We start from the raw sequence: 288,358 nt of genomic DNA on the forward strand, positions 1-288,358 counted from the left end.
GTCAGATTTAATTCTCATGGATGCTTTGTTGAGGATATGAATGTTTACGTTGGAAGCAGACATGCCTGAATTGAATGTAGCAATGTTTGCACATGGGACCGGTGTAGTTGATATTGATATTTGGCATAAACGCATTGGTCATGCTAATGTACAACGACTTAAATCAATGCAAGCCCAAAATATTGTTGCAGGATTGCCTAAATTTAAGGTTGCAGAAATGCATAAGGTATGTGAAGCCTGTCAATTTGGAAAACAGGCAAGGAAACCATTTCCTGGACATGTTCAAGAGAGTAAGAAGCCATTGGAATTAATCCACTCTGATGTGTGGACTACTAAAGCTGCATCTATTGGAGGTTGTCATTATTTTGTCACTTTTATTGATGACTATAGCAGAAAAGTTTGGGTGTATTTTATGAAAAAGAAAAGTGAAGTTTTTGGGCATTTCAAAACTCTTAAAGCTATGGTTGAAAAAGAAACAGGCCTGCAAATAAAATGCCTAAGGTTAGATGGAGAGGGAGTGTACCTCTCAAATGAGTTTGCAAGGTTCTTGCAGGAGCATGGCATAAAGTAACAATATTCATGTAGTCATACCCCACAACAAAATGGAATTGTAGAAAGAAAAAACAGGCATATTGGAGAGGTATCTCATGCCATGCTCAATGAAAAAGACCTGCCAGATTTTTACTGGGCTGAGGCAGTTGCTACATCAGTCTACATAATGAACAGGACTCCCACTGCAGCAATACATGGCATGACTCCAGAGGAGAGGTATACTGGTAAAAAACCAAATATTTCTCATTTGAAAATTTTTGGTTGTATTGCCTATGTTCATATGCCAGATGAGTTGAGATCCAAGTTGGATCCAAAAGCTAAGAAGTGCATCTTTATTGGTTATTCTCTGCAGCAAAAAGGGTATAGATGCTATAACCCTTCTACTCATAAGTTTACAATGAGCAGAGATGTTGTTTTTGATGAGATGAGTAGCTGGTATAAACCAATAAATGTGATTGATGATGTAGATGCACAATATGGTAATGCTACACAGAATTCACAGCAGTAGTCACAAAATATTAGTGACATGGAGTGTCCTCTAGCAGTGGTTCACATTCTTCACCATGGACAGGTAGATTGAGATCAGGAGAATCTCCTCAAAGAAATGCAGATAGTGGTATGCAGGTTTCACGAAAAGGAAAAGAGAAGGTAGATCAGTCCATGTTTGATGTGAATGCAGGTCACTCTTATGTGGATGGTGAATCGAGTGGCTCAGAACATAGCATTGATGATGAGTTGGGTATTCATTCTATTGTTACACCTGGAGTAAGGAAGACCAGGGATGTTTTGAGAGCACCTGGGAGTGAACCTACTTTGTGCAGGTCTACCAGAGCTAGGTATCCTATGGATAGGCTGAAATATGATGGATTTACAGCCATTCACTATGCCTATATGGTCAAAGTGATACAGAACCAGAACCCACTTCTTTTGAGCAAGCCATGGGAAAAGAAAAATGGGAGAAATCCATGGATGAAGAAATGGATGCCTTGGAAGCAAATGCTACATAGGAATTGGTACCTTTGCCTAAAGATAAGAATGCAATTGGTTGTAAGTGGGTTTATAAGGTGAAGCACAATGTAGATGGTTCTGTGAACAGATACAAGGCAAGATTAGTAGTGAAGGGGTATGCACAAACATATGGGACTGATTATGAAGAAACATTCAATATGATTGCAAGGATGGCAACCGTAAGAGCAGTCATTGCTATGGCTGCATCAAAGGGATGGTCTTTACATCAGATGGATGTAAAGAATGCCTTCTTGTTTATGCAGGCTCCAAGGAAACTACATTTGGATGCAGCTAGACGCATACTCAGGTATGTGAAGTCCACATTGCAGTATGGACTATTTTATGAGACTGGGGTTCAGATACAGTTGCATGGATACACTGATGTTGATTGGGCTAGTAGTATTTCTGATAGACGATCTACCAGTGGATATGTATTCTCTTTTGGGAGTGCTGCAGCCACTTGGAGCAGCAAGAAACAGCTTACAGTTGCCTTGTCGAGCATAGAGGCTGAGTACAGGGGTGCATCAATGGCTGCATGTGAGGTAGCTTGGTTGCATAAGCTACTTTTTGATATGCATCAGCCTACAGATGGGCCAATTGTCATTTATTGTGATAACATGAGCAGTATACACTTGGCAAATAACCTAGTCTATCATGCTAGAACAAAGCACATTGAGGTGCATTATCACTATGTGCGGGAGAGGGTTTTACTAGGTCCTATTGATCTAGTTTATGTCAGCACAGAGGATCAGGTAGCTGACATATTTACAAAGGCATTGGGTGCATAGAGAAGCTACGCAAGTTCAGAGACCTGCTTGGTGTGCAGGAATTGGGATTGAGCTCGAGGGGGAGTGTTGAGATATCGAGCTCCGCTCGTGATACGCTAGGGTGACCGTTGTGCATTTATGTCACCAACTTATTAGCTGCAGATGTGGTTGGTACACCGTCCATGAATAATAGCTAGATGACATCTATCCTTATCTACTCTAGTTCGTGGCCCATATATAGGGTTCTTCTATTTCTTTGTACTAGAGTTATTTTTGGCTTACACAACTAAGAAGAGGAAAACAGTTTTAGCCTCGACCTGTGTGTGTATTCCCCCATTGTGCAAGTAAGAAAGCTACAAGTGAGACTCCTTCCTTCTCTCCGACAATCTTGACATGTAGTTGATGCTCCATATTAGCTATTGAGAAAAGGTGAGAGGTTTGACTGAAAAAGAAAGCATAAGAAAGCAATGAAGAAATTGAAGTGACTCTTAAAATCTACTCCTACATTGAGAAATGCTGATTATTCACATGGGAAGCCTATCATTAGTACTATTGATACGAGCCCAATCGGAATTGAATGGGCAATCGGGCAAGATAATGAGGAAGGGCAAAGATATGCAATTTTGTTTGGTACTAAAGTATTGAATGAACAATAGTAGAGAAGGTCTCCACAGGTAAAAAGTAAATTATGGAAAATTGTGATAGCTATTAAATGGGATAAGGATTATTTTACGGGTGCTCAAGTAGTCATTAAAATTGATTGTTAGCCAATATTGGGTATGATTACTAGTTGTGCTATCTCAGACACATTGCTATGCTCTGATGGATTGCATGCATCAAATCTTTGAACCTTGAATTTCAACATATTGCAGGAAGAGATAACTTGGTGTGGTAGACATATTATCTCGGGCACGCTATGAGAATGAAGATGGGTTAATGGATGAGAAGGAAGAAGATGAATTTCTTGCTCTTCTAAAAATGATGTTTTGATTGGTGAAATTGAATTGGCAGTTGTTGTAACTACAGGTACAAATCTTATTAATGCAAGGAGAACATTAAATTCAGTAAGTACATCAATTGGTTTGTCAAGGAGGACAAGTGCTATAATAGTGAATTCAACAATGCAGGGAGTTGCTACAACACCAACAGAAGCTTGGATAGCAAAGAGAAAACACTTTAGATGATATATAAATTGTGTATAAGTGTTTCTAGAAGACAAATATGTAGGGGAGAGTGGCTGAGAATAGGTGATCTTAGCACATTAACAAAGAGAGAAGAGTGGTTAGATGAGGAGTTTAAGAAGATTAAGAGGAAGGTTTATGGGTTTTTCTTAAAAGATGGGTACTTCTGGAAATATGCTAAGGAGAAATAGTGTATACCATTGTGAGTTTTGGGTCACAAACTTCACAAGTAAATGTTATGCAAGAATTTCATGAAAACTTATGGGCTAGCCATAGAGGCATTTGGGGTACTTTTGCAAAGATCAAAGAAAGATATTGGTGAGCAAGGCATGTATAAGGATGTTGCTCACTTTTTGGAAACATGTACGATATGTCAAATGTATTCATATGTGAGACATCATGATGGATTGCAGCCCACATATCCCTTGTCTCTTCATTTTAAGTGGGTGGTAGATTTAGTCATGATGCCGACTTTGGCAAATGAGGTATCTTGTACTTGCCCATGAAGGCTTGATTAATCAAGTGGAAGGGAGAGCTCTATGGACCAAGACAACAAACGTAGAGTGTATGTTTCTCTTAGAAGAGATCTTTTGTCGGTATAGCTATGTGGAAAAATTACAGCAAGTAGGCGTGAATTGGATGTGGATGAAGCCCATGATTTCTTTGGATGATTGGGGATAAACCTTACTTTAACTTCAGCTTATAACCCTGAAGGAAATAGCAAAAATACAAGAGGTCACCCACTTTATGTGAAGGAATTGGCAAAAGCATGTGGAGAGAGCCACATATGCACTCATTTGTGAGAAAGTGAGAAGAAAGGCCTAATTTAACAAGCATGTCAAATAATTCAATTTTGAAAAAGGTAACCTGGTGTTGTCTTATTCAATTAAAGGCTGCAAACAAAAGATGAATTTCAAAGAACTTGGACCCTCCCAAGTTTGTCAAATAAGTTAGACTAGCAACATGGAGCTTGAAACTTTTCATACTGAGGGCATATGCTTCTTCAATGGAAGTTTCATTAAGAAATACTACTCACTAGCGCACCCATTACATGGGCCCCTTATATTGTTACCACCTATAAATATCCAAGCAGTCTCCATCAATGAGATTGATCCTGAGGATGAGAAATCCATAGCATCAACCTATTTAAGGTTGAGAATCATCACATTGAGAGAAACCATGCCCTCAATGCATTGATTGATAAAGGAGCAAACAACCACATACTTACTATTGAGGGCTGAAATGATCGTATTTTTAGTTATTTTTCATTAGATTTTGGGTGGTTTTTAATTGATCTAAGGTATGATTGATTGACTTTTGGATGGTTTAAAAGTGTTTTGGGTTAATTTGAGTGCGTTTGAGAAGTGATGATTTTTTGTTAAGTTATGATATTTTGTTAGCTTCTGTTGTGTGTTTGTTTAGTTCTCATAAGTCTATTTTTGTCTTTGTTTTGATATGTTTTCTTTTTGTTTGAGAGATTATGATTGTGAATGAGTGGTTTGAAGAATAATTGAGAGTGTGTTGGATGATTTTTTATGGGTTGAGTTGATTTTGGTTTGAGCTATATGGTTTTTATGCCTTCTATAGACCTTCTATAATGTCCTGTTGAGCTTCTATATGCCTTCTATTGTTTTTTACATGCTTTTGTTTGAGTATTTTGTTTGATAAAAGTTCAGCTTGGGGATGTTTTCCAATCTTGGAAAGAGAAGAATGGAAGCTCTTAATAGCTCAAAGAAGCAAAGTAATTGTTGAAGACTTGAAGTAAAGATTGAAGTGATAGTGACACTAATGAGCTCTCAAAGGACACTTTAGTGGCTCTAGTGACTCTTCATATCAGGCATACCTCTTGGGAAGTGTATCCATGACCAAGAGAGGATTATTGAGAGTTATTCTTTATTATTCTCATATACTATTGATAGAGAGCATATATGAGAGATATAGTGTATGAGAGATAGCCAATTTCTATGAAGAAACATTATATCCGATATGAGGAGATTCATTCTACGATACTATATGAAGATTTGTTATTTATAAAGTGTTTTTTATTCAAGTGGTTGATTGAACTATAAAGAAAATTCTTGTTGGAGTTACAATATATATTTTCATGTAGTAGTTTCTCCATTTTCTTGGTGTTCCTCTTGGGGCTTCACTTACCTACAAGGACTATGGACCAAATTTGGATAGCCCTAGTTGATCCCTACCATGGCAAAAGTCAACCCATATAGGGAGGAAAACCCTAATCATTACTAGAAAAGTGTAAAATCATGATATTCATCAAGATTGAGAGTCTTTTGATCATTTTTTATGTGCTACCAAACACTGAGGGGATGGGCAAGGAAATGCTATTGGGACAATCTTTCAAAAAACAAACTCAATGTAATGTTGATTATGTGATCCAACACATCCACCTCACTCTATCAAATGTTAGGATTATAATGGTTTTCAACAAGGACAATCATGCTTCTATAGTACGTGCAATGCCATTGATGTCCCGTAGACATATCGATGTCCCATAGACATGCTTTCCAAATGCCCTGCAACAACACTCATTGGCAAGTCCACAACATTCATAGGGAAGAACAAACATATTGTAGAGCCACATTGACACCATCCGCAAAGTAAGATAGAAAATGAACTCATTCTAACACCACTATTAACTCCACTATTCAACTCATTATTGTACTCTCCTCTAGCAAAAGCCAACATGCCACACCAACTGGTCCGGACACCATCTAAATGTAAATATGGCCTTCACAATGACCTCCACTCAAGCTACTCAAGAAGTTGCCAAGTATCCAATTATGGAGTCTATTTCTTCTCAAATCATAGGGGCCTTGCGTGCCATCTTCAATTCAAATCTTCTCTCAACCTAGGAACACTCTCCAACCACTAAAGTATGTCGTAGGTATGTCAAACTAATCTAGAACCACTTTGGAATGGATACCTATATACTTTTGACCCTCCATCGTAGAACTCACTGTATACATGGCTATTGACACAAGTGATGACATAGTCAACAAGATCCATTGTCTTTGCAATACTTTCACCCTATTTTCTCATAGCAATGACCATTATCTTTCACCCTATTTGCTTGTAGCTATGATGAGCTATACCAAGGTTTGTTAGATGAAGATATTGCAGTAGTAGTTAGAAGCCTTTCTTATTCTTGGGAAGAATACGAATTCATATTCACCATGCATGATTCTATAACCAAAGTTGGAGGCCTTTCCTCATCCAGACCTGAGATTGCAAACCAAGTTGATCCACATAAACATGTTCAAAGATTTGGTTACATGGACCTAAGAAACATGGAATTGAATGCCTACACAAGAAGCACAATCTATGCAACAACCAATATACTCAATGATGTAGTTGAGTTTGAGGAGGCCATTGTGGGGAGCAAGAAACCATCAAGGGGAAAGGTGACAAGCTGCCATGGTTGCATTTGGGGGTGTATTAACTACCATCATTGAAGAAGCATTAAATGACCCCAACACAGCCAAGAAGTTGGTAACAAGTACCTAGGAAGACACCTTAGTACAAGAGGTAACTTCAAAAGAAAGGAAAATGAGCAAGAGGGGGGGCAATACACAGGAGAAACAGGGACAAATGTAGGAAGAAGAGGGTTCATAGACAATACACACTAAGAAAATGATACAGACTCAAAGGGAAAGGAAGAATGAAGAGGAGAGAAGGAAAATGTTAGAAGAATCACAACAAGCCGAGCTAGAGTCTATTCAAAAGCAGAAAGTAGAAAATGCAAAATTAGGAGAAGATGCACAGAAGGATGACCAAGAGAAGAGCAAGGATAAAGGGTCCACCAAACTAGGAAATAATAAAAAGGGTGAGAAGGAAAAAACATCATTAGAAGGGAATGATGCCTTGTAGATGGCCCTAGAGGAGTCACAAAAAAAAAGGCAGCAAAGCACCAATCTAAATTAGAGCAAGAAAAAGAGCAATTGGAATGAAAGGAGATGGAAGACTATCATTGGGCTGTAAGGAATTCAAGAGACTGGAAGGGGAAGAAGTATAGATACTGCAGTTTCGCCCAACCCATCCCAGCCTAGAGCAAGCTCAAGTAAAATTATAGAGAAAGTTGGGAGCACCACATGGAGAATAGCCTAAGACTACCAAAGGCAAGGGAAAGGAACCCACCCAACCTTTACTACCATTACCCCAACCAGGCTAATTGGTGAAAAGAGCTACCTTACCGACAAAACCACCACTAATGTCACCACCCCCTATAACAATTGAAGGAGGCACTTAGGTGACCTTGATGGCACAATTGCAATGGCTAGATACCATCTAATCGTTGATCTCCAAAAGCAAGTTAGAGGGACCAAACGGTTATAGGGTCAAAGAGATTGGCTATAGAAGAGGTATAATTAAAAAGGAGAGGAGAAAAGGTTCCAAGAATAGAAGGAACATTCTCTCATGTACCCCTCATCACCCAAGGGCTTGGGCAAGATTTTGATGACTTGCTGAAGTCCCTGGAGGAACAAAGAGACTAGGAGGAAGAAAGAAAGCAAGCAATGCTCGCATTGGAGAAGGAGAAGGAAGCCTATGTCACCCTACAAATTGTAGTACACAAGAGATGTCTACATTATAAAAATGAAAAAAGCAGCACTAGTAAGGAATCCATGACCATCATAACCCAATTAAAAGACATGATAAAATAATAAACAAACTAGATAAGTTAGCTGCAACATGACAAAGAAAAAACAACACAGATGAAGGATAAGTTGCTTAGATTGGTAAAGCAATGGGAAGAAGCCATTAAGAGCCAAGAGCGCCTTGACTAGAAAGTGGAGGAGTTGACCAAGGAAAAGGGAAGCTCTAGCAAAGCAAAAAGGAGAAAGTTGAAATATTGGGAGATTTGACCAAGTGACAAGACAAGGGGATGGAGTGGGCCAAGAAAAAGATTGAGCGACTAAAGGAGATAAATACATGATCAATGCAAGAGCTTGCTCCTAGGCTTGCAAAGGCAAAGCATGAAAAGAAAGTGACCAACGATAGGACTAACATGGTACAAGAGAAAATAATGAAGATTTAGTAAAGTGACGCTTCACTAAATCTCTAAATGAAATCATAGAGCCAACTAAGGAAGACATTGTCAAAGGCCTTAAGAGAAAATTGCAAATGGAAGAGAAGCACTTTAGAGCACCCTAGGAGCACTACCACAGCCACTTGAATATGATCCCACAAGTGATGAAGTGGTACTCTAGCTTAAGAAAGAGGGGTTTAGTGAGGAATAACTAACAAGATTGGGCTTCATGATCCTAAAAACTATATTGTCAAAACCCCAATTAACATAGTGGATTGGGATGTGGTACAATAAGTAGAACTCCATCTTGAGCAAGCAAGCATTGAGCAATCTCTAGACCAATCTACCTCTTCAAATGCACCTAAGGATCCAAAATAACAAAAGAAGAATTATCTAGAAGAAGTTGGGCTCAAATTTAAGGTATCCCTTTAGCAAGTCCCAAATGTACCATTCTTGAAAGAGCCAAAAGTGGTCATAATTCAATGGAAAGAGGAAATCAAAGAGTTGGAGAGAAGAAAGTCATTGGACGCACCAATGGCTTTCACCTTCACCATGATGCAAAAGCTTGATTTAATACTTCTAGTCAACATCATGAACCAAGTAATTGAGGTGGGTGAGGCATTGGGAAAGCATGGATTGAAGAGAAAATCCAAAACCCTAACTTATGGCAATAGGAAAAAGAGGAAGATTACTAGCTAAATAACATGCTAGAAACACCCATGAAGGTGGAAGTCCCCATCCTTGAAACAAGTAATGAAGCTTAGATGGCCTTCTGTGGATCTCTTTCTATAGAGAGAAGAAACTCTACTTACCTACCCTACCCATGGAGATACAACTTTCCCCTCATATTCAATGTGAATGCCAAAGATCTCAAAGACAACTTAAGATTCCAAGAGTGGGATCTAGGACCTTCCTTCCACAAATTTGTGGACACCTTCCAAAACTATCCTGAATTAGCCTTTGTACTTATATGCAATTACCTTAAGTTGCTGGTGGTTCTACTAAACCAAAAAAGAGCTAAAAAGGAGGGAATGATACATCCCTTGTTCTTTGATATTAATGCATGAATTGACAAGTACACAATGGCTAGATTAATCCCTTGGGCTATATGTTGTCAGACTTTTGTCTCAACCTCTTGGAAGACATGAATGAAAGCCACTTCACCAACTATGATCACCCCTTCTTGCCATCCACCCTAGTGAGCACTCATATCTGAATCAAGGGATACCTAACGAGAAATACCTATCCTGAGCATTAACTCAAGCCCTTACTTTTGCCACCTTAAGACCACCTTAAGACAAGGGAAAAGAGAAGGAGCAGTGCATGTATTGCTCACCACCAAGAAAAAGAAAATTATATGCACATACACTAGGGGTCCTCAAGTTGAGGGTATCTAGTGATTTGATTGGTTGGCTCTATCCTCAAACCCCTAGCCCTCTCTTCCAAAAATTATCAGGGTCCTCAATGATAGGACATCCTAAGAAATTGATAGACTTATCTCCTTTGCAACCACCTCACTACACCAATAACCCTTCATTGATTGTGTCCTTAAGTGTGGGATAGTCCAAAAGCAAGAGCAAAGTAAGAGCTATGATGGATATAGTAAGATAGTGCACCTCAATGTGCTTAGTCTTTGCATGGAAGATTGGACTATGGGCTAATTGAATGACACTCATACAATCCTAATGTAGTATAGGAGTAATAGTATTACTAAGGTTTAGATAGCCTAACCATAGGGCCTCCTTGCAAGCCTCAATACAATATAAGATAAGGTTGTGCATTTTTGTATTATGGATATCCAAGAAACACCTCTGGAAAAAGTGAAGACATACCTAGAGATGGACTTCCTACTATTTGCATGTCATGTATATCAAAGTTAGTGTAAACCATGACTGTAGTATCCTAATCATCATGGAAACTGCATATATTATCTGCAATGCCTTTCATATACTTCATGATACCCTTCATGATATCCGAATGTCATTTACCAAGTGTAGCCATATTACTCGCTATATCGCCCATTGCAAATGCTATGTCAGGACGAGTGGCTAGCATGGCATACATCAAATTGCCCATTGTAAATGCTATGGAACCTTGGCCATCTCAACCCTCTCATCATCTAATTGTGGACAATTGGCTTGACTAACTTTCATATGAGAAGGTAAAGGACAACCTATAAGCTTATCATTCTGCATATGAAACCGCTCAATTACTCTATGTATGTACTCCTTCTAGGACAAGTAGAGAAGTCCTTTAGAGAGATTGTGCATAATGTGCATATCAAGTATATGTGAGGCCTATCTCATGTCCTTTATCTCAAAGCTCTTATTGAGCAAAGTCTTTAAAGCATCTATTTTAACATGAACACTCCCAACTATAAGCATATCATCAACACAAAGCACTAAGATAATAAGGCTACCGTCATAGGCCTTCTTCATGTATAAACATTGATCCATATCACTGTGCAAATACCCCTATACAAATGCATAAAAGCATCAAAATTATGGTACCAATCCCTAGATGCTTGCTTAAACCCATAAAGACTCTTCTTTAATTTGCACAAAAGGTGTTCCTTGTCTTTCTCTACAAAGCCCTTAGGTTGCTACATATAAATCTCATCATGCAAGTCTCCATGTAAGAAAGTCATCTTCAAATCCATCTAATAAATATCCAAATCTAATTGAGAAACCAAGTCCAAGACTAACCATAGGGTATTCATCTTGACTACAAGAGAAAATACTTTATTAAAGTCAACACCATGCTCTTGCTTTAAACCCTTTGCAACCAAGCTAGCCTTATATGTTGGCTTAGGTTGACCAAGGGTACCTTATAGCTTGTGCATCCACTTTTATGAAAATGCACATTCCCCCCATAAGGAAATGAAACTAAGTCCCATGTATAGTTCTTCTATAGGAAATCAAACTTGGACAGCATATCCCTCTCCTAAGAATGAGAATCACCTCTATACATAGGTAAGTGGCTCAGCAGAGTCTATCACTCTTTCTTGAGTAATCCTATTTATGCACTTTGCAAGACTATTCTAGGGTGGATTGTATGGGGTGGTCAACTAACACAATATCCCATTCATTGTAAAATGGCTCAAATGCTTTAGATATATATTCACCCCCATTTTCAGACCTTAGGCATTTCAATCATACCCATGTTGGTTCTCAACAAGAGCAACAAATGCCTTAGAGATATATTCATCCCCATTGTCACCTTGGGCATTTCAACCTTACCTAGTTTGGTTCTCAACAAGAGCAACAAGTGCTTGAATATAGCAAGAACTTCTAATTTTTGCTTAATAGGATAATCCAAAACCTATACAAATAATAATTAATAAATATCACAAAGTATTTTACACCACACAATTATTGAAAGGGCATGGTACCACATACATCAGAATGTATAAGATTCAAAGACTCACCCATGTGCATAGAGCTAAACCTTTTATGAGCATTATGTGCCAGCTAACCATAAAGACAATGATCATATGAATCAAAATACGAGTAATCAAGAGGAAAAAGATACTACAAATGAGTAAGTATTTTCATTCCTTTCAAAGACATGTGCCCAAGGTAGCGATGTCATAAAGATACATACGGTAAATCAAGAATAGCCAATACATGGTCAATAGACCTAAATACAAATAAAGGATAGAGGCTACCAGTCCACTTCATGTAGAAACAAGGTGAGCACAAGTAACCTTTCATGCAAAATTACCAAAAGAGACATGATATTCTACACTATCCAACTATCAAGTAGAGAGTAGGCCTTTTGATCAAAGTCGATACGTGACATCTTATACAAAACAAAAGAGCTTCATGAAGAAAATTGCACTCTCATAGAACTTGTATTGCAATAGATATGAAACCAATCCTAATGCATGGTAACATGGAAAGAAGCCCTTGAATCAAGCATCCAAAACTGAGAGTAAGTAGATGAAGCATCGGTCAATTGAGTAGCATCAAGAGATGAAGCAACTAAGATATAGTCATTATCAGACCTAGGCTGCACTACACTTATCTCTTTAATCTTCATGTTGGACTTACTAGGGATAATACTATGATCATTAGACTTTGCATTATCCTATGATTTTCCTTTGCCTTTCTTAGTGCACATTTTATGGCACTACGGCCTAATATGACCTTGCTATCACAATTATGATATGTCAAAGAGGACTTACGTCCATGGGACTCACTGTAAGATTGCCCTTAAGAATGAGACTTGTCCCTTGTTGGGTTGTGAGTCTCTACCATGGTTATTATTGCCACCATTATCATCATTTTTGCCTCTAATACAAAAGGTGTCCCATGACTCAGACTGGAACAAGTAAGAACAATGACTTAATATTATCTTCAAATTGAATGCTTTGTGATACAAGCTAGCTGAAAATGGAATGAAACTCATTCATATGAGTAGATATATTTGTACCCTCCTTCATGCAAAGGTCCACAAGCTTCTTCAACCAGTACAATTGAGATGTAGGACTTTGCTTGTCATGAAAATCACAAATCTTTTTCCATAATGCACAAACATTACTCTTAATGTCCATAATATTAAAATTCACCTACTTTATTAATGACAAAATAGTGGACTTACATAGCTCATCAAGTTCTACCCAATCCTCTGCATCATAAAGCTCAGGCGTTATGCCCTCTAACTTCAATGGCTTAACCTACCTCTTTTGCACTAAGGCTTTCCATATCTATGTATTCCAATATTAGAAGTTATTGCTACCAGCTTTTCAATATTGAAAATAGCACTATCTATTGAGGAACTTGCCATGATGACTATAAATGTCTATAAATGACAAGACAATGGGATGTTGTAAATTCAAGAAAAGAGCCCCAAAATGTGTTGGAATATTAGAGTGAGAGCATGAGAAGGTGTGTACAAGAGGGAGAGAGATCTCAAGTACAAGAAGAAGATCTTGCTTAATGAGTTGTTCATAAATGCAATTGGTGCACTGTCTCTACAGTTTAAGAGTGACATCTAGACTAGTTTAAATAGCCTCTAGATGGTTAGGGTTAAGGTTTCCACCCCACCCTCCAATCCATTCACACCCATCTACCCTTATCTACTCTTGCATACATAGGGTTCACATTCCTATCTCTCAACACCCCCACTCAATGCCAGAGTGGCAATACAAGAGTACTTATGTTAACCCCAACACGAAGAAAGCAAAATAAAGTGGAAAAGACGCAAGGCAAAGGCAAAAGGGGAAAGACGCATTTTAAAATAAAAAGGCGCACCCTGAAATCTTGTAAAAGAGCGCCGGGCTCTCACCCGTGCAATTTGTAAATGTAGACGAGCGGTGGACAGGAAGCTAGGAAGATAGAAGGACAATGGGAAAAAGGGCCTAGGCCATGTAAAAAGGGAAAAAGGGGATGACCGCCCAAAAGGGATTTAGGGTTTTGTATATAAAGTTGAAAAGTGAATGAGAAGCTCATTCTTGTGTGTGGCCAAAAGTGGCTCTCCTCTTCTTCTTCTTCTCCTTCTTCTTGCTTGCTTGAGCTTGTGCTTGAGAGAGGGAGTGTGAGAGTGTGAGGGAGTGAGTGTGTGAGGGTGAGGGACCGAGGAGGAGAAGCTCTCCATCTTCTCCTCTCTTCTTCTCTTCTCTTCTCTTCTCTTGTCTTGCTCGCGGCAATGGAGCTTGGAGCGTGGAGCTTGAGGATGGAGTTTGCTTGAAGCTTGCACTTGGATCGTGGAGCTACCGGAGTGCGCGGGAGAGGAGGTAACTTGAACGGCATGGAGGTAAGCTCACTACACCCGTAGATATGGATGGCACGTCGGCTATGTGAGAGGTAGCCATTAGTGCTCGGCTTGGAATGCTTGAAACAATAAGCGGTCCGTGGGTCTTGGCGGTTGAGTGAAAGCTCCCACATTTGGTTCCATTGCCGGGACCAATGGATTCAAGCCTTGAGCGCTTGCGCTCTTCGAATAGAGCATCAAAGTAAGGGGTTTCCCCCGAACCGGTGCTTGAGGTAGATAGGTAGGAAGCGAGGGGGTTGAAGATGGTATTCGATCTCCTTGGCAAGTAGGTTTGTTGCTTTCTTGAGATTTATGTGGTGGAATGAAGTAGTGTAGGTATTTACTTTATGAATTGGGTGCATTAGGGTAGGAAAAAACAAAGAAAAAGAAGAAAAAACAAGCAAACAATAGGGTTTTCTATTGCTGTATAATAGGCTAAAACAAGGAAACAGGGGACCAGATTCAAGTTTTTGGGTGAGGCAGTGACAGGGAACTAGCTGTAAGGTTCTGCAGTGCTGGGAAAGGACCTTAAGAGGCATGGGAGGCCAGGACAGACCTCAGTTCCTTGGTTTGCCTTGTGTGAGAGAGAGAGACAGAGAACTTCCGGTTCAAAGGACGAGGAAGCGCTACCCCGATTTCTAGGCGCCAGCGATTCGTGCTACTCCAGGTGAGTCTGGTGTTTTTCAACAAGTGCCCTAATCAGATCTAGAAAGTCTGTGGTGATCGTGTGCAGCAGACAATGAGGAGGGGTCAAACGCGCGGGAATCGCGCCCGCCGCCGACGCAGTCGGACCAACTCGCAGTGGTCCGATTCCCAGAATCGGACCACCCCAGTTCTGGAGTCGGACTGTCCGATTTCCAGAATCGGACCGCCCGACTGAGAGTGAGTCGGACCAGTCTGGTCCGATCGAACGTGCCACGTGGCACTCGGACCACCAAAATCGGACCAGATCTTAATCGGATCATCCTGTCCGATCGGACCGCTCGGACCAATCCACAATCGGACCACTTTTTCGATCCGACTCCCAGAATCGGACTAGTTCAGAATCGGACCTGCCAAAATCGGACCACCCTGTCCTATCCGATTTCCAGAATCGGACCACTTTGAAAATCAGACCACTTTTTGATCCGACTCCCAGAATTGGACGTGACCAAAATCGGACCACTAGGCCGATCGGACCAACCGAAAATCGGACGTCCGATTTTGATAATCGGACTCTTAGAATTGGACCAAAAACTCTGTCAAAATCGGACAGGTATCTAGAACACAAAATTTGACACATCTAAACCCCGAGATTGACCCCAAAGGCTACCTAGAGCTAAAGGCACTTGATAGATCCATCACTGGGCTAAATTTTAGAGCACTTAGTTCAAAATTTGGCTATAAACGGTCCTCCAAATTGCATATGGCGTCTACCGTAACGGCCCTGCGGGCCAGGGGGGACTGCCCCCCCGGACCCCCGTAGAGGGGGCTCTGCCCCCTCCACACCTCCCCCGAGTAGGTTGGAGAGAAAACGCGCGCAGTGACAGGTCTTCCAAATTGGACCCTAGGGAAGCAATGGCTCTACACGAGCATGGATTCTCACTTGCACAAGACCAGCCGAAAGCCCATACCCGAACAAGGAGAAACAAAGACCCTAGAACATCAATGGGCCAATCTAGCCATCAAGGGCAAAAAGGCCACACCACGAGAACACAAAGACATTGTGTTCAAACCGTGTCTAGTCAGAGCAAAATGCAACTTCAGCAAGCTACAAATGCGAAGATGACTAGACGTGACACTCTTGACGAGAGATGTACCTTGAATAGCACTGCACTGATGATCCAAGACAGCAGTGGAGAATCCACATCTGGTCGTGCAGTCGAGAACTCAAGGGCATCTGTCAGAAGCTAAAATTTACAAGCCAGGACCCGGAAGATGAAGACATAGTACTACCCGCTTATCTTAGGGTCAAACTCACTGCGAAAAGAGAGAATACTATCGATGCTCTGATTGATGAAGGAGCAGATTTTAACATCTTGACCTATGAATCATGGACCCTACTAGGCCAACCAGAGCTCACACCGACTAGTGCAACTCTTAGCCCTTATGGGGGACACCCACAAGCACTCATAGGGAAGTGCAAAATCCTTGCGACAATTGAAACGGAAAGCTTGCCTATCCTATTTCATGTTCCTCCAAAAAGTGCTAGCTGTAGGAAAGAAACCCTCCTAGGAAGACCCTTCAAAAGGGCGAGCAAGTGTGAGGCTGACTATGTAGCACAGAGGATACACTTGACACTACCGGGTGTGAGGATAGTCACCACCTTTAGCAAGGGTGACCTCATCTAACCTCAAGGGAAAGGCAAGGAAGGTGATGACATAACAGTCAAGCCTACAAACGAGGGCAAGGACTTGTTGGAAGAGTTGATACAAGCACAGGTCGAACAACAAGAACCAGTGAGTGAGGCCATGCCGGAAACAAGAAGGTCAAGAGACAAGACCAAGGTCAGGGTTTGGACTCACAAAAATCGTAGAAGACCACGAAAGAAGCCCAAGCCTTATAGGCGAAGGCATCGATGGAGAGCTAGCACAACGCTGCGATGGATATTCAAAGCATTGCTTCGTGCTCAAGGGTATTATGCAAGCAACCAATGGATTTGGGTACCAAAACCCCCTGCTAAACCGCCTCTATCAGTTGAAGGCTAGAGTGCATCAAAAGCATGGCACAGGAGGAAATCTAAGAGAAACTCTAGGTCTCAAGGCAAGGAACCAGACATGATTGCTCGCAGGAAAGAGCCCCAGCCTAGCATGCTAAATAGACAGATGTCATATGTAGCCATTGAGCAAGCACAAAAATCGTTAGTGCCCAAGGAGCCTTTGATTTCCCAAGGGGAGAACAAGCATCATAGGCACAACATTGCTCAAGGCAAGGCTAATCGCTCAACAAAGCAAATGGCACAATCGTCTAATAGCCTCGAACAAATCATTCAGCAAGTGCCAAGTCCACCTAAGAGTCCTAGATCTCCTACATCCTCTTTTTCCAAACGGACACAGGAAGCACAATAGCGGTTGTCAACGGAAACCGCTTGATTCCAATCTCTATCTCCATCTAAGCTTCAAAATGTCCAAGAGGTGGGACATGGCTCCATCTGTAGCTCTCGACCCAAGGATATGCATGAGCAACCTAACGTGACCAGATCAACTCATGCTCGATCTACACAGATGAGTGCTCAAAGGCCAACAAAAGACACAACCACTTCTGATCACCCTAGGGACTTGACACCGCAATCCACCAAGGGTAGCCAGCCCACTAAACTAGCTGCTACTACTTCCAATCAGGGACCACAGCAGTCACAGCCCTTGGCTGTGACAACACCCCTTGTGGAACGTGTCCTTAGTAGTTTACCTGTGGAGGAGGTGTCGCAACCAAATCCCTCGACGACTCCAGCACTTTCAAAGTGCCTAAAGCCTAGGACGGAGGAGTCAAACGCAAGGGAGTTGGTTGAAAAGCTAGACTCTTCGAAAAGAGCGGCAGTTGTGCCCTCACAACCGGGCAAGGCTATTCAGCAAACCACGACTATGCCCCATAAGGACACACTAGAGAAGGGAAATGCTGAGGCCCAACCAAGCACATCAACGATCGATATAGCCCAGGGTCCTGAGTCGTTGAGAGAGGCACCTTCATTGACCAAGAAAAAGAGGAGAAAGCAGAGAAAACAACAACAGTTGCAGGTGGTTGTGGACCCCAAGAACATTGAGACGAAGGGCGCTGGAGAGTTGATGAATAAAGCATTGAGTCCATCCACCAATAAACCCACTGATGCCTCTCCTAATAGCGGTGAAACCTCAGACACATCTGTGTGCTCTGACAAACTAAAGCAACAGTTGCCATCAACAGTTGCTTGCAACACTCTATCCATTGACAATAGAACTCACATTGATCAATCAAGAGTGGATATAATGCTATCACAACAGGATGACAAATCTATACCAGTCACATCCGAGAAGAACCATGACGAAATAGCAGCAAAACCTCAGGAGAAACATGAGAACCCCAAGAGCATAAGAAATCCTAGCGTTGACCAATCTTGCTCATCTAGGCCTGAGCCCCCAGCCATGCTAAAGCCTAAGGAAACTCTTAGAACTTTACATGAGATAGCAACCGAGCAAGCCCTCGTTGAACATAGAAGTGCCGCAGAATGCTTAACTGAGTTGGAGGCTAAGCTCAAAGTGGTCGCGTGTGTCTACATCCTTGTGGACATGGGCACGATCCCTAAGGAGCAGCTTGGAGATTACTTGACCTTTTCTCTATCATGGGAAGAACAAGAACATCTTAACGGGCACTACGACAGGCTCCTGCATGAACATATGCGACTCATCCCTGACGAGGAGGTTGACGAACTACGCTTAACTGTCACGTTCAATGAAGTGCTCTGTCGACCAAATCTCGTAGACATAGAGCTACTAAAGCGACTGTCAGCAGGCCAGAGTCAATTTGAGCAGCGTTGGTGCGAAAGCCGCGTTGTAATGGCCGAACTAGGGGCTCAGATCATGACGGTCTCAGAAGAGTGATTGGCCAAATGGCGGTCTCGAAGAGACCCAACCTACGTGGCACCAACTTCCCTTCGAGTGCTCACTGACATTCGGGGTACGGACTTAGCTGGGACTAGGCTACAGGGCCCTTTGATTGATAAGGTTCTCACTGAGGAGGAGTTACATATTGCCAGTAGACTCGGTCAAGGTTCCATGCTACTTGACGAGGCAAAATATCTATCAGTATTAAGTCAACTGCCACGAATACTAGATGCGTGTGCCACGCTTCGGTACAACCCCGAGTTCTACACTTGGTTCTTATCCTCGTGAAGTGACATGGATTCATAGATATGTATATAAATAAACACTGATTTTTGTGTCACCATGTATAAACAATATCAACACACACAAGCAATGATAGTCAAGTGCAGGGAGAAGAGTTGGGTTTGACAGGCTAAGCTCCTCAGGTCCTCCTCTCATCACACTTTTAAAAGTCGTGTGACCAGCCCCACCTCCAAGTGAAGGGCATGCAACCCATATTGCCGCCATAGGAGGCCTTGACCAACAACTCTGATGGTGTAGACAGGGTGTAGTCCCTTCCTATACACCTTCTTCCCTTTTTGGTCTATCCTTACGAGGATGTACCCTGTCCCACTCCACGACAACCAGTCCACGCAACTTAGCATAAACTAATATCCGCTAATGACTGGAGGCAACGCGAACATCAGCATGGGGGCTATTCCTCTACAACAATCACTGCATGCCTCACCCCTCCCCATCTTGTCATATGGGCTTCATAAACCACACTAAAATCCCTTCCATGCAAACAGTTGTATCCTATATCAAGGTCTAACCCTTGGACTGCGTCTTACAGGTTTCCTTTTGCGGCGGAATGCATGGAGGATCATGGAGATCTAGCATGCAAAGACGCTCTGCACAGAAGGCGGGAGCATGTGGCACGCGCCCCTCCACCGGAGCACTATGTGCCCACCATCAAAAGGTATGCCAAGAAGCGAGGCCCTAAGCGCCATTGTCCAGGGCGAAGGCCGAAAAATCCTCGAGTCAAGAAAGTCGAGACTCGAAATGCGCAACAGGTGGCAGCACTAGTGGTACGAACTCCCACTCCCGCTCGGGCCCCAGATGCTCAAAGGCAGAAAGGGCAGCTCGGGAAAGAGAAGAATTTAATGAATTATTTAAAGACATCCTGGAGACGGTAGCAGGCCGGGATTACACCATTCATGTCCCGGCCGACATGTTCCTTGCTCACCCCCACGGGAGCCCCACACCAGCAGAGCCCCAATCACCCGGCCACCCAGACTCGCCCCGCCTCGTACAAATCGAGTAGCCCATAATGCGTAAAGGGCTTATCAAATGATAACTGGCCATGACTTTTTGTTTTTAAATGGTTAAGTGTTCCCGACTTGTTAAGTGTTGACATGTTTCTGACTTGTATGAACTTATCATATCTGCGTTTAATATATGTTACGCCTTTAGCAAAAGAAAAAGCTAATCAAGCGCAGGAGATAAATGTCTAAGTCAACACCATAGAATTCAAATCAGTGATGTCTCCTTGCATTGCACTGGCTTATTATAGTTGCGGCATATGCCATACCTGTACTCTCATGAAAAGACAAGTGGATACAGGATGGGACAGATCTTTGGGCTAAAGTGTTCAATGCTCGATCACCGCAAAACCATCGACCCCCCAAGGAGCCGCGGCAAAGCCACCCTGCCGAAATCACGAATCACCCTTGCCAACCACCCACATTGCATGGCCCAAAAAACATTCCTGGGCCACGCCCCTTTCTGGGTCATGCTCTATAGTTGGATCACGACAGTCGTTACCTCAATTGTACCCACATCGCATGTACTGCAAGGAGGGTTGCAATATCTCAAGTGTATCTCCCCCTTTCGCCAACTGCTTCTCTAACAACGAGGCTAGGGCACCATCATCATTGTACTAGTCATTTTCTGAGCCTTCAAAGCTTGACATTTTCCAACCCATTGAAAGGCTGATAGCCTCAACATATTGTAATGGTTGTACTCAGGCAAATCAAAAAAAAAAAAAGACAAATCAAAAAGAAAAGACAAGAAGAAAAGAAAAGAAGAAAAGAAAAAAAAAGAAATGAATGGAAAGATAAGAAGCACCCACGATCACAGCACAGCACCTAGGGGTCCTCAAATTAGGTACGTCTGGTGACCTTGGTCAACCGGCTTCGTCCCTAGTCCCCTAGCCCCTTACAATCACCCACAATTGTTCAGGGCACATCAAGGGCAAGACATACCTGGGGAGCTTGTCTTGCCTAGGGTTAGACCTGTCACCCTGACCTACTTGCACAATTTTCTTTTGCACGCTGCCTTAGTACCATTGCAATCAGTGGTGATAAGCACCGCACGATTGGCCATGAAAAGTACACCGTACTCATCAAGCAAGTCCAATAGTTTCCAGCTACTAAAAGCGCGGTGTCCTTGTATTCAATTATGCTACATCGTGCAGTCACAATGCAAAGGATGTCTCATATACCTTCACGTGTACTCCTTCTCCACATGGACCACTTTGCTTCACCCACGCATTGTTATGAGAAACTAGCCCACGGTCTTCTAACTATGTAATATCTAAGTAGGCACGAGCACTCACATAATATCTGCACCGAAGTATATCCACAGTTTGGGTCCTCAAGTGCAGGACAATACTTTAGGCTTGCTTAGAGTTCGACCTGTCTCCCAAACTAATCAAAATATGTCTTGTGCATGATGAGAAGCCTAGCACTATCCCTTAAGGAGAGACCACATGTGAGGTTTTCCAATTGCAGGTATAAGGTGTTGTTTGCTCTTCATCAACACTCAACTTTGAATGCTTGTCCCTTACCATCCGACAAGCCCGCAAAGAATCGTCATGTGTAGAATCCCCAACAAACCAACACTTGTGTTGGCCATCAATGCAATCCCCAACACAGCATAGCCCTACCACCACCTCCAACAACCTTCCACCAGCCACCTTGGCTACCAACACGCCCCCAGGACCTTCTGCCACACCACCACCAACACTCCTCCACGGAACCCACAGGCGTCCTTGTCACCCACGTCTTCGGTGCATGCTACAGCCTGCTACCTACGACGGTGAGTGCCATGGGACTGGCACTCGTCTAGGAGGGGGTAATGTTAACCCCAACACGAAGAAAGAAAAAGAAAGTGGAAAAGATGCAAGGCAAAGGCAAAAGGGGAAAGGCGCATTTTAAAATAAAAAGGCGCACCCTGAAATCTTATAAAAGAGCGCTCTCACGCGTGCAATTTGTAAATATAGACGGGCGGTGGACAGGAAGCTAGGAAGATAGAAGGACAATGGGAAAAAGGGCCTAGGCTATGGCCGGCCATGTAAAAAGGGAAAAAGGGAATGACCGCCCAAAAGGGATTTAGGGTTTTGTATATAAAGTTGAAAAGTGAATGAGAAGCTCATTCTTGTGTGTGGCCAAAAGTGGCTCTCCTCTTCTTCTTCTTCTCCTTCTTCTTGCTTGCTTGAGCTTGTGCTTGAGAGAGGGAGTGTGAGAGTGTGAGGGAGTGAGTGTGTGAGGGTGAGGGACCGAGGAGAAGAAGCTCTCCATCTTCTCCTCTCGACCAGTTTTTCCTTTATTCAAATGTCACTAAAAGAATAAAAAATGAAGTGATAGCGATGGGAACCCACCACCTGTAGTGTACAAGTGTGCAGATGTGTAGGTACTACCAATGTAACTAATACACAAGCAGGTAGGCACATGTGCCTTTACCCCCAACAACATCCCACTTAAAGGTGAATGTGCCCCTAGTGAGGAGAGAATAAGGAAAAAGTGACAAAGTACAAATGTATATAAGTACAATATGATGAGGAAAGATGTCATCTCATCCAACGCCTATCAACTTTCTAAGGAAGAAAAAACTATTCACTGAGAGACTTTTAGTGAGCAGATCTATAGGATTTTGGTTAGTTGTGATCTTGATGAGCTCAATGGATTTGTCCTCAACAATTTCTTGAATAAAGTGGTAACACACCTCAATGTGCTCCATCATTGTCAACAGACTTGTCCTCAACAACCTCTCGAATATAAAGTGGTAACACACCTCAATGTGCTTCGTCTTCGTAACATGGAAGATCAAATTCTTGGCTAATTGAATAGCACTCATAGAAGTAGAGAGACTACATCAATAATACCAGGGTACTACCACCAAATGGCCTAGAGAGCCTCCTTGTAAGCCTAAGTGGTTGCAACATACTTTGTCTCTATAATACATAGGGCTGTGCATTTCTACACCCTAGACATCCACGAAACAATACCTCCAGCAAAGGTGAAGACATAGCCAGAAGTGGATTTCCTACTACTGTCTGCATGTCTTGCATAATCAAAGTTAGTGTATCCCATGACTCTTGTATCTTGACCACCATAACATGTACACATAGCTATTGGGCCCTTCAGGTATCTCAAGATGAGTGGCTATTATGGTATCCCTAAAATTGCCCACTGCGGATGCATAAGGGATCTTGGCCATCTCGGGCTTTTGCTCATTAGACTATGGAAAATTGGCCTAACTAACCTTCACATGAGAAGATAAAGGACAAACAATAGGCCGAACATCTTGCAGATGAAACTACTCAAGGACCTTCTGAATGTACTCCTTCTGTGACAAGTAGAGCAGCCCCTCAAAGCAATCATGAGTAATGTGCATCCCAAGAATATGTGAGGCCTGTCCCATGTCCTTCATCTCAAAGCTCTTCTTGAATTGAACTTTTAAGGGATCCAACTCATCATGAGCACTCCTAGCGAATCAACATATCATCCACATAAATAATCAAAATCATAAGATTGCCATCACGAACCTTCTCTTCATATATAAACGCATATCCATATCATTGCAGAATATCCCCGTGAATGCATAAAGGCATCAAACTTGTGATACCAATCCCTTGGTGCTTGCTTAAGGCCATAAAGGCTCTTTCGCAATCTGCATAATAAGTGTTCCTTGCCAGGGTCTATAAAGCCCTTAGGCTCCTCCATGTAAATCTCACTATGCCATGAAGAAAAGCCATCTTGACATCCATCTAATAAAGATCCAAATCAAGCTCACCAAACCAAAGCTAGTACCAAGTATAGAGTAGTCATCTTCTCAAAATAGGAGAAAATACTTCATCAAAGTCCATACCATGTTCTTGCTTGAAGCCCTTAGCAACCAATCTGGCCTTGTATCTTGGCTTGGGGCATCCAAGGGTACTTTTCAACCTGTACACATACTTGCATGGCAAAGCATGCTTGCCACTAGGCAAAGGAACCAAATCCCATGTGTGATTTTTCTACAGTGACTCATACTCTGACTAGATGGCCCTCTCCCAAGAGTAATTATCACCTCTGCGCATGGCCTCATCATAAGTAAGAGACTCACTAGTAATTTTCACCATAACATAATCCATAGAGGGCTCAAACCTCACAAGCTGTCACATATATCTAGTAGATCGCCTCAAAGCTTACCGTGTGGCAGCTTGTACATCTTGTGGAGCATCGGGCGACCTAGGCCACTAGGGCATTAACCGTTGTTGCAAGTTTTCTAGTTGGCTATACAATAGCAGGAGGCACCTCCTGAAATATTAACCTATTACGTACCTCAACTATAGGCTTAGGTTGCTTATGCATTTTCTCTTCATGGAAGACAACATCATGGTTGCAAATCACCTTTTGAGCCTATGGATCCCATAGGCAATAGCCCATCTCACTTACATCCCCACAGCTAAGAAAGATGCATTTTCTAGAATTAGGATCTAGCTTATTGCACTTGTCCTTGGGTATAGGCAGAAAGCCTCATAACCAAAGATACACAAATGAGCATATGAGGGGGTTTTTCTAAACCATACCTCCTTTGCAACTTGATAGTCAAGAGCAATACATGGGGATCGATTTATCAAGCATATGGTAGTAGTAAGTACCTCAACCCAAAAATGTTGTGGTAATCCCGCTTGGCTAAGTGTACTACTGACTCACTCTTGAATCATCCTATTCATGTGCTCAACTATGCCATACCATTTTGGGGTGTGGTGTATGGGGCAATCAATTGACACTTTTAATACCCTTCTCATCACAAAACTAATCAAAGGCTTTAGAGACATATTCACACCCATTATTTGACCTTAAGCATTTTAGTCTTACCCACACCGGTTATCAACCAAAGTAAGCCAACATCGAAATATAGCCAAGACTTTTAATTTCTACTTAATAGTATATGCCTAGACCTTATGCATATAGTTATCAATGAAAGCAACAAAATACTTCGCACCACCTAACAACTTGCAAGGCATTGGACCATATACATTAAAATGAACAAGAGCCAAAGGCTCACCCATGCATATCATACCAGAATTTTTATGCATTTTTTGTATCTACATGCCATATAAACAACGATCACAACACTCAAAACATTGGCGGAAGTTATTGCAAACAAGTAAGCATTTTTGTTCCTTTCAAAGATATATGCCCAAGGTGATGATTTCATAAAAATACATGTGGAACTGCATTCACTATCAAAATATGGTCAACCAATCGAGATAAAGCCAAGAGATAGAGAATATTGGACTTAGCACCACATGTAATGACAAGATTCCCACAAGTAATCTTCCATGAGGAATCACCAAAATAAACTATATGACTTGCATCATCCAAAGTGCCATCAGAGATAAGATTCTTTGTGATAACCAATATGTACATCATGAAGAGTAAACATGAAACCTGAACCAAAACTATAGCTAGACATCACCGATACCAACTATCACCAATGCTAGGTCATTACTCAAACAGACAGATCTAGTCATACTGTGATAGGAGTGAAACTACTCTCTGTGAGGGGTCACATGAAAGGAATCCCCTCAATCTATTCATCCAACACTAAGTATATCCTAACAAAGCATCAATGAGCTGTGAAGTATCAAGAGAAGAAGCTACAAGTATGAAATCATCATCAAAATCAATTTGCACAACATTAATCTCTTCAATCTTAATGCCTAGCTGACTTGCTAGGGACAATGCTGTGATTATCATTTTTGTCCTATACTTTACCCTTGCCCTTTTCCTTGCACTTGTCTTCGCGCATTTTATGGCACTACAATTGAATACACTCTACTTTTCTACAATAATGACAAGCCAATGAGAGACTAAGGCACATAGGACTTACTGTAAGACTATCTATGTGACTGAAAGCGAGACTATTGAGAGTCTCTTCTATGACGACAGACATTACCACTCCTACCATTATTGCCTCTAATTGTCAAAGCATGAGAGGTGTGGGAATCATCGATATTATCTTTGTTAACCTCTTCATTCAAGAGTACACTCTCTACATCTTGTAACTATACCCCATTAGTAGGCATGTTGGCACACATAGCAGTACAAAATGTATCCCATGATTTAGGTAGTGTAACTAAGAGGAACAAGGGGAGTAGAGTACCCTTGAATTCAATCCCCTACGAAGACAAATGAATGATAACGAAATGAAACTCATTAAAGTGAGCTAACATAGAAGTGCCCTCCTTCATGCGAAGGTCCATGAGTTGCTTCAACCAATACACTTGAGAAGCAGGACTTTGCTAGTAGCGATTGCAAATCTTTTCTCGCATAAATTCCATGTGGACTATCCATTAGAGAAAACATTATAGAACACCTTCTTAGAGAGGGACAATATGATGGTGGACTTATATAGCTCATCTAATTTAGCCCAATCCTCTACGTCAATAAGTTTCAACTTGATATCCTTATGTTTGAAAGGCCTAACCTACATTTTTTGAACTAAAAATTACTAGATTTTGGCCTTCCAATAGCTGTAGTTGGTGCCATCCATCTTTTCAATATTAATGATAGCACTATCACTCGAGCCACAAACCATAATGAAGGCAAACAAATGCACAAACTATCAAAGAAAGTTGTTGTAATTACTGCAAATAGACCAAAAATCATTGCTAAATCAAGCTAAAAACAAGGGGTATTGGCCAAGTAATGAAATGTCCACAAACTCAATTCAAAGAATTGTCAAATGGGAGTGATTGCTTGCATAAACAGTGCAATAAACTACAATTACAACATGTTAAAAATGAAGTGTAATTGTAAGAAATCAATACCAAAGATGGACAATCATTGATATAAGACAAATTGCAACTACCAGGGAATTGCTCCAACTAGCAGTGAGCAAATATGCGATTCGCATCGAGAACTATCAAAGAATAAATGTGTCAAACTAAGATACATCCCATAGGCATAACCATCATGCATAGAGTGGGTCTCATGGGTAATAAAAGGGACCAACTAAAGGCACAACACACAGGGAAATGTAACAAAAGCTCAATACATAACCAACCAATATGCATATATCGCTGACAACATCATGACAGAGATAGATGTCGGCCCAAGTAGCAAGTATCACAACCACCTTACCCAATCACAGTCCTCAAGTCGAGCCTATGCAGATTCTAGCCTTAGAACGCTGACAACGAACTAGCAAAGGATCACAGCCCAATAAGTTCTTGGAAGCCCATCAACTCACTATCCCCAATAGCAAGTCCCAATTTCATTCACTTGACCAAAACCACATAGTGGATTGCAAACCCCCACCTATGCCTAAGAGCACCCTCAATTTAATGCCTACAACAAGTCAGAACAAAGCACTCATATAGCTCAATCAAATCAACCACAAAAAGCCATATGCCTCTCTTGGTCTCAAACCTTCTTATGAGAGTCTCTCTTAGAACTAGTTGTCAACATGGATGTGGATACTTACGACGATATTGTCACATATATTCAACAACTCGATAACACTTTCACTCTATTCACTCAAAGATGCAAATAGCTTGACTTGGGCCTCCTTGATAAAGACATTGCAAATTATGTGAGGTCTTGTCAGGACCTAAAATAGGCCCAACACTGGCTCTAGGGCTCTAGCTAGCAAACCTTATATACTCACCAAATCACCTTCATAGCCTCATCACCTCGCTTCTAGGAACATTTCGAGACTATATATTGCTCTAAATAAATCAGGTATTTGTATCAATTTTTAATCCAACGATTTTTCCCATCCTAACTCCAACATAGAGAGTATCCCACACATATAAGTGATTAGCACCTTGTTACATACACATACAAAGCACCCCCTGGCCAATTGTTGTGCTCTTACAACTCTCCTACACCTCAAGGATTGGCATCAAGATGCATCATCTAAACATAGAAAACAATCATAACACTGTCTACTCTTTTGATAGAGCGTTCTAAGAGATATTTTTATTTCGATCCACTTTGTAAATATCTCAGATATTTAGAGATTAAGCTCACCTACCTCATTTAATGTACCATGTATATATACAACTACTAGCAATGAAATGTTTAACTGCAGTTCACTCCATTTCTATATTGCCTCTATCTCTTATTGTGCACATTATTCTCTTATCTACAAGATCCTGGTTTTCACTATAGGACTTGCTTCCCCTTATTATCCTATTTAGGGTTTACCTCAATATGTTTTACATTACCCCTATCACCCTGTTTAACCTTTTGTCCTCTTGTAATGGCTCATAAATTGGAAGCATGTTGGCATGCGCAGCTTTGATAAGGCTGACACCACTACCACTAGGCATTTCTTCTAGGATACCTTTTCCTCTCTGCAATATTTACTTTGATCCCTCATCTTGCTGAAGGTTATTCCCTTGTGCTTGATTATTAATTAGACATGGCTGCCTACTCCCTTGTTGAAGAGAGATGATCTTACTCCAACAAGTACCAACTAGATGGCCAAACTTCCCACATATGCTACATTTGACATTAGGGCAATTTCTTGGAAAGTGCTGACCACTACATCGCTTACAACTAAATATTGATGGACCACCCTCTTCAGGACATAACCTTCCTATCAAGTTTTGTTGCTTCTTTAGGAAATTAACATCTATGACTATTTATCTATATTGTTTTGTTATCATACCAATATACTGCTTCATCATGTCCTTAACTTTGCCAAGAACGTTTGACACACTAGACTCATAACCATGATCATCCACTTGTTGTTCAACTTGCCTAACCACTTGACTACGAATCATGGCCGTTGATTAGTTGACATAACATTAGGGTTCAACATTTTGCTTCTATTATTTAGTGGAACCATTTGGCTAGCCATTGGCATATCAAGATTAAGAGGAGCCACAACATGGGCACATTCTGCATTATGCTTCCTCTCTCATTTGAATTGGTTATATGTATACTTATCACACCTTGACTTCCATTGATCAATGTAAAATTACTTTCTAGGACCTAGACTTGAATGTAGGTTAGCTCTAGATGCGTAGGCCGCTTGTAAGAGTGACTCTACCTCCTCAGCTCATGTAGTAGCAATGTCTATATTGGCAAGAGCAACGTTACTCAACTACACTTAGATATTGAATTCTAATCCATGTAAAAAGTACTGCAGTTGGGAAGCAAGTGGAATAGGAATAGAGGTTTGCAATTTGCAAAACACATATTTTAGTTTCTTGGCATACACTCTCGAGCATTCTCATGGGGCTCTTGACATGCGACATTCAGACAGACAACCAATATTGACCACCTCTCATAGGGACAAATTTCCTTCAAAAGGCTGCAAAGAATAAATTGATCACAATTATGGTTTCGACTTCCAAGTCATAATACAACATCACAGTTCTTCCTTTTACAGTCATATTGAAAAACATCATGAGATTTCCTTCTCTAAATTTAGCAAAATTGAACATTAATGTTTGGAACTCACTGATGTGGAGCTCCGCATCTTCCTCTGCTAACCCATTAAAAATGAGTAGAGGGAAACCTAGGGCTGGCAAATTCGACGTTCATGCAGGTATTGCAATGAGTTGTGCCATCATGACGACTGGGTTTACTCTAGGATTTAAAAATTTCACTTGAAATAGATTGACTTTTTGGGGAAAGGGGTATGCTAGAACCTCCTCCTCCCCTTGAGGATTGACTAGGATATTAATTGAATCAATAAAACCTCTTTTTCTCAAGGATATCAAACTATTATCCTTAGGAGAATATCTCCTAAGGATCTCATCTCAATGTCTAGCCCTTTTATCTCTTTCTTGTTATAAAATCTTGGTTTGACAGTGTGTCTTAGGAAATAACGGATCTATTTTAATACTCTTTGGCGGCATACACTGAACAATGGGTTCCTTTATTACCAAGATTAAAAAATCGCCACTTATTAGTAGTTCTGGACAAATACACCACCTGGCCAGACCTAAAATGGGCTTGACACTGGCTCTAGGGTTCTAACCGAGCCTCCTATGCTCACCAAATCACCCTCATAACTCAGGGGGCTAGGAGCATCTTGAGGTTATATATAGCTTTAAATAAATCACACATTTGTATCTATTTGTAGTCCAACAAATTTTCCCTCCCAACTCTAATAGAGGGAGTGATCTACAGATATAGGTGATTAACACCTTGTTGCACACATATACAGAGCACTTTCTAGTCGATCGTTGTGGCTCCTATGGCTCTCCTATACCCTAGGGATTGGCCCAAGGATGCACCATCTAAATATAGAAAATAATCATAACATTGTCCACTCTTTTGATAGAGCATTCTGGGAGATAATTTTTTTCCACACTTAATTAGTCCCCAAAGAAACTCGTACTATCCTACAACTCAGGGATCCTCACACTCTTATCGTTGGTCAATAGTTTTAGCAATCAAGTGCCATGCATCCAAGAGATTTTCTCTTTCTTGATACCATGTATAGTAATACAAATGCAAGGTGTAATGTCATATAGTGCTCAAAAAAATTAATCACAAATCAACCAACATGTTGTGTGAAAAACATTTGTTCAATGATTTCCTTTTCAACGAAGTGTTGCATTGCTTAGAAACAATAGTAGACTAATCTGTGCTATTATCCCTTTAACAATATTAAATGAAACCCTATATGCTTCATTTCAATGCACAAGTACTTATATTTCTATGTAAAATTCTTGACATTTTGGCTTTTTTATATGTTCACTTATTATGCAAGGTGTTTCCTATGTTTCATGATATTTTTCCCATAAAAATACCCTCTAACTACTTTAACACAAAAATGGGTGTAGACTAAGGCAAACCTCATACGCTATAGCCATTATACACTCACCCTGGATCTTCTCCTAAATTTAAGTAATTTTTCTCACTCTTAAACTACTTTTTTCCATCAAAAAAACTATTTTTCATTATTTTTTATCATTTACTTTGATATTTGCAATGTCTAGTCAGGCAGGATATGCATTTGGGGATAGATTGTTTGCCATGACATATGTGAAAGACAGGGTTGCTGAGAAGTCTCTCATGAGGATGCAATTTGGTACATTGATTCAAGGGTATAAAATCATATGACACCTCATGATGATTAGTTTATTGACATGGTGCCTGAGAGGAATGGCTATGTATGCATATGGGATGGCATGCAACATATCATAGAACATAAAGGCAAAGTACCTTTGGTAATCCATGATGGCAGGAAGAAGAACTTACATGATGTATTGCATATCCCTTCAATTACTAAAAAATCTATAGTCTGTGGGCAATGACAAGGAAAAAGAATAGGAAGAGTTGCAGGAACAATGTAAAGTAGAAAGAGAAAATCGGGTGCAACTCAAAGACTGGTATATCCAAGCTATGAAAGACAAAGCTAAATTAGAGGTAGAACTGGAGGAGATGAAGTAGGTCGGCCCAAGGACAATGAATAAAGGAGATGGAGGAGGCAAAGCGGGCCAAAGAGAAGGCCCAACAAAAGACTCGGGCAACTAGTGGAGTTGGGAAATGAGATAAAACATTTTGCACATAACTATGCCCAATTCCAAAAGCAATTAGCCCATGAAGTGCAACAAAGAAGCATCCTTACCCCCAAACTTGGCAAGAACAGCAAGCCATACTAGAAATCCTTTCTAAATGGAAAAACCAAGGGCTAGAGATAGCAAAGGAAAGAGTGAGTTAGTGGGAAGAAAAGAAAGTGGACGCATTACATAACATGGCCACTTGTTTAGTGCAAGTAGAATGTGAAAGAAGTATGGAAATAGAAAGAGCTAAAGCAATTGAGACAATGAGATGAGGGTTCAGCAACAAGGCTTGGTGCGCAGATCGGACGCAGTATGCTCACGTAGTGAATCCCGGAAGGTCCCCAAGAACAATGAACTCTACCTTTTTGCACAAAAAACAATGTAAAAGCATGCACGACAAGAAGCAAGAGACCAATTGGGTTCAATCTCCCCCAATGCCTTGTGTGAGCGCTTCACAAAGCATGTATTTTATGTATATTTCCATCTTCATGCTCAATAATAGCCCAATTTACAAAAATATGACAAGCTTTTAGCTTTTGAGTTTGCTTTCTACAAAAATAAGAAAATAAAGCTAATGGACGGTGCCCATAGAGTCTGGCACGCCCAATCTCAATGTCCAAATAGAAATAACATATCCGGGCGCATAGGCGCATACAAAATAATAATCAATAATCAATGTCTCAATAGACATAACAAAATATAGGCATGACGCCTATCAAAATATAATCCAAAGGTCAAATACTCGCTAAACTCCAATGCTTTCCTCCGCCACTGCTGCTATCTCTACACATCAACTGAAGCATTCACAATCGTTAGTAAAATAATACAATTAAACCGACAAAAGTGAATACCTAGCAGTCTTCAGCTACATAAATAAATCAACTGGTTAGAAATAAATCCTAACCTTAATTTATTACGAGTGCGCACTCTAAACTCATAAACGTTTATTAATTTAATATGCATTTTGCGGAATCACCCGCTATGGAATCACCCATGTACACACTAAATTAATGAAACGCCCGAAAAGGACAGGTGTCCCCATCAACTTCTCGCATAAAGAATCCTCTTTGTGTATGAGCCCCGGTCATCTAAGTTTACGGAATCCACCGTAAAACCTCACGGAATCCACCGTGGAATATGCCTCCTGGCATCATACCCCCGGGGTGGGATAGCAATTGACCTCAATTGCTATTAGCTCAATGTGGAGCTAACAGAGTGGGGAAAGCATTTAAGTCTCTAGCGTGCATCCATTGTGCTTCCTCTACAGGATGGTTCTTAAATTTTACTAGATATCTAGAATACCTTCGACCAGTTCTAGTGGTCATGTAGTCAGTGTCTATGATGGCTTCTGGTTCAAGTATTTCAGTCTCTTCCTCTAATAAAGGTGGGTTTTCATAAACAGGGTGGATAGGTAATTGGCCTCTAAATGGTCTCAATAAACTAATGTGAAATGTATTATGAATTTTCCAATGAGATGGCAATTCTAACTTGAATGCATTATCGTTAATCTTATGAATGATTCTAAATGGTCCATAGAATCTAGGAGCTAATTTGACAACGGGATGTCTATCTACACTTTGCAATCTACGTTTTTCTATTCTAAGCCAAACATAATCATCAACTTTGAAATTCATGGCTTGTCTTTTCTTGTTAGCTTGTTTCGTATATGATTGTTGGGCTTTAGCAATCATATCCTTAAGCTCATCAAAAATACTATTGTGCATAGTAGCAATATCATCAACACTCTGAATTCTATTAGACAAAGATGCAACAGGGGTAGATAATCTATATCCATAAATGACTTCAAAAGGTGCTTTCTTTGTAGATGTGTGCGGTGTATTGTTATATGCAAACTGTAATAAATGCAAATGAGTGTCCCATGTCTGAGGTTTAGAGATAGTATATGCACGTAAAAGACTAGAATGGTGCTATTTGTGGCTTCTGTTTGTCCATTAGTTTCTGGATGAAATGCGATGAGAAATCAATCTTTGTGCCTAGATTTGCAAACAGTGTAATCCAAAAATTGTTACAAAATCTAGAATCACGATCTGAAATAATCACTTTTGGCAATCCATGGTTAGTAAAAACAGTTTTCAAAAATAACTGTGCTGCTTGTGATGCTGTTAAAGTTTTCTTACATGGAATGAAATATGCTTGCTTACTAAATCTATCTATAATTGTCCAAATCATGTCATGGTTAGATTTAGTATTTGGTAAACCAGTAATGAAATCCATAGAAATATGTTCCCAAGATTTAGATGGAATAGACAAAGGCATTAGTAATCCATACTGTTTACCATGATGTCTTTTTATTCTTTGACAAATCAAACATTCAGAAACGAAATTAGATACATCTGCATCCATATGCGGCCAATAAAAATCTTCAGTTAACATGCGTAATGTAGATATGATACCTCTATGACCTTGGTATGGGGGACAATGAATTTCATTCAAAACAAAAGATCGGAATGGAATAGTAACACACAGTCTCTTTTCAAAAAACATAAATCCATCATTATATGACAATGAATCAACAGGAATGAAATTATTTTGAACTAATTTTTGCCAATCAGAATGAAAAGTAATATCCTGGTGATATGTATCTTTCATAGCAATCAAAGAATCAAAAGATATGACAGAAATATTATGAATTGCAGGTCTTCTACTCAATGCATCAGCAACTACATTTTCTTTTCCAGGTTGGTATTGAATGATAGGATGAAAGCTTTGAATGAAGGAAGCCCATTTGATATGACGGTCAGAAATTTGGGGTTGGCTAAGTAGATGTCTAATGCTTTGCTGGTCGGTCTTTATCATGAATTCTGAACCCATTAAATAGTGCTTCCACTGTTTTAATGCTTGTACAACTGCTAATAGTTCTTTGTCATAAGTGGAATATTTCAGCTCAGAGGGTTTCAGCTTAGAACTAGTATATGCTATTGGATGATTGTCTTGCATTAGTACGGCTCCTATTCCTGATCCGCTAGCATCGGTTACAACTAGAAAGAATGGTCTATTAAAGTCAGGCAATTGTAGAACAGGCGCATTGGTTAATGCACGTTTCGGTAAGTCAAAGGATTTCTGCTGAGTTTCAGTCCATTGATAAACAATTCCTTTCTTAAGAAGTTTGGTTAATGGTAAAGCAAGTAATGAAAAATTACGTGCAAACTTCCTATAGAAACTAGCAAGACCAAGGAATGAGCGTAATTCATGCACATTTTTAGGAACAGGCCAATGCAATATTGCATCAATTTTCTTAGGATCAACTTTAATTCCTTCTTTTGATACAATATGACCTAAATATTCTATTTCTGTCTTAAAGAATTCACTCTTTTCAGGATTTGCAAACAATTGATTTTCTTTCAGTAATTGAAAAACTAATGATAAATGCTCATAATGCTCTTTTTCACTTTGACTAAACACCAAAATATCATCAAAGAAAACAATCACACAATACTGATATTTCAGAAAGATACGGTTCATCATTCTACTGAAAGTAGCAGGTGCATTAGTTAATCCGAATGGCATGACTAAGAATTCGTAATGGCCAAACTGTGTTCTGAATGCAGTCTTAAATATGTCAGTTCTATCTAGTCTCACCTGATGATATCCAGACTTAAGGTCAATTTTACTAAATATAGAAGATCCTTGCAGTTTGTCCATAAGGTCATCAACTCTAGGTATAGGATACCTATTCTTTACAGTGATCTTATTTAATGCTCGGTAGTCAATACACATACGATAGGTATTATTCTTTTTCTTGACTAAGAGTACAGGTGCATCAAATGGAGAACTGCTAGGTCGAATTAAGCCTCTATTTAGTAATTCTTCAACTTGACTCTGGATTTCTTTTTGCTCTATTTGATTGTGCCTATATGGTGCTTTGCAAGGTGGTTGTGTGCCAGGAATTAAATCAATCTTATGGTCTTCTGGACGTGAAGGTGGTAAACCTGGTGGTAGGTCTTCTGCAAAAAAGTCCTTAAAATATGCAAGAAATTCCTTATGCCTAGGGTGCATATGATTTTCCTTTGCGTGCAATTCATTCACCCAAATGAGATATGATTTAGTACTCTTGCGTAATGCACGTTTTGCTTGAGTATGCGAAAGCAGTGGAAAAATATTAGATGCATGCATACCATATAATGTAATAGATTTTCCTTGAAAATTAATATTCATTGTGTGCGTAGAATAATCTATATTTGGGTTATACTGGTGTCTCCAAGGCATTCATAAAATAATATCGTTTGACTGTAATGGGACAACTAAGAAATTTCTTCTTTCAATATATGAACCAATTTGAATTTCTAAATCTTGTACTTCTTGTGTGCCATTGTACCTAGTGCCTAAAAATGCAGTTTTTATGCGATAATGCGTAGGTACTGTATGTAATTTCAATTCCTTTACCAATTTTGCTGAAATAAAGTCATGAGTACTACCGTCATCATGCAAAATAGTTCTTTCCTTTCCATGCACCATACATTTCATAGTTAACAATGAATGTGGAGTAGGCATACTTCGTCCATGGCTCCAAGATAGTTGATATGTGCTGGTGGCTTCTTTGAATGACAATTTGCTGCGAGATGCCCTGGCTGGTGACACTTATAGCATACTATTGGCTTGGCTTTGGTTACATTATTTGCAATGGTTGGAAGTCTGGGTACATTTGGATTTGCTTGTGGAATAGGCTTTGGATTTTGATTGACAGTGGATGGTAATGCAGGTGGTTTAGCCCAATTCTTGCGGAAAGATGGTGATGAGAAACGACCTGGATTAAACCTTCTAAAATTGGAATTGAATTGTTTAGATCCATAATTACCATTGACTTGGAATTGCTGTGGTCGTCTGTCTCTTCCGTGTAACTTATCTTCAGTGTCGTGAGCTAGTGAGATGGCGTCTTCAAGGGTAGCAGGCTTGAACATGTTCACTTCAGCGTAGTAATGTCCAAGAAGTCCAGACATATACTTCCGCTTATGTGTCATCTCTGGTACGTCTTCAAGCATGCGTAGCTGTAGGAGTGCATTCCAAAAACGCTCTGTATACTGTGGAATAGGCTCACGATCCCGTTGTTGAAGTAAATCCCATTGCTTGATAGCCTTCTCATGAAATTGCGGTGGAAGGAAATTCTACATGAACTTCTTCTTGAAATCTTCCCAAGTAGCAGGACATTCTATGCTCTTGCGTACTACAGTCCACCATAGTGATGCTCTGTCTATCAGATGATTAGTAACACACTTGATTTTATCTTTTTCGGGATAAGTTTCCTCATGGAAATAGTCATCAAACTGGCTAATGAATGATAAAACAGTCTTTCCTTCTCGTATGCCATTGAAAGTGAGAAATTTGAAACTTCGTTTACTTATCTTGGATTCCTTGCGAATGGTTTGTGCTTCAAGAGTGGCGTCGATGGTACGTCGAATCAAATCTTCAGCTTGAGGTTCTTCTTTATCGGTGGACGCTCTTTGTAGTTTTGTCAATTGCGCTTGCAATGCTTGCCTAGCCCTTCGCTCTTCTTCCAATTGTAGCATGATTAGATCCAGCTTTTGTTCCATGGTAGGCTCAGGTAGGTCGTCTTCAGCCATAGGATCATCCATATGTGGGGTAGTCATCCTGTAAAACTCAATAAACCTTTCTCACTCAAAATCAAGTTAGGGGATGAGCGTAGCTCAAATTCGGGGTTACAAGGCTATGTATTTTTGGGTATTTCTTTCTCAATTTTCAGAAAATTTGCAATATTTCCATCTTCGTTTGCTGAAAATACTTCAGCAAACCTGTAGATAGGTAGAACACCTTGCCACGAACAACTTTCCAGTTCAGAGTTTTTGCATAGGAACAAGTCTTCTATGAGTTTTAAGCACTAGTCAGTTATGATTCTAGTTGACTAGTCTGACTTGCTGAGTTGCAGACTTAGCAGACTTACAGAGTTGCAGACTTGCAAAACTTAGGGAACTTGATTACTGTCGACTTGCAGAACTTAACTTCAGAGGTGCAGGACCTGAAGTTTTTGGACTTGTTTGCCTTGTCTGACTTGAGAGTAGCTTGGCTTGACTTAAGTGATTAAGCTTTAAAAAGCTTAATCAATAGTCATCATCTGATTTTCGTGGGGGGGTGGGGGGGGGCGTTTTTTCTCCGCGCGGAAAAATCGGAAGGGTCTTCTTAGACCTCGATGTGAATTTTTGAAGCTTATTAAGCTTCTTAAGCTTTCTCTTAAGCTTTTTGAAAGAAGTAATGATAAAAATAATGAAGCTTATCTCTGGTTTTCAACGACTTGATGAAGGAGATGGATGCATGGTCCTCTGCCTGCAGAGCCTGGTCCTTCGCGATCTGACAGTAGAAACAGGGGTTCTTGATCGCCAGAAGTCTGCCTGTATTGACGGTTCGCGATGAGATTGACTGTAGAGCCCGATCGTTCCTGGAGCTCCGCCTTCGCCCGAGATTGGTAGCGATTGGGAGCTCTTGATCTCTGCTCCGCTCTGATACCACTGGTGCGCAGATCGGACACAGTATGCTCACGTAGTGAATCCCGGAAGGTCCCCAAGAACAATGAACTCTACCTTTTTGCACAAAAAACAATGTAAAAGCATGCACGACAAGAAGCAAGAGACCAATTGGGTTCAATCTCCCCCCATGCCTTGTGTGAGCGCTTCACAAAGCATGTATTTTATGTATATTTCCATCTTCATGCTCAATAATAGCCCAATTTACAAAAATATGACAAGCTTTTAGCTTTTGAGTTTGCTTTCTACAAAAATAAGAAAATAAAGCTAATGGACGGTGCCCATAGAGTCTGGCACGCCCAATCTCAATGTCCAAATAGAAATAACATATCTGGGCGCATAGGCGCATACAAAATAATAATCAATAATCAATGTCTCAATAGACATAACAAAATATAGGCGTGGCGCCTATCAAAATATAATCCAAAGGTCGAATACTCGCTAAACTCCAATGCTTTCCTTCGCCACTGCTGCTATCTCTACACATCAACTGAAGCATTCACAATCGTTAGTAAAATAATACAATTAAACCGACAAAAGTGAATACCTAGCAGTCTTCAGCTACATAAATAAATCAACTGGTTAGAAATAAATCCTAACCTTAATTTATTACGAGTGCGCACTCTAAACTCATAAATGTTTATTAATTTAATATGCATTTTGCGGAATCACCCGCTATGGAATCACCCATGTACACACTAAATTAATGAAATGCTCGAAAAGGACAGGCGTCCCCATCAACTTCTCGCACAAAGAATCCTCTTTGTGTATGAACCCCGGTCATCTAAGTTTACGGAATCCACCGTAAAACCTCACGAAATCCACCGTGGAATATGCCTCCTGGCATCAAGGCTTCATTAGCATATTACTTGAAGTGTAGCAGCCATGTGAGGATGACATGATGGACAACCTCAAGAAGAAATTGCAACTCAATAGGTAGGCACTATAGCTTATTTTGGTAGTGACAATTCCCCAACAAGAGTTTAGTTTGACAAAGGAAGAAAAAGTGTAGAAGCTCAAGGAAATGGGGCTCTCCACAAATGAACTGAAGCTAATTGGAGTAGCCATCACTGAAGTACCTGCCCAAACCATGGAAGCATCACCATCCTCACCTTTTGTGCTTGAAGTAGACTGGGAACAAGAAGAGAGTGAGCAATTAGCATCCCCACCACTAGAAACACCCATAGGAACAAAAAAGAGCACTCACCCCTCCAAGAAATATTATGGAGGCCTTGTAGAGAAGAAGAGAATGGATGGAAAAAAGTAGAAGGAAGCTCGCTGCCACTACTCAGACATACCATTTCCACAGAGAGGATAGCACTTATGGATTAGCTAGGATAGAGAAATCATCACTTGGGAATAATGGGAGGCTAAAGTATCACTTGTGCAATTTACCTTTAACTTTCCATGTGGGCTCAAAAAGGTGCTACCTTTAATAGTTGTGTAGAAGGTAATTCAAGTGTCATTAAGGTTAGGGAAAAGATGGATGAAGGAATAGATTCAAGACTCTAGATTATTGTGGCAAGGAGAATTGGTAGATTATTGCATGACAAGGTGTTTGAGGTGCCATGAACTATAAAAGGTTATGAGTCTTAGCCTATTTGGAGAAGGAATATCTTGGATGACAACATGGAAGCATGGGTGGCTTTCTATAGCTCACTATCTTCTGAAAGATGGAACCCCACTTACATGCCTTATCCTAGGCAACATTGAGTTGACTATAAATTAGCAAGGTATGGCTAGCACGACTTCCGTTTGATATACAATGTCAATGCAGAAAGGGTGGAAGCCAGCCTCAAGTTCTGAGAGAAGGACTTAATCCCTTCCTTCAAAAGTTTTGTAGAAGATTTCTCTTCTTGCCCAAATCCCGCTTTCATCACAACATGCAACTATTTAAGTTTGCTCCTTCAACTACTCAATTAGAAGAAGGCGGTAGAAGAGGAGGGTCTCCACCCATTGTTCTTTGATGTGAATATAGGAATAGACAGGTACGCCACGGCTAGATTACTCCTTCATACTACACTACTATCGTTATACTGATTTGAGCTACCTGAAGACATGAACATCAGCCGGTTCACTAGATGTAGCCACCTTCTTCTCCCAACACTACCATTGGTAGCAAGGTCTACACTGCAGACTTATATGATGAGCAAAGCATGCCTAGAAAGATTGTTATGGCCACCACCTCGACATTACTGCAGTGATCACAGAGGGTCCCAATGAAGTCCTCAAGTGTGAGACAACACTCTAAGTAGACTCATCTCCCAGTTACACCCGTATGAGTGTGAAAGTCACAACACAATAAGATAGACACCCCCCTAGGTAGTGAACATATCCTTCTATGGTGAGAACACAGTTTGAAGAGAAGCTTGATGAAACTAGTGATATTGGTGGCCCACATTATCTTGATCCTTCCCTCTTCTACCTCGATAGTGAGCCTATCCCCGAAGACTACTCTGAAGCTAATTCCATTTTTGCCATGCACTAGCCTAAAGTATAAGATACTACTAGTACTCTCTACAACTCCAAATTGGCATTGACTGTACGTGGATCCCATTGGACCTCAGAGTGCCATGGGACTGGCACTCAACTAGGAGGGGGTTAATGTTAACCCCTTTCAGGATGAAAGTAGTGGAAGACAAAAAAAAGTGTAATTAAATTTTTTGAAGCCCAAGCGAGTGCAAGAGTAAGATTTTGAATGGGACCAAACAAGGAAAATAATTTAAGTTGTCCGAGCGCAAGGCTCCCTCTTGTGCATGTTGTAAAATCAGAGAGTCCACAACAAGAATGTATAGAATAATATATGGTAAGAGGACATGTATATAAGCCAAAAAATAAGAGGATAAGTTCATCCTTGGAATGTGTAAACTTGTGGCTCTCTTCTCACTCGTGTCTATCTTGTTGGGTAAGAGAGGAGAGAGGAGAGAGAGGGAGAGTGTGAGTGAGAGTGAGGGACTGGCTTGGAGAAGCTCTTGCTTCTCTTGTCTTCTCTTCACGTGACAAGCATGGTGGTTGGACCATGGAGATGGAGCTTGCTTGAGTTTATTCCATGAATCGTGGAGGCAAGACTACAATGAATGGATCAATTGGTAAGCTCATTGCATTTGATTAGGGAGTGTGCATTGGCTATGTGAGAGGTAGCCATAGTTCAATTGCTTGAAACACTTGAATCAATAAGTGGTCTGAAGGTGTTGCTCATGAGAGTGCCAACATGTGCACACATACACATACATGCATGTACACATGTGCACATGGAACACACACACATGCTCTCTCTCTCTCTCTCTCTCTCTCTCTCTCTCTCTCTCTCTCTCTCTCTCTCTCTCTCTCTCTCTCTCTCTCTCTCTCTCTCTCTCTCTCTCTCTCTCTCTCTCTCTCTCTCTCCCATCCCTCTTGTGCATATGTGCTATGTATGTGTCTCTTTGTGTTCTCCAAAGCATGCTCCATTTCGAAATCTTTAGTTACAGCTTCCTCATCCTTAGCTCTCTCAAATCTTCTCTCTCTTTTTTTCTTTCTTATTGCTAGCTTTGGTCTAAGAATGAAGATAACATGGTATCACGGACCTCAAAATTATATTTGCTACAATGTGAGCTGAATTCAATTGATGCAAAGCTACATAACATCATGTTGCATGATTAACTGTAATAGCACTATGAATTTGAAGTAGACTCATGACCTATTAGAACATCAAGCTATGCTACATAACCTTAAGCATAATAAACCCTACCCATGTAAATAATGCAATTCTCATTATAATTTGTTGCTACTTTGAGAAGTCTCATTTGAATATTCAAGGGTAGGGAATGATCATATTTGTAGAGATTAATGAGCCTCATGAGCCACTCACCGGTTTTTCCTCTAACCATGCACAAAGCAACTCATCAATGTGCCAACCATAGTCTATATGTCCATAATAGACCACATCTATGTAGTGTTCCCAAGCTTGTGATGTCAATATGGAATAAGCTATGATTACCGATCTAATCTGTTTTAGCACCTCTTTTACTTATTCATAGATGTAGGGAAAATTTGTGCATGTTGCAAGGTACATATGAAGAAGATACAAATCAACTAATTTTTTCTATTTTAATTACCTTGAGGCTATGTTGGATACATGTTTTCATGTATGCATATCTCTCTTATATGGTTACTTCCCCACCCCCCACCCCCTTCTCTCTCTTTGCCATGTATACATACAAATGCATGTGTGTATATACACTTTATATATGTTTGTACATATATAAGCACATACATACAAACATAAATAGGTATGAACATACATACGTAAGTATATGCACACATAAATACATACTTGCAAATGAGGTAGCAATTGATGAAAAACCTTGCTTCTCATATTTGAAGCTTTGTTCATTTTGGATAACAAGATCGAAGAGTCAAACTACCAATATGACTCAAAGTAAGCGAGCAAACAAGATTTTGGACCTCCATTTTTTTGAGCAAAGGGTATTGCATCACTATTCCCCTTTGCTCATAAAAGGGTCAAATGAGTGTGACATAGCCTCACCAGCTTTGCAATGCTTCAAACTCTCCATGGTTGGTAATTTGGAAAAGCTAGCTTAGAGTTATAAAAGTGGCAACACATGCAACTTGATTTAGAAACCGCTAGGCTTTAAATTTGATGCCCAAGGTTGGGCTTCAGCCTTTATTCTTTTTTGTGAGCTCCATTTTGATGCCTTTGCTCTAAATTTAGGCATCAACTTCCAAGAAGCTTACGAGAGAGCATTCTTAGATGGAACTTAAGAAATAACAAGTCTTAAGATAAGATGGTAAGGTCCCATAATATTACTATATTGGGGTGTTGTGAGATTGTATGAATATCTTTTGATAAACTAGAGAAGTACATTATACAAATGAATCTCTTTGTGAAGTTAGACCACATGTGAATCTCTTGCAATTGATTAAGCTATCTCCGAGAGTATGCAAAGAATTCAAAAAGGTCCTGCATATTGGGTATATCGTAGAACCTTTAGGTATAGCACGAGTAGGAGATGATTGGTTTGAGCATGCTGAAAAGCATTGCCCAAGCGTTGCAGCCTACGTTGATGGAATACTAGTGGATCATGCTATCATAGATGCGGGATCCTCAGTAAACATCATGAGTTCAGAATTGATGAAGAGGCTGGATCTCGCGATTCAAAAGGATACCTCTACGATTCTTAGAATGGCTAACGATAGCCTAAGGCAGTCTGAAGGTTGCATCACTAAAGTCTTTTGGACTTTAGGGTAATTAGATTCGCACAGCCTACAAAAAAATAGATTGTAGTTTTTTTTAAAAAGTCAATGATGTTAATACATTTGATATTTAGGATTAAAAATTTCATGAAATTTTGTCTAATCTAGACATGTGCTTGATGAATTGTTGAAGATTGGCACCTAATAGCTGAGATGTTTCTAGACTTGATAGAACTTGGAGAACAGTGGAGATGTTGATGGACTCTGAAGCAAGTGCTCAAGATGAACAAAGCGAAGAGGTTTACCCATATTTTATACATAATCAAAAGAACACGAACTATTATTAGATTCACTATTCAAAATTTTAGTTTTCACACTCAAGATCTCTAATAGATTGATGTCCAACAAAAATCTTGCTTGGGGCCTCTCAAGTCTTGACTCCCCTTTCTTGTGTAGTAAATGAATGAATCCCCTTGAATGAAACATCAGGACTCTTGACGTTTCATGAGTGATTGAGAGCTTTTGGTATGCCCTCTCACAACACACATATAATTACCAATGATGTTTGATGTCTCTCTTTGTATAATTGATGTTAAAAGGGTCGCATAAGATTGCAGCATCGCACACTATCATAATCTACCCCTACCTAGCACCTTCATCGGTACTAGTTGATAATCCATGAGGATTGGATTGCCTGCTTTGTCGTACCAGATGTAAGCATTCACATAGCTCATCATCATTTGGCTCCTCCACATAGTGGGTTGGAGTGTTGCTCAGTGGATGGGTTACGAAAGGTCCAGGTGACTAGGGTATGCCAGTGGGATTTATCTCCATCCTAGGAATGACTGGTTGAGTGTCATTAGGTGGCGGGAGTGTAACGTGTCCCCCTGTCCGCTTGTAGGACACGTCTTAGCAGCCCATCAGGAAGAGAGTCCAGAAAGCGCCGCTCGGCACTCCCAAGGAATGTCACGAGGTTTGTGATCTAGGTCTTTCTGAGTCTGCCACAAAGTGGAAGCATTCCAACCGTTCCCACTTAGGACCGACCTAAATCAGGGTTTCCCTAATGGTCAAGTTCTTAGGAGATAGCTAGCGTCGAGCCCCAAACTACTTTGCGTAGAAACATCACGGTCAAAGCAGATTTATACTGCACTTGGTTCAAGGAGAATGGGAAACGAGAGGGATGCGAAGCTCGACCTCTCTGCCCGTAAGGCATAGTCCCATTCCGTTCCCCTAAAATAGCATAAATCGAGACTCTAGCTCTATAGATTCTAGGTCATCGTTACCTCGCTGTCAAATCCTTTGAGAAAAGCTCCCGGCCAACCGGGACCACCCTTCTATAGGACGGACCCAGGGTAACATCCATTGCACTTTCCTCAGGTTGCTTTAGTTATCTAATTACCCACCACATTTAGCTTGACATGCAAAAATAGCTTCCTTAATTAACCAAATTAATCATTGGTTCGTTCACGTAACTTAAGCATTGACATAGAAAAACAATGTTTGATCTTTATTTATCAGTCTTTGGAATACATAAAATAAACCTGCCCGAAGGCTATTCCAGCAATCCTAAGGGATCGCTATTCCAAGTTTCGCCCATTGACTAGTATGCGGGCCTCAAGATCCCATCTCAAGTCATGTTGGCCTCTTGTGCAGGATCCAGAGGCAAGGGATTTACGGCCAGAGCCTCCCCTGGCACCCAAGCGTCCTCTTGCTCCAAGTAGTACCCACAGAGAGACCTCTCGCGGCAGGTTCGGTCCACATTCCCGGCACGGCTAACAACCCCCTTGGATAGGGTCAAGTAGACAATTGGAGGTAAATGATACTGCCTCTCCAAGCTTTCAACCTGAAGCATTAGTTGTTTTTCCTGAATTAGTTTTTTGAGCAAAGAAGTACAAACAGTGCTCCTAAGTGTACAAACATGAGCATTCCAGTGGCCGTTTATACGGCCAACTGCTAAGGTGTGATTCCTTGGATAGGGTCAGGTAGACATGCGGAGGTAACTGATACTACCTCTCCCTCCAGGCTTTCAACCTGAAGCATTAGATGTTTTTCTTGAATTAGTTCCTTGAGCAAAGAAGTACAAACAGTGCTCCTAAGTGTACAAACATGAGCATTCCAGTGGTTGTTTATACGGCCAACTACTAAGGTGTGATTCCTTCTCCCCGAATACTTCCAACATTCGATCCTGGATTTGGCAAGATCCCAAGGGTTTCGTAAGTTGAGTTTGCTTGTTTACCCCTTTTCCTTGGGTTAGGGTTTATACCTTGTTAACCCAAATTGTCACTACTTTAGGTTTCCATATATTATGGTCAATAAATCCTGGACAACCCGTTGTCCTCACTTGATTGGTCAATTGCTTACTAGGCAATTCACAATTACCTTGGCTTGACAAATCAGTCTTCAAGAAAGAGTGTTGAAACAGGAGGACTTCTTAATTCTTAGGAAATTTGTCTTGCGATTAGAACTCGCCAAACTTGGTCTAAGGAGTAGCAATACTATTTTGTGATTTAGACACAAGAGCATAAGACGTTACAGCTTGTTGCACGAGATAGGTGTTAGCACCTAACTTGTGGGATTATTTCTCCCATCACACGGTATTCCTTGGTCAAGAGTACCTTTGGTCAAGATGTAGGGTTTGGGAGTCCTATTGACCCAATCCAAAACCTTGACCTACTAGGTTGATAGTCGTTTTGGCCCTAGGGTTCCTAACTTCCTTGCAAAGGTCTAGTATTTGGTCAACTGATCCTGAGGGTAGGAACCCTAGATCATTCTTGCACGGCGATAATCCTAACATTTCGTGGATGCGGATAGGACCTTTGAGATCAGAAGTCTTGAATCAGCATCCCAAGTGTGATACTAGGTAGAATTTTATCATAGCTTAACCCTACCTAGCACATTGAGGTAATCGACATATGCTAACTAATCATACCTTTATGATTCTCATGTAAGCTACTCAATTATACACAAATTACTTAGTTGATCTAACAACTCACGATTAAAAATGATCTTTCCTCTAAAGATGCAAATGCTTCCTTCTAGAGTTCGCAAGACTTTCCTTAAAAAAAATGGAAGTAACTGCAAGAAGTGTGCGTTGAATCATTCCATGCAAATATGCGATTTCAAGACCATAGACCTTTTCCTTCTTGCCATAAACGATATTGGTTAACATTCAGAACTACTTCTTGTAAATCCCACTTATATGCATCAAATTCAAGGCTTTAGTCTTTTAATGAAAATGCATCCTTTCCCAATTTCGAACTTTGATAAAAGAGATTCTATGCATGGATGCATCATTCTTTCGTGACGAGATGCCAATGAATACATGGTTGATTTAATCCTTCTTCTACCGCTTATTCCAACCTAAATTGTAACTAACATTGCATGCGAATTGCATAATATCAAGTTCATAAATCTTTTCCTTTGGGAGATGCACAAATTCGTCTTTTAACTTATGCATCATACGTTTAGAATTTCAACTACCCTTGACCATGGAAGTGCAAGCAATTGCAAATACATGACATGCAACTAACTTGTAGATCGAATGAGTAAATAAATTTCCTAATGCATTTAAACTTCCCTACGAGAATTAAAATATGCTAAATGCCTATTTTCCATGTGGACTTAATTTTCGGAACCTGGGCATTAAGAATCAAGGCGTTGTCCACTCGCGTACTCGATGTGGAAGCTCCCGCGCGTGCTCCTCTCGACTTTTGCTTCGGAGCCATTAACGCAGTAGCTTTCGACTCAGCAAGCTTCCCCTTACACGTTTCGAAGTCACTCTGCCCGAGGGTCTCCTCTTTCGCACAGGAAATGGGGCCTTGCAGTCACGGTTTTGAAAAACCTGGGGAAGGCACGGGTGAATAGGGCCTATGGAAGCCTTAATAGAAGCTTCCAAGCTTCTGTCACAAGCAGATGACGTGGATGAATGATTGGAGAGGATGAAGATGATGATGAGGAAGATGAAGACGATGATGATGATTACTGATGATGATGATGATGATGAAGCTGGAGGCTGCAGCAGCCTGTGGCGACAATATGGCAGCGGCAGCTCTCTGGCGGGCAGCACAATAGCACGATCCTCCTCTCCCTCCTCAAGCTTGGGGAGGGGGGGTTCATATATAGTGTGAAGGGGGGGGGGGGGGGGGAGGGGTAGCCACACAAGTGGCAGGCAGCATGTTCCCCTCCCCATGCTCCTCCCTACTCCACACATACTCCCTCTCCCCGCCATGCAACGGGTGAAGGAGAGAGAGTTAATACATAAAAAAATTTGCAAAAATTATCCCCTTTTTTCCCGTGAAGGGGTGTTCCCGCGGTGGGCTATGTTATTGAGCCACGGCTTCCCATACACGACGCGGGGGTGGTGTTTATTGATGCACGCGGAGGGAGCACTTAGCCCAAAGTTTTTTTGTTGCAGGAGATCACTCAAAATTGCTCTTGCACGAGATGTGTGGGGTCTAGGGTCATTAATATTTCGTTGCGGAAATATTACATTCTCTCCCCCTTAGAGGAATCGAGATGTCCTCGTCTCGAGAAGATCTGGGGGTATTGTTGGTTGAGAGTACTTTCATCCATCCAAGTGGCATCCTCTTCAGGGTAATCTTTCCACTGGATGAGGTATTCTCTCAGGGTCCTAGATCTCAAAAGCCTCTCCCTAACATTTAAGATCCAGTCGGACGTAGCTCAAGGACTCCTTGGCTTGACATTACAACTTGTTGATCATCAAGCACATGACTAGGGTTACGCATATACTTTTTCAATAGACTGATATGGAATACATTATGAACTTTTAGGTTTTCAGGGAGTTGTAATTTGTAAGCATTAGGCCCTAGGCACTTGAGAATCTTGTAGAGCCCACAATACCTTGGACTTAGCTTTTTGCATTTACCTAAGGATAGGGAACTCTTCTTTGGACGTACGCGAATGAAGACTATATCACCTTCAACGAAGGATCTGTCTTGACGTTTCAAGTCTACGTAGGCCTTCTGTCTGTCATTGGCGGCTTGGATGTCTTATCTTATTGATTCGATTTGGTCATCCATGTCTTCTAGCATCTGCTTTGAGGCTTCAACCCTCAAGGTTGGATCCGAGAAGCTTAAAGGAGTACGATAATTGTGCCCATACAATGCTTGAAAAGGGGTCATCTGAATGCTTTGTTGGTAAGAAGCATTGTAGGGAAACTCAACCAGTGGCAAATATTGAAACCACTTTTTGGGTTTGCGACAGCAGTGTGCCCTAAGCATTTCTTCAATGACTTGGTTGACTTGTTCCGTTTGACCATCGGTTTGGGGATGGTAAGCTATACTGAAACAGAGTTGAGTCCCAATGGCCTCAAAGATAGCCCTCCAGAAGTGTGATTTGAAGAGAATGTCATGATCACTAATGATTATTCTGAGTAACCCATGCAGTTTGAATATTTCCTTGACGAATAGCCTTGCGATGTCTGAGGCTTTATAGTTTGTCTTAATAGGGATAAGATGCACAACCTTGGTGAGCATATCCACCACAACCATAATGGAGTTGTATCCTCCCTGAACTTGGGGCAGGCCAACAACAAAGTCCATACTAATGAATTTCCATTTCATTTGGGGAATGTCAAGTGGTTGCAATTTCCCTGGCATTTTGACATGTTCAGCCTTAATGCATTGACAAGACAAACATTATGTGACATATTTGAGAACATCACCTTTGAGTCTATCCCAATAATAGCTCTTTTTGACCACATTAAGGGTCTTGGCATATCCAGGATGTCCTGAGAAAGGGGAGTCATGGGCTTCCCAAATTATCTTCTGCTTGAGTGATTGGCTTGCCAGAATACATAATCTTGTCCTATAGTAGACAAGTCCGCTATGGATAGAGAATTCTTGATACTTTGTTTGTAGCTTCAGTTCTTGATCTTTGATGGGGATCTCCCTTAGCAATTTGTGATAGGTTGGGTCATGTCATGCCTCTTCTTTGGCTAGCTCAAGAATTGGGTTGTTTGGCATGGATACCTTTGTTGCTAGAGATCTCGATGTTGATGGATCTTGCAAAATCAGAGAATTCAGAAATGCCTTGCGACTGAGTGCATCGGCAACTACATTCTCCTTTCCAGGCCAGTATTTGATTTCAAAATCATATTCTTCCAGTACTTCAATCCATCGACGTTGCCTCATATTGAGCTCATTGTGGGTGAAAATCCATTTAAGACTCTTGTGGTCCGTCTCACTAAGGTAAATTTGTTACCCAGCAAGTAGTGTCTCAAAAGTTTGAGAGCATGGATGACAGCCAAACAGCTCCAGATCGTGGGTAGCATAGTTCCTTTCATGGCTCTTCAGTTTCATTGAAGAGTATGCTACAAGATGACCTTCTTGCATGAGCACACATCCTAAGGCTAGTGCGCTAGCATCAGTTATCACTTCAAAATTCTTACTAAGATCTGGAAGTTTCAGGATGGGTGCTAATACCAAGCTTTGCTTTTGTTTGTCAAAGCTAGTCTGTTCAGCAGCAGGTGACTATACAATTGATACTTGCTTCTTTAGTAGATCAACCAGAGGTGCTACAATCAAAGCATAGTTTTTGATAAAGACCATGTACCATCCTGTCAATCCAAGAAAACTACATATTTCTTTGACAGATGTTGGTGTTGGCCATTCCAGAACATCTCTGACCTTGGCCGGATCTACAGAAATTCCTTCTGCTGATACAATGAATCCCAGATATTCGATCTGTCACTTGAAAAATGCACACTTCTTCTTCTTGGCATAAAGCTTGTGTGCTCTCATTGTTTCAAGAACAATGCGAAGCTGGGGTTCATGATCTTTTTCCTGCTTGGAGTAGACTAGGATATCGTCAAAGAAGACGAGTACGAAGTCATCAAGATAGGGTCTAAAGATATCCTGCATTAACCTGTTGAAGGTAGCCGAAGCATTTGTCAGCCCGAATGACATGACTAGAAATTCAAAGTGTCCATACTTTGTGCTGAATGCAGTCTTCAGGATATCTTCTTCCTTGATCCTTATTTAATAATATCTAGACCTGAGATCTATCTTAGAGAAGATCTTTGCACCTTGAAGATGGTCAAGAAGTTCATCTATTCTTGGAATGGGGTATTTGTTTTTAATGGTTGATGATTCAACCCTCTGTAGTTGATGCATAGCCGAAGCGTTCCATCTTTCTTCTTTTGGAACAGCACTGGGGCTCCCCATGGTGAACTGCTAGGACGTATGTAGCCTTAGTCTAACAGTTGCTTGAGTTGCTCCTTCAGCTCAATCGCTTCCAGGATGGACATTCTATAAGGTCTCTTTGCGATTGATGTAGCTCCTGGCGCTAGCTTGATTTTGTGATCGGCTTCCCTTTGAGGAGGAAGTTCTGTCAGCTCTTCAGGAAATACGTCTGCGTATTCCTTTAATTATGAAGGTTCTTCCCTAGATTCCTAATTTTAATCTAGCTTATTTAGCTTAATCAAATAGACAGGTATGCCCTTCCTAACTCCTTTTATTATCCGGGTTGCTTTGGCCAGTTGAATTTTTGGCTTCCCGGCCTCTCCTTGAGTTGTGACTAGTTCCCCTTCAGAATTTCGAAAGGAAACTTGGCCCTTTCCACAGTGAATATGGGCATCATTGGGTATTAGCCAATCCATACCAAGCAAACATTCATGGACACCTAGGTTCATTACCCTGAATCTGACCGAAGTCGACTTTCCACCCAGTATGAATTTCACCTTAGCAGTTTTCATGGTACAAGAGACCTCTTGGCCATTTGCTAATTCCACAAGTAAGGTAGGTGCATCTATTGTGGCTATTCCTAATCTTTTTGCACAGGCTGGTGAAATGAAGGAATGAGTACTGCCACAATCAATCAAGGTTTTGAAGCTTTTACCTTGATAATCCGATGGAGTTTGAATCACCGAGAATTGGCGATTCGGACCTTTCTTGTGAAGAGTGGCATGAACCGTTGCCCTCTCAATGTCAGCTTCCATGGATGGATCTTCCTCATCACCTAGCTTCTTGTTGGCAATACTGGAGGTTCTCCCTCTGGCCATGACGGTGGCTCCTTGGCCATGGACGGCTCCTTGGAATGGCCCGTGACGTTGTTCTCTGCTAAGCTTGGGACACTGCCTTTTAAAGTGACCAAGCTCGTTGCAATGGAAGCAACAGAGATTTTGGCCATTACCTTGGGTAGGAACGAAGCTATTGACAATGTTGGCCCTAGCTTTCTTCCTTTGTGCCTGATTTTGGCCCTGCACTCTCTTAGCCTGAGACCTATACACTCCCTTATTTTGATCCTTGTAAGACCAAGTCCTGTTATTTCTTGGCTTGGTCTGCACCTCCTGTATTATGGGTGCAGCTCGAATGAGCGCGTCTTGAAGGTCCGTTGGGCGCATTGATTCCAGGCGGGTGTTTATGGGTGGATTTAACCTAGCACAAAACTTTGACACATGTTGTGTCATATCCATTTGTGGCGCGTACTTTAAAAGAGAGACGAACTTTGAATAGTATGCATCTAGGGACAGTCCAAGCTGCTTTAATTCATAGAATTTGTTCATCTTCTATGTGCGATAAGCAGGTGGTAAATATCTCCCTCGCACAACTATTTTAAGCTTCTCCCAAGTAACTGACCCTTCTGAGATCCCTTGGTCTCTACACCATTGTTTCCACCAAAGCCTTGCTTCGCCGCTAAGCTTCAGTTTGGCGAGCATAGCTTGGTTAGCGGGTCAGTACCTGCTGCCTCGAAGTAATCCTCCATGGATTCGATCCAGATCTCGGCATCAGTTTGGACGGTCCTTCCCCTACCATCGAATTCTAATGGCTTGATCTATTTGAGAAGAAACTTCTTCTCCTGAATTACAACTGTACTTGGTGTAGGGGTCAGACTAGGAATTTGGACTTGAGGTTGCGCCTGGGCAATAAGATTCTTTATGTTGAAAACTTGCTAAACGTTTCTCACATTACATTACATGCCCAATTCAGCTTTTAGCCAAGTGATCTAATCACTTGACTCCTTTACCAACACTTACAGCTATGATAGACAGTGATAAAAAGTCTATTTCATTCATGTGGGCATAGCCCTTCTGAGTACAAGTATTTTTGGGAAGGTAGAGCAAGTTGATTGGTACATTAGTTTGGGGAAAATAAGATTGTGTTACATTCGGCTACGGAAACTAAGTAATAATATGGAGAGGGGTCATGGATTTTCAGGAATTGATAGATCATAGGAAGCTTGGGGTATCTTTTCCTTTGATACCCATTCTTCTCATAATGTCCCAATACCTTGATTCTGTCGGTAGGGATTATTCGAGTCACTTCCTCGTACACATACTTGTTCTGCTTGACCTTTTGACCGCCGCCATGTAGGGTTGCATTTGCATGAGCCTCGACAGAGATGAACAGCTTCACAATCTTTAAATCCTCCATCCACTTGATTCTCTTCAAGTTCGTCTGAAGGTACCCAAGTTGGTGGGCAGCTATGTAATAAATTCCTGATTCACCCGTCCATCTCCGTTCCACATACAGGGGTGAAGGATTGTAGATACGGTCTAAAATATCCATCATGCCTAGCCTTCGTTGATAATCCAAAGCACGCATTGCAGTCATAAACATAACCTAGAACACCAAGAATTTGTTCCATGCTTCACGACTCTGCAGGCCAGCATCCATAAGTAAGTAAGGAAATGTTCTTAATGGCAGTATTGCTCTACTTTCCCTCATTAAGTTTTCTTGTAAATATTAGATCCCCGTTGGTTCGCTCTGATACCAACTGTAACGTGTCCCCCTGTTCGCTTGTAGGACACGTCTTAGCAGCCCATCGAGAAGAGAGTCTAGAAAGCGCCGCTCGGCACTCCCAAGGAATGTCACAGGGTTTGCGATCTAGGTCTTCCCGAGTCTACCATGAAGCGGAAGCATTCTGGCCGTTCCCACTTAGGATCGACCTGAATCAGGGTTTCCCTAATGGTCAAGTTTCTAGGAGGTAGCTAGCGTCGAGCCCCAGACGAACTACTTTGTGCAGAAATGAGAGGTAGCTAGCGGATTTATATTGCACTTCGTTCAAGGAGAATGGGAAACGAGAGGGATGTGAAGCTGGACCTCTCTGCCTGTAAGGCATAGTCCCATTCTGTTCCCCTAAAATAGCATAAATTGGGACTTTAGCTCTATAGATTCTAGGTCATCGTTACCTAGCTGTCAAATCCTTTGAGAAAAGTTCCCGGCCAACTGGGACCACCCTTTCGTAGGATGGACCCAGAGTCACATCCACCGAACTTTCCTCGGGTTGCTTTAATTATCTAATTACCTACCACGTTTAGTTTGATAGGAAAAAACAGCTTCTTTAATTAACCAAATTAATCATTGGTTCCTTCACGTAACTTAAGCATTGACATAGAAAAACAATGTCAAGCAAGTTCCTTTTCAACATTTGATCTTTATTTATCAGTCTTTGGAATACATCAAATAAACCTGCCCGAAGGCTATTCCAGCAATCCTCATGGATCGCTATTCCAAGTTCCGCCCGTTGACTAGTATGCGGGCCTCGAGATCCCATCTGGAGCCATGTCAGCCTCTTGTGCAGGATCCGGAGGCAAGGGATTTACGGTGGCCAGAGCCTCCCCTGGCACCCAAGCATCCTCCTACTCCAAGTAGCACCCACGGAGAGATCTCTTGCGGTGGGTTCAGTCCACGTCCCCGACACGGCTAACAACCCCCTTGGATAGGGTCAGGCAGACAGTCGGAGGTAACTGATACTGCCTCTCCCTCTAGGCTTTCAACCTGAAGCATTAGTTGTTTTTCCTGAATTAGTTCCTTGAGCAAAGAAGTACAAACAGTGCTCCTAAGTGTACAAACACGAGCATTCCAGTGGTCGTTTATACGGCCAACTGCTAAAGTGTGATTCCTTCTCCCCGAACACTTCCAGCATTCGATCTTGGATCAATCACAACTTGGCAAGATCCCAAAGGTTTCGTAAGCTGAGTTTGCTTGTTTACCCCTTTTCCTTGGGTTAGGGTTTATACCTTGTTAACCCAAATTGTCACTACTTTAGGTTTCCATATATTATGGTCAATAAATCCTGGACAACCCCGTTGTCCTCACTTGATTGGTCAATTGCTTACTAGGCAATTCACAATTACCTTGGCTTGACAAATTAGTCTTCAAGGAAGAGTGTTGAAGCAAGAGGACTTCTCAATTCTTAGGAAATTTGTCTTGCGATTAGAACTCGCCAAACTTGGTCTAAGGAGTAGCAATACTATTTTGTGATTTAGACACAAGAGCATAAGACGTTACAATTGTTGCATGAGATAGGTGTCAGCACCTAACTTGTGGGATTATTTCTCCCATCACACGGTATTCCTTGGTCAAGAGTACCTTTGGTCAAGATGTAGGGTTTGGGAGTCCTATTGACCCAATCCAAAACCTTGACCCTACTAGGCTAATAGTCGTTTTGGCCCTAGGGTTCCTAAATTCCTTGTGGAGCTCTAGTATTTGGTCAATTGATCCTGAGGGTAGGAACCCTAGATCATTCTTGCACGGCGATTAGATAATCCTAACATTTCGTGGATGTGGGTAGGACCTTTGAGATCGGAAGTCTTGAGTCAGCATCCCAAGTGTGATACTAGGCAGAATTTTATCATAGCTTAACCCTACCTAGCACATTGAGGTGACCAATATATGCTAACTAATCATACCTTTATCATTCTCATGTTAGCTACTCAATTATACAAGAATTAATTAGTTGATCTAACCAACTCACGATTAAAAATGATCTTTCCTCTAAAGATGCAAATGCTTCCTTCTAGAGTTCGCAAGACTTTCCTTAAAAAAATGGAAATAACTGCAAGAAGTATGCGTTGCATTATTCCATGCAAATATGCGATTTCAAGACCATAGACCTTTTCCTTCTATGCAGCTATAAAATCTACAATGATCTTTCTTTCCCTTGCCCTAAACGGTATTGGTTGACATTCAGAACTACTTCTTGTAAATCCCACGTGTATGCATCAAATTCAAGACTTTAGTCTTTTAATGAAAATGCATCCTTTCCCCATTTCAAACTTTGATAAAAGAGATTCTATGCATGGATGCACAACCTAAATTGTAACTAACATTGCATGCGAATTGCATAATATCAAGTTCATAAATCTTTTCCTTTGGGAGATGCACAAATTCGTCTTTTAACTTATGCATCATATGTTTAGAATTTCAACTACCCTTGACCATGGAAGTGCAAGCAATTGCAAATACACGACATGCAACTAACTTGTAGATCAAATGAGTAAATAAATTTCCTAATGCATTTAAACTTCCCTACAAGAATTAAAACATGCTTAATGCCTCTTTTCCATGCGGCCTTAATTTTCGGAACCTGGGCATCAAGAATCGGGGCGTTGTCTACTCGCGTACTTGGTGTGGAAGCTCTCACGTGTGCTCCTCTCGACTTTTTCTTCGGAGCCATTGACGTAGTAGCTTTCGACTCAGCGAGCTTCCCCTTACACGTTTCAAAGTCACTTTGCCCGAGGGTCTCCTCTTCTGCACAGGAAATGGGCCCTTGCAGTCACGGTTTTGAAAAACCCGGGGAAGGCACGGGGGAACAGGGCCTATGGAAGCCTTAATAGAAGCTTCCAAGCTTCTGTCAGGCAGATGACGTGGATGAATGATTGGAGAGGATGAAGATGATGATGAGGAAGATGAAGACGATGATGATGATTGATGATGATGATGATGATGATGATGATGATGATGATGATGAAGGCGGAGGCAGCAACAACCTGTGGCGGCAGTATGGTGGTGACAGCTCTCTGGCGGGTAGCACTATAGCACGATCCTCCTCTCCCTCCTCAAGCTTGGGGAGGGGGGTTCATATATAGTGTGAAGGGGGGGGGGGGGGGGTAGCCACACAAGTGGCAGGCATCATGTTTCCCTCCCCATGCTCCTCCCTACTCCACACATACTCCCTCTCCCCGCCATACAACAGGTGAAGGAGAGGGAGTTAATACATAAAAGAATTTGCAAAAATTATACCTTTTTTTCCTGTGAAGGGGTGTTCCCGTGGTGGGCTACGTTATTGAGCCATGGCTTCCCATACACGACGCGGGGCTGGTGTTTATTGATGCATGCGGAGGGAGCACTTAGCCCAAAGTTTTTTTGTTGCAGGAGATCACTCGAAATTGCTCTTGTGCGGGATGTGCGGGGTCTAGGGTCGTTAATGTTTCGTTGTGGAAATATTACAGGGAGAGCCAATGGGGATCCCCTCCCGAAGAAATTCGGTGGCCTATTCCCTAGGTAAGACTGGTTGTAGGGCTGTGAGTATGGGAGTCATCTCAATAGTCTGCAATGCATGGCATTGTGACCGAACCTACTGCAATTGGTGCAAGGTCAGGACCTAGGGTCCTGACACTCAGCTAGCAGGTGGTTTCCGCCACAATATACACACTAGATGTGTGGGCACATAGGTCTCCTCATCATCTCTTGTAGTCTTGCTAGTTTCCTCTTTATCTCCATTAGCTCTTGGTTCTGGTGAGTACTCTTTCCCTTATCCTGGCTACTTGGCGAGGTTGCCCTTTCTGAGGTTCTAGAGCTAGCCTCATCTCGGTTTGAGCTCCTCTCCTTGAGCTGGTCATCCACTCGAATGGCCTCTTCAAGGCGCTAGTCAGCATGTCTCGCTGCAAGCTTGAGTTTCCTGTAAAAGCCTTGTAGAACTCTTCATTGCATATTCCATTGATAAATATAGTGGACACCACTCTCTCAGCCAGTCATTCGTTTGTCGGAATTCTCTTAAAGAGACTCCGCATGTGGGTAACGTAGTCTGTATGTCCTCCTTGTCTTTTTGCTTTACATTCATCAGCCGCACTATCAGATTGTCCAAGTACCCAGCCTGTGAGAATCTCTTAATAAAGAGATTCTTGAGGTTATTGAAACTATTATGCTCTGCAACATCTAAGCTCGTGTACCAAGTCCTACCCTTATCACCTAGGCATAGGTTGAAGGCTTGCGAGCACTAGGTGAGATCAGTGAGGCTGCTAGCCTCATAGACTTGCTTGAACTGCTCAAATTGCATTAATAGAAGCCCCCCTTTGCCCTGCATGAATATTTGTATGGCTAAAATGTGAAGGAGTTCAATTAGACAAGCCACAAATCTCTACCCTTCATTTTTTCTTTTGCCCGTTCACAAAGTTTCAAGCTGGCATTAAATGAATTAGCACTTGCATTGACAAAAAAAAGAAAGGAGAAAAAAGAAAAAAAGGAAACACTAGAGACAGTTAAGACTTGCACGATTTGTAGTGCATATCATGATGTCGTCTCCTCTTGCATGCTAAATCCTAGTACTCGATTTCACAGTCAGAGAGGGATGAGGAATCAAACTCAGCCCCAAATGATGAATCCCCTCAATGATTGATCTTTGACGAAGGCATAGGCATTGGGCAACAATAGGGGGCTACAATCACAATGGCATAGATCCTCTGAACTGCGGTTCGTAGAGCCAAGGGCAATTTGGCAGAGCAACAGAATTTAGTCCGTACTACCTGACCTTCAAGTTTTGATTTAATCCTCTTTTTGCGAGAAATTGAAAGGTTGCACTAGGTCATTGATTGCGGTTCAATGCAAAAAAAATAATATTTTGATATTTTAAAATTATTAATTAAAACCTTAAGCATTACTCCCGAGTCTGAGCCCTTAGTGAGAGGTTGGAGCCTTGGAGGTCCTATAGGCTATAGCTTATAGGTTAAAGCCCAAGACGTTGAACCCTATCCCTTAGGTCCTCAAACATATACTTTACATATGTATATATATTTAATATATACCTATGGTGACACCTTACTCCATAGGAGTAGACTTCATTTAAAACTTTTACTCTAATTCTTAGGTTTCATTGTGACCCCTTGTTATTAATTTCCAGGTCTCAGTTGATGCCCAAAATGGGCTTTAAATTTAAACACTGGAAACTGCTGTGAAAATAACTTGTTCAAGGTCTTGGCATATTCCAAGAAAAATGTTTTGGGCAAGCAAGGTCTTGGCATATTCCAGGAAAAATATTTTTGGCAAGCATTGATTTCTCTGAGTGTGTTTGAAAAGAGAGGCAATGTGGGCAACATTTCAAGAGTGGGAGTGAGGAGGTGTTTTGATACTTAGGTGACATTTTCAACTTGGTGACACCATGTTTTTCGGCTTTGTGATCACATCACCTTGTTAGGCAAGTGGAAGCACAAAGCATGGGATTCATTATTGGATGAGTCAACGAAGCATCTTGGAAATGAGGCAAGGGGTTGGGCATGTGATTTAAGTGTGGGTTTTGAAGATTGTGGGTGAAATTTTCATCTCCTTGTTTGAAAAGGGTTGCCCATGTTTGGAGGTGTGTGTGTGATTTCAATCAGCTTGGCTTGAAAAGAGACTCTCGTGCAAGACAAATTTGATAGGTGTGATGAGGAGCATGGATTCGAGACAAGGAATGACCTTCAATCAACGGGAATATTGATGGGGTCGTCTCTCCCCCCCTCCACCCCCCCCATCTCTCTCTCTCTTCGTCTGTCTGCCTGTGTGGCTCTGTCTGTTTGCTGTGATGGGTAAAAAGGAGGAGCACGCACGTGGCCGGCGAGAGAGGGAAAAGGGAAAGGTTCTTAGGTTCCTACAGTCAAAGGAGAAGATCACCATCTCCCCATCGGTATATAACTCCCTCTCAGCTCACCCCCAAACCTACCTTCGTTGTTGTCTGTGTGTGTCGTTTTGGCCTGCCATCGACACTAACAGCAACAACAACAACAACAACAAAAGCATCCATCCATACTCGCTTAATCAACAACAATATCTCCATACCTTCTCTACTCAGACAATACCATCGTCGCTATACCCGGTCGCCTCAGACCATAACAGCTTCCTCAGGTTTGCTTCTCTCAGGCTTTTGCATGTGTCTGTGCTGCCTGCATGTCATCCATTGATTGATTTGTTAACGTTGATAATTCTGATGTCTTTCTGATATGTGATTTTCTTAACAGAATTGTTAGCATTTGAAGTTATGTCCTTCCTTTCTGTAATCGATTTACTTATGTGTATGGATTTCATCTAATGACTAATCGAATCGTGTATAGCTCTTAGTTCCTGCATGAAAGTTGCCAATTCAATTCGGTGAACGTTGCTGGTTTTCGTTGTCTTGTTATCGGCACAATTCACATCAGATTTTAGAACAACCAGTGTGAATGTTGTTCAAAAACTGTAGCTGTCAATGCAGTTGGATATTTGAAGATGCAAGATAGCTCCCTGATTTGCGTTCCTTCATGTGCCACACTCTGAGTAGCTTCAATTGCTCTGTTGTAGTACAGAGTTTGTAGGCTTACCCTGCAGTTTTTCTTGTGGCAGTTTGGTTGCTTAGTTTTAAGGTTGGATGACAATCTATAAGAGCCTTAAGAGACAGCTATCTTAACATTTCTCTTATTGCTTGTGGCAGCATCCTTTCTGAAGCCAGCAAGCCAGCATTCTTGGATAGAGGAGCAGAATGGGAGCACAATTGATTGATGAAGTGCCAATCGAAGAGAAGCAGTCCAAACAGGACAAGAACGCAAGACCACGAGCATCTGATGCACTTCCACTTCCAGTATGGCTTACTAATATCGTATTCATCACTCTGTTTTTTGTGGCATCTACATATTTACTGAGAAGATGGGGAGAAAAGAAGATCAGAACTCCCACACCCCTCCATATCTTGAGCTTCGGGGACATAGTAGCACTCATCTCCCTGATGTCTTCCTTCATATATATATTGGGGTTCCTTGGAATAGACTATGTTCAAAATTTCATAAGGACTGCAGATGAAGAATGGGATTTCGGTGAGGAAGCTGAAGCATTAGTACATTTACCACAGCCAATTCCAGTTCAAGTTCCTGTGGTTGCACCTAAGGTACAACTAAAGGGCCAAGATATGGCAGACAACGATGATGAAGACATTGCATATGCAGTATGTTGTGGTTCAGTACCATCTTATTCATTGGAAAGCACTCTGGGTGATTGCCACAGAGCTGCTTACATCCGGAAACGGGCAGTAGAGATGATGACTGGCAGATCCCTTGAAGGCCTTCCTCTTGAGGGTTTCGATTATGCCTCTGTCCTTGGACAGTGCTGTGAGATGGTTATTGGGCATGTACAGATACCTGTTGGTGTGGCAGGGCCTCTTCTGCTTGACGGTGGTGAGTACATGGTCCCCATGGCCACAACTGAAGGCTGCCTTGTGGCCAGCACTAATCGAGGCTTCAAAGCTATCTACCTTTCTGGAGGGGCAGCAAGTGTCCTCCACAAAGATGGAATGAGCAGGGCACCAGTAGTGCGATTTGAGAGTGCACAACGTGCTGCAGCATTGAAATTTTATGTTGAGGATTCTTCCAATTTCGAGACCTTGTCTATGGTTTTTAACAGGTATTGACTGCTTTGATGAAGTTGGTAATAGTCGTGTATGTGTGGAAATTAGTCCTGAGTAGTTTCTGATTGGATTCCTTTCCTTCATCAGATCAAGTAGGTTTGCAAGGCTACAAAAGATTCAATGTGCCTTGGCTGGTCGCAATCTTTATATGCGATTTACTTGCTCAACAGGAGATGCAATGGGAATGAATATGGTGTCCAAAGGTGTACAAAACGTTGTGGAACACCTTGAGCTTCTTTTTCCTGACATGGATGTTGTGAGTTTGTCAGGTATAATTTTTTGTTGCCTGTTGTAAGTGTCAATACATTCTCTTTGTTATAAGGAAATCAAAAACATTTATTGCTGTTGTATGCTTGGAATTTTGGGATGCTACAGGTAATTACTGTGCAGATAAGAAATCCACAGGTGTGAACTGGGTAAACGGGCGTGGCAAATCTGTTGTTTGTGAAGCCATCATAAAGGGCGAAGTTGTTGCTAAGGTGTTGAAGACATCTGTCGCTGCATTAGTGGAGCTCAACACTATAAAGAATCTGACGGGCTCTGCAGTTGCTGGTGCCCTTGGAGGTTTCAATGCACATGCTTCAAACATTGTATCTGCAATCTACATTGCAACAGGCCAAGATCCTGCTCAGAATGTCGAGAGTTCCAGCTGTATAACATTGATGGAGCCAGCTAATGATGGAGAGGATTTATACATTTCCGTCAGCATGCCATCTTTAGAGGTGAGATGATATTCCTTATGATATATACCTTGGGCTTTTCCGTTTGTGGGATACTGATAACTCTTTTGGAAAACATTTGTATTTCAGGTAGGAACAGTAGGTGGTGGAACACAACTACCATCTCAAGCTGCATGTTTGAACCTTTTGGGTGTGAAAGGAGCCAATGCAGGCTTACCTGGAGCAAATGCTCAAAAGCTCGCAAGACTGGTAGCTGCAGGAGTTTTAGCTGGAGAGTTGTCCCTTATGTCAGCCTTAGCTGCAGGGCATCTGGTCAATTCTCACATGAAATACAACCGTGCAACTAAGAATGTTACTGCTGGGGTTCCATGTGAAACAGAGACCAAGAAGTGTGCTTAAGCAGAGTTTCCTTGTTTAATGGCTCAGATGTTCATGGAAGAACAGGTGTTTGTGGTGCAGGTGAGTGGGAATCTTTCAAAACTGTGATAGGTGGGATTTGTACACAGAAGCATGTCATCATACATTTAGAATTCAACCTAACAGTTTCGGACTTGAAAACTGCCATTCTTTTTCTTTCCCCCACTTGTGAGAAGATGCATCACAGCACGTATGCACATCACTTAGTCTGCTCATACACAGTTCAGTTTAATCATACTTAAGATAATGGTGCTTTTTATAGCGGGCTCTTTATTTATCATTAATCCTATGCTTCACATACTTCACTCCACAGTTTTACTTCATAACATTTTGTACTTGCGATGATTCCTCATAATTTACAGCAGATGATTGGAGGAAGGCGATCAAACCATTCTCCCATACAGAGAAGCAGTACTTAAGTTGGCTAATCTCTTGCTGTTGGTTGTTGATCAGGTGAATAAGATGCTTGCCACTATGGTCCTGATGCCTTGCACATCAGTTCGTGATTGGTCGTTTATGAAGCTAGCCTTTCTATACTTCAATTGCAGGGGTGTGCGTGGAGAGGGTGGGTGGCATTGCTGTGCTAGCTCCACTGAATGGCATATTTGTACATAAGTATGGGGATTTTACCATAACATGAGCCACTGAACAGGGAAACTTAGGTTTATGGTGCAATTAAAAAATAATGCTTCCTTTTATGGAAGGGCCATGACTACAAAGATGTAATTTATCAGGGAGGGAAATCCTTCAAATAGCAAATGGAAGGTCTTATCCTTGATAGACTTTGAATGCTGCTGATATGTATTTTCTTACTAAAATAAGCTGTATCATGAATGAGAAATGCAAGCATGATCGAAATCCTAAGAGTGATTACTACTTTTGCTTGAATTGTGAATGGTATGAAGAGGCCACTTGCTCATTACCTCGTTGAGTGGTCATATAATTTAAGTTGCAAGTTCAAATTTCTGAATACACTCATCACAGTGGAGTTATTTTGATGCCTTTAGTGTGGACAGTTGGAAAGTTCAAAATATAGATGTACAGACATGTATCCATAGTTGCATATAACTTGTATGCTTTCATGGATTTTGTACATGTATATAGAACCATACGTAGACATCGATAGATATACATATATGTGCTATTAAAAAATTATCTAATACACACTTGGATTTTACATATACATGCTATTAAAAAATCACCTAATACACACTTTGGATTTTTCTCAATCAATTCAATTTTGAAACTCTAGCCTAACATTCATTATTCCAATCATTTAGAGGCTTGATGTATTATTCTATAAATCTTTCCTCTAGTTATTATCTTTGTCAAATTATTAGATTACCTTCACCAAGCATTTGAACTTGGCATCCTTTCTTATCTTGGCAGGCCCTTGTAATTGCATCTTATAGTGTTCAATATCAAAGGCTTCTACTTGGGAGGCACCACATACCTAGTTAGGTGTAGCTAGGGCTAGGGAGCTACTGGCCCCCACACCTGGCCAACAACCCCATGTTGGCCCTAATCATTTCGGGGGTTGTTGGCCCCAACACACCTAGCTAGGTACGTAGTGCCTTACCAAAGTCGATGATGAACATGACCTCCACTTCACCTAGCTAGGTATGCAATCCCACTCATAAAAGCTCATGATGTATAAATTTGTCCAAAATGTTAAGTACTATAGTTTGGGTAATATTAAGTTTGGAATGATGCCATATGAATGCACCAGTTGGTGCACTACTTTTTAATCCATGTTCTTTATTGTAGTGCATGATCAAAGCATCTACATCCAAGGAGCTTCAAGTACTTTAAAAAGGTCATATTTTGCATAATGAATTAGTCCTAGAGGCAATATTCTCTCTCCTAAATAAGGGGAGAGGATCTACATTTGCTCTCGTTCATAATTTTGCACATTTAGACTTCTTAGGATGAGGACTTTGTTTATCACACAATGGGAGAATTGAAAATGTAGAGTATCGACATTTCAAATCATTATTATGGGAGGGTGTAACCCCTCTCTTACCCGATATGATGCAAACCTAAATGAATGTAAATAAAAGTCATATTGTTTAATATTTTTAGAAAACTCACTAGTAAGTCATGTGCCATCAAAATTAGTAATACACCAAAGGCTTATCAAGAATTGATGGTTTGTCTTGGTTTCCTTTATGATTTCCCTTGTGGTTATAGAAATTAAAATCGATGTATCAATGTATCAATTATTTGATCTCCCAACTTGCTTTGGCTTATCAAGACTTGTTCCAAGCATTTTGAGGATCTTCCAGGGGACTTCTTGAATATTAGCTAGTGCTCCTTAAGGCTCACATAAATCAACATTGGACAATAATAGTTTGCGCTAAATCTGTGTCATTTTTCTAGGTCTGTAATCTTTGAATATGTTAACCCTAGTGCAAAGAAAGCAAAAAGAAAATTAAAAGGACGCAAGACAAAGTAGAAAAAGGTAGTCCAACTCAAGATATATGAGGAAAAAAAGCCAAAAGCGCAAGGAAATTCTTAAAAGTTCAGAGCAAGTGCAAAAGAGGAAAGGCGCATTTTAAATGCAAAGATGCATCGTAAATTTTTGTAAGAGAGCGCCAAATTCCCTCTTGTGCAATTTGAAAATGTAGACGAGCATGGGTAAAGGCACAATGCAAATATGAAGGAAATAGGAAAAGAGGACTTAAAAAGGGATGGGTGCCCAAAGGGAATTAGGGTTTTGTATAAAAGGCGAAAAGTGAGTGAAGAAGCTCATTCTTGTGTGTGGCCAAAACTAGCTCTCTTCTTCTTGTTCTTGCTTGATTGAGATTGTGCTTGAGAGGAGTGTGAGGGCCAGGGATCGTGGTGGAGCTCTTTATCTTCTCCTCTCTTCTTTTTCTCTTCTCTTCTCTTTTGTCTTGCGTGCGGCAATGGAGCATGGAGCTTGGAGATTGAGGATCAAGCTTGCTTGAGCTTGCACATTGGATCATGGAGCTACCAGAGTACTTGTGGGAGGAGACAACTTGGTCGAGCAAGGAGATAAGCTCACTACACTTGTAGGTGTGAGAGCGCATACGGCTATGTGAGAGGTAGCCATTGAACTTGGCTTGAAAGACTTGAAACAATAAGCGGTCCGTGGGTCTTAGCGATTGAGCGAGAAGCTCCCACATTTTGGTTCCGTTTTTTGAGATCAACGGATTCAAGTTTTGAGTGCTTACACACTCCGAATTGAGCATTGAAGTAGGATTTGCTCTGAACTGGTGCTTGAGATAGGTAGGAAGCAATGGAGTTGAAGAGGTATTGGATCTCCTTTGCAAGTAAGCTTTTCTGGTTTTTTGGATTTAAGTAAGTAGATTGGATTAGCGTAAGTGGTTGCTTGTGATTTGGATGCATTTAGATAAGAAAAAAACAAGGAAAATAGTGATACACACAGTAGGGTTTTTGCTATAACAGCAAGCCCAAAACATGGAAGAAATAGGAAAAATAAAGCTTCAAGGCATTAGGATAGCAAAGGTGTTGAGATTGAGAGAGGCAGAGACAGAGTGAGGAGCAAGCACGCTCTCTTCTTCTTCCATTCATTATCACCTAACTACACACATAGAATAAGTGTATACAATAGTACTAAGGTCTGTAGGACCATTCACATTGGGTCAAAGACTATCAACTTATTTAATGTCCCACACTTGTTGATACAACTGGACAAGGCTAATGTCGATCATACATACTAACAGGAGAATAATATGAGCTTGATATTCTAACACTCCCCCTCAAGCTCAAATCATCTGATGAACTCCAAGTAGCTATCTAAAACTACTAAACTTATATTTACCCAAAGACTTGGTAAAGATATCTGCAACCTATTCATCAGTCTTCATATGCATAAGATCTACTCTCCCTGCAAGAACCATCTCTTTGATAAAATGGTAGTGTATCTCTATGTGTTTTGTCTTGGCATGGTATACATGATTCGTTTTGCCAGGAGCACACTACTGAGATTGTCGCATAATAAGGTCACTGGAGCATCCACTTGAATATCCAAATCAGCCATAAGCTTGAGCAGCCATGAAATCTCGCATGCTGCCAATGCAGCACCCTTGTACTCTACCTCAGTACTAGACAATGCAACCGTTGGTTGCTTCTTGCTGCTCCAGCTGATCATGCCACTTCCAAAGCCAAAAGCATAACCACTCGTAGATCTGTGATCATATGAGCATCCTGCCCAATCCGCATCTGTGTATCCAACCAGTTCCAAGGGCTTATCTCTCATATAGAATAGTCCATAATCTATAGTGGACTTAATATATCTCATAATCCGCTTAACAACATCCAAATGTGGCTTCCTGGGCTTATGCATAAACTGACTTATGAGCCCAACTGCATAACTCAAATCTGGCCTAGTGATGGTCAAGTAGATCAGACTTCCAACCATCTGCCTATACATAGTCACATCCTAAATTTCAGCTCCAGTACTAATGTCCAACTTGACATTTTGATCAAGGGGTGTATCCAATGGTTTGCATTTAGCCATGCCATACTTTTTCAGCATTTCCATGGCATAATGTTTTTGCATTAGCCATAAACCATTTTCAACCTTGATTACCTCAATACCCAAAAAGTACTTCAATCTTATTTTCAGCCAAGGCATTCATTTCTTCATCCATGGCTGCACACCAGTTCTTATCTTCCACTGCTTCAGCATATGTACCTGGTTCTTTGATCTCCATCACTTTTGTCATGTAAGCATAATGCTTTGCAGTGTAGCCACTATATGTCAACCTGTCAATAGGGTATCTGACCCTCTGCGAGTATCTAGGCTGTGGTTCACTACTCAATTCCCCTCTCTCATGAGGCAGAATGTACCTGCTTTGCCTTGCGCCAGGCATATAGACAGTCGGAATACCAAGTTCACTGTCTAAAGTGTCAGCAGACTATATCCAGAAGTCATTCTACCAGGTGTCATCATACTAGATGCATCCTCAGTAACTTTCTCTTTTCCTTTGCTGTCCAAAACATCATATCTCCCCCTCATTGACATATTGGTGTCAGTGGTGGTGGATGGTGAGCTCCTCAATCTCCCTGTCCATGGGGATACTATCTGACTACTAGGTCCTATCATAGCAGTGCTCTGCTACATATCAACTATAGATACATGAGTAGAAGGCATATCTGATGGCACTGTAGCCGGTGATACATACCAAGAATCCATCTCATAAAAAATAACATCCCTGCTCACCAAGGTCTCCCTGGTAGAGGGATCATAGCATTTGTATGCCTTCTTCTCCTGCGAATATCCAATGAAAACACACTTATGCGCTTTTGGATCCACCTTTTTCCTTTTTTCATCTGGAATATGCACATAAGCAAGACAACCAAAGACTTTCATGTGACTTACATCCGGCTTATAGCCATACAACTTCTCAAACGATGTCATCTCATGAATACCTGCAGTGGGAGTCCGATTCAAGATATACATGGTTGTCATAACAGCCTCAGTCCAATAATAGAGCGGCATCTTCTTCTCATTCATCATGGCATGAGCATCTTCCATCAAGACCCTGTTCTTTCTTTCAGCTACCCCATTCTACTGAGGAGTGTAGCTGCAGGTAAGCTGCCTACGTATGCCATTTTCAGCCAGAAAGTTGTCAAACTCATTTGACACATACTCCCCACCGCTATCTGATCTCAAGCAAGAGATATAGCACCCAAATTCCTTTTCAACCTGCTTTTTAAACGGTTGAAAAACAACAAATACCTCATCCTTTGTCTTTAGAATGTAAACCCAAGTATAGCAACTGTAATCATCAATGAATGTCACATAATACTTCAAGCCTCCCATGGATGCATTATGGGCTGGCCCCCAAACATCAGAGTGCACTAACTGCAATGGATGTGTACACTGACTTACATGCCTGACAAATGGCAACCTTGACTGCTTACCAAACTGGCAAGCATCACATACATGACCAATATCTGAATATTGGAGCTTGGGTAAACCTATAACAAGCTGTTTTTTTTGCATAATTTGCAGCCTTTGCAAATTTACATGCCCCACTCTCTTGTGCCAAATTTCCAAGTCTCTCATAGTGCCAGAACCATGGGCAAACATAGTTGAATTCAACTCTGGCAAGGTAGCATCAAGAGTAAACATTCTGCCATTCCTGTGGCCACAAGCTATCAACTTGCATCAATTGCCAAACTCTTCAATAAAGCAACCATGCTTGTTGAATCTAACCTGCAAGTTCTGCTCCACATACAATAGGTTCTTCATAATCGAAGGAACATGCAATACATCATGCAATTTTTTCTTTCTGCCATCATGAACCACAAGAGGCACTTTGCCTTTATGCTCAATGCTATGCTATGTGTCATCACCTGTACAGACATAGCCATGTTTTTCAGCCACCATATTAGTGAACCAATCACCGTGAGGAGTCATGTGGTTCGATGCCCCTGAATCAATGTACCAAACTGCATCATCAGTGCATTTTTCAGCAACTCTCTCTTTTACATATTGCATGGCAAACCATCTATCTCTTGAAGTATTATCTGCCTGACTAGATGTAGCAAAATGTCCATGTTGTTTGCCTTTTTGATTGCCCTGCTTCTTCCAGCAGTCCTTGGCAATATGCCCATACTTCCTGCAATAATGACAATCTTTATTCTTGTTCGGATTGTCAGATGGACGTTGCTGTTGCCAGGAGCCTCTACCTCTAGGGCTAGATCTCCCCCTGCCTCTAAAGTTTCCACCACTTCTTGCATTTGATATCTGCTGGTTGTTATTGCCATAGGATGCATTTTGCCGGCCTCCTCTGCCAGATCCATAGCCTCTACCACGGTTTCCATGGCCGCATTGATTGGAATAGAAAACTACATCCTTGTTTTTAGAACTGCTAGATCCTGTAGCCAAGCCAAGCTTAACTTCTTCATGGATAAGCAATGTAACCAGCTCATTGAAATCAGGCATTTGAGCCCGCACAGACACATAAGTGTCAAAAGACTTATACTCAGGCCCCAAGCCATTCAAAGTCATAGCAACCATGTCTTCATCTTCAACTTGTGAACCAACAGATGCCAACTGATCTGCAATGGTCTTAACCTCAGTTACATAATCCTGTATAGATCTGCTCTTCCTCTCCATGTTGTTGAACTTCTGCTTCAACTGTATCTTCCTGGAACTTGTGGTTGTGCCATAATACTTGACCAAAATGTCCCATGCATTCTTAGGAGAGCTGCAGTTCATTATTTGCATTACCATGGCATTTGAGATACATAAAGAGAGCCAGTGCAAGACTCTACAAGCTCTTTTTATCCAAGCTCAGTGTAATCGTCTCTGATCAGCAGTAGGTCGATCTGGGAGCTTAGGTTCAGATTTCGCTCCAGTCACCAACTCCCAATAGCCTTTCCCTATTAAGAAGTTCTCCATGCGGAACTTCCATATGGCATAATTGTTACTGTCAAGCTTTTCCCCCACTATCTGGGTTATGTTGTTTGTCCTTTCTGCATTTGCCACGTTCTAGACTCTGCCTGACTGCCTATAAGCCAAAGTCTTCCAAATAGTTTAGTTTCAGCCTGCAACTTTTTATGATAGTTTCCAGCACTCAGTGTGCTCAGACAATCAGTTCTTTAGCCTGAAAACAATAGTTCAATTACCTCCTAACAGTTGGCAATCACTTAGGTATTGCAGCTTGCATATACGGACTGCATTCAATGCAAAACTAGCATGTATTTGAGTAACCTGTTCATGTACAGACAAGCAGTCTGTAGGCTGAAAATGACATTAAACAGCAGCTCCTTTTTGAGCTCAACATAGAGGGTACATGTCCCAAAAACACTTACAGCAGTTCAGAGATCTATCCCTGCATATGGGGTTCCAAGTATCCCTGAATACATCATGTAGTGCATGTACAAGTGCAGAGTATTCTACCTGCAAATTTCAGTCAGCCAAAAATAGGCCAAAGACAATGTATTTCAGTCCATAATATCCTCAAGGTATCATATCCATATGCCACAACAAATGGAAGCCAATGCATAACCCTGTCAATACCCAAGAGTATCCTGTCTTCAAGAGTAAGTGGCATACAAAGTATTCACTGTTTATAAACAGCCAAGAAAACTGTAGTACATCTAATTCCAGCTGCAACCATTTGCATTCAACTCCCTTCTTAGTGCTCAAAGCATTTGTAAGAGATATACCATGTCATGAAGTACATAACCCTTTAGGGCCAAGTAGTGGACCAAGTAGTGCTTGCTGTCCACAAATTCTTGACAATTTTTCAGCCTGCTTTAGACTTCCAGATCTGTGTATTTTGAGTAAGAAATTTCAGCTTCAATGCATAACATCTAGTTTATATGTCTTCTTTACATGTACCCATGCTCCAGTGGTTGTTTTGGACATGTTTGAGAGCTCCAGACTCATGTCAACCATGCATTCATGCTATATGTACCCTGTATACAACAAATAGTAAAAAATCCCAAACCTGCAATTAGTGATTTGAGCTCCCAGATGAGGTCACAGCAAACAGGTATGGTTCCAGGTCTTCAATCACCCTTCAAAGGGTTCAGACAATCTCTTTACCAATCATGACTGATCATAGTCACCATTTTCAAGCATGTGAGTCCACATTCTAGACAGGCACAGTTCATGCAGATTTGCTGATGTATTCAGTAGCCTATACTGGTGACAATGATGGTAATGAGCACTTTATTTATGCTCAGTAGAGATCCCCATAGGCTCCATACATGCCTCAAGTACTTATATCAACCATAGACCTCACAATGAGTAGATGCATACCTCTATAGGAGCATGAGCAGTTAGCCCTTCTTCTCAAGAACCTTAAAGCTTCAATTTTCCAGCCTTCTTCACAAATGCTTTCCACAGAGCCCAGTCATGGGTGCTCTGATACTATGTTGAGATTGAGAGAGGCAAAGACAGAGTGAGGAGCAAGCATGCTCTCTTCTTCTTCCATTCATTATCACCTATCTACACACATAGAATAAGTGTATACAATAGTACTAAAGTCCGTAGAACCATTCACACTGGGTCAAAGACCACCGACTTATTTAATGTCCCACACTTGCTGATACAGCTGGACAACGCTAATGTCGGTCATACATACTATCAGGAGAATAATATGAGCTTGATATTCTAACAAAAGGTAGAGAAGGGGAAAGTAACAATGCAAGATAGAAAGGGTTTGAGAAGCCAAGAGAGCAGAGAGAGCTCATTTGTGTGATTCAGTTTTGAGAGAGAGAGAGAGAGAGAGAGAGAGAGAGAGAGAGAGAGAGAGAGAGAGAGAGAGAGAGAGAGAGAGATATGGCAGGAGCACATATTTGTTCATTGATTCGCATTCTCGCATCCTCGAGCCCTACAAGTATGCTCTGAGTGTCAAAACTAATGCATGTTGGTCCTAGTCACGACCCTAGTTACAATGTTAGGATAGGTGCCATGAGTATTTAAGTGATTTTTCATCGTTCTTGACCCCCAGTTGTTGCACTCGGACAGATTCCACAATTGTCTGAGTCCTGCTACCACACTCGAACAGTCAGAGTCACAAGTTCACTTAGACAAACACAAAACTGTTTGAGTCCGAGACTCAGACTCAGACCCTGGCCCTAATTCGGCCTTGGATGGCCATTCACTCAAACTTGGACGGGCATTCACTCAGACAGCCATTCACTCGGACTCGGATGGCCATTTACTTAGACTTGGACGGCCATTCACTCAGACTTAGATGATTGAGCGCCAGGCCACTTGGACTCAAACAGTCTAGACTCGAACAATGTTACTTGACCTCAGACGACCAAATTCGGACACACTAAAATCATCCACTCGGACGCTCAAATATTCGATCTTGGATAGCTGAGTGCCCATTCATTTGGATGGTCCGAGTCAGGCACTCGGACACTATCACTCGAACAGACTGCAAAAAAGCCATATTCTGACAAATTGGACCCACCCAAGGCAGGCAACCCAATCTAGACAACACCCCCATAGACCTTCAAATGCATGGAATAGGTCATAGGGCCACCAGACTCATGAATCACGATCTAACAACCTAGGAAATGACTGCGGCAGTGACCCTTAACCCTGTGTCTCGATAGAGACTTGGACTAATTGACCAAATCTGCTACCCCTTAGACCACATGTTTAGGATGCCATAGAGACCAGAATGAACCATCTAAAGCAGCCATTAAAAGCATGAAAGGATAAGGAAAAGCTTATGTTGCATTGTGTTGTTTCCATTGAATTTGCACAGTACATCAATTGAACATTTGACGCTCATTAGAAAAGCTGAAAGCCTGATTTCACACAACACACTTTGAAGATCACACCACTAGCATCTAAGTGCCTATGACATTAAGGATTTAAATAACAGGGAATTCATGCAAGATAAGGTAAGTTGAATGAACCCACTAGTAGGAGGAAAACCTAGACATCAAACAATGGGCAAGGATCCCAATCACTGAATACTGAAAGACTTGAATCGTCGAGCCTCCAAGGAGCAACAATGACAGGCATGATAATGGACATTGCACTACCTAACTTGATCAATCTGATCAATACCCTAGTTGCCCAAGAAATCAACAACATGTCAGGAACTAGTGCTAAGCAAGCTTCAATCCTTCTCACCTTTTAACTGGTATTAGAGCTTGGATTCATGACAACTCGAGCTTGGTTTGTGTTGTCTTCAGCTTCCTATTGAATCCCTACATTCATTGGGTCTCCTTCTCGGTAGCCATAGCCAACTCCCTTGAGCTCTCATCATTCCCCAGCTTCGCAAGCACCTACCCGGACCCTTTGGACACCCTCATGGCATTCCAACAAAGGTATTCATTCATCTTCTTCAAGGTTTCATGCTGGTTACAGGTCTACATGTCTAAGAAGAAGAAGGGGGCAGCACCATTCTATCTTGATGGCTCCATATCTTGACATAGACCTATTGTGGTGGTTACTTGAGGCTTGTTGTGTGCCTACTTTGGCACCCCCTTGAGCTTCCTACCACCCTGACTAGCCCAAAAATGTGAGTAGCAACCCATGCAAATTAGCTGAATTTGTGCCAGTTCATGGCAGCCCCTGTACAGCTCATCCTAGTCATTGCTTTTGGCATTTGATCCTAAGCCTTGGCATTGAGCATTGATGTGATTTAATTCAGTTTTGGGACTGTTATACATAGTTTATAGGCAGCCCACAATAGTACTACATTAGTATTTTATGTTTGGACCACTTTGGCATTGACATTGGTTGCCCGGTTGGTCTCGAATGCTCCCCGAATGCTAGGGGAATGTATGCCTATGATGTGAGATGCTTTTGGGGCTGAATTTTCTCAGTCATTGACTATTTTACACAATCCACAGGCAGACAAAACAAGGTAGCCCCCTATCATTACATTTTCTGCTTATGCCACATGGTCATTTGATACCCGATTATGCCAGGTTAGTGCCTATACATATGGGAAAGTATGGCTATGGTTTGCCAATGGTTTTGAGCTTGGATTGAGACACTCTTTGCTCAATTTTGGACATGTATTTTCTACTAGAATATTTAGGGGCTGAAGCTCATTTGCTTATGTTTGGATATGCCTATTGGATTCGGGCTATGTCTTGGATGTATACATTGATGTAGGGACTCTCCGGGATCGAGATACAACTTGGATTTACTCTTGGATAATTGGTTCAACTTGAGATTGCTTCGCACAACATTTGGATCTCCATGTTTGATGTACACTTTGGCATATACCTCACTTATGTCTGACCGGTCTTGACATGCTTGGCTTATGCCATCTCTATACATGCTAGTTACCTTGTCTTGGAGTTGATTGCTACTACGACTTACTTGGGCTTGAAATTTGATTGCCCGGAGCTTACTTTGCTATTTCTTAGCTTGCCAAAGTTATGGTTTGGATGTACTTGATGTCTATGGATGCTATGTACGGATGCTACATGTCCTACATGCTTGGGATGTCTCATTGATGCTTGATCTTGGACACTTGTCACTGGTGCACTCTTACATGCTTGTTCGAGCTTTCTTGCTTTGACATTTACGGCTTTTGTGCTAGTGGGAGCATCTTGATATGCTTAATAGACATAAAGCAGGTGGATTTATGCTACTTGAGAATTCAAACACTTGAGGTTGGGATCTTCACTTGGATGTTGCATGGTTGATATGTCGTGGTCCTCACAGATGTGCTTGGGCTGATTTGGGCCTTGCACTCTTTGAGCATTCTCACCTATTTGTGTTGGGTCTTGCCAGTGTTGTGTACACTTTACCCTATTACACAAGGGGTGTGCCGACTTACTGAGGATTCATTTGACATGCTTGGGTGTTTGCTCAATGTCCATATGACTGTCACATGCTGATTTATGCTCGCTTGATGGTTGCTGGTTATGCTTTGACAGTCAGTGGTTGACTTGGTGCATTCATTTTGCCTACAGTTTGCTCTCATTATACCTGGTTGTAATTTATTACAGCAAGTAATTATGTATGGACTAACATGGAATTTTCATATTGACTCATCCCGATTTTATGTACTTTTGATATACTTGGTGCGTAGCATCATTAGCTATCAATTCTTGGTCATTTTTCCTTGGTTTTGGTGGTATTTTGGCTATTTACAACAGAAAACAACAAGGAAATTTGAACTGTCTGCACTATTTTAGCTTGTAGTATGGTATCTTCTTCCATTAACAGTGCTATCTTCAACATCACTAAGCTTGATGGTACAAATTATGCCTATTGGAAGAGCCAAGTTTGGTAGGTATTGGTGCAAAAATCGTAGATAAAACCACTAAGGTTTCATGGAGAGTAGCCTCTGAAACTATGATTGATGACGAATGGATGGAGCTTGATGAGTTATGCAAGTCACCCTCATCTTGTCTCTTAGTGAATAGGTGCATTACAATGTGGTTGAGGAAGCACAAAAGGGCTTGGTAGCTTTGGGATAAGATCAAGAACCTCTATGATAAGAAATGCTCAGCAAGTCAAATGTATTGGCTGAAGCAACTTATGGACATGCACATGAAAGAGAATATGATGATGTCTGCTCATTTGAGCAAGTTCCATGCTATTCTCAAGAACTTGACTTTGCAAGGCATTACCTTTAATGATGAGGCTACTCCATTGTTTTTGCTTGGGACTCTAAGTGAGTCATTGGATGTATTCCACACTGCCTGATGTGCTCCTACTTACTACTTTGAACTTGCATGATGTAGAGAGTGCTCTTCTGCAAGAAGAGATCAACTATAATAACTTGGATGCCTCTCGTGTGTCGCATGCTTTGATTGTTAGAGGCAAAGATGGTAATGGAAAGAATGACCGTGGGAATGATCGTGGTAGAGACTCGTAGAAGTCTAGGTCTAAGTCACGTGGTAAGTTGTGTAGCAAGTCTAATGGGAGAAATGTTAATGTGACATGTCATCATTGTGGCAATCAGGGTCATATAGGTCCACAATGTCATGAGTTGCGCAATGAGAAGCACAAAGAGAAGGGGAAAAACAAAGTACAGGAAAAGTCCTCTGATTGCAACATGGTACCTATGAAATCCAATGTGAAAATTGAGGAAATAAATGTCATGTAGACTGATAACTCTGATAGGGAGTACATACTAGCAGCTAGTTCCTCTGATGCTATGTCATTGATTGAGGTTCACTCTATGTATGGATAGTGCTGGCTTTTGGATTATGGTACTTCATTTCATGTTACACCATGCCATGAGTGGTTCCACTCCTACTGCATTGTCTTTGGTTCAGTTCGCTTAGGTGATGATATGTCACTTGCTATTGTTGGCATTGGAGATGTACGACTGCATTTCTGTATTGGCAGTACTTTTCTGTTACAAGATGTATGTCATGTACCCTGCGTTTACACACAGTCTTATGTTTGCGGGTCAGCTTGTTGATGATGCTGGGTTTCGTGTCTCTTTTGAGGATTCTGCTTGGAAAATCATAGGTGGTAGAGTTGTGCTTGCTAGAGGTGCCAAGGCTGGCAACCTCTATCCTCTTGTAGTTGATGGGTCCTGTGTTGACCAAGTTTTATCAATGGGTTTCAAATCCCACATGTATCTCTTTGGCATGCCCGTTTGGGCCATATGTCCTTGAAGGGAATGAAAATGCTTTTTGGTTTTTTCAGTACTTACCACCCCTTGACTATGCATGTTTTGATCCATGGGAGCATTGTCTTTATGGTAGACAGACTAGGAATACACATAAGAAGTCTGGTAGGACACACATGAGTGAGCCCTTGGCATTGGTACATTCAGATGTCTGTGGGCCCATGCCTTGTCTATGGGTGGTGCAAAGTATTTTGTGACGTTTATTGACGATTTTTTACCTAAATACTGGGCTTATCCCATTAAGATTAAGTCAGATGTCTTGGGTGTGTTTCAGAGATGGCTTGCATTGGTTGAGAACCAGATTGGGCATAGGCTGAAATACCTTAGGACTGACAATGGACAAACTCGAACTCTAGGGGACCCTTGAATACTTGACAAGAGGGTTGATAGGTAACCTAGCTGCCAATCTCAAACCCCTCAAGGATCTCATGGATGAGTTGAGACCAAAGTGCATAACTTGAATCTAATGTGTGTACAATTGGGCATTGATCATAGATGAGAAGAGAGTTAGGGCTAGAAGCCTAGGGGACGATGAGCAGTCATAGAAGATAATGATTTTCGGATGACGAGTATGAAGACTGATACTCTACAAATGAGGAAAGTGAGGAAGAAGCCGGCACAATGGTGTATGACATGGATGACCGAGTGATTGAACATATACAAGTTGACTCCAAGCCATGGAAAGCCAATGTTTTTAGGATCGAAAGAGGAGTCTTCAAAACAGAGAATGCGATCATAATTGGTTGGACCACCCAGGGGTGATAGACCGCGAGTAAGCTAGATTAGTTCAACCAAGTGCTGCACCACTCCTTAGAATAGAATCAACCTCAAAGTCGACAACCACCAGGGGAAACTCCTTCTTCTAGTGAAGGTTGTGAGTTTGAATCTCAATCTAAAGTGAGCTCTGAGAGTGACCTGGAGAAATGCCTCAACCACCTAAGGACAAATGCACCAAAGGGGACCTCCTAGTCCACCTAAGGTGTAGGTGGTTGAAGGAGGACAAGAGGAAGCATCCAAGGGGATTGAAAGCCGAAGAACAAGGGAAGCCCTAGGATCTACCTAAGTGCTTCACAAATTTCAAAAGGACGATAGGGTAGTGATCTTGTTAGGAGCTAAGAGGCAAGGAAAAGAAAATAAACCAATAGAGGGGCATGCTAAGGTCAAGGAAGCCAACTTGGCAAGGAAATGGGAAAACCTCGACCTGTGTTTATACCTGATGACCTAACTGAGCAAGAGGAGGCTAATCTCATCATTCTCCTATGAGAGTTCATAGATGTATTCCCTTGGTCCTTAGATGAACTCAAACCCCTTTAAAAATTTCTAATCGTATTCGAGTGGATCGAGGAATGCCAAGGCGCCAACAAGGAACTAAAAATAGCTCTCACGACCACACTGATTCTACAAGCCCGAGATTGGAACATAACATTCCACATGCACATTGGTGCATCGAAGTTCACCGTGGGAGTTCTTTTGTGTCAACCTGGTGAACATAATTTGGATTATCTTGTGAGATTTGCTAGTAAACAACCCATAGATACGGAGATGAAATACTCTACGACAAAGAGAAAAGGCCTAGCCATGGTATTTGCTGTAAAGAAGTTTCGTCATTACCTCTTGGCTACACCCCGTGTCTCCTTCATTGACCATCAAGCCTTGCTTTATTTAGTAAACAAACCTTGCACTATAGGGTGCATATAGCTAGGTGGTTACTTCTGCTTCTAGAATTTGACTTATCTATCACTGTACACAAGGATAAGCAGCATTACATGGCAAACCATATGTTGTGCATACCCATAGGAGAGACTGATGGATAGGGCATCATAGATGACTTGCCGGATGCACACATGTTTAGCATGTCTAGTGGGAGAGACCTTTTCAGGGCCAATCTAATGCCATATTGGGTAGATGACATAGTCCAATCCCTAAAGCATGGATTGCCTAAGAGACCTATAGAGAAGGCTAGAGGCGAAAGCACCTTATCCTTAAGAATCAACCCTATCAGTTAATTGCCAACTAGCTTTATAAACTAGGATAGGACGAGTTATTGCGAAGATGCAAGCATGAAATGCATGAGGTGCTTGTTGAAGTACATGGTGGAATTGTTAGAGGACACTTCAATGGAGACACTACACCATGCAAGGTGCTGCAATCTCAGTTATGGTGGCCCACCCTATTCGGCGATGTTGCTAGGTTCGTGAAGTATTGCGACAAATGTCAAAGGACCAAAGTATCCATCCGTAAGGCCAAGATGGAGTTGATCTCTGTAATAGCATGACAACCCTTTGAAAAGTGGGGGATCAACTTTATTGGTCCAATTAGCCCTGCAGCACAGTACTTCCAGGCCAAGTATATCATTATAGTGACAAATTATCTCATGAAATGGGCTAAAGCTTGGGCCACAAAGAAGAATGACGCTATGACCGCCTAGCACTAGGACTAAGTTCCTTTGGGAGCAATGTCAAAGGACTAAAGTACCCATCCATAGTAAGGCCAAGATGGATGACCATGGTAATAGCATGACAACCCTTTGAAAAGTGGGGGATAAACTTTATCGGGTCAATTAGCACTGCAACATAGTACTTGCAAGCCAAGTACATCATTGTAGTGACGGATTATCTCATGAAATGGCCACCAAGGAGAATAACGCTAGGACCACAACTAAGTTCCTTTGGGAGCAGGTGATCTTGTGATTTGACTACCCAATTGAGCTAGTTAGTAATCAGGGGATGCACTTCATTAATGAAGTAATTGCCCATTTGCTATCCACATTCTTGATCATCCATAGAAAATCATCACCATACTACCCTCAAGCTAACTGATGCTTAATACAAATAGTGCCACCACACTATCCAAAGGGAAGAAATGTTAAAATATTGAGAATGCATGCTATGGAGGATCACTCATGAGCAAATAGACAACTCGTAATGGTGGATTAGAAAGTTGAGCTAGCCAAAAGGATTGATCCCCTTGAAATGATATAATTTTCCTTTTTGCAATCTAGAGTTTGTGTTCTCTAATACATTCGCATTGCATACTTGCATGGATGGTGATATTTTCATGTATCTCTTACTTATAGAGCTTGAATTGAAAGCATGAAAGCACTGTATGAATTTTGCTTGTTCTATTTTTTATACTTATTGATTTTATTTATGTTAGAATGCTCTTTTTGGGTTATTTTGGTGGTTCTTGCACTCTTTGGTATATTTTAAGCTCTTTGGTACTTGAAGCATTTTTTAGAATTTGGTACATTCTTTTTGAATCTTTAGTGCAATTGGTGCTTTTGGGAACGTTTGATGGTATTTGAACCTTTGGTGTAGTGGGTGTTTTTTAGTACTTCCTCTCAATATTTTTATAGCATTTTGTATTTTTGGATATATTTGTTACTTTTGAAACTATTTTAGTGCCATTTGGAGCTTCTAAACAAGATCCTAGTGAATGTCTTGACTAAGGTAGTCTCTGCCTCACGCAGTGATTTGGGACAATAACCTCATGGCAGCGCTATGGGCCTATAGGACATACTACAAGGTGGCCATAGGGCAAACATCATTCAAGCTTACCTACGGGACCGAAGCAATCTTGCTAGTGGAGTTTTTTATTCCAAGCTTGAGAGTGGCAATGCAAGAGACATGGGATGACAAGGAGGCATGGGCGTAACACTTGGTAGAGCTAGAATGCCTTTCTGAGATCCAACTCCTAGCTACCCATGTGCTAATCTACGAAAAGGCAAGATGTAAGAGCTAGTTTGACAAACATGTCAAACAACATGATTTTGAGCACGACGACCTAGTGCTACTATACTCTATAAGGGACCATAAGCAGAAGATGAAGTTCAGAGGATTGGGGCCTTTCAAGGTCTGCAACATTAGTCGAACTGGAAATGTAGAGCTCGAGACCCTAGAAGGAGAGGGCCTAGGCTTCTTCAATGGCAGTCGCCTCACGAAGTACTACCCCTAACACATCCACTGCACAAGCATCCAATGCTAGAACCCCCTATAAATGTGAGAGTTGCCATTATTACTGAGATTGAGGAAGAGGATGAGGAAACAATAGAACCTACCTACCTATGCATATCAGTGACTGCTTAGAAGACACACATCTTTGACGCACTTATTGACAAGGGAGCTGACTATAATATCTTTATGCATGACCATTGGACCCTCATTGGTCATCCCCAATTGCAACCTAACTCAACCCATTTGGGAGACAATCCTACCCATTGGAAAATAATGGTCTCTATTGAGTTTGAAAGCCTATCTGTGATCTTCTATGTGATAACTAACACCAAGGTCGCTGATAAGAAATCACTGCTAGGATGCATATTCAGAAAACAAGCACACTGCAATGTTCAAATAGTGATGGCTTTCATCAAGGGCAATGACTCCATTGCAGCCTACAATGCGATCAGTAGAGAAACCAAGTGCAAGGTCTAAGGAGGGGGTCATAACTTGTCCCACCCTGCCAAGGCTGCCACCTAAAGGAGCCACACCCAAGACCATTGAGCAATAGCTCAAATGGGTGCCCAAATGCCAACCATAGCTGCCTAGAAGCCAAACCATGCGAACTCATAACCACAGAACATCACACCCTAGGCCTAGGAGACAAAGCTGGCGATACAAAAATAAATAAACAGTTAAGCCATGATGGGTGCCCAAAAACCTATTGTGCGCTCAAGGCTACTATGAAGGCAACAACTCAATTTGGTTGCCTAAGACTATGAGCGGCACATGTGCCCCTCAATTGAGGCCCTCCAACCTATCTCCACAAAATGGTAAGCCAGCTCTAGAAATGAGAAACCAATTGACTCAACAAGCACCAAATCCATAGAGCCTCAATAGTTATATCGACCAAAACCATAGTAGCCTACTGCATCCAAACCAACTCAACCTGACACTTCTACCATTCCAACTGCCCACAAGCAGAGACCAGCACATCAAATGAGCCGCAAGATCAATGGATTGCACAAGTGATCGACAAACACTCCATTGAACCACCCATGAGATAAGCATTAGTAGTCGAGCTATCCAACTCAACCAAACCCCAACTTCCCATGGGCCTTACACCCTCCTCCTATAAGTGGAGATCCATCCTTACGTTGGCCTCATACCTAGTCGCGAATACGGGGGATGACCTTGTCACCTGTATCAAAGGCTTGGATGCCACATTCACCATGCTAGCCAGGAGCTATGAACGGATGGGCTTAGGCCTGCTCGATGAGACATTATCAATGGAAGTGCGCTTCTTGTCATTCACTTGGGAGAAATATGAGTTCATGTTCATCAAGATTTCCGAGGTAGCCAAGGAATCGATCGCCAACAATGAGATCTCTCGAGAGCAAAGCTCACGTAAAATGATCGATCACATCCTATCACAGGGAAAAGTCTTTACAACAAGCCGAGAGATAGAAGAGCTCACAAAGCTAGCCAACTCTGACTCTTCCTTTTTGCAAAAATGGGATGCTCTACGTCTCTGATGGAAATAAGAGGGCTGCCAAATTATGACCAATGCCGAGCAAAGACACGCAATCAAAATGAGTACAACCCTACCTATGTGGCTCCTACCTCATTCTCTTGGCCATCATGCACAAAAAACCTTTAGAGGAATATGTCATGGCCCATCTCTATTTGGATCAACTCTTGACTGAGGAAGAACTACATGTTGCTAGCAGGATGAACTCTGGAGACTTCCTAATCGATGACCTACATTACACACATATGCATTAGGCCTCAAAACATGGAAAGTCACACCCACTTGGAGTATAATCCAAGCTTTTGCAATTGGCTTGTGGATGAAGTAAAGCAAAGGAAGGCTCCCCTAAAAGGATAGAAGTTGTGCTTAGCTCGGAGATAGTGGAAAAGCCCTTAGGGTTGGCCAACACATAGGGGAAGAGACCAAAGAGGTTTTTTTATAGCATATTGAGGATGCTCAAGAAAATGTTGGGGGTAAAGGCGCCTCCGCCGTGCCGCCCCATGTATTACTACACTGACAGTACCCGCCACTGCACACTGCAGGTGGCGGGCGCCCATCACGTCACTTTATTCTTTATTCTTTTAGTGACAGTTTGAATAAAGGAAGGCCCGGTCACACATTGTGACTGTTGGAGTTCCCATTTCTTGTTTCTCTCTTTCTTGCTCTTGCTCTCCCGCCATAGCTCGCGTGCAAGCTTCGATCCTTCTCACCTTTCAACTGGTATCAGAGCTTGGCATTCTCTTGCTCGAGCTCGACTCGGTGCTTCCCGACCTTCGCATCGACTCGCTTCACTCATTGGGTCTCCATCCCGGCAGCCATAGCCGACCTCTTGAGCTCCCGACTCTCCCCGGCTTCCCGAGCTCCATCCTGGCCTTCTTGAGCTTCATCAGGGCCTTGCCCTTGAGGTATTGCTTCAGCATTTGTAGTCATTTGAGTGTATTCTTAGATTGAAACAAGGCAGGAACAAAGGGCAGCCACTCTTCTTGAGCTCCATAGCTCATATCTTCCCTCCCCTTTGCATTGGGCCTTCATGGCTTGGTATGTGCCTACCTTGGGCCATCATTGAGCCCCCCATTACCCCCTTTTCAGCCCATGTGGAGCAGCAGCAAGTTCAGCACCAACAGGGCAGATTGCATCATTTTTTCCAGGGTGTGAGCACTCATCTACTTCAGCTCCACACTTGGCCATTGCTTCTTGCTCTCTACCTTGATCAAGAGGGCTATAGACTTCATGTTTGATGTCATTAAAGCTTTGGGCATTGGTCTTGATCTTTCGGGGCTGATTTCTTCAGATTTGGGACTGTCATAAACTGTCATAATAGGCTGAAAATAGGGCAGCACCATTGGCATTAGCATTTGTTGCTTATACTCCATTCCGGTTGTGCTATTTGATGCCCGTATGCGGTCTACATGATGCCTAGTGCCTTGGGAATGTATGCACATGATTATGCCATGATTTTGGCTTGAAATATTGGCTGATTTGGGACTGTTATTTACTGCTATACAGTGCTGGAAACAGGGCAGCCACACTTGGCATTGGCATTTAATGCTTATACTCTACTCCGGTTACCTTGTTTGATGCCCGTATGCGGTCTACTTGCTACCCGGATGTATTGGGGATGTATGCATTTGGTTTGACCATGATTTTGGCTTGAATTTGGGGCTGAAATCTACTGTTTAGAACAGTAAATACATGCTGGAATAACAGTGGGCTGAAGGTACTTTACATGCTTTGGCACTTACCTACCGATACCGGATGTATGCTTTGAGCTTTGGCATGATATCTCTGACATTTGGGGACGACTTGGAGCATATGTATGAGATTATGGGATGCTTTTGAGCTTCGCATTAGCTCCGTCTTCACTGGCATTTGGACCGACTCAGCATGCTCGTGGACCGCCTATGCCTCATGTCTCTGCTTGACAGTTAGGCTTTTGCATTACATGCTTTGGTTCGTGACATATGCTATTTGGTTCGTGTATGCCATACCGACATTTGGAGCTTGGATTTGGATGTATTTGAGCATTCCCGGCTTACTTGATCACTGATCTTGGTTGCTATTTGGATGTCATTGAGTTGACCGAGAGCTTATTTGGGCTTATGTATTGCTTCATGGTTAATACGACCGGTGCTTCATGTATGTCATGCTCTCTCGGATGCGCTTGATGCATTGACAGGGTCACTTATCACTGGTGCTTTCTCTTGGGTTATTTGAGCTTCTGAGCTCGCTTTGTACGCCTTTTGTGCCAGTGGGAGCATTTTACATGCTTTCTTGACCTTTGACAGTTGCATGCTATTGGAGCACTTACATGTATTTGGAGCAGTTTATGTCTTGAGCAGCTACATACACATTGAGACTTTGGGATCATACTCCGATCTTTATGGATATGCATTGATGTACTCTTGGTTCACAGGATGCTTATGAGCTGAGTCTCATATTTGGATCTTTCTCTTTGAGCAGATACCTATTTGTGTCAGGTTTTGGCAGTTACAGGAACACTTTGCCTAGAGTGTCTGGGGGTGTGCCTTTCACTGGCAGATGTTATTTTGACATGCTTGGTGTTGAGCTCATGTTCTTTTCACTGTCATTGGCCTTGCTTATGTCCGTTTCATGCCGGCTTTGGACCTAGCATTGTTTGCTTGACATTGGATCCTATTTTGGGACAGTTTGCTCTCTAGACTGCATACCTGCAATTTATTACAGCAAGCAGTTATTGGTGGACTGAGGTGTACTTTTCATGCTGAAATATCCTGATTTGGTGTACCGCACCTAGTACTAAGTGGGCAGCAACTTTTGGCACACTTTGCTCACCCTTTGGACCCCGTTTTGGTCATTTTTGGGCAGTTTCTGCAGTAAAACAGCAAGCAGTTTTGGACTGTTTGGGCATTTCCAGCCTGCATAATGGCGTCATCTTCGCATGATAGTGCCATCTTTAACATTACAAAGTTGGATGGTACCAACTACTCTTACTGGAAGAGTCAAATATGGCAGGTTTTGGTGCAGAAATCTCAGATTAAGCCACTTCGGTTGAGTGGGGAGCAGCCTGAAACTATGGACATTGACGACTGGCTTGAACTTGATGAGCTATGCAAGTCCACGATTGTATTGTCTCTCACTGAACAGGTACATTATAATGTATTTGAGGAAGCACAGAGTGCATGGGATCTATGGAATAAGATCAAGAATCTTTATGATAAGAAAAGTCCGGCGAGTCAGATGTACTGGTTGAAGCAGCTTATGGATCTGCGCATGAAGGATAATGCGACTATGTCTGCTCACTTGAGCCAGTTCCATGCTATACTGAAGAACCTGACTTCGCAGGATATCACCTTTGGAGAGGAAGTAACTCCTCTTTTCTTGCTTGGAACTCTGAATGAGTCATGGGATGTATTCCGCACTGCTCTTTGTGCCTCTAGTGCTACTCTAAAATTGGCAGATGTTGAGAGTGCTCTTCTTCAGGAAGAGGTGAATCGCAAAAACTTGGATGCCTCTCGTGGTAGTCATGCTTTGACAGTTAGAGGCAGGAATGACAGGTATGACCGTGGTAATGGCCGAGGCCGTGACTCGCAGAAGGGTCGGTCTAAATCTCGTGGTGGCAAGTTGCGTAGTAAGTCGCGTGGACGCAATGCAAATGTCACTTGTCATCATTGTGGGAAAAAGGGCCATATTAGACCACAGTGTCATGAGTTGCGCAATGAGAAGCGCAAGGATAAGGGGAAAGATAAAGTGCAGGAGAAGTCCTCTGATCGCAGCATAGTACCTGCGAAGTCCAACGTCAAGATTGAGGAAATTAATGTCACGCAGACTGAAGAGTCCGATGGTGGTGATGAGTTTATACTTGCAACTAGTTCTTCTGATGCTTCACACTTGACTGAGACACCTAGTATGTATGCACAGTGCTGGTTATTGGATTCAGGTGCGTCCTTCCATGTGACGCCTTACCGTGAGTGGTTTCACTCTTACCGTACTGTGTCTGGATCAGTCAGACTTGGAGATGACAGGTCTCTTGATATTGTGGGCTGTGGAGATATTCAGTTGCAGTTTTCCACTGGCAGTTCCTTTTTGCTCAGGGATGTACGTCATGTACCTGCACTTACGCGTAGTCTTATGTCTGTAGGACAGTTGGATGATGCAGGATTTCATGTCTGTTTTGGGGATTCTGCCTGGAAGATTACCAAAGGCAGACTTGTGCTTGCTAGAGGCGCCAAGGCTGGCAGCCTCTATCCTCTTGTTGTATCTGGGTCTTCTGTAGACCATGTTTTGGCAGTGGGCTCTATCCCACATGTATCACTTTGGCATGCCCGTTTGGGGCATATGTCTTTGAAAGGAATGAAAATGTTATCTGGTTTGCAGTATCTTCCGCCTTTGGATTATGCATGTTTTGACTCGTGTGATCATTGTCTTTATGGTAAGCAGAATAGGTCTACGCATAAGAAATCGGGTAGGCCACGCATGAGTGAGCCCTTGGCATTGGTGCATTCCGATGTTTGTGGGCCTATGCCTTGCATGTCTATGGGTGGCGCGAAGTACTTCGTTACCTTCATTGATGATTTTTCTAGGAAAGTGTGGGCTTATCCCATAGAGCAGAAGTCCGATGTCTTGGCAGTTTTTCAGAGATGGCTTGCTCTTGTTGAGAACCAGACTGGGTATAGGCTGAAATGCCTTAGGACAGATAATGGGGGAGAATATGTCTCGCATGCTTTTGAGCAGTTTTGTGATGACAGGGGTATTAAGCGTCAGTTGACCGCCCCTTACACCCCACCCCAGAATGGTTTGGCTGAGCGCATGAACAGGACTATTCAGGAGCGTGTGCGCTCTATGCTTAGCCATGCAGGCCTACCCCCGAGTTTTTGGGCTGAGGCAGTTAGTACGTCAGTGCATGTCATAAACCGATCGCCTTCCAGTGGATTGGATTTCCAGGTTGCAGAGGAAGTTTGGGCTGGTAAGCCACCCTCTTATGCGCATCTCCGTGTCTTTGGATGTGAGGCATTCTGCCATGTGCCCAAGGACAAGAGGAGTAAATTGGATCCAAAGAGCATTAAATGCATATTCCTTGGCTATGGTGAGTCAGGAGAGATGGGCTATCGCCTATGGGATCCGCAGGCGCGGAAAATAGTACGCAGCCATGATGTCGTCTTCCATGAAGACAAGATGCACAGGCAGCCTGAGAAGGTGGTTGAGATCCGCAGAGTGATCTTTCAAGAGGAGCCTAAAGCTCCAGCACAGCCAGTAGTACAGCCTGCAGCAGTTCCTCCACAGGGCCAGGATGTTGGACAGGCAGTTAGACAGGCAGCAGAGCCTGCGGTGAGACGGTCTGCTAGAGATAGACGTCCACCTGACAGATTTCAGCCCTCTATGCATTATGTTTTGGTTACAGATGCAGGAGAGCCTTTCACTTATGATGAGGCTATGCGCAGGGGTGACAGTCATTCCTGGGAGAGGGCTATGCAATCTGAGATAGACTCCCTGCATAAGAATGAGACTTGGGATTTGGTTGCCTTGCCTAAGGGCAAGAAGGCTTTGCCATGCAAGTGGGTGTACAAGCTGAAAAGTACCCCTGGACACCCCAAGCCGGCATACAAGGCTAGATTGGTAGCAAAGGGTTTTAAGCAGGAACATGGTGTGGACTTTGATGAGGTCTTCTCTCCTGTGGTTAAGATGACCACCCTGCGCTTAGTCTTGGCTTTGGTTGCACAGCTTGACTTAGATCTATATCAGATGGATGTCAAGACGGCTTTTCTACATGGGGACTTGCATGATGAGATCTATATGGATCAGCCTAAGGGCTTTGCAGAACCTGGTAGGGAGCACCTAGTGTGCAAGTTGAAGAAGAGCTTGTATGGCTTGAAGCAGGCACCTAGGGAATGGTATCATAAGTTTGATGCCTTTATGCAGTCACAGGGCTACAGCAGGAGTGCTATGGATCCGTGTCTTTACACGAAGAAAGCCCGTGATGGCAGTTTGCTTATCTTGGTACTCTATGTTGATGATATGCTGATAGTAGGGAAAGCCCATGATGAGCTAGATGCTCTTAAATCTCAGTTGAAGAAGAGCTTTGAGATGAAGGATTTGGGACAGGCCTCACATATACTTGGGATGCGCATTAAGCGCGATAGGCATCAGGGACTTTTGTATCTCTCACAGCGGGAGTACATTCATAAAGTCCTTGAGCGCTTCCGCATGCAGGACGTAAAGCCTATTGACTGTCCATTACCTTCTTATGTGAAGATATCACAGGCCGATTGTCCGCAGACAGATGAGCAGAGGGCCGAGATGGCCAAGATCCCTTATGCTTCAGCCGTGGGCAGTTTGATGTATGCCATGATAGCCACTCGTCCAGATATTGCGCATGCAGTTGGTGTTGTGGCACGCTATATGGCTACACCTGGCAGCAGACATTGGGATGCCATGAAGGGTATCATGAGGTACCTGAAGGGCACAGCAGATATGTGTATTTGCTATGGCAGCCAGGATACAGGGGTCGTGGGGTACACTGACTCCGATTATGCAGGACATGCAGATAGTAGGAAGTCCACTTCTGGCTATGTATTCACCTATGCTGGAGGGGCTGTCTCTTGGATGTCCAGGGTTCAGAAGTGTACGGCTTTGTCTACCACTGAGGCCGAGTATGTTGCAGCCACTGAGGGTTGCAAGGAGGCCATATGGTTAGGCCGTCTAGTTGCTGACCTTGGGATTGATGCTACACCTACACTGCATTCAGATTCTATGAGTGCCATTCAGTTGGCTAAGAATCCGGTCTTCCATGCGAAGACGAAACACATTGAGGTGAGGTATCACTTCATACGTGGTGTCGTGGAGGACAGGTCTGTTGACCTTGTCAAGATCTCCACTGACGAGAATCCTGCAGATTTGCTCACGAAGAGCCTCACTACTGAGCGCTTTGCCTTCCTCAGGAGGTTGATGGGCGTTGGATGAGATGTCACCTTTCCTCATCCCTTGTACCTATGTACATTTGTACTGTCTTTTCTTTTTTCTTTTCTCTCTCACTAGGGCAGATTCGCCTTTAAGTGGGAGGTTGTTGGGGGTAAAGGCGCCTCCGCCGTGCCGCCCCATGTATTACTACACTGACAGTACCCGCCACTGCACACTGCAGGTGGCAGGCGCCCATCACGTCACTTTATTCTTTATTCTTTTAGTGACAGTTTGAATAAAGGAAGGCCCGGTCACACATTGTGACTGTTGGAGTTCCCATTTCTTGTTTCTCTCTTTCTTGCTCTTGCTCTCCCGCCATAGCTCGCGTGCAAGCTTCGATCCTTCTCACCTTTCAGAAAAAGGTTCACATCAATGAGAGGGATCGGTTTAGCAGACATCCCTAACCCTACCATCCAGTGATAGGCCAAGATGGTGCATGCCGTGTTTTCCAATCACCAATACAATACCCTCATGGCTCAGATTCTAGTGTCAATGCTTAAAAGTATTGCATTAAGGGCTTTAGATGAAGGAAACTCAAATGCCTATGTCCACAAGATGATTGAATCATCAGAGCCAAGGCATTATTATCGAACTAGAGATCTGCGGGAGGGGAGTCACCAGCCACCCTAGTTGAATTAGATAGAAAAACACATGCATCAAAAGCATCCTTGACAAGGTTTGGAGGGGTGCTGAAGACTGCCATCTTATTGAAAATTCCAAGTAAGAAGAAGAAGCATGAAGAAGAGGAGGAATGCCAATGAAAGGAAAAAGAAGAATCTCGAGGGGGACGGAGGGAGAATGAAGGAAGAAGTGATAAGAGGAGGAGAAAAGGCTAAGGAGAGAAGAGGACAAGAAAATGGCTTTCTCCATCAGGCTATTGGTCAAGCAACTCTCTTGCTTGGAAGAGTTGGCCTAGAAGGAGCCTAGAGATGACACACTTGAAACCAGCATTGTAGCAACAAAAGCGGCCAGAGGACCTGTGGTGGAAGGCAAAGGGAAGGCCCCATTGGAACCACCCCTGCCCATCATGGTCACCACCGCTACTAACACTCAAGAAACCATGGATGCCACAATGGACCAATGCAATACGATGGCTTGGGTGTAATACCTAGTCAACATGCTGCATCAACTTGGACCAGCACCCAGTGGAGGAGTGTCAAGAATTGCGTGGTGGGGGGACTTGCTCAAGATGCTGCACCGAACACACACAAAATGCACAAGGAGAAGCTCACTCAAGAGACAAGAAGAGAGATGGAGGCCAAAACATTTTCTTTCTGGTTTCTTCTTCTTCTTCCACACACTTTACAATGCACACAAAGTATAGATAAGATACAACATAAAGGAAAGTGGCCTACTAAGTCAAACAATGTATAACCGACTACACTAGTCGATTGGCACTATAACTATGCCAGTTGTGTAAATAGGTGTAATAACCTGAATATAATAAGTAATGAGTCAGTGGCCATGTGAGAGTCATAATGACCACCGACGTGCTAAGTGTAGACGTGTGGACCCATCTAACTAGGCGGTCCATCATTAATGTCTGCATGTGTTGAGCTTGTCATCTCAACACTCCCCCTCAAGCTCAACTGCATCTCTGCAACTCCAAGTAAGCTTCGAAACTTTTGAAGCTTCTCTGTACCCAATGCCTTCGTGAAGATGTCAGCTATCTGATCCTGTGTGCTGACATACACCAAGTCAATCTCACCTGCTAGTACATTCTCTCTTACAAAATGGTAGTGTACCTCAATATGTTTTGTCCTGGCATGGAACACAGGGTTCCTAGCCAACTGTATACTGCTCATGTTGTCACAATAAAGGACAACTAGACCTTTCACCTGCACATCTAAATCAGCCAATAACTTTTACAGCCATACTACCTCACATGCTGCAATAGCAGCACCTCTATACTCGGCCTCTGTACTCGACAAAGCAACTATAGATTGCTTTTTGCTGCTCCAAGTAACGGCTACACTACCAAGAGAGAACATGTATCCGCTAGTAGATCTTCTATTAGACATACTACCAGCCCAATCTGCATCTGTGTATCGAAATACCTGTACATATGTACCTGCCTCATAGAAAAGCCCATAATGTAATGTGGAATTCACATATCTCAATATGTGTCTGACTGCATCCAAATGTGGCTTTCTAGGTACTTGCATAAACTGACTCACAAGACCAACAAGGTAGCTCAAGTCTGGCCTTGTAATGGTCATGTAGATCAAACTCCCCACTATCCTCCTGAACATAGTAGGGTCTTCTATCTCATCCCCAACATCAACACTCAACTTTAATTCTGCTCCAATGGGGCTGAAAGTGGTTTGCATGCTGTCATACCATACTTGGACAACATATCCAATCCATACTGTCTTTGGAACAGCCATATACCATCATCACATCTGATCATCTCAATGCCAAGGAAGTACCTTAGCTCACCTAAATCCTTCATCTCAAACTTCTTCTTCAAAAAGTCCTCGACTTCAACAATCCCACTATCACTATCACCTATAATAATCAAGTCATCCACATAGATGACTATGATGACCAAACCTACATCTCCCTTTCTCACATAAAGTGAGTGATCATCATCAGAAACATAAAAGCCAATATATTGACAAGATACTTTCTGATCTTGTCAAACCATGCTCTAGGTGCTTGCTTGAGCCCATAGAGTGCCTTCTTCAACCTGCACATATACGTGGGATGCTCTAAATCTTCATAACCTGCTGGCTGATCCATATACACTTCTTCCTACAAATCACCATGCAAGAAGGCATTCTTCACATCCATTTGCTGCAACCTCCAACCTTTGGCTGCTGCAAAGCAATCACACATCTGACAGTTGCCATCCTAGCAACTGGACTGAACGTTTCTTCATAATCTATGCCATATGTCTGGGCATAGCCTTTTGCAACCAGCCTAGTAATAGAACCATCTGCATTGTGCTTAATCTTATAAACCCACTTACATCCAATAGCTTTCTTGCCCTTCGGCAGTGATACTAGATCCCAAGTCTTATTGGCCTCTAATCTAGCCATCTCCTCATCCGTTGCTGTATCCCAATGAGTATGACCAACAACATCCTCAAAACAAGTGGGCTCAACATCCTCAACTAGTTTCACCATATAAGCATAATGGTGAGCTTCATAACCTTCGAAACCAAATCTTTTAATAGGGTATTTGACCTTGCTAGATCTGTGTACCACCGGATCACTCAATAGAGCCTTTACATTACTATGAGCTCTTTGTACACGTGGTGTCCTGGCAGAAGGAATACCAAGCTCATCATCCAAGCTCTCTGAGCCACTGGAGTCTCCATCAAGAACTGCATCAATGCCATCTGAAACTTTGTTCTTTCCTTTGTCTTTACCTGTAGTGCTACTAGATGCACTTGAAGATGTAGAGCTACTTCTTAGTCTCCCAGACCAAGGACTACCAGATGATGTCTCTGGTCCACTAAGAGTCTGTAATTCTTGCTTTTCAGCCTGCACATGAGTGTCATGATCATCATCATCATCCAATGTATCACCAGTAGATGCATACCAACTGCTCATTTCATCAAAGATGACATCCCTGCTCACTCTGAACTTACATGTGATAGTTATAACAACGATACCCTTTCTACTCTAAAGAGTATCCAATAAAGACACAATGTTTTGCCTTTGGATCAAGCTTCTTCCGTAGCTCATCTGGCACATGAACATATGCAACACAGCCAAATACCTTCAAGTGCGATACATTAGGCTTCTTGCCAGTAAAGCATTCTTAAGGAGTCATCCCATGAACTGTAGCTGTGGGAGTTCTATTCATAATGTAGACAGCAGTATGGACAGCCTCAAACCAAAAAATTTTGAGCATATTCTTTTCAGCCATGAATGCCCGTGCAGCTTCTGCAATATGCCTATTTTTTCTTTCTGCAACACTATTTTGCTGTGGGGTATACCTGCATGTGAATTGTCTCTTTATCCCATGAGACCTCAGAAAATCACTGAACTAGCTGCAGTGGGGCCGAGAGATTTAACAAAGGGGTTGTTGAGATATCGAGCTCCACTTGTGATATGCCAGGGTGATCGTTGTGCATTTATGTCACCGACTTGTTAGCTGCAGATGCAGTTGGTACATCGCCCATGAATAATAGCTAGATGACAGCTATCCTTATCTACTCTAGTTCGTGGCTCAGTTAGTATGCCACCTTAGTTAGCTGAGTTTGGTTTGAGACCCATATATAGGGTTCTTCTATTTCTTTGTACTAGAGTTCTTTTGGCTTACACAACTAAGAAGAGAAAAACTGTTTTCAGCCTCCACCTTTGTGTGTATTCCCCCATTGTGCAAGCAAGAAAGCTACAAGTGAGAATCCTTCCTTCTCTCCCACAATTTTGACATGGTATTAGAGCTTTGTTCGTGGTAAGGAGCTCAAGAAAGCAAACCAAGTTTGTGGTGTTCTGGTAAGAGGACCAGTGTTGCTTTCATTTTTCTGTTTTGGGAGCAAGTCTCTGCAGGTAGCACAACCGGAAAGTGCAAGAGTGCATTGTCTCAGATTGAGATACCCTTCACGGTGTAGCAAGATGGCAGTATATGCTGCGGGTAAGGGCTTTAGCCCTTGGTTGCTCTGTTTTTTTGATTTGAGGCCGTTTCGGGGCCTGCGGAAGTTTTTTGCACGCACTCAGGAAAAGGCCCTGTTTTATGTTGTGTGACCACTGTTCTACAGGTCGGTGAAAAGTTACTGTAGAAATTGCATCGTATGCCTGTGCGCAGAGACATTGGGAGTTACAGAATCATCCTTGTTGCGTGTTGATGCAAAATTGTCACCAGGAAGTGACTGTGTGGTCAAATACCACTTTCGTCAGGTTTGTAGATTTGCCCTTGTGAGGCTGAAGCTGTGTTCTTTGTAGTGACAGAATTTTTTGCAGTGTTCTATAATGGCGTTTGATTCTCTTTCACAGATTGTCACTGAAAAGCTTGACAAGAACAACTTCCAAGCATGGAAGTTTAGAATGAAAAATTTCCTTATGAAAAAAGGATATTGGGAATTTGTTGCAGGAAATGAAGAAGAACCAGTTCTTCCTGATGTTCCCAATCAACAGCAAATGCAAGCATTTAAAGCATAGCATGAGAGAGCCAGGAAAGTTATGTATTGGTTGTCTATCAACATTTCAGACTCTATGATTGTGCATATTCAAGATGCAAGTACGCCAAAGGAGGCATGGGATACTTTGTCAAAAATGTATAGCACAAATACGCAAGCCAGGAAAATGCAGCTCAAGCAAGAGTTGCACAATGTGCAAAGAGAAAGTATGAGCATCAATGACTACCACATGAAGGTGAAGAAGATTGCAGATGCACTTGCTTCCATTGGGTCGCCAGTGGAAGATGATGATCTAGTTTCTGTGACCTTGAATGGTCTAGGAAAGGATTATGCACAGTTCCGAACATCCATTTCCATCCGTAAAAGATTTCCTGATTTTGAGGAGTTGATTGCTCTTCTAATTTATGAGGAGCAGAGAAATGGTGGTGCATCTTCTTCAGGAGGAACTTCAAAAGAAGCTGTCTTCTACTCAAATGCTGGAAGAGATAGAGGCAGAGGTAGAGGAGGCCAATCTGGAGGCCGTGGGGTAGAAATCGGAATATGCAGCAAACTCAAGAAAACTAGTCCTATGGAGGAGGATGTGGTAACTCTAGAGGCAGGGGGAGCCAAAGAGGTCGTGGTGGATGGCAAAGAGGCCAAAATGTAAACATCAATGTTGAATGCTACTACTGTGGTAAAATGGGTCATATGGCTAAAGACTGCTATAAAAAGCAGAATGACATCATGAATGGAAAATTGCAACAAGGGAATTATGCATCTTCTAGTAGACATAGTGATGACATAAATGAGCATTTGTTTATGGTGCAACACATGACCAATTCTATGACAAGTGCAGAAGAAAGAAACGATGTGTGGTATGTTGACTCAGGTGCATCAAACCACATGATAGGTCATGCAGAATGGATGCAGGATGCAAGAAAAATAGAAAAAATAGGATTTTTGGAGACTGGTGATGATACTGCACATCCTATTGTGCACATTGGAAAAATTCATTTGTCTATGCAGGATGGGAAAAAGAAATATCTGTCAGATGTATTTCATGTTTCGAATATCACCAAGAACCTGGTCTCTGTTGGTCAAATGATTGAGCAGGGCTTGCAGGTCAGATTTAATTCTCATGGATGCTTTGTTGAGGATATGAAAAATAAAGGTCGCTTGATAGCAAAAGGAAAGAAGAAGGGCAGAATGTTTACGTTGGATGCAGACATGCCTGAATTGAGTGCAGCAATGTTTGCACATGGGACCGACGTTGTTGCAGATATTGATATCTGGCATAAACGCATTGGTCATGTTAATGTACAACGACGTAAATCAATGCAAGCCCAAAATATTGTTGCAGGATTGTCTAAATTCAAGGTTGTAGAAATGCATAAGGTATGTGAAGCCTGTCAATTTGGAAAACAGGTAAGGAAACCATTTCCTAGACATGTTCAAGAGAGTAAGAAGCCATTGGAATTAATCCACTCTGATGTGTGGACTACCAAAGCTGCATCTCTTGGAGGCTATCATTATTTTATCACTTTTATTGATGACTATAGCAGAAAAGTTTGGGTGTATTTTATGAAAAAGAAAAGTGAAGTTTTTGGGTATTTCAAAACTCTTAAAGCTATGGTTGAAAAAGAAACAGGCGTGCAAATAAAATGCCTAAGGTCAGATGGAGGGGGAGAGTACCTCTCAAATGAGTTTGCAAGGTTCCTGTAGGAGCATGGCATAAAGCAGCAATATTCATGCGGTCATACCCCACAACAAAATGGAATTGCAGAAAGAAAAAACAGGCATATTGGAGAGGTATCTCGTGCCATGCTCAACGAAAAAGACTTGCCAGATTTTTACTGGGCTGAAGCAGTTGTTACAGCAGTCTACATAATGAATAGGACTCCCACTGCAGCAATACATGGCATGAATCCAGAGGAGAGGTATACTGATAGGAAACCAGATATTTCTCATTTGAAAATTTTTGGTTGCATTGCCTATGTTCATGTGCCAGATGAGTTGAGATCCAAGTTGGATCCAAAAGCTGAGAAGTGCATCTTTATTGGTTACTCTCTACAGCAAAAAGGGTATAGATGCTATAACCCTTCTACTCGTAAGTTTACAGTGAGCAGAGATGTTTTTTTTAATGAGATGAGTAGCTGGTATAAACAAGTAAATGTGATTGATAATGTAGATGCACAAAATGGTAATGCTGCACAAAATTCATAGCAGCAGTCACAAGATATTAGTGGACCTGGAGCATCCTCTAAGTAGTGGTTCACATTCTTTGCCATGGACAGGCAGATTGAGATCAGGAGAATCTTCTCAAGGCAATGCAGATAGTGGTATGCAGGTATCACGAAAAGGAAAAGAGAAGGTAGATCAGCCCATGTTTGATGTGAATGCAGGTCACTCTTATGTGGATGGTGAATCCAGTGGCTCAGAACAGAGCATTGATGATGAGTTGGGTATTCCTTCTATTGTTACACCTGGAGTAAGGAAGACCAGGGATGTTTTGAGAGCACTTGGGAGTGAACCTACTTTGCGCAGGTCTATCAGAGCTAGGTATTCTGTGGACAGGCTGAAATATGATGGATTTACAGCCATTCACTATGCCTATATGGTCAAAGTGATACAGGAATGAGAACCCACTTCTTTTGAGCAAGCCATGGGAAAAGAAAAATGGGAGAAAGCCATGGATGAAGAAATGGATGCCTTGGAAGCAAACGCTACATGGGAATTGGTACCTTTGCCTAAAGGTAAGAATGCAATTGGTTATAAGTGGGTTTATAAGGTGAAGCACAATGTAGGTGGTTCTGTGAACAGATACAAGGCAAGATTAGTAGTCAAGGGGTATGCACAAACATATGGCATTGATTATGAAGAAACATTCAGTCCGGTTGCAAGGATGGCAACTGTAAGACCAGTCACTGCTATGGCTGCATCAAAGGAATGGTCTTTACATCAGATGGATGTAAAGAATGCCTTCTTGCATGGTGATTTGCAAGAAGAGGTCTATATAGAGCAGCCACCAGGTTATGTGCATGCTGTTCATCCTAAGTTTGTTTGCAGGTTGAAGAAAGCCTTGTATGGCTTGAAGCAAGCACCTAGAGCATGGTCTGACAAGATAGGACAGTATCTTGTCACTATTGGCTTCCAGATTTCCAAGGCGGATTTCTCACTTTATGTGAGAAAAACAGAGAAAGATATTATGCTGCTTGTCATTTATGTTGATGATTTGATTATCACAGGTGATAGTGATGAAGATATCCTTCATGTGAAAATGCTATTGAAGCAGAATTTTGAGATGAAGAATTTGGGAGAGCTACGTTATTTCTTGGGCATTGAGGTGATTAGATCACCAAGTGGGATATAGCTCTTGCAGAGGCAATATGGATTGGACATGCTGTCCAAATATGGGATGACAGGCTGTAAGCCTATTTCAGTTCCTTTGGAGCAGAATGTGAAGTTGAGCGTAGATGCAGGTGAGCTTCTCGAAGACCCTACTATGTACAGATGCATAGTAGGAAGTTTGATTTATATGACTATTACCAGGCGAGATTTGAGCTATGCTGCTGGATTGGTAAGTCAGTTTATGTAGGCTCCAAGCAAACCACATTTGGATGCAGCTAGATGCATATTCAGGTATGTGAAGTCCACATTGTAGTATGGACTATTTTATGAGACTGGGGTTCAGATACAGTTGCATGGATACACTAATGTTGATTGGGATGGTAGTATTTCTGATAGACGATCTACCAGTGGATATGTGTTCTCTTTTGGGAGTGCTGCAGTCACTTGGAGCAGCAAGAAACAACCTACAGTTGCCTTGTCGAGCACAGAGGCTGAGTACAGGGGTGTAGCAATGGCTGCATGTGAGGTAGCTTGGTTGCATAAGCTACTTTATGATATGCATCAGCCTACAGATGGGCCAGTTGTCATTTATTGTGACAACATGAGTAGTATACACTTGGCAAATAACCCAGTCTATCATGCTAGAACAAAGCACATTGAGGTGCATTATCACTATGTGCAGGAGAGGGTTTTACTAGGTCTTATTGATCTAGTTTATGTCAGCACAGAGGATCAGGTAGCTGACATATTTACGAAGGCATTGGGAGTAGAGAAACTGCACAAGTTCAGAGACCTGCTTGGTGTGCAGGAATTGGGATTGAGCTCGAGGGGGAGTGTTGAGATATCGAGCTCCACTCGTGATATGCCAGGGTGACTGTTGTGCATTTATGTCATCGACTTGTTAGCTGCAGATGCGGTTGGTACACCGCCCATGAATAATAGCTAGATGATAGCTATCCTTATCTACTCTAGTTCGTGGCTCAGTTAGTATGCCACCTTAGTTAGTTGAGTTTGGTTTGAGACCCATATATAGGGTTCTTCTATTTCTTTGTACTAGAGTTCTTTTGGCTTACACAACTAAGAAGAGGAAAACTATTTTCAGCCTCCACCTTTGTGTGTATTCCCCCATTGTGCAAGCAAGAAAGCTACAAGTGAGACTCCTTCCTTCTCTCCCACAATTTTGACAGGGGTGCCTCCTCTATCTATGCTTACATGGTGTTTTACATCGATATGTGTAGGGAATCCCTCTCTGAGGAGTGTGGGGAAGGCTTAACCATTGGATTACAATCCAAAACAAGTGTGAAATTTCTGTTAGAAGTTAGGGCAGTGTGTCCCTTAGAGGCTCTTGGCCGCGAGGCTTAGAGGGTATGTTCTTTGAGTGTAGAGAGGCATGCTGGCTAGTTCCTAGAGAATCAGTGTCGGGCCCATTTTGGGTGTGGACACTTCAGGATCGAGCTTGCTTAAGCTTGCACGTTGGATTGTGGAGCTACCGGAGTGTTTATGGGAGGAGGCAACTCGATCGAGCAGGGAAGCATTTGATTTGTTCTAGTAGAAGTTACTTGAAACTTGGCTATTTACATTGAGCTTTGGATTCATTATGCAGTTTAGCTTGAGCTTCTTGCATTGACACAGTGGAACTCATTATGTATATGCTCTCTTGATGCTTCTTGGATGTAGTCACTCTTTAGTGGCCTGATTTGATTCATGCTTTGGACATGGCACCTATTTCTCTCAAAGTGATGTCAATGATGTATACACGCTACTTGGCTAGGTATTGAGCTTCGTTACCCTTGCTTGATCAATTGTGTATTTGGCAATTCTCTTTTATTCCTCCTACATGCACAATATCTATGCCTACTAGATGTATGGTTTACTGACACATTGAGTTTATGACAAACTTCAGTGCCAATTGTATGCCTATTCATTACTAGTTGCTTCTACATATTTCAGTTGTTCCCTTGGATATTCCTACTAGTGAGAGCTTGGTCTTTTGTTTGATTTTCCCACATTTGGATTCTCATACTGTGACGTTTATTGCAGCAGTGCTATAATTATAATTTTTATCATTCTTTATGAAAGATGTTACTTTGCTTTGACATTCTATTACTTGCATCTAGTGGACAATTCTACATTTTGGCATTCTCTTTCATTTTGCCCTCATTTCATTTGGGGCTAATTTTCCATCATTTACAATAGTTTACTTTCTTGTATTATGCTGCACATATCTCTTGTCATTATGGCTAGTGGATCAAATGACAGTGCTATCTTTAACATTGACAAATTGGATGGCACTAATTATAGCTATTGAAAGGTATAGGTATGTCAAGTTTTGGTATAGAAATTGCAGATTAAGTCATTGAGACAAGAGGGTGTAGAGCTTGAAAACTTTAATGAGGAGGATTGGGATGAATTGGATGAGCTATGTAAAACTACAATCATTTTGTCACTCTCTAAGCATGTATTCTACAATGTTGTCTATGAAGGGTAGATTACATGGTAGTTATGGGAGAAGATCCGTAATGTCTATGATAAGCAGAGCCATGCCTCTCAGATGTATTGGTTGAAGCAACTCATGGACCTTCATATTAAGAAGGGGATTTCCATATCCACCCACTTAAATGAGTTTCATTCTATTTTTAGCTACTTTTCTTTGCACATGATTGACTTTAAGAAAAATCTTCCACCATTGTTCTTGTTCATTATCTCGCCTAAATCATGTATTCCATATTACTATGTGTGCGAATATGCCTACTGATGAGCTAAAGTTGCAAGATATAAAGGGTGCATTATTGAATGAATAAGTTGACAGAAAGAATGCTGATGCTTCTTGTAGCTTTCATGCTTTGATAATCAGAGGTAGTAATGCTAAGAGAGGTATTGACAACTCTGGAAGAGACTCTCAGAAGTCTTGTTCTCAATCATGTGGATCTGCTCATAATAAGTCCTATGGCCATAAGTCCACATCGACTCATCATTATTGTGAGAAGCCATGTCATATTCAGGTATAGTGCCATAAAATGCGTGATGATAAGCACAAGGAAAAGGAAAAGGGTAAAGTGTAGGAAAAGAGTGATGATCGCAACATTATCCCTAGTAAGTCCAAAGCCAAGATTGAAAAGATCAATGTAGTATAAATTGATTTGGATGATGACTACATACTTGCAACTTCCTCTCTTGATATTTTATAGTTGGATGATGCCTCTTCTTCTTATTCTTAGTGTGGTTGATTGATTCAAGGGTTTCATTTCATGCTACCTCTCATTGAGAGTGGTTCCACTCCTATCACATCATAACATGATTTGTTAGATTGGGTAATGACTTGGCATTGGATATTAATAGTATTGTATAGTCGTAGTTTTCTTCAGGTAGTATCTTTACTGTGCATGATGTATGCCATGTTTAGACTTTGATCAAAAGCATACTCTCTGCTATGGACAGTTCGATGATGCATGTTACTTTGTATCTTTTGGTGATTTCTTGTGGAAGATAACTTGTGAGAATATTGTACTTGCATAAGGTGCCAAGTTTGGCACTCTTTATCTCTTACTTGTATCTAAATATATTGACTACATTTTGGCTATGGCTGCAGTTCCACATGTATCATTATGGCATCGTCACCTTGGGCACATGCCATTAAAGGAAATGAAAATGCTTACCGGTTTTTAGTTTCTTTTTCCCCTTGAGTATAAATGCTTTGAAACTTGTGATCATTGTCTCTATGGCAAGCAAACACATAGCTCACATAAGGAGTTTGGAATTTCGTGCATAGATACACTTTTGGCTTTTGTTCATTCTGATGTTTGTGGGCATATGCTCTACCAATCGTTAGGTGGCGCAAAATATTTCATTACTTTCATTGATGATTAGTTGCATAAGATCTCGGTATATCCCATAAAGTAGAAATCAAAAGTATTGGCTATGTTTCAGTGTTGGCTTGCCTTTGTTGAGAACCAATCTAGGTATAAGTTGAAATTTCTACAATTTTACAATGGGGGTAAGTATATATCTAAAGCCTTTGAGTATTTTTGTGATGAGAAGAGCATTAAGCATAATTTGACCACCCTATACACCCCACCCCAAAATGGTATGGTTGAGCGCATGAATAGGATGATTTAGGAGAGAGTTTACAGTATCTGATGCAAGGGAGGCATGGTCTAGAAAACCTCCATCGTATACTCATTTGTGTGTCTTTGGTTATGAGGCTTTCTTCCATGTTTCCAAGGACAAGCATAATAAACTAGATTCTAAGTCAATGAAATGTAAATTTCTTGGTTATGAGGATGTAGGTGAGATGGGCTATCACCTATGGGATCTACAGGCTTGGAAGGTTGTCTGTAGCCGTAATTTTGTTTTCCATGAAGAGAAAATTCATAAGTAAGTAGGTAGTTCCTCCTACTCCCATATAGCCAGCTAGACAGCCTATAGCACTAGCTAATGCTCAAGTGGCCCATGACCATGATGATGTTAGACAAGATATACATGCCCCACAACTCGCTTTGAGATGATCCACTAGAGATAGACATCCTCCTCATTGGTTTGAGCCCTCAATAGACTATGTTATGGTGACAGATGTTGGTGAGCCTCTTACTTATGAGATAAGGCCATGCACAGAGCTAATAGTCACTCTTGGGAGAATGCTATGCAATTAGAGTATGACTCATTGTAGAAAAAATCATACGTGGGATTTGGTTCCTTGGCCTAGTGGAAAGTGTATTTTGCCATATAAGTAGGTGTACAAGTTGAAAAGTACCTCTGGATGCCCCAAGCCTACATATAAGGCCAGATTGGTTGCTAAGATTTTTAAGCACAAGTATGGTGTTGACTTTGATGAGATATTCTCTCCTATAGTTAAGATGAGTGGACCCTTATTAAATTAATGTAAAGATTTCTTTTTTGCATGGGGACTTACATGAGGAGATTTATATGTAATAGCCTAAGGGGTTTGAGGGAAAAGGCGGGAAACACCTCTTATGTAAGTTGAGAAAGAGCCTTTATGGTCTTAAGCAAGCACCTGAGGAATGGTACCATAAGTTTTATGCTTTCATGCATTCACAAGGATATATCCGCAATGATAAGGATTTGTGTTTATACATGAAGAAGGTTCGCAATGGCAGTCTTATGATTTTAGTACTCTATGTGGATGATATGTTGATTGTTGGGAGAGCTCATGATGAGCTAGATGCCTTGAAAAGGTAGCTTAAGAAGAGCTTTGAGATGAAAGACATGGACACACCTCACATATTCTTGGAATGCGCATCACACCTAATCTCTCTAAGGGGCTACTTATCACGAGAGTACATCTAGAAGGTCTTTGAGTGGTTTCATATGCAAGATGTTAAGCCTATTGGGGCTATCCCTTACCTTTCTCATGTGAAGGTTAGTTAGGCCAAATATTTGCAGTTCCATGAGTAGAAGGTCGAGATAGCCAATATCCTTTATACATCTACAATGGACAATTTGATGTACGTTATCATAGCCACACATCTTGACTTAGCATTTGTAGTGGGAGTTATGGCATGCTATATGGCTAGATTTGACAAGCAACATCGGGATACCGTGAAGGGTAACATGCAGTATCTTAAGGACACTACTACTACAAATATGTGTATACTTTATGGTGGCCAGGATATAGGAGTCATGGGATACACTGAATTTGATTATGGAGGAAATGTAGACAGTAGGAAGTTGACCTCTAGCTTTATCTTCACCTTTACTGGAGGTGACATTTCTTAGATGTTCAGGGTGCAAAAATGAACACCCTATCTACTATAGAGGTAGACTATGTTACAGCCAATGAGGCTTGCAAGGAGATCATTGGTTAGTGGTAGGCCTCGGTATTACTGATGTGGCCGCTACACTACATTTGGATTCTATGAATGCTATTCAGTCGGCCAAGAATCTAGTCTTCCATGAGGAGATAAAGCACATTGAGGTGCATTACCACTTTATTGGAGAGGTCGTTGAGGACAAGTCAGTTGAGCTTCTCAACTAACCAAAATCCTATAGATCTACTCACTAAAAGTCTTTCAATTGAATGTTTTTCCTTCCTTAAGAAGATGATGTCTGTAGGATGAGATGACGTCTTTTCTCATCCTGTGTTGTACTCTATGTATAATTGTACTTTGTCACTTTTTTATTGTTCTCTTCTCACTTGAGGCATATTTTTCTTTAAGTGGGAGGTTATTGAGAGTAAAAGTACTTGTGCTCATGCGACCCATGTATTCACTAGACTTACAATACCCGCACACCTATACACTACAGGTGGCGGGCACCCATCATGGTCATTTTATTCTTTATGCTTTCAATGACTAATGAATCAAGGAAGGCCCGTCACACATTACAACTATTGGAGTTCCTGCATCTTGCGTCTCTCTCTCATGCTCTCATTCTCCATCCTCCATAGCTTGCACTTCTCTTGCTTTTGCTTGCTCATGCTTCCACTCAAGCTTATCCCTTCAACGGTGACTAATAATGTTTGTTCTCAAAGCCATAGAATTTCTTATCTTATTGAGGCCTACTCTACTTTCTTAACATAAATAGGGTAACTTTATTCATCACACAATAGACTTGTGTGATTAAACATCATTTAAATATATTTAATATAATCATATCGATATTGTTAAGCACTTGATCTTAGATGTTTTACATAAGTTTAGTTTACATTTTTATACTTGAACATAAATAATAGTACACAGAAAATGTATGTTTTGAGTGTGTGAATTTGATGAAGAGCACTTACATTCTAATGAAGCTAAGAAGGATTGGATGAAAAGCACTTATAGTTTAATGAAGCCAATAAGCATTATACATTTTCCCCTTGTGTGGCCTGCTTTGTTCTTTTCCTAAAAGTGCCTTACAAAATATCAAACAAAAAAACAAGAAACTTGCTCAAAGTATAAATCACTTTGATGTTAAGTCCCCTATTAAGATTGAGGAGATAAATACCTTGGAACATAGTTCATATGATTATATACTTGCTGCTTCTTCACTTGATGGTACTTAGTTACTTGATGTTTATTTTACTTACTCTCAATGTTGACTTCTTGATTTAGGGGCTTCCTTTCATATTACTCCATATTATCATTGGTTTTATATCTATCATATTATTGTAAGTTTAATTCGATTGGGTAATGAACATGTATGCCATATTGTTGGCATAGGTGATGTGAGAAAGTAGTTTGGTACTAGTGCTCCATTTGCATTTCATGATGTATGCCATGTCTTGGCTTTGACTAAAAGCCTTATCTTAGCTGAACAATTGGGTGATGATATGTATCATGCATCTTTTGGTGATTCGACATGGAAAATTATATGTGGCAACCTCATTTTTGCTAGAGGTTCCAAGGTTGGCGACTATATCCCTTGCTTATATCTAGATCTATTGATCATGTTTTGATCATGACAGATCTTCCACATGTATCATTTCAGCATCATCATCTTAGATATATGTCTCTAAAAGGAAGGAAAGCCTTGACTCATTAGCAGTATATATCGCCTCTTGAATGCTCATGTTTTAATTCATGTGATCACTGTTTATGTTTAGGTAGACTCGTAATTGGCATAAAAAGTCTTGTTCTATACAGGTGGATGAGTTGTTGGCTCTCGTGCATTTAGATAATTGTGGTCTCATGCCTTGTTAGTCATTATGTAGTGGAAAGTATTTCATTACATTCATTGATGACTATTTGCACATAAGGTTAGGGCTTATCCCATCAACTAGAAGTCAAAAGTTTTGCTTACATTTCAACACTTTCTAGCTATGGTTGAGAACCAGTTTGTGCATAGACTGAAATACCTATGATCTAATAGTGGGGGTGTTTATGGCTCTAAGGATTTTGAGCAGTTTTGTGATGAGAGGGGTATTAAGCGTAAGTTGATTGTCACTTACACCCCATCCCACAATGGTGTTGGAGAGTGCATGAATACGACTATTCAGCAAAGAGTCCATACTATGCTTAGTTAGGCAGGCTTACCACATCATATTTTAGGCTGAGGTAGTCAATAATGCAATTCATCTAATTAATAGATCCACATGCACTGCTCTTGGTGGTAGAGTTAGAGAGAAGATATGGTTCGATAAAGCTCCCTCACATGCACACTTGTGCGTCTTTGGATGTGAGGCTTTTTTCCATATTCCCAAAGGCAAATGCAACAAGTTGGATTTGAATTCTTTTAGATGCATCTTTCTTGAATATGGCAATACAAGTGAGATGGTCTATTACCTTTGGGATTTGCAGGCTTGAAAGGTTATCCATATCTATGACGTTGTGTTTCATGAGGAAAAGATGCATATGAGACCAAAGTAGGTGGTTGAGGTAGGCATGGTGATCTTTTAGGAGGAGGCCCTTGTCATAGTATAGCCAACCCTAGTTAAATAGCCATAATAGGTAATGATGATGGAGTGGTCCAAGATTCACCTAGTATATAGGATCATGATGTTAGATAGAGAGGACATGTAGTACAACCCCAATAGTGGGTCTTGAGATAATCTACTAGAGCCTCACATCCTCCTGATCATTGGATATTTTCTCCCACAATCCATTAGATATAGGTAAATGGATAAGCAAACCATAGGGTTTTCCATGATGACATTTAATATGTTACCAAAAAATACACTCAAGCACATGCTTAGCAACATTATGCTTTAAGTTAGGCCACTAAAAATTTTATTTACATGTAGTTAATGTGTATTGAATTCCTTACAATGACCCATGTATGGGGATACTTGAAAATAATTCTTACCAATAGCTCTTTGAGGTGCAATTACACACGATTTCTTTTGGTAAAACAAAAATCTATTCCCATAAATGTAATGATGGTTTCCTTGCCAAATGGTAAACATGCATTGCAATGAAAGTGGGTATATAAGTTGAAGAGCACCCCTAATCACCCTAAGCCAACATATAAGGCATGTTTGATTGCAAAGGATATTGGCCTATGCTGATTACTAGAGTACTCATGCTAAGCTAAATATTGTGAAATCTCAACTCACACATAGACTTTAAGGTTATGGGGCATGCCTCTCACACATAGACTTTACATTTGAATATCAACTCAAGAAGAGCTTTGAGATTAAGGATATAAGGCATGCCTCTCACACATAGACTTCACATTTGAATGTATTATTGAGCCATCCTTCTATCATTATTATTTTCCAAGAAGCCTTAGTTTTATACAAGCCCTAAACAACATTGGCTTTGGTGAGACTAGCCAATGGATCTCGGTCCTCATGTTTCCCATCCCAAGAGAGTAGTCTTGACACAACCAAAAATTCCATTTGGGAAGAGTTAGTAGCCAATCAATCCTCCAATGGGGATACCATTGCATTTTTTTATAGAATTAGCTTCCATGAGCATACCAAGTGATTCATAAAAAAAGAAGAAGATGGGGAGAACTATCTAGTCATGTTAAACATGTGCCACCATGAGCCCTAGACGGTAGTGTTAAACATGTGCCACCATGAGCCCTAGATGGTAGTGTTACCATATACAAGTCCTTGATCTTCTAGAAAGAAATGAGCAACAAAGACCCAAGGGTGATGGTAAATGGTGACCATCAAAGAGCCCCCATATGAGTATCAATATCTAGAATAGCTCCTCCTCCCATGCTTTTTAGGGTGCAAACATGGCTCCACTGTTAGCCCAAGCTTGAGACAAAAGAAAAAGAAGTAAAATATGGATGCAATGGAAAAAGCAGGATGGAGAACAAGCAAAGTCGCAAGGACAACCTCTAAAATCAAGTTAAAGACAAAAGCACATTTTTAAGTGAAAGGCACCCCAAAATTTTTGTAAAAGAGCACCAAGCTCCCTCTTGTGTAAATTGTAAAAGGGTAGATGATCATAGGCTAAAGAAATAGGCCAAGTAGAAGGGAATGGAAAAGAGGGCTTTTCCACAATGGCCGGTCATGTAAAAAAGGGGATGACTGTCCATTGGATTTTAGGGCATGTATATAAAGTTCAAAAAGTGAATGAGGCTCATTCTTTGGTGTGTGGCAACAAGAGTCTCTTCTTCTTCTCTCCTTCTCTTCTTTTGCTTGCTTGTGTGTGCTTGAGAGAGGAAGTGTGAGAGTGTGAGGGAGTGAGTGTGTGAGGGTGAGGGATTGAGGAGGTGAATCTTTCCACCATCTCCTCTCTTCTTCTTCTCTTCTCTTCTCTTCTTTTGTCTCGCATGAGGCTATGGAGGATGGAGCTTAGAGGTGGAGGCTTGAGGATGCTTGAGCTTGCATCAAGAATCATGGAGCTATCGATATGCTTGAGGGAGGAGGCAACTCATTCGGGCATTAAAGTAAGCTCACTACACCACCCCGGTAGGATCGAAGAGGCGCGTCGACTAGGTGAGAGATAGCCATTGGTGCTCACTTGAAATGCTTGAATGAATAAGTGGTCCGTGGGTCTTGGCGGTTAAGTGTGAGCTTGCCTCTACATTTTGGTTTCGTTGCCGAGACATGGATTCAAGCTTGAGCACTTGCGCGCCTCAAATTGAGCACAGAAGTAAGGGTTTCATACCCGAACAGAAGCTTGAGATAGGTAGGAAGTTTCAAATTTTTTGATCTTCACAATAAATAAGTATATTGGTTATTTTGATGGTTTGATGATTAGGAGAGTGGGAGAAATCATTTCAATACTTTGCTTTCAATTCTTATTGCATTTAGAGTAGGTTAGGATTAAGAAATCGAATTGGAAAAGCATGGGGTTTGTTGCTGTAAAACAGGCCCATTTTTTTGCAACAATGGCATTCAAACTTGTAAGAGCACAAAACTTAGTATAAACACAAAATCATGCTACTAAGTAGCATGGTGATGTGTTGGCACAAGTGGGACAGTCTCATTCACCGATTTGTGCTTAACAAGGATCGCCAAGGATATATATTTTTCTTAATTATTTTTTTCTATTCAACATTGCAAGTACAAGTTTTTAGGAATGTAATTGTGAAAATAGATATTCATGTTTGGTAAATGATGGAAAAGATTTTTCTCATCCTTTACTACTATAGTCAAGCCTATGAACATGATAACAAATCAATGTGTTGAATGAACATGTACTAATGTTTTGGAATGCCATTTTGAAGCTAGAAGTTGTATTGTACCTTTGCAAAGAAAAAATGAGAATGTACTTGTATATATAGTGTTTATATAACGAGTATCAAGTAAGAACATGCCTTGATTACCAAAACCATCATCTAACACTAATGCAATGCCAATGAAAGGTGCATACACAATAGTACATATACACAAAAAATTATACTTTAATATATGATAATAACAACAACAATAATAAATTTTAAAAACACACATGTATTAATGATTCCAATATTAGATTGATAGTATGCAAGCTCGCCAAATGTGGAAATAATTTCATGTAGGCATTCATGTCCACTGACCCTCGAGTAGCATTGTTGTATCAACGACATCTATACATACATACATATATGCATACATACATATAATTCCAATATTATATTGATAATATGCAAGCTCGTCGAAAGTGGGGATAATTTCTTGTAGGCATGGATGTCCACTTGCCCTTGGGTAGCATTATTGCATCGAGATTGCATCATTGACCCGAGCCTCAATGGATCATGGTGGGATAATTAATAAGTTCATCGAATATTTAAAGTGATCATGATGAGAGAGAGCATTGAATTGACTTAATATTTTGAAAGTCTAGAACAAGTTGTATATCTACCTCACAAATGAGGAGAAGCATGATGTTTTCAAGATGCAACACATCAAAGACATAAAGGCATACATACATGTGTGTGCATGTGTGCATGTGTGCACATGTGTGCATGTGCGTGTGCGTGCGTGCATGTGTGTGTGTGCACGCACGCGTGCGTGTGCACATGAGTGTGTGACTAGGGACAAGATGATGATGACTATAGATGACCTACATATTGTTCATCTACCCTCAGTCTAGACAATTTTGAGATCCAAATGGCAGGTACACATAACATAGACATGAAAACACCTAGGGAAACCTTGTGAATAGGTAGCAAGGTCTGATAACATCGATAAACATACCTATGAATATTGACCTTTGAAAGTCAAGTCCACACAAAACAGACATCTGAATAGTTAGACAAACCTACAAACAAACATAAATAGTCTTATGATCTTGCAGAATTAGGATTTTTACCATATAGCCTTGCCCACATCCTTATATGTAAGATACCATGACCTCCATAGACAAGGAAACCTTACAATCTACAATCACAAAGGGAAGTTTGTAGGCAATGACTTGCAAGCATATGTGTACACCAACTACATCACATATATATAGTGTTCAATAAGAGATTATCCAAGATTTGACCTTAGCCAGGTTATAGATTGCGTGTGAGAAGTTGATAATTATATCTCAGTTGAATACTACCTTCATTGATCAGGTAGTGGAGGCTGAGGACCTAACTTTGAGGTTGATGAGGGGGAAGAAATGGTCCCCTATACTAAGATGATGGCACCGGGTCATGAGGCTCAGCCATGTTAAAATGTTCATGGCCCACTAGTTAAGTGCAACAAGCACACTTCAAAAGCCTTTATATGATTGATTATGAAGAACTCAGGTAGTCCATACATTAGGTATGCTCATATGTGCAAGTTACTTCTACCCCCTAATGAAGCTTAGGATTTAGATTGGTAGCACATATTAGAGTTTGCCAACACATTGTTGAGTGAGTATATCTAACTTAATAAAGAAGCTTTTGTGGATGAAGATAAGGATGATGTCTTCGATGCTACTATGGATACAATGGCTATCTTGGATTCTTTTTCAATCTTCCATGAAAGAGGATGTATCCTGTTCTTCATAGGCAAGATCCCAATGCTTTCTTAAATCCATCAATGATTATAGCCCTTGTTGCAAGGAGATTGTGTGGATGAGATTTTTGTGGGACCAAGGGGTTTTATGAGGTGCTGCTTAAATCAGCATGACATTGTGATGATCTCTTGGCATAATTGCCCTTGTTTTTTAATCAATGCTTGGTTCATGTTGTGCCGTGGAGACTAATGGCAAAGTTCCAATTTTTTCTTCAATGGTAATGCTCAATGTGGGTGAAAGTGGATGCAATGTCCCACTATGTATTGGCTCTGCTAAAAGTGGTATGGCAACTATTGGCATTGTCTTGCTTTGACCACTTTTGAGGGTTGAAAATCCCAACTATGTATGCATGTTGTGCAATAAATCTCGTGAAAGACCTAATTGATTGCATCTAAAATATTCTAGAATGCATCCTTTTTATTTTCACTTGAAATGGGGCACTTTTGCAGGCCATTGCTTCTCTTGTGGGAAGTTGGGGCATTTTGACTGCCTAGAAAAAAACATAGCTCTAGATGTAGGGATTGCTCTACTTATCATTGATTGTCTCATGGTTGAAGACTCTTAGGATGATGAGGCCCACATATTAAGAACTTTAGATAAAGGGAAATAGCTAGTGCAACCTTTAAATAAACCTAGACATGGTTGACTTCTAATGTTTGTGTTAAAATTGGAAAAAATATGAATGTTGAGATGCAACTAATTTCCCTACACCTTGCACGACTCTTTATGCACCTATAAGCGACAAAAGGAAAAGTTGTCTCTTGCATGTGGTGCTGCTAATGAAATGGCTTCTTCTACTCCTAAAAGGCCTGCCATTAGGACGGTATCAACTGATCACTCAAGGGATCCACCTATTAAACTTGCTTTTGATACAAGAGACTAGGTGATCATCCCTTGGGATTGTTGTTATCCATGATCCACTCGAAAACTAGGGGATACTCTTTCCATCTCTAAATCTAACTGCAAGAATCTAACTTAATTTGCAGTGCTTGTTCGTTTTCTTGATGAGCATCCTTGACATTTTAGTAGAAAAACTAAAATCGAGGCAAAATCAACCTCAAATCTCCTTTTTTCTCCCTAGTGTATATGAAGATCACCACTTAGAATTTGGATGGAATTTTCTCTCATAGCAATAGCATGACACATAGCATATTTTGCATGAGAATCACAAGGATGTACTATGTACTCTTGAGCATGAGTCATGGTGAAGCACGAAAAATTGTGGATTGTCTCATGGTTTTTGATTATTTTATGTTGGGGGTTCTACAATGTGCTAATCTAGTGTACTAGTTTGATCTTATTTAATATTCTTCTATTATGGAATATTCATATAGGGATGGAAGAGATTCTAGTAGATTATGTCCACCATGAAGTCACACGGCATTGTATGTTGATTTCTTTAAGAATCTTATTGTTACTCGTCGTCTCGCAAAGGATGGAAAATTCAACAAAAATAAGAGATGAATAGAAAAATATAGACCAACATGATGGATTTTAGATCTTGGAGCCTTTGACACCAACAAGCAAAGGTTCGAATCCTTTTACTTCAACTCTATACGACTATTAATTGTTTAAAAGGGTTATCATTTACCAAAAGTGTAATTTGTCCCTTTTTGCAATTCCTTTAGGCATGAAAATTAAGAGGTTTCATTTTGCCATATTATTGGCTTTATTTCTTAGATATGTAGAAGCTAAAGGGTTAATGCAGAGTGATGATTGTTCATGAGAAATTATGGCTAGTTCTTGTTAATAATGATATGCATGGCTACTTTTTAGTGACTGAAATTTTATTTGAAGGAGAGGTTTTATGGCTGGTTGGGCTCTATGCACCAAATGATATGTTATCACAACATAAATAGTGGGATAGAATAAAAGCATGCTTCTGATTGGGCTTGTTGATGGGAGGATTTCGATATGTGTGTTGACCCCATGTAGTCTACTTCTAAGCACTTAGTCATGGATCCACCTAAGAGTTATGTGTGGAATAACTTTGTTTTGGCAGTTCTTAAGCAAGACCTTTGGCCTTGGCTTTGTCCATCGGCCCCAATGTTTACCTTTCATTTAAACAACATACAACCACATGGTCTCTATTGGATTGCATATACATTATGCAATATAATGTTTTTTTGCCAAAATTTCTAGAGATGAGAGTGCTACAATAATACACCTTTTCAAAGTTCTTTCCCTTGTAGTTTAAGATGATTGCACAATCCATTGCTTCTTTTTCTCAAATTCTAGGTTGGCTACAATAAAGATTCAATTCAATAAAGTTTTTGATGGTTATATCTGACAATTTCTTGATAGGTTCTTGCTTGACTTTCTATCTGAGGGTAGTCAATATTTTGAGCAATTGATTTGTAGTATGAAGAGGGTTGCTTAGAAGTATGGCATTTGTCATGATTCTCTTTGTAGGCAGCATCAATAGGCTATAGAGGAATTACTAGCCTTGGTTTGTTCCTTGCTACTTGAATCTCCAAATTATGCTTTTTTTCTTTCATTGGCAATGTGATTGCCTAATCTCATTAAATAGTTTTAGATGAGATATTGCCAACATGCCTAACTGCAAAACTTCACTAAGAACTTGCAAGTTAATTCTTATCAATCTTATAAATTCTTTCAAAGCTTACATGCATCTCTTGCCTAAGAAAACATGGTTAGACTTCAACATGAATGAGGTCCAATGGTTATAGATCCACTGACCATTATGGATATGTGATATGTGTAAAAAATATTTTCTAGAAAATTCTAGTTCCACATAGGTACCTTCAAAGTAGATTTCCCATGCCTATTTGATTCTTTATGCCTTGGTTAGGGATTAGGTTTCACTAGACATTTAGGCTACCTTCTTGGGGGCTGATATCTATGAGGGGAGGTTATGGATGTCTTGTTACACTTTCCCATGGATAAAAGTCATGGTTGGGATGGTCTCACTAATGAATTCTTTGAGACTTAGGTTACTTGTTTGGTGAAACCCCTCATAGCCATGTGCCAATAGGTTTGGGAGATGGGCATCATGCCTACATCTTGGAAGAAAGAGGTTATCAGATTTATTCCAAAAGTCCCTTCTCCATCAATGTTGAAGCTTAGAGACCAATCTCTTTGATGGGGTCCACATATAAAAAAATTTAAAATGTACTAGCTAATCGTCTCCATAAGTATCTCAGGAGCATTGTGCATCCCCGTGAGTATGGATTCATCAAAAGCAAAAACGTTTTGCACAATGTGTTGAATGTGCAGATGGGTATTGACCATGCAAGCATTTTGATCAAACATTGGACTTGGTTAAGTTAGATTTGGAAAAAGATTTTAACTACTTGGATTGGTCTTTTCTTGTGGCATGCAATGGGCTTTGGAGCACATATGTCTCACTTAATATACACTATTAGTATTTATGCTTTCTCCTAAGTTATGGTGAATGGTAGTGTCACAAATCCCTTCACTCTTGCATGCTCAGTCATACAAGATTGTTTTTTAAGTGCTCTATTTTTTGCCTTGGTGACCCATCTAGTCCTCACCATGTTATCCCATTTGGTGGATAGTAGATAGCTGGATGGTTTATCATTTCCTTTTGGTCAACGCTTTGTTGCCTAGTCATTGGCTTTGATACTTTCATGATCCTTAAAGTAGAAAGGGAGAATCTCCATTAGGCCTTGGATTTTTAGAACCTTTTTGGACATGCTTCAAGCCTTTTTATTAATTCCTTGAAATCCTCCCTCATTATTATATTGAATTAGACTTACAGACATTGTGATGGCAAGGCATGTTAACATCCTTATGCAGCACTATCACCAAGCATGTATGGTATTCTTGGGAGTTGATATTCATCCAATGCACTTTTGCTGGAATGCATTTGGCAAAAATTGAAGGCTAAGTTTGTCTATTTGGAAATATCAGGCATAACCATTCCATGTTCATCTCAAAGCGGCACAAACTATCATGTTACCTATGCTTACTTTTTTTTTGCTACTTCTACCTTGGATTGCCACTATTTTGAATGAGCTTACCATGCATATCCATTTTATACTATGGAAAAATGACTTGCTACATGTAGATATTTCTTCAATTTTGTGGATGTAGAGGCAAGCTCACGCTCAACCGCCAAGACCCATAGACTGCTTATTCGTTCAAGCATTTCAAGCTAGCACCTGGCTATCTCTCACCTAGCCGACGTGCCTTCAATCCTACGGGGGTGTAGTGAGCTTACCTCAATGCCCGAATGAGTTTCCTCCTCCCTCAAGCACACCGGTAGATCCATGATTCTTGATGCAAGTTCTAGCATCCTCAAGCCTCCACCTCGAAGCTCCATCCTCCATAGCCACATGCGAGACAAAAGAAGAGAAGAGAAGAAGAAGAGAGGAGATGGTGGAGAGCTTCACCTCCTCAATCCCTCACCCTCACACACTCACTCCCTCCCACTCTCAAGCACACACAAGCATGCAAAAGAAGAGAAGAAGAGAAGAAGAAGAGTCTCTTATTTCCACACACCAAAGAATGATCTCTCATTCAATCTTTAAACTTTATATACATGCCCTAAAATCCCATGGGCGGTCATCCCCCTTTTTACAGGACTGGCCATTGTGGCAAAGCCCTCTTTTCCATTCCCTTCTTCTTGGCCTATTTCTTTAGCCTATGCCCATCTACCCTTTTACAATTTGCATAGAAGGGAGCCTAGCGCTCTTTTACAAAAATTTTGGGGTGCCTTTTACTTAAAAATGCACTTTTGTCTTTAACTTGATTTTAGAGGCCGTCCTTGCACTTTTGTCTTCCATCTCAAGCTAGGGTTAACATTACCCCCTCCTAGTTTAGTGCTAGTCCCATGGCACTGATGTGGAGTGGTTGGAAGGAGGAATGGATGTAGCTGGATGGCTTTTTTGAGTTTGTATACAAGCCCTTGCAAGGGTTTGGTATTGGGTGGGACCAACCCTTGAAATTGGAGATGAAGCTGGGGTGGGTCCCCCTTTGTTGTTGGCCTTGAAGGGATTTTTCCTTTGAAATTGAATATTGTGTTGGACGGATCCCTACATGGAGAGAGACTGATGGGGGAAGATCCTCCTAGACGAGTGCTAGTTCCAGGACTCTTGCAGTTTCGAGTTGGTGAAGGTTTAGTTATTTAAAAGGGCGGTCATGTGAGTCAATGATGATGGGGTATCGGGGGAATTGGTCTTGGGATGAAGCTATTGAGCTGGTTAAGGTGGTGGAGGCCAGGAGTGCATTGCATGGATGATGGGACCTCCAACATTGGGGGTTGGATCCTTGTTTGTACATGAAAAGAAAAGAAGGTGCTCTACCTAGGGGTGTGTCTCCTCTTCCGTGTGGTGCATTGTGCTTGTGCTAGTGGAACTGGGAGCATGTATGTTGCCCACACTTGAGGACCTAATTTGTGCATAAAGGAGGTGCAGTGCGTGTAGCTTAGGGTCACAGGTGTAACCATAGGCGAGTGTTACCTCCCTAGGTATGATATGCCCTTGATGTGCCCTAAGCATGAAGTGGGGAATCAAAAATGAGGCTAAGGGGTCACGGATGGAGCTGGCCCACCAAAGCCACCGGACGCACCCAACTTGAGAACCTCCAGGTACAGTGACTGTGACCAATGTGGAGTTATGTGCTTTTCTTTCGTTTTCTTCTCTTTCATTCAAATTTGTTTCTTCCTTTTCTTTCTCTCTCTTTTTCTTTTCTTTTCCTTTGTTTTCTCTACTTTTCTCTCTAGTTTTTTAAATTCTCTCTTTGTTCTGGTTTTACATATTTATGTTGACGAAAGCTAAACTTCGTCTTCAAAGTCATGTTGAGGTGGGGGAGGATGTCTAAGAGATTTATTGAGGAACTACCAACTCTTCAAGTACCCTTTGAGGTTCAGGCAGACTTGCAGAGTGGTGATAGAGAGGAATGGATGATTGCAACGTGTAAAGTGGCTATCATTCATATCCTCTAGAAGGGATAAACAAAATGAGGGGAGAAAAGTGGCATGCATCATTAATCAAGCCATGGCAAAGCTGTCTATGGCATTGGGATCAAAGAAAAGAGGTGGAAGATTGCATTCTTGTGGGGTGGGATTTGGCCTAAGTAGTATCCTAAATAGCCTAAGGTAATTACATGTAGTAATGAATGCAGGGTCAGGCGACATGATGAGAATTCATCCACAAAATGGATGATAAAGTCACCCAAATTTTCTAGGGTATGTTAAAATATGTGGGATCTAGAGCATGGCAGATGCATAAGCTATGGATGTTGAAAGAGGAAGAAGAAACTCATGAAGACATTGACCCAGACAAAGACAAATTGTCACATAAGTGAATTAGGTTCCAAGATTGAGATTTGGACTCATAAACACAATCTTGTGTGTGTATAGTGACATAGACACTTTACTAGAAAAAAAAAGAGTACTATCATTGCATTAGAAAAAGAGTGCAAGCACAATGCTTTATAGGAATTGAGTGGTGGCACTTTCTCCTGCTGTGCATATGGGATTCTAGTCCTGAGCCCTCATTGCTCCTTACAAAGGGATTGAAGTAGGTGTGATTGTAAAATATCTCAACACCCCTCCTCAATCACAACCAGAAGTACAAAGTGTGTAGAGGCTTTAGTGAGAGTAACACCTACAAATTGTGGGCACACCATAAACATGGCAAAACACCAGAGGTTGTCAGAGAAAAGGCTAAGTGTGGGTACCACAAACATGATGGTCATCTAGAGGCTGTAGCAGGGGCCTCACAAAGTGTACAGAGACTGTAGTACAAGGCTAACTGAGGAGTTTACAAGTTTATGTCTGAAGCATTAAGGCTAGGAAATACAAAGCTAAAAAAGTCTATCTGAATAGAAGGACTCATGCGATTTGTCCTTCTCCCGGTGGTCTTCTTCTTCTTCTTCTTCCTTTGCTCCATTTTCTTCTTCTTTTTTTACTGCAACTAGATAGGCCTTTTGGGATCTCTTTCTGGCATGGCAGAACTTCTTAGTGTGTTTGATTCTTTTGCAGAAGTCACAGAAGAGTCACAAAAGAGCTGATCCCTCTTGCCTTTGTACGTGTTCCCAACATATAATGCATGTTTATCTCTAGAGGTGCATGGTTCTTCCTTAAATTTTAGCTCCTTTTACCCCTCTAACAATGATGCCTGGATATCAACAAGTTTGGGGTTTGGCATATTGATTAGGGTTGTTGATACGTTATTATATTCAGGAGGCAAACTTTTAAGTAGAACATCGATGCAAACATCTTCTTCCATTTTAATGTTGATTCCTACAAGTTGAGTTAAAAGTCCTTCCATGTAATTTATATGTGTGGCAAGTATGTGCTGGACTTCATTTCAAGCCTGAAAAACTCAATCAAGAGACCATACTTTGATGATTTAGACTATGCAGCAAATAAAGTGTTAAATCTCTTCCATGTATCATGTGAAGTGTCACAATTATCCACATGGTGGATATAGCTGTCGTCTAACTCCAGTTTAATAATGGCTTAATCCTTATCATCGTTCTTTTTCCAAGTGATTGCAAGGTCCGCATCACGAGGATTCTTTTCTTTTCCAGTAGTAATGGCCCAAAGGCCCTTCTTCATCACGATGAGTTTGCTAGATATGAAACTTGAAGCGAGTAGTTGGAGAGTCTTTGCCCATGTTAGATGGTTGGAGCAGTACCAAATAACTCTAGAATTCTCAGATTTTATTACTGGAAGAGCATATTACAATGTGTCAAGAGACACAAGTAATGACAGTGTGAAAACACATTATGTAAAGACTATGTCCAAGTTTATGTCGAACTCAAATTTTCTTAGTTCGAGGTCATTGATCTCCTTTGTATCACCTCAGAACTTGACATTGCCCTGTCCACTAATCAACATTGTCATTTTTCTTAGGATCTGTCATGTGGCCTTCATAGCCAGGCAGTACCTAAGCATCTTGGAGCCTATGGATCTCACACTACAAGCCACCATTCATCATGATGTCTTGTAGGAAAATCTTCCTCAACATCAAGTGCATCTCTGTGGCACATCACAAGGCAACATTGGCCATCATATGCTTCAGGATTATTGAAGATTCGTCTGTTACCGTGTTTTCGACTGTGTTTCCGCAGCACAAAGGAGCAGAAAATGGAAAGAAGGGAAAATAGCAAAAAAGGCGCAAGATAAAAATAGAGAAAGGCACCTTGACCGGAAACCAATTCCTGAAAAATTCAAATGTTCGGACACGACCCGCAAGAAGCTTCGGTGTTGGGCCAAGGCAACAAAAGAGGAAAAAGGCACACCATTAAAATGCGGAAGCGCCCTCGAATCTATGTAAAAGAGTGCCAACCTCGCTCCTGTGCAAAGTGTAGGCATTAGTTGGGAATAGGATAAATTAGAATGGTGGGAAATGGGAAAAAGGGCCTAGGCTACGGCCGGCCATGTAAAAGAGGAATGACCGCCCAAAAAGGATTTAGGGCTTTGTATTTAAAGTTGAAAAGAGAATGAGAAGCTCATTCTTTGGTGTGTGGCAAAAAGAGTCTTCTTCTTCCTCTCTTCTTCTCTCCTTCTTGTTTGTGTGTGCTCTTGAGAGAGGGAGTGTGAGAGTGTGAGAGAGTGAGTGTGTGTGAGAGTGAGGGATCAAGAGGGTGAAGCTCTTCACCATCACCATCACCATCTCCTCTCCTCTTCTTCTCTTCTCTTCTCTTCTCTTCACTTGCACGCGCAGCTATGGAGGATGGAGCTTGGAGATGGAGGAGGCTTGAGGATGCTTGAGCTAGCATCAAGAATCGTGGAGCTACCGGAGTGCAAGAGAGAGGAGGGTACTCGATCGGGCATCAAGGTAAGCTCACAACACTCATAGGATCAACGGCGCGTCGGCTAGGTGAGAGATAGCCATTAGGGCTCGCTTGGAACGCTTGAAATAATAAGTGGTCCGTGGGTCTTGGCGGTTGAGCGAAAGCTCCCACATTTTGGTTCCATTGCCGAGACAAACGGATTCAAGCCTTGAGCGCTTGCGCACTTCGAATCGAGCATCAAAGTAAGGGGTTTCCCCCGAACTGGTGCTTGAGATAGGTAGGAAGTGAGGGGGGTTGAAGATGGTATTCGATCTCCTTGGCAAGTAGGTTTTTTGCTTTCTTGAGATTTATGTTGTGGAATGAAGTAGTGTAGGTATTTACTTTGTGATTTGGGTGCATTAGGGTAGGAAAAAACCAAAGAAAAAGAAGAAAAACAAGCATCAGGGTTTCTGCTATCATAACAGGGCATGAGGGTTTGATTCGTTTGTTGATTTGCATTTTGGAGTTTTTTGGCTATCCCAGGTATATAGATCTCTTCCCCATCACTCCAGCATCATTCCTATGGAATCTTGTAGCTTACAATAAGCAATACCTTAAGATTTTGGACGAATTTGTGCTCGAAAGTGCGTCCGGGCCGGCGGACTCAGACACCCGACTCAGTGTCCGATTCCCAGAATCGGACGCTCGGTCCGACCGGACCATCCTGCCCGATCGGACCACTTGGATCAACCCGTTCGATTTTGAAAATCAGACACTCGGACTCTGAGACTCGGACTACTCAACTCTGACCCACCTAGTCCGATTCCCAGAATCGGACCACTGGTAAATCGAACGTCCGATTCCCAGAGTCGGACAAAAAAAAGAGAGGGAAAAACATCAAAACTTGACTCCCACGAGCGACTGGAAGTGCAACCCGCTCCAAGACGACATGGCGAATGCCTTGTAGGCAGTTCCCGATGTAGGAGTCAAGACCAAGGGACAATACTGGAGCACTCCCTAGCAGCCTACCCCCTAGTGAACGATGAGAAGCAACGCAGACCCTAGAACCCACTAGAACGGCCAGGACTTGAGTAACAAAGCCTATCAGGCCCGAAACGAGCGAGCGTGAGTAAGACGCCGAGAAATTGCTTGCAGCACTCATGTTGAATTTCCGCACTTGAAGTATACTTAAGAAAGCTGAAAGCCTGATTGGGCACAAGTGCACGAGGAACAACACACTCACCGAGTGACCATAAATTGAGAATTGTATTTAGTAATTAAAGAAACTCACTTAGATAAATCGCTCAAAGAACCCACCAATAGGAGAGGACCCAAGACGTAGACAAACACGCAAAGCGCAGGGTAGAACCAAGCAAGGAGCGCCAACGACAAGGATCTGTTGCGACTAGTCAACTTGATCGATAGCGCAGTGAGGTGCAAGAATTCGACCATGACAAAAGAAAGCTTAGACCATCGGTCCATCGAGGAGCTCGATGTGAGTGTATTCCCAAACGCTATACAGCAGATGGTGAGCAGTTATGATGCCCACGCCTGGTACGAGCACCATGGCAGGACGACAGATGCAATCATTGTAGACCTAGAAGAGGAGAGAAGGCTATCCCGTAAGGCATTGCAAGGCATAGCCGATTATAATAGGGATCAACAGGCTAGGAGCCAAAGGCAAAGCATGGAGCTGCATGAGGTGCAGCGAGTGTTGAACTTGGCTGGACGAAACTGAACAGACCATGAGAGAGCACTAGAGGGAGACCTGACGCTGAGCGAGCTCCTCATGAAACGGCTACTCGATAACACCGCAGTAGAGCAGAGTGCCACTACACTAGTGACGTCTCTGCTTGCAGGATTAGGGGCAAACTAGGGCTCAAAGAGCCAGGCAAAAATACCGATTGTTGCCAAGCAACTCGACAAGTACCAACCACATGACGATCCATACAGCTTCGTTGAGTAGTTTGAGCAAGTCTGCGAAGCCAACGGCCTCAACAACCAGACTCAACGTTTGCAAACATTCTGACTTTGCTTAAGCAATAAGGGTAGGACATGGTATACAAGCCTGGATGCCGTGGAACGAGCCAACTTCAATAATCTCAAGGATCTCTTCGTCAAGAGGTTCGCCAAGCCCGGATACTCCGACAACCTGCTAGTACACTTGCAGGCAATTCAAGCTTGCAGTGGGATGTGGTGGCTAGAGTTTTTGAGGAGGCCATCAGAGTCGATGACCAGCTGAAAGAGCGAAGCTCTAGGAGCTCAACTCTGGAAGAGACTAACCCGCGAAGCTTAGAACGAACATCAATCTCTAGTGAGCAGTCAAACCCATCATCCCAAGATAAGGGGAAGACCACCGAGACAGACCAAGGCTTGGCTGAGGTCAAGATGGAATTAGCCAAAATACAAGACATGTTGAGACGACCAACGCGCCCGCATATCCAGTGCGTGTACTATGGTGGAAACCACTTGCCAACAGAGTGTCAAGACCCTAGGTCAAGACCTTGTGCTAACTGCGATAGGTTCGGCCATGATGCCGCACATTGCAGACTGCCATGAAGACTTCCATACTTGCAACCCTATGGCCAGCCTTATCCAGCTAACAGGCCGCAGTCATTCTTCGGAAGGGGAGCCCATTAGCTCTACCCGCGCCTAACGATATGAAACCAGCTGTCCCTAGAATGGACATAAATCCTACCGGCATTCCTAGACCGCCTGGTCCTTATGTGACCCACCCACCGAGCGACGCTCCAGTACACTACGTGGAGGAGCCTAGTGACGAAGAGACCTACATATACCCTTACGTCTCGTATGACGACGAGGGCAACGCAGTCCTCATGGATTATCGACCCGTGCCGGTGATGGCATTAGGACGAGGATGGGGTAGAGGCCTAGGAGGGCAGCCACAGGATCCGGTCACTTGTTGGACTTGCAGACACCCCGGTCATGTCTCATCACGCTGCCCTGAAAGAGAGCAGCAAAACATGGACAAAGCTGACCAAAGATGCGCAGAGTGCGGAATCACCCATCTTTTCATAGACTGCCCAAAGCGGAAGTCATCCTCCGGCTCAGCTAATTTGCCATCTGTCCCATTGGGGCTGTTTGGTGTTGAAAACCCCGATGGGGAGGCCACACCTATTCCCTTGCGAGTTATGACCCGAGCCCAAATGAAGCAGACCGGCATCTCTTTGCCAGGACCTAGCAATCTTGACGCAACCTCAGTAGGAAAGAAAAGCCGTAGGCAGAAAAAGAAGAGATCGGAAGCTAAGGTTGCATTAAAGATCGACAATGCTACGACCTTACCTAATGGGAAGAAAGTCTCAGACGCAGAGGCAGAGACTTCAGCCCCTAAAATAGCCGAAAAGGGAAGCGCTAAGATAGGGGAATATCCGCATCCAAAGCAGCAATTAGAGGCCATAGAAAAGGTCTATGTCGACAATCTGTGTGTCCATTCGACCTGGATTGAACACCTAGACAAACTCCTCGTAGTCTTTGAATGGTGCCGCTTATATCATCTCTCCCTGAATCCCTTGAAATGTTAGTTTTGGGTGAAGCACAGATGCATCTTAGGACACGTGGTGTCGAAGAACGGCATTGCCACTAACTTCTCGAAGGTCAGAGTTATCGTTGACCTTCCACACCCAATTAATTACAAGGGAGTTCAATGCTTCTTAGGTCACACAGGATACTATCAGCGGTTTGTACTGAATTACGCAATGATCACCAGGCCATTGTACAAGCTGCTAATTGTCTTCGAGTGGACCGAGGCATGCCAGCGGGTATACGAAGAATTGAAAAAGGCTCTAACAATGGCACCAATTCTATGAGCCCCAAACTGGACCATTACCTTCCACGTACACATCAATGCTTCTAAGTTTGCCGTGGGGGCAGTGTTGTGCCAACCTGGTGAGCATAACCTAGATTACCCAGTGAGTTTTGCTAGCAAGCAACTCACTGAGACGGATATGAATTATTCGACAATGAAAAGGGAGGGATTAGCCATGGTGTTCGCCATGAAGAAGTTCTAGCATTACCTGTTAGCAACCCCTTTCACCTTCTTCGTGGACCATCAAGCTCTGCTCTACTTAGTGAACAAACCTCGTGCTACAGGACGTATAGCTCGATGGCTCCTCCTACTCCTAGATTTCGATTTCTCCGTGGTGGTATGAAAGGGAAAACAACATTACATAGCTGATCATATGTCCCGTATATCCACAGGAGAAGCCGCTAGACATGGCATCATTGACGAGTTACCTGACGCCCACTTATTCTACCTGTCTAATGAAAGGGACTTATTTAGGGCTGATCTGACACAATACTAGGCAGACGACATAGTCCAAGTGCTCGAGCATGGACTACCGGAGCGACCAATAGAAAAGGCACGGCTTAGGCGCTTGATCCTGAAGATCCAGCCCTACCAGCTGATTGCAGGCCAACTCTATAGGCTGGGGCAAGACGGATTGCTGCGTAGGTGCATATGTGAGCATGAGATTCATGATGTGCTCTCAGAGGCACACAACGGCATTGCAGGAGGACACTTTAGCGGAGACACGACGGCACGGAAGGTGCTGCAGTCCCAGCTATGGTGGCCCACACTTTTCCGCGATGCTAAGCAATTCGTCAAGCATTGTGACGAGTGCCAATGGACAAAAATCCTGATTCGTAAGGATCAAATGGAGTTAATCCCTGTTATTGCTCGCCAACCCTTTGAAAAATGGGGAATTGACTTCATAGGACCCATCAGCCCCGCGGGACAATACTCACAAGCCAAGTACATTGTGGTGGCCACGGATTACCTCACGAAATGGGCAGAGGCGAGAGCCACACGAAAAAATGATGCTAGGATGACTGCCAAGTTCTTATGGGAGCAAGTGATCTCGCGCTTCAGTTGCCCCATCGAACTGGTGAGCGACCAAGGCTCACACTTCATCAACGAAGTGATAGCACATCTCCTATCCACCTTTCTTATCATCCATTGCAAATCCTCACCATACTACCCTCAGGCTAATGGCCAGGTGGAATCAACTAACAAAATTCTCATCAACATCTTGACTTAAGTAGTCTCGGCCTCACGAAGCGACTGGGACAACAAGTTGATGGCAGCCTTGTGGGCCTACCGCACAGTTTATAAAACGGTCATCAGTCAAACCCCCTTTAGGCTGACCTATGGGACGGAAGCAATTCTCCCATTAGAATTCTTCGTCCCTAGCCTGAGAATAGCACTCCAAGAACGATGGGAAGGGAAGGAAGCATGGACGCAACGCTTGGTCGAGCTGGAACGCCTATCAGAAACCCGTCTTCTAGCCACCCACGCACTTATCTGTGAGAAAGCCCGACGCAAGATCTGGTTTGACAAACATGTCAAGCAGCGCGAGTTTGAGTAGGGTGGCTTAGTGCTCCTCTACTCAGTTAAAGGACATAAGCAGAAGATGAAATTCAGAGGTCTCGGACCCTTCAAGGTTCGGGCAATCAGCCGAACTGGTAATGTCGAGCTTGAGACACTGGACGGTGAAGAAATAGGCTTCTTCAATGGCAGCCGTGTCAAGAAGTACTACCCTCCCACTCATCCTTTGCACGAGCCATCAATGTTAGAACCGCCTGTTAAAATACGAGTAGCCACAATTACTGAAATCTACAAGAATGAGGAGGAAGCTGTACAACCCGCCTACCTCCGTGTCACAGTCACACTGCCAAGCAAACGTGTTCCTTCAGCGCCTTGATTGATGAGGGAGCAGATTTCAATGTCTTAACGCACAAGCATTGGATCCAACTTGGCAAACCACTACTTCAGCCCATAACTGCCAAATTGAGCCCATACGGGGCTCAATCTTACGCACTTCTCGGTAAGTGCAGAGTCGCCATTTCTATCGAGTCTGAAACTGTCCCAATGTTGTTTTACATATTGCCGAGTGCCATTGACACAGGCGTGGAGTCACTCCTCGGGCGAACCTTCAAAAAGCAGACTCGCTGCAATGTTGATTATGAGTCGCATCTCATCCACCTAGAAATCGGCAACATGCGCATTGCCACAGCTTTCAGCAAGGGTCGCGTAACACCGTCACCATCCACAGGGCCACCGATAGAAACATCCGTAGGCAAGACTAAGGAGGGGGTAATGCGCGTCTGCCGCTACCAAATTCCCATAAACCGTAGACCGCAGCAACCAAAGCAAGGGCCCAATAGCCTCGCTTCCAATGGTTCCCTAAACAGCCTCGAGAACCGCCTAGGACTAGACATGCCTGTCTACATAAGACCTACAACCCTAAATCTAGGAAACCAAGATGCAATCACCGGAAGCGCTATGTGATTAAGCAAATATGGGTCCCTAAAACCCTCCTGCATGAGCAAGGCTACTATGAGGGGAATGCCTCGCTGTGGATCCCTAAGGCCCCTACGACCAAAGGCACCAGTCCTACGCCGGCCTCAAATCTGATCGGCCCATGTCCCCCGACACCTCAAGACCATAGGCTACAGTGCTCTCCAGAGCCCTAGCCATCTGACACCCCTACGCTTCGGCCCAAGAGAGTCGCACAAACCTATCGGCCCAAGCAACGGCCACCACCATAGGTGGCATCATCCAACCAAGTCAACCCGACTCTCGGCAGCCTAGCTGACTGCAGTAGCCTAGCTGCTGACCGACCCTAACCCACCCCTCTTGCCAACAACCAGGATGCGGACTCAAAGGGACTCCCAGCTGCAACTCTGTGCAGGCAAAACCTCTAGTTCTAGCAAACCTCAACCACTCATCGGCCTTATGCCCTCCTATGAACGGAAGTCATTTCTAACGCTGGCCACTGACCTTGTAGAGGACACCGGACATGATGTGGTAAATTGCATCAAATAGCTCGATGCCACATTTGTATCACTGGCCCTCAGCTATGACCGCTTGGACTTGGGTCTATTAGAAGAACCCTTTGTAACAAAAGTGTGCAATATGCCTTGCTCTTGGGAGACTTTTGAATTCGCCTTTGCACAAGCTTCTTGCTCTGTCCCCGCTGAGTTGCTCGCTAGGGAGGTCTCCAAAGAACAAGCCATTAAGCAACGCCTCATCACATTATATGACCCATGAACAACATCTGCTATCACCGACCAAGAGATCGCATGGTTATCCCACCTTGCGGATACTGGATCACCCTTCTTAAGGCAGTGGTACGCTCTTAGGTTGCAATGGGAGGTTGACGGATGTCGCATAATGACCAACACCGAACAACGCCGAGCCATCAAAACGGTTGAGTATGATCCCACCTATGTCGCGCCTACCTCGTATAGAGTGTTGACCACTCTTCGGGGTGGACCCATGGACGAGCATATCACAGGGCATCCCTGTCTTGACTGCCTCTTAACAGAGGAAGAGCTCCACATCGCAAGTCGGGTCGACTCCGGTGATTTCCTCACAGATGTCCTCATGTACATCACACATGTCGGAATTCGACCTTTTGATCTGGACCGCGCTGCTCAACTGGAATATAACCCCAACTTCTACGCTTGGCTCCTACACAAATAGAAATGAAAGCCTTGGCCTTGCAACCTCCAATCCTGGGACGGATTCTTCTTTTCCAAAGGGGGGAAGGGGTAGTAAGGTGGAATGTAGTGGAAGGTGGAATGTGGGGGAAGGTAAAAAATAAACGAAATGGAATCTAAAAAGTAAACCAAGTGTGAAACGCTTAAATTTGTAATGTAAAGGTAAAAGGTGGTGGTAAAAGTCTGAAAGGCAAAGTTAGGGCTATGTTCAATAAAATGTGCTATGCTTTTGTTCTTCCAGCAAATTAGTTGCCAAAATTACTAAAAATGAAAATGGCTAAATGTGCAGGTGGTGACCATGGCAAGCCAGGACAAAGCGGGCAAGCTTCCCTTCTCAGAGGAGGAACAAGTAAAGTACGGCCTCACGGTGGAAACAAGAGCTTTCAACCAGTTAAAGTTCTGCCATGTCTTCAACCTTGAAGGCGTAGCCATCGAAGAGCCGACGGTATGCCAAATCATAGAGCAGTGCCACCTACAGAAGTACTCGGACGCAGTGGGCCGGAGGGTAGATTACACCCTATGCGCTGATTTCTTGCGTACCTTCAACAGAAATAGGGGCACCGTCACGGTGCGTGACAATGAAGCTACCAGACAGGTGCAGATCGAGCTAGCCCCCAAGTTAGTGGAAAGGGCACTAGGGATACCGAATAAGGTGGAAAGGAAGCCGAAAAGAGACATCTACACCATGTTGGGGATGGATAAAGTGAAGGTTCACACCAATGACGGAATTAGCCTGGCGGACATCCCCAACCAAGAAATTCAGCTGCAGGCAAAGATGGTGCATGCCTTGTTCTCAAGCGAGAGGTACAACAGCATAATGACCCGAATCAATGTACCTCTGCTCGACAGCATCGCGGCGCAATCGCTGGATGAGGTGAACCTTAATGGGTTCGTGAGAAAGACAATTGAGGCCTCGGAGAAGGCCCTGGCAACAAGAGGAAGAGCCGTGGGAGGAGAGTCCCCGTCATCCCGATCGACCCGCAAGGCATCATCCTCCAAGGCCTCCACCATTGGGTTTTGAGGTGTCCTTACGGCAATCATCCAAGAAGCACTAGGGCAGGGACAAGCAGGAGAAGACAAAGAGGGAGGCGACGAGGAAAGTAGCGAGTCACCGTCACAGTCCTCACCTCACATAGAAGAGCAGCAGAGGTCGTCCGATGAAACGGAGATGGACGCAGACAAAGAGGGAGAATCCCAGGCTACACCACAAAGGCATGCGGAACAATGAACCAAAGCCTTGCATGGAAAAAGAGAAGAGGAGTGAAAGAAGAAAGAGAAGGAAGATCTGGAAAGGGATCGAAGAGAGTCGGTCAAGGATGAGGAGGAAAGAAAAAAGAAGGCCGAGGAGGAGTTGAGAAGGAAGGAAGAGGAAGAATTAGAGCTGGCAACCTGTTGCTCCATCGAGGAGCATCACAGAAGAGACGAGGAAGGCGCAGAGAGTCCGCACCAAACATAGGCACCCGATCCCAGTACCAGCGTGCCGGAAATCGCACCCCTACCCCCTGCAGAAGGAAGAGGAAAGGACACGATGATGCCAACCCCCCCTCCTCATACCGTCCATGCCAACCACTTCTATCATGACGACACCCCTTGCCACCGCCACCCAAGGGTCCACCCCAAAAGTCGATGAGAGCAATGTGGTCACTTGGCTACAATTTTTGGTGGAACGGGAGCTAGCAAGGGAAGCGGCCATGACCACCCTAGCATCATGAGCCAAAAGGGCAGCCACAGCTGAATTGGAGCCAAGGCTAGAACTGAAAATGCAAAAAATAGAAGATGTTTCCACCACTACGACCATGCCCCACCCCCCACCTTCAGCAGGCCAATATAATGAATATGTTAAGGAGCTGCTCTCGCAGTTGCAAAGGGTCAGGGAAGAAAGGAGGACAGCCGTGGAGGAGCTGGCAGCAGAACGAGAATCACAAGTCGCCCTCCAGCTGGAGAGAACAAAGCAGATAATAGAATATCAAAGGGAAATCATTGTGCTCAAGGAGGAAGCCAACACTAAGGAGGCAGAAGAATTAAAATCCCTGAAGGAATGTGACGTTGCCTGGGAGGGAAGGAGAAAAATCTTGATGGAGCGTCTCAACGGGGAGAGGGATACAAATGCCCACCTTCGGCGCAAAAATGATCAGCTATCTGCAGTCAACCTGGAAGCACAAAGCTAGCTTGACAAGATCAGATAGGAGGCTACAGAGCTGGACCAGTTAAGGGCAGAACAGGTGCAAAGGATGCAGGTGAAGCTGGAATAGCTCAATGCACAGATCGCAGATGAATGCCAGGAGCAGTCCCGCCTGCATCGTGAGCTCGAGGCCCAACAGAGCAACAGCTCATGGCAATGACCCTCCATCAGGGGGAGAGCCTGGAAGATATGGAAAAAAGAGCAAAAGAATGGGCCGGTCACAATGAGCAGAGAATACGGGACTTAGCACGCCGGCTAGCCAAGGCCGAAGGAGACAGGGTGCTGGCTGAGAATCAGGCAGAGGCGGCTCAACTCTCCATGATATCCCAATAGTACACCTTCCTCAATACGCTGCTCCACTCCACCAAACCGGAAGGAGATGAAGCCAATGATCAGTTGCAAAGGAAACTAACCATTGCACGTAGAGCACTCACAGTAGGCCTGCACGTGCCACTGCAGTTAGGAGGCCCGTCGTAGAGCCTAGAGGAGTAGAGAAGATATCTTGCACAGGTAGGCCTGACGGCGCATGAAATAGATGACCTCGATTTCACAAAGGCAAAAGCACAAGAAGATGAGCAAGCAGAAGGGGGTGAACCGGAGTTTGATCTAGGACCTCAAGAGGAGGAATACATCCCACCACCCCCTCAGCCACAACAAGCGGAAGTGCAGCCCCCTGATACATTTGCCGAGAGAAGAGTGGCCCAAACCAACCGCAGGAAAGAGATGGTGGAGAAGGCAAGGAGAAAGCTGAATACCAGACCCATTCCAAGACAGCCTGCCCCTCTCCTACCACGCACCCAAGATCCCCCTATTGAATTCTGTGCCGAATTGATTATCTGGGAACAACAGGATAACCACGACCCCTTCGACTTGCGCTTTGAGTTTCCCACTACCTTGAATAGGGTACTGCCCATTCAACTTGTAGAGGACGTCATTGCTATGGGGGCAAGGCTCAAAGCCAAGTGGTTAGCGGAGCGTGAGGCTCACCCAACTGCTTGGAGAGCCGAGGACCGCGAATTTTGGCAAGATAAAGTCCTCCAGGTGCCTAGATCAGTGGAAGGCTATAATTGCCAACCCACCTGGAGGAGATACATTTTTAACGTCAACCTTGACGTGTGGATGGCATTTTGTAACACCCTCCCTTCGGAGAGAAACGACCCTACTTTTATGCCGTATCCTCGAAGGGTAGGGGTAGACTTCAATCCGTCCATCCACAGCAGGTTCGACTTTCCCATTATCTATAATACCAATAGCACCTCCCATAGGGACGCCCTTCTCTTCACCCTCCCCGATTTGTATAGCTCTATAGATAGATTTCTTAGCAAGTTCACCTCTTGTCCCGACCCCGCATTCATCACCACTTGTAATTATCTTAGGCTAATTAGGATCCTAGTCCACCAAGAGCCCACACCCCAAGAACGCCACCTCCCACCCCTCTATTTTGACCCCAAAGCCATAGACAACAGCACCATGACTCGCCTCATGATGCATGCTTCTCTTTTGCCATCTTTCTGTGTTGCACTACTCGAAGATATGAGCGACAGCAAATTCACCCAGTGCAACCACCCCTTCCTTTCTACCACCACCCTCAAAACCCGCCTCAACCTCAAAGGCTACTTGTTGAGTCGAAGATTCCTTAACAAGGCCCCCCGCCCTCCGCCATCCCCTACCCGCCATTCAAATGACGAGGAGTAAACTCCTGTCATGCCCTTGTATCGCTTGTCTCCATGTATACGCCTCCCTATGCTATTATATTTTATGAAAAAAAAAAGAAAACAAAAGAAGAAGAAGACAAGACAAGAAAAGAGAAGAAGAAGAAAAAGAAAGACGCACCACAATCATCGCACCTAGGATTCTCCCTAGCCTTCCCCCCACTTCACACTTAGGGTACATCAAGGGCAGGACTTTCAGACCTATCACCTAAGGCTTGCAGTGCACCTCCAACGAAGCACGAACTGGGTCCTCAAGTGTGAGACGTTACCAAGGGCTTGCCCAAGGTCAGACCCATCTCCCAGTTCCATTGCCACGTGCACCACACACTACACAACGAGACAGAGACACCCCTTAGGGAGTGCACAAATTTTCTTGCAGGTTATGTTCACACTTCAAGAAATGGCTACCCGCGGAAGAGGATCGCCCACGACTTCCCTTAATGATCAACACTTCTTTTCCTGTACCGGCATCCGGCCATCTGCCTGTTGATGGCCACCCTGATTGAATCAAGTCAAGGTAGAGCTACCATTGGCATAGATCTTGGAACCTCATCGTCCAACGATCCATGCCCAACGTCCCAAGATCTATGGATCGCTTATTGATTCCACCAGCTTGAAGACCTTCAACTCAACACTGAAGACCTTCAACTCAACACTAAAGACCTTCAAATCAAAGACAAGGATCTTCAATCGAAGCCACGGGTTTTCAAGCCAAACAGCGTTAGGGGTTTCTCCAGAATAAATCCGTCCAATACCATCATCCTAAGGGATTGCTTATTGCTTCAAGCGTTTCTCATGCTCAAAAGACGACTGGCTACATAACCAGTGCCACAACCATGTGACAGACGCCGAGTATCTCCATCAAGCCTAAAGCACGTCGGAATCTCTCCTAGTCATCATCCCTAACCACCCACCTACCCGTTCCGCCTAACAACCAACCTAACTTGCCACTATGCCCCACCGCAGTGCCATGGGACTGGCACTTGGCTAGGAAGGGGGTAATGTTACCGTGTTTCCGACCGTGTTTCCACAGCACAAGGGAGCAGAAAATGGAAAGAAGGAAAAATGGCAAAAAAGGCGCAAGATAATAACAGAGAAAGGCGCCTTGACCTGCAACCAATCCCTGAAAAATTCAAATGTTCAGACACGACCTGCAAGAAGCTTCGGTGTCGGGCCAAGGCAACGAAAGAGGAAAAAGGCGCACCATTAAAATGCGAAAGCGCCCTCGAATCTGTGTAAAAGAGTGCCAGGCTCGCTCCTGTGCAAAGTGTAGGCATTAGTTGGGAATAGGATAAATTAGAATGGTGGGAAATGGGAAAAAGGGCCTAGGCTACGGCCGGCCATGTAAAAGAGGAATGACCGCCCAAAAAGGATTTAGGGCTTTGTATTTAAAGTTGAAAAGAGAATGAGAAGCTCATTCTTTGGTGTGTGGCAAAAAGAGTCTTCTTCTTCCTCTCTTCTTCTCTCCTTCTTGTTTGTGTGTGCTCTTGAGAGAAGGAGTGTGAGAGTGTGAGGGAGTGAGTGTGTGTGAGAGTGAGGGATCAAGAGGGTGAAGCGCTTCACCATCACCATCTCCTCTCCTCTTCTTCTCTTCTCTTCTCTTCTCTTCACTTGCACGCGCAGCTATGGAGGATGGAGCTTGGAGATGGAGGAGGCTTGAGGATGCTTGAGCTAGCATCAAGAATCGTGGAGCTATCGGAGTGCAAGAGAGAGGAGGGTACTTGATCGGGCATCAAGGTAAGGTCACAACACTCGTAGGATCAACGGCGTGTTGGCTAGGTGAGAGATAGCCATTAGAGCTCGCTTGGAATGCTTGAAACAATAAGCAGTCCGTGGGTCTTGGCGGTTGAGCGAAAGCTCCCACATCGTCACGCTATCAAAATCTGTGCCCATGGTGATCGAATGCTTTGATCCATCCCATCGCAACGTGATTTCAGTCGCCATCATAGGGCAATGATAGCCCATGAAGTAAGCTTCATCCTCTTATAAAAAGTTTTCAAAATGATCAAGTATAGCTCCCACAATCAACAAAAAGCCAGGGCTGGGTGAAAACCCTAATCTAGGAAGCCATAGTCAAACTTCACCAAGCTCAAAAATCTCATCATTTTCTCTCTCCTGCCACTTGGAACAACCCACTGCCACTCTAATCTACTGTCCCAACATCAAATCAAAGAGGAGAAAAGCCTGGATTCATTGACGGAAGATCAATGACCCTAAACTAAGAAGATTTGAGTTCGACATAAACTCAGACATAGTCTTTACATAGTGTGTTTTCACACTGTCATTACTTGTGTCTCTTGACACATTGTAATCTGCTCTTCCATTGATAAAATCTGATTGCCCTGCTCTTGGAGCTTCTCTGTATCACCTCAGAACTTGACATTGCCCTATCCACTAATCAGCATTGTCATTTTTCTCAGGATCTACTGTCATGTGGCCTCCATAGCCAGGCAACACCTAGGCATTTTGGATCCTATGGATCTCACACTACAGGCCACCATTCATCATGATGTCTTCTAGGGAAATCTTCCTCAACATCAGGCACATCTTTGTGACTGAAATTGTGATGTGCAAGAATGGATCAAAGCATTCGATTAGCATGGACGTAGATTTTGACAGCGTGATGAATCTTCAGCAATGCTAAAGCATATGATGGCCAATGTTGCAGCATGATGTGCCACAGAGATACTTCTAATGTTGAGGAAGATTTCCCTAGAAGACATCATGATGAGTGGTGGCCTGTAGTGTGATATCCATAGGTTGCAAGATGCCTAGGTACTGCCTGGCTATGGAGGCCACAGGATAGATCCTGAGAAAAATGACAATGTTGATTAGTGGACAGGGCAATGTCAAGTTCTGAGGTGATACAGAGGAGCTCCAGGAGCAGGGAAACACTTCTCCAAAAGAAATTTTGTCAATATCTCTTCTGGGTGAAGAGATCTAAGGGATTGAAGCAGGATAGGTGCAGGGTGGCTATGGCTGCCACAAGGTCAAATGGAGAAGGAGTGGGAGATGAGCTCCTAGACTTAACTTGAGCTAGACTGAGCTCAAGTTGAGCTAGATGAGGGTAGAATGGAGCTAGAGAAGCAGTGCCATGCCCAATTGGGCTCTGATACCATGTTAAAATATTTGAGATCTAGATCATGGCAGATGCGGAAGCTATGGAGGTTGAAAGAGGAAGAAGAAACTCATGAAGACATTGACCCAGAAAAAGACAAATTGTCACACAAGTGAATTAGGTTCCAAGATTTAGACTTGGACTCATAAACACAATCTTGTGTGTGTACAATGACATAGACACTTTACTGGAAAGAAAATAGTAGTATCGTTGCACTAGAAAAAGAGTGCAAGTACAATGTTTTATAGGAATTGAGTGGTGGCCCTTTGTCCTACTATGCATATGGGATTCTGGTCCTAAGCCCTCACTGCTCCTTACAAAGGGATTGAAGTAGGTGTGATTGCAAAATATCTCAACAGGGTAAAGATAAGGGCTTCCTCTAGTGTGGTGCAATTTGCATTGTAGATTATGAGGAAGTCATACCGGCCATGGACATTGGGGTCAAAATCCACTCCCATTATTTGAGGGTATGGAATGAATATTAGGTCGTTCCATTTGAATGGGAGGGTGTTGCATAACACCACCAAGTGTCCATCTTTATATCACAAAGGCGTCTTCTCCATGTAGGTTGGCACTCCTAGCCTGGCACTGATCTTGGGACTTCAAAAACCTTATCCTACCAAAATTTTGCACCCTCCGCACCCGAGAGGGTGGGGTTCTGTTCTCTCTCCTTCAACCACATTTCTCCTAGCCTAATTCCAATGGAAATTACCACTTTGTATTTCTCCACCTAAGCTAGACAGTGTGCCAAGGTTTTAACTCTTCTTTCATTTTGATTGGCCCATTCTTTTGCTCTCCTCTTCATAAGCTCAAGGCTTTCCCCCTGCCTCTGAGCTAGCATTGTCATCCTCCGTTGTTGATCTTCCATTTCTTCTCTCAATTTTTTCTCCTCTTTGCATGCCGAGGCTACCTCTTGTCTCAATTTTTCCACCTCTTTTTCATATTTGCGTGCTCTTTCCTCCCTCAGTGCTTCCAGTTCTTGTGTGGCTTTAGTGATCTTCTCCATTTCAACTTGCAGATCTTCATAAAGCCCTCAATCTCTTCATTGTGTCTTTGCAGGTGCCGTATGGCCTTGGTTTCGTAATCCAATATTGCCTGCCATTCAGCTTCTGTCTCCTCTTTAGCATTAATTTCCCTTTGGGCCATGTCTATTTGGCATGTTTTCTCCAACTAGAATGCAACCATGGCCTCCTTTTCGGCTTTGAGATCTGTTGTTGCTACTTTATTTTCTTCCTTGGATTTTTCCAACTACGACAACATCTGTTTTACGTATTCATTGTATTCCTTAGCTAGCAGTTCTATCGTGGGTGCGGAGGTGGTAGAGGCTTCCACCTTCTGCCTCTTCAGATATTTCCTGGACTTGGCATCAACTACAGCCGGTCTCTTGGTCCTTGTCAATGGAGTACCTTCTTTGGTCCCTTGGGTCATCTCCTTATTTCACAAGGTACTGCACCTAGGCTAAGACATTGCTGGGGTCTACTCTTGGTGTGGAGCCCTGGGTGGTTGTGAATGTGGGCGTGGTTGGGATTAGGAGGGTAGGAATGGGCATGATTGTTTCCTTGCCCTTGCCTTCTTTTGGAGGAGGCGTCATGATTTTTGGAACATGGGTGCTCAAGCTTGGCCCTTCCTCTCTCAGCAGGTTCATGGTGTTCAGCTCATCTCTCCTACTCTACTGCTCTATAGATCGACACGTAGCTAGAGCCATATCCTCATCCTCCTTTCTTTTTAGCTCTGCCTCTTTTTCAGCTGCTTTCCTTTTTCTCTCCTCCTCGGACCTTCTTGATTCTTCTCTCAACTTTTATGCCTCTTCTTCTACTTTCTTTTTTCTCTCTTCTTCCGTCTTTTTGGAGTCCTTGCGAGGCCTCTACAAATTTGATTTTTCTTTTTTCCTTCTTTCTTCTTCTGTCATTCCTTGTGAAGCCTTCCTCCTTTGCTCCCTATGCCTCTGTTGACTAGTCTGCAGCTCTCCTTCCCCTTCATCATCAATCTTCGTCTCTTCACTTATTTGTGTATGTTGCTCTTGCTGAGGAGGTGATCTTAGTGGTGTCTCTCCAACTCCTTCCTCTTCTCCTTCTCTCTACCCTTGCCCAAGGCTTCTCTAATGATAGTCGTAAGGACCCCATCAAATCCGATGGTTGAGGCCTTAGAAGATGAGTCTTTCATTTTGGCCTTGGTCGCTAGGGACTCTCCTCATGCTAGCCTTCCTATTGCCAGGGCCTTAGGCAAGGTCTTGATGGCCTTTCTCATGAAACCATTGAGATTTGCCTCATCCAGTGCTTGTGCTACAATGCTCTCTAGTAGAGGGACATTAATGTATCTCATGATGGTGTTGTACCTTTGACTAGAGAATAGAGCATGCACCATTTTTTCTTGGAGTTGAATCTCAGGGTCGAGGATATCTGCCAATCTGATGTCGTTGTTGGAATGGACCTTTATCTTGTCCCCTCCCAGCATGGTGTACACATCTCTTTTTGGCTTCCATTCCATCTTATTGGCCAATCCCATGGCCCTTTCCACTAGGTCCAATCTATACTTGGTGAGTCTCTTCCCCCTCTCACACTATGACAGTGCCACGGTTCTTGTTAAAAATTCTTTGAAATTTTGCATAGCGAATATAATCAACTCCTTGGTTCATTACTTCCATGTATTTCTAAAATTGGCATTGGTCTATGATCTATCTCATAGCGCATTCCTCAATGGCTATGTCCTCTAGGTTGAAGACATGCCAGAACTAAAACTATGGTTAAAGGCCCGTGTTTCCACCTTAAGACCGTATTTTGCCTGCTCTTCTTCTGAGAAAGGAAATTTTTTTTCCTGGCTTGCCATGATGGGTCCATGTCATGAAGCCACACATACCATTAGTGTTTTTCAGACTAATTACAAGCAAAAGGAGACGAGTATATACTTGTTGAACTAACATGTAGAAGTAGACTTTTCCTTCAATTAGTCTATTGATTTCAATTTTATTGACATTTTCCTCCATCACAAGTTGTTCATCCTTCCATTTCTATTATTAGTCATTGAATTGAGGTTTCTAATGTGTGCTTTTCCTTTATTGTTTTCCTTATGTATTTGATTTGATTTTGATTCACCTTACCCCCTCCCCCTTGGAATTGAGAATAATCCTTCCTAGGATTGAGGGTTAGAGTGTAGAGGGCATTCAACGCATGGGCATAGTGTTTTACTTTTGCATGAGCCAAGCATAGAAGTTTGGATTATATTCCAGATGAGTGTATTGGTCCATGTCAAAAGGTTGGATGCCAACCTGGGTGATGTAAATAAGGATATCAAGCAAGAAGTCACCAAAGTCTACGTGACTAGCAATGTGTAGTTCCTCCTTGGTGAGGATGCAATCTAAGTAGGGGTGTCCCTGAATGTGTTCTTCCATGGGTCAGCCATGAATGGTTGTCAATACCCTATAAGAGGTTGGAGCAACATAAGTTGGGTCGTACTCCAATGTTTTGGTTGCGCATCATTGCTCCACATTTGTCATGATCTGACATCCTTCGAGCTCCCAGTAGTGAAGGTGAAGGGCATACCATTTCCTCAAGAAGGGAAGTCACTGGTAGCAAGTTGTTTCAAGTCTCCTATCTCTTGATCATTGGCATAAGTTGTGCACTTGCCATATGAGGTGATGAGGTGTTGTTTTTGCACTTGTTCGCAAGAAACATGGGTGGCAATCAACTCCTCAATTGCCTTGGAAGCCTTGACAAACATAAATTCTGATTCTTCCCAAGAACAAGGGAGAGTCCGTACTTCTGCTATAGGCTTGTCCAAGAGTCCCAGGTCTAAGTGGTCATAGCTTTTAGCAAGTAACATGAAGGTGGCATCTAGGCATCCATCCCTTGTGTTCTCTGCTAACTCCAGGGCCACAGCCAGAATTGATCATCGCTCATAAGAGTATCTAAGGCCGACGAGGGTTTGGGGTTTGACAAAACTAGAAGGTTCAGCAGCTAATGGTGGCTGCTTTGGTTGTTCCTGAGCTTGTGGTTGGGCCTTTTGTGCAGTAGACTGGGTTGTGGCTACTGACGATGCATTGCTACATTCATGTGGCATTCCATGAGCTGTAGTACTAGTCATGGCATGTGTGTGAATAGCAGGCTATAGTTTGGGTCGGTAGACTCACTCAGCCTTCATTGGTTTGTGTGTTGGTAATTCTGAAGGCTTTGAATCCAGAGGTTTTTGCAGCCTTGGTCATGGATGTGTCATGTGGCCTTATGTGGTTAATCTTGAGGGTGGCATTCGATTATAGTGCCTTTGGCAATTTTGGCCTTAGGAATCCATATCTAGCATTACCCTTGTAATAGCTTTGCACTTGCAATAGGGTCTTGGGGATCCATCGCATCTTGACCATATGTTGATGTCTATAGTTGCATCTTGACCTACTAGGGTGCAAGGTGGAGTTCTTAGCCTCGCGGGGCTGTGTATGTCTACCCCTAGGTGGTGGTTGTTGCCATTTAGGCATCCATTGAAGCTTTGGCTCATGTGCCTTAGCTTTAACTTCAATGATTTTTTGGCCTTGAGGCTTGGTGGGTTGTGAAAAAGCACTTCCCCTCCTTAGACTTAGCAGCAAGTTTCTCTATCGGTGGCTTTACAGAGTTGGAAGGAGTCACGCAGCCCTTGCTGAAAGCTGTAACTATGCAAATGTTGCCCATGGCTAGGTGGGTACACTGCAACTCGTAGTCGACATTGCACAAGCTTGCTTCTTAAAGGTTCATCCTAAAACAATGACTCCATGCCTACATCTTTACTGTTGGGCAACACATAGAAGATCATTGGCATGCATTCAGACTCGATAGAAACTACAACCTTGCACTTTCCCAAGAGTGTATATGATCGGTGGCCCCCATACGAGCTAAGTAGCATTAGTGGGATGTAACTGCAGTTTGCCAATTTGGATATAATGATCACGATTTAAGATATTAAATTTAGCTCCCTCATCGATCAATGCATTGAAGGTGCATCTATGCTTGGCTATGACTATTATGCGTAGGTAAGCTGGTTCTATGGCTTCCTCATCCTCATCGTCTAGTTCAGTGATAGTGGCTACTCGTACATTGACATGGGATGCTAGAATTGGAGGCTCACATAGTGGGTGTGTGGGAGGAAAGTACTTCTTTATGCGGCTACCATTGAAGAAGCCTGTGCCCTCACCTTCTAGAGTTTTGAGTTCTATGTTGCCAGTTTGGCTAAAGGTTCAAACTTTGAAAGGACCTAACTCCCTAAACTTCATTTTCTATTTATGTCCCTTGATCGAGTACAATAGTACTAAGCTTCCCTATTCAAAGTCTTGTTGCTTGACATGCTTGTCAAACCATCTTTTGCATCTTGCCTTCTCACATATTAGCGCATGGGTGGCTAGAAGCTGAGTTTTCGATTAGCGTTCGAGCTCAACTAGGTGTTCCGTCCATGCCTCCTTCACATCCCATCTCTCTTGAAGGGCTATCCTAAGACTAGGAACAAAGAATTCTAAGGGTAGAATTGCCCCAGTTCCATAGGTCAACCTAAAGGGAGTCTAACCTATAGCCATGTGGTAGGCCCACAAGGCCGCCATCAACTTATTATCCTAGCCATTGCGCAAAGTATAGACTACCTTGGTCACGACATTCACCAAGTTTTTATTTGTGGATTTAGCTTGGCGGTTTGCGTGAGGGTAATAAGGTGAAGATTTTCGATGGATGATTAGGAAGGTGGATAGGAGATGAGCTATTACTTTGTTGATGAAATCTGTGCCTTGGTCACTAACAAGCTCAATGGGGCAACCGAATCATGAGATCACTTGCTCCCATAAGAACTTGGCAGTGGTCCTAGTGTCATTTTTTTTCTCATACCTCTGCTTCTGTCCATTTTGTTAGATAATCAGTGGTGGCGACAATGATGTACTTAGCTTGTGAATATTGTGTTGCAGGACTAATGGGTCCAATGAAATCAATCCCCCATTTCTCAAAGGGTTGTCGTGCAATGATTGGGCTTAGCTCTATGTGATCCTTACAATTAGGGACCTTAGTCCATTGGCACTCATCACAATGCTTTATGAACTGTGCTGCATCTCAAAAAAGAGGGGGCCACCACCCAGAGCTGGGACTGTAGCACTTTTTGGGCTGTAGTGTCTCCATTAAAGTGTCCTCTTGCAATTCCGTCATGTGCCTCTATGAGAACATCATGCATTTCATGCTCACACACACATCTGCATAGCAATCCATCTTGTCCCAACCTATAGATTTAGCATGCTATCCGCTAATAGGGTTGGATCTTCAAGATGAGTCGCTTAAGTCAAACCTTTTTAATTGGTCGTTTAGGTAGTCCATGCTCAAGCACTTGGACTATGTCACCTACCCAATACAGTGTCATGTTGGCTTTAAACAAATCCCTTTCACTGGATAAGCTAAATAGATGTGCGTCTAGCAATTTATCTACAATGCCTTGTCTAACAGCTTCTCATATGGGGATGTGAGATATATGATCAACCATATAGTGCTTCTTCCCTTTATGTACTACCACAGTGAAGTAAAATTCTAAAAATAGAAGTAGCCATTGGGCGATGCATCCTGTAGCACAAGGTTTATTAACAAGATATAGCAAGGTTTGATGGTGGTCAACAAACAAGGTAAAAGGCATAGCCAAAAGATAATGCTGAAATTTATTTATATCAAATACCATGGCCAAACCCTCTCTCTACATTGTTGAGTAATTCATTTCAGTCTCAGTGAGTTGTCTACTAGTAAAGCTCACTGGGTAATCTATGTTGTGTTCACCAGGCTAGCACAACACAACTCCTACGAACAAATTTCAAAGCATCAATGTGCACATGGAATGTGAGTGTCCAATCTGGGGCTTCTAGAATTGGTGCAAAGGTCAGAGTCTTTTTCAATTCCTCATATACACATTGGCATTCCTCGGTCCATTCAAATACGATCAATAGCTTGAGAAGAGGTCTAACAATCAATGCATAGTTCAATATAAACTGCCAATAATACCCTGTATGGCCTAAGAAGCACTTGACACCTTTGTAATCGGTTGGTGGTGGAAGATTGACAATGACTCTGACTTTCGATAAGTCTGTGACGATACTACTCTTTGACACTATGTGCCCTAGGATGCATCCGTGCTTTACCCAAAATTTGTCAAGATTGTGGGAGAGAAGGAAGGAGTCTGACTTGTAGCTTTCTCACTTACACAATGGGGGAATACACACAAAGGTGGAGGCTGAAAACAGTTTTCCTCTTCTTAGTTATGTAAGCCAAAAGAACTCTAGTACAGAGAAATAGAAGAACCCTATATATGGGTCTCAAACCAAACTCAACTAACTAAGGTGGCATACTAACTGAGCCACGAACTAGAGTAGATAAGGATAGCTGCCACCTAGCTATTATTCATGGGCGGTGTACCAACCGCATCTGCAGCTGACAAGTCGATGACATAACTGCACAACGGTCACCCTGGCATATCACGAGTGGAGTTCAATATCTCAACACTCCCCCTCGAGCTCAATCCCAATTCCTGCACACCAAGCAGGTCTCTGAACTTGTGCAGCTTCTCTTCACCCAATGCCTTCATAAATATGTCAGCTACCTGATCCTCTGTGCTGACATAAACTAGATCAATAAGACCTAGTAAAACCCTCTCCCGCACATAGTGATAATGCACCTCAATGTGCTTTGCTTTAGCATGATAGACTGGGTTATTTTCCAAGTGTATACTACTCATGTTGTCACAATAAATGACAATTGGCCCATCTGTAGGCTGATGCATATCATAAAGTAGCTTATGCAACCAAGATACCTCACATGCAGCTATTGCTGCACCCCTATACTCAACCTTTGTGCTCGACAAGGTAACTATAGGCTGTTTCTTGCTGCTCCAAGTGACTGCATCACTCCCAAAAGAGAACACATATCCACTGGTAGATCGTCTATCAGAAATACTACCAGCCCAATCAGCATCAGTGTATCCATGCAACTGTTATGAACCCCATTCTCATAAAATAGTCCATACTGCAATGTGGACTTCACATACCTGAGTATGCGTCTAGCCGCATCCAAATGCAGTTTCCTTGGAGCTTGCATAAACTGACTTACTAATCCAACATCATAGCTCAAATCTGGCCTGGTAATAGTCATATAAATCAAACTTCCTACTATGCGTCTATACATAGTAGGGTCTTTGAGAAGCTCACATGCATCTGCACTCAGCTTCACATTCTGCTCCAAAGGAACTGAAATAGGCTTACAGCCTATCATCCCATATTTGGACAGCATGTCCAATCCATACTGCCTCTATAAGAGCCGTATCCTACTTGGTGATCTAATCACCTCAATGCCCAAGAAATAACATAGCTCTCCCAAATCCTTCATCTCAAACTTCTGCTTCAATAGCATTTTCACATGAAGGATATCTTCATCACTATGAGCTGTCATAATCAAATCATCAACATAAATGACGAGTAGCATAATACATTTCTCTATTTTTCTCGCATAAAGTGAGAAATCTGCCTTGGAAATATGAAAGCCAATAGTGACAAGATACTGTCCTATCTTGTCAGGCCATGCTCTAGATGCTTGCTTCAAGCCATACAAGGCTTTCTTCAACCTGCAAACAAACTCATGATGAACAGCATGCACATAACCTGGTGGCTGCTCCATATAGACCTCTTCTTGCAAATCACCATGCAAGAAGGCATTCTTTACATCCATCTGATGTAAAGACCATCCCTTTGATGCAGCCATAGCAATGACTGCTCTTACGGTTGCCATCCTTGCAACCAGACTGAATATTTCTTCATAATCAATGCCATATGTTTGTGCATACCCCTTGACTACTAATCTTGCCTTGTATCTATTCACAGAACCATCTGCATTGTGCTTCACCTTATAAACCCACTTACAACCAATTGCATTCTTATCTTTAGGCAAAGGTACCAATTCCCATGTAGCATTTGCTTCCAAGGCATCCATTTCTTCATCCATGGCTTTCTCCCATTTTTCTTTTCCCATGGCTTGCTCAAAGAATGGTTCTTGTATCACTTTGACCATATAGGCATAGTGAATGGCTGTAAATCCATCATATTTCAGCCTATCCACAGGATACCTAGCTTTGGTAGAGCTGCGCAAAGTAGATTCACTCCCAGGTGCTCTCAAAACATCCCTGGTCTTCCTTACTCTAGGTGTAACAATAGAAGGAATACCCAACTCATCATCAATGCTCTGTTCTGAGCCACTGGATTCACCATCCACATAAGAGTGACCTGCATTCATATCAAACATGGGCTGATCTACCTTCTCTTTTCCTTTTCGTGAAACTTGCATACCACTATCTGCATTGTTTTGAGGAGATTCTCCTGATCTCAATCTGCCTGTCCATGGCAAAGAATGTGAACCACTGCTAGAGGACACTCCATGTCCACTAATATTTTGTGTCTGCTGCTGTGAATTCTGTATAGCATTACCATTTTGTGCATCTACATCATTAATCACATTTACTGGTTTATACCAGCTACTCATCTCATCAAAAACAACATCTTTGCTCACTGTAAACTTACGAGTAGAAGGGTTATAGCATCTATACCCTTTTTGCTGCAGAGAGTAACCAATAAAGATGCACTTCTCAGCTTTTGGATCCAACTTGGATCTCAACTCATCTGGCACATGAACATAGGGAATGCAACAAAAAATCTTCAAATGAGAAATATCTGGTTTCCTACCAGTATACCTCTCCTCTGGAGTCATCCCATGTATTGTTGTAGTGGGAATCCTGTTCATTATGTAGACTGCTGTAGCAACTGCTTCGGCCCAGTAAAAATCTGGCAAGTCTTTTTCATTGAGCATGGGACAAGATACCTCTCCAATATGCCTGTTTTTCCTTTCTGCAATTCCATTTTGTTGTGGGGTATGACTACATGAATATTGCTACTTTATGCCATGCTCCTGTAGGAACCTTGCAAACTTATTTGAGAGGTACCCTCCCCCTCCATCTGACCTTAGGCATTTTATTTGTAGGCCTGTTTCTTTTTCAACCATAGCTTTAACAGTTTTGAAATGCCCAAACACTTCACTTTTCTTTTTCATAAAATACACCCAAACTTTTTTGCTATAGTCATCAATAAAAGTGACAAAATAATGACATCCTCCAATAGATGCAGCTTTAGTAGTCCACACATCAGAGTGGATTAATTCTAATGGTTTCTTACTCTCTCTTGAACATGTCTAGGAAATGGTTTCCTTGCCTGTTCTCAAAATTGACAGGCTTCACATACCTTATGCATTTCTGCAACCTTAAATTTAGGCAATCCTAGAACAATATTTTGGGCTTGCATTGATTTAAGTCGTTGTACATTAACATGACCAATGCGTTTATGCCAGATATCAATATCTGCAACTACACCGGTCCCATGTGCAAATATTACTGCACTCAATTCAGGCATGTCTGCATCCAACGTAAACATTGTACCCTTCTTCTTTCCTTTTGCTATCAAGCGACCTTTATTTTTTATATCCTCAACAAAGCATCCATGAGAATTAAATCTAACTTGCAAGCCCTGCTCAACCATTTGACCAATAGAAACCACGTTCTTGGTGATATTTGGGACATGAAATACATCCGACATGTATTTCTTTTTCCCATCCTGCATAGATAAAGGAATTTTTCCAATTTGTACAATAGGATGTGCAGTATCATCACCAGTCTCCACAAATCTTGGTTTTTCCATTTTCCTTGCATCCTGCATCCATTCTGCATGACCTGTCATGTGGTTTGATGCACCTGAGTCAACATACCACACATCGTTGCTTTCTTCTGCACTTGTCACAGAATTGGTCATGTGCTACACCATAAACAAATGCTCATTTTTGTACCCTGTCTACTAGAAGATGCATAATTCCATTGTTGCAATTTTCCATTCATGATGTCATTTTGCTTTTTATAGCAATCTTTAGCCATATGACCCATTTTACCACAGTAGTAGCATTCAACATTGTTGTTTGCATTTTGGCCTCTTTGCCATCCACCACGACCTCTTTGGCTCCCCCTGCATCTAGAGTTACCATGTTCTCCTCCATAGGACTGGTTTTCTTGAGTTTGCTGCATATTTTGATTTCTACCACGGCCTCCAGATCGGCCTCCTCTACCTCTACCTCAACCTCTTCCAGCATTTGAGTAGAAGAAAGCTTCTTTTGAAGTTCCTCCTGAAGAAGATGCACCACCATTTCTCTGCTCCTCAAAAATTAGAAGAGCAATCAACTCCTCAAAATCAGGAAATCTTTCACGGACGGAAATTGATGTTCGGAACTATGCATAATCCTTTCCTAGACCATTCAAGGTCACAAAAACTAAATCATCATCTTCCACTGGCGACCCAATGGAAGCAAGTGCATCTGCAATCTTCTTCACCTTCATGTGGTAGTCATTGATGCTCATACTTTCTCTTTGCACATTGTGCAACTCTTGCTTGAGCTGCATTTTCTTGGCTTGTGTATTTGTGCTATACATTTTTGACAAAGTATCCCATGCCTCCTTTGGCATACTTGCATCCTGAATATGCACAATCATAGAGTCTGAAATACTGATAGACAGCCAATACATAACTTTTCTGGCTCTCTCATGCCATCCTTTAAATGCCTACATTTGTTGTTGATTGGGAACATCAGGAAGAACTGGTTCTTCTTCATTTCCTGCAACGAATTCCCAATATCATTTTCCCATAAGGAAATTTGTCATTCTAAACTTCCATGCTTGGAAGTTGTTCTTATCAAGCTTTTCAGTGACAATCTATGAAAGAGAATCAGACGCCATTACAGACCACTGCAAAAAATACTGTCACTGCAAAAAACAAAGCTTCAGCCTCACAAGGGCAAATTTGCAAAACTGACGAAAGTGGTATTTGACCACATAGTCACTTCCTAGTGATGATTTTGCATCAACAAGCAACAAGGATGATTCTGTAACTCCCAATGTCTCTGCGCACAGGCATATGATGCAATTTCTACGGTAACTTTTCACCGACATGTAGAACAGTGGGTCGCACAGCAAAAAAAGGGCCTTTTCCTGAGTGCGTGCGAAAAACTTTCGCCTCCAAAACAGGCCCCGAAATGGCCTCGAATCAAAAAAATAGGGCTCTCTTGCTACATCGCGAAGGGCGTCTCAATCTGAGACAATGCACTCTTGCACTTTCCGGCTGTGCTACCTGCAGAGACTTGCTCCCAGACTCGAAAAATGAAAGCAACACTGGTCCTCTTACCAGAACACCGCAAACTTGGTTTGCTTTCTTGAGCTCCTTACCACGAACCAGGCTCTGATACCATGTCAAGATTGTGGGAGAGAAGGAAGGAGTCTCACTTGTAGCTTTCTCACTTACACAATGGGGGAATACACACAAAGGTGGAGGCTGAAAACAGTTTTCCTCTTCTTAGTTGTGTAAGCCAAAAGAACTCTAGTACAGAGAAATAGAAGAACCCTATATATGGGTCTCAAACCAAACTCAATTAACTAAGGTGGCATACTAATTGAGCCACAAACTAGAGTAGATAAGGATAGCTGTCATCTAGCTATTATTCATGGGCGGTGTACCAATCGCATCTGCTAACAAGTCGGTGACATAAATGCACAACAGTCACCCTGGCATATCACGAGTGGAGCTCAATATCTCAACAAAATTGGCACTTCAAAGGGTTTAACAAGAGACAATATAGTTGACACCATTCAAAAACCTCTCGGAGTTTGTCTAAGTGTTCCCTCCAACTAGAGTGAACACACAAGTCATCTACAAATACCTCTAACTCCTTCCTAAGCATATCTTTGAATATTGTGCACATAAGTCATTAGAAAGTAGTTGGTGCATTTGTCAAACCAAAAGGCATGACTATGTAGGCAAAGATGCTCCACTCAGTGGCGAATGCGGTCTTATGCCTATTATTAAGATGCACTTGCACCTGATTATATCTAGAGAAGTCGTCCATAAAAGTGTAGGCCTCTTTGCTAGCCACTCTCTCGAGCATGTGCTCGGTTTATGGTAATGGATAGTTATCTCTCTATGTAGTAGTGTTTACCTTCTTGTAATTGACACACACTCTAATCTTTCCATTCTTCTTCAATTCGATGACTATGGGAAAAATCCAATCCATGTGCTCAATTTTGTAGATAAATCCTACTCTCATTAGCTTTTCAATTTCTTCCTTGACTGCGTGGGCGTGCCTTGGATTCATGGGATATGGTCGTTGCTTGACTGCATTGCGTCAAGTGTCATGGGTACGTTGTGAGTCACTACACTCGGGTCTATCCCTTTGAGATTTTCTAGGGACCAAGCAAAGACATCTATATACTCTCATAAGAGAGCAATGAGACTTGCTTCCTCTTCCTTAGTCAAGTCATTGACTATAAAGACAGGGGTTGTCTCCTCTTTCTTGGCTAAATTGACCTCCTTGAACTTGGCGGGTCCTTCGATTGGTTTGCTTGCTTACCCTTTTTGTTTAGCTCCCAGCAAGATCACTACCCTATCTCCTTTTTTGAATTTCATGAATCACTTTGGTAGGTCTTGCAGTTTTTGCTACTCTTCTACCTATGTTTCCTTAGGCAACTTCTGTCATTCCTCCCTTAGCCGTCGGCACCTTAAGTGAACAAGTAGGTCCCCCTTGGTGCGTCTAGTCTTGGAAGGTCAAGGAATCTCAAGATCACTATTTGAGCTAACTTCCAACTCAAAATCAAACTCTCCATCTTTGCTAGAAGAGGGAGTCTCTCTTGGTGGTCTTACAGCTCAGAAGGTGAGTCCATTCTCAATAGTGGTATGTCACTTGGTTGGGCTAGGCCTGCCTGCTCATAGCCAATTGTGCCTATCTCCAACCAGGTTCGATTGCAATCCATGCGCATGACTCCTCTCTCTATCCTAAAGGCATTCTACTTATGTGGTCTGGAGTCAACTCGTATTTGTTCGATTATATGCCCGCCAGTGTCATATTCTATAATGTCTATTTTCCCTTTGCTCTCATCACTGAAGGAACAACAGTCTTCATATTCGTTTTGTGAGAGCTATTTTTGTCTAACTGCTTATCATCCCCCAAGTCTTGATATGTCTCTTCTTGTTGGTTGGGACTAAGGCCCAATTTTACATCTAGTTTAAATCGTGCACCTTGGACCATTGCCACTTAGGCTCATCCAAGAGATCTTGGAGCGGCTTGAGATTTGTTGTTGGATTGCCAACCAACTTGTCCGTCAGATATCCTAGGATCTCAAGGAGCTCCCGTCTATTATTCGAGACTCTAAATGTGATAGGGTCGGGTCTTCCACCTAGGCTTCTAGCCATTATGCAGACTAGTACTATTGAGGGTCTGTCCTTGGGCTTGCCAATCGTCTTGATGGCTTGTTTATACTCCCCATTGTCAGAGAATGGCAAGTTGATGGTAGCAAGAACGTGCAACCAATCTCGCTCATCCTTAGGACACGGGATGTACTTGGTTAAGGGACCATAGGATTTTCTAATCTAACTTTCGTCACCCTTCAACATGGTGGAGATGCCATCTAGGTCAACTGGCGTGATCTTCAATGTATCCATCTCTACCCTTACAGCCTCCGTTTGATTATCTAGGAGATGAGACCGTTGCCCCAATCTTCTATGACTCTCGTGTTGCGCATCCAGGGTCATCCTAGCAAGATGTCGTAGTCCACTCCCTTCATGACTATAAACTCAACAGAGAATTGGACTCTTGGAATCTTCATTGGCCAATTCTTTAACATGCCAAATGGTTTCACCTTCATTCCGTTAGCCGCTGTGATGTTGAACCTAGCAGTCTCGACTAGTGGGTTACCCCAAGTTTGGAGTACTGCATGGCTTAGCACACTCACTCATGCTTCCATGTCTACAATTCCCTTTCTTGTGACATCTCCAAGAGTTAAGTCCAACAGGACTGCATGCATCTCAGTGCCTTCCCAAAAAGCATTGATGTGCAAGGACTTAGGCATGGAGTGTAGCGTCAGGCTCGATATTTTCATTTTTTTGTCATGCTCGTGCAAGTATGTGATAGCTTACTCATTTGATTCTCCGATCCACTGTTTCATCTCTTGCCATAGTGTTGGATGTTGCATAAGCAAGTCTCCTAAGCTTACAGTCACATGGGTGGTCACCAATGTATTAAGGAGGTTGCTAATTGCTTGCCTCTCCTAACTTTGCGGCTCTTGGCCAATGGCCTTGACTAATTTGATGGCCCGTAGCATTTAGACTATCTAAGTGGCACTACTTGTGGTGTTATCGCATCCCTCAATTTTGGATGTGGGGATGAGTCTCGCATACTTATGCTTGAGTGAGAGCGGAATTTAGGTGATGGGAAGTGCTTAAAAATAGCTAAAAATTATGAAGATCGAGGGAAAAATATTCACTGTCAAAGGCGGCGGCTCGATCTAGGACGATTTTAAGCGCCAAAGTGCTTTAAAGGCGCCCGAGCGACACTTGTTGATTTTTCATAATTTTTCAGACAGTCGTGCGGGTTGACACAAGCTACTGGCCAATGCGGGATGCTAAGCCGGATGCCCAGGATTTTTCAGAGCTCGATTCCGAGTCCGGACGGGGAAATGGCCAAGAAACCGGTCAAGATGCGAAGAGGTGGACAAAATTTGGCCAAAATGGGCAAGTGACCTTTGGGGCCCAAAATTTAATGTCACATGAAAGTTTGGGAGAGGAAGATGCAACAAATCGTGGAGAAAGAACACGCCAGAATGCGCCCGAAAATTGCGCTCCATGGCTTCATGATCAATCTCCAGCCTCAATGCAACCTACCCGAGTGATCATTGGCAGTGAATCCCCTCCGTATCCTGACTCTATCGCCGCCCTTCGCCCGTCGAATGATGCCCTCTTTGGAGAATTCTGATTTCAGTCTTTCTCTCTCCTCCCTCTCTCTCTTCTAAAGGCAAGTTCATGTGGGGAGAAGAAGGAAGAAGAAAGAATGGTGGAGGCTTGTCCGGCATGGACCGGATTGCTAGACGGGCTGAGAATGGTGATTTGTGATGTTGCTGGACATGAAGTGCTGCTGTTTTCCAAATCTACAGCCATGGACACAAAACCCGAAACACGCAAATAAGCGGTAATTTAAAATTTTTAAAGGAAATTTGAGTTTTTATGGCTTTTGATGGATGAAATGGTGTTCATGTGGGATAATAATTGTTCATGATACTGTTTTCTATGAGTTCTTGCTGGTCATGATCAAAAAATCAGAAAAATATGCATTTTGTGGTTCAAAATAATATGTTAAAACACGTAAAACATGAAAAACAAGGGAAAATGAGGGTTTTTGGCATAAAAATGGAAAAATGGATAGGAACATCAACTAAATTCTCATTTTTCTGCAAGAAGGAACTAAGGGCCACAGCCCATAACCTGTTTTGAATTTCTAGCAATTAAATAATGAAGAAAAATAAGGGAAAATAGGGAAAAACCATGAAAAATAGGGGAAAAATGCATTTTGGGTTCCGAAAAATAGGGATAAATAAGAGCAATGTTTGTGAATGTTTGTGGGGACCGAAGCATGAGGATTTGCCTCAGTTCAACCCCACCTTCTTGTGCTAGTGTGGTTTTTTCCGCTTTCTATACATAAAATGATGTCAAAATACCCTATACACCTATCCAACGATGCACTATTTAAACGGGGAAGGGTAGAGAAGTTGAAATATGTCTAAATGCCGTGTGAAATGATGGGAAGGTTGCTGATTTCTATGCATAGCATTTAGGACGGATGTTAATTAAGATTAAGAGCTTAGTAGCACGAGGACCACCTCGGTGCTAAGCCCATGCAACGAATTACAAAGCGGTTAGAAAGAAAAGCATGAAAGAGATGTTTTGCACTTGTGCACAATACTGTTTGCTAAATGTTTGAGCACTAGGCATCCACCTCTTTGCATGATCATTTAGAGGAAATTAAAAGTATCAGAGTCAGCTCCTGGACACGCATAGCAATTGTTTTCAGTAGGCCCTTGACCCACCGTTGAGAGCGTGAGGTTCCTATGCTGTAGGCTAGTCGTGGGATCCTAAAGGGGAAATCAAGTAAGGACAATGGTACATTTCTGGATACGCTTATTTGGTACCTTGAGCAACGTTTGTGCGAAATGTTTAAATGTTGAGCGGCGCATCGAGGGGCCAATCCCCAAGGTGTAGGAGAGTCGCAGAGGGTTGATGGCATTCAGCCGTAGGAGGAACCCCATGTGTATGTGATTCGAGCCTTTTGGCTATGTGAAAGGGACTCCCTCTGAGGAGTAATATTGGGTTAGGATCAGTTGGACTACAACGTATTACAAACGCAATGTTTAGGAAGGCAGAGATTTTGATAGACGCTCCTGGCCGCGAGGCCGAGGGGTTGTCTTGTGCGTAGTGACGAGGTCCGGCTAGTGCATGAGCCAGTGCCGGCCCGTTTTTAGGTCCATCAGTGGTGCGTCTGCCGGGAGCCGCTTAAAAGTGGCGGTTCTCGAATCCTGGTTGTTTAGGGACCAACTAGCAGTTTATGCCAGAGGATACTGAGCTTGATCCGTTATTTAGTGATAAGCATCGTCTAGCAGAAATCCAAAAGCAAGAAAGAGATGAAAGAGCTAGGCGACGTGCTGAAATTTTTAGGAGATATTCCCCTAAGCGTAGCGGTGCTGAACCCTTACGAGGGAGTGGATCTAGTGGTCTTAGGACCACAAGCAGTAAGTTAGGAGAAGGTGGAAGCTCTAGTGCTCCCCTTTCTGCCATAAGCCAGTCCATATTAATTGTGGGAGGTGTAACCCCACCGTCCCCTATTCCTAGTGCAAATCCAATCCTCGTCATGGCGCAGCCTATTGCAATTCCAGCAGGAACGACGGATTTGCCAGCTCTAGGTTACCCGCTACCCATTTTTAATGGGCTAGTTGAGGAAGATGCAGAACTTCACATTAGGGAGTTTCAAAAGCTGATGTTTAACTGTCGCATTCAAGAGGAAGGACATTTGATGATGTTCTTCAATATGACTCTCAAAGGAAGAGCCGCTATATGGTATCATGGTTTAGAAGCCGGAACTATATTGAACATTGATGCATTTTATGGAGCTTTTCGAAGGGAGTTTGCCCCTGAAAGGGGTGGGCAATATTGGTTGCGTGTACTCAACGTGACCCGCCAAGATCCACACGAGGATATTCGTGCTTATGCGAAGAAGATAAAAGAGGTCTTCCGTAAGTTGGACACCTCTATTCCTATCCCCGCAGCTGCCCAATTGCAATATTTCCTACATGGGTTGGACTTCAATATCCAATTGCAGTTGAGTAGTGTCCCCTTGGGGGATATAGATACTGCCATTACACGAGCACAAGAGGTGGAATCCCGACTACAAGTAGCCTATGCTTCTAGAGGCAATTCGAACATGGGTTTAGTATTGGGAAACAATATGGCAATAGCCAATGGCAGTAGTGGCCAAGGGATAGCGATGGCTAACCCTAATGGGAGAGGGAACATGATACAGAATGTCCCTTTATTACCAGCTCCCCCTAGCATGTCGATGCCGACGGGCAATCAAATGGCTCCAAATGGTGGAGGCCAGGCGGTCAATCCTAATACCATGCCTGTGACTCAACAACCTGTGCCTAATCGAATTGTTAGGCCGATGGAGCGACATGGTAATGACCAAGGCTATGAGTCGAGTTCTTCCAATGTTCTCGGCGAGGTTAAGGACATGATGAAGCATTATACCGACATGATTACGGAGTAGTATCGACAAATAGCTGTTGATGTCAACTTCCTTAAAAAACAACAAAATTTGATAGGAAGTAGATATCCGGAGGAGGGTGCACCGTCGAGGTTTAGTTGCAAATGGTGTGGCGGGCAGCACTATCCAAGAAATTGCCCAAATGTTAAGTGCGACATTTGTGGAAAATCTGGCCATTTAGCAGCTACTTGCTGGAGTAAGATTAGTTCCCTCCAGCGAGGTAGTCGGCAACCCGGGCCTGTTAATCATCGTGCCCAAGGAAATGATCCCCAGCGAGAGGACGGGCCTAAACAAATACTTCAACGACCAAAGACTACAGTGGAGGAGCTACCAAGTGGTAGTGGGGTTAGTTTGATTGAGGCTGTAAGCGTGAATGATGCTGAAACCTCTAATCTACGAGCTGTCCTTACAAGAGGTAAAAAGGGTAGAGAAGCCGGCATGGATAAGCCTGTCGACGGAAACTCTAAACAAGGCGACAAAGGAACGCAAGTTTTGGATCCTGCCCTAGAAGGGGGACCTTTGAAGCCCGTAGAGAGTAAAGCCGATAAGGAAGCACCAAAGAAGAAGGTGAAAGTTAAGAAAGAGGCAATAAAGCCAGTTCAGCGACCTAAAGAGCGGATGGTTTGGCGTGAAAAGCGAGCTCTATCGAACTATCATGAATTCGATTTGGCGAGCTCTCTTTTGCGAAGTCAAGCCGGATGTGAATCTTTTACAGCTTATTAAGCTTTCCCCAAGAGTACGCAAGGAATTTAGAAAGATTCTACATACTGGGTATATTGTAGAACCTTTGGGTATTGTGCGAGTTGGTGATGACTGGTTCGAGCATGCTGAGAAGCATTGTCCAAGGGTTGCAGCCTATGTCGATGGGATATTAGTAGATTATGCTATTGTCGACACGGGATCATCTGTTAACATTATGAGTTCTGAACTGATGGAAAGGTTGGGTCTTGCGATTCACAAAGATACCTCCACAATTCTCAGAATGGGAGATGATAGTTTGAGACAGCCGGAAGGCTGCATTACTAAGGTCCATGTCATTGTTGCAAATGTAGAATGCATGTTGGACTTTAGGGTGATTCGTTTTGCAGGGCGGCCAAGTTACCAAGTATTACTTGGACGACCTTGGATCTTGCAAGCGGATTGCCAAGTGGATATACCCGCCGGTCGATTGATATTCGGCAGAGGTGCCCAGTGTGTGGTGGTTGATGCTTATCCTGAGTCCCCGCAGAGTGAGAGAGCTCCTCTATCTTCTGCAGAATTGGAGACATTAGAAGATTTATCTGCCAGTGAGACATCATCGAGCGATGAGTCCAAAGAGGGATCCACCACGGAGGACATCTATCAGGTCACTTTGAACGAGCCGATAGAGGGCCAAGATCGTATAAGAGATGCAGATGTTATCGAGCTAGACCTTGGTATGCTTGATGATTCGCGGCCAATCAAATTGGGGTCCATGCTCAGTACAACAGAAAGGGAGGACTATGTGGCCTTGATCCAAGAATTCTGTGATATCTTTGCCTAGAGTTATGATGAGTTGAGAGGCATCCCTCCTAGTCTTGCTGTTCATACAATTCCGTTGAAAGAGGGCAGTCGTCCTGTACGGCAGAAAGTAAGGCGTATGCCTTTCGAATTAAGGGATGGCCTGTTTGAAGAGTTACAGAAGCTTCGAAAAGCGGGTTTGATTTTTCCTGTGCAACACACAGAATGGTGTTCGCCAGTTGTGATTAGAAAGAAGAAGAATAATCAGATCCGTTTATGTGTAGATTTTAGGGAGCTGAATAAGCAGACAGTTAAGGACTACTACCCGTTGCCATTTATTGACCAGATTTTGGATCAATTAGCGGGTAGGGAGATATATTCGTTTATGGATTGCTTTGCAGGGTATAACCAAATGGCAATTGCAGAAGAGGATAAGTTGAAAACAACTTTCATTACGGTATTTGGTACTTTTGCGTACCATGTGATGGCCTTTGGTTTATGCAATGCGCCTGGTTCGTGGCAACGAACAGCAGATAAGACATTCGGTGACATATCCCCTGAAGAGTTGAAGGTGTTTATTGATGACTTAGGGGCCGCCACCGTGAGAGAAAGGCAGTTGATCATTTTGAGAAAATGCTTTGAGCGCTGTAGACAATTTTGCATCGCCCTAAACCCACGGAAGTGTGTTTTTGGAGTACCTTATGGGCTATTGCTGGGTCATGTAGTCAGTTCGGTGGGAATTGCGACAGACCCCGAGAAGGTCAGAGTTATAGTTGCCATGGGTCCACCACGCACTCCGAAAGAAGTTCATAGCTTTCTGTCTTCGGTTGGTTACTACCGTAGATTCATTAACGCCTTAGCAGAAAGAACGTTGCCGCTTACAAATTTATTGTCCTTTAGCTGTTCGTTTGTATGGGGTGACCCTTGTAAGGTAGCATTCGAGGATGTGAAACAAGAGCTAGCAAGAGCGCCCGTTTTAAAAGCACCTAAAAGAGGTGAGATGTTCTATATATTTTCAGCAGCCACTATGTATAGTATCAGCTGCTGTTTAGCCCAATTTTGGAAAGAGAAGTGGTACCACCCGATTGCTTTTGCTAGTCGGAAGCTGGGGGTATCCGAAATCAATTACACCTACATGGAGAAGCTGTGTCTAGCGATGGTCTTTGGGACCAAGAAATTTAGGCATTACATTCTTTATGAGAAAGTCATACTTTATACGAAGGCGGAGGGACTTCGACTATTGATGAATAAGCTACAGCCGCCTGACCGTTTAGCGAAGTGGTTGATCACTTTGCAGGAATTTGATTATGAAATCAAGAGTAAGCCACCAAGGTTGCAAGGCATCGTGGAATGTCTAGTGGACTTTGGGGAGCCGAAAGAATCTGTGGCTGAAGGTAGTGACATGGAGATGATATTTAAAATAGATACGGCATCTATTCCCTCCTGGTATGCTGCAATAACGCATTATTTATCAACGGGAGAGGCGGGTTCCGAACTATCTAAGGCTGAGAAAAGGAAAATTAAGCAGCAAGCGTTAAAGTTTGCCTTGATCGCAGGTACATTATATCGGCAAGGGGTTGATGATATCTATCGCCGATGTGTGACGCCTGACGAGGTGCCATTCATTTTGGAAGAGTGCCATGATTCTGCTTGCGGTGGCCATTTTGCTGGACGGCTTACAGCACAAAAGGCTTTAAGAGCAGGTTATTGGTGGCCTGCCATCTTCCAGGATGCGTTTGCGTATGTTAAGCGATGCGATATTTGCCAACGACATGATAGTCGAGAGAATAGGAAACGACCACTCACCCCTATTATGGCGATACTTCCATTTGAGAAGTGGGGAATAGACTTTGTGGGTCCTATTACTCCGTCATCGACTACGCAAAAGCGATACATCATTGTAGCAACTGACTACTTCACAAAGTGGTCAGAAGCACGAGCAACACGGAAAGATGATGCTAAAGAAACTGCTAGTTTCCTTTTAGAGCAGATAATATGCCGGTTTGGTCCGCCGAAAGAATTAGTGTCGGACCGCGGAACCCATTTCCTGAATAAGGTGATCAAAGGTTTGACAGAGTTGTGGAACATCAAGCATAACAAGACAACCCCATATAATCCGCAAGCCAATGGTCAGGTTGAAAGCACCAACAAGCAGCTTGCGGGCATCCTGTCCAAAACTGTGTCGGAAAAGAAACGGGATTGGGATAAAAAGTTATACATGGCAGTGTGGGCCTATAATACGACCTTCAAACGAGCCACTGGCCATACCCCGTTCAAGTTAGTATATGGGGAGGAGTGTGTCTTGCCTTTAGAGATTGAGCTGCCGACTATTCGGTTTGCCATCAATCATTCTTTGAGCGATGAAGACGCTCTTTTTGAGCGCTTGACGACACTGGCACATTTAGATGAGCTTAAGTTGCAGAGCTTATTGCACCAAGAAGTGGCGAAGCGCCGAATGAAGAAGCTACACGACCTCAAAGCCAAGAAGTACACCTTCAAGAAAGGACAGCTTGTTCTGTATTATGACGCACGACGTGAATTATTCCCAGGCAAGCTAGAACCCAAATGGGATGGGCCTTATAGGATCGTTAGGATAGGAAAGAATAAATCTACAGTGTTGTTAGCTGACCTTGAGGGGATAGAATTTAAAAATAAGGTTAATCTTAATAAGATTAAACCTTATTACTTCTGATTGTACTAATGCTATGACTGCCTTGCAGGTCTAGGCAAGATTGATCAAACATCTGCAAGGAAATCGTGATAGAGGTTGATGGGTCGTCTGATCCCTTATTTAGAACACCCATATTTGGAACAGAGGTATCATCAGGGGAAGCTCATTTGGTGGAGCAAAGGATACAAGGTGATTGAGCAAGAAGGCGGGACATTTATTTGGGAAATCAAGGTCTTCTGCCATCACTGCCTACAAATTTTGACGAGCATCCCTGTTGAATTCAATGATGAAGGAGGGATGGAGCCTACAGTCCACCCGTTGAATATGCTGAATTTCGATTACCAAAATTACGAGTAAAGTCCGGGATGGCGGGATATGTAAACCCTTTATGGACGTACACCTTGTACTTTGATGGGGCGTCCAGGGGTGCATCCAAAAAAGGAAGTGTAGGAGTTGTCATCCGAGATCCCCGACGACACATTGTCATGAAGTTAGCTGCTTATCTCGGGGTGAATTTTACCAATAATATGGCAGAATATAAAGCCCTGATTATGGGTTTGAATATTGCAAAGAAGGGTGGTATCCGCCAGTTGTTGGTGAAAGGGGACTCTCAGTTGGTTTTAAATCAACTCAATGGGACGTACATGGTACGGAACCCCATCCTTTGTATGTACCATCATACTGCCATAGCCCTGCTAGACGAATTTGATAGAGTGTCTTTTCAGCTGATTCCACGGAATTGGAATCAGTTTGCCGATTCATTGGCTAATCTTGCGTATGAAGAAGACCTCTTCTTTAATTGTGGCCCTTGTCCCGATATATCTATTGATGGTGAGACAGGACCTGGTCGTTTGTGGGGTATGCTTTCTGAACATGCCCTTTTTGGCAGACGATGGTTGATTTGGGTGATGCAGAGGGTAAGCGAGACTCATCTGCCTTTATTATCTCGGACCCACAGACTGATTCGACGACATGTGATGCGAACACCTCTTGCGATATACGCAGGAGGGATAGGTCATAATCTACTGCACCTAGTTTAGGGCTACAAGCCCTGTTCCCCTGGGAATAGTATGCTTTGCTGTCTATCATAGTTGTTTCCAGGAGGATGGTATGCATAGTATTGTTTTATTTCATTAGGCCAAGAGGGCCGATACAGTTTAGTAGCAAAGTCATGTCTGATTTCATTAGGCCAAGAGGGCCATTTCCCTGTCTAGTGCGGGTGCGTTTAATTGGGTTTTTGTTTTAGTGTTGTGCTGGACAGATTTCGTGGTTCGTGGAATTTTGTGGAGCGTGGAGGAGCCTTTGCTGCGATGGAAGCTTCTTGTGGCCAATCCAGGTGATACCTCTCCTTTACGAGTACCTTTCTTTCCTGTTATATGTGTATTTGTACTTGTTGAGGGGATACTTTTTGTTGGGGACCGGCAACCAAGGCATGAAGTCCCAGGTTTAGGTTGAGTATGTTTGAGGGAGGTCGGAGTAGTCATTGCCTCCTGTAAAGCCATTGTCAGGAATTGAAAGACCTGTTTTAGAAGGAAGTCCTAGTGGCCCTGTCCTGCTAACCTGCTAGGCAGCCGTTCTAGGAGTTCTTGTTAGTAGTGAGGCAGTTAGAGAAGCCTGCTAGAAGATCATAATGATGATGCCAAGAAATCCTGACTGTCCTAAAAGATGAATATCAATACGAAGGTGTGTAAAAAGGGGTTCTAACCCCTATCAAAGAAATGAAATGAAATAAAAAAATATATATAAGCAGTTGCTCATTGCCTTGCGAAGGCCTGGTAGGTTCCTGGGGACGAGTCAGACCCGGGGCCGATACCTTGTCTTCCTAGGGGTGGCTTCTTGCTGGAAAAATAATATCACAACAAGGAAGGTTGGAGCGAAAATAAAAGTGAGCGTTAGAAAAGGATTAAGTGTCGCCTTGCGAGGGCTTGGCAGGTTCTTGGGTGCCGAGACAGGTCCTGAGACCGATGCCCTGTTCTCCTTGGGTCACTACGCTCAGCTCCCTCCTTTTTACATGCCCAAGTATATTCATCCAATAAAAATCCTCAAAGAAGAACTGTACTGACAGAAAATACTCTTGATCAGGCTATAGGAGTCCTCGCCTTGTAGGAGCTCCTAGTTGTGTTGTCTTTAGTTGGTCAGTAGTTCAGACTACCACTTAGGGCAACCTCTTTGGCAGTTCTTTTTAGTTTGGCTGTGTTGGAGCAGTTGGTTAGTGACTCGCTTCGGATCTTCTATTAAATGATGCTAGGCCTACTCCTTGTGGATGTTATGCCTTGGTTCTGTCAGGGGTAGGGGGAGCATTGTGCTGAGTTTTATGATGATAATTGTTTTGTATTAGTTTGATGCTTCTTTGGTTGTTTATGTGCAGATATGTTCGTGGATTCGACGGGCTGAGTCGCCCTATCCCGTGGTCGCCAATGAGAGCGGAATTTAGGTGACGGGAAGTGCTTAAAAATAGCTAAAAATTATGAAGATCGAGGGAAAAATATTCACTGTCAAAGGCGGCGGCTCGATCTAGGACGATTTTAAGCGCCAAAGTGCTTTAAAGGCGCCCGAGCGACACTTGTTGATTTTTCATAATTTTTCAGACAGTCGTGCGGGTTGACACAAGCTACTGGCCAATGCGGGATGCTAAGCCGGACGCCCAGGATTTTTCAGAGCTCGATTCCGAGTTCGGATGGGGAAATGGCCAAGAAACCGGTCAAGATGCGAAGAGGTGGACAAAATTTGGCCAAAATGGGCAAGTGACCTTTGGGGCCCAAAATTTAATGTCACATGAAAGTTTGGGAGAGGAAGATGCAACAAATCGTGGAGAAAGAACACGCCAGAATGCGCCCGAAAATTGCGCTCCATGGCTTCATGATCAATCTCCAGCCTCAATGCAACCTACCCGAGTGATCATTGGCAGTGAATCCCCTCCGTATCCTGACTCTATCGCCGCCCTTCGCCCGTCGAATGATGCCCTCTTTGGAGAATTCTGATTTCAGTCTTTCTCTCTCCTCCCTCTCTCTCTTCTAAAGGCAAGTTCATGTGGGGAGAAGAAGGAAGAAGAAAGAATGGTGGAGGCTTGTCCAGCATGGACCGGATTGCTAGACGGGCTGAGAATGGTGATTTGTGATGTTGCTGGACATGAAGTGCTGCTGTTTTCCAAATCTACAGCCATGGACACAAAACCCGAAACACGCAAATAAGCGATAATTTAAAATTTTTAAAGGAAATTTGAGTTTTTATGGCTTTTGATGGATGAAATGGTGTTCATGTGGGATAATAATTGTTCATGATACTGTTTTCTATGAGTTCTTGCTGGTCATGATCAAAAAATCAGAAAAATATGCATTTTGTGGTTCAAAATAATATGTTAAAACACGTAAAACATGAAAAACAAGGGAAAATGAGGGTTTTTGGCATAAAAATGGAAAAATGGATAGGAACATCAACTAAATTCTCATTTTTCTGCAAGAAGGAACTAAGGGCCACAGCCCATAACCTGTTTTGAATTTCCAGCAATTAAATAATGAAGAAAAATAAGGAAAAATAGGGAAAAACCATGAAAAATAGGGGAAAAATGCATTTTGGGTTCCAAAAAATAGGGATAAATAAGAGCAATGTTTGTGAATGTTTGTGGGGACCGAAGCATGAGGATTTGCCTCAGTTCAACCCCACCTTCTTGTGCTAGTGTGGTTTTTTCCGCTTTCTATACATAAAATGATGTCAAAATACCCTATACACCTATCCAACGATGCACTATTTAAACGGGGAAGGGTAGAGAAGTTGAAATATGTCTAAATGCCGTGTGAAATGATGGGAAGGTTGCTGATTTCTATGCATAGCATTTAGGACGGATGTTAATTAAGATTAAGAGCTTAGTAGCACGAGGACCACCTCGGTGCTAAGCCCATGCAACGAAGCACAAAGCGGTTAGAAAGAAAAGCATGAAAGAGATGTTTTGCACTTGTGCACAATACTGTTTGCTAAATGTTTGAGCACTAGGCATCCACCTCTTTGCATGATCATTTAGAGGAAATTAAAAGTATCAGAGTCAGCTCCTGGACACGCATAGCAATTGTTTTCAGTAGGCCCTTGACCCACCGTTGAGAGCGTGAGGTTCCTATGCTGTAGGCTAGTCGTGGGATCCTAAAGGGGAAATCAAGTAAGGACAATGGTACATTTCTGGATACGCTTATTTGGTACCTTGAGCGACGTTTGTGCGAAATGTCTAAATGTTGAGCGGCGCATCGAGGGGCCAATCCCCAAGGTGTAGGAGAGTCACAGAGGGTTGACGGCATTCAGCCGTAGGAGGAACCCCATGTGTATGTGATTCGAGCCTTTTGGCTATGTGAAAGGGACTCCCTCTGAGGAGTAATATTGGGTTAGGATCAGTTGGACTACAACGTATTACAAACGCAATATTTAGGAAGGCAGAGATTTTGATAGATGCTCCTGGCCGCGAGGCCGAGGGGTTGTCTTGTGCATAGTGACGAGGTCCGGCTAGTGCATGAGCCAGTGCCGGCCCGTTTTTAGGTCCATCATTGAGAGACCATCGATTTTGTCTTCTAGTATGGCCTTAGTTTCTTTTAGGTACTCTTGGGCTTCTTTCACCCACTCCTTCACTTTCTCGATGGCTTTGAGTTGGCGCTTTGGGTTGGGTTACTCCCCAACCTTAGCACTTCCCTTTTTAACCATCTTTGGAGTTGATGTTTCTGCCTCTTCGTCAATGACTTTCTTTCTAGTAGGCAGTGTCATGGCACTTTTGGTTTTGAGCATGACCTTAGCTGGTCTCTTCTTCCTCTGTCTTTGACTCTTCTTTCTGATTGAGGTTGTGTCGAGATTGCTAGGATCCAACAATGATATGTTGGCTTGCTTTGTCTACGCATGGATCATGACATGCAATGGGATAAGTGTAGCCTCCCCATCAAGTGTCTCGACACCAAACAACCCCAATGGGATCAATGGCTCATTTTCCAAACTAGAGGATGGATTTCTTCTAGGACAATCGACAAAGAGATGAGTGATTCCACACTGAGCACATCTTAGGTCAATCTTGTCTCTATTGCCTTGCTCCCTCTTAGGGCAACACGAAGAAATGTATCTTGGGTGACTGCAAGGTCCTAGGCCTCTACCTCTACCTCTCCCTCTACCTAATGCCATCACCGATGCTAGTCAGTATTCCATAAGGATTGCATTGCCTTCTTCATCGTATGATACATAAGGGTGTACATAAGGCTCGTCTCCATTTGGCTCCCTCTCGGCTCCTCCACATAGTGGACTAGAGTGTCACTCATGATGGATGGGTTACGTAGGGTCCATGTGTGGTTTGGGGATACCCATAGGGTTTATCTCCATCCTAGGGATGGCTGGCGTAGTGTCGTTAAGTGCTAGGAGGGTCAATGGGGCTCCCTTTCCAAAGAAGTTCAGCGGCCTAATCGTAAGGTAGGGTTGACCATAAGGCTGTGAGTATGGGAATCTCCAACAGGTAATCAACAATGCATGGCGTCATAGCCCAACCTACCGCAATTAGCGCAAGGTCGTGACCTAGGGTCCTGACACTCGAATGGTAGGTGGTTTCCACCACAATGTAGGCATTGGACATGTGGGTGCGTGTTGGTCATCTCATCATCTCCTGCAATTTGGCTATGTCCATCTTCATCTCTGCTAGCTCTTTCCTTAATCAATGCCTTTCCCTTTATCCTGAGCACTTGGACCTGATCTCTCGCTCGGTGTTGAAGCCCTCTCAGAATTCCTATCGCTGGGCTCTTCTCAATTTGAACTCCTAGAGCTTCTCTCCTTGAGTTGGTCATCCACTCTAATAACTTCTTCAAAGACCCTTGCAAGTGCATCTTGCTGCAGGCTTGAGTTTCCTGTCAAGGCTTTGTAGAGCTCTACACATCATATTCTGTTAATGAATACTGTGGGCACCGCTCTTTTGGTCGGTCTCTCGCCCATAGGGATTCTCTTGAAGAGGCTCCTCACATGGGTCACATAATCTCAGATGTCTTCTTTCTCTCTCTATTTGACATTCATGAGTTGCACTAGCAGGTTATCGGAGTATCCTGGTTTGGAGAATCTCTTGATGAAGAGATTTTTCAGGCCATTGAAATTGGCTCACTCAATAGCATTTACACTCATATACCAGGTCTTACTCTCATCGCCTACGTAGACCGAAAGCTTGCGAGTGTTGAGTGAGATCAATGAGGCCATTGGCCTTGTAGACCTACTGGAATTGCTCTATGAAGTTGTATGGGTCGCCAGCTGGTATTTATCTAGTTGCTTTGCTACTACATGAATTTTCGATTAGCTCTTAGAGCCTTGGCTGACTCCTAACCCTGCCAATAGCAATGTTTCCAATGATGCTGCAGTACTTTGCTCTGCTATCGTGTTATCCAGTAGCTGCTTCACTCAGCGTGAGGTCTCCTTCTAGCGCTCTCTCATTCTCTATCCGATCTCTACCTTTGCTAGGGCTAGCACTCTCTGGAGGATCTCGCATTTCCATGCTCTGGTATAAGCTCCTAGTCTATTGATCCTAATTGTAGGTCACTACATAGACTGAAAGCTTGCGAGTGTTGAGTGAGATCAGTGAGGCCATTGGCCTCGTAGACCTACTCGAATTGCTCTACAAAGTTGTACGGGTCGCCGGTGTCAAGAATCGCGTGGTGGGGGGAGTTGCTCAAGATGCTGCACCGATCACACACAGAATGCACAAGGAGAAGCTCACTCAAGAGACAAGAAGAGAGATGGAGGCCAAAACTTTTTCTTGCTGGTTTCTTCTTCTTCTTCCACACACTTTTCAATGTACACAAAGTATAGATAAGATACAACATAAAGGAAAGTGGCCTCCTAAGTCAAACAATGCATAACCGACTACACTAGTCGACTGGCGCTATAACTATGTCAGTTGTAAATAGGTGTAACAACCTAAATATAATAAGTAATGAGTCAGTGGCCATGTGACAGTCATAATGACCATTGACGTGCTAAGTGTAGACATGTGTGGACCCATCTAACCAGGCAGTCCATCATCAATGTCCACATGTGTTGAGCTTGTCATCTCAACACTCCCCCTCAAGCTCAACTGCATCTCTGCAACTCCAAGTAAGCTTCAAAACTTTTGAAGCTTCTCTGTACCCAATGCCTTCGTGAAGATGTGAGCTATCTGATCCTGTGTGCTAACATACACCAAGTCAATCTCACCTGCTAGTACCTTCTCGTACATCTATACCTGCCTCATAGAAAAGTCCATAATGTAATGTGGACTTCACATATCTCAATATGCGACTGCATCCAAATGTGGATTTCTAGGTACTTGCATAAACTGACTCACAGCCTTGTAATGGTCATGTAGATCAAACTCCCCACTATCCTCCTGAACATAGTAGAGTCTTCTATCTCATCCCCAACATCAGCACTCAACTTTACATTCTGCTCCAATGGGACTGAAAGTGGTTTGCATGATGTCATACCATACTTGGACAACATATCCAAGCCATACTATCTTTGGGACAGCCATATACCATCGTCACATCTGATCACCTCAATGCCAAGGAAGTACCTTAGCTCACCTAAATCCTTCATCTCAAACTTCTTCTTCAAATTGCCCTTGACTTCAGCAATCCCACTATCACTATCACCTGTAATAATCAAGTCATCCACATAGATGACTATGATGACCAAACATGCATCTCCCTTTCTCACATAAAGTGAGTGATTAGTATCAGAAACATAGAAACCAATATTGACAAGATACTCTTTGATCTTGTCAGACCATGCTCTAGGTGCTTGCTTGAGCCTATAGAGCGCCTTCTTCAACCTGCACACATACGTGGGATGCTCTAAATCTTCATAACCTGCTGTGGCTGATCCATATACACTTCTTCCTACAAATCACCATGCAAGAATGCATTCTTCACATCCATTTGCTGCAACCTCCAACCTTTAGCTGTTGCCAAAGCAATCACACATCTGACAGTTGCCATCCTAGCAACTGGACTGAAGGTTTCATCATAATCTATGCCATATGTCTGGGCATAGCCTTTTGCAACCAGCCTAGCTTTGTACCTACTAATAGAACCATCTGCATTGTGCTTACTCTTGTAAACCCACTTACATCCAATAGCTTTCTTGCCCTTCAGCAATGATACTAGATCCCAAGTCTTATTGGCCTCTAATGCAGCGATCTCCTCATCCATTGCTGCATTCCAATGAGCATGACCAACAACCTCCTCAAAACATGTGGGCTCAACATCCTCAACTAGTTTCACCATATAAGCATAATGGTGAGCTGCATAACCTTCAAAACCAAATCTTTTAATAGGGTATCTGACCTTGCTAGATCTGCATACCACTGGATCACTCAATGGAGTCTTTGCATTAATGCGTGCTCTCTGCACACCTGGAGTCCTCACTAAAGGAATGCCAAGCTCATCATCCAAGCTCTCTAAGCCACTGGAGTCTCCATCAAGAACTACATCAATGCCTTCTGACACTTTATTCTTTCCTTTGTCTTTACCTGTAGTGCTACTAGATGCACCCGAAGATGTAGAGGTACTCCTTAGTCTCCCAGACCAAGGACTACCAGATGATGTCTCTGGCCCACTAAGAGTCCATGATTCTTGCTTTTCAGCCTGCACATGAGTGTCATGATCATCATCATCAACCAATGCATCACCACTAGATGCATACAAACTACTCATTTCATCAAAGATGACATCCCTGCTCACTCTGAACTTACATGTGACAGGGTTGTAACAGCGATACCCTTTCTGCTCTAAAGAGTATCCAATAAAGTCACACTTTTCAGCCTTTGGATCTAGTTTCTTTCGCAACTCATCTGGCACATGAACATACGTAATGCAGCCAAACACTTTCAAGTGTGAAACATCAGGCTTCTTACCTGTAAAACATTCTTCGGGGGTCATACCATGAACTGTAGCTGTGGGAGTTCTGTTCATAATATAAATAGCAGTATGAACAGCCTCACATCAAAAATACTTAGGTATATTCTTTTCAGCCATCAAGGCACGTGCAACTTCTGCAATATACCTATTTTTCCTTTCCGCAACCCCATTTTGCTGTGGGGTATACCTGCATGTGAACTGTCTATTTATCCCATGAGACCTCAGAAAATCATTGAACTCATTTGAGAGGTACTCTCCCCCTCCATCTGACCTCAAGCACTTTACTTTCAAGCCTGTTTCTCTTTCAATCGCAGCCTTGAAAGTTCTAAAGTGCTCAAACGCTTCACTCTTTTCCTTCATAAAATATACCCACAGCTTTCTAGAACAATCATCAATGAATGTGACAAAGTATGAACTGCCTCCAAGAGATACATTTTGTGTAGGCCCCCAAATGTCTGTATGCACAACATCAAGGATATTTCTGCTTACATCTCTATCATGTGAAAAGGGTTGTCTTGCATGCTTACCAAACTGACATGCTTCGCATACCTTATGAAATTCTGTAACTCTAAATGTAGGCAACCCTGTAACCAACCCTTTGGACTGCATTAATTTCAGCCTTTGTACATTTGCATGTTCAATGCGTTTGTGCCAAATTTCAATATCTGCAACAACACCTTTTCCTTTAACATACATAGCAGCATTCATAGAAGGAATTCCAACATCCAAAGTAAACATACGTCCAACTCTACTTCCCTTTGCTACCAACCTGCACTTGTCATTGAAGTCTTCTACAAAGCAGCCCTTTGCATTAAATCTCACTTGCAGCCCTTACTCTACCATTTGACCGACTGACACCAAGTTCTTTGTAATAGATGGCACATGTAATACATCTGAAAGACTCTTTGTCTTACCATCATGCAAGGACAAGGGAACTTTTCCAATGTGTGAAATTGGGTGGCATGAATCATCACCCGTCTGCACATATGCATTTTGCAAATTCTGCATCTCTCCAAACCATTCTGCATGGCTAGTCATATGATTGGATGTACCTGAATCAACATACCAAACATCATCATGTGTTCCCTTTCCTGTAACAGCATTCAGCATATGCTGCATAACAAACAGACATTCATTCTTGTCTTCATTCTGTCGTGAAGACGATGCATAGTTTCGTTGCTGCAACTTACCACTCTGAATATCATCTTTCTTAGCATAACATTGGGCTGTAATATGACTTGTTTTGCCATAGTAGTGACACACAATACTAGAATTGTTAGAGCCTCTATTTTGCCATCCACCTCTTTCTCTAAAGCTCCCCCTGTCTAAAGTTACCACGACCTCCTGAAACCTGCATATCACCAAATTGCTGATTCAATCTGTTTTGCTAGTTGTCACTACCACGTCCTGTACCACAGCCTCTTGAAGAGAACCTGCCACGTCCCCTTCCTGAACTGGAGTAGAAAGTTTGGACCTGTTCACCACTTCTTTCAGATATCTCACTCTGCATGTTGATCTCTTCAGTGATCATAAGAGAGACCAACTATTCGAAATCTGGAAATGGCTTTCTAACATATACGGAAGTTACAAAAGACTTCCAAGTCTTTTCATTATTAAGTCCACCCAAGGTAGACGACACCAAATCATCATCATCGGGCATTGCATCAATCGTTGCCAAGGCATCTGCAATGCTTCTTACCTTCAGTGCATACTCATTGATAGACATCTTCCCTTTCTTCAATGTATTCAACTCTTGCTTGAGTTGAATCTTTCGTGCCTTTGTATTTACAAAAAACATACTTTCAAGTATGGTCCAAGCTGCATATGAATTCTCTACATTTCTAATGTGTCCCAGCATATTATTGTCAATTACTATAGACAACCAATACATTACCTTTTTATCTTTTGCATTCCATTCCTTCCGTGCCTTTGTCTCTTCTGCAGTTGGAGGATCACTCACCTCCGGCTCCTTTTCTTCACCTGAAACAAACTCGTAGAGGCCTTTTCCAATAAGGAAGTTCGTGACACGAAACTTCCATGAAGGGTAGTTGTTCTTGTCGAGCTTCTCAATGATGGGGCTTCCACTATTCTCTGCCATTATCACAAAATTAATACCAAACAGCAAGCAAATCTTCTGCAACCCTCGACCTGTAGTGCACAGCAATATACCAGACAGCCTTTTTCACTGTTTGCTCAACAATACATGCAATCTGCAACTTGTTTGCAGATAAACCTTATGTTTACTCACTGGTAACACTTTTGAACTTACAGATCTGAAATCTGTAACCTGCGCACCCACTTTCGGTCAATACAGTCGAAGTCGCAGTGTACCCTGAAACTGCTGTCAGCAACCTTGCGGCTCTAAAACAGGCCCTAAAACGGCCTCAGATGCCCAAAATAACTATGGAAAAACCCTGAAGGGCTAATCTACAAAATAGACAGCGCTCTTCGCGCACACCAAATCTCACTGCAATCTGAGATTTTTGCTCTCCCCTGCTTCCGGTGCCTCCACAGGCACTATCCAAGAGAAAGAGTGGAAGGATGGGAGAGCTTCTTACCCGTGGCTTGCTTGCTCGAACCTTACTTCTTCTCCTTCGCTTCAACCTTCGAAATCAGCCTCTCTCAGTGGTGTTGCTCTGATACCATGTCAAGAATCGCGTGGTGGGGGGAGTTGCTCAAGATGCTGCACCGATCACACATAGAATGCACAAGGAGAAGCTCACTCAAGAGACAAGAAGAGAGATGGAGGCCAAAACGTTTTCTTGCTGGTTTCTTCTTCTTCTTCCACACACTTTTCAATGTACACAAAGTATAGATAAGATACAACATAAAGGAAAGTGGCCTCCTAAGTCAAACAATGCATAACCGACTACACTAGTCGACTGGCGCTATAACTATGCCAGCTGTAAATAGATGTAACAACCTGAATATAATAAGTAATGAGTCAGTGGCCATGTGAGAGTCATAATGACCACCGACGTGTTAAGTGTAGACATGTGTGGACCCAACTAACCAGGCGGTCCATCATCAATGTCCACATGTGTTGAGCTTGTCATCTCAACAGCCGACTGGTATTTGTCTAGTTGCTTTGCTACTACATGAATTTTCGATTAGCTCTTAGAGCCTTGGTTGACTCCTAATCTAGTCTTTGCATATTCATGTGTTGATAGTACTTGGGGTTGTGCAAAATATGCTAAGTGTACCCTAGATCTCTAGGGATTGGGCTTGGTATTCTAGTTGCTAGGATATTTTTCCTGATTGAGTCATTTACAAGTAGATCAACAAATGTTTTGATACATTTTGTAACTTCTTCATCCAAATATGCCCTATGTCTTTGATCCTTACAATATCACTTTGATGGAGGACACAAATGGAACGATTATGATGCATTTTGTAGATTCTTTGTGTCGCAACACCTAATGTGTTTCAACCTTATGGCATCAATTGAATAGAGGAGATTGATAGTCTTCTTTCATTTTTTTAAAGTGTTGTAGGCAAGAGCCATTTTGATGCTCTAATGTAGCCACATGGAGACTTTGATGCCACTGTCTATTTTTTTGTAAAAAACCTTTTGAAATCTAGATAGATTATGCTTTCTCTTACTAGGAAATAGGTATTCACAACTAAAGCTCCCATAGTCTCACCTTTCTTGTGGTTATGGACTTCTATGCAAGCAACATGCATCTTCTTCACCCTATACTCCATGTCACAAATTGGGAAAAAAACCAACAAAACTAATGATGATAATGGAATGATGTTACAGGAGGTTGCTAGCCTTAGTTGTCTTAGCTACACAATATGGCAAAATATTTGTTGTATTATTTTATGTTCAAGCCTTAGTTCTTCTTTATGATAAATCCTAGACCTCACCACTTTGGTATGACTCACTTGAAAGGTGAGTGGAAGGTGGAAGCATGAGGGAATGTAACAAGAGTGCAAGAACTATGGAGGTTCAAGCAAGAAGAGAGAGACCAGTATGTGGGAACTCCAATAGTCACAATGTGTGAGTTACCTTTCTTTATTCTATTTGTCACTAAAAGAATAAAGAATAAAGTGAAGTGATGGGCACTCACTAGTTGCAATATACAGGTGTACAGTGTTGAGAGATCGAGCTCCACTCGCGATATGCCAGGGTGACTGTTGTGCATTTATGTCACCGACTTGTCAGTTGCAGATGCGGTTGGTACACCGCCCATGAATAATAGCTAGACAACAGCTATCCTTATCTACTCTAGTTCGTGGCTCAGTTAGTATGCCACCTTAGTTAGTTGTCTTTGGTTTGAGACCCATATATAGGGTTCTTCTATTTCTTTGTATGAGAGTTCTTTTTGGCTTACACAACTAAGAAGAGGAAAACTGTAGTGTTCTGTAATGGCGTATGATTCTCTTTCACAGATTGTAACTGAAAAGCTTGACAAGAACAACTTCCAAGCATGGAAGTTTAGAATGACGAATTTCCTTATGGGAAAAGGATATTGGGAATTTGTTGCAAGAAATGAAGAAGAACCAGTTCTTCCTGATGTTCCCAATCAACAGCAAATGCAGGCATTTAAAGCATGGCATGAGAGAGCCAGGAAAGTTATGTACTGGTTATCTATCAACATTTCAGACTCTATGATTGTGCATATTCAAGATACAAGTACGCCAAAGGAGGCATGGGATACTTTGTCAAAAATGTATAGCACAAATACGCAAGCCAGGAAAATGCAGCTCAAGCAAGAGTTGCACAATGTGCAAAGAGAAAATATGAGCATCAACGACTACCACATGAAGGTGAAGAAGATTGCAGATGCACTTGCTTCCATTGGGTCGCTAGTGGAAGATGATGATTTAGTTTCTATGATCTTGAATGGTCTAGGAAAGGATTATGCACAGTTTCGGACATCCATTTCAGTTCGTGAAAGATTTCCTGATTTTGAGGAGTTGATTGCTCTTCTAATTTCTGAGGAGCAGAGAAATGGTGGTGCATCTTCTTCAGGAGGAACTTCAAAAGAAGCTGTCTTCTACTCAAATGCTGGAAGAGGTAGAGGAGGCCGATTTGGAGGCCGTGGTAGAAATCAGAATATGCAGCAAACTCAAGAAAACCAGTCCTATGGAGGAGGACATGGTAACTCTAGAGGCAGGGGGAGCCAAAGAGGTCGTGGTGGATGGCAAAGAGGCCAAAATGCAAACAGTAATGTTGAATGCTACTACTGTGATAAAATGGGTCATATGGCTAAAGACTGCTATAAAAAGCAGAATGACATCACGAATGGAAAACTGCAACAAGGGAACTATGCATCTTCTAGTAGACAGGGTGATGACAGAAATGAGCATTTGTTTATGGTGCAAGCGAAAGCAATGATGTATGGTATGTTGACTCAGGTGCATCAAACCACATGACAGGTCATGCAGAATGGATGGAGGATGCAAGAAAAATGGAAAAACCAAGATTTGTGGAGACTGGTGATGATACTGCACATCCTATTGTGCAGATTGGAAAAATTCCTTTATCTATGCAGGATGGGAAAAAGAAATACCTGTCAGATGTATTTCATGTCCCGAATATCACCAAGAATCTGGTTTGTGTTGGTCAAATGGTTGAGCAGGGCTTGCAGGTCAGATTTAATCCTCATGGATGCTTTGTTGAGGATATGAAAAATAAAGGTCGCTTGATAGCAAAAGGAAAGAAGAAGGGCATAATGTTTACATTGGATGCAGACATGTCTGAATTGAGTGCAGCAATGTTTGCACATGGGACCGGTGTAGTTGCAGATATTGATATCTGGCATAAACGCATTGGTCATGTTAATGTACAACGACTTAAATCAATGCAGGCCCAAAATATTGTTGCACGATTGCCCAAATTCAAGGTTGCAGAAATGCATAAGGTATGTGAAGCCTGTCAGTTTGGAAAACAGGCAAGGAAACCATTTCCTAGACATGTTCAAGAGAGTGAGAAGCCATTGGAATTAATCCACTCTGATGTGTGGACTACTAAACCTGCATCTCTTGGAGGCTGTCATTATTTTGTCACTTTTATTGATGACTATAGCAGAAAAATTTGGGTACATTTTATGAAAAAGAAAAGTGAAGTTGTTGGGCATTTCAAAACTCTTAAAGCTATGGTTGAAAAAGAAACAGGCCTGCAGATAAAATGCCTAAGGTCAGATGGAGGGGGAGAGTACCTCTCAAATGAGTTTGCAAGGTTCCTGCAAGAGCATGCCATAAAGCAGCAATATTCATGCAGTCATATCCCACAGCAAAATGGAATTGCAGAAAGAAAAAACAGACATATTGGAGAGGTATCTCGTGCCATGCTCAATGAAAAAGACCTGCCAGATTTTTATTGGGCTGAAGCAGTTGCTACAGCAGTCTACATAATGAACAGGACTCCCACTGCAGCAATATATGGAATGACTCCAGAGGAGAGGTATACTGGTAGGAAACCAGATATTTCTCATTTGAAAATTTTTGGTTGCATTGCCTATGTACATGTGCCAGATGAGTTGAGATCCAAGTTGGATCCAAAAGCTGAGAAGTGCATCTTTATTGGTTACTCTCTGCAGCAAAAAGGGTATAGATGCTATAACCCTTCTACTCGTAAGTTTACAGTGAGCAGAGATGTTGTTTTTGATGAGATGAGTAGCTGGTATAAACCAGTAAATGTGATTGATGATGTAGATGCACAAAATGGTAATGCTGCATAGAATTCACAGCAGCAGTCACAAAATATTAGTGGACCTGGAGCGTCCTCTAGCAGTGGTTCACATTCTTCGCCATGGACAGGCAGATTGAGATCAGGAGAATCTTCTCAAAGCAATGCAGATAGTGGTATGCAGGTATCACGAAAAGGAAAAGAGAAGGTTGATCAGCCCATGTTTGATGTGAATGCAGGTCACTCTTATGTGGACGGTGAATCCAGTGGCTCAGAACAGAGCATTGATGATGAGTTGGGTATTCCTTCTATTGTTACACCTGGAGTAAGGAAGACCAGGGATGTTTTGAGAGCACTTGGGAGTGAACCTACTTTGCGCAGGTCTACCAGAGCTAGGTATCCTGTGGATAGGCTGAAATATGATGGATTTACAGCCATTCACTATGCCTATATGGTCAAAGTGATATAGGAACTAGAACCCACTTCTTTTGAGGAAGCCATGGGAAAAGAAAAATGGGAGAAAGCCATGGATGAAGAAATGGATGCCTTGGAAGCAAATGCTACATGGGAATTAGTACCTTTACCTAAAGGTAAAAATGCAATTGGCTGTAAGTGGGTTTATAAGGTGAAGCATAATACAGATGGTTCTGTGAACAGATACAAGGCAAGATTAGTAGTCAAGGGGTATGCACAAACATATGGCATTGACTATGAAGAAACATTCAGTCCAGTTGCAAGGATGGCAACCGTAAGAGCAGTCATTGCTATGGCTGCATCAAAGGGATGGTCTTTACATCAGATGGATGTAAAGAATGCCTTCTTGCATAGTGATTTGCAAGAAGAGGTTTATATAGAGCAGCCACCAGGTTATGTGCATGCTGTTCATCCTGAGTTTGTTTGCAGGTTGAAGAAAGCATTGTATGGCTTGAAGCAAGCACCTAGAGCATGGTCTGACAAGATAGGACAGTATCTTGTCACTATTGGCTTTCAGATTTCCAAGGCAGATTTCTCATTTTATGTGAGAAAAACAGAGAAATGTATCATGCTACTTGTCATTTATGTTGATGATTTGATTATGACAGGTGACAGTGATGAAGATATCCTTCATGTGAAAATGCTATTGAAGCAGAAGTTTGAGATGAAGGATTTGGGAGAGCTACGTTATTTCTTGGGCATTGAGGTGATTAGATCACCAAGTGGGATACAGCTCTTGCAGAGGCAGTATGGATTGGACATGCTGTCCAAATATGGGATGACAGGCTGTAAGCCTATTTCAGTTCCTTTGGAGCAGAATGTGAAGCTGAGCACAGATGCAGGTGAGCTTCTGGAAGACCCTACTACGTACAGACGCATAGTAGGAAGCTTGATTTATATGACTATTACCAGGCCAGATTTGAGCTATGCTGTTGGATTGGTAAGTCAGTTTATGCAGGCTCCAAGGAAACCGCATTTGGATGCGGCTAGATGCATACTCAGGTATGTGAAGTCCACATTGCAGTATGGACTATTTTATGAGACTGGGGTTCAGATACAGTTGCATGGATATATTGATGCTGATTGGGCTGGTAGCATTTCTGATAGACGATCTACCAGTGGATATGTGTTCTCTTTTGGGAGTGCTGCAGTCACTTGGAGTAGCAAGAAATAGCCTACAGTTGCCTTGTCGAGCACAGAGGCTGAGTACAGGGGTGCAGCAATGGCTGCATGTGAGGTAGCTTGGTTGCATAAGCTACTTTATGATATGCATCAGTCTACAGATGGACGAGTTGTCATTTATTGTGACAACATGAGTAGTATACACTTGGCAAATAACCCAGTCTATCATGCTAGAACAAAGCACATCGAGGTGCATTATCACTATGTGCGAGAGAGGGTTTTACTAGGTCTTATTGATCTAGTTTATGTTAGCACAGAGGATCAGGTAGCTAACATATTTACGAAGGCATTGGGCGCAGAGAAGCTACGCAAGTTCAGAGACCTGCTTGGTGTGCAGGAATTGGGATTGAGCTCGAGGGGGATTGTTGAGAGATCGAGCTCCACTCGCGATATGCCAAGGTGATTGTTGTGCATTTATGTCACCGACTTGTCAGTTGCAGATGCGGTTGGTACACCGCCCATGAATAATAGCTAGACGACAGCTATCCTTGTCTACTCTAGTTCGTGGCTCAGTTAGTATGCCACCTTAGTTAGTTGTCTTTGGTTTGAGACCCATATATAGGGTTCTTCTATTTCTTTGTATGAGAGTTCTTTTTGGCTTACACAACTAAGAAGAGGAAAACTGTTTTCAGCCTCCACCTCTGTGTGTATTCCCCCATTGTGCAAGCAAGAAAGCTACAAGTGAGACTCCTTCCTTCTCTCCCACAATCTTGACATACAGGTCTATAAACAAGTAAATATAGGCAGTTAGGCACTTGTAGCCTTTTATCCCCAACAATCTCCCACTTAAATGTAAATGTACCTTAGTGAGGAGTGAAAGAAAAAATGAAAGGAGAAAAAAATACATGTAGATAGAGTATGATAGGATGAGGAATGACATCATCTCATCCTACACCCCCATCAATCTCCTAAGGAAATCATTCCACTGGGAGACTTTTAGTGAGTAGATTTGCAGGATTCATATCCATAGGTATCTTGACAAGCTTAATGGACTTTCTTCTACCACCTCTCTAATAAAGTGATAGCGCACCTCAATGTGCTTTGTCTTCGCAATGGAAGATCATATCACTTTATTGAATCCAAATGCAATGTAGGAGTCATATTCATACCAAGACATGCAATCAAACAACTAACCATAGGGCCTCTTTGCAAGCCTTAGTGGTTGCAATGTACTTAGTCTCATTGGTATATAAGGCAATGCATTTTTGCACCTTGGACATTTAAGAGATAGCATCTCCAACATGGGTAAAGACACACCCAAATGTGGACTTTCTATTGTCTACATGTCCTACATAATCTGAGCCAATGTTATCCATGACTCTCATATCATGGATACCATAGCAAATGCACATGTCTACAGTGCCTTTAAGGTATCTCATGATATCCTTCATGACTTCCCAATGTCACTTGCCAAATGTAGTCATATAAGGTACCATGACTCTGACTACAAATGTTATGTCAAAATGAGTGGTTTTCGTAGTGTATATCAAACTGCCGCACAACAAATGCATACAAAACCTTGGCTATCTCTACTATAGAGGTGAGCACAAGCTCAACCGCTAACTCACAGACCACTTATTATTCAAGTGTTTCAAATGAGCACTAATGGTCACCTCTCACATAGCCAATGCGCCATCCCTCTCTACTAGTGTAGTGAGCTAACCTTGATGCCCGATTGAGTTGCTTCCTCTCTCAAGCACTCCAATAGCTCCACGATTCTTGATGCAAGCTCAAGCACCCTCAAACATCCACCTCCAAGCTCCATCCTCCATAGCCACGTGCTAGATGAAAGAAGAGAAGAGAAGAAGAAAAGAGGAGATGGAGGAGGGCTTCACCTCCAAGATCCCTCACCCTCACACACTTACTCCCTCACTCACTCACACTCCCTCCCTCAAGAACTCACATGCAAGCAAGAGAAGAGAAGAAGACAAGAAGATAAGAAGAAGATTCCACTTTGCCACACACCAAAGAATCAGCTCTGATTCATCTTTTGAACTTTATATACAAAGCCCTAAATCCCCTTTGGGTAGTCATCCCCTTTTTACATGGCTGGTCATAGCCTAGGCCCTTTTTTACATTGTTCACCTATCTTCCTAGCTTCCTTCCTACCACCCATCTACCTTTACAATTTTCACGCGTCAAAGCCCGTGCGGCACTCTTAAAATAAATGAAGGTGCACCTTGCACTCTTTTACGAAAGTATTTACTTGCGCTTTTTCTTGTGTGCCTCTCCTTGATTTAGGACTTTTTCGCACTTCTTGTGTTTCCCAATTTCTCTTGGCATGCCTTCGTCCTCCATTCCGCTTTTGCCTTCGCCTTGTCTTCTACTTTAGATTTTCAGGATTTTCCACATGTTTCGTCTAAGGGTTAACATTACCCCCTCCTAGTTGAGTGATAGTCCCATGGCACTTGCTGTGGGTGAGTCAGACAGTATTGCTGGGTAGACAAGTGGCTTTTTCAGCTTGTGTACAAGCCGTGTTGGGGGGTGTGTTGGATGGATTTATGGAACCGAAAGGCCCTTGAGTTGGGAATGAACCATGGTGTTGGAGGGATTTATGGAACTGAAAGGCCCTTGGATTGGATATGATCACTAGTGATGGAGGGATTTATGGACATGTTGGAGGGATTTATGGAACTGAAAGGCCTTTGCATTGGATATGATCCCTGGTGCTAGGGGAGGCTGGTGGACGGATCCGACTTTGAAATTGAAGATAAAGTTGGACAAATATATTTTTTGCCCCTTCATGGCTATCGTCTCCGGCATAGTTTTAAATGAGCTTCTTGATTCACTTTTCAACTAGGACTATTACGTCTGCCGCTGGCTTTGTTGTGCCTGCATGGTGACATGTCGCATAAGATGGGGAGGACATTGCATGGATGGTGGGGTCTTTGGAGTTGGTGGTGAAAGCCTTTGTTTGTACCTTGGAAGAAAAGAAGGTGCACTACCTGGGGGTATGTGTGCCTTACCGTGGAGTGTGTGGTGCTGGTGCTTGTGGAACTAGGAGATGGGTCTACCTTGGGCAATCCCTTGGTGGTGTCCCACACCTGAGGACCCAGTTAGTGCATAAGGGAGGTGCAGTGCAGGGGGCTTAGGGTGATAGGTCACATAGGCAAGTGCTACCTCCATAGGTGTGTCATGCCCTTGATGTGCCCTAAGCATGAATGGGGGAATTAAAATGAGGCTAGGGGGTTAGGGATGAAGCCGGTCGATTGGGGCCACCGAACGCACCTAACTTGAGGACCCCTAGGTGCAGTGACTGTGGTCAATGTGCAACTTGTGGTGGCTACATGTGATATCTTTTCCTTTGTCTTTTTCTCTTTTTCTTTCTCTTTTTCTTTTTCTTTTTCTTTTTCTTTTTCTTTCTCTTTTTTTAAAAATTATAAAGTTACATAGTCATGACAGAAGTTTAATCTTCATCATCAGAGTGAGGTGGAGAAGGGGGCTTAATAGATTTATTAAGGAATCGACAGCTTTGGAGATATCCCTTGAGGTTTAGGCGGACTTGAAGAGTGGTGGTGGAGAGGAATGGATGATTACAATGGGTGAAGTAGCTATCATTCATGTCCTCTAGTAGAGCTAAGCAAAATGAAGGCAATAGAGCAGCTCACATCATAATCGAGCCATCGCGCAACTATCTATGACGTTTGCATCAAAATGGAGTACTGGGAGGCCGCGCTCCTATGGGGTGGGATCTTGCCTAAGGAGTATCCTAAGAAATCTAAGGTAATTACAAGTAGTAATAAAGGCGGGGTCAAGGCATGAAGAGAATTCGTTAGTGAATTGGATTAGGGTATCATACAAGTTTTCTGATATGAATATGAGAGCATCTTCATATGTAGTGCAATGAGGGTTATAGATTATAGGAAAGTCATAGCAGCCGTGGGCACTGGAGTCAAAATCCACTCCTACCCTTCGAGGGTAGGAGTGGCATAAAGGTTGGGTCATTCCACTCGAAGGGTTGGGTGTTGCAAAAGGTCATCCAAGTGTCCACATTGGTGTTGCAGACCCTTCTTCTCCATGTAGGTTGGCATCGTAGTCGGGTACAAACCTTAGTACTTCAAAAACTTTATTTTGCCAAAATTTGGCATCTTCAATGGCCCATAATGTGGGGTTCTGCGATCTCTCCTCTAGTCATTTCTACCCAAGCCTACTTCCGATGTTAATTACCTCCTCCACCACCTTGATGGGCAAGATCATATGCAAGTTGGTGGGGAACTAGAAATTAAATTGAAGGGGCTCTGCACGTTTCTTGCCTCTCCCAAATTACAAAGTCGGCATGGAAGCTTGCTGGGGCATTGTCCTCACATGGTGGGATAGGTGCCTGGGGTGCCCTCACTCCCTTGGCGTTCCATTTTCTCCTTGTCTCCTCCACCAAATGTTTTATTTTTTCCCCTAGTGCCGCCTTTCTTTCTGCAGAAGTGTCTGTGTGTTGCTACTCTTCAGGCCATGAGGAAGGAGGTGGTGGGACAAGCTCCTCTTCGCTTGGTCTCATTTCCAAGTTCACATCCACCTCTCTTTCCTGGCTTGGCTCTTGTTGCTCTCCTTCGATGAACCCGAGTGCATCTACTTTCTATAAGGTTAGGCCTACCAATAGGAGATAATGGTGTTGTTCTTCCAGGCTTAGGCTGACCCCGCTAGGTTGTGGCAACATTTGTAGTCCTACTTTCAATGCTCTACGAGTCATTCCCAGTTTCCTTTTCATTGCCTCTATGTACTCTCCCTCTTCTGCTTGGGTGACATCCAATAGGGTGTCCAAGAAGGCGCATTTCTAGGTCTGGAAGCTCACTTGAGCAACCTCTACTCTACTTTCAGCAAGTAGTTTTTCTTTTTCTACTTGAGCGAGATGGCGTGCCAAAGCTTTAACTTTTTTTTTCATTTTGATTAGCCCATTCTTCTGCCCTCATGCTCATATCTTCGAGGCTTTCCCCCTATCTCCAAGCTACCACTAGCAATATGTGCTCTTGGTTTTCCATCTCTACCCTTATCTTTTGTTGCTCTTCTTGTGCTACGGCAGCCTCTTGGATTAGTTTTTCCACCTCTCTTTCATACATGCGAGCTCTTTCCTCCCTCAGCCCCTCCAGCTCTTTTGTGACTTTAGTGATTTTCTCCATTTTAGCTTGTAGATATTTGTAGTGTGCCACAATCTCTTCATTGTGCTATCGTAGGCATTGTGTGGCCTCGGTTTCTTCATTTAAGCGCACTTATCATTTAGCTTTTGTCTCTTCCGCTTGTAGCTAGGTAAAGCGTACCATTTCCGCAAGAAGGAGGAGTCATTGTCAGTAAGTTGTTTCAATTTCTCAATTTCTTGGTTTGTGGCCATGATTTTATTCTTGCTATATGACATAATGAGACGCTGCTTGATTGCTTGCTCCTAGGATATTCTCAATTGAAATTAACTCTTGAGCTCCTTTGAAAGTCTTAATGAATACAAACTCCAACTCCTCCCAAGAGCAAGGGAGTGTTCGTACTTCCGTTGCTATAGGTTCTTCCAAGAGGCCTATGTCTAGTCGATCGTTGATCATCACTCATAAGAGGGTCGAAGGCCGATGGATGGTTGAGGCTTGACAGGACTAGAGAGTTCAGCACAACTAATGGTCGTAACTTGGGTTGCTCTTTAGGTTGGAGCTTGGCCTCACGTTCAATAGGTTTGGTGGTAGCTGCTTTTGTCCTGCTACTAGATGCATTTAATATTTGAGGGGTATCATCAGTGCTAGAACTGGGCATTTTGTTAGTAGCAAGCTGCGATTTTGGACGATAGATTGGTTCACGCCCTGCTAAGCTAGGCATTGGAGGTTCTATGGACTTAGTGTCCTGATTCTCTTATGTTGTGAGTGTCTCTGGCATGACGTTTTGTGTAGTCAAGATTGAGGATGGTGTTTGTGTAGGGTCTTTAGTTACTTTGGTTTTAGGCAACCAAATCTAGGTGTTACCTGCATAGTAGCCTCGCGCTTGCAATAAGGCCTTGGGGACTCATTGCACCTTGACCATACGTCGGTGTTTATAGTTTCACCTTGGCATCCTAGGTTTTAGGTGTGGATCATTAGCCTTGCGAGGCCGTGGGTTGCTATTCCCAGGCGGTGTTCTTGTGTTTAGGTACCCATTTGAACTGGGGTTCATGGGCTTCAACGTTGGTGCCGGTGGGTTGCTGCCGTCGAGGCTTGGTAGGTTGTGATGAGCCACGACCCCTCTCCTTAGTCTTGACAATGGGTTTCTCTACCGGTGGCTTCGCGGTCTTGGAAAGAGTCATGCTACCCTTGCTGAATGGTGTAACAATGAAAACATTGCCAACAGCCAGGTGGATACGCTGCAATTGATAGTCAACATTGCAACGATCTTGCTTCTTGAAAGTTTTTTCTAACAGCGATTCCATGCCTACATTCTTAATGTTGGGCAACACATAGAAGATTATCGGCACACTTTTAGACTCGATAGAAACTACAACTTTGCACTTTCCTAATAGCGTGTAGGGTTGGCCCCCATAAGGGGTGAGATTAGCATTAGTAGGCTACAACTATGGGTTGCTAATTTGGGTCCAATGGTCATGAGTCAAGATATTGAAATCAGCTCCTTCATTGATCAATGCATTGATGGTGCATGTATGTTTAGCAGTGGCTGTCATGCATAGGTAAGCTGGTGGTACTACTTCCTCATCCTCACGGTGTTCTGCTCAAAAGTTTGCCTCCTGAATATAACAATGTATCAACAACCTTAATCAATATGCCAAACCCTATGCTTGTTGATATCCAAGCATCACTATTAGAGGAGGAAAAGAAGCTAAAAACTAAGGAAGAACCAAGCACCTCTAGAGATGAACAAGCATTATATGTTGGCAACAGGTACAAATGCAAGAAGGACCAGCTTTTCTGTGACTTTTGCAAAAGGACTGAACATACCGAGAAGTTCTACCATGCCAAAAAAAGGTCCTAGAAGGCCTATCTTACTACAGTTAAAGAAGAAGAAGACCATGGAGCAAAGGAAGAAGCAAAAGAAGACCACTAGGAGAAGGACAAACCTCATCAGTCCTTCTATTCGGATAGACTTTTTTAGCCCTGTATTGCCTAGCCCTAATGCTTTGGACATAAACTTGTAAAATCCTCATGTAGCCTTGTATTACAGCCTCTGTACACTTTGTGAGGCCCCTATTACAGCCTTTGGATATCCACCATGTTTGTAGTATCCACACTTGGCCTTTTTCTGTGACAATCTCTAGTGTTTTGCCATGTCTATGGTGTGCCCACACTTTGCAGGTGTTGCTTTCACTAGAGCCTCTATACGCTTTGTACTTCTGGTTGTGAATGAGGAGGGGTGTTGAGATGTTTGCAATCACACCTACTTTGGTCTCTTTGGAAGGAGCAATGAAGGCTCAGGACAAGAATCCCATAAGCACAGAAGGAGGATGTGCTACCTAGACTTTCCTATAAGGCATTGTACTCGCTTGTCATTTTCATATGAGATGGATACAATGTCATTGTCAGTCTTATACACAAGAATGTGTTTATGAGTCCAAGTCTCAATCTTGGAACCTGATTCACTTGTGTAACTGGTCAAGTCCTTGTCTTTGTCCATGTCATCATGATTTTAATCTTCATCTTTCATCCACCATAGCATCTGTCATGCTCTAGATCTCACATCTTTTACACTTGACATGCTTGTCAAAGTAGCTTTTGTGTCTTGCTTCTCGCATATGAGCACATGGGTGGCTAGAAGCTGGGTTTTTGTTAATGGGTTTTTGTTAAGCATTCGAGTTCAATCAAGAATTTTGTCCATGCCCCCTTCCCATCCCATCTTTCTTGAAGGGGTATCCTCAAGCGTGGTACGAAGAATTCCAAGGGAAGGATTGCCTTTGTACCATATGTCAATATAAAGGAGGTCTATCCTACAGCCATCTTGTAAGCCGTGCGGTAGGCCCACAAGGCCGCCATCAGCTTGTTATCCCAATCACTGCATGAAGAAAAGATGACTTTGGTCAGGACGTTTACTAGGATTTTATTTGTTGATTCGGCTTGACCATTTGCCTATGGGTAATAAGGAGAGGATTTCTGATGGATGATTAAGAAGATTGACAAGAGGTGAGCTATCACTTCATTGATGAAGTGCGTGCCTTTCTCGCTAACTAGTTCGATGGGGAAGCCGAATCGTGAGATCACTTGTTCCCATGGGAACTTTGTAGTGGTTTGAGTGTCATTCTTTCTCATAGCTCGCGCTTTTGCCCATTTTCTCAGATAATCGGTAGCCACAATGATGTATTTGGCTTGTGAATACTGTGTTGTCGGACTAATGGGTCCAATGAAGTCAATCCCCCCATTTCTCAAAGGGTTACTCGTGTGATAATTGGGGTTAGCTCCATGTGATCCTTACGAATCGGAACTTTAGTACTTTGGCACTCGTCATAGTGTTTCACAAATCGTGTCGCATCTCGGAAGAGGGTGGGCCACCACAACTGGGACTACAACACCTTGCGGGTTATCACGTCTCTGTTGAAATGTCCTCTTGTGATTCTGTTGTGTGCCTCTATCAACATGTCATGCATCTCGTGCTCACACATGCATCTACGCAATAACACATCTTGCCCTAGCCTGTAAAGTTAGCCAGTTATAAACTGATAGGGTTGGATTTTCAGGATAAGCCACCTAAGTCAAGCCTTTTCTATCGGTCATTCTGGTAGTTTGTGTTCAAGCACTTGAACCATGTCATTTGCCCAATATGGCATCATGTCAGCTCTAAACAAATCTTTTTTGCTAGATAAGTGGAATAGATGCGCGTCTGGCAGTTTGTCCACAATGCCTTGTCCAGCCGCTTCTCCCGCGGGTATGCGGATAGATGCCCAACCATCACGGAGAAATCAAACTCCAAAAGCAAAAGAAGCCATCTAGCAATGAGTCTTGTAGCGCATGGTTTGTTAACCAAATACAACAAGGCTTGATGGTCAACAAAGAAAGTAAAAGGTGTAGCCAGGAGATAATGTCGAAATTTCTTTACAGCAAACATCATGGCCACAAGCCCTCTCTCTTTGTTGTAGAGTAATTCATTTCAGTCTCAATGAGTTTTCTGCTAGCAAAGCTCACCAAATGGTCTAGGTGGTGTTCACCAAGTTGGCACAACACAGCTCCTACGGCGAATTTCGAAGCCTCGATGTGTATGTGAAACATGAGTGTCCAATCTGGGGCTCGTAGTATCGGTGTTGTGGTTAGAGCCTTTTTTAGTTCCTCATATATGCATTGGCATTCCTCAGTCCATTGGAATATAATCAACAGCTTGTATAGAGGTCTAGCATCAATGCATAGTTTAACACAAACCGTCAATAATACCCTATATGTCCTAAAAAGCATTGAACACCCTTGTAATCAGTTGGGGGTGGAAGATCAACAATGGCCTTAATCTTCGAGAAATCTGTGGCAATGCCATTCTTTGGCACCATGTGTCTTAGGATACATCAATGCTTCACCCAGAGCTGGCACTTCAAGGGGTTCAATGAGAGGTGATATAGTCAACATCATTCAAAGACCGGTCTAAGTGTTCTCGCCAAGTAGAGTTAACACACAAGTCATCCACGAAGACCTCTAACTCCTTCCTCAACATGTCTTTGAATATTGTACACATCACTCGTTGGAAAGTGGTTGGCACATTAATCAATCCAAAAGGCATGACTATATAGGTAAAGACTCCCCATTAAGTGGTGAATGCGGTCTTTATCATTGCACGTGATTGTATCCAGAGAATTCTCTTAAGCATGTGCTTGGTGTACGGTAGTGGGTAATTATCTCTCTTTGTAGCTGTATTTACCTTCTTCTAATTGACACACGCTCTAATATTTTCATTCTTCTTTAATACGATAACTATTGGGGAAACCCAGTCCGTGTGTTCAATTTCGTTGATGAATCCTACTCTCAATAGCTTGTCGATTTCTTCCTTTGACAGCATGGGCATGCTTTGGATTCATGGGATATAGTTGATATTTAACAGATGTTGCATCAGGTGTCATGGGTATGTTGTGAGACACCACACTCAGGTCTATCCCTTTGAGCTCTTCTAGGGACCAAGCAAAGATGTCTACATTGTTGAGATATCGAGCTCCACTCGTGATACGCCAGGGTGACCGTTGTGTATTTATGTCACCGACTTGTCAGTTGTAGACGCGGTTGGTACACCGCCCATGAATAATAGCTACATGATAGCTATCCCTATCTACTCTAGTTCGTGGCTCAGTTAGTATGCCACCTTAGTTAGTTGAGTTTGGTTTGAGACCCATATATAGGGTTCTCCTATTTTCTTTGTATGTGAGTTCTTTTGGCTTCCACAACTAAGAAGAGGAAAACTATTTTCAGCCTCCACCCTTGTGTGTATTCCCCCATTGTGCAAGCAAGAAAGCTACAAGTGAGACTCCTTCCTTCTCTCCCACAATCTTGACATGGTATCAGAGCCTTGTTCGTGGTAAGGAGCTCAAGAAAGCAAGCCAAGCTCGCGATGTTCTGGTAAGAGGAGCAGTGTTGCTTTCATTTTCTGTTTTGGGAGCAGATCTCTGCAGGTAGCACAGCCGAAAAGTGCAGGAGTGCATTGTCTCAGGTTGAGACGCCCTTCGCGGTGAAGCAAGAGGGCAGTATATGCTGCGGGCGAGGGCTTTAGCCCTCGGCGACCTTGTTTTTTTGATTTGAGGCCATTTCGGGGCCTGTTTTGGAGGCGGAAGTTTTCTGCACGCACTCAGGAAAAGGCCCAGTTTTATGTTGTGCAGCCACTGTTCTACAGGTCGGTGAATAGTTACTGTAAAAATTGCATTGTATGCTTGTGCGCAGAGACATTGGGAGTTACAGAATCATCCCTGTTGCCTGTTGATGCAAAATCGTCACTAGGAAGTGACTGTGTGGTCAAATACCACTTTCGCCAGTTTTGCAGATTTTCCCTTGTGAGGGTGAAGCTGTGGTTTTTGCAGTGACAGAATTTTTTGCAGTCTTCTATAATGGCATCTGATTCTCTTTCACAGATTGTCACTGAAAAGCTTGACAAGAACAACTTCCAGGCATGGAAGTTTAGAATGACGAATTTCCTTATGGGAAAAGGATATTGAGAATTTGTTGCAGGAAATGAAGAAGAACCAGTTCTTCCTGATGTTCCCAATCAACAGCAAATGCAGGCATTCAAATCATGGCATGAGAGAGCCAGGAAAGTTATGTACTGGCTATCTATCAGTATTTCAGACTCTATGATTGTGCATATTCAGGATGCAAGTACGCCAAAGGAGGCATGGGATACTTTGTCAAAAATGTATAGCACAAATACGCAAGCCAGGCAAATGCAGCTCAAGCAAGAGTTGCATAATGTGCAAAGAGAAAGTATGAGCATCAATGACTACCACATGAAGGTGAAGAAGATTGCAGATGCACTTGCTTCCATTGGGTCGCCAGTGGAAGATGATGATTTAGTTTCTGTGACCTTGAATGGTCTAGGAAAGGATTATGCATAGTTTCGGACATCCATTTCAGTTCGTGAAAGATTTCCTGATTTTGAGGAGTTGATTGCTCTTCTAATTTCTGAGGAGCAGAGAAATGGTGGTGCATCTTCTTCAGGAGGAACTTCAAAAGAAGCTGTCTTCTACTCAAATGCTGGAAGAGGTAGAGGCAGAGGTAGAGGAGGCCGATTTGGAGGCCGTGGTAGAAATCAGAATATGCAGCAAACTCAAGAAAACCAGTCCTATGGAGGAGGACATGGTAACTCTAGAGGCAGGGGGAGCCAAAGAGGTCGTGGTGGATGGCAAAGAGGTCAAAATGCAAACAGTAATGTTGAATGCTACTACTGTGGTAAAATGGGTCATATGGCTAAAGACTGCTATAAAAAGCAGAATGACATCATGAATGGAAAACTGCAACAAGGGAATTATGCATCTTCTAGTAGACAGGGTGATGACAGAAATGAGCATTTGTTCATGGTGCAGCACATGAACAATTCTGTGACAAGTGCAGAAGAAAGAAATGATGTATGGTATGTTGACTCAAGTGCATCAAACCACATGACAAGTCATGCAGAATGGATGGAGGATGCAAGGAAAATGGAAAAACAGGATTTGTGGAGACTGGTGATGATACTGCACATCCGATTGTGCAGATTGGAAAAATTCCTTTGTCTATGCAGGATGGGAAAAAGAAATACCTGTCCGATGTATTTCATGTCCCGAATATCACCAAGAATCTGGTTTGTGTTGGTCAAATGGTTGAGCAGGGCTTGCAGGTCAGATTTAATCCTCATGGATGCTTTGTTGAGGATATGAAAAATAAAGGTCGCTTGATAGCAAAAGGAAAGAAGAAGGGCATAATGTTTACATTGGATGCAGACATGCCTGAATTGAGTGCAGCAATGTTTGCACATGGGACCGGTGTAGTTGCAGATATTGATATCTGGCATAAACGCATTGGTCATGTTAATGTACAGCGACTTAAATCAATGCAGGCCCAAAACATTGTTGCAGGATTGCCTAAATTCAAGGTTGCAGAAATGCATAAGGTATGTGAAGCCTGTCAGTTTGGAAAACAGGCAAGGAAACCATTTCTTAGACATGTTCAAGAGAGTAAGAAGCCATTGGAATTAATCCACTCTGATGTGTGGACTACTAAAGCTGCATCTCTTGGAGACTGTCATTATTTTGTCAGTTTTATTGATGACTATAGCAGAAAAGTTTGGGTGTATTTTATGAAAAAGAAAAGTGAAGTTTTTAGGCATTTCAAAACTCTTAAAGCTATGGTTGAAAAAGAAACAGGCCTACAAATAAAATGCCTAAGGTCAGATGGAGGGGGAGAGTACCTCTCAAATGAGTTTGCAAGGTTCCTGCAGGAGCATGGCATAAAGCAGCAATATTCATGCAGTCATACCCCACAACAAAATGGAATTGCAGAAAGGAAAAACAGGCATATTGGAGAGGTATCTCGTGCCATGCTCAATGAAAAAGACCTGCCAGATTTTTATTGGGCTGAAGCAGTTGCTACAGCAGTCTATATAATGAACAGGACTCCCACTGCAGCAATACATGGGGTGACTCCAGAGGAGAGGTATACTGGTAGGAAACCAGATATTTCTCATTTTGAAAATTTTTGGTTGCATTGCCTATGTACATGTGCCAGATGAGTTGAGATCCAAGTTGGATCCAAAAGCTGAAAAGTGCATCTTTATTGGTTACTCTCTGCAGCAAAAAGGGTATAGATGCTATAACCCTTCTACTCGTAAGTTTACAGTGAGCAGAGATGTTGTTTTTTATGAGATGAGCAGCTGGTATAAACCAGTAAATGTGATTGATGATGTAGATGCACAAAATGGTAATGCTGCACAGAATTCACAGCAACAGTCACAAAATATTAGTGGACCTGGAGCGTCCTCTAGCAGTGGTTCACATTCTTCACCATGGACAGGCAGATTGAGATCAGGAGAATCTTCTCAAAGCAATGCAGATAGTGGTATGCAGGTATCACGAAAAGGAAAAGAGAAGGTTAATCAGCCCATGTTTGATGTGAATGCATGTCACTCTTATGTGGATGGTGAATCCAGTGGCTCAGAACAGAGCATTGATGATGAGTTGGGTATTCCTTCTATTGTTACACCTGGAGTAAGGAAGACCAGGGATGTTTTGAGAGCACCTGGGAGTGAACCTACTTTGCGCAGGTCCATGAGAGCTAGGTATCCTGTGGATAGGCTGAAATATGATGGATTTACAGCCATTCACTATGCATATATGGTTAAAGTGATACAGGAACCAGAACCCACTTCTTTTGAGGAAGCCATGGGAAAAGAAAAATGGGAGAAAGCCATGGATGAAGAAATGGATGCCTTGGAAGCAAATGCTACATGGGAATTGATACCTTTGCCTAAAGGTAAAAATGCAATTGGCTGTAAGTGGGTTTATAAGGTGAAGCACAATACAGATGGTTCTGTGAATAGATACAAGGCAAGATTAGTAGTCAAGGGGTATGCACAAACATATGGCATTGACTATGAAGAAACATTCAGTCCGGTTGCAAGGATGGCAACCGTAAGAGCAGTCATTGCTATGGCTGCATCAAAGGGATGGTCTTTACATCAGATGGATGTAAAGAATGCCTTCTTGCATGGTGATTTGCAAGAAGAGGTCTATATGGAGCAACCACCAGGTTATGTGCATGCTGTTTATCTTGAGTTTGTTTGCAGGTTGAAGAAAGCCTTGTATGGCTTGAAGCAAGCACCTAGAGCATGGTCTGACAAGATAGGACAGTATCTTGTCACTATTGGCTTTCAGATTTCCAAGGCAGGTTTCTCACTTTATGTGAGAAAAACAGAGAAAGGTATTATGCTACTTGTCATTTATGTTGATGATTTGATTATGACAGGTGACAGTGATGAAGATATCCTTCATGTGAAAATGCTATTGAAGCAGAAGTTTGAGATGAAGGATTTGGGAGAGCTGCGTTATTTCTTGGGCATTGAGGTGATCAGATCATCAAGTGGGATACAACTCTTGCAGAGGCAGTATGGATTGGACATGCTGTCCAAATATGGGATGACAGGCTGTAAGCCTATTTCAGTTCCTTTGGAGCAGAATGTGAAGCTGAGCACAGATACGGGTGAGCTTCTAGAAGACCCTACTATGTACAGACGCATAGTAGGAAGTTTGATTTATATGACTATTACCAGGCCAGATTTAAGCTATGCTGTTGGATTGGTAAGTCAGTTTATGCAGGCTCCAAGGAAACCACATTTGGATGCGGCTAGACGCATACTCAGGTATGTGAAGTCCACATTGCAGTATGGACTATTTTATGAGACTGGGGTTCAGATACAGTTGCATGGATACACTGATGCTGATTGGGCTGGTAGTATTTCTGATAGACGATCTACCAGTGGATATGTGTTCTCTTTTGGGAGTGCTGCAGTCACTTGGAGCAGCAAGAAACAGCCTACAGTTGCCTTGTCGAGCACAGAGGCTAAGTACAGGGGTGCAGCAATGGCTACATGTGAGGTAGCTTGGTTGCATAAGCTACTTTATGATATGCATCAGTCTACAGATGGGCCAGTTGTCATTTATTGTGACAACATGAGTAGTATACACTTGGCAAATAACCCAGTCTATCATGCTAGAACAATGCACATTGAGGTGCATTATTACTATGTGCGAGAGAGGGTTTTACTAGGTCTTATTGATCTAGTTTATGTCAGCACAGAGGATCAGGTAGCTGACATATTCACGAAGGCATTGGGTGCACAGAAGCTGCGCAAGTTCAGAGACCTGCTTGGTGTGCAGGAATTGGGATTGAGCTCGAGGGGGAGTGTTGAGATATCGAGCTCCACTCGTGATACGCCAGGGTGACCGTTGTGTATTTATGTCACCGACTTGTCAGTTGTAGACGCGGTTGGTACACCGCCCATGAATAATAGCTACATGATAGCTATCCCTATCTACTCTAGTTCGTGGCTCAGTTAGTATGCCACCTTAGTTAGTTGAGTTTGGTTTGAGACCCATATATAGGGTTCTCCTATTTTCTTTGTATGTGAGTTCTTTTGGCTTCCACAACTAAGAAGAGGAAAACTGTTTTCAGCCTCCACCCTTGTGTGTATTCCCCCATTGTGCAAGCAAGAAAGCTACAAGTGAGACTCCTTCCTTCTCTCCCACAATCTTGACATACATACCCTCACAAGAGAGTAATGAGACTTTCTTCATCTTGCTCAGCCAAGTTATCGACTATAAAGACAAGTCGTGAGGTCTCCCCCTCCCTAGCTAAATTGACCTCTTTGACCTTGGTGGGTCCCTTGATTGGTCTGCTTGCTTGCCCCTATCATTTGGCTCCTAGCAAGATCACCACCCTATCTCCCTTTTTGAACTTCGTGAATCATTTTGGAAGGTGGTGTTTTTTGTTTTTGTGTCTGTGTTTCATTACTCAGCATCCGTCGTTCCTCCCTTACCCGTCGACGTCCTAGATGGACGGGCAGGTCCCCCTTAGTGCATCCAGTCTTGGGAGGCCGATGTATTTTAGGGTCATTATCTGAGCTGACTTTCAATTCGGAATCAAACTCTCCATCTTCGCTAGAAGAGGGCTCTCTCCTGGTGGTCATAGCTCAGAATGTGAGTCCGTTCGCAGCAATGGTGCATCACTCCGTTGGGCTAGGCCTACCTGCTCGTAGTCGATTGCACTAGTGTGCTCCAACCAAGTTTGATCGCAGTCCATGCATCTGACTCCTTTCTCTACTCTAAGTGTACTCTACTTGCGTAGTCTAGGGTCTACTCGTATTTGTTCGATTATACACCCCCCAATGTCGTACTCGAAGTATTGCTTTTTCTTTCGCTCTCGTCGGTAAAGGAACAACAGTCCTCATATTCGTCGTCAGAGCTGTCTTTGTCCTATTGCCCCTCGTTCTCCTGGTTTTGACAATTCTCTTCTTGTTGGTCGAGGATTAGAGTCCAATTGTATCTCAAGTTTAAATCGTGTATCTTGGACCATCGCCATTCAAGCTCGTCCAAGAGGTCTTGGAGCGACTTAAGATTCGTTGCTAGATTGCCAGTCGACTTGTCGGTCAAGTACCCTAGAATCTCCAAGAGCTCTCATTTATTATTTGGGACTCAAAATGCAACGTGATTGGGTCTTCCACATATGCTTTTGGTCATCATGCAGACTAGCACTGAAGGTGTTTCCTTGAGCTTATTAGTTGCCTTGATGGCGTGTTGGTACTCCTCAATGTCTGACAATGGCATATCAATGGTAGCAAGAACATGCAACCAATCCCGCTTATCCTCAGGACACGGGATATACTTGGTAAGGGCCCCATAGGATCCCCTAGTCTGTTGTCCATCGCCCTTTAGCGTGGTGGAGATGGCATCTAGGTCGACTAGCATAGTCTTCCAAGTGTCCATCTCTACTCTTATAGCCTCTGTTCGATTGCCTAGGAAGATGAGACTGTTGCCTAGTCTTCTATGACTCTTATGTTGCGTATCCAAGGTCGGTCTAGCAAGATGTTGTAGTCCACTCCCTTCATGACTATGAAGTCAACCAAGAATTGGATTCCTGCAATCTTCATTGGCCAATTTTTCAACACTTCGAATGGTTTCACCTTCATTCCATTAGCCAATGTGATGTTGAACCTAGCAGTCTCGACCAGTGGGTTACCCCAGGTCGAGAGTACTGCATGGCTTAGCACACACACTCCTTTCCCTATGTCTACAATCCCCTTTCTTGTGACATCCTCCAACTAGCAATACTGCATGCATTTCTGTGTGATGGGACCTAAAACGGGCCGGCACTAGCTCATACACTAGTCGGACCTCTATCATGTGCTCAACAACCCCACGGCCTCGCGGCCAGGAGCGTGGATAACACATACATCATCTTCCTAAACATCTTGCGTTTGTATCACGTCTCGTAGTCCAACTCTAACCCAATTAACACTCCTCAGAGAGAGTCCCAGCACATTGCCAAATAGCACGAAGTACAAACATAGGAGGTCCTCCCACGGTTGACTGCCGCTACCTCACTGCGACTCTCCTACACCTTGGGGATTGGCCCCTCGATGTGTCGCATGGGAACAAGAATTCATGAAGCAAATTGCATAAAAACACCATTTTCCTTTGTAAAAATGAGATTATCGTTCTTTGCTGGTTGAGGGTTTTTATTTGCCATATCTCGGGACTAAATTCCAGCCACCATTAATGCTCATGACAGTCCACAGTCAGCAATCTTCCATCTTCTTGCACCACGGAGCAATCCGGTCTTCGTTGGACAAGCATCCATCATCCATTCTTCTTCTTCTTCTTCACCACATGAATCTGCCTTTAGGGGAGAGAGAGGGAGGAGAGAGAAAGACTAGATTTCCATCTCAGCATTCAGGCCACCATTGGAGGAGCGAAGACAGGCGATAGAGTCCACAGACAGAGGAGAATGAAGCCCCATAATCCATTAGGCAGGGTGTGTGTAAGCTACATGATGCCTCCCATCCTCTCATGGCGCAAATTTCGGCGCTGTTGCTGGCCACTTTTTCTTCCTCATCCCACAATTTGTTTCATTCAAATTGCATGCCTTTTGGTTGGGGGGGTTAAAATTCCCCCAAAGGGCACCCCCCCTTTGGTCCATGTTGTGGCCACCCTTTCAAATCTTGACCAATTCTTGGCCCCTTCCCCGTCCAGACTCGGAATTGAGCTCTAAAAAATCCTGGGCATCCGGCTTGGCATCCCGCATTGGCTGGTAACTCATGTCAACCTGCAGGACTGTCTGAAAAATTATGAAAAATCAACAAGTGTCGCTCGGGCGCCTTTAAAGCACTTTGGCGCTTAAAATCGTCCTAGATCGAGCCGCCACCTTCGACGTTCAATATTTTTCCCTTGATATTCATAATTTTTAGCTATTTTTAAGCACTTCTCAGCACCAAAATTCCGCTCTCATTGGCGACCACGAGATAGGGCGACTCAGTCCGTCGAATCCCATAGCAGATCTGCACAAAAACAACCAAGGAAGCATCAAGCTAATACAAAACAAATATACCATAAAACTCAGCACAATGCTCACCCGACCCCCTGACAAAACCAAGGCATGACATCCACAAGGAGTAGGCCTAGCATCATCTGATAAAAGATCCAAAGCTAGTCAGTATCCAACTGCTCCAACACAGCCAAACTAAAAAGAACTGTCAAAGAGGTTGTCCTAAGTGGTGGTCTGAACTACCTACCTAACTAAGGACAACACAACCAGGAGCTCCTACTAGGCGAGGACTCCTATAGCCTGATCAAGAAGTATTTGCTTTCAGCAAATTTCTTCTTGTAGGGTTGTATTTTATTGACATACTCGGGCATGTAAAAAGGAGGGAGCTGAGCGTAGTGACCCAAGGAGAACAGGGCATCGGCCTCAAGTCCTGTCTCGATACCCAAGAACCTACCAAGCCCTCGCAAGGCGACACTTAATCCTTTTCTGACGCTCACTTCTATTTTCGCTCCAACCTTCCTTATTTTCTTCTTTTCTAGCAAGATGCCACCCCTAGGAAGACAAGGTATCGGCCCCGCGTCTGACTCGTCCCCAGGAACCTACCAGGCCTTCGCAAGGCAATGATCAACTGCTTATAAATTTTTCTTTCTTTTCTTTTCTTTGATAGGGGTTAGAACCCCTTTTTACACACCTTTGTATCTATATTTATTATCTTGTCAGATATTTAGGGTGTTTCCCCTTTATCATCATTATTTTCCTTCTGCAGGCTTCTCTAACTGCCTCACAACTAACAAGAGCTCCTAGAACGGCTGCCTAACAGGCTAGCAGAACAGGGGCACTAGAACTCCCTTCTAAAATAGGTCTTTCAATGCCTGACAATATCTTTACAGGAGGCAATAACTACTCAAACCTCCCTCAAATATACTGAACCAAACCAGCAGGACTTCATGCCTTGGACGTCGGTCCCCAACAAGAAACAACAAACTCCCCTTAACAAGTACTCAACCACATAACATAACAACCACAGTACTCATAAAGGAAAGAGATCACCTGGATAGGGCCACAAGAAGCGTCGATGCCGCGACAAAGGCTCCCTCTAGCTCCACGGAATCTGTCAAGCACAGGACTAAAACCAAGAAACCATTAACCGTACCTGCACTAAACAGACAACTGGCCCTCTTGGCCTAATGAAATAAAACAGTTCACTACAAAACTGAATCGGCCCTCTTGGCCTAACGAAAGAAAGCAGTAAAACTTCGCAACACTGGCCCTCTTGGCCTAACGAAATAAAACAAAGTAGCACCTACACATCCTTCCCTGGAATAGCACAGATATACAATAATATGTTTCCTTCCAAGGAGGAAAAACAGGCTCGTAGCCCTAAACTAAATGCATAAGGTTATGACCCATCCCTCCTGCATAAATAGCAAGAGGCGTACGCATAATATATTGTCTAATCAACCTATGGGTCCCGGATAATAATGGTAAATTGGTCTCGGCCACTCTTTGCATCACCCATATCAACCATCATCTGCCACATATTGCATGTTCTGATAACATACCCCACAAGCGACCGGGTCCTGTTTCATCATTGATAACCATATCCAGACTAGGACCACAATTAAAGAAGAGGTATTCTTCATAAGCAAGATTTGCTAATGAATCCGCAAACTGATTCCAATAACGTGGAAATAGCTGAAAAGACACTCTCTTAAACTCCTCTAGTAGGGTCATAGCAGCCCGATGATACATACAAAGAATGGGATTCCGCACTGTGTATGTCCCATCTAGCTGATTCAGGATCAACTAGGAATCCCCTTTTACTAGCAACTGATGAATACCACCTTGTTTGGCAATATGCAATCCCATAATCAAGGCTTTATACTCCGCCATGTTGTTAGTGAATCCTACCCCGAGATAAGCAACTAACTTCATTGTCACTCTACGTCAGGGGTCTCGGATTACTACTCCAACACTTCCTTTTTTATTAGGGCCCCTAGACGCTCCATCAAAATATAGTGTATATGTCCACAATGGGTTTACACAGCCGGCCATGACAAACTCCTCTATTCGTAATTATGGTGATCAAAATTTAGCATATTGCGAGGATGAACTGACGGCTCCATCCCACCTTCTTCATTGAACACGACAAGGATACTCGTCAATAGTCGTAAACAGTGATGGCAAAAGACTTTAATCTCCCACACAAAGGTTCCGTCTTCTTGCTCAATCACTTTATATCCTTTGCTCCACCAGATGAGTTTCCCCTAATGCTATCTCTGCTCCAGATATGGGTGCTCCAAATAAGGGATTAACCGACCCATCCACTAGCTTTTAAGCTCTTCTGCAGGTCTCAAATCATTCCTAGCATGGACCTGCAATGCATTTCTCGATATTAGCAGACTTAGAAATAATAAGGTTTAATCTTATTAATATTAACCTTATTCTTAAACTCTACTCCCTGTAAATCAGCTAATAGGGCTGTAGACCTATTCTTCCCTAACCTAACAATCTTGTAGGGTCCATCCCATTTAGGTTCCAACTTTCTTGGGAACAGCTCCCTACGTGCATCATAATATAAAACCAGTTGTCCTTTCTTAAAAGCGTACTTCTTCACTTTCAGGTCATGCATCTGTTCCATGAGACGCTTAGCCACCTCTTGATGTAACAAGCTTTGCAACTTGATTTCATCTAGGTGTGCTAAAGTCGTGAATCGCTCTAATAGGGCGTCCTCATTACCCAAAGAATGGTTTATTGCGAATCTAATAGTCGGTAACTCAATTTCTAAGGGTAAAACACACTCTTCACCATAAACTAGTTTGAACGGTGTGTGGCCAATGGCTCGCTTGAACGTGGTATTATATGCCCATACTGCCACATACAGCTTCTTATCCCAGTTGCGTTTCTTTTCAGATATGACTTTCGATAGGATACCCACAAGCTGCTTGTTGGTACTTTCAACCTGCCCATTTGCTTGCGGATTATAAGGAGTCTTTTTATTGTGCTTTATTTGCCAAGCCTCAGTCAAGCTTTTGATCACCTTATTCAGGAAATGGGTTCCACGATCCAACACCAATTCTTTTGGGGGACCAAAACGGCATATTATCTGCTCTAAAAGAAAACTAGCAGTTTCTTTAGCATCATCTTTCCTTGTTGCACGTGCTTCTGACCACTTTGTGAAGTAGTCAGTTGCTACAATAATATACCTCTTTTGCGCAGTCGACGACGGAGTAATAGGACCCACAAAGTCTATTCCCCACTTCTCAAATGGAAGTATCGCCATAATAGGGGTGAGTGGTCTTTTCCTATTCTCTCAACTATCATGTCGTTGACAAATATCGCATCTCTTAACATACGCAAATGCATCCTGGAAAATGGCAGGCCACCAGTAACTTGCTCGTAAAGCCTTTTGTGCTGTAAGCCGTCCAGCAAAATGGCCTCCGCAAGCGGAATCATGGCACTCTTCCAAAATGAATGGCACCTCGTCAGGCATCACACATCGGTGATAGATGTCATCAACCCCTTGCCGATATAATGTACCTGCGACCAAGGCAAACTTTAATGCCTGCTGCTTAATTTTCCTTCTCTCAGCTTTAGATAGTTCAGATCCAGCCTCTCCTGTCGATAAATAATGCGTTATTGCAACGTACCAGGAGGGGATAGACGCCGTATCTATTTTAAATAACAACTCCATGTCACTTCCTTCAGCCACAGATTCTTTCGGCTCCCCAAAGTCCACAAGACATTCCACGATACCCTATAACCTTGGTGGCTTACTCCTGATCTCATAATCAAACTCCTGCAAAGTGATTAATCACTTCGCTAGATGATCAGGCGGCTGCAGCTTATTCATCAATAATCGGAGCCCCTCTACCTTCGTATAAAGCACAACTTTCTCATAGAGGATATAGTGCCTGAATTTCTTAGTCCCAAAGACCATCGCAAGACACAACTTCTCCATGTAAGTATAATTGATCTCTGAAATGCCCAGTTTCCGACTAGCAAAGGCTATCAGATGATACCACTTTTCCTCCCAGATTTGGGCTAAACAGCATACTATGCATGGTGGCTGCTGAAAATATATAGAACACCTCACCTCTTTTAAGTGCTTTTAAAACGGGAGCTTTTACTAGCTCCTGCTTCACATCCTCGAAAGCTACCTTACAAGGGTCACCCCATACAAACAAACAGCTAAAGGACAATAGATTTGTAAGCGGCAACGTTCTTTCTGCCAAGGCATTTATAAATCTACGGTAATAACCAACCGAAGACAGAAAGCTATGAACTTCTTTCGGAGTGCGTGGTGGATCCATGGCAACTATGCATTTGACCTTCTCGGGGTCTGTCGCAATCCCTACCGAACTGACCACATGGCCCAGCAAGAGCCCATAAGGTACACCAAAAATGCACTTCTGTGGGTTTAGAGCGATACAAAATTGTCTGCAGCTCTCAAAGCATTTTCTTAAAATAATCAACTGCCTTTCTCTCACGGTGGCTGCCCCTAAGTCATCAATAAACACCTTCAACTCTTCAGGGGATATGTCACCGAATGTCTTATCTGCTGTTCGTTGCCACGAACCAGGTGCATTGCATAAACCGAAGGCCATCACATGGTATGCAAAAGTACCAAAGACAGTAATAAAAGTTGTTTTCAACTTGTCCTCTTCTGCAATTGCCATCTGGTTGTATCCTGCAAAGCAATCCATAAACGAATATATCTCCCTACCCACTAATTGATCCAAAATCTAGTCAATGAATGGCAACGGGTAGTAGTCCTTAACCGTCTACTTATTCAGCTCCCTAAAATCTACACATAATTGGATTTGATTATTCTTCTTCTTTCTGATCACAACTGGTGAACACCATTCCGTGTGTTGAACAGGAAAAATCAAACCCACTTTTCGAAGCTTCTGTAACTCTTCAAACAGCCCGTCCCTCAGTTCGAAAGGCATACGCCTTACTTTCTGTCGTACAGGGCGGCTTCCTTCCTTCAACGGAATTGTATGGACGGCAAGACTAGGAGGAATGCCCCTCAGCTCATCATAACTCCAAGCAAAGATATCGTGGAATTCTTGAATTAGGGACACATAGTCCTCCCTTTCTGCTGAGCTAAGCATAGAACCTAATTTGATTGGTCGCGACTCATCAGGCATACCAAGGTCTAGCTTGATAACATCTGCATCTCTTATACGATCTTGGGCCTCTATCAGCTCGTTCAAAGTGATCTGATAGACATGTTCCATGGTGGATCCCTCTTTGGACTCATCACTCGATGATGTCTCACTGGCGGATAAATCCTCTAATGTCTCCGATTCTGTGGAAGATAGAGAAGCTCTCACACTCTGCGGGGACTCAGGATAGGCATCAATCACCACGCGTTGAGCACCTCTACCGAATATCAGCTGACCGACGGGTATATCCACTTGGCAGTCCGTTTGCAAGATCCAAGGTCGTCCAAGTAATACTTGGTAACTTGGACGCCCTGCAAAACGAATCACCCTAAAGTCCAACAAGCATTCTACATTTGCAACAGTGACATGGACCTTAGTAATGCAGCCTTCTGACTATCTCAAACTATCATCCGCCATTCTGAGAATTGTGGAACTATCTTTCTGGATCGCAAGACCCAATCTTTCCATCAGTTCAGAACTCATAATGTTAACAGATGATCCCGTGTCGACAATGGCATAATCTACTAATATCCCATCGACATAGGCTGCAACCCTTGGGCAACGCTTCTCAGCATGCTCGAACCAATCATCACCAACTCACGCAATACCCAAAGGTTATACGATATACCCGGTACACGGGATCTTTCTAGATTCCTTGCATACTCCTGGAGAAAGCTTAATAAGCTGTAAAAGGTTCACAGCCGGCTTGACTTCGCAAAGAGAGCTCGCCAAATCGAATTCACAATAGTTCGGCAGAGTTCGCTTTTCACGCCAAACCATCTGCTCTTTAGGTTGCTGAACTGGCTTTATTGCCTCTTTTTTAACTTTCACCTTCTTCCTCGGTAGGTCTTTATCCTTCTTACCATTGGCTTTACTCTCCACGGGCTTCAGAGGTCCCCCTTCCATGGCAGGATCCAGAACTTGTATTCCTTTGTCGCCTTGTTTAGGGTTTCCATCGACAGGCTTATCCTTGTCGGCCTCTCTACCCTTTTGACCTCTTGTAAGGATAGCTCGCAGATTAGAGGTTTCAGCATCGTTAATGCACATAGCCTCAATCAAACTAACCCCACTACCACTAGGCAGCTCCTCCACTGTAGTCTTTGGTCGTTGGAGTATTTGTTTAGGCCCGTCTTCTCGCTGGGAATCATTTCCTTGCGCACGATGATTAACAGGCCCTGGTTGCCGACTACCTCGCTGGAGAGAACTAATCTTACTCCAGCAAGTGGCTGCTAAATGGCCAGATTTCCCACAGATGTCGCACTTGACATTTGGGCAATATCTTGGATAATGTTGCCCACCACACCATTTGCAGCTAAACCTCGAAGGTGCACCCTCATCTGGGTATCTACTTCCTATCAAATTTTGTTGTTTTTTAAGGAAGTTGACATCAACGGCTATTTGTCGATACTGCTCCGTAATCATGTCGGTATAATGCTTCATCATGTCCTTAACCTCGCCAAGAACATTGGAAGCGCTTGACTCGTAGCCTTGATCATTACCATGTCGTTCCATCAGCCTAACAATTCGATTAGGCACTGGTTGTTGAACCACAGGTGTGGTATTAGGATTAACTGCCTGGCCTCCACCATTTGGAGCCATTTGACTACCCGTAGGCATTGTCATGCTAGGGGGAGCTGGTAATAAAGGCACATTCTGCATCATGTTCCCTCTCCCATTAGGATTAGCCATTGCTATCCCTTGGCTACTACTGCCATTGGCTATCGCCATATTATTTCCCAATGCTAGACCTATATTCGAATTGCCTCGAGAGGCATAGGCTGCTTGTAGTCGGGATTCCACTTCTTGTGCTCGTGTAATGGCAGTATCTATATCCCCCAAAGGGACACTACTCAACTGCAATTGGATATTAAAGTCCAAGCCATGCAGAAAATATTGCAATTGGGCAGCTACGGGGATAGGAATAGAGGTGTCCAACTTACGGAAAACCTCTTTTAATTTCTTTGCATAAGCACGAATATCCTTGTGTGGTTCTTGGCGGGTCACGTTGAGTACACGCAACCAATATTGCCCACCCCTTTCAGGGGCAAAGTCCCTTCGAAAAGCTCCATAAAATGCATCAATATTCAATATGGTTCTGGCTTCTAAACCATGGTACCATATGGTAGCTCTTCCTTTGAGAGTCATATTGAAGAACATCATTAAATGTCCTTCTTCTTGGATGCGACAGTTGAACATCAGCTTTTGAAACTCCCTAATGTGGAGTTCCGCATCTTCCTCAACTAGCCCATTAAAAATGGGTAGCGGGTAACCTAGACCCGGCAAATTCGTCATTCCTACAGGAATTGCAATAGGTTGCGCCATGATGGAAATTGGATTTGCACTAGAAATAGGGGACGGTGGGGTTACACCTCCCGCACTTGATGTAGACTGGCTTATGGAAGGAAGGGGAGCACTAGAGCTTCCACCTTCTCCTAACTTACTGCTTGTGGCACCAAGACCACTAGACCCACTCCCTCATAAGGGTTCAGCACCGCTACGCTTAGGGGAGTATCTCCTAAGAATTTCAGCACATCGCCTAGCTCTCTCGTCTCTCTCTTGCTTTTGGATTTCTGCTAGACGATGCTTATCGATGAATAATGGATCAATCTCAGTATCCTTTGGCATAAACTGCTAATTGGTCCCTAGACAACCAGGATTCGAGGACCACCAGTTCTAAGCAGCTCCCGGTAGACGCACCACTGATGGGACCTAAAACGGGCCGGCATTGGCTCATACACTAGCCGGACCTCTATCATGCGCTCAACAACCCCACGGCCTCGCGGCCAGGAGCGTGGATGACACATACATCATCTTCCTAAACATCTTGCATTTGTATCATGTCTCATAGTCCAACTCTAACCCAATTAACACTCCTCAAAGGGAGTCCCAGCACATTGCCAAATAGCACGAAGTACAAACATAGGAGGTCCTCCCACGACTGACTGCTGCTACCTCACTGCGACTCTCCTACACCTTGGGGATTGGCCCCTCGATGCGTCGCTAAACATATATAACACAATATCACACACAAACTTCTCTCTTTTATGATCCGCTTATTTCTAGGAGATATACCATGCTTCCTCACTTGACTTTCCCTTAGACCCAACGCCTAGCCTACAGCTTGGACAACCTTACTCACTCAACGTTGGTCATGTCTCTAGAAAGCAATTGCTATGCATCCAGGAGATATTGTCTGATACATTTTATCATTTTATGCTTCATGAAAATTGTGAATGTCCACGTGCTCAAACAATTAAGAAAATCAACATTGGTGCACATGTGGAAAACATTTCTTTCAATGATTTCAACTATCGCTCGTATGTGGCGTTGCATGAACCTAGCACCGAGAAACCCCTGTGCTACTAGGTTTTTAACTTTTAATTATGGACCAACCTAAATGTATGCATAAAAACCAGCAAGCTTTCCATCATTTCATTCAGCATTTAAACACCTTTCATACACTCTACCCCCTCACCCATTTAGTTTGTGCATGGTGCATAGGTTTAGGGTTCATTTTTCACATTTTCATTGTATAAAAAGCCATAAAAACTCACTAAAACATAAAGGTAGGGCTGAACTGAGGCTAAACCTCATACTTCAGACCCCCCATACATCCACAAATATGAATCTTATTTTTCCTTAATTTTCGGGACTCAAAATCCATTTTTCCCCTATTTTTTTCCATTTTTCCTATTTTTCTTGTATTTTTTGCAACATTAAATGACTAAAAATTCACAATGAGTTGTGGGCTGTGGCCCTTAGGTCCATTTGCAACAAAAACACAAGTTTAGTTGGTGTGTCTTATTATATTTTCCATTGATATCTCAAAAACACCCAATTTTCCCATATTTTGTGTATTTTACGAGTTGTACACTATTAATTTCATCCACAACACTTATGATTTTCTGATTTCAAACAGTTGGAAGACATTGCATACAACATTATAATGCATAATCATCCCATGGGAACAAGAATTCATGAAGCAAATTGCATAAAAACACCATTTTCCTTTGTAAAAATGAGATTACCGTTCTTAGCAGGTTGCGGGTTTTTATTTGCCATATCTCGGGACTGATTTCCAGCCACCATTAATGCTCATGACAGTCCACAGTCAGCAATCTTCCATCTTCTTGCACCACGGAGCAATCTGGTCTTCATTGGACAAGCATCCATCATCCATTCTTCTTCTTCTTCTTCACCACATGAATCTGCCTTTAGGGGAGAGAGAGGGAGGAGAGAGAAAGACTAGATTTCCATCTTAGCATTCAGGCTACCATTGGAGGAGCAAAGACAGGCAATAGAGTCCACAGACAGACGGGAATGAAGCCCCATAATCCATTAAGCAGGGTGTGTGTAAGTTGCATGATGCCTCCCATCCTCTCATGGCGCAAATTTCGGCACTGTTGCTGGCCACGTTTTCTTCCTCATCCCATGATTTGTTTCATTCAAATTGCATGCCTTTTGGTTGGGGGGGTTAAAATTCCCCCAAAGGGCACCCCCCCTTTGGTCCATGTTGTGGCCACCCTTTCAAATCTTAACCAATTCTTGGCCCCTTCCCCGTCTGGACTCGGAATTGAGCTCTGAAAAATCCTGGGTGTCCTGCTTGGCATCCCGCATTGGCCAGTAACTCGTGTCAACCTGCAGGACTGTCTGAAAAATTATGAAAAATCAACAAGTGTCGCTCGGGCGCCTTTAAAGCACTTTGGCGCTTAAAATCGTCCTAGATCGAGCCGCCACCTTTGATGTTGAATATTTTTCCCTTGATATTCATAATTTTTAGCTATTTTTAAGCACTTCTCAGCACCAAAATTCCACTCTCACTGTGTCTTCCCAAAAAACATTGGTGTGCAAGGATTTAGGCATGGAATGCAACATTAGACTCAGTATTTCAGTTTCTACACCACTGCTTATCTCACTACGCTCAGATATGAACTCGCAAAGGATCAGAATAGAGGAAATAAGACAACATAGGTTGACAAACTGCATCTGTATCTTTCATTCAAAAATCTACCATTGTTACATAATGATCCGTCTGAGCATACATTTGAACATAACTAAATCCTAGGTGTGCTATGAAAAGCTACGACCTTCCATTTTCAAGATTCCAAAAATCATCAAAATTGACAAATGTCCAAAATAGACAAAAGACCATACATATTACTAAAATGACTTCTTCTAAGGTCTTCTAAGGTCTAGCCTAAACACTTGACACAGCTCGGTGGCTTGAGCCAACAGCTAACCTCGAACCCACAGTCCCTTGATTCGTGCCGCCCCTTTCTTTATCTGCAACCTCCGATGACTCCTTTGCTGCATCTTCAATTCCTCCTTCCACTGCTTAACATCCGACTAAATCCGCCTCTGCTTCCTTTTCTTCAATCTACACTACCAAGTTTTCAGCATCCTCCTTGCCCTGCACTTTATCATCCACAATCCGTTTATCAAAAGCCTCCAAAGTCATCGGCATCTTAGCTTCTTGCCTTGCTACTTCCAGCTGCATTTCCAAATCCGCAATCTTTGCCTTCATCTCTGCATTCTCTGCCCGAAGTGAATGTTCTCGTGCAGCCTCAAACTAGGCTTTGAACTTGTCAATAGGTGTTTCCAGAAGCTCTTGAAACAATTCAACTGCCTGGCCTCAGAGCTCCTTAATGTATTCAACACCTCTAACTTCAATGAATCTGCATCCGCATTAGCCAACAATACCCCAGTTACTCCTTACCCATCTAAGGTAGCTTTCTCCAACTCCACCAAAGGCATCAGCCGATTCATTAAGAAGTGGTTATCTGAAATGAATTGAACAATCTTATCCTCCACATCCTGAAAGTGCTTCTCTGTGGCCATCTTCAAACCATCCACCCAACTTCTAAAATCATGCATTGCTGTAAGAAATTTCACATAGCGACTCTGACTCTCTGCTTCTGCACGAACTAAGCCCTCCTAACAAGCTTTTCCATCATCCATCAGCTCCTCCACTTTATCCTACAACCTCTTAATCTCTATTTCCATCATGTCGACCTTCTGTTCATCCCCCTTCTGTTTCTCCAAAGTCAAAATCATAGCATCTTGATTGCAAATGAACTGATTCAATTCTGACAAACTTCAAACTGCATCTTGCAGAGAAAATAATCCGACTACCTTCGAACTATAGTCGTGTGAGAATGGATTTGGCTTAATGTCTTGTGTGATTGGAGTCTACTCCCTAGAGCTCAACTTCCACGAAAACAAAGTGATGGTTTTGTTCTTGGATTCTGATATTGGCACCACTTGCTATTGAGGAAACAATGGTATCTTTGCCACTTCTTTCTGATTAAGAGGCGTTCCCTCCTTATTCTTTAAGCCATGCCCCACTCCACTTTTTGACTTCTCAAAAGACATCGGCTCCAATATCAACTTCCTCTTCTTGGACTCACTGACATTCCCCTGACTAGATCTTCCCCCAATACTGGTGGCTGGTGATACCAATGGCACTAATGGGACCTGCAGCACATGAAAGAATAAGGCTGCCAAGTAAGGTGATACCTTTGCAAGAGAAGGGGATCTCCTCTTGTCCTTTAGCTCTATCAACTGCATCCTGTCAAAAATGAAGGTCGCCCAATCTATCTTCACGACCCTCTCTCTGCATGATACACAGGTGCAAAATCCTCTTTGGACATATAAGCCATCTATGCCAGTAGACAAAATTTGTCTAAATACCAAAACAGGTCAAAGCTGCAGGGTTTGTCACAATTTTGTACCATGTAATAAGACCTTGTGCCTTCTGAGGCTCTAAACTCCGCCTTCATGATAGCATCACTGATCTTCTTCACCTTCTTCCCTAGGCAATAAGGCACTCTGAACACTTTTGCTACCAACTGTGGTATTGCTTCCTTGTCATCTACGATGAACCCTGCATTATTTCTAAGGTAGATAAGCTGCTTCTCTGCATACTCATTCTTCACCCAGAGATCCCATGGCAAACATGCATAATCATACATCCCGATGCTTTGTAGCCAAACCTCCGTCTCTCTGTCCATCACATCAAACTTTTCATCCACTTCGGTTTCTTCTACATCATCGCCACTAGAGTCCGCTTCCTTGCTTCCTTCGACACTATGCAGGCTCTCTCGCCTAGGGCACAAGAGCTCCTCCATTTTCGTCTTCATGGACCCTGTGTGTGTCATAGACTCACTAGCGTGATAGCTTGTTGCTTTCGCTTCATGCTGCCTGAGAACATGGCGATTTGAAGGCTAAAAAACTTGCGCACAAATGATCGGATGGCCTGCACAAAGGGTACCGCATGTTGCCATGCAAATATATCATAAAACATCACCTCATTAGGTGGGTTGCACAAATGATGATCAGCCTCTAAAAGTGTACTGAACTTAAGTCTCTTCACACATGTGGCCCACAAATTTAAACTTGCTATAATTATACTCCGCACTCCAGTTTGGTGACATCCCCTCTAACAAAATTGCTCCAGAACTCCACAATATGAACACTAATAGCACTCTTCGACAATCCACATTTTGCAGCAACTCCGCAAGCATGTGCCATCACTTTTATCTTGACAAATAGTCACCTCCCCTGAATTGTCTACTAGGACCTCGTGCACAACGTCTACCCAGTTAACTGCTATTTCTTCAACTTTATTCACCAACCAATGAGGAATTTCAAGAACCTTCCCATAAGACTTTTTCAAGCGGAATCCATTTACCGACTTCAAAACTGGAGTCCCAAACACATCTTGCAATCTGAAAGTGCCTTGCCCCAATTCTTCCACAATCTGATAAGGCCCAAAATACCTCAACTTCAATTTACCATGATGTGGTCCTAACGTTGAGTTATAGAGCATCACCTAGTCCCCTTTCTGAAATATCTTAAATTTCATCTGCCTTGAAATCCATGCTTGCCTTCTATTCTGATTTATTTCCACTACATATGCACTCTGAATCCGATCTTCCTCCAACTTCAGCAACTCCCTTTGCCTATGCAAGACTGAATCCTCTGGGCTCATCCTATGTTGTACTGCTAGCCTCAAGTTGGGAACTACATACTCCATTGGAACAACAGCTTCAATCCCATAAACTAGCTTGAAAGGTTTCATCCCAATTGCAACTTTATATGCTGTGCGGAATGACCACAATGTTGAATCCAACTTGTCATCCCAATCAGATATGTTCTCTACCACTATCTTTTTCAAAATCCTCACCAGCACTTTATTAATACTTTCCACTTGCCCATTCGCTTGAGGATGATATGGGGTTGACTTCTTGTGCATAATCATATGCTTATTTGTCAACTCTTCAATAACTAAATTCAGAAAATGCACACCCTGATCAGACACCAACTCAATTGGACATCTAGATCTTGTCATAATGTGCTTGTACAAGAATCTGGTCACACTTGCTGCTTTGTTATCTCTCAAAGGTACTGCTTCTACCCACTTTGTGGCGTAGTCCATTGCAACCAAAATATATCTTGCTCCTGTCTTGCTAGCTTTTGGCTTTATGGGACCTACAAAATCTAATCCCCACTTCTGGAATGGCTCAATTGGCAACACATGATGATCTTGCATCCTATCCATTGAAGTTGGTTGCCCAATCTTCTAACATTGCAAACATTCCCTAGCAAACTGATATGCATCCTTAAGCAACAATGGCCACCACAAACCTGCTTGCATAATCTTTCTTCCTTTAATTTCTCTTGAAAAATGTCCTCCAGATGTTCCATGATGTGCTTCCTGCAAAACAGCCTTTTGCTCTTCATCCGTAACACATCTTCGAATTATCTAATCCACTCCTTTCTATACAATGCTCCTGCAATTATTAAGAATGGCCTACTCTGCAAGGTGAACTTCTTCTTCTGGTATGTTGACATATTAGAAGGCAACACTCCATTTGTCAAAAATTGCACCATTTTGTCATACCAATTGTCAAAAACTTGCCCTTGTATTTGAAACAATTCCACATCCAGAAGCTAAACTGACACTCCAGGTGTCTCCTGCACATGCTCCAATCTGCTAAGATAATCTACCACACTGCATGTTTGTTGCCTGGTGTATGCAACACTGTATAATCAAATTCTTGTAACAAAATCATCTATCTGGCAAGTCAACCTTCTAGCTTTGGTTTCTTCACCAAGAAAATGAGCGCTTGATGATCCACATGAAAGATCACTTTATTCCCTAGCAAATAATGCATGAACTTTTCCAATGCAAAAATCATCCACAAAGCTTCTCTCTCAGTGACCGTGTAATTCTTTTCAGTCGGTTTCATCATCCGATTAGCATAATACACCGGTTCCCGGATCTTCTCCTACATCAAAACTGCTCCGACTGCCATATCCAATGCATCCACAAACACATGAAATGGTAGCTGCCAATGTGGTGGTTGGATGATAGGGGAAACCACAAGCATCTTTTTCATAATCTAAAATGCCTTCTCCTGAGCATCTCCCCACACAAACTCAACATCTTTCTTTGTTAGATGCGTCAAAGGTGAACTGACATATGCCAAATACTGCAAATACTGGTTATGCCACTTTATTTGCCCCATGAATCTTGACACCGCCTTCAAGTTGTCAGGTGCTACTGCCTTCTGGATTCCACTTATCTTGTCAAAAGAGTCAATTGACATCCCTTCATGTGAGATGACATGACCCAAAAATTTCCCTCGTTGCACTGCGATTGCACACTTATAAGGATTCAAAGACATCCAAAAGAGTCGGCATCTCTCCAAACATTTCCTAAGATACTCCAAATGCTTTGCCTTTGCTCCAAACACAGAAAAATCATCCACAAAAATCTGCATAAATTCTGTCAGGTACGGCTCAAAAGTTTTGAAAGATGCCTTGGAAAATGGTGGTGGTGCATTCTTCAATCCAAAGCTCATCACTGTGTATGCAAATGCTCCCCATTCGGTTATAAATGACATCTTGGTGACATCCTCTTTTGCCATCCGGATCTTATTGTCCCCTAAAAATCCATCAAGAAAGATGTACATCTCATGCCCCTTGTGACATCATCCAAAATTGAATCCACAAATGGCAATGGAAATGGATATGCGATTGTTGCTACATTCAACTTCATATAATCCACACACACTCGAATTTTGCATGACTTCTTGGGAACAACCACTATTGGTGACAACCATTCGGCATGATCTAGTGGGACAATGAAACCCACTTGCAAAAGCTTATCTAACTGCTCCTTCACTTGCTTTGCATAATTCGGATTCATCCTATAACATTGCTAAATCACTAGCACTGCATCCTCCTTCAAATTGATCTAATGCTTATACACTCATGGATCCATGCCTTTCTGGTCAGAATAATCCCAAGCAAATACATCCATGAACTCCTTCAACAACTTCTTAAGATTCTCCTTACATCCGTCATCCAAATTGACACTGACTTTAACAACTTTTGGGCTAACTTCAGATCCCAAATTCAAATCTTGCAAATCATCCTCTTTGACCCATGAAACCTTTTCCATCAACTTGTCATATAAGAATTTAGCTCTGGTTATTGCCTCCTTTGGTGCAACTTCCCCTTCTGCACATTCCAAATCCTTCTTTAACTTTAACTGATGAGAAACTATTGACTCCTGATTCGGATTCTGCTCTACATCCACATCCTCTGATTTACAAGATGACTCCTTAACTGACTTCCTAGATTCCTCCTGACATACATATTTTTGCACAATCCTTTCCACATCAACTTCAAATACAGGTACCACATTGGGATTGGCATCCAGAAAACATGCTTCCTCGTCATCTTCAACATCCTCAGCTAAATTAGTAGTCTGAGCCATCATTGGCTTTATTGATGTTGGCAATCTCTTCATAGATGTCATTGGTATCCTTACTATATTATTTCCTTTCTTTAAAACCACTTCATTTCGTTCCCAATCCTACTTAAGCTTTGCTGATTTGAACCAAGGTCTTCCCAATAGCATTGAATAAGCATTACCTACATTTTGCATTTTCAAAACAACAAAATTTTCTTGAAATAACAACCCATGCACTTTGAGGGTTTGCCCTCTCAGCATCCCTATCGGTTGCACTCTACACTGGTCCGTCATCCTTACTTGAAATAATGCATGTTCAAGCTTTGCATTTGTTAGCCTTGAAAATTCAGCCTCTGCAAAAATATTTACCTCAAATCCGCCATCTAGCAAAACATCTGAAAATATGCGACCATCAAAATCAAGCTTAATAGTTGGAATGGTAAAATCAACATCATCTGGACTGATTTGATACCTTCCAACATTCTCCTTCAATGCACTCTAAATCTTTGGAACAGTTGACATCCTTATAACTGAGTAAAATCTATCCCTGAAAATTGGGACCAATGAGAGCAGCTGATCTAATGTAAAATGCATAGGAGTATTCAACAATTCTCCGGATGTCAATTCAGAATTCTCCACTTACTTCAATTGCTTTTTCTTCTGCTTGGATGTCATCTCTTCTTCCTCTGACTTCTCCACTTCTTCAACCACGTCATCTCTGACTTCTTTCTGTTCCTCCCAATCCAAAGGTGACTTTAGCTTTGCTTTAGAGCGCGCGACCACCAATACTTCCGGTTCACCTAACTTGCATAGCAAACAATCACATTCCAGATAACAATTTGCTGACACTCGATTTGTCCCATGATCCTTAGAAATCCCCACATCAATTAAATTGCTTTGAGGTGCTTTCTCTACTTCCCTCGGCTGCACAGGTGGGGCAGGTAGCTATGCTAACTACTCATTTGGTGGTTTTGCTAATTCCATCCTTGTGAATTCCACCCTTGCTTATTCCAATTCTGTCGATTCCAATTCAATGGTTGTTGCCATCATTGCTGTTGATTCCAATTTCCTACCCATGGTCTAGAATTCTAAAATCCACCAAATCTTGGCTGGAACCCTTGATTAAAATTCTCTCTGAATGGCCTATCTTGATTGAAAGGTGGTCTCCATACAGAGAACTATTGTTGTTGCCTTTGCCATCCTGAATTGTTAAATGGCCTCTGTTGTCCTGGAGCATCAGGAAATACTCCACTTGCCTGCGCCAAATTTTGTTGAATCTTTTGCTGAACGCGCTCCAAAATTTGTCCTCGAAACTTTGGGCTATACCAACAATTAGTTATCAAATGACCATCCATTTCACAAATGTCACAATGAGCTTTCTTGCTACTTGACTCTTGCTTGACACCCATTTCCTTCAACTTCTTCTCCACCATCTTTTGAACTAAACTCCCCTTGATCTTTTCTTTACCCTTCTTCTTATGCTTCCTCTTCTTATCTCCTTTATCTGAATCTGAATCTGAGTTGGAATCTGAATTGCTACTTGCTTCTGAATCAGAATCCAAATCTGTATCTGAATATGTATCTGTATCAGAATCATCATTACTGCTGTCATCCAAAGATTTCTTCTTCTTCCCCTTCTTTCCCTTCCTTTTCACCCGAGAACTCTTCCTTGAAGAACTCGGACTTGTAACTCCAAATCTATTTTCTGCTCTTGTTGCAGTATCTACCAAGGCATTAAAACCAACTCCGACATCTACACCTACTACTGCATTCCGCAATTCTTTCCACAGACCATGCATGTAATATCCAACCAACATTTCATCTGTAGGCCTTTCAGCATTTGTAAGCCTCTTCAAATACTGATTGAATTTTTGAGTGTAGTCCTCCACAAACATTTTCCTTTGCTTAATCCCTTTGATTTTTGTAAGCACATCATTCGGATTTTTCTCCTTCCGGAATCTATTCAGAAATGCATCCCTTAATGCTGCATAATCTGCAAAATGCCCTATATTGAAATTGCTCAACCATTGCATGGCTCTTCCCTCAAGTGTCGCTTGGAATTGTCACATATTGGCTTGCACGTCATACACTCCGTCAAATCCTCTGGCCTACCACCTTGTCTGAAATTGAGCTATGTGGCAATCGGGGTCTTGTTTGGACTTCCTGAAAAAGGTCCTGAACTTGACGCATAAATCCGCTCTAGCTGCTGCTGCCATATTCCTTTGCATATTTGGGTTCAAATTCCCTGTTGAAGATAATGTTGATGTTGTATGTACTGAAGGACGTATTGGTACACCTCTTCAAATTCCCAAAAGATCAAACTGCAACTGTCTTCTCACCACAAATACTACTCCTATAAAAGTCAGATCCAATTGCCCAACTCCTCTAGGTTCATTGAAAAGTCCTCCATAATTCTCTATATCCTCCAATTCCTTTGCACTTTGATTTGACTCATCCTCTGAATTGCCACTTTGCATCCCATTATCTTTACCACCTTCATGCCCTTCTGCACACTACTACACACTGCGCTGCCTACCTTGTGAAATACGGGTGAACAGGTTGCTGTAAATTCTCCAAAATGAAAAATCATTCAACATCCGATTCCAAAAACATAACCACCAATGTAACTACCCCCAAAACCACTACTTAGCATGGCACTCGTCCCTCCCACATAAGAGAGTAAACTCCACCATGAACATCCTTCATAAACACCATCATCTCCAGCGTATTATGGTACACAACTGAGCAGCAGCTACACAGTTTTACTATTTCAAATGACATTTTGACATTCAATCTGACAATTGAGAAAATCCGAATTCATGCTAAACTTCATCTTCACATCATAGGCATTTCAGTTTCTACATCACTGATTATCTCACTACGCTCATATATGAACTTGCAAAGGATCAGAATAGAGGAAATAAGACAACACAGGTTGACAAACTGCATCTGCATCTTTCAGAAAATCCACCATAGTTACATAATGATCCATCTGAGCATACATGAGAACATAACTAAATCCCATGCATGCTATGAAAAGCTACGACCTTCCATTTTCAAGATTCCAAAAATCATCAAAATTGACAAACGTCCAAAATAGACAAAAGACCATACATATTACTAAAATGACTTCTTCTAAGGTCTTCTAAGGTCTAGCCTAAACAAATGCTGCCTAAGCATGTCGCCCAAGCTTAGAGTTATAGGGGTGGTCACCAGTGTATTGAGGAGGTTGCTAGTCACTTGCCTCTCTCCTAAGTTTGCGGTTCTTGGCCCATGGCCTTGACTGTTTTGCCAACTCAAAGCATTTACCCTTTGTCTAGTTGGCTTTGCTTGTGGTGTTATCGCCTCTCTTGATTTTGGTCGTGGTAGAGAGATTGGTGCACTCATGCTTGAGACATCATCGATCTCATCTTCTAGTATGGGCTCAGCATCTTTTAGGTGCTCATGGGCCTCGTTCACCCATTATTTCCCCTTCTCGATGGCTTCGAGTTGGCGCTTCAGGTTGGGATACTCCCCAACCTTAGCACTTCCCCTTTCAGTCGTCCATGGAGCTGACGTTCCTTCTTCTGCATCAATGACTTTCCTCCCCATAGGTAGTATTTTGGCACTTCCGATTTTGAGGGTGACCTTAGAATCTAGTCTTTTCTTCCTTCATCTCCAACTCTTCTTTCCAACTGAGGTTGCATCAAGGTTGCTAGGTCCTATTAATGATATGCCCGGCCTGCTTCGTCTGCACAAGGGTCATGACATGCAACAAGATAGGAGTGGCCTCCCCATCGAGTGTCTCGACGTCGAACATCCCCAATGGAACCGATGGTTCATTTCCCAAAATAGAGGATGGTCTTTGACTAGGGAAATCGATAAAGAGATGAGTGATTCCACACTCAGCGCATCTTAGTTCAGCCTTATCTCTATTTACTACTTGCTCCCTCTCAGGGCAGTGTGAAGAAGTGTATCGTGGGTGACCGCAATTCCAACACATGATCGGCTCTTAGGTTTGTGCTCCTAGGCCTCTGCCTCTCCCCCTCCCTAATGCCATCACACAGACTGGTCGGTAGTCCATAAGGACTATGTTACCCTCCTCATCGTACGACATGTATGGGTTTACATAAGGCTCATCGCCACTAGGCTCATCCACATAGTGGACTGGAGTATCACTCGATGGGTGGGTCACATACGGTCCAGGTGGTCTAGGGATACATGTAGGATTTATTTTCCTCCCTGGGATAGGTGCCAAGAGAGCCTTTGATATAGTGTCTTGTTGAGTAAAACCATGATAATTGGACTTTTACTAGCGTCTTATTTGATAAAAACATGATTGAGTGAACTTTGAAGTAGTGTCGTATAATTGGACTTTTACTAGTGTCTTGTTTGATAAAAACATGATTGATTGAACTTTGAAGTAGTATCTTGATGAGTAAAAATAATGATAATTGGAATTTTAATTGTGTCTTGTTTGAAGGATCCTTGGTTGATTGATTGTGGTCACCATGATTGGATTCTAAACTAGTTGGATGGAGTTAAGGGCACATTCAAGATTTTGAAAAGCAAAGTGAAAGATAAAAATATTAGAGAATGGCTTTTAGGTATTAAGATTCTAGTGTTTTTGAGGCTCAAGTATACGAACTAGGCCTAAGATGAGTCGGCACTACAGTGACCACATTCAATGTATTACATGTATCCATTTGCCTAAAGAAAGAGAGACCAAGTAATGCATTGCTTTGCTAAAAGGTCCCAATGTTGATGTTAAAGAGCTATTATTTGAACTTCTCCAACACTTTCTCTGAAAAGGTCATAGCATGAAATTCCGTCTGGTGTTTATCATTAGTGCTCCAATAGTAGGCACAGTGGCTTCATCATTAAAAATCAAAGAAGTTTCATGTATTTGATGTCAAGTGCTTATTTAGTCTTAATCTCTTATTAATAAAACCCAATGATCCATATCATGAAGAGTTATAATCATCAAGAAAGCTAAACCTTAGCTTTGAGCTCTATTGTGTGACGTTTCTTCTTGTTCATAACTTAGCTTGTGCTTAGTGCATACATCCATCTAATTAAGTGATTTACCGATATCATTATTAAGTCATTGTTTGCAACAAATAAATGACTTGATCTATTGTGTGACGTTTCTTCTTATTCATAACTTAGCTTGTGCTTAGTGCATACATCCATCTAATTAAGTGATTTACCGATATCATTATTAAGTCATTGTTTGCAACAAATAAATGACTTGATCAGTCAAAGTCATTGATTAAGTTCAAATTCGAGCATCTTGAGTTAAAAAAAGACTCTCATTAACTCATTCTAAGGAGATATACACTATGGATGCTTATATAAGTTGACCTCTTGATTGAACATTATTGAAACTGCACATGTAATTGATAGATTTAGAGGATCTTGATTTTATACGAAGATTATGTATCTGCTTATATGAAAGAGCCTATGGGGCTATGCTTGTCATCAAAAGAGACACGATAATAAGCTTACGAGACCACTATGACTAAAACAACGAGACCACTATCGCTAATGCATTACTATGCTAAAAGGTCCAATGTTGATGATAAAGAGCTACCACTTGAACTTCTATCATAGTTTCTCTAAAAAGGTCATAGCATGAGACTCCCTCTAGTCTTTATCATTAGTGCTCCAATAGCAGACACAGTGACTTCATCACTAAAACTCAAAAAAGTTTCATGTATTTGACTTTTCAAGTTCTTATTTAGCCTTAATCTCTTATTAGTAAAGCCCAATGATCCATATCACGAAGAATTATAATCATCAAGAAAGATAAACCTTAGCTTTGAGCTCTATTGTGTGAAGTTTCTTCTTGTTCATAACTTAGCTTGTGTTTAGTGCATACATCCATCTAATTAAGTGATTTCACATGGTACTATTTCTATTGCTGTGTTGTACTGGCCATCTTGAAGAGCATTGTTCCCTCATTCATGACTTGAAGAGAGGACTGATTCCTCTCATACCGCTGGAGTATCCTCTCCCCCGCAGCCAACCTAGTAGTGTGATTCTTGCTCTCTACCCATAGACATCGAAGCACGCGGAGTCAGCTATCACAAGTAATCATGTAAGGCACTCAATCACACATAGTCATAAAACAAGCTCTATTATAGGTTGAATATGCTACCTGTCTCGTGCTTTTGTCTGAAAAACTCGATCGTGGTTCCACCCATCCCAGAACCCAAAGTTGAGCTACCTACTAGGGCGTGTAGTAGATCCAAGGTAGGCCTATCGATCTACGCATCAAGGAGCATGTACTTTATGAGTTGTCATAACCTCTCAATGAGATTAGTGGTGTCTACGTTGCCATGGGGAAACATGGGCCACATTCTTTTGCCAAATGCAAGCATGCCCACGCCATCCATTGGTCACATATTGCACCATGTTTGGGAGAGAGGAATAACAATGCACCAATTGCTCAAATAGTTTGTCAAATCGTAGCTCCCTTGGGCAATTCATTAGATAGCAAGGGATGCATAAACATGGTCATGCTTATTCACAGGAACCTTCATTCATGGCCACATAAGTATGAACGTCAAAGTATAGTCTCTTAAATATAAATCCCAAGCTAATCAAACTACATCAAATGAAGCTAATACATACCTAGGGGAGGAGATTCTCAACCCATGCCTTCTTTGTGTGAAACCAACAAAGTATTATGTGGCATGCAACCTGACATCTACGCCATCAAGGTTGCTCGTACGCCACAACAAAAATGATCATCCAAAACAATGCTAGAGAGGGCCTCTAGCTCTTGCTGGGACTTGCCAATGACAAGAGCACTTGGTATCACCCATCCTAGAGAGAACTACCTGCATTGTAATTTGCAATGCCACGATCTCCTGGTTGGAACTGTTGTCGCTTGTGCATAACATGAACCAAATGGGAACAACCATTCCATGTTGGTTTGGTAGAATGGTGGCATAAAGTCATATAGACCAAACACATTGATCTTAAAGGTATTTTCAATCGCCCATGCATTGTTCCTTGAGAACCTGTTGCTCATCTCCAACATCCATTCGTCTTGGATAACTAGTATGAATGGTTTATCCTTATTCTCTTTCGCATGGGGATTGTAAGGTTGACAGTGCAATACCTACATGATCCAAAGTTCCTTCATCACACATGCACAATGATTGTTGAAATACAAACATGAAACGGGATATGTGCAATACCTTTTTCAAGTACCGTAGAAAAACCACTTACATGTACATGGCCGTCCAATCATCCTTGGAAAGTTTGCCTACAGTACTCCATATCCAATTGGTGCCAATAGTAATTGATTGGCATAGAACCGCGAAGTTTCAATAAATGCAACATACCTTCGAGGCGCAGTTGGTATGACAAAGTTTGCACTTCTTTTGGGATCATGAAGGACTTGAAGGTAGCCTGATCTTGTGGAGAGGCATTTTGCAAGTGAAATTGCTCCTTTGAAAGACTCATCTTGGCAACATGGCGGCACATCCCAACATCAAACAAGTCCTCCTTGTAATAATCAATGACATGAGGATGCATTGGTAAGTGATAAAAATTTGCATGAGAACCAGGAACATGGCCCCTCGTGCAAGGCATGAACCCTTATAGTGACTTCTTGGGTGCCATCTTTATACTTCACTTGCACCTTGAATGGGCAATCACACTTCTTTGATATTCTCAACCTACAAACTTGGGAGCCCTTACAAGTGGCACTACCACTGCGATGGCATGCAAAATCCCCAATCACCTTGGATGGACCATGATTTTTGGTCGATTGAAGCTTGCGCAACCTAACCTTGTGCTCAACCATGGTTTCCTGCAACTTGCGCTCCACAAATGATCTATCTGACACAAGCTTTGTATAGGCACTTTCCTTTCTGCCGCATGAAATGGATACATGGAAACTCCATCAAATTGATGGGACTTTGTGATAGCCTTGCAAGCACACAAATTGATAAGCTCCTTGACATAGGGGAGAGGAATGCCATGGCTCTGCATGTCAGTGCACCACCTTGATTTGATAGATTTGATTGTTGCACTGACATGTTCATGAGCACCTGTAACCTTGTTTATATGATTTGCAATGGATATGCTCTCCCAATCCTCCATGAATCCAATGTGGAGCGAGGGATTCGATCTCAAGGCGAGCAAAACCTGACCCGCATCATCTGTGACAGTGCAAAGAGTTTCTTTGATCCTTTTCCATCTCTTCAAGTCTAGCAACTCCCTCTTGTTGAATTGCTGAAGCACATCTAGCTTGATAGCTCTCTCCCCATTCAAGTCACTCACCATTAACATGTAGCTCTTTCAGTTGAATGAGATGTACTTTGGTGAGGTAAAATTCAGTGGATTTGGCCCAAAGCTACCACTTTCTTTTGTGTTGTATCATTCTCTTCAACATAAGTATCATGCATCTCATCCTCCTTGCTCGATGTTTCAATCGATGGTTCCTCATCGGTATCATCATCACGAATCTCAACATTGCTCTCTAGAATCCATTGCCATTGACTAAACAAGCACACATCACCAATCTGTTATCAAAATATCACAATACATATATTATGAGCATGAGAAGAAGAGATAGAGTGAAATGCACCTTGATACGGAGGCCATCGTTGGAGAAACATAGAGATTTCCACTTCTCGGGCAAATGTGTTGTTGTAGTATGGGTCTTGTATCTTAACATGAGTCGTTCCCTTAGCATGCCTTGCCCACGGGGTATTTTTAGTGGTTATATCGAGAGCAAAAAGGGCACCCACAGTCCTCGTTCGAATATGCAGACTTCACAAACCGGCTTTATTTTGTTTTCTGGTTTTACTACAAACACTGGGTTTACTTTTGGTCAGGGTCAGAATCAACGGTTTTGAGAGGGACACCCCAACTGCCAAAACCATTCAATGGCAATGCGGGCCAACAAAATTTTAGATGCGACCTGACAGGGTTCAGTGGATTCAAAGCAGTTATTTAACGTGGAATAATGGTTGTTGCAAAAAGCCCGAGATCACCACTAATTAGGTTTACTAGCTTGGCTGGGTTTACTATCCCCAAAATCATGGCATAACTCCCGGAAATCCACTCTTTTCGATGTGCTAGGTTTACTTAGTGGGTTGGGATTACTATACTTTATGGGTTTACTTCGTAGGGAAACAATGGTCGAGATCAAGGAGCATGATCGAGAGGTGCATAGTCCATCGTTGAGATAGTCCTGAGGCCCCACCACTACTAAGTACATGGAGGGACTGAGGCAGCAAATGCTTGCGGCCACACTGGAGTTCGTACTTTTTTGGACCCCATCACAAAGCACACAACCTTTGTGAATGAATTAATTTAAAAATAGAAAAACATTTATAAAAGCAGAGAGAGAGAGAGAGAGAGAGAGAGAGAGGGACTACAAATTACAATGATTCATTGAAGTCTTGAGAAAAGAGCTCCTTAGTGGGTCCAAGAGCTTCCTCAAGTCAAGTATTGCATCCTCATGTTCATTTGCGAGCTCTTTCTAGACTTGCCAAAGACATAGGAGTGTCCCAATTCTAAGCGTAGAGGCTTGTGAACATACCTAGAGCCCCTTCCCACCTAGGATTTACATTGGAAACCATTGCTCCAAAATGGTGAAACCTAAAAAGAGAAATTCAAGTGGTTCTTATGGAGATCCATCATGCCATCTTATGCTAGGTGTTCAAACTCATAGCTAAATATTTAGAACTATTGATAGAGCCTATGGAACCAAATATGTATAAATAGGAAAATCAAATCTTTAAACCTCATTTTAATTGTTAAAGGTAAACCAAGGATGTTTCATGAGGCTTAATCTTAAGTTTGAGCTAACAGTTTTGCAAAAGGCTTGGTTTTAAAGTTGAGACTCATCTCTGTTAAGATAGAGACAATACAATTACATGAGGCTCAATCTTGAGATTGAGCCTCATGTCCCTCAAGACATTGAAACAATAGTTGATATCCATTCTGATAGGGCAAGTCTAGTTAAAATTGATCCTCATCTTTGTTCAGCTTTAGACAATAGTGTTTCATGAGCCTCATGTCCATTACTATACTCAATTCAATTTTATTGCATACGGCTCAATCTTAAAATTGAGCTTCATGTTAAACTCTAATTAACATACAATAGTGATGTTGGGGGTTAAAGGCCACCTGTGCCTAGCTGCCTACATTTACTTATATATGAACCTGTACACTTGTACACTGTAGGTGGTGGGCACCTTCACTGTCACTTTATTCTTTATTTTTTTAGTGACAAATAGAATAAGGGAAGGTAAGTCCCACATTGTGACTGTTGGAGTTCCTACACACCGATCTCTCTCTTCTTGCTTGAACCTCCATAGCTATATTTGTTACAACAATGTTGTATTTATTACAATAGTTGGATTGACATACATTGCTATATTTATTACAATAGTGCTATAATGACTATTTTTAGCATTCATTTGGAGAGCAGACAATTTGTTTTGGCACTCTTTTTATTGTAGTTTTTGGATAGCTGCACCGTCATTTGCTTTTGCCCTTTGCATACCCTTTTGGATTAGTTTTGGGGCTCTTTGCTATAATTGTAGTAGTACGTACTCTTGTCATTTGTAGTCCTTTGCAATAATTATAGCATGTATTTCTCATGCATAATTAGCAATGCTATTTTCAACATTGAAAAGCTTGATTGCAATAACTTCCAATATTGGAAGTTGAAAATATGGAAAGTCTTGATGTAGAGGAAGCACGTTAAGCCATTGAAGTTAGAGGGCATAAAACCAGAGCTTTATGATTCAGAGGATTGGGAAGAGCTTGATGAGCTAGGCAAGTCCACTATTATTTTGTCATTATAAAAAAAGGTGTGCTTTAATGCCATTGACATTCAAGGTGGTGCTTATGCATAACAGAAAAATATTTGTGATCTTTATGACAAACATAGTCTTGCATCTCAGTTGCATTGGTGGTTGAAGAGGCCTGTGGACCTTCACATGAAGGAGTCTAGACAATTGGATGATAACATGTACCATGTATCCTTTGGTGATTATTAATGGAAGATCACATGTGACAACTTTGTTTTTGCTAGAGGTGCTAAGGTTGGAACCCTCTATCCTTTACTTATTTTTGGATCTATTGACCATTTATTGGTTGTGACTATTTCTTCACATGTATCTATATGGTATCATTGCCTTGGACACATGCCTTTGAAAGGAGTAAACCTACTGACTTATTCACAGTATCTCCTGCCCTTAGTGGTAGAGTTGCAAAGGAGGTATGATTTGGCAAACCTCCCTCATATGCACACTTGGGAGTCTTTGGATGTGAGCATACTACCATATTCCAAAGACAAGCACAATAATTTGAATCTAAAGTTTATTAAATACATCTTTATTGGTTATGGTGATGCATGTGTGAGATGGGCTATTATCTTTGGGATCCATAGGCTTGTAAGGTCATCTACAACCATGAGGCTATCTTCCATGAGGATAAAATACATATGAGACCAGAGCAAGTGATTGAGATACGAATGGTAATATTTTAGGAGGAGCCTCTTATTACTATAAAGCCAACCCTAGTGAGATAGCTTGTTGGAGTTATTGATGATGTAGTGGTCTAGGAACTGCATGTTGTGTAGGATCATGATGTTGGATAGAGAGGAAATGTCATACAAGCCCCGCAGCTAGTTTTGAGCTGCTTAACTAGAGATTTATGTCCTCCTGATCGCTATAAGCCCTCTATGGATTATGTCATGGTGATAAAATGTTGAGGCACATACCTATGAAGAGGCTATGCATAGATGTGATTATCATTTTTGGAAGAGGGTTATGCAGTTTGAGTTTGATTCCTTATAGAAGAATTGTACATGGGACTTAGTTTCATTGCATGATGGAAAGCATGTATTGGCATGTAAGTAGGTGTACACGTTGAAGAGTACCCTTGGTCACCTTAAGCTAGCATGTAAGGCCATATTGGTTGCTAAGGGATTTAAGCAAGAAAATGAAGTAATTTTGATGAGATATTCTCTCCTCTAGTCAATATGACTATCATATGCTTGGTATTTGCCTTGGTTGCTCAGTTGGATTTGGATCTTTATCAAATGGATATTAAGATGGCTTTCTTACATGGGGACTTGCATGAGGACCATTATATGTAATAGGTCAAGGGCTTTGTGAGTGAAGAAAGACAAAGAACACCTAGTGTGCAACTCATGTGCAAATTGAAGAAGAGTCTTTAAGGGCTTAAGCATACACCTAGGGACTAGTACCATAAGTTTGATACTTTCATGTATTTGTAGGGATATTTTTGAAGTGATATGGATCCATGTTTATATACAAAGAAGGTCCACGATGGTAGTGTTATTATCTTAATGCTTTATATTAATGATATGCTTATAGTTGGATGTGCTCTTGTTGAGTTGGATGCTTAAAGGACTCATCTCAAGAAGAGCTTTGAGATGAAGGACATGGGATAGACTTCACATATACTTGGTATGCATATTATGCACAATCACTCTAAGGGACTTCTCTATTTGTCCCAAAAGGAGTACATTCACAGAGTACTTGAGCAAATCCATATGGAAGATGGTAAGTCTATTAGTTGTTCTTTACCTTCTCATGTGAAGGTTAGTTAGGCCGAATGTCTATAGTTAGATGATGAGAGGGTCCATGTTAACTCTCAGATGAACAAGGTGGAAAATCTAGAAAATCTAAAGTAGAAGACAAGGCCAAGGCAAAAGTAGAATGGAGGATGAAGGTACACCAAGAAAAACCAGGAAACACAAGAAGTGTGAAAAAGTCCTAAATCAAGGAGAGGCACACAAGAAAAGAGCAAGTCAATACTTTCATTAAAGAGTGCAAGGTGCACCTTGATTTATTTTAAGAGCGCCGCACGGGCTCTGACGCGTGCAAATTGTAAAGGTAGATGGGCGGTAGGAAGGAAGCTAGAAAGATAGGAGAACAATGGAAAAAAGGGCCTAGGCTATGACCGGCCATGTAAAAAGGGGATGACCGCCCAAAGGGGATTTAGGGCTTTGTATATAAAGTTCAAAAGATGAATGAGAGCTCATTCTTTGGTGTGTGGCAAAGTGGACTCTTCTTCTTCTCTTCTTCTCTTATCTTGCTTGCTTGTGAGTGCTTGAGGGAGGGAGTGTGAGTGAGTGAGGAAGTGAGTGTGTGAGGGTGAGGGATCTTGGAGGTGAAGCCCTCCTCCATCTCCTCTCTTCTTGTTCTCTTCTCTTCTCTGTCTCACGCTTGGCTATGGAGGATGGAGCTTAGAGGTGGAGGTTTGAGGATGCTGGAGCTTGCATCAATAATTGTGGAGCTATCGGAGTGCTTGAGAGAGGAAGCAACTCAATTGGGCATCAAGGTAAGCTCACTACACTCGTAGAGAGGGATGACGCATCGGCTATGTGAGAGGTAGCCATTAGTGCTCACTTGAAACACTTAAATAATAAGCAGTCAGTGGGTCTTTTTGCTTTTGGTTCTGTTGTTGGGACAAATGGATTCAAGCTTGAGCGCTGCGCGCTTCAAATCGAGCATCAAAGTAAGGGTTTCATCCTCGAACTGGAGCTTGAGGTAGATAGGAGGTTTTGGGTTTTAACGTGTGCTACAAGTAAGTATTTTTGGTTTTTGATGATTGGTTGAGTAGGAGAATCCAATTCAGTGCCTTACTTTTGATTTTTGTTGCATTTAGAGTAGGATGATAGGAAGGAGAAATTAGAGTGGGAAGCTTACAATTTACTGTTGTAAAACAGTCCTGCACAAGGCAATAACAGGGCAAATGGGAAAACGAGAGGGCTCAGATGTCTCAGAGTCACAAGTGGAGTGATTAAGAGGGCTGAGGTGCTGACCAACTAGGGTTTAAGGTCCTGGGTGACCAAGGAAAACCTCATTTGCACTCCTGGTTTTGAGAGAGAGAGAGAGAGAGAGAGAGAGAGAGAGATTGCAGGTCTAGGCCTATGTCAGATCGATTGGAGCATATCGGGGGCTTCCAGTGAGATCCAGATATAGGATGCCCTTGGCCCACACTCCTTCTTGATTCCTAGAAGTCCTTGTAGATGCTAATTGTTGAGATATCGAGCTCCACTCATGATATGCCAGGGTGACTGTTGTGCATTTATGTCACCGACTTGTTAGCTGCAGATGCGGTTGGTACACTGCCCATGAATAATAGCTAGATGACAGCTATCCTTAAATACTCTAGTTCGTGGTTCAGTTAGTATGCCACCTTAGTTAGTTGAGTTTGGTTTGAGACCCATATATAGGGTTCTTCTATTTCTTTGTACTAGAGTTCTTTTTGGCTTACACAACTAAGAAGAGAAAAACTGTTTTCAACCTCCACCTGTGTGTGTATTCCCCCATTGTGCAAACAAGAAAGCTACAAGTGAGACTCCTTCCTTCTCTCCCACAATCTTGACATGGTATCAGAGCCTTGTTCGTGGTAAGGAGCTCAAGAAAGCAAACCAAGTTCGCGGTGTTCTGGTAAGAGGACTAGTGTTGCTTTCATTTTTCTGTTTTGGGAGTAAGTCTCTGCAGGTAGCACAGCCGGGAAGTGCAAGAGTGCATTGTCTCAGATTGAGATGACCTTCGCGGTGTAGCAAGAGGGCAGTATATGCTGCGGGAGAAGGCTTTAGCCCCTAGTTGCTCTGTTTTTTTTATTTGAGGCCATTTCGGGGCCTGTTTTGGAGGTGAAAGTTTTCTACACGCACTCAGGAAAAGGCCCTGTTTTATGCTGTGCGACCACTGTTCTACAGGTCGGTGAAAAGTTACCGTAGAAATTGCATCATATGCCTGTGCGCAGAGACATTGGGAGTTACAGAATCATCCTTGTTGCCTATTGATGCACAATCGTCACTAGGAAGTGACTGTGTGGTCAAATACCACTTTCGTCAGTTTTGCAGATTTGCCCTTATGAGGCTGAAACTGTGTTTTTTGCAATGACAGAATTTTTTGCAGTGTTCTGTAATGGCGTTTGATTCTCTTTCACAGATTGTCACTGAAAAGCTTGACAAGAACAACTTCCAAGCATGGAAGTTTAGAATGATGAATTTCCTTATGGGAAAAGGATATTGGGAATTCGTTGCAGGAAATGAAGAAGAACCAATTCTTCCTGATGTTCCCAATCAACAGCAAATGCAGGCATTTAAAGGATGGCATGAGAAAGCCAGAAAAGTTATCTACTGGCTGTCTATCAGTATTTCAGACTCTATGATTGTGCATATTCAGGATGCAAGTACGCCAAAGGAGGCATGGGATACTCTGTCAAAAATGTATAGCACAAATACGCAAGCCAAGAAAATGCAGCTCAAGCAAGAGTTGCACAATGTGCAAAGAGAAAGTATGAGCATCAATGACTACCACATGAAGGTGAAGAAGATTGCAGATGCACTTGCTTCCATTGGGTCACCAGTGGAAGATGATGATTTAGTTTCCATGACCTTGAATAGTCTAGGAAAGGATTATGCACAGTTTCGAACATCCATTTCCGTCCGTGAAAGATTTCCTGATTTTGAGGAGTTGATTGCTCTTCTAATTTCTGAGGAGCAGAGAAATGGTGGTGCATCTTCTTCAGGAGGAACTTCAAAAGAAGATGTCTTCTACTCAAATGATGGAAGAGGTAGAGGCAGAGGTAGAGGAGGCCGATCTGGAGGCCGTGGTAGAAATCAGAATATGTAGCAAACTCAAGAAAACCAGTCCTATGCAGGAGGATGTGGTAACTCTAGAGGCAGGGGGAGCCAAAGAGGTCGTGGTGGATGGCAAAGAGGCCAAAATGCAAACAACAATGTTGAATGCTACTACTGTGGTAAAATGGGTCATATGGCTAAAGACTGCTATAAAAACCAGAATGACATCATGAATGGAAAATTGCAACAAGGGAATTATGCATCTTCTAGTAGACAGGGTGATGACAGAAATGAGCATTTGTTTATGGTGCAGCACATGACCAATTCTGTGACAAGTGCAGAAGGAAGAAACGATGTGTGGTATGTTGACTCAGGTGCATCAAACCACATGACAGGTCATGCAAAATGGATGCAGGATGCAAGGAAAATGGAAAAACCAGGATTTGTGGAGATTGGTGATGATACTACACATTCTATTATGCAGATTTGGAAAAATTCCTTTGTCTATGCAGGATGGGAAAAAGAAATACCTATCGGATGTATTTCATGTCCCGAATATCACCAAGAACCTGGTTTCTGTTGGTCAAATGGTTGAGTAGGGCTTGCAGGTCAAATTTAATTCTCATGGATGCTTTGTTGAGGATATGAAAAATAAAGGTCACTTGATAGCAAAAGGAAAGAAGAAGGGCAGAATGTTTACGTTGGATGCAGACATGCCTGAATTGAGTGTAGCAGTGTTTGAACATGGGACCGGTGTAGTTGTAGATATTGATATCTGGCATAAACGCATTGGTCATGTTAATGTACAGCGACTTAAATCAATGCAAGCCCAAAATATTATTCCAGGATTGCCTAAATTCAAGGTTGCAGAAATGCATAAGGTATGTGAAGCCTGTCAATTTGGAAAACAGGCAAGGAAACCATTTCCTAGACATGTTCAAGAGAGTAAGAAGCTATTGGAATTAATCCACTCTGATGTGTAGACTACTAAAGCTGCATCTCTTGGAGGCTTCATTATTTTGTCACTTTTATTGATGACTATAGCAAAAAAGTTTGGGTGTATTTTATGAAAAAGAAAAGTGAAGTTTTTGGGCATTTCAAAACTCTTAAAGCTATGGTTGAAAAAGAAACAGGCCTGCAAATAAAATGCCTAAGGTCAGATGGAGGGGGAGAGTACCTCTCAAATGAGTTTGCAAGGTTCCTACAGGAGCATGGCATAAAGCAGCAATATTCATGCAGTCATACCCCACAACAAAATGGAATTGTAGAAAGAAAAAATAGGCATATTGGAGAGGTATCTCGTGCCATGCTCAATGAAAAAGACCTGCCAGATTTTTATTGGGCTGAGGCAGTTGCTACATCAGTCTACATAATGAACAGGACTCCCACTGCAGCAATACATGGCATGACTCTAGAGGAGAGGTATACTGGTAGGAAACCAGATATTTCTCATTTGAAAATTTTTGGTTGCATTGCCTATGTTCATGTGCCAGATGAGTTGAGATTCAAGTTGGATCCAAAAGCTGAGAAGTACATCTTTATTGGTTACTCTCTGCAGCAGAAAGGGTATAGATGCTATAACCCTTCTACTCGTAAGTTTATAGTAAGCAAAGATGTTGTTTTTTATGAGATGAGTAGCTGGTATAAACTAGTAAATGTGATTGATAATGTAGATGCACAAAATGGTAATGCTGCACACAATTCACAGCAGCAGTCACAAGATATTAGTTGACCTGGAGTGTCCTCTAGCAGTGGTTCACATTCTTTGCCATGGACAAGTAGATTGAGATCAGGAGAATCTTCTCAAAGCAATGCAGATAGTGGTATGCAGGTATCACGAAAAGGAAAAGAGAAGGTAGATCAGCCCATGTTTGATGTGAATGTAGGTCACTCTTATGTGGATGGTGAATCCAATGGCTCAGAACAGAGCATTGATGATGAGTTGGGTATTACTTCTATTGTTACACCTGGAGTAAGGAAGACCAGGGATGTTTTGAGAGCACCTGGGAGTGAACCTACTTTGCGCAGGTCTACCAAAGCTAGGTATCCTGTGGATAGGATGAAATATGATGGATTTACAGCCATTCACTATGCATATATGGTCAAAGTGATACAGGAACCAGAACCCACTTCTTTTGAGCAAGCCATGGGAAAAGAAAAATGGGAGAAAGCCATGGATGAAGAAATGGATGCCTTGAAAGCAAATGCTACATGGGAATTGGTACCTTTGCCTAAAGATAAGAATGCAATTGGTTGTAAGTGGGTTTATAAGGTGAAACACAATGCAGATGGTTCTGTGAATAGATACAAGGCAAGATTAGTAGTCAAGGGGTATGCACAAACATATGGCATTGATTATGAAGAAACATTCAGTCCGGTTGCAAGGATGGAAACCGTAAGAGCAGTCATTGGTATGGCTGCATCAAAGAGATGTTCTTTACATCAGATGGATAGAAAGAATGCCTTCTTGCATGGTGATTTGCAAGAAGAGGTCTATATGGAGTAGCCACCAGGTTATGTGCATGCTGTTCATCCTGAGTTTGTTTGCAGGTTGAAGAAAGCCTTGTATGGCTTGAAGCAAGCACCTAGAGCATGGTCTGACAAGATAGGACAGTATCTTGTCACTATTGGCTTTTAGATTTCCAAGGCAGATTTTTCACTTTATGTGAGAAAAACAGAGAAATGTATTTTGCTACTTGTCATTTATGTTGATGATTTGATTATGACAGGTGATAGTAATGAAGATATCCTTCATGTGAAAATGCTATTGAAGCAGAAGTTTGAGATGAAGGATTTGTGAGAGCTGCGTTATTTCTTGGGCATTGAGGTGATTAGATCACCAAGTGGGATATGGCTCTTGCAGAGGCAGTATGGATTGGACATGCTGTCCAAATATGGGATGACAGGCTGTAAGCCTATTTTAGTTCCTTTGGAGCAGAATGTGAAGCTGAGCGCAGATGCAGGTGAGCTTCTGGAAGATCCTACTATGTACAGACGCATAGTAGGAAGTTTGATTTATATGACTATTACCAGGCCAGATTTGAGCTATGCTGTTGGATTGGTAAGTCAGTTTATGCAGGCTCCAAGGAAACCGCATTTGGATGCGGCTAGACGCATACTCAGGTATGTGAAGTCCACATTGCAGTATGGACTACTTTATGAGACTAGGGTTTAGATACAGTTGCATGGATACACTAATGCTAATTGGGCTAGTAGTATTTCTGATAGACGATCTACTAGTGGATATGTGTTCTCTTTTGGGAGTGCTGCAGTTAGTTGGAGCAGCAAGAAACAGCCTACAATTGCCTTGTCGAGCACAGAGGCTGAGTACAGGGGTGCAACAATGGTTGCATGTGAAGTAGCTTGGTTGCATAAGCTGCTTTATGATATGCATCAGCCTACAGATGGGCCAGTTGTCATTTATTTGACAACATGAGTAGTATACACTTGGCAAATAACCCAGTCTATCATGCTAGAACAAAGCACTTTGAGGTACATTATCACTATGTGCGGGAGAGGGTTTTACTAGGTCTTATTGATCTAGTTTATGTTAGCACAGAGGATCAGGTAGCTGACATATTTACGAAGGCATTGGGCGCAGAGAAGCTGCGGAAGTTCAGAGACCTGCTTGGTGTGCACGAATTGGGATTGAGCTCGAGGGGGAGTGTTGAGATATCGAGCTCCACTCGTGATATGCCAGGGTGACCGTTGTGCATTTATGTCACCGACTTGTTAGCTGCAGATGCGGTTGATACATCGCCCATGAATAATAGCTAGATGACAGCTATCCTTATCTACTCTAGTTCATGGCTCAGTTAGTATGCCACCTTAGTTAGTTGAGTTTGGTTTGAGACCCATATATAGGGTTCTTCTATTTCTTCGTACTAGAGTTCTTTTTGGCTTACACAACTAAGAAGAGGAAAACCGTTTTCAGCCTCCACCTGTGTGTGTATTCCCCCATTGTGTAAGCAAGAAAGCTACAAGTGAGACTCCTTCCTTCTCTCCCACAATCTTGACACTAATAACATTTAAGTGAGGATTTTTGGCAAAAACGTGATCGACATACACTTTAGCCCACAGAATCAGACGCTCCTCACAGTGTTCGATTCCCAAATTCTCACCAAGCGACCCGTTCGATTCCCAGAATGGGACTAACAGACTTGTCCAATTTCCAAAATTGGACCAAGTGACCCGTCCGATTCCTAAAATCATGCTCGAACAAACCCAACTGGTCCAATGAGACACACCTATTCGATTTTGAAAATTGAACAAATTCCAAATTAGATTCACCGCTTCAGTCCGATTCTGAGAATCAGACGAGAAAAATTTGGATACCACTTTGTTCGATTGGACGTTCGACCTATCCGATCGCAACAATCGGACCACTGAATCGGGACCAACAAAATCAGACCACAGAATCAAACCAACAGACCTGTTCGATTGGACATACCTTTGAATTGGACCAAGCACCCCTCTCTGATTCCTAGAATCGAACATACCCCAATCGGACCAACTCGAGCTGTCCGATCAAACACACCTATCCGATTGTGACAATCGGACTCAACCCTATCCGATTCTTAGAATCGGACACTAGTAAATCAGACGTCCGATTTTCAAAATTGGACATAGCCTAAGAAGGAAAATTTGGGGATTTGACAAACCCCGGCTAATGAGAAGCATGAATCGTGCCGGAATAACCCACCGAACGTCTCACAAATAGTTACAAACCTAGAAATTGTGGTCGAACAATTTGAAAGGGTGTTTGGTGTTGTGGGCTGATTGCAAGACCCCAATTCGACCTTGAATGAGCCAAACGGGATAGTGCAGCAAACAAACCCAAGAAGTTGGCGAGAACAGCTAGGAACCGAATACATGACCCTATCAAGCCAACCTGTATACAAGAGCTCCAGAGCTGCACACACTTTGTTTTCTCACCCACTTTGATTTCCATCACTCAAAGTACACTTGAAAAGAGCTAAAAGCCTGATTTCGCACAGTGCATGGAAACGAGTACACACATGCGCACACTCATAGAGTGAGGGTAAGTTGAGGACTAGTTATAATTAACAAGGAACTCGCCCAAACTTAAGAACTTGAAGAAACCCACTAGTGGAAAAGACCCAAAGACATAGACGGGTGATCGAATCCCCAAAAGTAGGACCAAGCAAGGAACACAACTGAAAAACCAGACGTGCACTATTGTGGAAGTGGATCTACCTGGCCTTATCAACTTGATTGACAACTTGGTAGAATAGGAAGTCTTGGACATGGAAGAGGGTAGCTCAGGCCGTAGGAGCAACGAGGAGCTTGACCTAGGAGACTTTCCTGAGACTGTTTAGCAGTTAGTGAACAAATACGATACTCAAACTTGGCTAGAGTATTGTGGTAGACCTGTAGAGGACATCATAGCAAATCTCAAGGAGGAGCGGAAGCTGGCACGTAGGGCTATGCAAGGCCAAGCCGCATACAACTAGGATCAGCAAACTAGGAACTTACGCCAGAGCTTAGAAATGCGAGAGATCTAGAGAGTGCTAGTCCTAGTAGGCAGAAATCGGTCAGAGAGTGAGAGAGCGCTAGAAGGACACCTCATGTTGAGTGAGCTCCTAATGAAGCGGCTGCTAGATAACACGGCCCAAAACAAAGCACTGCAGCATTGGCAACATCACTGTTGACAAGGTTGGGAGTTAACCAAGGCTTTAAGAGCTGATTGAAAACCCCCGAGGTAGCAAAGCAGCTAGACAAATACCAAAGCAACTGACAACCCATACAACTTTGTGGAGTAGCTTGAGCAGGTCTACAAGGCCAATGGCCTCACTGATCCTATTCAATGCTCCCAAGCCTTTGGACTGTGCTTAGGTGACAAGGGTTGACGGACCTGGTACACAAGTCTAGATGCTGTGGAGCATGCCAATTTCAATGGCTTGAAAAATCTCTTCATTAAGAGATTTTTTGAACCTGGGTACTCTGATAACTTGCTGATGCGACTCATGAACGTCAAGTAGAGAGAGAAAGATGACATTCGAGATTATGTAATCCATGTGAGGAGCATCTTCAAGAGAATCACAATGGGTGAGGGACCAATTGAAAAAGTGGTATCCCTGGTATTCATCAGCAGTATACAAAGTGAAGAGCTCTACAAAGCCTTGGCCGGCAACTCAAGCCTACAATGAGATGCACTAGCAAGGGTCTTTGAGGAAGCTATTAGAGTGGAGAACCGACTCAAGGAAAGAAGCTCTAGAGGCTTGAATTGAGAAGAATCCAATACTAGGGGTTCTGAGAGGGCCTCAACGTTGAGTGAGAGAGTAGGCCCAAGCGGGCAAGACAAAGGGAAGAGCACTGACTTGGGACAAGAGCTAGTAGAGATTATGATGGACATAACCAAATTATAGGAGATGATGAGATGACCAATGCGCCCACATGTCCAATGTGTACATTGTGGTGGAAACCACTTGCCAGTTGAGTGTCAGGACCCTAGGTCACAACCTTGTGCTAATTGTGGTAGGTTTGGCCATGACACCATGCACTATTGATTACCTCGGAGACTCCCATACTCGCAGCCTTACAATCAACCCTACCCGAACTTCTTTGGAACGGGAGTTTTTATTACTTTAGATTTTCTAAACTAATGTTCTATCACTTCAAGGCACATACCCAAGCAAGCTTGCACAAATAGAATGTGATCACTGAGTTTGCAAAACATGACTATGCATTAAAGACTATCTTTTCAACCAAAAATACACTTAAGACCAAAGTTACATGAGCTTCTACTCAACTATCGAGTACGATGCATACCCTGAAACAAGATAGTATCCATAGAGAGTCCACTACCCACAATGTCTACTACTACTCAAAACACTCCAATACAGAACAGCCCACTTTTGAAGGTCTTCCCTGGTCGATTGCACATACTCGGCATCAAGGCAGCCTGCAATCCTTAGAAATTCCCAAAAAACCAAAACCCATTTTTTCTTAGCTTGAAAATTTATTACCCAGTACTTCGATGGCTTTCCATCTTCTCCTCAATTGCAAGAGGCAACCCGCAATCCTTAAAAATGCCAAAAAAACCAAAACCCACTTTTGCTTAGCTTGAAATTTTATTACTTAGTACTTCGATGGCTTTCCAATCACCCCACTCTCGATGATGCTTCTCATATAAGCCATCACGTAGAACCCACAGTCCACTGCATTTGTTTGTTGAGGGTCCTAGTTATAGCAAAACACAACAAGAAGATTAGATGGGCCTTTAACCCTAATCCTTAAACCATGAACGACCCTTATGCAATGTTCATAAAGTACAACCTTTACGTGCACAAGCTTCATTTGATCCACTTTTGACAACATGTTGGCACATTCTATGTTTGTGCAATGCCTAGACAATGCATACACAGTCTTGAAACACATACACATGAGTGATCAAAAAACAATACGTGGAACAACATCACAATCCACACATGCATGTGGGGTTAGGTGAGTTCAATATACATGTATACAAGGGGCAAGCATTCCATGGAATCAGTGCACCCCAATGAATCAAGGTATAAGATGGCGCCTCGATCATCGGGCAATTTCTCAACCCTTTTGAGTCTAGGGTTGTAGATACCGAACAGGCTCCAATATGACCTACAACAAAGAAAGAATGCATATCACGCCATCAAGATCAAGTGGAAGTCCCTTGCAAATAGCAATTTGGTCACGTGCCATACAAATCTTAAAACCACTGAGAAGAAAATAAAAGTGGCTCTCGTGGAATTGGTGCCGTCAAAGTAATTCTTTAATGCTATAGTGTCATGCTCCTTGATCATGGACAAGTATTGATACCACAAACTATGGACGACAAAGCACACGTCATGTGTGTGTTGTCTTGGAAGCACATGCTCCATCCATCTAAAACCAAAACTATCGTTAGTAATGTGGACTATGATATTACCCTAAACCCTCAACACCACATATTGCACAATGTACTACTCACATGGCAAATAGATTCATGGTGTGTGGTGATGCCTCTTCGGGATGAATCAAGGCATCAATCAAGGCCTTGTCAACATCAACATGCAACCTCAACCATGATGCCACAAACTCAGTGTGCACACAACTCTCCAACCGGAAATGCAAATCCTCCATTATGCTTTCACATAGAACCAACATACGCAATGACAAGCATACAAGTGATGTGGATGTACCTTGATGCGGAATTTTTTTGCCCCCTTGTCTTGACAGGAGACCCATTCTTCATCATAACATTTATCGTGCCACTACCAATTGTATACACACAATGTGATGCGGGGCTAATAATCCCATGAGGGGAGGAGATGGTGATGGGGGTGGGAGTGGGAGTGGGGGTGGGGGTGGATGCATGTGATTTAGGTGAGAGAAGAAGGGACGTGAATAGCTTCATCCTATCAACTTGCAATCCAATGTTTAGGGGCAATATAAGTCAGTAGTCCACAATTCAAGTCTCACAAGCCACGTATTTCTCAAAATTCTCCACAAGCATCAACAATAAACACTAACCTGGGGAGCCATGTCCTCACCACCAGTGGTTGAACCATGCTGCAATAAGCCATCTAGCTCCATTTGGAAGTTCTGCTCCTTTACTTTCGACTCATGGTGATGGTCGATGGCATCACCCTCACCACAGGCGGCCCCATCAACATCACTATCCATCAATCCCTTAGGCTCTCTAGTGTGGGGTAAGCCACAATTTCGTTACTTCACGACAGGTGATCCCATCTCCACCCCCCCTCAAGACCACTTGCAAGATGGCTATGTTGCTCTATCGCTCCAAGCTCCAGCCTCGGCCCACCTGTGTCCGCTGTCCAAGCTCAAGGCTTGTTGCCCATATGCTCTTCGGCGAGGAGTCTCCATCTTGCTCCTGCAAACTACCCAATGGCTATCGCTTCTGCAAACTACCTAGTGTAGCACCATTCTTGATAAGTTGCCCAAGTAACATGCTCATCCATGACACGAACTAAACAATGAAGGTAAAGACTATGAGTCGCGACACTGCAGTGTGCAAATTAGGGAGGGCATCTTCTTTATCATCCTTCATGAAGAGTCCAATATTGATCCTATAGCTCCCAAGTAGCAAAGGTTGTTTCTCATGTGTTTTACTTATCTCCATCGAGCATTTTTATCGTACTTTTCATTGTCATTGGACTAGCATGGAAACTCCTTGTCATTGGACTAGCATGGAATTTCCTTATAGAGTCCACACCCAAGTCATTTTTAAACATGTGTTAAAATAAATGTGAGATAATTAAACCAAAATATTGCATTGGTCATAAGAGAATAAAGATTAGATACTCACATGTTTCTCATATCCCTCGGCAATATGCTTTTGTGTGTGTTGGATGCAATGCTCTTTCTTTGAATCTCGTACTGGCCCATGACCCTTCTCATAAAAGCAGCTACAAACTCCTCTTGTGTCGTGGTACGCTCCTCCTCCTCTAGCAAGTCCCATAAGTGTCTTGCTCTTGCATATTGCCCTCTCTCATACTTCTTGCGAGCTAGCTCCAATTTTCCCTCCAAGTTTCCAAACCAAGTCTCGGCTTGGCAAAGCCATGCATCAACAACAACACGAGTGTGTGTGGTACCAATAGGGTGACCTCGCTAAGGAATATCTATGTGGATGCCATGCTCATCCCTCAAGTGGAAAACCATGCTAACCCTCCTCTTCATGTTCACATATCTCTTTGGGTAGAGGATGTCAGCACAGCACTGTCAGGCTTGAGAACCATCACGGAGAGTGATCTCCACATACCGTGCCCTAAGCAAGCACATGCGTAGTGAGTGGCCACCACATCACAATGCAAAAATCTTAGAGAGCACCATAATGTCATTGAACACAATGCATGGTATTGCAAAACTCTTACCAATGAGTGATTCTCGAAGATGGCGCCATCATCATGTGGCAGGGGTGCAACATGCTAGTCATGGCTTTCAAAGCTAGGCTGAGAAGATAATGTCACCTACAAAAAACAATGGGAAGCACCTCTCATGAAATCATTACAAATCAATACAATCCATTGAAAGTAAAAACTGAAAGATAAATGAAACTTACTGTCCTCTTTAATCGTGTGTGGTGCACAGATCGGATGCTGTATGCGCGGGTAATGAGCGCCAAAAAGTCCCCAAGAACAAAAGAACTCTACTCTTGCACAAAAAACAAGAGAGAAGGCTTGCACGACATGAAGCAAAAGACTAATTGGGTACAATCTTTCCCCATGCCTTGTGTGAGCGCATGTATTTGATATATTATTGATCTCCAAGCTCAAAAAATAGCCCAATTTAAATTTAGCACGCTTTTGCTTTTGTGTTTGCTTTTGTCCCACTAAAGAATTAAAGCGATTGGGCGCCCAAAGAGTCGAACTGTGCCCAAATACAATGTCCAATAACAAATATTTAAATTGTGTGTTGATGCGCATACAAAATAATAAATAAATGTCAGGTGCTTCAATAAATAAGCACATCAAAATAAATATTGGTGCCACGCCTAAGATGCGCGCCCATCAAAATGATAATTTCTTCTAAATAACTTGAATACACGCTATCGCCCAGTGCTTCCCAACACCACCACTGCCTGCTCTACACATCAACTGAAGCATTCACAATTGTTAGAAAATAATAAAATTAGACCAACAAAAGTGAATACCTAACAGTCTTCAGCTACAAAATAAATAAATTAGTTAGAACTCAATCCTAACCTTAATTTATTACGAGTGCAGTACACTCTAAACTCATAAACGTCTATTAATTTAAATATGTATTTTACAGAATCACCCGCTATGGAATCACCCACTTGCACATTAAATTAACAAGACGCTTGAAAAGGACAGGCGTCCCCATCGACTTTTCACACAGGGAATCCACCTTGTGTATGAGCCCCGGCAATAAATAAAATTTTATAGAATCCACCGCAAAACCTCACGGAATCCACCGTGGGCCTCCTGGCATTATACCCCCGGGGTGGGATAGCAATTGTCCTCAATTGCTATTAGCTCAATGTGGAGCTAACAGTGAGGGGTAAGCACTTAGATCTCGAGCGTGCATCCATTGGGCCTCTTCAACAGGATGATTTTTAAACTTAATTAAATATCTAGAATATCTACGGCCAGTTCTAGTGGTCACAAAGTCAATATCTAGAATAGTTTTAGGTTCAAGGATTTCAGTTTCTTCTTCTAGCAAAGGAGGGTTTTCATAGACAGGGTGTACATGTAATTGGCCTCTAAATGGTCGTAATAAACTGATATGAAAAGTGTTGTGGATTTTCCAGTGTTGTAGAAATTCTAGTTTAAATGCATTGTCATTGATTTTGTGAATGATCTTGAAAGGTCCATAAAATCTAGGAGCTAACTTTACAACAGGGTGTTTGTCAATACTTTGTAATCTTCGCTTTTCAATACGTAACCAAACATTATCATTAACTTTGAAACTCATAGCTTTTCTTTTCTTGTTGGCTTGTTTTGTGTATGATTGCTGGGCTTTCGCAATCATATCTTTAACTTCATTAAAAATAGTAACATGCATGTTAGCAATATCATCAGCAGCTTGAACTTTGTTTGACAATTATGTAACAGGTATAGGTAATCTATATCCATAAATAATTTCAAATGGTGCTTTCTGTGTAGCTGTATGTGGTGTGTTATTGTATGCAAACTGAAGTAAATATAAATGCCTATCCCATGTTTGTGGTTTTGAAATTGTGTATGCACGCAAAAGATCTAAAATGGTACTATTAGTAGCTTCTGTTTGCCCATTTATTTCAAGATGAAATGCAGATGAAAAATCAATCTATGTTCTTAAATTAGCAAACAAAGTAATCCAAAAATTATTGCAGAATCTAGAATCACAGTCAGAATTAATAACTTTTGGTAAACCATGATTAGTGAAAATAGTTTTCAAAAACAATTGAGCAACTTGAGATGCAGTTAACGTTTTCTTGCATGGAATGAAATATGCTTGTTTGCTAAACCTATCAACAATAGTCCAAATCATATCGTGATTAGCTTTAGTGTTAGACAAACCAGTGATAAAATCCATTGAAATATGTTCCCATGGTCGTTCTGGAATTGGTAAAGGCATTAATAAACCATATTGTTTACCATGGTGTCGTTTAACTCTTTGGTAAATTAAACATTCAGATACAAAGTTAGATACATCAAATTCCATGTGTGGCCAATAAAAATCTTCAATCAGTGTACACAAAGTAGAAATAATTCCTCTATGGCCTTGGTATGGGGAGGCAAAAATGCTAAATTCAATACTAAATTCATGGAAAAATCATTTTCAATTTTGAAAATAAGCTGAAAAATACTAGATAAATTCAAAAACATTGTTGAAACTTGACGATCTAGTTTTCACTCATGGTGGACTACTGAAACCTCATCATAAATATTTTCAATATATTCATGTGTCTCATTTATCCCATTTTAATCATATTTGAAAACAAACAAATAAACATCGGATATTTTCCTTTAAATAAATTTAAAAATAAATTAAAAATAATAATTTTAAAAAAACCCTCACAACACAATCAACAAAAATAAAAACAAAACAAATCATGCACATCAAACAAATATACCTCCACTAACCTTGCCTTGACGTGTCACATCATTTTCAATTTGTGGTTTTTTTCCTTTTTGGACTACTAACTTGCATCTTGGGATTGAGACCTGCGCATTCCATTTCATTACATACACACATACCAACACATGCAAAGCAAATTATCGAAATGGAACAGTTATACATAATCTTTTTTCATAGAACATAAATCCATTAGTGTAAGACAATGAATCAATGGGAATCCAGTTATTTGCAACTAAATTATTCCAATCAGCTTGAAAACCAGGGTCTTGGTCGTAGGTATCTTTCATAAGGAGAAGAGAGTCAAAAGATATCACAGAGATATTATGAATAGTCGGTCTTCTACTTAAAGCATCGGCAACAGCATTCTCTTTTTCGGGTTGATATTGTATGAGTAGATGAAAACTTTGAATAAAAGCAGCCCATTTTATGTGTCGGTCAGATATTTGTGGTTGACTAAGGAGATGTTTAATGCTTTGTTGGTCAGTTTTGATCATGAATTCAGATCCCATTAAATAGTGTTTCTATTGACGTAAAGCTTGTACTACAGCTAGCAATTCCTTATCATAAGTAGAATACTTAAGTTCAAAGGGTTTAAGTTTGCAGTTAGAGTAGGCTATGGGATGGGAATCTTGCATAAGGACTGCTCCTATTCCAAATCCACTAGCGTTAGTGACTACTAGGAAAAATGGTCTATTGAAGTCAGATAATTGTAATACAGGAGCATGAGTTAAAGCATGTTTTAGTAAATCAAAGTACTTTTGTTGATTGTCGAACCAATGATACACAATGCCTTTCTTTAATAGTTTTGTCAAAGGTAATGCAAGCAATGAAAAATTTCTCACAGAACGTAATTTGTGCACATTTTTAGGAATATATCCTAGGTATTCAATTTGTGTTTGGAAAATTTCACTCTTTTCATGATTAGCATATAATTGATTCTCTTTCAATAATTTGAAAACCAAAGATAAATGTTCATAATGCTCGTTTTCATTCTTACTGAAAACCAATATGTCATCAAAGAAAACAATGACACAATGCTGATGCTTCAAAAATATGTGATTCATCATACGACTAAATGTGGCTGGTGCATTAGTTAAACCAAAAGGCATAACAAGGAATTCATAGTGTCCAAATTGCGTTCTAAATGCAGTTTTGAAAATATCATATGTGTCCAATCTTACTTGATAGTATCCAGATTTAAGATCTATCTTACTAAATATTGCAGATCCTCGTAGCTTGTCCATAAGATCATCTACCCTAGGAATCGGATATCTATTATTAACAGTGATGTTATTTAGGGCATGATAATCAATGCACATGCGATAAGTATCGTTTTTCTTCTTCACCAATAAGACATGTGCACCAAATGGAGAACTACTAGGTCTAATGAGTGCTCGGGTTAACAATTCTTCAACTTGAGCTTGAATTTCTTTCTGTTCGATTTGGTTATGTCTATATGGTGCTTCACATGGTGGTTGTGATCCACGAATTAGGTCTATTTTGTGATCTTCGAGATGTATAGGTGGTAAGCCAGGTGGTAAGTTAGCAACAAAACAATCTTGAATTTGTGAAAGAAATTGTGTGTGCTTAGGATGTATCTGATTTTCTTTAACTTCGATTTCATTCACCCATATTATATAGGATTTGCTACCTTTTTGTAATACATGTTTAGCTTGAGCATGACTAAGCAACGGAAAATTATCGAAAGTGCACATACCATGCAATGTGATTTGTTTCCCATTAGAATGAATCTTCATTGAATGCGTGGAATAATCTATATTAGGATTGTACTGATGACGCCAAGGCATTCCTAAGATAATGTCACTAGACTGCAAAGGCACAACTAAGAAATTTCTACGTTCAACATAATCACCAATTTTAATTTCTAAGTCATGCACTTCTTGTGTTCCATTGTATCTAGTGCCTAGGACTGCAGCCTTAATGCGATATTGTGTAGAAACAGTATGTAAAGTCAATTCTTTGACCAATTTTGCAGAAATAAAGTCGTGTGAGCTCCCATCATCATGTAAAACAGTCTTTTCTTTACCATGCACAAGACATTTCATCGTTAATAAAGAATGGGGATTTGGCATACCTGGTAAAGTATCTGAAGTAGTACCAATATCGTCATCGTCTTCCGTAAAATCTAGCATTTCTTCATGTTCTTCATCTTCTGTCGCTCCCAAATAATTGATGTGTACAGTTGGCTTTTTGGATTGACAATTCGCCACTAGATGTCCAGGTTGATGACATTTGTAAACAGACTATGGGTTTGGCTTTAGATACATTATTGGTAATAGCGGGAAGTTTAGGAATGTTGGGATTTGGCTGGAGAGATGGCTTAGGGATTGGATTTGTGTTTGATGGGTAAAGCAGGTGGTCATGTCCAAGATTTACGGAATGAAGATGGAAGGAAATGACTTTGATTGAATATTTGAAAATTTGAATTGAATTGTTTTGAACCAAAGTTACCATTAGTTTGAAATTGTTGTGGTCGCTTCTCTCGTCCTCAAATTTTGTCTTCAGAGTCATGGGCCAAGGAAATTGCATCTTCGAGAGTCATTGGCTTGAACATGTTGTCCTCCGCATAAAAATGTCCAAGTAAGTAGACATAAACTTGCGTTTATGGGTTGCCTCAGGTACATCTTCGAGCATTCGAAGTTGCAATAAAGCATTCCATGAACGCTTAGTATATTGTGAAATAGGCTCACGATCCCTCTGTTACAGAAGATCCCATTGTTTGATCGCTTTTTCGTGGAATTGGTGTGGAAGGAAATTCTGCAAAAATTTCTTTTGGAAAGTCTCCCAAGTAGTAGGACAATCAATGCTCTTGCGGACAACAGTCCACCATAGGGATGCTCGGTCCACTAGATGATTAGTGACACACTTAATTTTGTCTTTCTCAGTATACTGTTCTTCATGGAAATAATCATCAAATTGACTGATAAAAGCAAGTACAGTCTTTCCATCGTGTGACCCATTGAAAGTACGAAATTTGAAATTTCTTTTACTTATCTTTGTTTCTTTCTGAACAGATTGGGCTTCAAGTGTTGTGTCGATCGTATGTCGTATAAGATCTTCAGATTGCGGTCCATCTTGGTTGGCGGTAGATCGTTGCAGATTGGCCAACTGAGCTTGCAAAGTTTGACGTGCTCTTCGTTCCTCTTGAAGCTACATCATAATCAAATCCAGTTTTTGCTCCATCGTTGATTCGAGTACCTCACCTTCAACCATAAAAACTTCCATGGTTTGATCGGACATCCTGCAAAATTCCAAAAGACCTCATACACTCGAAATCTTGTCAACGGGATGAGAGTAGCTTAAAGTTGGGTTTACAAGGCTTATTTCTCTCTCTTTTTTAATGGCTTTTTGTAGTATTTCTTCTTTGCAGATGCGGAATTTGATATCACGATCGTCTTCCAAGAATTTAAGTCATGCGTGCATGCTGCGTGTTGCAAACTATTTGTTGGAATCTGGCTCTGTCAGCCCACAGGTTTGATGAACAAGGGCTTGCAGAGGGTTGAAGACAAGTTCATGTTTAATCTAGTGGGAACTGCCGCTATGGAAAAGAGTTGAAATTGAAACTTGAAACCTTAGAAAGCTTGGGATTTTGAAGCTTTAGGATAAATCTTATTGAATTTTTGTAAATCGTCGGGAAAAAAGGACGTCGACGGCAATTTCGGCGATGTGCAGCAGTACATGCTACCGTCGCAAACAAAAAAATTTGGGCCTTAAGCTTTTTATAAAGCTTAATAAGCTTGCTAATCCAAACTTAATGATGAATTGCTTAAGTGCTCTAAGAGGAAAAAAATATCTTTTTGAAGAAGCTTCCTGCGTGGTCCTCCGCCATCTAGAAGTGGTCCTTCGCGATTCAACAGCGTAGCAGGGGGTTCTTCACTGATAGGAACACGTTGGTATTGACGGATTGCCACGAGATTGACTATAGAGCTCGATCGTTCCAGGAGCTCCGCCTTCACGTGAGATGGTAAGCAATTAGAAGCTCTTGATCTCAGCTTCGCTCTGATACCACTGGTGCATAGATCGGATGCTATATGCGCGCATAGTGAGCACCGGAAGGTCCCCAAGAACAAAAGAACTCTACTCTTGCACAAAAAACAAGAGAGAAGGCTTGCACGACATGGAGCAAAAGACTAATCGAGTACAATCTCCCCCCATGCCTTATGTGAGTGATCCACAAAGTATGTATTTGATATATTATTGATCTCCAAGCTCAAAAAATAGCCCAATTTAAATTTAGCACGCTTTTGCTTTTGTGTTTGCTTTTGTCCCACTAAAGAATTAAAGCGATTGGGCGCCCAAAGAGTCGAACTGTGCCCAAATACAATGTCCAATAACAAATATTTAAATCGTGTGTCAATGCGCATACAAAATAATAAATAAATGTCAGGTGCTTCAATAAATAAGCACATCAAAATAAATATTGGTGCCACGCCTAAGATGCGCGCCCATCAAAATGATAATTTCTTCTAAATAACTTGAATACACGCTATCGCCCAGTGCTTCCCAACACCACCGCTGCCTGCTCTACACATCAACTGAAGCATTCACAATTGTTAGAAAATAATAAAATTAGACCAACAAAAGTGAATACCTAACAGTCTTCAGCTACAAAATAAATAAATTAGTTAGAACTCAATCCTAACCTTAATTTATTACGAGTGCACACTCTAAACTCATAAACGTCTATTAATTTAAATATGTATTTTACAGAATCACCCGCTATGGAATCACCCACTTGCACATTAAATTAACAAGACTCTCGAAAAGGACAGGCGTCCCCATTGACTTTTCACACAAGGAATCCACCTTGTGTATGAGCCCCGGGAATAAATAAAATTTTATAGAATCCACTGCAAAACCTCACGGAATCCACCGTGGAATATGCCTCCTGGCATCAGTGTGTGTGGAGGGTCTCGTCGGGGTTGAGCCTACGAGGACTAGTCCCTCATGCATGGTGCCATAACCAAGTGCAAATCAACCAATGACGTGAACAAACGTCACGATTCATGCTACACAAAATAAGCGAACGATCAACCCTAAAACCCCTGACAAAACCAAAGACCAAGCACAAAAGAAGAGAAGAATCAACGCTAAATCTCAATAAATTACTATCATAAATAAGAATCATAATAAATGACACACTCATGTTCGACTGTTTTGCCATCCATAGAAGGCATACTTTCAATTTTGGGTTTACTTCTAGGTCCTAGGCAAATAAATTTTCAAGCTAAAAAGATAAAAGCTACACGACTAATAGTCATCTTATGTGCTATTTAAACAAATGTTGCTTACATCTTTTATAGCTTTTCTACCTCTTTCTATAAATTACTTTTCTTATTGAAATGCTACATTCTTTAAGTTGTTTATCCTATAGCAACAACTCATAAACATAGCAAGATCTCACCCAAAGAGTTTTGAATTTGCAAAAAAGTAAAACATAGTAACTTGATACTTTGAACCATAACATAGTAATTGTGATTCCCAAAACATACATGATTGATGTAAATAACTAGATTAGTTGAAATAGATTTCATTGAATGCCTCAAAATATAGGTGAATTATAAATGAACTTGATGTAGTAAATCAAATCAATGTTCTTCCAAACAAAAACATATCTCAAGATTGTATAGTTGATGCATTGCACCAAGTCATGATGCTAGGTGAATGGCTCTTTATGTTTTACACAATCTAGGTCTAAAAAGTTTATGAAAGTAATAGTTAAAAGGGAAACTTGATTCATATCATCAAGTTGGTTATAAATCCTTATGAGAATTTGGACTTCTTAGTACAAGTCATTGATATTACAAGAAATTTGTTATGTTTTACTATGATCTTGATGTAATGTATCATGTTAGAACAATCCAATTTACCATTTTCTAGGGCAATTTCATGTAGGTGCAACATGTTTTTAAGTAATTTTTTAGATAGGGAATCAAAAATGTATCATGATAATATGAAAGTTTACCATTTATGGAGGGAAGAGGTAAACCCAGCATTTCAACCAAGGCCTAAATTTGACGGGTTCCTTAAAATAGGCACTTGTTTTCATAAAAGGTATTCTTCTACCAACACATACATCACATGCACACTACTCTACATAAGTGGCAATTTAGATACATTTTACATATATATACATCATACATGGGAGGCGGTGGGGCAGAGATGAGGCTCACCTTCTATGAAGTGGTCGGCTGGGGTTGTGCGAGAGGAAATGATGGAGCGAAAAGGGAATGGACCTCAACTCTAGTTCGCACAGGCAGTTCTCACGTCATGGAGGGAATAACAGAGCGTTGACTAGCCAATCACGTGAACTTAAGGCACATCCAAGTTGGCAGTGGGAGTGGGGTCCACAAACGTCTGTCGTCTCATGATCATTTCTCGAGGGCCCGAGTTTAAATTTTTGCGCTAGGTTTTCAATCGAATTATGGGTTTCCTGGGGAATCAACGGCCAAGGTCAAGGAGCATGACCGAGGTGCATAGTCGACCATTGATCCCATCTCCTCGAGGTCATAAAATGACCCCATGGGAGATAGTCCTAAGGGTGGGGGCCCGGGGGCTCTTAGGGACCTAGGACAAGCATCAACATGGAAATAATATATATAACGCAACTATCTATATATTGTGCTCTCGACTCTCGAGTCTCTGGAGTCTCCCCCCCGTGCAGGGAAAGTTCGTCTGTTTGCCAGATCCCGATGCACAGGGAAATATCAACGAAAAAAGAAAATTAGAAAATAAATAACATAACGAAGATCTGTTACTGCAAACCCAGGGTCATGGCCATGCCTGCCCTTACTCCCAACGCCATCGCCTCCATCGCCGCCGGTAACCTGGACCTGCGGCCTCTCCTGCAGGTCCTCGATGTCAAGGAGATGGCGGCACCGACAAAGACTTACTACCGCCTTCTCCTCTCCGACGGCGCCTTGGTGCAGCAGTCCGTTCTCGCCACACAGCTTAGCGGCCATATCTCTTCGGGCCAGATCAAAAAGGGCACCATTGTGCAGCTCCTTGATTATGTCTGCAACACCGTCCGAGACCTGAGGTGAGCGCTTATTTTACTGCTCCTCCTTCCAAGTTTTCCTTTTGATTAATATTAGTAGTTAGGGCTATAATTCTTTTTGTAATGAGGCATTTCTTGCTTTGATGATTGTGGTACAATTGTACTTTGGATTATCCTGCGCTTCTAATTCATGGATCGATGTGCTGTTGTGAGGATTTGATTTCCCATTTGCACTAGGTCTTTCTCTGTATTGCTTCCCATTGAGTCTTCACAATCTAAGTTACAGAACGTGCTGCGTGTGTTATTTTTTAATCCATTATCTATGTGGGAATCACATTCATAAGACGCAGACCTAGTCTATAGTGTTTTTTGGATCTTGTCAGGATTGTGTTTTCTGGTCCAGCAGACTACTGAAGCTTCAGCTTTAGGAATCATCGACTTTTATGTTCTGTTTCCTGATTTACTCCTGTGAATTCCTGTAGAATTCCCAGATTGGTTGCCTATTTTAGTATTGAGTCATGCTTTCATAACAGGACTTCTCAAGTAAATACTGATATGCTCCAGTTTGGACGTGAATACTATGGTGCCACTGGGGAATCAAAACCCAGGGGTCAAACTTATGCCCCAACAACACTCAACCCACACTCAATCCAACTCGGCTGCAACCTCATTGGTTCTAGTTTAACATTGCATGTGTTAATTGCACGAGTTAGTTGAATTTCAAGGTAAATTGTTCCAGTAGCTAACTACAGCATACACAGGGAATCTGTCAAACACCAAGGCCAAACTGGTGCGCATTTATATTTTTGAGATTGGGGAGTTAGTGTGGGATTTAGAGGCCAAATTTTGGCAGCTCTTGTTTAGCTGTGGTGCTTTGTACATGGGAATTCTCATTTTTCTGTAATTGTGCCCATTCTAGTGTTTGTAAGGCTTGTTGCAATACTGCACGGGATTGGAAACCCTAGTTTTAAGGAACATTCTGATTGTATGCAAAATTCATGCTAAGTGATGCAAACGTCCACTTTGCTGTTGCAAAAATGGCACAGCTGGATCAGCATTCCTTATGGGGAATTACAGCTAGATTATTAAGAGACTCAAAACTCTGTACATGAATTAGCTTTTTGAGGTGCACCGTTGCACGTATATGTAGTAAATGCACGGTATGGTTACACGAGTGATCAATGAGCTATGCAATGTTTAAGACTGCAGGTTGCTAGTCACTACTGACTTTTTATGCTTGGAAGAATTTAGAGCGTCACCTTTGGTCCCTGGTTCCATCAGCCTACTGATATCTGAATTGCCATTTGTTGTCAGTGCAGGATTATTCAGGTGCTCAATTTGGAGATTATTTATTTTTCTTCTGACACAATTGGAAGCCCCAAACAGTTCCTGCAGAAGCAGCAGGCAGCTCAGCAATCACCCAATGCAGAAACTGTTTCAGGATTTCAGAAAGAAACTGGCATAGACAATTCTTCAAGACTAGGTCAAGTCCCTCAAGCAGGAGTTTCATCTGGTGATTCCCCTCATGGTAGGGCTGCTGTGTCTTCTGTTTATGAGCCAGCACCTACCTACTCAAACAAAGGGCCTATTGCCAGAAATCAAGCTCCTGCCAAAATAATTCCCATTGCAGCACTAAATCCATACCAGGGTCGCTGGACTATAAGAGCACGGGTAACAGCTAAAGGAGACCTACGAAGGTTCCACAATGCCAGAGGAGATGGTAAAGTGTTCCATTTCGATCTTTTAGATGCCGATGGTGGGGAAATACGCGTGACTTGTTTCAACAATGCTGCTGATAAATTTTTCAATGAGATAGATGTTGGGAAGGTGTACCTGATTTCAAAGGGCTCTTTAAAACCTGCACAAAGGAATTTTAACCACTTGAAGAATGATTGGGAGATATTTTTGGAAAACTCCTCTACAGTTGAACTCTGTAGAGAAGATGAGGATAATATTCCTCAACAGCAGTTCAAGTTTGTTCCAATTACGGAGGTCGAGAACATGGAGGAAAATATGATGGTAGATGTTATTGGAGTGGTGGTGACAGTGAGTCCAACAAGCCCCATCTTGCGAAAGAATGGTTTAGAGACGCAAAAAAGAACACTTGAACTTAGGGATATGTCAGGACGCAGTGTGGAGTTGACCATGTGGGGCTCTTTTTGTGCTCGAGAGGGCAATCTTTTGAAGGAGAAATGTGATTCAGGTCACTACCCTGTTTTGGCTGTCAAGGCAGGCCGCATTAGTGACTTTAGCGGGAAATCTGTGGGTACTATTTCCACAACCCAGCTAATGATTAACCCTTGCCTTCCAGAGGCACAGCAATTGAGGAATTGGTTTGAGAATGTAGGCAAAGACTCTTCTTATCATTCTATTTCACGGGATGGAGGGCCTGGTGCCCGCATTGAGATGCGCAAGACAGTAACTCAAATCAGGGATGAAGGCCTTGGTCGTTCAGATAAACCAGACTGGATTGCTGTAAAAGGCACAGTCTCATACATTAAAACCGATACATTTTGTTACACGGCTTGCCCTCTCATGGTTGGCGAAAGGCAATGTAACAGAAAAGTTCTTCGTTCGGGAGATGGCATGTGGTGGTGTGATCGATGTGATAAGTCTGTACCAGAATGTGAGTATAGATACCTGCTCTCGGTGCAGATTCAAGATCACACAGGTGTTACTTGGGTCACTGCATTTCAAGAGGCAGGTGAGGAAGTTCTGGGGGTTAGAGCAAAGGAGCTTTATTTATGGAAGCAAGATGAAGATCCGAGATTCGAAGACACCTTACAGAAGATAATGTTCACACAAAGCCTGTTCAAACTGAAGGTGAAAGAAGAGAATTATCAACATGATGAGCTTCGTGTTAAGTGCACTGTTATTAAAACAGAAAAACTTGATTTCGTAGCTGAAAGCAGGGTGCTTTTGGATCTGATCAGTAAGCTCATGAGATGTGAGGACATGAATGGTTCAAACCCTAACACATCACTTTCTTCTGGACAAAGTGGGAGGTCAGAGTATCAGTATGGTAGCACATCAATGGGCTACAATGTTGCTTCCTTGTCCACAATTGGGTCTGGATATGCCTCAAACAAGGTTTACGGAAGCAACTCCAGCAGTGCCTTCACTGGAGGTGGCTCTTCAACTGTCGGAAATTCATGTTATAAATGTGGGCAAGCAGGGCATTGGGCAAAGGATTGCTTAAACAAAGGGCGGGGAAGATTCTAGCAAGAGTCCATCCTTTTCATTCGTCTGTGGCAATCTTCACCATGACTTCCAGAAAAATCAGCCAGTTTATAGGGGATTACCTTGATCTCTGATCAGTCAAGTAATTTGGCCGAGCTTTACTGGCAGGCAGTCCCATTGAAATCTGCCTTCAATTGGTAATTCTTAGATTTCCAATACTTGGAACTTTGGAAGAAGGCAGGACACAGTCATGAAAGCATCTTTATATTTATTGACAACATTGAACAAGCACATACAAGTGCTTTGTTGTCATTTACATGTAAATGCAGAGGTTATTCATCATCACATTAGCGTTCTTTATCAATATCAAAAAGCTTATTGTACTTGTGTTTACTTGTTTTTTGGAAGCCACACTACGAAACCATGTGCATGTAGAGTATGAACGGTATGTAAGGAAGATACTATGTAGGAAAAGGTTATTGAATTTTTAAAGAAATTACATGAGGGATCAACAATGGATCAAAGCATAAAGCCCATGAATTGTGACACATTATGTTGTGATATCCATGACAAAATGTTGGAGTTTCATGAATTAGTAGGCCTCGACTCTGACAAGTACTCCACATTTAAGCACATTTTGGGCCATGATTTTGAGCATAGTCACCATGAAACATGTTCATTCGACTATGAAACATGTTCTAAAGAAGCATTTCACTCACAATGTTTTGTAAGTTCCAAATTTCAATCAAGTTGATTGTAAAAAAGTGTTTGTCCCTTCAAATGGATCCACATTCTTGAAATGTTTTGCACAGAAATTAGAAATTGGGCATGCTTGCAATGAAACATTATGTTTGTGTACATGTGTGCATGTGGGCTTACATATGTCCATACATATATAACATTGAGAGAGAGAGAGAGAGAGAGAGAGTTTGTGTGTATGTGTGTGCGCGCGCGCGTGGTTGGAGAATGGGGAACTTTGTAGGAGAAGGTTAAAGAGAATGGGGGACTTATTAAACTTATTTCCACATATTTGGATAGGTCTAAACCAAGTTGATGGAGGCCTCAACCTATGTTGAGCATTTCTTATGAGATTTTATCAAAGGCCCTAGCTCTAAAAGAGAGTTTATTTAGGTTATGTTGTGGAGAGTAAGCATGATTTTTCTATGGTGAACATGGATGTAGCTTAAGCCTATAGGCTATGACAACATAAGGTGGGGCTTAAACTTCTTAGTTCTCACTTCTCTAGGTTTTGATTCATGATCTTGCAAAACGACAAATGCCTTGTTTGCTATTTTGAGTGGAATGGTCTCTATGACAGTTCTTTTAATGAAGGTTCTAGCTCAGGCGACCAATTAGATAGGGTTGTTCCATAGTTCCTCTCCTATTTGCTATGATCAAGAAGTGATGCCAAACTTAGGGATCATTCTATAATGCATGTGTTGCTCTCCCATTAGAGTGTTTTCTACTCAACTCTTTACTAAGGATAACTCAAATGTGGTGGAGATTAAAAAACCTTCACTAGATGTTATGTTGATTGTGTATCAATGAATTGTTGCAATGCAAAGTTCATACTTCGGCTATCCTCTTCGGTTAGGAATTGCCCTGAAATAATCTTTTGATTGGCTATTGAACAATTTGAAAGTCTAGTTTCAAAAATGGGTGGTATTTAACCATGGTCTAGCAAGTAGGCTAGTTATAGTTAGGATTTCTCTTTCTTCAATGGTCATTTTTGTGGCTTTCCAATTTTCCCAAAGTAATTGGAAAATGGTGGAACAAATTATTAGAGGGTTTATTTGTTCTTGTGTGAACCAAAGGCATTGGCATGTGGTTCCATGGAAACAAATCTCTTCCTCTAAGGAAGGAGGCCTAGATTTATAGCCTCTTCAAGAGAAAGCAAAAAGGCTTAGCTTCAACTTTCCGACATGTTAGAAGTATAGCATGGGAACCCAGAGTAAGCAAGGGTGCATGAGGGAAGGTGAGGTTTGAATAGACTAAAGGGCAAGGGAAACCCTAACCCTAGCTCACGGTGAGGCTAACCTTATCTCACAGTGAGGCTATATAAATAGCTTAGAGGTCATTCTCAAGTGTTGAGAGAGTGTACCTTAGTTGTACTTAACTAAGCAAGATTTCTTTGTTGTACTTGAGCTCTCTTCGCCCTCTTGTGCACACAGTTTTATGCTCTCACTCTGATATTCTAGCATGGTATTAGAGCCATCTCTAATCAAACATACTTCCCCTAATTCCATCTTGACCTAAGCGCTGCACAAGAATATCTCATTTTTCTCATTCTATCTTCTTCTCCTCCATAGCCAGTTCTGACCACCAACTAGTAGAGGACATGGGGAGAGGAAAGGATGCAATATCTTCACAAGGTCTCTTCTAGGAACTTTCTCCCTACCTTAGGGTGCAACTGTCTAGTACATCATAGGCCGACATTGGACACATAGAAGCTCAACATCACCCATTCTTCCAAAAAGACACAAATTTGGCAACAGGTTGTTCAATGACATGTTATGATCAACAAAGGTGGTGCAATGTGATAGACTCCATAGGGCTTTGAAAGCCCCTCAAGTGGGCTATCTACTTCTGAAAGGGTTCATACTAATTCACTCTATGTGGCTCACACATGAACCATATCTCGAACTCCTTATCTAATCAGTAGATGATGATACCTTTGCTTGAGCTCTTGGTGAGATTTGGACATTTTGTTCCCCAACTTGTTGCCATTGTCTTTCTTCAATCTTGAAGTGTGGCAATGGTTCCTCACAGGTTTGTTGTGCATTCCTTCTTGGGTAGTAACCAGGTGTTTGAATTGGAAATCCTCCCATCAATACCCAACTCTATCCCAATTATATCTTCCCTTCCAGCCTTGTTCGTCCTTTATTCTCCTTTCAAAATCATTTAATGGATTTGAAGGAGAAAATTGAGCTCTTCCTAGTATATTCCAAGTAATAGGTGGCCTCATTCTAATGCTTATCTATTGCTATCATCATCTCATCAAGTGCATATTCAAGACACAACATGGCCTTCTGAATGCCAGTTTTGTTCTCGTATTGTCCTATTCAGTATCCCTTGGACTTTTGCTCGGAAAAGTTGTAGAGAAAACAGCATTTGGGGGTTGATCGTATCCAAGCTGTGCTATCCTTGTGAACTTTCAGGCAATGTTGTATCATGTGTACAACCTGGGCAATTTGAGTGCATTCTACATTCATACTCTATCTGTGTGTGTGTGTGTGTGTGTGTGTGTGTGTGTGTGTGTGTGTGTGTGTGTGTGTGTGTGTGTGTGTGTGTGTGTGTGTGTGTGTGTGTGTGTGTGTGTGAGAGAGAGAGAGAGAGAGAGGAACACTATCTTTGAAAGTTTCTAGCACATGCATGAACAAGCTGACAACTTTTAAACCTAACAAATGTAAGAGTTCATTATCAACACATGATTACTTGAGACATACTTGCCAGTATAAGAGTCTAATAAGATTGTCCTTATACTTCTCACGAGCAACGATCAGCTCAAGGTTTGTTCTTGTTGGGGTTAAAGGCGCCTATGCCTAGCTATCATTGTATTACTGGTAGTACCCGTGCTTTGCACACTGCAGGCGGCGGGAACCCATCACTGTCACTTCATTCTTTACTCTTTAAGTGACATTTGAATAAAGGGAAGTCCGGTCACACATTGTGACTGTTAGAGTTCCCACATTTGGAGTCTCTCTCTCTTGCTTTTGCTCCTTCCACCATAGCTCTTACTCTTGCTCGTGCTTCCACTTTAGGGCTCACATCTGGTATCCAATATCTAAATGGGTGACTATCATGGCATATATAATATTGTCCATTGTGAATGCATAGGGAATCTTGGCCATCTCCAAAATCTACTCATTTATTTGCAAACAATCGGCCTGTGATACCTTCACATGAGAAGGCAATAGAGTTCGCATACTGCATATAGAGTGCTCAAGAACTTTATGGATATACTCCTTCTATGACAGATAGAGTAGTCCTTGAGACCTATCACGTGTAATGTGCATGCCAAGTATATGAGAGGCATGTCCCAAATCTTTCATCTCAAATCTCTTTTTGAGCTAAGCCTTAAGAGCATCTAGCTCATCATGAGCATTCCTTGCCAAAAGCATGTCATCCACAGAGTACCAAAATCAATAATGAACCATCACGGGCTTTCTTCGTGTACAAGCATGAATCCATAGCACTATGATTGTATCCCTATGAGTGCATAAAAGCATCGAACTTGCGGTACCATTCCCTAGGTGTCTCCTTTAGACCATAAAGACTCTTCCTCGGTCTGCACACTAGGTGTTCCTTACCAGGCTCTACAAAACCATTAGGCTACTCCATGTATATCTCATCATGCAAGTCCACATGTAAGAAAGTCGTCTTGACATCAAATTGATAAAGATCCAAGTCAAGCTGGGCAACCAAAGCCAAGACTAAGCGTAGGGTAGTCATCTTGACTACAAGAGAAAAGACTTCATCAAAGTCAACACCATGTTCCTACTTAAAACCCTTAGCAACCAATCTAGCCGCGGTTTGGGGTGGCCACAGGTACTTTTCAACTTGTACACCCACTTGCAAGACAAAGCCTTCTTGCCACTAGGCAAGGAAACCAAGTCCCACGTATGATTCTTATGCAATGAGTTAATCTCAGACTGCATAGCCCTCTCCCAGGAGTGACAGTCACCCTTATGCATAATCTCATCATAGATGAGATGCTCTCCTGCATCTGTAACCAAGACATAATCCATGGAGGGCATATAATGGTCAGGAGGTTGTCTATATCTAGTAGAACGCCTCAAGGCATGCTATGATGCATGTCCAACATCTTGTCTAACATCCTAACCATGAGCATCGACTGTTGGTGTAGGTTGTTTAGCTGGCTGTGCAGGAATAGAGGGCTCCTCTTGAAAGATAACCCTGCTCCGTATCTCAACTACTTTTGCGCTGCCTATGCATCTTGTCTTCATGGAAGACTACATCATAGCTATGGATAACTTTTCGTGCCTGCAGATGTCAAAGGCGGTAACCCATCTCACACGCATCTCCATAGCCAAGGAAAGCATATGAGAGAGGCTTTCCTGTCCATACCTCCTCTCCAACCTGGGAGTCAATACCACTGAAAGGTGACATGTTAATGAGATACACGACAATAGAGATTGCCTCAGCCTAAAAATGTTGTGGTAAGCCTGTGTGGCTAAGCACACTACGAACCCTCTCCTAGATAGTCCTATTCATGCACTCAGCCATATCATTCTAGGGAGGGGTGTAAGGGGCGGTTAACTGATGATTAATATCCCACCCATCACAAAACTGCTCAAAGGCACGTGAGACATAGTCACTCCCATTATCTGTCCTTGGGTATTTCACCCTATGCGTAGACTAATTCTCTGAGAGCAAGCCAACGCTAAAAGATGACAAAAATATCAAATTTCTTCTTTATGGGATAAGCCCAAATCTTACGTGAATAATTGTCAATAAATGTGACAAAGTACTTCGTACTCCCTATTGACAGGGCATGGGCCCACATACATCTGAATGCACAAGAGCCAAAGGCTCACCCATGCATGGAATATTAAACTTTTATGTGAATTCCTAGTCTGCCTGCCATATAAATAGTGATCACACGACTCAAAATGCGAGTAGTCAAAAGGCGAAAGATATTGCAAAACACTGAGCATTTTCATTCCCTTAAGCAACATATGTCCAAGACAAGTATCCCAAAGAGATACATGTGGAATTGAATCCAGTGACAAAACATTGTCAATAGTACCAAATACAACCAAGGGGTAGAGGCTGCTAAACTTGGCACCTTTTGTAAGAACAAGCCCGCCACGAGTGATCTTCCATGCAGAATCACCAAAGCATATATGATAACCTGCATCATCAAGCTGCCTAGCATACATAAGGCTTTTAGTCAGTGCAGGTACATGATGTACATTATGCATAACAAAAGTGCTACGAGAGGGGAACTAAAGAGTGACATCACCAATGCCAACAATTGCAAGAGACCGATCATCACCTAAGCGCACAGAAGCAGATACACTGTGATAGATATGAAACCACTCACAGTAGGGGTTCACATGAAAAGACACACCTGAATCCAAGAGCCGATACTCTACATGCATAGATTGAGCCTCGAGCAGTTGAGAGGTATCACATGAAGAGGTTGCTAATTTGTAGTCACCATTGTACTCCTCTGGCTACATGACATTTATCTCCTCAATCTTTATGCTGGACTTTGTAGGTATAATATTGCAATCATTGGATTTCTCCTACACTTTCTCTTTCCCCTTGCGCATGTCATCGCGCAACTTATGGCACTGTGGCCGTATGTGTTCTACTTTGATCAGACTTATGTGCATGGGACTTGCTGCATCCACGTGACTTAGACCGGGACTTCTAAGAGTCCTTCCCATGACGATCATTATCTTTCTTGCCACTTCTACCACCTGTAACAGATAAAGCATGTGAACTGCAGGAAGCATCATTGTTTTTCATGTTAATTTCTTCAATCAAAAGAGCATTATCTACATCTTTCAATTTTATCCCATCAAGTTTGTTGGTGTGTGAAAAAGAGTAATGGGCACCAAGAAGTGTCAACTATGTATACTATTCTCATTCACAATTATAAACTACACATGTTCTGCCAAGTGCAATCTAATAGTGGGTTTGATCAATGCATGAAGCTTTGACCAAACCAATCGTCCTTAAACATGTCTACTACTTTTGCATCTATCCCTCTTATAGGTCTTAACTACTTATTTTGAATGGGAATATCTTAGATCTGCTCCTTTCACAAGCTAAAATTAGTACCATCAAACTTCCTCTTATTATATAGTTCCCTATCCATAGTAGATATTGAAGTCATTTATGTAAAATAGTAATTAGCTATCAAGTGACAGCAACAAAAAAAACAACAAATTGTACCACAAGACTAGCAAACTTTCAGCAATAGTTGTTCAATATAACCAAAATTGATAGAAGATAAAAAATGAACCATTGAGCATGAACTGCATACTCGAAGCACAGAGAGAGGAAATACATAAAGCACTAAAGCTTCCAAAGTCGAGTAGCTGGCAACCAAATAGAGTGTCCAAGATCTTCAAAATACTCAAATGCAATCACAGATGAAGCCCCAAATGTTGGTTAGACATAGACATTCCAAGTAGCATCCATTTCTAACATAAGCATCAAAGCATGAAGCCTAGATGTCAAGCATAGACAATAGACATAAACTGTCACAAAGAATGCCATCTATAGTCCAATACATGTTAGTGTAGACCAAAATAGAGCTTAATCACTACTCAAAAGCATTCCGAAACCAAAATAAAGTATTTTCCAACCTCCATATATATTCGTATGGTCAAATGAATCACTGAAGAAGCACCAGTAATAGGCATATAAAATCCATGTTAAAAGAGGTTTGGCTTGCTGTATACAATAGTGAATACATTGTCAAACCAAGTTATTTCAGTACCAAAATCAGCTCCAAATCCAACCCATAACACGGGCATAGCATGCCCATAGACATCACCCCAGCATAATCGGGCATCATTCAACCAATGGCAATGAGTGTAGATATTAAAGATAAGTGTTGCCCTATTTTATGACAATCTATGGACTATTATAATAGTCCAAAACTAAAGCTTAACACTGAAATCAAATGCCAAGAGTGAAAGGATCAATGCCAAGCATCAAAACCAAGTGTACAAGTGCTTGTATAGCTGCCCAATGAAGAAAATATGTTGTAGGAAATGAAAAATGTGGGTTGCTACTTAAAAAAGGGCATGTTCCACGCAACGTGATGCTGCACAAGCAAGGTGAGGGCTATGGGGGGCTACTCCAAGTCTTACTCGAGAAGGCTCAAAGAGTGCCCAAGAAGATTGCAACCAATAGGAAGCTTGAACAGAGTGGCTATGGCTGCCAACAAAGAGATGATTGTTGTTGTAGGTATTCAAATGGAGGCTGAGAGTGCGCCGCCGAGCTCGAGCTCATGAAGAAGAAGGCTCCAATACCAATTAAAGGGAGGTGAGCTCTGAAGCGGAAGCATGAGCGGGAGCAAGAGCTATGGTGGAAGGAGCAGAAGCAAGAGAGAGAGACTCCAAATGTAGGAACTCTCAATAGTCATAATGTGTGACCGGCCTTCCCTTTATTCAAACGTCACTAAAAGAATAAAGAATAAAGTGACAGTGATGGGCACCCATCACGTGCAGTGTGCAAGAGCGGGTATTGTCAGTGTAGTAATAAACGGGTGGCTAGGCAGAGGCACCTTTATCCCCAACAGTTCTTTCAATTGATGTATGTCAATAATCTTAGTAGTAGTTCCTCTAGAAAATGAAGAATTAGAAAATATGTTCTAAAATGCATTTTGATTTATTACAAATTGTGCATGCATTAGTGTTAGTTTACCCTATTTTATGGAGCTAGATAATTCATGAGTTAAGCTAGTAACATTTGCGTTTCTTGAGTTTGACTTTTACCATTAGTCAAAACATAATGTAATATACATTAAGATGAACTAACAAGAAGTAAAACAAGCATTTGTATACAAGGAAAGGCTAGCAAGCTAGGTAGCAAAACCAAGTCCTTCCAAATACTTGTTTAAAAAAGAAAAAGGGTAGTGCTCTTGCGCGCAATATTGTGTCCTTGTTTGTTACTTTGGAAGGTTGATCTTTTCCTTTTGGAGGCACAAATATTCAATCTCCACTTATAATTCAACATACTTTTCTTCTTCATTTGTATCTTCAATATTTAAACTGCAATCCTTTAATATTGTATATTTTATAAAAGTTTTGGAGCATGTTGCCATGTGGTGAGTGTTTGAGCCTCTTGAACCTTTGCATGATTAGCAATTCAAAATGGACCTTTTTTCCTCTCTCTCTCTCTCTCTCTCTCTCTCTCTCTCTCTCTCTCTCTTTGTGGACTCAAGTGGTGGTATATTTGTCTATGGTTAATGGGTCCACTCTTCCTTCTTTACATTTAAGCTAGAACTAGATAACAAACTCGCTTTTCCTTATTTGCAACACTAGGATTGATCTGATAATAGATTTACAAGTTTGTAATTATTGGGATTGATCAAATAATAGGTTTATAGGTTAATGCATATAGAGAGAGCTTCAATATCTAATACTATGGTAGGCCATCAAGTGAGTGATAGAATATCTAATATTATGGCGCGCATGCACACACACTGTCTTTTTATGGTGGGGAGCCAAAAGTCCAACATAAGCTAGTTATGATGGTATAGGAGGCTATGCCAAGCATCTTGTTTCTACTTCCATTATTGTGGCAAACATGGCAGTAGTCAACCACATCAAGGCTTAGGGCTAGTAGAAGAGAGGGAAGGTTTGGAGAGTTTGTGGTAGGAACATCCACATAAGTCCGAACGACATACATTAGGTGGTGACACACCCACTCTAGAATGAAGGTAGGGTTGGCAAAGAGGTTGATAAATCTTCACACCCCTCCCCCTTGCCAATAGTATTTTTATCCATGTATTTTATTGAAACATAGAAAAACCACATATTGTATGAGACTATGGACTTCAAATGTTACTCTATTGAAGCATAGCTTTCTATTGATGCTCTTCATGAGGACTTTGTAGAATATAAGAGTTCAATGGAAGATGCGGAAGATAGAGGTAAATGGGAAGAATCCCATGTCGAATTTTAGTTATGAAATAAAACATGACAACTTATGTGTGAAGTATTCTCGTAGAGATATTGTTTCCTTTCCTAAATGCTCTCTACTCTTATGTGTCATAAATCCATTGTATTGTATACAAAATGAGTCACCAATTATTTATACTTTGAGAGCTTTCATATTCTATGCTTGACTTTAGTGGAGGTCATACTTTACCATCATAGTACACACGTACTTACATTCATGCACATGCATAAGAGATTCTAAAAATAAAAAATTCAAGGTTAAAGTTGTTCAATTCTCTCGATGTCCCCTATATGTGCTCATATATTAAGCTCTCATAAAAATATAAAATGTTAAACCTCACCCCCCCTTTCAAAAAAAAAAAAAAAACACACACACACACACACAACAAAAGAAAAGAAAATTCTCATTAGGTGTTGTATAGTCACTTCCCTTATATGCTCATATGCTCATATATTAAGCTTGAAAAATATAAAAGGTCAAACCCCCCCCCCCCCCCCCCATTGGCCCCACCAAAAAAGAAAACACACAACACATGTCACACACACAAAAGAAAAGAAAAGAAAATTCTGAATAGGTGTTGTATAGTGAGTTGCAATACCCTAGACATGTTTGGGAAGGAAAAGTTGATCTTGAAAGGATAAGGTGGAGAGAATTTTGTTGCTTTCCTTGGGATTGAAACAAAGGCAGGGGAGGGGGGGAATAAAGTGGTAGGGGCAAAGAAGCATTATTGTCGGACAATACACAAGGCAAGGTGATATATGATGCGTGTAATGGGGCGACATCCGGAAGAGAGAGAGAGAGAGAGAGAGAGGGAGCGAGACTTGTGTGTCTCTCTCAATGTTGCTGGTGATGATGAAGGCAGTGCTTTACATGGGGATCATGATGAATGTGATAGCCCCAGTTATGTCAGCGGGTGCCGGCAAGGTGGAAGGTGCGTCTCTCTCTAAGAATAGCCAAGCCCAGCTTCTGTGTGTCTTCAAGTCAAGTGCGACATATGAATGTGTGTGTGTTTCTGTGCAGGGGGGATCAGAGGAGAAGGCGCAGTGGTGGTCATAAGGGGTGTGGTGGAGGTTGGCATGAGGGAGATTTCTTCTTCTTCTTCTTCTTCTTCTTCTTCATCGCAAACTAATGGTGATCTTCATCCTGCACATAATGGTCGCCATGATGACGATGAAGATTTTGGCTTTATAGAAGCCAGAGGCGGTGGCGCTCATCAGGTCTTCCCTAAAGACTCGCCCCCCTCATCATCATCTTCTTCGTCTCCCATCCTTCTCCCCATTAATACCTCCTCATCCGTCGTCGTCCTCATCTTCTCCATCGCTCTCCCTCTCGTCGTCTTCCGGTTATCAGCACATTAGCAAACGATTAAGTGTGTGTGTGTGTAGTTTCTACATTGTAATTTCTTGGACCACCCTCCCTTACTAATATAACTCAAATGTAGCTCAAACTTGAACCTTCACAACAATCTAATTTGAACCTCTCCGTGAGTTTGAGTGGATGTTATATGACTTCAACGAGGCCATTATAAAATTTACAAGGGCTTGTCATCCATAATCAAAATTAGTGCATCATGCTTAGACCCACACAAGGCGCGAGTGTTCATGGTGCATACTAAGCACTGATCTCTCTCTCTCTCTCTCTCTCTCTCTCTCTCTCTCTCTCTCAATCTCCAATAATTTTTTTGGCCTCCATAGAAACAACAACTCTTTACCATATTTCAATCTCTCTAATAATTCTCTCCAATTTTGTGAAATAAAGAGGAGATTTAGGAGAGCAAATTTGTAAACGAAAGTACATACATGTGCACATGCATATTTGTGTGTGTGTGTATCTATGCCACACACATGTACATGACAATTATTTGTTACCTTGCAAATCAACATACGTGCACACGCATGCATGTGTTGATTGGCATTGCATGTGGCACACACTAGAGGTGTAATATGGCTAAGTATTTATATATGGGGATGGTTGTATGAAATGTATGTGTGTAGGCATTCATTTATGTATGTGTGTTCTTCCCATGGGACTCCATCTTTGTCTCCCTGTCCGTAGTTTAGTAAAACTTGGCTTCTTTAAGTGACTTTTGCCTCAATCATTTCATGCAATTCGCTTGCTTGTACAAAGAGTAGCATGTACATGTGTAGGGGGAAGCAAAATTTATGTATGCAACAAAGCAAAAAAAAAAAAAAGGAACCTATGGGGAATATAAAAACCTCTCTTGCTTTAACTTGACCATACCACTTTTGCACAAACAAACTTCACCACACCTTTTGCACAAACTTGTGTTTTATATGTTGTTTTGTACATAAGTAAAGATGATGTGGTGTGGGTGGTTGGACTCCATATATGCTTGTATATTTGCATGTTGTATCTATTGTAGTTTGATGTGGATGGTTGTCATGTGTATGTCTGAATATGCATATCTATGTGTATATATGTGTTCTAAAAAGCAAAGGGGATTGCATGTGTCACCTAGAAGTTTATGGTATAAGGCGCACGAACTCATGGTTGCATATTTGCATGTTTCGTTGTGTTTATGGTACTTTATGGTATGAGTCTCATAAAATTCATAGTTGTAGGCAACCATGTAGAGAATTATCAATATTTCCAATGTAAAAATACAAAATGTAACATGATATCAAGAATATTGTGCACATAGAATTCTTATGGTGACCGAATGAACCTTTAATATGCAAACTGTTTAGATCTTTAAATTTCCTAAGTCTTGTTTATTCTCATGGTCCATCAAAGGATTTATCTATTGATATGATAACATATACGTATTTCATCTCATAACGTTCAAACTCTCATGGTTGAGGATGCATTCCCCATTCACAATGGGTGTTTACTTTGTGTTTATTAATATAAGCAACTATCATTACCAAAAGGTGGAGCCTGAGTGAAAGCACACAAGCCAAAGTAAGAGCAAAGCAAGAGCTATGGTGGATGGAGCAAGAGAGGAAGATAGAGAGACACCGTATGTGGGAACTCCAATAGTCACAATGTGTGACGGCAGGCCTTCCCTTATTCAAATATCAATGAAAAAATAAAGAATGAAGTGGCAGTAATGGATACCCACCACCTACAGTGTACAAGTTTGCATGTATTGTCAATGTAATGAATACACGGGCGGTTAGACACATGCACCTTTACCCCCAACAACCTCCCACTTAAAACCGAATGTGTCTCTAGTAAGGAGTGAACAAGAAAAAGTGACAAAGTACAAATGTACATAAAGTATAGCAGAATGATGAATACACATCATCTTATCCTATGCCCATCATCTTCCTAAGGCAAAACATTCCACAAAGTACAAATGTACATAAAGTATAGCAGAATGATGAATACACATCATCTTATCCTATGCCCATTATCTTCCTAAGACAAAACATTCCACTGAGAGACTTTTAATGAGCAAATCTATAGGATTCTCGTTAGTCAAGATCTTGACAAGCTCAACAAACTTGCCCTCTACTACCTCCCTGATGAAGTCAGCGCACCTCAAATGTGCTTTGTTTTCACATGGAAGACCAAATTCTTGGTCAACTGAATGGCACTCATAGAATCCAAATGCAATTAGGGATCACACTAGTAATACCAAGGTCTGCAACCAAACGGCCTAACTAGAAAGCCTCCTTGCAAGCCTCAATGGCTCTGCAATATACTCTACCTCTATAGTGGATAGGACTTTTCTGCATATCCTACATAATCAAAGTTAGTGTACCCCACGACTCCTATATCCTGACTACCATAACATATGCACATATTTGTAGTACCCTTAAGGTAGCTCATGATACCTTTCACGACATCCCAATGCCACCTGCCAGGTGTAGCCATATAGCATACTAGAACTCCCATTGTGAATGCTATGTGTGGACAAGTGGCTGTCATGGCATACATCAAACTGCCCATTGCAAATGCATAAGGGATCTCGGCCATCTTAGCCTTCTGCTCATTAGACTATGAACAATCGGCTTGACTAACCTTCACATGAGAAGATAAAAGGCAACCAATAGGCTTAACATTCTACATATGAAACCGCTCAAAAACCTTCTGGATATACTCCTACGACAAGTAAAGGAAACTCTTAGAACGATCACATGTGATGCGCATTCTAAGAATATGTGAGGTATGTTCCATGTCCTTTATTTCAAAGCTCTTCGTGAGCTGATTTTTCAAGGCATCCAACCCATCATGAGCACTCCCAACAATCAAAGTATCATCAACATGAAGTACCAAAATCATAAGGTTCATCACAAGCCTCCTTCATGTATAAACACAAATCCACATTACTATGGGTATATCCTTGGGAATGTATGAAAGCATCAAACCTGTGGTACCATTCCCTAGGTGTCTACTTAAGGCCATAAAAACTCTTTCTTAACTTGTACGCTTGGTGTTCCCTACCTTTTTCCTGAAAGTCCTTAGGCAGCTGCATATAAATCTCATCGTGCAAGTCCCCATGTAAGAAAGCTGTCCTAACATCCATCTAATAGAGATCCAAATCGAGTCGCACAACCAATGCTAAAACCAAGAGTAGGGTAGTCATCTTGACGATAGGGAAGACTTCATCAACGTCAACACCATGCTCATACTTAAAAGTCTTAGCAATGAATCTAGCCTTATAGGCTAGCTTGGGGCATCCAAGGATACTCCTCAACCTATACACCTACTTGTATGGCAAAGCACATTTTCCACTAGGCAAAGAAATCAAATCTGACATGTGATTTTTTTGTAGTGAGGCGTACTCACACTACATGGCCCTCTCCCAAGAGTGACTTTCACCTCTGCACATAGCCTCATCATAGGCAAGATACTCATTAGCATATGTCACCATAACATAATCTATAAAGGTTGAAAAATCAATCAAGCGTCGTCTATAGTGAACCACCACAAAATAGGTTGTGGAACATGTAACTCCTATGTAACATCATAGTCCTAGGCTACTAGAGCATCAAGTGTTGTAGGCTATCTAGCTAGCTATTGAAGGGAGGTGAGCCCTGAAGTGGAAGCATGAGCAAGAGCAACAGCTATGGTGGAAGGAGCAAGAGCAAGAGAGAGAGAGACTCCAAATGTGGGAACTCCAATATTCACAATGTGTGACTGACCTTCCCATTATTCAAATGTCACTAAAAAAATAAAGAATAAAGTGACAGTGATGGGCACCCATCGTGCCTGCAGTGTGCAAGCATGGGTATTGTCAGTGTAGTAATACATGGGCGACTAGGCAAGGGTGCCTTTACCCCCAACAACCTCCCACTTAAAGGTGAATATGCCTTTGTGAAAAGGGAAAAAGAAAAAAGTACAAGTGTACATAGGTACAATAGGATAAGGAAAGATGTCATCTCATCCTACGCCCATCATCTTAAAGAATGCAAAACACTCCATTGAGAGACTTTTCGTGAACAAGTTTGTAGGATTCTAGTCAGTCGAGATCTTGACAAGATCAACAATCCTATTGTCAATGACCTCACGAATGAAGTGATACCTTGTAAAAATTACACGGCGCAGCGAACAGAATCTGAGAAAGAGATAGAGAGTACACAACAGATAAGAGGAGAATCGGTAAATTCTTTAGCTCCAAACAATTGATACAAAGATGGCTCTGTCCACCCGTACGCTTCCACTGTGTGAAGCTTAGATGGCGATCTAGACAGAAGATAGGTGAAGAGCTTAAGGCTAGCTAGAACAACAACTCTGACTGGGTGAAAGATGAATCATTGATGGCTCTGAAGGGATTTAGCTTTTATAGCCCGTGAAGGCTGTTAGGTCGGCCTAACCGACCTACCATATGAGCCCCCACTAGTTGGCCAGGGAATATTCCCTTTACCATCGGGCCGAGGGCGCTGCCCCCGGACCCCCGCCAAGGGGGCCGCTGGCCCCCTTGGGACCCCCCAGCCAGGGACCGCTTCCGCGGCCCCCAAACCCCAAAATAGGGGCCCCTTTTAACTCCCTTACCCCACAACTCGATGCAATGCGCCTCGAGCTGCTACCAGCTTAACCACTCCATCTAACCCAAAGATTAGACCCACAACAATCACCTTTTTGCCATCTAGTCGCATAGACCTCATCTGATATACAAGTCAGGACTCAACCAATGTCCGGGCTCACATTTGGCTTCTCCTCATAGTGGGGGCCTTACAACTTTGAGCACCATGGATCATTCGTGGCACTTAATGAGGGTGGGGTATTGATCATATCTAACACCCCCCCTCAATGTCCACCCATAGGTGAACTATCTCCTCGGCCCAATGCCGAGTCTCTGAAGATGAACTTGAAGCAGATCCTTCGTAAGTGCTTTGGTGAAGATGTCTGCTCCATTCTCCTCTGTTGGATAGTAGACCAGTTCCACTATCCCATCCTCCATCAAATCACGCACATAGTGATACTGGATCTCTATATGTTTGGTGTGTGCATGAAATATTGGATTTTTGGCAATGGCGATGCAACTCTGATTGTCACATTTCAACACAGTTGGCTCTTCATCCTGCACTCCCATATGCCATAGAACCCTTCTCAACCATACGGCTTCACATGCAGCAAAACAAGCTGCCTTGTACTCTGCTTCGGTAGAAGACAATGCCACTGTTGGCTGCTTCTTACTAATCCAGGAGAAAATTCCTGAACCCAAAGAGAAACAATAACCAGAAACTGACTTCCTGGAATCACTGTCTCCTGCCCAATCTGAGTCACAGTACCCCACAAGAGAAGTTCCAAAACTGTATGTGATACCAAAGTCAAGAGTTTCCTTCAAATATCTGAGCACCTGCATCCCAGCCTTCCAATGACTCTCATGAGGTTTGTTTGAGAACCTGCTCAAAACACCAACAGCAAAACTGATATCTGGTCTGGTGTTACACAAGTAGATCAGACTGCCGACCAACCTCCTATACCTCCCAATGTCTGTTAGTGCTGATGTATCCTCGACGAATAACTTTGCATTCACCTCCATAGGTGTAGCTATCTCCTTGTACTCGGTCATGCCAAATGCCTTTAAGATCTCCCATGCATACTTCTTCTGAGAGATGAAGATCTTTCCTGGCTCTTGCCAGACTTCAATCCCCAAACAATAGTGCAACAAGCCCAAGTCTGTCATTTCAAACTCAGAACTCAAATCCTTTCGAGTTTGGTTGATCATATCTTCATAGTCACCTGTAATAAGAAGGTCGTCCACATATAGGACAATCACTACAGACTTTTTACTCTCCCTGTAAACATACAAGTTAGCATCTGAGGCACATCTTTTGAAGTTTAGGTCTAAAAAGAACTTATCTATCCGCTGGTACCATGCTCTGGGGGCTTGTTTCAGCCCATACAATGCCTTCTTCAGCTTACACACTTTGTTCTCTGAATGGGGGGCCTCAAACCCTGGTGGTTGAACCACGTACACCTCCTCCTTGAGCTCACCATTTAAGAACGCTGACTTAACATCCATTTGGTACACTAGCCACTTCTTGTGGGCAGCCACTGCAAGTACGTGCGAATAGTGGTCATTCTGGCAGTTGGGGCAAATGACTCTTGAAAATCAAACCCTTCAACTTGTGAAAATCCTTGGGCAACCAGTCTAGCTTTGTACTTTTCTAAGGTACCATCATCCTTGTACTTTACCTTCCAGATCCACTTGGTGCCAATAACCTTCCGCTTTGCTGGTCGATCCACTAGCTCCCAAGTGTCATTCTTCATTATGCTGTCATACTCCGCCTGCATAGCAGCCTTCCATGATGGATCTGCAAGTGCTTCTTCTAAGTCAGTTGGCTCCTTTACTTCTCTGATAATCTCAACCATCAAGGCTATATTGACTATGTGAGCAGAAGCCCTCCTTTGCTCCTCTATTCTCTGAGACCTCCTTGGTCCGTTTGCCTTCTCCTCAACAGATGCAGGCATAGGATTATTGTGGTCATAGAGCTGCTTCACCCAACGCGGCAATGGCTTTTTCGGTGGGGTGATGTCAGGTTGGTGAACTTTTTTCTCATCATCTGAAGATGATGCTTCCTCCTCCTTAAGGGTAGGGATAGCTCTCGGGACGGTTCATAGTGGACTACTTCTTCACTTGATGATAAAGTGGAAGAACTTGCCTTCTCCTCCTCCACTGTATGCAGCTCCTCCTTGAACATCACATCACGGCTCACGATGATCTTCTTTGCCTCTTGGTCATATAATTTGTAAGCCTTTTACTCATCACTATAACCCAAGAAGATACATTTTCTACTTTTTGGTTTTAACTTGTTTCTCTTCTCATCTGGAACATGTGCATAACATTCACATCCAAAAATTTTGAAATGTGAGACAGATGGTTTCTTACCAGTGTAAGCCTCATGAGGTGTTTTTTTCTTGAGAGCCTTTGTGTAGCTCCGATTTAGAATGTAGACTGTAGTATTAACAGCTTCAGCCCAAAAATGGTTAGGCAATCCCTTGCCCTTTAGCATGCATCTTGCCATCTCCACAATGGTGCGATTCCTGCGTTCCACAACATCGTTCTGCTGAGGTGTGTGAGGCATCGCCAATTGGTACTTGATCCCTTTGCTCTTGCAAAAGCCTTCAAACTCCTTTGAGTTGAACTCACCACCACCATCTGTTCTAAATTTCTTCATACTTTTCCCTGTTTCATTCTCAACAAGTTTTAGCCATTCTTTAAACTTACCAAAAACTTGAGCCTTATCACGAAGGAAGTACACCCACATCTTCCTACTGTAGTCGTCGACAATCAACATAAAATAAGAAGATCCCCCCGAGGCGTGTGTAGGCATCTTACCACACAAGTCAGCATGCACTAACTCTAGAGGAGCTTGTGCTCTATTCTTGCTTTCTTGTGGAAATGCCTTTCTCTGTTGTTTGCCCATCATACAAGCTTCACATGGTTCCTTCAATTCAGTTATTGTAGGTAGGTGAGCAACCATACCTTGCTTTTGCATCTCCTTCAACACTGCAAATCCGATGTGTCCAAACCTTTCATGCCAAAGCTTACTTGTGCCCACTCCAACAGTGGCTGTAAGAGCACTTAGCTCATATAGGTTGTTCCTTCTTTATCCTTTGCCAACAATTGTGCGAGCACTATCAAGAATTTCTGCACCTGTCTTCTTGAACCTCACTTCATGACCAAGATCAGTTATGGCAGCAAACTGATAAGAGATTTCTCCTGATTTCGGGAACATACAACGCATTTGAAAGCTTTTTGACTTCACCATTTGCAGCAACAAAAGAAATAGTACCTGTGCCCGCAGTAGGGCATTTAGCATCATTTTCAACCGTCACAGTGATGGATTCTTGTAGAGGCTGCATAGAACTGTATAGACCTTTCTTGTTGGTCATGTGACGGGAGGCCCCACTATCCAACACCCATGAGTCAGTGGTAGATTCTTCTTGCACCGAGGAGCACACTTCCTCAATGGTCGCCATGAATAATTCCAACTCTGCTTCAGTCGTATTGGCTGTCTCTTTCCCTTTACTTTTAAGGGTACCATTCTTTTCATCTGCCTTCTTGACACGACAATCTGCAATTGCATGTCCTTTCTTCTTGCAGTAGAAGCACTCTCCTTGAAACTTCTTCTTGCCGCCCTTCTTCTTTTTGTCACCATCATTTTTGGTGGAGGAACCACCTTTGCCTTTTGCATTGGCAGAGAATGCAGCATCTCCATTGTTGCTTCCTTCTCGGGCTTTCAGCCTCAACTCCTCCTTCATCAATAATGCACAAAACTCCTCAAAAGTCAAAGCATGAGGTCTTACCTGAGTATTAAGGGCAGTTACTAGTCCATCAAAATTTTGTGGACAAATCTGAAGACACCTCCGAGCTAGCTCCTCGCTAGTCTTTTATATCCCAGCGCTAGCCATTTGATTGCGCAGATTCTTAATCCGAGTGATGAATGCTTCAACTGTCTCTCCTTCAGCAAACTTCTCCGCTGCTAGTTGATTCTCCAAGTTTTGAATCATTGTTTGGTTTCGTGTTTCATACTGACTCCTTAATACATTCCAAGCCTCTGACGCTTTGGTTGTATGCTGAATCAAAGTCAAAACACTGTCAGAACAGCTTGTAACTAAGGCACACAATGCATCTGCATTCCTTCGTTTCCAAGCTTGTAGAAGATCTGCATTCGGAGGAATCATCACACTAGAATTTGATGGGTCGGGGGTAGGCTGTGGTTCTGCGTCAGTCCCCAGCACAGTCTCTAGAAGCTCATAAGAATCAAGGATAGTTGTAATTTTGAACTTCCACAAGGCGTAGTTTGTACCATCTAACTTGCCTTCGCTGAAGGTTGGTGGACGAATCCTCAGTGTTTGAATAGCCGGTACAGCAACACCACCTCCTGCACCGCTTCCTGATGCGCCAGAACCGCTTTCGGAAGTCGACATAGTTTCTCTTTGCTATTGAAGCCTTTGCCTCTTGCACACTCTCCGATCTCTAGAGCCGCGTGGGCTCTGATACCATGTAAAAATTACACGGCACAGCGAACGGAATCTGAGAAAGAGATAGAGAGTACACAACAGATAAGAGGAGAATCAGTAAATTCTTTAGCTCCAAACAACTGATACAAAGATGGCTTTGTCCACCCGTGCGCTTCCACTGTGTGAAGCTTAGATGGCGATCTAGAAAGAAGATAGGTGAAGAGCTTAAGGCTAGCTGGAACAACAACTCTGACTGGGTGAAAGATGAATCATCGATGGTTGTGAAGGGGTTTATCTTTTATAGCCCACAAAGGCTTTTAGTTCGGCCTGACCGACCTACCATATGAGCCTCCACTAGTCGGTCAGGGAATATTCCCTTTACCATCGGGCCGAGGGCGCTGCCCCCGAACACCAAAATAGGGGACCCTTTTAACCCCCTTACCCCGCAACTCGATGCAATGTGCCTCGAGTTGCTACCAGCTTAACCACTCCATCTAACCCAAAGATTAGACCCACAACGGTCACCTTTTTGCCATCCAGTCACATAGACCTCATCTGATATACAAGTCAGGACTCAACCAATGTCCACAGGCTCACATTTGGCTTCTCCTCATAGTGGGGGCCTTACAACTTTGAGCACCATGGATCATTGGTGGCACTTAATGAGGGTGGGGCATTGATCATATCTAACATACCTCACCTCAATGTATTTCATTTTTGCATGGAAGACCAGATTCTTGGCTAACTGAATAGCAGTCAGAGAATCTGAATGCAGTGTAAGGATAGCATCTATCATACCAAGGTCATCAACCAAAAGCACCAAACCAAATGGCCTCCTTGCAAGCCTCAGTGATGGCTGCAATATACTCGACCTCTGTAGTAGTGGAGAGGGCCATGCATTTTTGCACCTTCGACATCCATGAAATAGCACCTCCAGCAAAATTGAACACACAACTAGAAGTGGACTTCCTACTATTTGCATGTTCTGCATACTCAGAGTCAGTGTACCCCACGACTCCTGTATCCTGGCTACCATAACAAATGCACATATCAGCAGTGCCCTTCAAGTACCTCATGATACCTTTCATGGCATCCCAATGCCTCTTGCCAAGTGTAGCCATATAACATGCCACAACACCAACTACAAAAGCAATATCTAGACGGGTTTTTATCATAGCATACATAAGACCGCCACTACGAATGCATAGGGAATCTTGGCTATCTCGACTTTCTGTTCATCTATTTGCAGACAATCGGCCTGTGATACCTTCACATAAGAAGTCAATGGACAACCAATAGGCTTCATATCCTACATATGGAAGCATTCAAGGACTTTATGGATATACTCCTTCTATGATAGATAGAGTAGTCCGTGAGACCTATCACGCGTAATGCACATACCAAGTATATGATAGGCATATCCCAAATCTTTCATCTCAAATCTCTTTTTGAGCTGAGCCTTAAGAGCATCTAGCTCATCATGAGCTTTTCCTGCCAAAGGCATGTCATCTAGATAGAGTATCAATATCAATAATGAACCAACACAAGCTTTCTTCATATACAATCACGAATCCATAGCACTATGACTGTAGCCCTGTGACTGCATAAAACCATCGAACTTGTGGTACCATTTCCTAGGTGCATGCTTTAGACCATAAAGACTCTTCCTTAGTCTACACACTAGGTGTTCCTTACCAGGCTCTGTAAAAAACCCTGAGGCTGCTCCATGTATATCTCATCGTACAAGTCCCCATGTAAGAAAGCCAACTTTGACATCCAATTGATAAAGATCCAAGTCAAGCTGAGCAAACAAAGCTAGGACTAAGCACATGATAATCATCTTGACCACTTTATCAAAGTCAACACCATGTTCCTACTTAAAACCCTTAGCAACCAATATGGCCTTATATGTCGGCTTGGGGTGGCCAGGGGTACTTTTCAACTTGTACACCCACTTACAAGGCAAAGCCTTCTTGGCACTAGGCAAGGAAACCATGTCCCACGTATGATTCTTATATAATGATTCAATCTTAGATTGCATAGCCCTCTCCCAGGAGTGACAGTCACCCCTGCGCATAACCTCATCATAGGTGAGAGGCTCTCGTGCATCTGTAACCAATACATAATCCATGCAGGGCATATAACCATCATGAGATCGTTTATCTCTAGTAGATAGCGTCAAGGCAACCTATGCTACCTGTGCAACATCTTGGCCATGAGCATCAACTTTCAGTGCAGACTATCTAGTTGGTTGTGCGGGAGTAAGAGGCTTCTCCTGAAAGATAACCCTACGTATCTGAACCGCTTTCTCAGGCACTGCCTATGCATCTTGCCTTCATGGAAGACTACATCATGGGTGGTTGTGGATGACTTTTTGCGGATCCCAAAGACAATAACCTATATCACCTATATATCGCCATAGCCAAGGAAAATGCATTTCACACTATTCGGATCCAGCTTATTGTGTTGGTCCTTGGGCACATTGCAGAAGGCCTCACATTCAAAGATACGCAAATGAGCATATGAGGGAGGCTTTCCTGTTCATACCTCCTTTGCAACCTGAAAGTCAATACCACTGCAAGGTGGACCTGTTAATGAGATGCACTGCCTTAGCACAAAAATGTTGTGGTAAGCCTGCTTAGCTAAGCATATTGTTGCAAACCCTCTCCTGGATAGTCCTATTTATGGGCTCAGTCATACCATTCTAGGGACGAGGGGTGTAAGGGGTATCTCACTTGTCACAAAATTCTTCAAAGGCATGTGAGACGTACTCACCCCCATTATATGTCCTTAGGCATTTCAACCTATACCCAAGTTGATTCTCATCTAAAGCAACCCAATGTTGAAAGACGACCAAGACATCAGATTTCTACCTTACATGAATAATCCTCAATAAATGTGACAAAGTACTTCGTATCCCCTAATGACTAACAAGGCATGGATCCACATACATCTGAATGCACAAGAGCTAAAGGCTCACCCATACATGGGATACCAGACTTTTTATGCAAATTTCTAGTCTACCTACCATATAAACAGTGATCACACGACTCAAAATGTGAGTAGTTAAAAGGTGGAAGATACTACAAAGCACTAAGAATTTTTATTCCCTTAAGCAACATATTCACAAGACGAGCACGCCAGAGAGATACATGTGGGATAGAACCCACTCACAAAACATGGTCAATAGTGCCAGATACAACCAAGGGGTAGAGGCTGTCAGACTTGGCACCTTGTAGAGGGAGCTTGTGCTCAACCGCCAAGACCCACTGACCGCTTATTGTTTCAAGCATTTCAAGCGATCTCTAATAGCTATCTCTCACCTAACCGATGCACCATCGATCCTACGAGTGTAGTGAGCTTACCTTGATGCCGAAATGAGTTGCCTCCTCTCTCGCATACGCAGGTAGCTCCATGATCATAGATGCTAGCTCAAGCATCCTCAAGCCTCCTCCATCTCCTAGCTCTGTCCACCATAGTTGCATGCACAAGAAAAGAGAAGAGAAGAGAAGAGAAGAAGAGAAGAGGAGATGGTGAAGAGCTTCACCCTCTTGATCCCTCACTCCCACACACTCACTCCCTCATACTCTCACACTCCCTCTCTCAAGAGCACACACAAGCAAGGACAAGAGAAGAAGAGAAGAAGAAGAGAACTCTTGTTAGCCACACACCAAAAGGATGAGCTTCCATTCACTTTTTGAACTTTATATATAAGCCCTAAAATCCCATGGCCACCCATCCCTTTTTTACATGACCGACTGTTGTGGCAAGATCATTTCTCTATTTCTCTCTTCTAGCCTTATGCCTCTAGCCTACACCCATCTAATATTTTACAATTGGCACACGAGGGAGCTTGACGCTCTTTTACAAGAGTTTTTAGAGCTTTTTGAGACGCCTTTCATTTAAAATTGCGCTTTTTGCCCCAGCTTAGCTTTAGAGGCTGCCTGCATGTCTTTGCTCTTTTTCCATCTTTTTTCGCTTTTTCCTTCATTTCTCCGCCATCTCGACTTGGGGTTAACATAACCCCCCTCTGAGACAGGTGTCAATCTCATGGCACTTCTGGCTACTGTTGGGGAATGGTAGGCAATTGGTAAATTGTTCGGGTGAGGGTAGGGCCACATGTAGACTCAGGTGCTTGTGGAAGCTTGGTAATGATGTTTGTCGGAGAAGCCAATTGGATGCCAAGTGGATGATAGGGGCCTCCGAAGTTGGTGGTTTGTCACCTTTTGTAATGCCTAAAAGGAGAAGGTGCAGTCCGCTACCTAAGGGGAGTGTCTACCTTATTGTGTGGTGCATCGTGCTCATGCTAGTGGAATGGGGATGTGGATCTAACCATAGGCAAGCCTAGGTGATGTCCCACACTTGAGGACCCATTCGTGCAAAGGGAGATGTGGTCCAAGTAGCTTAGGGGGTGACAGGTCTGACCATGGGCCCTAAGTGTGAAGTGGGGGATCAAAAGGGCTAGGGGGTTAGGAGCGGAGCTGATCGACGGAAGCCACTGGGCACGCCTAACTTGAAGACCCCTAGGTGCAGTGATCGTGTTTTATGTGGTGCTAAGTGCTTCTTCAAGTGAGTCGTTTTTTCCATGTCCTTGTGTGATGTTCTTCTTGCTTTTCCTTTCATGCTTTTCTTTTTCTTCTTTTGCTTTTTTTTTTAAAATAAGTATTACACTAGTGGGATGATAGCCAGTGCCTAATTCTCATCGTCTGAATTAGGTCGAGAAGGGGGTCGAATGGATTTGCTCAAAAAGAGCCAGCTCTGCATGTATCCTTTAAGATTCATATAAACGTGGAGTGAAGTGGTGGAGAGGAAGGAATTATTACATCTGGTGAACTAGCTATCGTTCATGTCTCCAGGAGAGCTAGGCAAGAAGAAGGAAGGAGGCTAGCCCTCATCATCAGGCGTGCCATGGCACAACTGTCGATGGTGTTAGGATCAAAGAGGGGAGGTAGGCCACGTTCTTGCAAAGTCGGGTCCTACTTAAGTAATAATTTAAGATGCCTAAGATAATTACATGTAGTTATGAAAGCTGGATCATGGCAAGAGGAGAAGTCGGCAAGGAAGTGAGTCATGGAGTCATCCAAGCTTTCTGAGTTGAAGATGCGGGCGTGTTCAAAAGAGACAATATTAGAGTTGTAGATAATGGGAAAATATATCACCCGTGGAGAGTAGCATCAAAATCCACTCCTACCCTACGAGGGTACGCCATAAACGTGGGGTTGTTCCTCTCGTAGGGCAGGGTGTTGCAAAAAGCCATCCAAGCAAGCATGCTGATGTCGCACACCCGCCTCCTCCATAGGGACTGGCAGTTATAACCTTGCACGGAACGTGGCACTTTAAACACTTTATTTTGCCAGAATTCGGCTTCTTCAGTTCCCCAAAGAGTGGGGTTCTTCTCTCTTTCTTCCAACCACTTCTGTCCTAGTTGGCTACCAATCCCAATCACCTCCTCCATCACGTTGACTGGTAAGACCCTCCGCAAGCTGTTGGGCATGAGAAAGCTGAAAGTGAATGGCTCTTCTTCTCTTTCCTATCACTCCCAAACTACCAGTTCTGCATGGAATCCTACAGGAATGTCATTAGGGCATGGTGGGAGGGGCGCGGACGGCTGCACAACTAGCTTGGCCCTTAACTGCTTTTTGGTTTCTTCTACTAATTTTTTCCTTCTTTCACTGAGCGCAGCTTGTCTTTCTGTAGATGTGTCGATTGGTTGTTGCTCTTGGGAATGCGGCGAGGAGACCTGTGAGATCACCTCTTCTCTAAACCTTCCCATATCGAATTGAAGTTCAACTTCATCCCCCTGCCGGTCTCCTTGTTGTGTTCCCTCTTCAAACCCTATCACATCAATTTCATGGGGGGTTAGGCCGACCAATAACAGGTACTTTCGTTGATCATCCAAGCTCAGCTTAACCTCCACAGGTTGGGGTTGCATCTGCAGCCCTGCATGCAGAGCTCTGCATGTGATACTTAGTTTCTTCTTAACCACCTCCAATGACTCTCCTTCTTCTAGGTGGGTGGTGTCCATCAGTGTATCTAGGATGGACTTTTGATGGGTATTAAAGGCTACCTGGGTGGCTTCTGCTTTGCTCTCTGCAAGGATCTTCTCTTTCTCTACCAAAGCCAAGTGTCGCGCCAGTGTCTACACCCTTCTTTCATTTTGCCCTGTCCATTCCTCGGCTCTCTTCTTCATCTCTTCCATGATTTCACCCTACCTCTGGACCAGGGACACGAGTTTCTGCTCTTGGTCCCTTAAGTCTTTGCTCATGGTTTCCTGTTCTTTCTTTCCTTGGTCCAGCTTGTAGGTCATGGTTTCAATCTCTTTCTGGTGCTACTCTAACTCCTACTTTCTTTCCTCGTCCCTAGCAGTAAACTCAGCCATAAGCTTTTCGATCTGATCGGTTTTTGTAGTCAACTCTTCATGTTGCATGATCAGGAGCTTGTATTCTCTTTGCATCTTCACGAGTTCCTATGTTTCATCCTCCAGCTGCTACCTCCAGCCCTCTTCCTTGTCATCCTTAGCCTTCAGCTCCTGTTTGAGATCAGAGATCTCCCTTTGCTGCATGGCTATTACTTGGGTCTTTTCGAGCTAAAATGCAACCACCGACTCTTTTTCTGTCGCCAACTCAGCCATAGCTATCTTCCTTTCCTCCTTAGCCTTCTACAGTTGAGAGAGCAGCTCGACGACGTACTCATCGTAATTAGCTGGTGGCATCATTGTTGTGTGGATGGGAGTGGTAGAGGCCTCCACTTTCTAGCACTTCAGATCTTGCCTTGACTCGACGTCCATGGCCGGTCTTTTCTGCCTTGTGGCTCTGGTCTCGGTGCTCTTCCCTTGTGCCAGTTCTTTGTTAATAAAGTATTACATCCACACCACGAAGTTTGAGACATCTGCGGTGGTGGGGATGCTCGGGGTGAGGGTTGTTGCTTTGGTGGGAGGCACTAGGAGGGTCGGAATAGGGTGGATGGGAGCCTTGCTTTTGCCCTCAATGACGGCCGGTAGTATGATTTTTGGCCCCTATGTGCTAGAACCGCGGGCCCCTCCTCTTTGGGCTGGCTCATAGCCCCTAGGTCATCTGCCCTGCTTTGTTGTTCGATTGACCAGCGTGTAGATTCGGCCAAGTCTTCCTCCTCCTTCCTTCTTAGCTCCTCTTCTTCTTCAACAGCTCTTCTCTCCCTCTCTTTCTCTATTTTCCTAGACCCTTCTTCCAATCTATCTGCTTCCTGTTTTTTCTTCTTCTCCCTCTCTTTGGCCTCCTCGATGGATTCCCTCTTTCTTTGCCCTCTCTAAATCCTCTTTCTCTTTTTTTCGGCCTTCGTCCTGCTTCTTCTTTTATGTCATCTTTTTAACAGGTTTCTTTGATGTCTTCTTCCTCATCTATTCCTTCTATTCTTCCCCTTCTTCTTTACTCTCAGTTCTGTCATCACTGGGTATCTCTTTGTCCTGGTGAGGGGGTGATCACTCGAGTGTTTCTCCTTCTCCTTCCTCTATAGCCTAAGCTTGTTTTACCGCCTCCTCAATGAGGGCAGTCAAAATGCTTTCGTAGCCAATGAATGAGGCTTTGGATGAGTCCTTCTTTCTTTCTATGGTCTTGGACACTAGGGAATCCCCACCTGCTGGTTTACTGCCCAAAGCTAGCACTTTTTCCGCCTCCTCAATGGTCTTACATACATAGACATTCCAGTCAACTTCGTCCATGGTCCGAGCTACCACATTCTCTAGCACATGCACGCTGATTCAATGCATCAAGGAGTTGTAGCATTGGCTGGAGAAGAGCACATGCACTAGCTTTGCTTGTAGACGGGCTTCCGCATCAAGAATGTCCCGGATGCTGATGTCATCATTGGTCAGCACTTCTTCCCTCTTCATCTTAAGCATGGCATAAACATCTCTCTTATGCTTTTTCTCTACCTTCGGCTCCAACCCCAACGCCTTCTCTACCAAGGCTGGGTTTAATTGTACCTACATCTCCCCTTCCCACAATCACGATGCCACACTCCTGGTCTAGGTTGTACGTCCTGAGGAGCTCCACACACTTCGTGTGGTCAAGCTCTTGTGCAAACTTCTCAAGGTACTTTGTGAGGTTGTAGTGCTCAACAACTCTCTTGGTTGTTTCCTCCTTGGCCACCACACCCTCTATGTTATGGATGGTTTGAAATTTGAGCTGGTTGTAGGCACCGCTACCTCGATCGCCCACTGACTTGCTCTTTGGATATCTCACTAGTGAGCAATTTAGCAAAGGACTTAGAGGCTTTTGCGAGTGCAAGTTCAAACGTCTCCCAAGAATAAGGCATTGTTCAAACTTCATTTGCAAAGGGTTCTTGCAATAGGCCTAAATCCAAGCGATCATAGCTCAGAGCTAACGACATGAAAGTGGCATCGAGTCATCTAATGCAATCAACCACATCCTCCTCTGTGTCCTCGCCCAGATCGGCGGCCAGTGTTAAGAATGATTTTCACTCATAAGGGGGTCAAAGGCCTGTTGGTGATTGGGGTTTGATAGAATTAGAGACTTTGACAACAAATAGTTGCAATTGCGGGTGTTCTTGAGATTGCAATTGGACCTCTTGAATTAGGACTGGGGTAGTAGTAGTGACGTCTGACGGACTGCTGCCTTCAGTATGGATCAAGGAAGTCTGAGCGGCTCTATAGGGTGTTGATTCATGTGACAGTGTTTGTCATTTGGGCCGATAGGCTTGTTTGACTTTCTTGGGCGTATGTGCAGATGAGCTTGATGGATATGGGTCTTGAAAGCACTGCAGCTTTTGGCTTTGAGGTTTTATGGGACTTGGTGTGATCAAAGTTGAGGGCGGCATGCAAGTAGTGCCTCCGGCCGTGCGAGCCTTAGGGATCCATATCTAGGAATTTTCCTCATAGTAGCCTCGCGCATGCAAGAGGGCTTTAGGAACCCATCTTGGCTTGATCATGCGTTGATTTGTGTAACTGTGCCTTAGCCTCCTAGGTTTGGAGTTTTTGGTGTTATGAGGACATGAGCGTCGACTCCTAGGCAGCGGTTGCGGTTGCTTGGGCCTCCATTGAAGCCTAGGCTGTTGGACCTTAGCCTTTGCTGCTATGAGCGGTGATTCTAGAGATTCGGTGGGTGGTGGCCGAGCACTACCCCCCTCCTTAGACTTGGCTGCTAACATTTTTACCAATGGTCTTGCGGACTTTGACGAGGTCGCGCAGCCCTTGCTGAAGGTTGTAACAATGCAAACGTTGCCTATGGCAAGGTGGATATGTTGTGATTCATAATCAACATTGCAGTGAGTTTTCTTCTTGAAGGTTCGCCCTAGCAGTGATTCTGTACCTGTGTCTTCAGCATTTGGCAACACGTAGAAGATCATTGGTATAGTCTCACATTCGATAGAAATGGCGGCCCTGCACTTGCCGAGAAGTGCGTATGAGCGGTCCCCATATGGGCTTAATTTGACATTGGTGGACTGTAGTGGTGGTTTGCCCAGTTGGGTCTAATGATCATGAGTTAAGACATTGAAGTCTGCTCCCTCGTCAATCAAGGCATTGAAACCACATGTTCGCTTGGCAGTGACCGTGATGTGTAGATATGCAAGTTCTACGGCTTCCTCATCCTCACTATCCATTTCAATAATCGTGGCTACTCATACTTTGATAGGGGATTCTAACATTGGTGGCTCATGCAAAGGATGCATGGGAGGGTAGTACTTCTTGACGCGACTGCCATTGAAGAAGCCTATGCCCTCGCCATCTAGAGTCTCGAGCTCAATGTTGCCAGTTCGACTGATTGCACAAACTTTGAAAGGTCCAAGACCTCTAAACTTTATTTTCTTGCTTATGCCCCTTAATTGAGTACAGGAGTACTAAGTCTCCTTGTTCAAAATCGTGCTGATTGACGTGCTTGTCAAACTAGCTCTTGCGTCGTGCCTTCTCACATATGAGTGCATGAATGGCTAGAAGACGAGTTTTCGAGAGGCGTTTGAGCTCAACCAGGCATTGCGTCCACGCCTCCTTTCCTTTCCATCATTCTTGAATTTCTATTCTCAGGCTAGGAATGAAGAACTCTACAGGGAGAATTGCTTTAGTTCCGTAGGTCAATCTAAAGGGAGTCTGGCTGACAGCCGCTTTATAAGTTGTACGTTAAGCCCACAAGGCTACCATCAGCTTGTTATCCCAGTCGCTACGTGAAGCAGAGACTACTTTGGTCAGGATGTTTACAAGAATCTTATTCGTGGATTCTGCCTGGCCGTTTGCTTGAGGGTAGTATGGAGAGGATTTTCGATGGATAATTGAAAGGTTGATAGAAGATGTACTATCACTTCATTGATAAAGTGTGTGCCCTGGTCATTAACTAGTTCAATGGGGCAGCTGAATCGTGAAATCACCTGCTCCCACAAGAACTTAGCAATCATTCTAGCATCGTTCTTTCGTGTCACTCTCGCTTCTGCCCATTTCCTTAGGTAGTCAATGGCCACAATGATGTATTTGGCATGTGAATATTGTGCAGCTGGGCTAATGGGTCTATGAAGTCAATTTTCCATTTTTCGAAGGGTTATCGTGCAATGATTGGGGTCGACTCCATTTGATCCTTGCAATTTGGGACCTTTGTCCGTTGACACTTGTCACAATGCTTAACAAATCATGCTGCATCATGAAACAGCGTTGGCCACCATAGTTGAGACTGCAACACCTTGCGGGCTGTCATGTCTCCGCTAAAGTGCCTACCAACGATTCCACTATGCGCCTCTGAGAGCACATCGTGCATCTCATGCTCATGCACGTATCTACGCAATAGTCCATCTTGCCCTAGTCGATATAGCTGGCCTGCTATCAACTGGTAGGGTTGGATCTTGAGGATGAGTCGCCTAAGTCTTGCCTTTTCTATTGGTCGCTCAAGCAGTCCGTGCTCAAGCACTTGGACTATGTCATCTGCCCAATATGGCATTAGATCAGCCTTAAATAAATCTCTCTCGCTGGAAAGGTTAAAGAAATGGGCGTATGGCAATTCATTGACAATGCCTTCTCCAGTGGCCTCTCCCGTGGGGATGCGTGACATATGGTCAACCATGTAGTGTTGTTTTCATTTCCGTACAACCACACAGAAGTCAAACTCCAAAAGTAGAAGGAGCCACTGAGCTATGCGTCCTATAGTGCAGGGTTTATTCACTAGATATAGCAAGGCTTGATGGTCCACAAAGAAGGTAAAGGGTGTAGCTAATAGATAATTCCCGAATTTCTTCACAGCAAACACCATGGCCAAGCCCTCTCTCTCTGTCGTCGAGTAATTCATTTCCATCTCAGTGAGTTGTCTACTAGCAAAGCTCACTGGGTAGTCCAGGTTGTGTTCGTCAGGTTGGCACAACACTGCCCCCACAGCAAATTTTGAGGCATTGATATGCACGAGAAGGTAATGGTCCAATGTGGGGCTTGTATAATCGGTGTTGTGGTTAGAGCCTTCTTCAACTTTGCATATGCTCATTGGCATGCTTCAGTCCATTCAAAGACAATCAGCAGCTTGTATAAAGGTCTGGCAATCAACATATAATTCAACACAAACCACCGATAGTATCCCATATGGCCTAAGAAGTATTGAACTCCCTTATAGTTCGTTGGGGGCGGAAGATCAACAATAACCCTGACTTTTGAGAAGTCAGTGGCAATGCCGTTCTTTGATACCACATCCATGCTTCACCCAAACCTGGCACTTTAAGGGGTTCAGGGAGAGACGATATAGGCGACACTACTCAAAGACTGCTCGAAGTTTGTCTAAGTGTTCTCTCCAGGTCGAGTGAACACACAAGCCATCTACAAAGACTTTCAACTCTTTGCGAAACATGTCTTTAAATATGGCGCACATGAGGCATTGGAAGGTGGCGGGGGCATTAGTCAACCCGAAGGGCATGACTATGTAAGCAAAGACGCCCCACTCAGTGGTGAAGGCAGTCTTATGCATGTCGGCAGGATGCACTTGCACCTGATTGTATCCCGAGAAGCCATCCAGAAAACTATAGGCTTCCTTGCCAGCCACTCTTTCAAGCATGTGCTCGGTATACGGTAATGGATAGTTGTCCCTCTTAGTAGCAGCTTCACCTTCTTGTAATTGACGCACACTTTGATTTTTCCATTCTTCTTCATGACAATGACTATGGGCGATACCCAGTCCGTGTGCTCAATTTCGTAAATGAATCCTACTCTCATCAACTTGTCAATCTCTTCCTTGATCGCATGAGTGTGTTTTAGATTCATAGGGTACGATCCGGCGTCATGGGTATGTTATGAGTCACTACACTCGAATCTAACCCCTTAAGCTCTTCTAAGGACCAAGCGAATACATCTATGTACTCTCGCAAGAGAGCGACAAAACTCGTTTCCTCTTCCTCAATCAAGTCATTGGCAATGAAGACTGGTCGGGGTGTCTCCCCTTTTTGGGCTAGGTTCACCTCCTTGACCTTGGATGGTCTCTCCATCGGTTCACTCATTTTCCCTTGACGTTTGGCACCCAATAGGATCACTACCCTATCCGCTTTCTTGAATTTTGTAAATCTTTTAGGGAGGTCCTGTGGTTTTCTATGTTCTTCCATTCGTGTGTCCCTGGGTTGTTTTATCCTTTCCTCTTTCAACCGTCTGCGCCTCAAGTGGACAGGTAGGTCCCCCTTGGTGTGTGGCCTAGGTATCTCTGGGTCGCAATCTGAACTTACCTCCGACTCAGAGTTGAACTCCCCATCTTTGCTAGAAGAGGTGGTCTCCCTTAGTGGTCGCAACTCAAATGGTGACTCTGTCCTAAGCACTGATATCGTACTGGATTGGGCTAGGCTTGCTTGATCAAAATCTATGGCTCCTACGTGTTCCAACCAAGTGCAATCACAATCGATATGCATGACCCCTCACTCTATCCTGAAGACACTCTTTTTTGCGGCTGGAATCTGCCCGTATTTGTTCTATTTGCCATCCCTCAGTGTCGTATTCTACAATATCCATCTCACCCTTGCTTTTGTCATTGAAAGATCGACAGTCTTCGTATTTGTCGTTGGAGTCCTCTTCGTCATATTACTCGCCATCTCCTAGGTCTTGGTATATCTCTTGTCTTTGATCGGGGATTAGGGCCCAGTTGTACATGAGGTTCAAGTCATGCACCCTGGTCCATTGCAACTTGGATTCATCTAAGAGATCTTGGAGTGGTTTGAAGTTTGCTATTGGATTGCCAGCTAGCTTGCCCGTTAAATATTCCAGAATCTCTTGGGGTTCCCTCTTGTTATTTGGCACTTGGAAGGTGACAGGTTTAGGTCTCCCCTGAAGGGTTCCTGCCATCATGCAAACTGGTACGAAGGGTGTGTCTTTAGACTTACTGATTGTCTTGATGGCTTGCTCGTATGCCTCATGATCTGAGAATGGCAAGTTGATTGTAGCAAGGCCATGCATTCAATCTCGCTCGTCCTCTGGGCATGGAATATACTTGGTCAAGGGTCCATAGGACTTCTTGACTTGAGCATTCCCTTTAAGCATTGCAGAGATGGCATCCAAGTCGACTGGTGAGGTCTTCCAGGTATCCATCTCTACCCTCACGATGTCCGTTCTATTGCCAAGGAAGATTAAGCCGTTACCCCAATCTTCAATGACTGTGGCATTGTGCATCCAGGGTCGGCCTAATAGGATATCATAGTCCACACCCTTCATGACTATAAAGTCAACCGAGAACTGGACACCTGCGATTTTCATTGGCCAATTTTTTAGCACCCCGAATGGTTTCACTCTCATACCATTTGCTAGTGTGACATTGAACTTAGCAGTCTCAATAGGTGGGTTTCCCTAAGTCTGAAGCACTGCGTGGCTAAGCACACTAACCCTAGCTCCCGTGTCTACGATCCCCTTTCTCGTTGTGTCGCCTAGGGCTAGGACCGGTAAGACTACATGCATCTCGGTGCCCTCCCAGAAGGCATTAACATGCAAGGACTTTGGCACAGAGTGTAGTATTAGAGTCGATATTTGTGTCTCTGCATCATGGTCGTGCAGATCAACATCTTTCTCTCATGATCCTTCAACCCACTGTTTTAGGTCTTGCCATAGGGTGGGATACTGCTTAAGCAGGTCTCCCAGACTTAGCGTCACAAGGGTGGTCATCAGCATGGTAAGGAGATCGTTGGCTGCTCGTCTCTCTCCTAATCTAGATTGTCTTGGCCAATGGCCGTGACTGATTTGTGGGCCTACAGCATCAAGACTTGGCCTAAGTGGTACTGCTTGTGGTGCGATCGCATCCCCCAACTTTGGTTGAGGGGGTGAGACTGGTGTGCTTATGCTGGAGAGATCATCGATCTCGTCCTCTAGGATGGGCTCAGCATCCTTTAGGTGCTCTTGGGCCTCTTTCACCCATTCCTTCACTTTCTCTATGGTCTCTAGTTGGCGCTTCGGATGTAGGTATTCCCCTACCTTAGCACTTCCCTTTTCGGCTGTCTTAGGGGCTAAAGTTTCTTCCTCTGCATCCATGACCTTCTTTCCAGTAGGCAGAGTAGTAGCACTCTTACTTTTTAGTGCAACCTTAGCTTCAAGCCTCTTCTTTCTCCGCCTACAGGTCTTCTTCCCTATCGAGGCTACATCGAGGTTGCTAGGCTCTAGCAGTGATATGCCGGCCTACTTCATTTGGGCATGAGTCATGACCCACAATGGGATAGGTGTTGCCTCCCCATCGAGGTTCTCGATACCAAACAACCCCAATGGGACAGATGGCACGTTGGCTGAACTCAAAGATGATTTTCGCTTTGGGCAGTCGACGAAGAGATGAGTGATTCCGCACTCATTGCACCTTAGGTCAGCTTTGTCTCTGTTTTGCTACTCCCTCTCAGGGCAGCATGATGAGACATGCCCTAGGTGATTGGATCCTACGTCTACCCTTCTAGGCCTCTACCTCATCCTCTTCCTAATGCCATCACTGGTACTGGTCAATAGGCCATAAGCACTACATTGCCCTCATCATCATGTGAGACGTAAGGGTATACGTAAGTCTCTTCCTCATTTAGCTCTTCCACATAGTGGACTGGAGCATCACTCGGTGGATGGGTCACGTAGGGACCAGGTGGTCTAGGTGTGCCTGTAGGGTTTATGTCCTAGGAATAGCCGGCTTAGTGTCATTAGGCATAGGAAGGGCCAATGGGGCTCTCCTTCCGAAGAATGGCTGCGGCCTGTTCGCTAGGTAGGGCTGGCCATATGGTTGCGATTATGGAAGTCTTCTTGGTAATTTACAATACGTGACGTCGTGATCGAACCTACCGTAGTTAGCGCAAGGTCTTAACCTAGGGTCTTGACACTCGACTTGCTAGTGGTTTCCGCCACAGTACACTCATTGGACGTGTGGACATGTGGGCGTGTTGGTCATCAGCCAAGTATTGGTTTGTCTTGGTGGCTTTCCCCTTATCTTGGGTGGTTGGCCTGATCATTCGCTAGAGGTTGAAGCTCTCTCTGAGCTCCACGAGTTGGTTTCTTCTGAGTTTAAGCTCCTGGAGCTTCTCTCTTTCAGTTGGTCGTCAACTCTGATGGCTTCCTCAAAAACCCTAGCTAGCATGTCTCGCTGTAAGCTTGAGTTGCCTCCCAAAGCCTTATACAGTTTCTCATTTCGAATTTCACTGATGAATACAGTTGGCATTGCTCTTTCAGTTGGTCAGTCGCCCCGTAGGGATTCTCTTGAAGAGACTCCTCATGTGGGTCACATAATCGCAAATGTCCTCCTTCTCCTTCTGCTTGACATTCATCAGTCGCACTAGCAGATTGTCAGAGTATCCAGGCTTGGAAAATCTCTTGATGAAGAGATTCTTGAGGCCATTGAAGTTGGTTCACTCTGCGGCATCTAAACTCCTATACTAAGTCCTACCCTTGTGTCACCTAAGCAAAGCCCGAATGCTTGAGAGTGCTGAGTTAGGTCAGTGAGGCCGTTGGCTTCGCAGACTTGCTCGAATTGCTCTACGAAACTGTATGGATCATTGTGGGGCTAGTACTTGTCAAGATGCTTTGCAACGATTGGGATTTTGGACTGGCTGTTAGAGCCTCGGTTTGCTCCTAATCCTGGTAGCAATGATGTCGCTAGTGCTGCGGCACTTTGCTCTACTACTGTGTTGTCTAGTAGTCATTCATGAGAAGCTCGCTCGTCATTAAGTCTCCTTCCAGGGCTCTCTCGTGATCAGTTCAGTTTCTACTGGCTAGGTTCAGTACCCGCTGTACCTCATGAAATTCTGTGCTTTGCCTTTGGCTCCTAGCCTGGTGGTCTCTGTTGTACTCTACTATGATTTGGAGTGCCTTATGGGCTAGCTTCCTCTCCTCTTCTAAGCCTGTAATGATGGCATCTGTTGTTCTGTCGTGGTGCTCATACCAAGCGTGTGCATCGTAGTTACTAACCAGCTGCTGCTGAATCGCCTCTCGAAAGACTCCTAAGTTGAGTTCCTTGTTCAGACTATGATCTAGGTTTTCTTTTGCCATCATCGTATTCTCGTGCTCCACCAAGCTATCGATCAGGTTGAGTAATTTTGTCAAATCCACCTCTTTGTGGCGCCGCTTTCTTGGTCCTACTCCGTGTGTCAATAGTCTGTCTATGTCTTTGGGTCTTCTCCTATTGGTGGGTTCCTTGAGTTGTTTATCTGAGTGAGTTCCTTGGCTTATTAAATACAATCCTCAATTTATCTCCTCTCAGTGTGTGTGTTCTTTCCCATGCACTTGTGCTCAATCATGCTTTCAATTTTCCTTAAGTGTACTTCAAGTGCAGAAATTCAAGGTAAGTGCGTCAAACAATATCTAAGCATCTTACGGACTCTCACTTCATTTTGGACCAGATAGGCTTGTCAATCAATTCTCTGGCCATCTTGACAGGGTTTCGAGTTTTCCTACTATGTTGCCTTGCTCGTTCTTGGTTCGGTCAGGGTTTATGGCTCAACGGGTTGTCTCTAGGACTCTATGTCTCGCGACAACCTACGCAAGCTATTAAGCAGTTAGGCCTTACGATTTTGCCTAATCCTTGTGCCAGAAACAAGTTTTGAGCATCAAGACTCGCGACAGGTTGTGCGGCTGAGCTCTAGCTAGGTTTGGTCAAATTTTTGGAAAATTTGGAAAAGTCCACACTCGGCCCAACTTGTCTGAATTGTAGGGGCCGAGTGGGTGACTCCTAAGGGCCGAGGCACATGGGCCGAGGGCCGAATGGACGACTCAGACATGGTGGACTTGGACGGGCTGAATTGGGTCGCTCAAACGGGCCGAGGGTTGAGCAGGATGGTTGGCCGAGGGCCGAGTTTGTAAGTAGGGTCGAGTGATGTCACTCGAACAGGCTGAGTAGGGTTTTGGACCGAGTCGGCCGAAAGACAAAGGACCAAGGGACGATTCTAGGACTCGGCCTAGAAATCGGTCGCTCGGACAAGCCGAGTTGCGCGCCACGAGGTAGCGCCGAGGCGACTTTGATCGAAACCAACGATTTAGCTATCATTTCACATACAACCTTCCAGATCACAACTAGGGTGCAAGGCGAAGTGATTGATATACCTGAAGCGATCAGTAAGCTCTCCGATGACAAGATCGAATCGATTCTCCACGGGCTCTCTCTCTCTCTCTCACTCACTGCAAGGGTTGCAAATGAGCTCTCCCTTGGCCTCTTGGCTCTTAAACCCCTTCTCGGGTAAGGTTTGGATGCTCCCAATCACTCACTTGCCGACATTAAGCATCCCAAGCAATCTTTTTGCCATTTTTTGAATGATTTGTACCATGTTTTGCAACGGTAAACCCCCCTTTTTCGATTCGATTTCCTAATCCTAACCTACGCTTAATGCAACAAGAATCAAAAGCAAAAAATTGAAATGATTTCTCCGTGATTTCCAATCATCAAAAAAACAAAATAACCCAAAATATGTACTTGCTTCGAAGATCAAAAAAGTCAACTTCCTACCTATCTCAAGCTCCGGTTCGGGGATGAATCCCTTACTTCGATGCTCGATATGAGGTGCGCAAGTGCTCAAGCTTGAATCCGTTGGTCCCGGCAATGGAACCAAAATGTAGAGGGAGCTCACGCTCAACCTCCAAGACCCACAGACCACTTATTGTTTCAAACGTTTCAAGCGAGCTCTAATGGCTATCTCTCACCTAGCCGACGTGTCGTCGATCCTATGAGTGTAGTGAGCTTACCTCGATACTGAGACGAGTTGCCTCCTCTCTCGCACATGCCAGTAGCTACACGATCCTAGATGCTAGCTCAAGCATCCTCAAGCCTCCTCCATCTCCAAGCTCCATCCACCATAGCCGCACATGCAAGAAAAGAGAAGTGAAGCGAAGAGAAGAAGAGAAGAGGAGATGGTGAAGAGCTTCACCCTCTTGATCCCTCATTCCTATAAACTCTCACACTCCCTCTCTCAAGAGCACACACAAGCAAGGAGAAGATAAGAAGAGAAGAAGAAGAGAACTCTTGTTAGCCACACACCAAAAGGATGAGCTTCCATTCACTTTTTGAACTTTATATACAAGCCCTAAAATCCCATGGCCACCCATCCCTTTTTTACATGACTGGCCATTGTGGGAAGGTCCTTTCTCTATTTTCCTCTTCTAGCCTTATGCCTCTAGCCTACACCCGTCTAATATTTTACAATTGGCACAGGAGGGAGCCTGGCGCTCTTTTACAAGAGTTTTTAGAGCTATTTGAGACACCTTTCATTTAAAATTACACTTTTTTCCCCAGCTTAGCTTTATAGGCCGCTTGCATGTCTTTACTCTTTTTCCATCATTTTTTCACTTTTTCCTCCATTTCTCCGTCATCTTTCTCTGCCATCTCGACTTGGGGTTAACACACCTCTTGCAAGAACAAGCTTGCCACGAGTGATCTTCCATCTAGAATCACCAAAACATATATGGTAATCTACATTATCAAGCTCCCTAGTAGACATAAGGCTTTTAGTCAGTGCAGGTATATGACGTACATTATGCATAACAAAAGTGCTACCAGAGGAAAACTGTAGAGTGACATCAACCATTGCCAACAATAGTAAGAGACCAATCATCACTTAAGTGTACAGAATAGATACACTTCGATAGGTATGAAACCACTCATGGTAAGGGGTCACATGAAAAGACATGCCCGAATCCAAGAGCCAACACTGTGCATGCATAGACTGAGCCTCGATCAGTTGAGAGGCATCACATGAAGAGGTTGCTAATATGTAGTCACCATTGTACTCCTCAAGCTGTATGACATTTATCTCCTCAATCTTTACGCTGGACTTTACAGGAAAGTATAATATTGTGTTCATTGGATTTCACCTGCACTTTCTCTTTCCCCTTTTCTTAGCACTTGTCATCGTGTATCTTATTGTTGGGGGTAAAGGCACCTCTACATAGCCTCATCTGTATTACTACACTAATAGTACCCCTGCCACCCACTGCACACTGCAGGTGGCGGGTGCCCGTTACTATCACTTTATTATTTATTCTTTTAGTGACAATTTGGATTTCACCTGCACTTTCTCTTTTCCCTTTTCTTAGCACTTGTCATCGTGTATCTTATTGTTGGGGGTAAAGGCACCTCTACATAGCCTCGCGTGTATTACTACACTGATAGTACCCTTGCCACCCACTGCACACTACAAGTGGCGGGTGCCTGTTACTATCACTTTATTATTTATTCTTTTAGTGACAATTTGAATAAAGGAAGGTCTGGTCACACATTGTGACTGTTGGAGTTCCCATTTGGTCTCTCTCTCTTTCTTGCTCTTGGTCTCCTACCATAGCTCTTCCAAGCAAGCTTCCATCCTTCTCTCCTTTCAACTGGTATCTGATCATGGTTGCTCGAGCATTCTAACTTGGTTTGTGACTCCTTAAGCTTTCTATTGATGATCTATACTCATTGGGTCTCCTTCTCGACAACCATAGCTGACTCTCTTGAGCTCCCGTCGCTCCCTGGCTTCCCAAGCACCTTCCCGCCCCTTTGGGCACCCTCAAGGCATTCCAAAAAAGGTACTCATTCACTTGCTTTAGGTTTTCATCTATTGTTCATAGATACAGCAAGGTTTGCAAGATCAAGGGTAGCCATAGCTCCTTGTTCTCATCACATCCTTCCTGAAGCCTTTCTAGGCCAGCTGAGGTTTGTACTAGGCCTTATTTGGCTCAAAATTGAGCCCTCTTTCATCTAGTTTACCCTCACCAGGAGCTGTAGAACCCATCAACAAATCAGCATGATTTGTGCATGTTTCCTACTGGCCCTAGACAGCTCCCCTACTCTTGTTGATGATCAAGCTTGGTCTCTTGGGCATTGTGGCACTGCTTGTATTGATCCTTGACATGATTTGAGCCTTGTAAAGGCTTTAGGACATTGATATTCAACTCTAGTTTGACTATGTATACAACAGAACTACTATTTATGTCTGTCACAGATATCTACATGAAGATTGGAACTCATCTACCTTCACCTGATGTATGTATACTGGGCCATTGATGCCTATTGGTTGGTGGATGTAATGCTAGTGTTTTGCCATGCCTTTGGACTTATTTTTGGGCTGAAAACTCTGAGTTTTTAATAGTAAATCATTGTTGTAAAATAGTAGACTGAAGTCTATTACGTCATGTTTGCCTAGCCTCTTGGAATCATGACATGCTTTGGAGATATACCTTAATATATTGATCATCGGGGATCGACTTTGAGCTAGATATTGCTTTGAATCATTGGTTGAGCTTGAGCTCGCTTTGCATAGCGTTCGGATCTCCATCTTTCATGTACTTATGGCATGTACTTCATTTATATCTGAACGGTCTTGATATGCTTGGCCTATGCCACTACTGCATGCCCGTTACATTATTTGGAGTTGGATGCTACTAAGTCTTGCTTTGGCTTGACATTTGATTGTCCATAACTTATTTTGGCTATTTCTCAGCTTGCCAAAGTTACAATGTGGATATACTTAATGTCTACGAATGCTACACGGCCTATATGCTCATGAGGTCTTATTTATGCTTGATCTTGGATTTACTGGCACTAGTGCTATCATATGCCCTTGTTGATCTTCTTTGCTTGATATTTCCAGCCTTTTGTGCATCTTGATACACTTGATAGACATTGAGTAGGTGGTTTATGCTACTTGAGCATTCGAATACTTGAGACTGGGATCTTCAACACCCAGATGTTGCATGGTTGATATATCGTGGTCCTCACAGATGTATTTGGGCTGATTTGGGCTTTGCACTTCTTGAGCATACATCTATTTGTGTCAGGTCTTGCTAGTGTTGTGTATACTTTGCCCTATTACACAACAGGTGTGCTGGCTTACTAACAGATTCATTTGACATGCTTGGGTGTTTGCTCAATGTTTGTATGACTGTCACATGTTGATTGTTGGTTATGCTTTGACAGTCGATGGTTGACTTGGTGCATTCATTTTGCCTACAGTTTGCTCTCATTGTACCTGGCTGTAATTTATTACAGCAAGAAGTTATGTATGGAGACTGATGTGGAATATTCATGCTGAATCATCCTAATTTTATGTACTTTTGATGGTACTTGGTGGGTAGCATCATTAGTTATCAATTCGTGGTCATTTTGATTTGGTTTTGGTGGTATTTTGGCTGTTTACAGCAAAAAACATCAAGCAGTTTTGAACTATCTGCACCGTTTTAGACTGCATTATGGGTTCTTCTTCCAATGACAGTGCTGATGTTGAAAAGTGCTATCTTCAACATCACTAAGGTTGATGGTATGAATTATGCCTATTGGAATAGCCAAGTTTGGTAGGTATTGGTGCAAAAATCGCAGATAAAGCCACTACGGATGCATGGCGAGCAGCCTGAAACTATGACTAATGACGAATGGGATGAGCTTGATGAGTTATGCAAGTCCACCATCATCTTGTCTCTCAGTGAACAAGTGCATTACAATATGGTTGAGGAAGCACAAAGTGCTTGGTAGCTTTGGGATAAGATCAAAACCCTCTATGACAAGAAAAGTCGAGCAAGTCTAATGTATTGGTTGAAGCAACTTATGGACTTGCGTATGAAGGGAATATCACGATGTCTGCTCCCTTGAGCCAACTTCATGCTATTCTCAAGAACTTCACTTTGCATGGCATTACCTTCAATGATGAGGTTACTCCATTGTTTTTGGTTGGGACTCTGAGTGAGTCATGGGATGTATTCCACACTGCCTTATGTGCTCTTGCTATTGTTTTGAACTTGGTGGATGTCTAGAGTACTCTTCTGCAAGAAGAGATTAACCAAAAGAACTTGGATGCCTCTCATGTGTCGCATGCTTTGACTATTAGAGGTAGAGATGGTAATGAAAGGAATGGTCGTGGCTGAGACTCGCAGAAGTCTAGGTCTAAGTCGCATGGTAAATTACGCAGCAAGTTTCCTGGGAGAAATGCTAATGTGACATGCTATCAATGTGGCAAAAAGGGTCATATACACCCACAATGTCATGAGTTGTGCGATGAGAAGTGCAAAGAGAAGGGGAAGGACAAAGTACAAGAAAAGTCCTCTAATCGCAGCATCGTACGTACGAAATCTAGTGTGAAAATTGAGGAGATAAATGTCATGCAGACTGATGGCTCTGATGGGGAGTACACACTTGCAGCTAGTTCTTGTGATGCTACGCCATTGTGATGGAGGTTCACTCTATGTATGTGTAGTGTTGGCTTTTGGATTCTCATGCTTCATTTCATGTTACACCATGCCGTGAGTGGTTCCATTCCTATCACATTGTCTCTAGTTTAGTTCGCTTGGGTGATGACAGGTCCCTTGCTATTGTTTGGCATTGGGAATGTATAGTTGCGGTTCTCTACTGGCAACACATTTATGTTACACGATGTACGTCATGTACATGCACTTACATGCAGTCTTATATTTGCAAG

The 288,358-nt window shown here is 42.5% G+C and overlaps 2 protein-coding genes across 2 annotated transcripts; both read left to right on the plus strand.

Moving 5' to 3' along the window:
- Positions 1–58,827: 58,827 nt before the first annotated feature.
- Positions 58,828–62,664, plus strand: LOC148016620 (3-hydroxy-3-methylglutaryl coenzyme A reductase-like). Its single transcript, XM_087663710.1, has 6 exons — positions 58,828–59,175; positions 59,738–60,699; positions 60,791–60,972; positions 61,079–61,425; positions 61,513–61,842; positions 62,254–62,664. The coding sequence occupies exons 2-5, from the start codon at positions 59,786–59,788 to the stop codon at positions 61,780–61,782; spliced, it is 1,713 nt and encodes a 570-aa protein (XP_087519836.1). The 5' UTR covers positions 58,828–59,175; positions 59,738–59,785; the 3' UTR covers positions 61,783–61,842; positions 62,254–62,664.
- Positions 62,665–241,952: 179,288 nt separating this feature from the next.
- Positions 241,953–245,871, plus strand: LOC148016621 (replication protein A 70 kDa DNA-binding subunit A-like). Its single transcript, XM_087664346.1, has 2 exons — positions 241,953–242,350; positions 243,628–245,871. The coding sequence occupies exons 1-2, from the start codon at positions 242,085–242,087 to the stop codon at positions 245,528–245,530; spliced, it is 2,169 nt and encodes a 722-aa protein (XP_087520472.1). The 5' UTR covers positions 241,953–242,084; the 3' UTR covers positions 245,531–245,871.
- The last annotated feature ends 42,487 nt before the right edge of the window (positions 245,872–288,358 follow it).

Source organism: Lygodium microphyllum, chromosome 23, assembly GCF_053477565.2.
Source record: "Lygodium microphyllum isolate KBCC chromosome 23, Lygodium_microphyllum_v1.1.10, whole genome shotgun sequence".
NCBI classification, from domain to species: Eukaryota; Viridiplantae; Streptophyta; class Polypodiopsida; order Schizaeales; family Lygodiaceae; genus Lygodium; species Lygodium microphyllum.

Excerpts from the sequence above, each read along its gene's own strand:
- LOC148016620 (XM_087663710.1), top strand. The coding sequence starts at position 59,786 with ATGGGAGCACAATTGATTGATGAAGTGCCAATCGAAGAGAAGCAGTCC. Across the intron at positions 60,973-61,078 it reads GGATGTTGTGAGTTTGTCAG|GTAATTACTGTGCAGATAAG; the intron begins GTATAATTTTTT and ends GGGATGCTACAG. Across the intron at positions 61,426-61,512 it reads TCAGCATGCCATCTTTAGAG|GTAGGAACAGTAGGTGGTGG; the intron begins GTGAGATGATAT and ends TTTGTATTTCAG.
- LOC148016621 (XM_087664346.1), top strand. The coding sequence starts at position 242,085 with ATGGCCATGCCTGCCCTTACTCCCAACGCCATCGCCTCCATCGCCGCC. Across the intron at positions 242,351-243,627 it reads AACACCGTCCGAGACCTGAG|GATTATTCAGGTGCTCAATT; the intron begins GTGAGCGCTTAT and ends TTGTCAGTGCAG.